This window comes from Chrysemys picta, chromosome 12 (genome assembly GCF_011386835.1).
Source record: "Chrysemys picta bellii isolate R12L10 chromosome 12, ASM1138683v2, whole genome shotgun sequence".
NCBI classification, from domain to species: Eukaryota; Metazoa; Chordata; order Testudines; family Emydidae; genus Chrysemys; species Chrysemys picta.
Genome location: NC_088802.1, coordinates 808,401 through 1,086,373, shown reverse-complemented (window position 1 = coordinate 1,086,373; position 277,973 = coordinate 808,401). Strand labels below are relative to the sequence as shown.

General features: G+C 57.2%; 10 protein-coding genes, 2 long non-coding RNA genes and 1 pseudogene across 22 annotated transcripts in view; 8 read left to right on the top strand and 5 right to left on the bottom strand.

Annotated features, from left to right (window-relative positions):
• Positions 1 to 2,072, top strand: part of LOC101946108 (zinc finger protein 420-like) — a 16,033-nt gene extending 13,961 nt beyond the window's left edge. Inside the window, exon 8 of the mRNA XM_065563852.1 lies at positions 1 to 2,072. This exon is cut by the window's left edge and continues 180 nt beyond it. Coding sequence (XP_065419924.1) covers positions 1 to 917 — 917 coding nt within the window. The 3' untranslated portion in view covers positions 918 to 2,072.
• Positions 2,073 to 13,243: 11,171 nt separating this feature from the next.
• Positions 13,244 to 23,642, top strand: LOC101951779 (major histocompatibility complex class I-related gene protein-like). 5 transcript variants are annotated; one of them, XM_065563968.1, is made up of 11 exons: positions 13,276 to 13,422; positions 16,360 to 16,626; positions 16,999 to 17,274; positions 17,648 to 17,923; positions 18,545 to 18,652; positions 18,965 to 18,997; positions 19,729 to 19,761; positions 20,143 to 20,175; positions 20,617 to 20,652; positions 22,331 to 22,363; positions 22,839 to 23,642. In XM_065563968.1, exons 1-11 carry the CDS (start codon positions 13,344 to 13,346, stop codon positions 22,973 to 22,975), a joined length of 1,311 nt encoding a protein of 436 aa, XP_065420040.1. In that variant the 5' UTR covers positions 13,276 to 13,343; the 3' UTR covers positions 22,976 to 23,642. The 5 variants fall into 5 exon arrangements, with proteins under 5 accessions (XP_065420042.1, XP_065420040.1, XP_065420043.1 ...); XM_065563969.1 differs by lacking the exon at positions 13,276 to 13,422 and adding an exon at positions 14,227 to 15,111; XM_065563970.1 differs by lacking the exon at positions 18,965 to 18,997 and having other exon boundaries at positions 13,244 to 13,422.
• A 2,062-nt stretch (positions 23,643 to 25,704) lies between these two features.
• On the top strand, positions 25,705 to 32,720 carry LOC101950121 (major histocompatibility complex class I-related gene protein-like). The gene is made up of 8 exons (XM_065563979.1): positions 25,705 to 25,872; positions 27,236 to 27,496; positions 28,100 to 28,375; positions 29,084 to 29,359; positions 29,665 to 29,769; positions 30,040 to 30,072; positions 31,107 to 31,139; positions 31,459 to 32,720. The coding sequence occupies exons 1-8, from the start codon at positions 25,812 to 25,814 to the stop codon at positions 31,467 to 31,469; spliced, it is 1,056 nt and encodes a 351-aa protein (XP_065420051.1). The 5' UTR covers positions 25,705 to 25,811; the 3' UTR covers positions 31,470 to 32,720.
• Positions 32,721 to 38,269: 5,549 nt separating this feature from the next.
• LOC135974867 (uncharacterized) lies at positions 38,270 to 43,698 on the top strand. Its single transcript, XM_065563957.1, has 2 exons — positions 38,270 to 41,958; positions 42,632 to 43,698. Exons 1-2 carry the CDS (start codon positions 39,508 to 39,510, stop codon positions 42,635 to 42,637), a joined length of 2,457 nt encoding a protein of 818 aa, XP_065420029.1. The 5' UTR covers positions 38,270 to 39,507; the 3' UTR covers positions 42,638 to 43,698.
• A 3,302-nt stretch (positions 43,699 to 47,000) lies between these two features.
• LOC101942363 (uncharacterized) lies at positions 47,001 to 48,599 on the top strand. Its single transcript, XR_010591956.1, has 3 exons — positions 47,001 to 47,080; positions 47,715 to 47,744; positions 48,235 to 48,599. It is a non-coding gene; the product is annotated as an uncharacterized LOC101942363 (long non-coding RNA).
• Positions 48,600 to 53,532: 4,933 nt separating this feature from the next.
• PSMB9 (proteasome 20S subunit beta 9) lies at positions 53,533 to 60,256 on the bottom strand. The gene is made up of 6 exons (XM_065563994.1): positions 60,098 to 60,256; positions 56,387 to 56,454; positions 55,082 to 55,213; positions 54,830 to 54,959; positions 53,955 to 54,096; positions 53,533 to 53,708 (listed from the first exon to the last, which is right to left on the bottom strand). Exons 1-6 carry the CDS (start codon positions 60,146 to 60,148, stop codon positions 53,581 to 53,583), a joined length of 651 nt encoding a protein of 216 aa, XP_065420066.1. The 5' UTR covers positions 60,149 to 60,256; the 3' UTR covers positions 53,533 to 53,580.
• Positions 60,257 to 61,953: 1,697 nt separating this feature from the next.
• Positions 61,954 to 110,482, top strand: LOC101952783 (uncharacterized). The gene is made up of 23 exons (XM_065563851.1): positions 61,954 to 62,997; positions 63,587 to 63,701; positions 64,163 to 64,293; positions 64,978 to 65,183; positions 67,110 to 67,307; positions 67,785 to 67,913; positions 68,082 to 68,270; positions 69,613 to 69,786; positions 70,477 to 70,636; positions 71,416 to 71,552; positions 71,844 to 72,085; positions 82,780 to 83,066; positions 83,643 to 84,170; positions 85,922 to 86,036; positions 86,244 to 86,374; positions 88,589 to 88,794; positions 88,899 to 89,096; positions 96,107 to 96,235; positions 101,020 to 101,208; positions 105,258 to 105,431; positions 105,571 to 105,730; positions 106,198 to 106,334; positions 110,270 to 110,482. Exons 1-23 carry the CDS (start codon positions 62,487 to 62,489, stop codon positions 110,459 to 110,461), a joined length of 4,638 nt encoding a protein of 1,545 aa, XP_065419923.1. The 5' UTR covers positions 61,954 to 62,486; the 3' UTR covers positions 110,462 to 110,482.
• PSMB8 (proteasome 20S subunit beta 8) lies at positions 73,247 to 77,294 on the top strand. The gene is made up of 6 exons (XM_005279636.4): positions 73,247 to 73,489; positions 73,705 to 73,852; positions 75,085 to 75,196; positions 75,551 to 75,680; positions 76,401 to 76,605; positions 77,069 to 77,294. Exons 1-6 carry the CDS (start codon positions 73,349 to 73,351, stop codon positions 77,155 to 77,157), a joined length of 825 nt encoding a protein of 274 aa, XP_005279693.2. The 5' UTR covers positions 73,247 to 73,348; the 3' UTR covers positions 77,158 to 77,294.
• Positions 110,483 to 127,449: 16,967 nt separating the features above from the next.
• Positions 127,450 to 192,831, bottom strand: LOC101954178 (H-2 class I histocompatibility antigen, Q9 alpha chain-like). Of its 6 annotated transcripts, XM_065563978.1 has the most exons (10): positions 192,676 to 192,825; positions 190,251 to 190,456; positions 145,917 to 145,953; positions 131,447 to 131,722; positions 130,621 to 130,896; positions 130,333 to 130,422; positions 129,705 to 129,737; positions 129,347 to 129,370; positions 128,775 to 128,807; positions 127,450 to 128,338 (listed from the first exon to the last, which is right to left on the bottom strand). In XM_065563978.1, the coding sequence occupies exons 1-10, from the start codon at positions 192,731 to 192,733 to the stop codon at positions 128,334 to 128,336; spliced, it is 1,038 nt and encodes a 345-aa protein (XP_065420050.1). In that variant the 5' UTR covers positions 192,734 to 192,825; the 3' UTR covers positions 127,450 to 128,333. The 6 variants fall into 6 exon arrangements, with proteins under 6 accessions (XP_065420050.1, XP_065420045.1, XP_065420048.1 ...); XM_065563973.1 differs by lacking the exon at positions 190,251 to 190,456 and having other exon boundaries at positions 145,917 to 146,192; positions 192,676 to 192,831; XM_065563976.1 differs by lacking the exons at positions 190,251 to 190,456; positions 192,676 to 192,825 and adding an exon at positions 156,389 to 156,689 and having other exon boundaries at positions 145,917 to 146,186.
• A 12,122-nt stretch (positions 192,832 to 204,953) lies between these two features.
• LOC101938996 (uncharacterized) lies at positions 204,954 to 241,727 on the bottom strand. Its single transcript, XM_065563850.1, has 18 exons — positions 241,516 to 241,727; positions 230,332 to 230,592; positions 228,627 to 228,905; positions 226,472 to 226,750; positions 225,889 to 226,005; positions 225,496 to 225,528; positions 225,032 to 225,087; positions 223,763 to 223,775; positions 220,951 to 221,100; positions 220,483 to 220,869; positions 219,729 to 219,903; positions 216,351 to 216,505; positions 214,561 to 214,821; positions 211,487 to 211,762; positions 207,954 to 208,229; positions 207,368 to 207,487; positions 206,982 to 207,014; positions 204,954 to 205,502 (listed from the first exon to the last, which is right to left on the bottom strand). The coding sequence occupies exons 1-18, from the start codon at positions 241,574 to 241,576 to the stop codon at positions 205,429 to 205,431; spliced, it is 3,006 nt and encodes a 1,001-aa protein (XP_065419922.1). The 5' UTR covers positions 241,577 to 241,727; the 3' UTR covers positions 204,954 to 205,428.
• Positions 239,788 to 241,053, top strand: LOC135974874 (uncharacterized). Its single transcript, XR_010591957.1, has 2 exons — positions 239,788 to 240,130; positions 240,262 to 241,053. It is a non-coding gene; the product is annotated as an uncharacterized LOC135974874 (long non-coding RNA).
• Positions 241,728 to 252,483: 10,756 nt separating the features above from the next.
• Positions 252,484 to 261,872, bottom strand: LOC135974870 (class I histocompatibility antigen, F10 alpha chain-like; annotated as a pseudogene).
• A 5,073-nt stretch (positions 261,873 to 266,945) lies between these two features.
• The window catches only part of LOC122173463 (class I histocompatibility antigen, F10 alpha chain-like), an 11,900-nt gene continuing 872 nt past the window's right edge, over positions 266,946 to 277,973 (bottom strand). For both annotated transcript variants that reach the window (XM_065563966.1, XM_065563967.1), the window contains exons 2-8: positions 276,320 to 276,580; positions 275,318 to 275,593; positions 274,894 to 275,166; positions 273,841 to 274,095; positions 271,660 to 271,776; positions 271,049 to 271,081; positions 266,946 to 270,687 (exon numbers count right to left, since the gene is read on the bottom strand). In XM_065563966.1, the coding sequence (XP_065420038.1) occupies positions 270,629 to 270,687; positions 271,049 to 271,081; positions 271,660 to 271,776; positions 273,841 to 274,095; positions 274,894 to 275,166; positions 275,318 to 275,593; positions 276,320 to 276,580 (1,274 nt within the window). In that variant the 3' untranslated portion in view covers positions 266,946 to 270,628. The remainder of the gene's footprint in view (positions 270,688 to 271,048; positions 271,082 to 271,659; positions 271,777 to 273,840; positions 274,096 to 274,893; positions 275,167 to 275,317; positions 275,594 to 276,319; positions 276,581 to 277,973) is intronic.

Sequence of the window (277,973 nt, the reverse complement as noted above, 5' to 3'; positions counted from 1 at the left end):
ATTTCACAGGCCCCCACGGGACCGTGGCCCAGCCCAGAGCCTCCCCGGGAGACAGACTCTTCACGTGTCCCGAGTGCGGGAAGGGCTTCGGCCAGAGCGCGCACCTCATCCGGCACCAGACGGTGCACACGGGGGAGCGGCCCTACAAGTGCCCCGAGTGCGGGAAGGGTTTCAGCCAGAGCTCGGACCTGACCACGCACCGGCGCGTCCACACGGGCGAGGAGCCCTACGCCTGCGCCGAGTGCGGCAAGCGCTTCGCCCAGAGCTCCAACCTGATCCGGCACCAGCGCACCCACACGGCCGAGACGCCCTACCGCTGCCCCGACTGCGGCAAGCGCTTCCGCCGTAGCTCCCACCTCGTCATGCACCAGCGCACCCACACCGGGGAGCGCCCCTACCGCTGCCCCGACTGCGGCAAGCGCTTCAGCCACAGCTCCCACCTGCACCGGCACCAGCGCATCCACACGGGCGAGCGCCCCTACAAGTGCCCCGACTGCGGCAAGAGCTTCGGCGTCAAGTCCACCCTGGTGACGCACCGGCGGGTGCACACGGCCGAGCGGCCCTATGCCTGCGCCGACTGCGGCCGGGCCTTCGCCCAGAGCTCCACCCTCAACCGGCACCGGCGCACGCACGCGGCCGAGCGCCCCTACCGCTGCCCCGACTGCGGCAAGAGCTTCATCCAGAGCTCCAACCTGGTCACCCACCTGATCCTGCACACGGGCGAGCGCCCCTTCCACTGCCCCCGCTGCCAGAAAACCTTCGCCCAGAGCTCCAACCTCAGCCGCCACCAGAGGACCCACGCGGGGCGCCGAGCCCGCCCCTGCCCCGAGTGCGGGGAGAGCGTCCCGCGCGGCGCCGGCCTGTCCGCCCACCAGAGACGCCACGCGGGGCAGGAGACACCCTCGCCGCCGTGCTAGGGCCAGCTGGTCCACCTGGTACCCGCCCACCAGACGCCACGCGGGGCAGGAGACCCCCTCACTGCCCTGCTAGGGCCGGCTGGTTCCCCGGTACCCACCCACCAGAGACGCCACGCGGGGCAGGAGACGCCCTTGCCGTCCTGCTAGGCCCGGCTGGTCCCCCTGGTACCCGCCCACCAGACGCCACGTGGGGCAGGAGACCCCCTCAGTGCCCTGCTAGGGCCGGCTGGTTCCCCTGGTACCCACCCACCAGAGACACCACGTGGGAGAGGAGACCCCCTTGCGGCCCTGCTAGGGCCAGCTGGTCCCCCTGGTACCCGCCCACCAGACGCCACGCGGGGCAGGAGACCCCCTCACTGCCCTGCTAGGGCCGGCTGGTTCCCCGGTACCTGCCCACCAGAGACGCCACGTGGGAGAGGAGACCCCCTCGCAGCCCTGCCAGCCAGAGTGAGGGGCGCGTGCCCCTATTCCCTCACACCTCTCCCAAGTATCCGGCTGCCCCATCCTTGCTAGCAGCTGATCAGATCCCTCCTCTGGGTTTGCCAAGCTGAGGCAGCCCCGATTGGCTCCTTGCTGCCGAGTTCCCGACCCACCTGATGTGGCAGGGGGAGAAGGAACCTGCCATCCCCCTCTGATTCCCCAGCCATGGAAAACACGTGGGCTGCGTCCTGCCCAGCTGGAGCCGTGTCCCGTGGGGCGCTGCCCTCTCCCCTCGGTGCTGCCCAGGGAGCTGGGCGCTGGGACGGCTCGCGTGTGATGGGCTGTGCCGGGGCTTGGCCGGCAGGACGGAGAGCCAGCCCCGCTCGCTCTCGTTTCCCTGGGTCTCCCCAAGGAGCCTGGCGCTGTTCACCCTGCCAGTGGTACTCCAGAGCCCTTGTGGGGAGCTCCCTGCTGCCTGGGGGAGTTGGCCAGCGCCGTCGCCCCCTTCCCGGCTGTATTTAACGAGCTGTATTTATGATGAGGCGTTCCATTCTAGCTCGACTGATAAGAGGCCGATGACGTCGTCCCGGGATGGCCGAGGCCGCCCGACCGGGCCAGGAGTCCAGCCAGGCTTCTCCTGCACATCCCTCTGCCTCATTTCTCCTCTTCCCCCTGCCCAGAGAGTTCAGTGCTGGACAGACCCTGCAAGTGATCAATAAACCATGTAGAAAAGACCGGGAGTCGCTGCGTCGGGAAGCTGCGGGGTTTCTGTCGGCTGAGGGTGAGAGTCACGGACCGGGACTCAGAGGCTTAGCTGGGGGGGGTGTCCCTGATCCCTGCAGTGGGGGGAGGTAGGGGCAGGCAGGGAGCGTGGGAGGACGGCGGTACAGGGCTGGGGGGTTTGTTTCTCAGCCGAGGCTGTGAACACTCTGCACTGGGGAGGGATGGGAGGCAGCCGATGAGTTGTGCTGATGGCAGAGGGATGAAACAGGCACTCCCAGAGGTGGGAGGGGGTGTCCCCCGATTGCTGGGACCCTGAGCAGGGCTGAGGTATCCCCCCCCCCCAACTGGACCTGTAGCCGGGCCAAGCCTGTCACTGATGGGAGGGGAAGAAGAGGGGCCCAGCGCCCCAGCAGGTCCCTCCCGCCCGGGCAGGGACGGCAGAGACAATCTGTCACCCCCACAAGCAGAGCTGGAGACTCCGGGGGGATCAAAGCCTCTGCCGGGATTGGAAAGGCTGACGCCGCCTGTGCTGCTGGTGGACGAGGGGTTAATGCAACAGGGCCCAGTGGCTGCAGCATGTGGGGCTAGCAGTGCTGGGGGGGGGCGCTAGCCGTGCCGGGGCGGGGGGGGGGGGGGGCTAGCCGTGCCGGATTGCAAAGGCTGGGGAGAGGCCCAGGACCGGCAGAGGGGTCAGCTCTGGTTCGGGGGCGTTCACAGGTGGAAGTTTGGAAATGGCAGAAGATAGTAACACGGCTCAGACCAGGTGTGTGGGGCTGTGGCCTGAAACGCCCGGCAAGGCGAGCCGCTGGGGAAGGCTGCGTGAGGAGTGAACGAGCGTCTGTCCTCCGGGTCACGGGCGTACGAGCAAGGCCTTTAGCTGCAGAGGGTCACTGGCAAAGCACACGTACATGGAGATTGACGGAGTCCAAAGCCCAACGGGACCACTGTGATCATCTGTCCAACCCCCTGGACAGCACAGGCCAGAGACCTGCCCTATGATCATGAATGGGGCAGATCTCGGACTAAAACAGCCAGTTGTGATTTAAACATTGTCGGGTGGAGAATCTACCCCAGCCGTTGGTAAATTGTTCCAATGGTTCGTTACCCTCACTGGTAACAATGTGCACCTCACTCCGGTCGGACTTTGTCTAGATATAAAGCGTGACATGCAGGAAAAGAAGAAACCGTCCTCTTTGTATTTGAAATCACAGGGAAACCAGCACCAATTTCAGTTAGAGTGCACGGAAATGGGCCTGAGGCTAGTGCAGAGTGTAAGATATTAACACATTCGATGACTCTGTAGTTCAAACACACACCACAATTCAAGTCGGCGTGAAAGTTTTCTCAAGTTTATGCCCCACGACTGAGACAGAAGTGAGGTTTGGCAGTTAGAGGGTAGCTTTAGTGTCACGTTACCAGGGAGAGATCTGAGACTGTCTCTCTGGCAATTCTCACTCACACGTGCAGAGACCGGATGGCTGCGGGGGGAGAAACTGGGCAGAGCAGAACAAGTCACGTAACGAAGTTGCTGGTTCTCAGTAGCACTTCACGTTAGGAGCTGAGTTTAAATAAGACAACGCAGAGCTGACCATTAAACAAGGAATCGTTAGAGCTCTCCCAACACGCAGGGCAGCCCCCGATTGCGGAAAATACCCAGCAGGACAATTGGGAGCTTACGGTTAGTTCTTGAAGCAACAGCAAAGTAGCTTCAGTAAGTTGGTCCCCGTTAGATCAGCCATCTCCTACCAAACATGCAAATGTTATTTCCATGCAATTACAGTGCTCTCCGGGTGAGAGACGCCCACGGGGATTTAGGCACCGGAACTTTGTTAGAGGGCGTTCCATTCACCCCTGGAACTCTGTCCAGAGTCTTAGGAGATTTCAAATCTGAAGGCTATTTCAGTGGTCCTCCCCCCCCCCCACGTTTTAGTGTGGTTTTGCTCGGCATTTCTTTGGAACCAGGATATTTTAGTGGGATCTGTGGACGCTGTTACGTTTAAGAATTTCAGTGGAAAGATCCAGAACAACGGTCTGGATTTCTGGGACACGAATCTGAACTACGAGGGAGGACGTGGTTCTCAAAAGACAAGATTTGTGCTTTACAGGGCCAAATTCTGGCTCCTGCAAAGCACAGAAGCTCCCTGTGGAACCGTCGCCGAGAACACGGCCTGTGCAATCGTCCCGTGCTTTAGTGCACAGGGGGGTTCTCTCACCTTCCTTTGGTATCCCCAGTGATGCTGGGGGTGGGGATTGATGTATTTTTACATAGTTAGGTTTGGCTTGTCAGACAAGCACTTTCTTTCCTCGGGTTCTGTGTGTTTGGGACTTCAGACCTCTAAGGTTCCAAAACCCAGGTTCTCGTCCATAAAGGACTTTTCGTTAAAAGAGAGGCCCTCTCGGGAAAGCAAAGTTCCTGACCTTGGCTTACGTGCGTAGGAGGCTCTTCCCGAGTCGGGAGCGAGACGCCCGGGCATTCCAGACCTCAGGGGCTTTAGATGAAGGCTGCTCTCAGGGGAAGAGAGTTGGGTCTCTTAGCGGAGAGATCCAACGAACTGGGATTTTGCAACGTTTTGTATACACTTATTTTTCTGTTCAGTTGTATTGAGGGGCTGGCTCGGTTCCAAAAAACGATCAATTTATTGCGTCAATCATCGGCCATTGGGCAGGCCCGGATTTGGGGATAGGTGCAGATTCAGTTGCAAATTGTAAATTTGTCCACTTGGCAGGTCAAATTGTCACTGCATGTTTCTTACCCACCCAGCTGGCGCGCTGGATCCAGAAATATCCACCTATCCCAGCCTCCCTGGGAATTCCGTAGCGGCTTCATCAGCGCTGTTAATTCAAATATACACTGACCGAGTCGTTTAAAAGTCGTTTGGCTCAACTTTCTGTTACTTCCTGTGCCATTTCAGCACAGAACGAAAGCTTCTGGTGTAACGTGGTCATTACGTTCTGGGAGCTTTGCTTAACTGCAGAGTTTCAAGGTTTGTTCTTTTTTCTGCTTGTTCTTAACTTTAATTTGAGGAGAGGTCATTCCATCTTTCTCTTAAGAATAAGAAGTTTTCCCCAATTTGATTCTAATTTTAAACAACTTGTAGGTTACTTATCAAAACAATCTCCTAATTCCCAGTAACTAAAATAATCTGGCTATCCCAGGCATTATCCTCAAGAACTTAAAAACATTAGTAAAAAAAAAAGCAAAAATTATATTTCTAACTCATGTTTAATATCATATTTATAATTAAAATAACAATTCCTTTATAGATGATTTCTAGATCAGTAGAATGTAAAGATACATTTCCACATTAACTCTCATACTAATACCAAACACTATTTCTAAGCTAATAAAAAAAACTAATTACAAACACAAATGATAACAAATTTAGCTATATGTATTCAGGCAAATTGTAGGATTTTGTTACCAAAAAAGAATTGAGAGTTGGTACCTTGAGAATTAAATTCTAATTTAAACCTGGGAACCTTGGTGTGAACTTGGACATTAATTCACTTCTTGGCGTACATCTCAAAGTGTTTACATTACAAGAACGGCACCAGGGTCTGGTTTAGTGTAGAGATGAGAGATCTCCCCAGCAGGAAGGGAATCTGGTGTAATAGCTGTGACCTCATCCCCCCTGGACAGTGAGTGGTCCCTTGCACGGCCGAGTCGTAGCTACTAGGACTGTGTTTAACGTGACACAAGACTTACACGATGGCCTTCGTTTGTAAACTTCCATGCAACTTTTCAGAGAGCGATGAACATATTTGGTTTAAACAAAAACCTGACTAGAGCCTGTGATCGAATTACATCTTATGCCCGATTCTGTGGATGTTTTAGCCAGGATCATGGGTTCCGCGTAGGAGCTGTCCAAGCACAAGGGAGGGGTGGGTGAGTAACTGACTCTCTCTCGAATACTGGAGCATGGGGGTGTCCGTTTGCCATCTCGTCTCACTGCTCTATGCCTTCTTCAGACAGAAGTGACTGAATCCCTGGCTCCAGAGGGGGTTCTGGCTCAGGAAGGAGGAGGGGAAAGGCGTATGACAGTGCGTGTTCATGGAAAGGTGATTCTGCCCTTTAGCCTGGTCTGGGCCTGGTTTCACACCAGCTATTCCATTAGACCGTTGCTGTAGGGCTGCTACTGAAAGGAATATCAAGACGGCCTATTCAGGGGTGAGATTTAATCCTCTAGGCCCGACAAGGAGAAAACCCAGCTGTTAGCTGGCTCTGGGCCGGGGGAGGGAGGGGGGCTGGAACCCAGACACTGGTGGTCCAGGGTACCTGTGGGAATCAGGGGCTGGCCCCACGGAGGAGGGCTGGGGGATCCCTTACCGGGGGATGGTGCTATGGGAGCAGGGCAGGAGATGGCCCGTGGAAAAGGCTCCCCAGAGAGGCCAGGGGTTGCAGGGGCACAGATGGGGCTCCCTGCCTCAGAGGGGCCCGGGGACCTGGAGCTAGCGGGAGTTGGGAACCCCAAGAGGGAAGGGTCTAGGCCGGAAGGGCCAAGAGAGGCTACTTCATAGACTCAGCACGCGGCGCCCCGGGAAGGGGAACGTTACGCTGAGTACTCGTCAGTGAACGCGTTATCGGGGGAACTGGCACGGGACTGAGGGCAAGGTGCCAGCAGGGCTGCGCTGTGCCACAAGGGGGCATGGCCCTGACACAGGCCCATCTACCCCGGTATCCCGTCTCTGCTAGTGGCCAATGCCAGCTGCTCCAGGTGTAGGATGCCCCCTAGTGGACAATTGTGGAATAACCTGTTTCTAGGCGTCAGTTTTTTAAAAAACCACTCGGCGTTGGATGCTCTCCTTAGCCATAGGAGCGTCCAGTCCTGCTAAGCTCTTAATGTCAGCTGCATCCTGTGGCAGTGAGTTCCACAGGCCAGTTGTGCACGGCATTGAACCAATAGCCTTTCCCTGGAGTTTTATGGCCTGCTCTCAGTGACTCTTGATAACCTAGTGCGACCGCCCGGTGGTTCTGGGTTTGGGCTGCAAATGCCCAGAACCGGACCCCTGACTGAGTTACTCCTTGTAACCCCTTGAGCTTCATCCTTAATGCGCCCTGGAGTTCTCCCGTTTGACACCCCCCACGACAGATCCTTCACCCGGGGTTAACTCCATGGCTGAATTGCTTCTGCCGGCCGCCAGGACTCAGGGATGAGCCCAGGATGGTGGAACTCAGGTCCGGACAAGCCACTGAAATGACTTCGTAGCTGTGTGTTTCTGGCACCGGAACTTAGCCCAAAGGGGGGGTGGGGAATAGGATCAGGTCCTAACCTCAGGAGACTCCGGTTCTCTTCCCAGCAATGCCACTGGGTGAATGTGGACAAGGCATTTGCCATCTCTGTGCCTCAGTGTCCCCTGCCGCAGTTACTGTCCTGTCTGTGTAGACAGTGTCCATGTGGAGACAGCTGAGGTAGCTGTCCCAGTACACAGGACTGCTGATACACCACTGGTGGATGAGGAGATGGCTCAGGGTGGACACTGGCAGCTGGTTACTTCTGGCAGCAGGCAGTGCACCACCCCTGCTCCGAACCCTCCCGCCATGGTAATAGGTAACCGTTATGCTCTTCTTGATACAGGAAAGAAGGAATCACTCCCTACAGTAAAGGAGGAGAAGCCTCGTACCCCTAAGGCTGGAGAGTCTGCTGCCACCACTGCGAATAGGAAACGTAGGGTAGTGGTGGTCGGAGACTCTCTGCTGCGGGGGACGGAGGCGCCCATCTGTCGCCCTGACATTTCATCTCGGGAGGTATGCTGCCTGCCGGGGGCCCGTATCCGAGACGTTACGGAGGCATTGTCGAGGATTATCCAGCCCTCTGACTACTACCCCATGCTACTCATCCATGTGGGCACAAATGATACTGCGCGGTGTGACACTGAGCGGATCAAGAGTGACTACAGGGCTCTGGGAGTACGGGTGAAGGAGTTTGGAGCGCAGGTGGTGTTCTCTTCAATTCTTCCTGTCAAAGGTAGGGGCCCGGGCAGAGACTGATGCATCATGGAGGTGAATGCCTGGCTGCGAAGATGGTGTCGCCAGGAGGGCTTTGGCTTCCTAGACCACGGGATGCTATTCGAGGAAGGACTGCTAGGCAGAGATGGCGTTCACCTTTCGAGGAGAGGAAAGACCCTATTCGGACACAGACTGGCTAACCTAGTGAGGAGGGCTTTAAACTAGGTTCGACGGGGACAGGTGAGCAAAGCCCACAGGTAAGTGGGGAACATGGAGACCGGGGAGATGGGTCGGAAACAAGAGGGAGTGTGGGCTATATTGGCAGAGAGAAAGGAGAGTCGGGACAAAACTGGGAGGAAAGATCAAACCAGTATCTTAGATGCCTATATACAAATGTGAGAAGTATGGGGAATAAGCAGGAAGAACTGGAAGTGCTAATAAATAAATACAACTATGACATTGTTGGCATCACTGAAACTTGGTGGGATAATACACATGATTGGAATGTTGGTGTGGATGGGTACAGCTTGCTCAGGAAGGATAGACAGGGGAAAAAGGGAGGAGGTGTTGCCTTGTATATTAAAAATGTACACACTTGGACTGAGGTAGAGATGGACATAGGAGACGGAAGTGTTGAGAGTCTCTGGGTTAGGCTAAAAGGGGTAAAAAACAAGGGAGATGTCATGCTAGGAGTCTACTACAGGCCACCTAACCAGGTGGAAGAGGTGGATGAGGCTTTTTTCAAGCAACTAACAAAATCATCCAAAGCCCAAGATTTGGTGGTGATGGGGGACTTCAACTATCCGGATATATGTTGGGAAAATAACACAGCGGGGCACAGACTATCCAACAAATTCTTGGACTGCATTGGAGACAACTTTTTATTTCAGAAGGTTGAAAAAGCTACTAGGGGGGAAGCTGTTCTAGACTTGATTTTAACAAATAGGGAGGAACTCGTTGAGAATTTGAAAGTAGAAGGCAGCCTGGGTGAAAGTGATCATGAAATCATAGAGTTTGCAATTCTAAGGAAGGGTAGAAGGGAGAACAGCAAAATAGAGACAATGGATTTCAGGAAGGCAGATTTTGGTAAGCTCAGAGAGCTGATAGGTAAGGTCCCATGGGAATCAAGACTGAGGGGAAAAACAACCGAGGAGAGTTGGCAGTTTTTCCAAGGGACACTATTAAGGGCCCAAAAGCAAGCTATTCCGCTGGTTAGGAAAGATAGAAAATGTGGCAAAAGACCACCTTGGCTTAACCACGAGATCTTGCACGATCTAAAAAATAAAAAGGAGTCATATAAAAAATGGAAACTGGGACAGATTACAAAGGATGAATATAGGCAAACAACACAGGAATGCAGGGGCAAGATTAGAAAGGCAAAGGCACAAAATGAGCTCAAACTAGCTATGGGAATAAAAGGAAACAAGACTTTTTATCAATACATTAGAAGCAAGAGGAAGACCAAAGACAGGGTAGGCCCACTGCTTAGTGAAGAGGGAGAAACAGTAACAGGAAACTTGGAAATGGCGGAGATGCTTAATGACTTCTTTGTTTCGGTCTTCACCGAGAAGTCTGAAGGAATGCCTAACATAGTGAATACTAATGGGAAGGGGGTAGGTTTAGCGGATAAAATAAAAAAAGAACAAGTTAAAAATCACTTAGAAAAGTTAGATGCCTGCAAGTCACCCGGGCCTGATGAAATGCATCCTAGAATACTCAAGGAGCTAATAGAGGAGGTATCTGAGCCTCTAGCTATTATCTTTGGAAAGTCATGGGAGACGGGAGAGATTCCAGAAGACTGGAAAAGGGCAAATATAGTGCCCATCTATAAAAAGGGAAATAAAAACAACCCAGGAAACTACAGACCAGTTAGTTTAACTTCTGTGCCAGGGAAGATAATGGAGCAAGTAATTAAGGAAATCATCTGCAAACACTGGGAAGGTGGTAAGGTGATAGGGAACAGCCAGCATGGATTTGTGAAGAACAAATCATGTCAAACCAATCTGATAGCTTTCTTTGATAGGATAACGAGCCTTGTGGATAAGGGTGAAGCGGTGGATGTGGTATACCTAGACTTCAGTAAGGCATTTGATACGGTCTCGCATGATATTCTTATCGATAAACTAGGCAAATACAAATTAGATGGGGCTACTATAAGGTGGGTGCATAACTGGCTGGATAACCGTACTCAGAGAGTTGTTATTAATGGTTCCCAATCCTGCTGGAAAGGCATAACGAGTGGGGTACCGCAGGGGTCTGTTTTGGGACCGGCTCTGTTCAATATCTTCATCAACGACTTAGATATTGGCATAGAAAGTACGCTTATTAAGTTTGCGGATGATACCAAACTGGGAGGGATTGCAACTGCTTTGGAGGACAGGGTCATAATTCAAAATGATCTGGACAAATTGGAGAAATGGGCTGAGGTAAACAGGATGAAGTTTAACAAAGACAAATGCAAAGTGCTCCACTTAGGAAGGAAAAATCAGTTTCACACATACAGAATGGGAAGAGACTGTCTAGGAAGGAGTACGGCAGAAAGGGATCTAGGGGTTATAGTGGACCACAAGCTAAATATGAGTCAACAGTGTGATGCTGTTGCAAAAAAAGCAAACATGATTCTGGGATGTATTAACAGGTGTGTTGTGAGCAAGACACGAGAAGTCATTCTTCCGATCTACTCTGCTCTGGTTAGGCCTCAGCTGGAGTATTGTGTCCAGTTCTGGGCGCCGCATTTTAAAAAAGATGTGGAGAAATTGGAAAGGGTCCAAAGAAGAGCAACAAGAATGATTAAAGGTCTTGAGAACATGACCTATGAAGGAAGGCTGAAAGAATTGGGTTTGTTTAGTTTGGAAAAGAGAAGACTGAGAGGGGACATGATAGCAGTTTTCAGGTATCTAAAAGGGTGTCATAAGGAGGAGGGAGAGAACTTGTTCACCTTAGCCTCTAAGGATAGAACAAGAAGCAATGGGTTTAAACTGCAGCAAGGGAGGTCTAGGTTGGACATTAGGAAAAAGTTCCTAACTGTCAGGGTGGTTAACCACTGGAATAAATTGCCTAGGGAGGTTGTGGAATCTCCATCTCTGGAGATATTTAAGAGTAGGTTAGATAAATGTCTATCAGGGATGGTCTAGACAGTATTTGGTCCTGCCATGCGGGCAGGGGACTGGACTCGATGACCTCTCGAGGTCCCTTCCAGTCCTATAATCTATGAATCTATTGCCAGCTCCTTGGGGCAGGACCTGTCTGTCCAGCGCCTGGCACCGGGGCCCTGGGCCGTGACTGGCTGGCAGGCACTATTGTAATGCACAGGATGGAGGTTTCTGCAAACAGTGACGTGATCTCCAGAGCCCGTCTGCTAGTTACAGACGAGATGTTTGTACCCTGGAAATAAAGGCTTGTTTCATCACCATGGCTACCTGTTATTTAAACGCCTCAAATCCAGGGCCCAGTCCTGCAGCCCGTGGGCGGTTTGCAGCCCTCCACAGAGCTTGTCATCCACAGATCTCCAAGCTCTTTACAGAGGTGGGTATTGTCATCCTTCTCCGACAGAGGGGAAACTGAGGCATGGAGCAGGGACAGGATGAGCCCAGCTCCCTGGCGCAGTGAGCGTCTCTCAGAGCAGTGCAAAGGCTACTTAATTTTAAATCCCCCTTCCCTAGCTGGATGGCCCAGCCCCCAGCAGCTCTGCCCCCCGAAATTCGCTGGGCTGCCCTCCACACATGGTGCCCGGACTGGGGGTGTCTCTGTCCCTGCTGGAGCGAGGTCTCCCCTCAGCCAGTCCCTGCCGGGGAGGGGGAGTTCCCCTGTCATACAGCTTAGTCTGTTCTCAGGTCGCTTTGGGGCTGGGGGAGGAGGGATTCTCACCGTCCCAGTGACCACGAAACCAGACAGTGCAGAGCTCAGGGAGCTGCTCTTGGGGGTCTTCGCCCTGTGAGGGTCTGGGGAGCTTCGTCCCACGGCACCGACGGTGGATCTGGCGCTGTGGGGCGGGATGGGAGATTGGGGGTGATGAACAGGCAAAGTGCGCTGCTGAATGGGACCGTCGGGGGAGTCACTCACCCGGAGAGACGGATTGAGTCCAGCGCGGAGACCCCAGCATCTCTCCACCGGGCCGCAGGGTCTGGGACAAGGGGGGATCCTGTCACTGGTGCAGGCTGCCTCAAATGGGGGTGCTGGGTTGACCTGTAGGCTAAGGGCCCCCCAATATTCCAGGACACAGGCCTGGGGGTGGTTGCTGGCTGGGGTACGAGGGGGCGTTTGGAGGGAGGGGGTGAGCCCGGCCCATGGGCGACGGGGACTGACCCGTAACAGGGGAGAGGATTCTGGGATCCCCCTCACCCCCTGCTCCCGGAGCCGGGCGCCCCTCTGGGGCTGGGCACTGGGGTGACTGTTGCTGTGGAGAAAGACGCTCAGGCAGGGGGCCTGGGATGGGGGATCGGGGACCGGCTGGGCCCTGACGCCCAGCGGAGCAGCATCCAGCCCCCAGCGCTGTGCGACTGGCCGATCCAGAGCCCCCGGGGCAGCTGCTGCCGGGCCAGACCCAGACACTGGGGGCCAGTTCCCCTCCCTCACCCCCGGCTTTCCTAGAGCCCAGGGTGTCCGTCCCGGGGTAACCTAGGGGGGTTATACCCCTGCTCTCGGGTGCGTTACAGAGCAGCTGCAGCCTCACACACGGATGAATTCGCAGCCCCCAGGGCGGTATCCCCGGTGTAGAGACGCCCCGGGATGGAACGTGACCAGGGCCCGTTTCTTCAGTGGGTCAGGAACAGGGCAGAACATGGGGCCAGGGAGTCCTGCTCTGACCACTAGCCCCCACTCCCCTCCCAGAGCTGGGGAGAGAACCCAGGAGTCCTGGCTCCCAGCCTCCCCTGCTCTGACCACCAGCCCCACCTCCCCTCCCCTCCCAGAGCCGGGGAGAGAACCCAGGAGTCCGGGTTCCCTGCCCGCCCAGCTCTAACCCACCAGCCCCCACTCCCCTCCCCGAGCTGGGGAGAGAACCCAGGAGTCCTGGCTCCCAGCGCCCTCTGCTCTGACCACTAGACCCCACTCCCCTCCCAGAGCTCCCAGCCCCGCCCCCTCGGGGGCCCGGCCTGCGGGACTCCCGGGACGGGGCTAAGGCTGCTCTGTTACCAGCCGCCCCGTCAAGCTGCCCGGGCGGGTTCTGCCCGGAGACCGGTGACGCGGCTGGCTCCGTCTGTCGCTATTGGCGGGACCGGCCCCTCTCGCCCAATCCCGGCAGAGGCTGAGTGCCCGGCGCTGCGCTCCGGGGATCAGTGAGCTGCGGGGGGGGGGGCGCAGCTGTCGGGGTGTCGGAGTGAAGGACCCCGCTGGGGATGGGGGGCCGGGAGACCAGCCTGTGTTTGTTCCTCCTCCTGCCCCTGGGGGCCCTCGCCGGCAAGGGACGGGACCCCCGTGAGTACCTGGGGTCCCCCCCGGGGGTGGGGTTCTGGGGCCGCTGGGATCGGGGCCCAGGCTGGGCTGGGGGGGGGTCCGGGACCGGTTCCCCACTCACACGTGGGCTTGGCAGAATCGCAGGTTTATCGTGTGTCATTTGTATTTGTCGGTATTGTCAAATGTGTGTTGATTTCAGTGTTCGCCGGGCTGGGAAATGGGGGGGCGGGGGGGGCTGGGGGGGGACAGACAATTATTTTGTGTCCACCGAGGTTAAGATTCAAAAAGTTCAAACTCGAACCGGCCCAACACCGACTGGCAACATCTGGGTCAGAGTTTGTGCAGCGCCCGGCGCGACGGGGCCCTGACCCTGACTGAGGCCTGTGTGCATTACTGGGCCCTCACACAGGGCGTGTGTGTGTGTGTGTGGGGGGGTCACAGGGTCCTGGGCCCAGTGTGAGTAGAGCTGAAGGCTGCACAAATATAGGAAATGACCCTGAATGGGTGAGAGGTGTCCTCTCCGGACTCTAACCGCCAGCCCCCACTCCCCTCCCAGAGCTGGGGAGAGAACCCAGGAGTCCTGGCGCCCAGCCCCCCCGCTCTAACCCACCAGCCCCACTCCCCTCCCAGAGCCGGGGAGAGAACCCAGGAGTCCTGGCTCCCAGCCTCCCCGCTCTAACCCACCAGCCCCCACTCCCCTCCCAGAGCTGGGGAGAGAACCCAGGAGTCCTGGCTCCCAGCCCCCCTGCTCTAACCCACCAGCCCCACTCCCCTCCCAGAGCTGGGGAGAGAACCCAGGAGTCCTGGCGCCCAGCCCCCCCGCTCTAACCCACCAGCCCCACTCCCCTCCCAGAGCCGGGGAGAGAACCCAGGAGTCCTGGCTCCCAGCCTCCCCGCTCTAACCCACCAGCCCCCACTCCCCTCCCAGAGCTGGGGAGAGAACCCAGGAGTCCTGGCTCCCAGCCCCCCTGCTCTAACCCACCAGCCCCCACTCCCCTCCCAGAGCCGGGGAGAGAACCCAGGAGTCCTGGCTCCCAGCCCCCCTGCTCTAACCCACCAGCCCCCACTCCCCTCCCAGAGCTGGGGAGAGAACCCAGGAGTCCTGGCGCCCAGCCCCCCCGCTCTAACCCACCAGCCCCCACTCCCCTCCCAGAGCCGGGGAGAGAACCCAGGAGTCCTGGCTCCCAGCCTCCCCGCTCTAACCCACCAGCCCCCACTCCCCTCCCAGAGCTGGGGAGAAAACCCAGGAGTCCTGGCTCCCAGCCCACCCTGCTCTAATGCACCAGCCCCCACTGCTGTCCCAGAGCCAGGGAGAGAACCCAGGAGTCCAGGCTCCCAGCCCCTCCCCCGGTTCCAACCATTACACCTCCCTGCCCAGCCAGGTGTTTACCCTATGGGGGAGGTGCCACCCTCTGTGACACTTTCACTTTCCGTCTCCAGCTGGCAGACGGGCTCTGCTCGGTCCCAGGGGATGGGGCAGCCGATCCCTTGTGGGGCTTTCTCGGCTGGCCCAGCGCTTCCTGGGGCAAAGTCCCCTGGGCGAGGCCAGGGGCAGGGTGTGCCCGGAGAGTCGCTCTGTTGGGGAGCCCAGTGGGGAGCGTCCTGGCCGATATAGGGGGAGAGTGACTGGGCCCAGCATGGCCGTGCCTGTCCCCCTCCCCCTCCCTCTCCTCCTGCTGGGGGTCTTTGCCGTCCCAGGGGGCTGTTCCTGTGAGTATTGGGGTGCTACCCCCCAGCACGGGGGGAGGGGCAGGATCCAGTCCCATTAGGGGCAGTGGTGACCTGTGCTGCGGGGTGTCGAGGGGGATGAGCCAGGGGGCAGGAAATGCTTGTATTGGGTTGAGGGGCTTTGGGGCTCAAATCCAGACCCCCCCAGGGCCCCATTCTGCTCTCGGCCACCTGGCTGTGAATCAGGAGCGAGCCGCTGAGACCGGGGTGGTGTAAAACTAGTGCGAGGCCAGAATCGAGCCCCGGGTGGCTAGCTGGGCACTGGCACCCACCCCGATCCCTATAGCCGGGTGTCCCGGGGAAAGAGGGGGTGGCCCGGGGAGCGGTACGGCTGCGGGGAGTGGGGGATCTCTGCCAGTTGTTACCGGGGGGGGGTACAGGGAGCAGGGCTCCCGTCCCAGCTGGGCTCAGCTCCTGATCCGAAGGGGGGGGTCAGAGTCAAACTGCCAATGTTTAACCCTTTCCCCGCTGTCTGTCTTTGTGGGAACCCCCGGTTCAGGGTCAGCCCTGCTCCACTTCCTTCCCCACGACATTAGGCATGTCACGACCTCTGGCTATGCCCCAGTTTCCCCTCCCATCCCCCCCTTTGCCCCTCCCTGTGGGACACTGGATTTTGCGGTGACGGCTGCTGCTCCCCGACACCCTGCCTAGCCCCCCCCCCTGTGGTTTCGTGCCCCCATCTGGTGAGCGCCCAGCGCGAGTTGGGTGAGGCTGCCAGACACGAATTGCTGCTGTTAATGAATGTTTATGGGGACCAGAAGTCAGGATAAGGGGCCTGGTCATGCCAGGTGCTGCGTGGATCCTGCTCAACTGAGATTGGGCCCCCGTCACGCTGGGCACTGCATGGACCCCCGGCCCAACAGATAGGCCCCATCTACACTCTTGCAGTGGGGTGGGGTCCCGGCTCTCCCCGGGGGCTGGGCCAGACGAAACGGGCTGCTGGCTGATGGGGGGGGTGTCTCCCTTCTGCAGTGTGGGGTGGGGTCCTGGCTCACCCCAGGGGCTGGGATGGGACAGGGGATGAGGGGCTGCTGGCTGTGGGGTGGGTCTCTCCCCCATGGAGTGTGGGGTCCCGGCTCACCCCTGGGGGCTGGGATGGGGCAAGGGGCTGTTGGCTGAAGGGGGGTCTCTCCCCCCTGAAGTATGGGGTGGGTTCCCAGCTCGCCCTGGGGGCTGGGCAGGGAAGGGGGCTGCTGGCTGACAGGAGGGTCTCTCTCTCTCTCCCCGCAGACCCAAGCCTGCACTCGCTGCGCTATTTCTACACGGCGGTGTCGGAGCCCGGCCCGGGGCTGCCCCAGTTCACCGTGGTCGGGTACCTGGACGACCAGCTCTTCTTCCATTTCGACAGCGAGGTGAAGCAGGCCCAGCCTCGCGCCCCCTGGATCCAGGCCGAGGGGCCCGAGTACTGGGACCGGCAGACCTGGATCGCCAAGGGCTGGCAGGAGGCCTTCAACGGCAACGTCCGCATCGCCATGGAGCGCTACAACCAGAGCGGGGGTGAGGGGCTGGGGGCCGGAGCGTGGGGCCTGGCGGTGACCCCAGACACATGGCCTAGGAGGGACCCCAGAACCCGGGACCTAGGAGGGACCCCAGAGCCCTGTTCTGTCTCCATCCTCCATCCCTGGCCCCAGTGGTGACCCCAGGCCCGGTGGTGACCCTGTCCCATATCCCTGGGCCTAAGCAGAGACTCCATCCCCCATCCTCAGGTCTGGCAGTGACCCCGTCCCCGGGTTTAGCCGGATCCCCATCCCCATGGTGACCCCGTCCCCGGGCAGCGAGGGGCCGTGGCCCCGAGTCAGGTCTAACGAGCCGCGTCAGGCGCCGTGGCCGGAGCTGTGGCCTCACCCGGCTCCGTGCGTGTCTCTCCAGGCCTGCACGCCTTCCAATACATGTACGGCTGTGAGCTGCGGGTGGATGGCGGCACGGGGGGCTTCCGGCAGTACGGCTACGACGGGCGGGATTTCCTCTCCTACGACACCCGCACCCACGCCTGGGTGGCGCCCAGCAAGGAGGCCGAGATCACCAAGGGGAAGATGGAGGCCGACAGGCACCTGAGTCAGCAGCAGCGGGACTATCTGGAGAAGAAATGCGTCGAGTGGCTGCAGAAATACCTGAGCTACGGAAACGAGACGCTGCAGAGGAGAGGTGAGGGGGGCAGGGAGCCCACCCGGATAGCGGGACACCCCCCCCCCGCAGAGACTCCCCCACTCCCTGGCCTGTCGGAGACACTAATTATATTGACCCAGGGCTGGGTTACAGGGGAAGACCCCTAGAGGTCAGCGGAGCTTTTTGGGGGTCCCCTTCTGTGCCATGCCGGCAGGGTACAGAGACCCCTCCCCAGGCAGGTCCCATCTCCCCCTGCCCCTGGGCTCCTGTGTGGGGCAGGTCCCTGTGGGGTCTTTCCCAGGCTCTGACCTCTCCTGCTTTCCAACGACTGGACCATGGGGGTGCTCAGGGATCCGGGTGCTGCTCACGGGCCCTAACCCAGCGGCCTCCCACTCTGCCCTTGTCTCTCCAGAGCGCCCGGCCGTGCGGGTCACCAGCAGAGACGCCCCTGGCGGCCCCACCACCCTCTCCTGCCGGGCCCACGGCTTCTACCCCCGGGACATTGCTGTGACCTGGCTGCGAAAGGGGGAGAGCAGAGAGCAGGAGACGTGGCGAGGGGGGGTCCTGCCCAACGGGGACGGGACCTACCACGCCTGGGCCACGGTGGAGATCGACCCCCAGGAGAGAGGCCTGTACAGCTGCCGTGTGGAGCACGAGAGCCTGGCCGAGCCGCTCGACACTGCGTGGGGTGAGGCCGGGGTGTGTGGACACTGGATGAAATGGGGGGGGTGTCACAGGGTGACTGGCCCTACAGCCCCACCGGTAACGCACTTTGCTCACCTCCCCAGGTGGAGAAAATGAGCGAAGCCGCAGGACAGGCAGGTCGTGTGGCTAGCGGGGGAGGAGGCTAAGACAGGAACCAGAGGGGAGAGGGCACCCCGGAAAGCCGGAGGGAGCTGATAGATGAAGCGGGGCGTGATCGCGGAGCCAGCCTGATCCCAGCCCGGGCCGGGGTCCTGGGTCCCGGGCAGTGAAACGTCGGCTGGAGGTGAAACGGGCTTTAGAACACGGGGAAGCTGGGGCCAGGCCCCTGCGAGTTAGTGGGAGTTGAAAAGTCCTGTTAACAAAGGATTGAAAAGGGAACGCGAGGCCTGGGCCCGGGGGAGAAGAGACGCTCGGAAAGGAGCAGGGAAGGGCGCCCGCTTCCCCTGGCCGCTGCGGTTTGAAGAATAACGGACATTCCCGGAACAGACTCACCGCGGGGGTACGGAGCACGGGGTAGGGTAAAGAGACTGCCACGGGGGGTGTGAATGGGGGATGGGAAGGACGTGGTGTTTGCGGGGGGGTCTCACTCTCTGTTCCCTTGCAGAGCCCCCGTCCCGCTCTGCCCCGCTCCCTGCGCTGATTGGGGCCGTCGCTGGCGCTGCCCTGCTCGCTGGGACAGTTGGGTTTGTTCTCTGGAGGAGGCGGCGCTCAGGTAATGGGGGGCCGGCGGTGCCACCTCTCAGTGTGGGGCGTGCTATGGGGCCCTGGGGATGGCAGCAATCTGGAGGGGGACCCCTGCGTTGGGGTTGTGTGACTGCCCCGTGGGGGGCTGCTGCGGGGCCGTAGCCAGAGACGGGGCAGATGGCGCTGGGTCTCTCTGTTCCCTTCCTTACGCCCGGCTTCCCCTGGGACACTGAGTCGCGCGCTGAGCCCCGGGGTCTGTGCTGGGCCGTGGACGCGGGTCTGAGCCGGTTCCTGCCCCCGGGAGCAGCCGCACTCACTGCAGTCTGCCTTGTCTCTGCAGGGAAAACCGGAGCCATCAACACTCCAGCTCAGGGTGAGTGAGAGCCCTCCGTGCTGCTGGCAGGTGTGTGTGTGTGGTGGGGGTGCGCACGGCCCAGCCCAGGGACCCTCCCCTGGGACCGGGCGCTAACGCCCCATCGCCCCCTGCTCAGCCAGTCACCCGCAATCCCCTGCGTCGCACGACGTGCCCCCGGCTCTGCGGGGTGCAGGCCCCTCTGGTCTCCAGGCTGAGCCGTGCCAGGCAGGGGATCTCCAGGCAGGGCAACCGGGACTCCAGCTCCTCTCTGGAAGGTAAGGGGTTAATGATGGAGCAGGAGGGGTGACCCGTTAACCCTTCAGTTCCTGGTCAGAGGCCCCAGCAGGGAGACCAGGTGGGGGTGGGATCTGTGCAGGGCCGGCTCCAGGCCCCAGCTTGGCAAGCAGGTGCTTGGGGCGGCCACTCCGGAGGGAGGGGCGGCACGTCCAGCTATTCGGCAGCAGTTCGGCGGACAGTCCCTCACTCCCGCTCGGAGCAAAGAACCTCCCGCCGAATTGCCACCGCAGATCGCGATTGTGGGTTTTTTTGTTTTTTTTTTGGCTGCTTGGGGTGGCAAAAACCCTGCAGCCGGCCCTGGATCTGTGTGTGTGCAGGGGGTCTTTCTGTTCCCTTCCTTACCCTGGCCCGGCTTCCCTGGGACACTGAGTCGCGCGCTGAGCCCCCGGGGTCAGAGCCGGTTCCTGTCCCGGGAGCGGCCGCACTCACTGCAATCTGCCTTGTCTCTGCAGGGAAAACCGGAGCCATCGACACTCCAGCTCAGGGTGAGTGTGAGCCCTCCGTGCTGCTGGCAGGTGTGGGGAGGGGGCACGGGCCAGCCCGGGGACCCTCCCCTGGGACCGGGCGCTAACGCCCCATCGCCCCCTGCTCAGCCAGTCACCCGCAATCCCCTGCGTCGCGCAACGTGCCCCCGGCTCTGCGGGGTGCAGGCCCCTCTGGTCTCCGGGCTGAGCCGTGCCAGGCAGGGGGGCCTCTCTTGTCTGGCTCTGCCCAGGGCAGCTCCGGGTGATGCTGTTCCCTGTCTGGGGCAGGCCGGGGGTGGTGAGCCCCGGGACGGGGTGGGCGAGAGTGGAATCAATTCCTAGGGAGACGTCTGCCTCCCGACACCGGTTCAGGAGACACTAACCCTCCTTCTCCCCTCACAGCCGGCAACCGGGACTCCAGCTCCTCTCTGGAAGGTAAGGGGTTAATGATGGAGCAGGAGGGTGACCCATTAACCCTTCAGTTCCCGGTCAGAGAACAGCAGGCAGACCAGGCGGGGGTGGGATCTCTGGGGCGGGGGGGGGGGGGGGAGGGGGGCTGTGAATGGGACTTGGCGATTCACCCTGCACTCCCCAGGAGGGTCATTTGTGAGCAGAGCAGGTAACCAGGGGCCCCTCCTTGCCCGGCACGGGGGCCAGGCTCCCCCCGGCAGAGTTGGGAGGGATGGTCCCTGAGATCCCACAGCGGGGCCCTGCCACATGGGCCCCTCCTCGCCCAGGGTCAGGGCCCCGCAGGCGAGCCCAGGGCAGGTCTAACGGGACGGGTGGGGCTGGAACCACTCCGAGAGGGGCCGTGACCCCGGGAGCACACTCAGCCCCTGGGCTCGGAGATGCTGACCCTGTCCCTTCTCCCCACAGCCAGCGACAAAGAGTCCAGCAAAGGATCCAGCAGGGGTAAGTGCTGGGGGGTCCAGCCCCACTGGGATCGGCTGTGGTCACGGAGACCTCTATGGGGAGACGCTTTCCCCAGGCCCTGCCCCAGGGCGCCCTGCAGTCCCCAGCCGGGGGTGGGTCCCCTCTGCAAGGGGGGTCGTTCCAGGCAGCAGGGACTCTGGGGGAGGGGGGCTGTGGGTGGGGGGCTGGGCTGCAGGGGGGGAGGGCTCATTGTACCTCACCCCCTATATGAACTGGGACAGGAGTGGGGCTGAGTGTGACCCCCCCACAGCAGAGCTGGGCTGGGACCCAGATACCAGGACCCTCAGATCCTGAACCCCCCGGCCATTCCCGCCCCAGCTGGGGTCCCTGCGCTCCCCCACCCAGCCTCCAGCCCTGGTACGTTATGGGGATTATTACCCCAGAACTGGGTCTGCCTGGCCCTGGCCCCTGCCCCCTTTCTGATCCCTTCCCATGGTCCCTGCCTGGGCTGGGCCATTTCTGGGCCTCTGGGACGTTCTGCTCACCCCAGTCTGATCCCAGTGGTGTGGGGTGGGGGGATCGGCCAGGAACCAGCTCCCTGCAGTGCTAACCCCCTGTGACAATGCGGTTCTGGCGGAACCCAACTGAGAGCGCCAACTCAGGACAAATTGCTCAAATAGGGCAGTTACAGCCCAAGGCTGGGGTTTTTCCACCTCTAAGGCAAACCAAACCAGCCAGACTAAGAGGACTTCAGTCTCACCCAACTGGCTAACCGCAAGTCTCACAAGCAATCTCCTTAGACACTCCAGTTTCCCAGTATTACCACCAGTACCACTCGTTATGGGGACAAATGGTTATGAAAACCAATACCCCAGTAAAAGAAAAAGGTTCTCCTGATCCCAAAGGACCAAGCCCCAGACCCAGGTCAATATACAAATCAGATCTTACCCACAAATCACACTGTTGCCAGTCCTTTAGAATCTAAAATCTAAAGGTTTATTCATAAAAGGAAAAAGATAGAGATGAGAGTTAGAATTGGTTAAATGGAATCAATTCCATACAGTAATGGCAAAGTTCTTGGTTCAGGCTTGCAGCAGCGATGGAATAAACTGCAGGTTCAAATCAAGTCTCTGGAATACATCCCCCGCTGGGATGGGTCCTCAGTCCTTTGTTCAGAGCTTCAGCTTGTAGCAAAGTTCCTCCAGAGGTATGAAGCAGGATTGAAGACAAGATGGAGATGAGGCATCAGCCTTATATAGTCTTTTCCAGGTGTAAGAACACCTCTTTGTTCTTACTGTGGAAAATTACAGCAAAAATGGAGTCTGGAGTCACATGGGCCAGTCCCTGCATACTTTGCTGAGGTACAAGGCGTATCTGCCTTCTCTCAATGGGTCCATTGTATAGCTGATGGTCCTTAATGGGCCATCAAGCAGGCTAGGCAGAGCTAACACCAGTTTGTCTGGGATGTCACCCAGAAGCATAGCATAAGTTTGAAATACAGACAGTATAGAGCCAATATTCATAACTTCAACTACAAAAGTGATACACACATATAGACAGCATAATCATAACCAGTAAACCATAACCTTGTCCTAGACACCCCATTTGACCCCCTTTATACAAGATTTGCGTGCCACTACAGGACCTTGGTTGCAACAATGATCTATATGGTCCCAGATTATATCAATAACGTCACACCCCCTTCTCCCTCCAACAGGCAGCGACTCCGGGTGTGACACCGGCTCGCAAGGTAAGTGGTGACTCCAGCTCGGGGCGCTGGCTGCTCTCTGGGCGGGTGGCTCCCCCTGGCCATAGACCCAGAGCCCCCCAGGCCCGGCCCCTCTAGCAGCCCAGCCTGGGAGCTCTGAGCGCCTGCTCCCCGGTGGGGAGCAATGAACCAGCCTGGGAACTCCCTCCTCTTCCCCCCACCCTGCCCCAGGCAGAGCTGGGAGCGACCCTGCTGGGTATGGAGCGTCTCTCCCCCATCTGACCCGGCTGCGGGAGGGTCTGGAGAACGGCCCGAGGGAGCCCGGTCCAGCTGCAGCGGGTCCCTCTCCGGTGTCAGCCCGACCCTATGAACAGACACGGCTCCTGCAGAGGTGCCAGTAGAAAAAGGGGGTGTGCCTGGGGGGGGCACCGCCAGAAAAGTGGGGGGGCTGTGGGGGCCACTGGAAAAAAGGGGAGGCTCCGGGCTCCCCCTGACTCCCTGTATCTCGTTCCTGCAGGGTCAGAGGCCACGGTGCAGCTGCTGGGGGACACCGGGAGGGGAGAGACCAATTTCCCTGCAGAAACTCAGCAGCTCCTCCACATGGGTGTTCCTGCCCCGCTCGACAATGGGGACCCCCCAGCGGGCATCGTCTAGGCTGGAGTTGTTCCTGGGGGTCTCGCCTCCCTCGGCCGCTGACTGCCCGTGTGACCTGGACTGAATCCCTCACCCTTTCCCTCTGCTTCCACGCCCAGGCCCCGGGTGCGACGCTCGGCTGCCTCGCGGGGGCTGCTGTGGGTTAAGGACCTGGGATCTGTCAGACTTATAGTGAAAGCTGTGGTGTGGGGCAGGGACCCTTTGATTTCTCAGCCAGGGGGATGTGTACCCCTGGGGGGTCACAGGGGTCTGCCAGGGGGTACGTCAACTGCGCTAGGTATTTCCCTGGTTTTACAGCAGGCGACACAAAAAACACCAGCAAAGTCGGTGCAAACTACAGTTTCCTACAATGACTTGTTTCTGTTGCTCTGTGTAATGTACAGTACACTGACCTGTAAGTACAATGTTTATATTCCAATTGATTTATCTTATAATTAGACAGTAAAAACGAGGACGTCAGCCATTGTCCAGTCATAATGGGCTGTGACACGTCTGTATGTTTGTCTGATTTTGAAGTAAGTATTTTTAAGCGAGGTGAAACTTGGGGGACACACGACAAATCAGTCTCCTGCCAAGGGGACAGCAGCCTGGAAAAGTTGAGAGTCACCGGACTAGAGCGTGTCACTGAACCCCTAGAATAAAGGCCCAGTCTCTCGTGTGCCCCTCACTTGTCTGGGCGTTTGCTTTGTCTGTCTGAGCCCGTCTCCCCTCCCGGTGCCGGGCTCCGCTGCCCCAGCGAGCCGAACCGCCCTGTTGCTGAGAACTAAGGCAGCGCTGGGGGATTCTCAGACCGAGGCCTGGGGCATCCCCTGCTGGCGCCATTGCAGCCGGGCGCTGGGAAGAGCCGGTAAAGCCCAATGGCTCCGTCACATGGAATTTAATCTGGATCTGGTTCGACTCAGAGCTGCTCGCTCCAGAGCCGGGCACAGACAGACCCGGCTAACACTGCGCAGCCCACGGCGCTCTCAGTCCCAGTCGGTCTGGCTCTGTGCAGGGCAGAGACGCCCCCACCCCCCTGCCCCTCCTCAGCCGGCCCTCAGAGCCAGACCCAGGGGAGTGTTCATTGCCCGTATTGCAGTAGTGTCTGGGGGGGCCCAGCCCAGGCGGAGACCCCCGGTGCCAGGCGCTGCACAGCCAATCCCTGCCCCGGGGAGCTGACACTCGGGGGAGAGACGCTCAGACTGGTTAACGTGGCTGGCATCGGCACGGTGTGGCACTCGGCGGAGGAGGCTGCGCCCAGGGGATCCTGGCCTAGCGATGCCCTAGCAGCATGTCGGGGCCTGTCTCGGGTCGGCGTGGGGCAGGTTGGGGCAGGATCCCCACAGATCCAGCCGGCCTGGGCAGGGTGCAGCTCCCATGGGGTCTGGCACGACCGGCACTTCAGCCCCAGCTCCCTGCGGCCTGCGTGTGACCCGCGCTGGGCCTGGCGGGCGGGCGCCAGAGGCCGGATCTCAGCAGCTCCGACGTTCCCCCAGCGCGCCGGTCCCCACGTGACTGCCTCGAACTCGGCTGCCGAGGGACTGGCAGGGGAAGAGGAAGCATGACCCTGCGGGCTGCAGCGAGCGCACTGCGACTCGCCGTCCTGTCCCCCGGCCCCCGGCATGGGGAACTTGCGGCCCTGTGGCGACTGGGGGAGAGTTAAACACAGCCGCTGCGCCGGTCGCCTGCCCTGGGCTGGGAGCCCATCACCGCAGCCGGCCGCCTGCCATGGGCAGTGCCCACAGCACAGAGTGCCGGCCACGGGGGGGACAGACACCCCTCGACACCCCGGGAGCTGGGCCTGGTCGCTGGGCTTGATCCAGCTGCCTTCTACCGCCCATGGGAAGGGGGGGGCAGACCGGGGTGTGCACGGGGGGGGGCTGTGGGGTGGGGGGGGGGCACCGGGGCAGGGACGAAGGGCTCAGGAGAGCAGGCAGAGCCGCAGCAGGGCCGGCTGGGGGGTGTAACGCAGAACAGAGTCCCCCCCGCCATCCACCAGGAGCTTTGTTACTTGCTGTCGAGTTTGTGTGGAAGGTGCCCGGACGCCAGGGTGACGGGCAGCAGGATAAACCCCGCACGAGAGGCCAGGAGGCAGGGCCTGGAGCGATGGGGGGGTCAGTGGGGAAGGACACGGGCAGGGTGAGGATTAAGTGGGGGGGGCAGGGGAGTTAAGGGACAAGTGGCGTTGGAGGAGGAGCCCCATTTCCAAGGGGGTTTAGGGTCAGATTTACAAGGGGGGGGTTCAAAGGGGTTGAAGCAGGTTCGGGGCCGGACGCCCCTCGATTTCGAAGGAGTTTCTAGCTTTGGAGATCAGCCACTAGGTGCTAACCCCCCTGGGGGGCTCTAAAAGGTTAACACGGGGGTGGGTGCTGGGAGCCAGGACTCCTGGGTTCTCTCCTGGACGAAGACTCCTAAATCACTTTAGCTCTTTGGAAAGGCTGAGGGCACGTGGGTAATGTGAGCAGGTGGGGGGCGGCTCATTGGAGTTGGGAGGGGCTGTGCGGGGGGTGGAGGGGACCCTGGTGTGTGTCCTGTGACTGGCTAAGCACAGAGGGTTCAGTTCTCTGCCCCCATGTCTGTGACTGTAACTGAAGTGTTGGGGGGGAGGCCCCGGCCCCCCCGTGTCTGGGTCCAGGGCCCCCCATGTTTTTGTGCGGCTGGGAGCGGGGGGCCCCGGGGCTGCTCTCCCCCCCGCCCAGCTGTGCCGGAATCTCACTTCCTCCCCGGCCCGGCCCCGTGGGTCTGTCGCAATGGGCAGGACACGCCCCTGGTGCCCAATCCCCGCGGGGGGGCGGCTCCCAGGGCCAGCAGCGCCCCCCCCCGCCCCACAGCACAGCGGGATCGCGCCCCACACGGCATGGGGGGCCCAGGCAGTCTCCTTCTCCTCCCCCTCCTCCTGCTGGGGGGCGCCGAGTCACGTGAGTAGGGGAAAACGGGGGTTAACCCCTTCCCTGGAAGTGGGGGGTGGGGCTGGGAGCCAGGACGCCTGGGTTCTCTCCCCGGCTCTGGGAGGGGAATGGGGGCTGGTGGGTTAGAGCAGGGGAGGGCTGGGAGCCAGGACTCCTGGGTTCTCTCCCCGGCTCTGGGAGGGGAATGGGGGCTGGTCGTTAGAGCAGGGGGGGCCGGGAGCCAGGACTCCTGGGTTCTCTCCCAGCTCTGGGAGGGGAATGGGGGCTGGTGGGTTAGAGCAGGGGGGCTGGGAGTCAGGACTTCTGGTTTCTCTCCCCAGCTCTGGGAGGGGAGGGTGTTGTGGGGGGGGTTAAGCAGAGGGGGCTGGGAGCCAGGACTCCTGGGTTCTCTCCCCAGCTCTGGGAGGGGAGTGGGGGGCTGGTGAGTTAGAGTCACGTGAGTAGGGGAAAACCGGGGGGGTTAACCCCTCCCCTGGAAGTGGGGGGTGGGGCTGGGAGCCAGGACACCTGGGTTCTATCCCAGCTCTGGGAGGGGAGTGGGGGCTGGTGGGTTAGAGCAGGGGGGGCTGGGAACCAGGACTCCTGGGTTCTCTCACTGACTCTGGGGGACATTTCTCTGCCACAGGGCGGGGGGGGGTGCAGTGGTATATTTCCTGTGGTATTGGAGGAGGGGTGGGAGGTACTGCCCAGGTGGGGGAGCACCTGGCAGCAGTCTGGGGTGCTAGTGGATAGTGGGTGAGTTGTGGGGGGCCGGGAGCTCACTGGGGAGTTGGGGCCAGACCCACCCCCGAGGGTGACCTCATTGGGCTGGTGTCAGAGGATCCTGGGGCCGGACGTGGCCTTGAGCAGCTGTGACAGCCACCCCCCCCCCACTGTTGTCACCCCACATTTTCCCCTGTCCCCCCTCCACTCTCCCTGCAGCTCTGTGCCTGGGCTAGGGAATCGGGGTTAGTGGGCCGTGCGGTGGCAGGGCTGCCCTGCGGTGCTGGGGAAGGGAACTCCGTGTGTGTGTGTGTGTGTGTGTGTGTGTGTGTGTGTGTGTGTATGTCCGTCCATCCCTCCCTCCCTCTTGGGCATGCGTGTGTGTGTGCAGCGTCCGTGCACACACACACACACCCTCTGTCCCATTCTCAGCATGGCTGTTCACTCCCTACTGTGTGTCAGGTGCCCTGCAGTGCTCCCAGCTGCTGGTGATTCCCCGTTCACTCTGTGCTTGAGGAGATGAGTGTGCCGTGTGTCAATCCCCCTTACAATTACATTGGGGTTTTTTGGGGGGGTCTCTGTAGAGCTGTGGGGAATGGGGGCTGCTCTCCCGGCGTTTGGGGAGGGTGCAGACAGATCCCTCTAACAAGGCCTCTCCCCTCCCCCGCAGGGTCGCACTCCCTGCAGTACTTCCTGACGGCCGTCTCGGAGCCCGGCCCGGGGGTGCCCGAGTTCACCGTGGCCGGCTACGTGGACGGGCAGCGGTTCGTGGAGTACAACGGTGAGGCCCAGCAGATGCAGCCCCGGGCGCCCTGGATGCAGGAGACCGAGCCCGAGGTCTGGGAGCGGGAGAACCACGTCCACAAGGTGCGTCAGGCCTGCTTCCGGGGCAAGGTGCGGAGCCACATGCACCTCTACAACCAGAGCAGGGGTGAGTCTGCGCCCGCACGCGGCCAGAGGGGCCGGGGCACTGGGAGCGCGGAGGGGAAGAGAGGGAGGGGATCTGGAGCACTGCTCTGGGAGCCAGGACTCCTGGGTTCTATCCCAGCTCTGGGAGGGGAGTGGGGTCTAGTGGGTTAGAGCAGCAGGGCTGGGAGCCAGGACTCCTGGGTTCTGTCCCCAGCTCTTTTCCCCTGACCTGCTGGGTGACCTTGGCCAAGTCAGTTCACCTCTCTGTGCCTCAGTTTCCCCTCTGGTTTCTTGTCTCTTTGCCCTGTGAGCTGTTTGGGGCAGGGACTGTCTCTCACTGTGTCTGTGCAGCGCCCCCAGTGGGCCGGGGCTCCCTACCCCCCTCTCTGTTCCCGGGAATGGCCGGATCAGAACCAAGGGCCATGCAGTCCTGCCCAGCAAGGCCCCCGCGGGGGGCAGATGAGGGCTGGCACTGAGGGGGGCACAGGGCAGGGCCCCTGGGGAGGGACAGGCTCCCTGCTAAGCAGGGTCTGGGGGGGATCCAGGGAGGGGTCACAGACCTAGCAGTGGTCCTGGCTCTGTGGGGTCCCCGTCCGAACCCCACCCCCGGCTCTGCCCCACCCAGGCTTCCACATCTTCCAGTATGCCTACGGCTGTGAGATCCGGGCGGACGGCAGCACCGGGGGCTTCCGGCGCTTTGGCTACGACGGGGGCGACTTCCTGATCTACGACGCCGCCCGGCACCGCTGGGAGGCTCCTGCCCGGGAGGCCGAGGCCACCCAGCGCCGGTGGAACGGGGACCCGGTCGCCCTGCAGTACTACCGCCACTTCCTGGAGCAGGAGTGCGTCGAGGCCCTGCGCCGCTACCTGCAGCTCGGGCAGGGGGCGCTGGCCAGGCAGGGTGAGGGCAGGGGACCTGGGGGGCAGGGTGAGGGCAGGGGGTGCTGGGGGTGGGGAGAGGGCAGGGGAGATGGGGGGCGGGGTGAGGGCAGGGGGCACTGGGGCTGGGGTGAGGGCAGGGGGCACTGGCCAGGTGGGGTGAGCGCAGGGGGTCCTGGGGGGTGGGGTGAGGGCAGGGGGCGCTGGGGTGTGTGATGAGGGCAGGGGGCATTGGCCAGGTGGGGTGAGGGCAGGGGGTCCTGGGGGGCGTGGTGAGGGCAGGGGGCGCTGACCAGTCGGGGTGAGGGCAGGGGGCGTGGAGGTGGGGAGGGGAGGGCAGGGGGCGCTGGGGGTGGGGAGAGGGGAGGGCAGGGGGGTGCGGGCTAGGCGGGATGAGGGCAGGGGGTGCTGGGGGAGAAGCCAGAGGGGCTGGGTGGAGAGCAGGGGGTGCTGGGTGGGAGGGGAAGGGCAGGGGGTGCTGGGGGGGAGGGGGAGGGCTGCCCTTGGGGCCATGGGGCTGGGGGGCAGGGACATCTCTGATGCTCCCTGACTTCCCCTTTGGGGACACCCCTGACCGAGGGATCCCCTGGGCCCCTCACTCCGGGTCTGTGTCCCCATCCGGGCGCAGGGAGGGACGTTGGGGCGGGTGCTGGTAACGGTATCGGGGGACCCGGGTGCTGCTCACCGGCCGTGACCCTGCGGCTCCCCCTCTGCCCCCTCGTCTCCCCAGAGCGCCCGGCCGTGCGGGTCACCGGCAGAGACACCCCCGGTGGCCCCACCACCCTCTCCTGTCGGGCCCACGGCTTCTACCCCCGGGACATCGCCCTGAGCTGGCTGCGACACGGGGCGAGCAGCGAGCAGGAGCCGCGGCGAGGGGGGGTCCTGCCCAACGGGGACGGGACCTACCACGCCTGGGCCACGGTGGAGATCGACCCCCGGGAGAGAGACCTGTACAGCTGCCGTGTGGAACACGAGAGCCTGACCGAGCCGCTCATCATCGTGTGGGGTGAGCCCGGGGGGAGGGGCATTTGGGCGGGGGGGGAGCCTGTGTGAGCGACTGGGACTGACCCTGTTCTGGGGGAGGGATTGACTGACCCCTGTGATGGGGAAGGAGCTATGGGGCAGTGACGGGGGAGGGGGTGACTGACCCCTGTGATGGGGAAGGAGCTATGGGGCACTGATGGGGGACAGGGTGACTCACCCTTGTGCTGGGGGAGGAGCTCAGCGGGGCAATGGGGCACTGATGGGGGAGCAGGGCTGTGGGGAGGGTCTCGCCTGGTTCCCTTCAGCCCCTGTCCTGTCCCGTCTCAGAGCCGCTGTCCGAGTCGCTGCTGGTCCCGGTGGTGGCGGGCGTGATCCTGGCCCTGGGGGCGGTCGCTGTGCTGGTCGGCCTGGCCTGGAGGAGGAGGCTGTCAGGTACGGAGCTGGGCGGGGGATCCCCGGGCTGCCCCACGCCCTGCACTGCAGCTCCCAGCGCTGGTGCCGTGGGCTCCCCGAGGGGGGCTGGCAGGGACACTGATGGGGGACTCATGGAGGGAGGCGGCCGCTCACGCTGGGGTGTCTGGTCCCCTCTCGCGTGCTGGGTTTGTCCAGGGACCCTGAGCCCAGGTGTCCGTGCTGGGCCGGGCCCCAGAGAGCGACCAGAGCCAGCTCCTGCCCTCGCTGAAACCTGCCTTCTCCCCGCAGGGCCCCAGGCGGATCTGTACTCGCCGGCACCGGGTGAGTGAGACGACCCCCCGCTGGGCCGGGCGCTGTCTGTGTCCCCCCGCCGAGACCGGCCTGTCCGCGGCGCCGAGCTGTGCTGTGTGGGGAGAGCTGGGGGGCAGGGTCCGGGCACCACAAACACCCCGAGGGCACTGGGCGTGCCCGGACGGTCGCTGTCCTGTGGGTCTCCCTGAAACCCAAACCCCACGCCCGATCCCCGGGGTCCCTGGCGGGAGGTCAGCTCCCATGCGCCTTCCCCAAATGCAGCCTGGAAACCAGGTGTCAGGGACTGCCCGCGAGGGGGGGGGGGGGAATTAACCCCTGGAACAGCTGCCCGCGGCCAGGGCGATGCTCTGTCGCTGGCAGTGCTTAGTTCACGGGGGGGGGGGGGGGTGTCACTCCGAGATCTGCTCTGGGGATCATTGTGGGGCCGGTTGCTGGACCGGGCTGTACAGGACGGGGACGAGATGGTCCCTTCTGGCCTTGGACTCGGTGAAGGGGGCTGTTGTTAGCAGCCCCCGAGACTTTAACTGCCCCCCGTTAGCGCATGCTGAGGGCCCGGGTCTTTGCCGTGACGGGCACTGCGGAAGGGCTGGGTGGGTGGGTGGAGCCGGGTACCTCGGTCTGACATCGCCCCGTGAGATCCTCAGGCCTGGACCGGCCTGGGGTGCTCCACACGTCCAGCCCCAGTGCATTGTGGGGATTATTACCCCACAGCTGGGTCTGTCTGGCCCTGCCCCTGGCCAGCCCCTGTCCCCCTTCCCTGCCTGGCTGGCCCCTGTCTCCCTTCCCGGCCGGCCCCTGTCCCCCTTCCCTGCCTGGCCGGCCCCTGCCCGCCTTCCCTGCCCCTGGCCAGCCCCTGTCCCCATTCCCTGCCTGGGCTGGCCCCTGCCCCCCTTCCCTGCCTGGGCTGGGCCGTTTCTTTGCCTCTGTGTCGCAATCTGACCAGCCCCAGTTTGTTCCCCGTGGGGCGGGAAGGTGGGGGGCTGAGCCCAGGGGAGCGTATCAAACCCCGCCAGACACTGACCCCCTTCCCTTCTCCCCCACAGCCAGCGAGCATGGATCGGACAGCTCCATCACCGGTACGTGGGGGGGCTCTGTCCCAGGGGAGTCAACGAGGGCTCGGTGGAGACCCCAGGCCCGGCCCCTCCGACAAACCAGCCCTGAGCTCCAGGCCGGGGTGCTGGGTGCAGGGCCGGGTCTGCGGCTAGGTCTATCTCCCCTCTGCAGGGAGGGGTTCCAGGCAGCAGGGGCACTGGGGGGTATCTCCGGGAGGGGGAGAGTTTGGGGGGGTCTCTCTGGGGAATGGTCCCAGGGGAGCCCCCCGGTGCCAGCCCCTCTCTGACCCATACGGAGGCGGCTCGGGGCAGACCCTGACTCTCCTGTGTCTCCCTCCTGCAGCTCTAACGTAGCCGGTCGGAGCTAGAGGAGACTCCAGACTGTGAAGACACGGACTGACCAGGGGGGTCCGGCCCCCCCGCCTCTCCTCTGCGTTATCTCCCTGTTACTCCTTGTGTTCGGCCTCAACGCTGTGCCTGGTGCTTTGGTGAACAGCCCCACGTCCCCTGAACCTCCTGCCTCCCTGGGACCCACTGCTGGGGGGCCGCCTGCCCCGAGCTCTGCGTGTCGGCCATGGGACGCGAACTGGGCAGCCCCGATGGGCACAGCCGGCCCCATTCACTGCATGGTTTATTTAGTGTGTGAGCCCCTCGGGGCAGGGACCACAGCCTCCTTATCTCTGGGGTGCATGGAGCCCCCTCCCAGCAGCCACTGGGGAAGGGGGGAAGGGCTGTTCACGTGGAAAACCTCCATGTTGGGCCAAAACCTGAACACCTTTGGCTGAAAACCACCAAATTCCATGTGGCAAAGCTGCCGCTGTCGCTCGTGGGAGCTGGAGTTCGGGTGCCCCGTGCTCCCCCTCGCTGTAGGCCGGGCTCCCTCGGTGCATCATGGGAGTCCCTGCTGGTGGGAGCAGTGCAGTCTGGGAGCCAGGACTCCTGGGTCCTATTCCCAGCTCTGCCGCTGGCTTGCTGTGAGGCACTGAGTGATTCCCGCCCCTGCTGTGTGCCTCAGTTTCCCTCTCTTGAAAACAGGGAGAATACTTTAGTTCCTGTCCTGGGGGGGTTGTGAGGGTGCCTGTTACAGGGCCTTGTCCCAGAGGGTGTGTGTGTGTGTGTGTGTGTGTGTGTGTGTGTGTGTTAGTCTCTCTGTTTAAAGCACTTTGAAGACAGTTTGTCACCGTGCCCAGCGGTGGAAGTGGGAGGGGGGGGTTCTGGTGCTGGCAGCACTGGGTGGACCCACAGAACTGGGGTCAGACGTTTCCCTGGCTCTGACCTGCCGCCGTCGCTACCCCAGAACCAGACACAAACTCCTCGCTCTGCCGTGTGCGTTGTCCCAGGGATACAGACACGGCCCTTTCTGTGCTGCTCGGGGTGTGTGTCCGGTGTGGGGGCTCCGTGGACCCTGGGCCTGCAGCTGTGGGTCTGTCCCGTGTCTGCGGCTGGGGGTCTGTCCCGTGTCTGCGGCTGGGGGTCTGTCCCGTGTCTGCGGTTGGGGTCTGGTTTGTGTTCTCGTCGGCGGGAGACGGACCCGCTAGAGACTGTTACGCTGCTGTTACGATCACCTTTTCATTCGCTATAAAAGTCGACACGAAATTAACCAAAGTGGAAACGACCCGTTTTTACCGCGTGGAAATGAACCGTTCGGCCGTGTCAGGCGATAACGAGGGAACGGTTCGTTTTGCCGTTTCCCCACCACACAGTTCACTGAAATCGCCCCGTTCCCGGGAGCGTTTCCCTTTTCATAGGCTGCACTTCTGAATGCACCGAAGTTTTGTGAGGTGGTTTCTAGCGCTGTTGGTGGCTGGGAAATGCCACACCCCTAAGGGCTCGAACCCAGAGGGTGTTTAAACAGAACCAGGAGTTTGAAAAACCTCCATGGTTTTTTTTAAGCTGATCTCAGAATATCGGGGGGCCTGGCTGGTGATTTCTGACCCCTCGGAGTTACGGATTCAGCCTCCCTCCTCGGCGATCCCCCGGCTGCGCTCTCGGGGCGGGCTCCTCAGCGGTGGAGATCAGCATCGCCACGCCGGGCGATAGAGCTGTTACCCCAGCGGGCGCACTGGCCCCTCGGTGCTGGCGATGCCCCGTCTCCCGCTGTGCGGCGTGGGCAGAGCTGTGTGTGCTGCCCCATTGCAGGCTGGCTTTGAGGTTGGGTATTTCCTCCCCAGCCCCGCTCGTCGCTCCCCGTCACCCACCCCAGCACTACCGACGGTTGTGAGAGTCGGTCTGTCCTTAAAACCCCAGCTCGACGTGACCACGGCTGAGCCCGCCCGGTTCCCGAGCACAGGGTGACACACACAGAGCTCACAGCCCGCAGGTGAACACTAACGCACCTTTTGGAACTTTTTACAAACTCATGGTTTTGGGGGGCCCGACCCCTGGGGTTCGAATGCCAGGGCTGGCAATGCTGCACCCCCAGAAATGGACCCTGCCCTGCCCTATGGGTGGGTTTCCAGCCCCAGCCCACTTCCCACTCAGCATCCACGCGCGCCCCATTGGCTGGCCCCCTATGCGGCTGGGCTCTCAGTTCACAGCTATGGGGGCTGTATAGGGCCCCCTACAGCAGAACATGGAGCTGCCTGGGGACGGGGTGCAAATCCCCTTGTGTCCCCGCAGGGCAGGGGGCCTGTACACCTGGGTCTGAGCTGCCAATTAACGCACCCCAGTTCCTGGAGCCAGTCTGGAGCCGGCCGGGGGAGGTGCCAGCCCAGCTGATCTGGCTCTGGGCAGGGCCGAGCGGCACAGACCCAGCTACTCCGAATCAGAGGGCACTCTGGGAGCGGCTAATCCGGATCAGCTCAGCGCTGCGTTCACACCCAGTTCATATTCGCTGACACGTTGCCCTGCTCCGGGGCGGCTCATTCCAGCTCGTGCCGCAGCCATAACCCGCCCCAGCCCGTGGGCCGCTCCTGCCAGTCGGGGCGGGGGGCAGATCGGGGTTAAACACCCCCAGGTTCAGCCAGCCGGGGCCAGTTTGCCGCTCCGCGTGGCATCGGGCCCAGGCCGGCAGCGGGGAGCCCTGGCGAGGAAACGCAGGAGGGCCGGTGCCAGCTCCAGGCCTGGCTGCCAGGGGATTTGCTGGCTGCAGACCCAGCAAACAACCCGCCTGATCAGCCACTAGAAGAACCCGCAGCTGCTGTATCATGTGCCCGTGAGTCAGGCCCTTTCCGAGAAATCACCCGGGAGAGGAGAAACCTTCCCTGGCTGGGCTCCGGGGGGCGCTGCTGCCTCGCCGTAACCCAGCCCTGGCATCATCCGGCCGGGCGGGGAGCCGGGCTCTGGGGCGCTGGGACAGAGACATCCCCTGCCTGTGTGAGCCAGCCTGGGCCTCCTCCCTGCCCTGCCCTGCCCTGGGGCGCTCACCTGGGGGCAGCGCTGGGATGGGAGACCCAGAACCGGCACTAGCTGGGCATGGGGCATCGGGGGCAGAGACACAGGCTGAGCTGGGGGGGGGCGGGTCATGCTGGTGCCCGGGGTAAAGTCCCCTATGGATGCAGCGTGACCCCAGCGAGTGGGGGCTGATGTTCCCCTGGCCCAGAGACACAAGGCCCCCCAGTGCTGAAAGGGGGAAGGGGGCTCCCAAGTCTGGACAGCGCCAGGGGAAAGGCCCAGCGGGGTGAGCGAAAGAGCCCCCGGCCTGGCTGAGGAAGGGTCGGCTCGGCCGTGCTGGGGTCAGGCAGCCATGGCCAGACGCAGCAGCCAGAGGGGACGGCTCGGGACCGTGAGCATCAGGGTCAGACCCTGAAACTGCGGCTTCCTTCCAGCTTCCTCCCCCCGGCTGCACCACCCGACAGGTCAGTGCGTGGGGCTCCCTGGGTGAGACCCGACATCTCCAGCCCCCTGCGCGGATATTACAGATCCCACAAGGCGCTTTCCATAGGAGCAGGGCTTTGCCCCACTGTCCTTGGCCAACATTTCCATCGAGTGTCTGGCTGATGCGCTCTTCCCCAGAGGTGGCTGCATTTCCACGGGGCTGCGTGCGCTGTCCATGGTCTGTGAGGCCCTTTAGGACACAAGGAGCATGTGCCCTGCAGTTTCCCAATTTGCCCTGCGATTTCCCAAGGTGAAACATTTTACTCCAAAATTCCCAGATTTGGGGAAATTCCCCAGGATATAGAAACACTGGCTAGTGCCAAAAATTTCCCAAACTGGTAAAAAATTCCCAGATCCTGGGAATTTTTCACCAGATTTGGGAAATTTTTAGCGCTAGGTTGGGAAAAGTTGGCATCACGCTATAGAAGCACTGGGGTGAGGACCCTGCTGGGGATGGGGGGCAGGAGACCAGCCTGTGTTTGTTCCTCCTCCTTTTCCTGGGGGCCCTCGCCGGCAAGGGACGGGACTCCCGTGAGTACCTGGGGTCCCCTCCCGGGGGTGGGGTCCTGGGACAGCTGGGGTCTGGGATCTGGGCCCCAGGCTGGGCTGGGTCGGGATAGGGGGACGGGGTCCGGAACCTGTTCCCCCCGGTATTGGGAGCAGTCACACGTGGGCTTGGCAGAATTGCAGGTTTATCGTGCTGTCATTTTTATTTTTCAGCATTTTTTAATTTGTATTTATTTCAGTGTTCACCATTCTGGGAAAGGGGGGGGGGGGGCAGACAATTATTTTATGTCCACAGACGTTAAGACGCAAAGACTATATAACTGTTACAACACAAACTGGCAACATCAGCTGTCAAAATATAGAGAGTTAATAGCCTGAAATCAAACCCTAATTTTGAAAGTTCTTGATCAGCATTTTTCTTACTTTTTGCCTTTTATGAATGGAAATATTTTTGCATCGATTTGGGTGTGTTCAGTCCTGACAGTAGACAGACGAGGTGGGGGAGCGAATATCTTTTATTGGACCAACTTCTGCTGGTGAAAACAAGGAGGAGGAGTGCTTGTGGCACCTTAGAGACTCACACATTTCTTTGGGCGTAAGAGACATGATTTCAGGCGCACACAGAGCTCTCCTCAGGTCTACCCACATTTACAGATAAACCCTAATCCTTCCGAGCCTAGTTACAGAGAACAGTGGTGGCACTAGGCTATGGCACACGCAGACTAAGCAGTTGTTTCGGGCCCTGATTTTGTGCTACCCCCAAAATACCATTCCGCTTATTTAACATGGACTTTTTCACAGGAGTATTAGTATGTGCGGTGTGGGTATTTTTTGTTTGTGTGTGGAAATAATGCAATTAGTGTTTCGTTAGGGGCAGGTGAGGGATAAGGGGGTTCAAACATATTCCTGTGTAGGGCCCCCAATGGGCTAGCACGACCTCTGATACATGTTCCCCAAACACGGGGCAGGTCATTGGAACGTCTCTGGAGGGACAGGCCAGAGTTGGCTCCTTCCCCTAGTAGCTTCTAAGTGCTGGGCTTTATGGGGGAAGAGGGTCACTCTGTCCTTTGACCCCTTTTTGTTACTTTGTTTTACTTTAATCTAAAATAAAACAGGAAAGCCCAAAAGTAAAATCTCAGAGAGAGCACATGGTATACGGTATCCTCGTCTAGAACAAGCTGCAATTGAATGCACCTCAAAATGGCACCTGCCTCCAGCAGGATCCTAGAAATGTAAACGTGTCACACACACACACACACACACACACACACACACACACACACACACACACACACACACACACACACACACACACACACACACACACACACACACACACACACACACACACACACGCTGTGTTGCATAGCTACATGTACCAACCCCCCCCCAGCTAAAACGGGCAAATAAAGGCCTATACAGGTTAAAGTTACTGGGGCCAAAGGAAAATAATTCCAGCAGATTTCATGTAAATGGAGCAGGAAATTCTGTAGCTGTGAGCCCAGCTTCTCAAGTCAGGTGATTACATCAGAATCATCGAACCAAGGGGTTAGACGGGACCGCAAGGGTCAGCTAGTCGAACCCCTGCCAAGATGCAGGATTTGCTGTGTCTAGACCATCTCAGACAGGTGCTATCCAGCCTCTTTGGAAATCCTCCAGTGAAGGAGCCTCCCCAACCTCCCTAGGCCTCTGTTCCATTGTCCTACTCCTGCTCTTCTTACAGTTGGGACAGTTTTCCTGAGATTTAATCTAAATCTGCCATGCTGTAGTTTGAATCCATCGCCCCTTGTCCTGCCCTCTGTAGCAAGAGAGAACAACTTTTCTCCATCTTTTTTTTTTTTTGTGGCAGCCTTTCAAGTATTTGAAGACCACTAGCTTCCCCCACACCCATAATCTTCTCTTTTCCAAACTAAACATACCCAGATCTTTCAGCCTTTGCTCATACGGCTTGCGTTCCATCCCTTTTTCTTCGTTGCTCGCCTCTTTATCCTTTGCAGTTTCTCTACATCTTTTCTATACATTGGTGATCAAAACTGGACCCAGTACTCCAGGTGAGGCCTAACCAGCACTGAGTAGAGCGGAACTTGCATATGCCACTGTTAATGCAGCCGAAAATTGCATTTGGCTGTTTTTTGTGTGTGTGTGTGTGTGTGTGTGTGTATGTGTGTGTGTGTGTGTGTGTGTGCAATAGTATTGCATTGCTGACTCATGAATATCTGCTTTCGTTTAAAAAAAAATTGTATTTACCCCGTTTTGTTGCAAAGAAACACTTGAAAATGTGACCTAAGTGTGTGTCAGTGACCCCAGGGCTCTGCTCAGGTGTTGTTCTCACGGGCTTGCACACGCTGAGCCCTCTGCTCAGGTGAGTGGGGCTGGGTCCTCCCTCCTCTAGTTAGATCCAGCCCGTGTGAAGGCAGCGAGCAGTGTTACAGGGGGAGGCCCAACATGCCACAGTCAGTCCATGGCTCATTGAGTCCAAGATAGATTTATTGGAAAGCAAATTGCCTCGTAAGCCTTGTGGAGAGGGAGCGGAGGAATGAAGTGTGGACACCATTCAGCCTCCTGAAGCTCACAAGAGGGGCTAACAGCAGTAGGCCGCAGGAGGTGGTAAATGCCCCCAGCTTCCTTCTTTCTCCAGTCCCTCACCTCACATCCCCACAGATCTCTCAAGCGTTTTCAGGAGAGGGTTCTAGTTAAACAGTGTTACCTCATCATGCCTAATTAAACATGTGGAGGCTCAAGTGCTGGAGAGAAGGGGCAGGAGTGGGTGCGAAGGAAGGGCTTGAGGGGGAGGAGGTCAGAGACATTCCATGCTTCCAGTGACAAGCTGTCATAACTATAAAGGGAAGGGTAATAGCTGTCCTGTGTACAGTACTATAAATCCCTCCTGGCCAGAGACTCCAAAATCCTTTTCCCTGTAAAGGGTTAAGAAGCTCAGGTAACCTGGCTGGCATCTGACCTAAAGGACCAATAAGGGGACAAGATACTTTCAAATCTTGGGGGGGGGAAGGCTTTTGTTTGTGTTCTTTGTTTTGGGAAGGTGTTCGTTCTCCGGGAATGAGAGGGACCAGACATCAATCCAGGTTCTCCACATCTTTCTAAACAAGCCTCTCCTATTTCAAACTTGTAAGTAAATAGCCAGACAAGGCGTGTTAGTTTTCCTTTGTTTTTCTCAACTTGTAAATGTACCTTTTACTAGAGTGTTTATCTTTGTTTGCTGTACTTTGAACCTGAGACTAGAGGGGAGTCCTCTGAGCTCTTTAAGTTTGATTACCCTGTAAGGTTATTTCCATACTGATTTTACAGAGATGATTTTTACCTTTTTCTTTAATTAAAAACCTTCTTTTTAAGAACCTGATTGATTTTTCCTTGTTTTAGATCCAAAGGGGTTTTGGATCTTGATTCACCAGGAGTTGGTGGGAGGAAGGAGGGGGGATGGTTAATTTCTCCCTGTTGTAGATCCCAGGGGGGGGTTGGAACTGATTCACCAGGAGTTGGTGGGAGGAAGGAGGGGAATGGTTAATTTCCCCTTGTTTTAAGATCCAAGGGGTTTGGATTTGTTTTCACCAGGGATTTGGTGAAGGTTTTTCAAGGCTTCCCAGGGAGGGAATCCATTGATGGTGGCAGCCGAACCAGAGCTAAGCTGGTAGTTAAGCTTAGAAGTTTTTCACGCAGGCCCCTACATTTGTACCCTAAAGTTCAAAGTGGGGATCTCAGTCCTGACATGGTGAATAGCGGTGGGATCATTTTAAACCCAAAAGCCAGTGAGATTTTTTTTCCTTCTAGCTGCTTGGAAAGCCGAGCTGGAAGTAGATAGATGCATATCTTATCTCTCCTTGCCTGAAGGCAGAGGTGTTAAGTTTTTTTTTACAGGTCCTTTGTTAAGAGAAGGGTTCAATTAGCAAATGACTGGTAAAAGGTATTTACAAGCTGAATTGTTTTTTTTTTCTTTTTACATCCTCGGGAGTAGCTAGTTAGAAAGTTACTGTTAACTCTGCAGCAGCCAGAGCTGAGAGCTTCCCAGTTTGTCAACTGCAAAGGGGGTTACCCAGCACAAGAAAACAGGAAAATGACTACCAAAGAAGTAGCTAACAAAATAGAACTGGCCAAACTAGAAGCAGAAGAAAATGAAAGAAAACATCAGAGACTGCTTCAATTAACAAAACTCGAGACAGAGCAGAGAGAAAGAGAAGAAAAAGCCAAAGAGGAGGCCCACAAGAGAGAGATGGAGCTGAAAGAAAAAGAGATGAAGATGAAAGAAAAAGAGATGGAGGAGAGAGAAAAAGAAAGGAAGCATGAACTGGAAGTAGCAAGGGCTAAGCAGGATGCACCAGCCAATGCTAACAACCCCCCTCCAGGTACCACTTCCCATCCCAGAAAATTCCCCATCTACAAGGCAGGCGATGATACTGAGGCCTTCTTAGAAAATTTTGAAAGGGCCTGCCTTGGATACAGCATCGCTGCAGACCAGTACATGGTAGAGCTGAGGCCGCAGCTCAGTGGACCCTTAGCAGAGGTGGCGGCTGAAATGCCTAAGGAACACATGAACAGTTATGAACTTTTTACAAACAAGGCCAGACTCAGAATGGGGCTAACACCCGAGCATGCCCGTCGGCGGTTCAGAGCCCTAAAGTGGAAACCGGATGTGTCATTTACCCGTCATGCCTACCACATTGACAAAACTTGTGATGCCTGGGTATCAGGAGCAAATGTTAAATCTCTGGAAGATCTGCTTTCCCTAGTAAAAATGGAGCAGTTTTTAGAGGGTGTTCCTGAGGAAATAGAAAGGTACATCCTAGATAGGAAGCCCAAAACTGTAACTGAGGCGGGGGAGATTGGAGCCCAATGGGTGGAGGTGGCAGAAAAGAAAAAAACTAGTAGCAGTTGGAGCGAATATCAGAAGGGGCAAGCCGAAACCAAACCTTACCACCGGGGACAACCCAAGGCCCCACCCACATCCCAAGGGAAACCCCAGACGCCTTCTCACCCCACCACACCAGTCTCCACCAACCAACCTCGTCCCGGTGATACCTTAGCAGGGCGATGTTTTAAATGTAATGGACTGGGACATATAAAGGCTCACTGCCCCAAGAACCCCAACCGATTACAGTTCATTACACCCCAATCACACCAAAGATCCCCAAACCCAGATGCCTCTCTCATACCCTCGGAGCGAAGGGAAACCTTGAGAGTGGGCGGAAGGAAGGTTACCGCTTGGAGGGACACTGGGGCTCAAGTGTCAACTATCCACCAATCCCTAGTGGACCCCAAACTCATCAACCCCGAGGCTACAGTGACAATTCAACCCTTCGTGTCACAATCTGTAACCTTGCCTACAGCCACGTTGCATGTCCAGTACAAGGTCTGGTCAGGAATGTGGACTTTTGCAGTCTATGACAATTATCCCATTCCCATGCTGCTGGGGGAAGATTTGGCCAACCATGTGAAGCTAGCCAAGAGGGTGGGAATAGTCACCCGCAGCCAGGCTAAGCAAGCTTTCACCCCCATCCCTGTTCCTGAGCCGTCCACCAGGGCCCCGTCTGTGTTACCGGAGACCCAGACAAAGGTGGTGGAACTGGATCCTCTGCCAACGACTGCAACAGCCGTAGTGGATCCAATCCCAGAGACCCAGCCAAAGCCAGTCCCAGAACCGGAACTGGCAACGCAACCAGCACCAGAACCATTGCCAGCCCTGAGTCCAGCGCTTGCAAACCCGTCTACAACTCCAATGCCAGAGGGCACCAGCGAGCCTGACCTGGCAGAAGCAGCAGATAACCCTACCCAAGAGGCTCAGCCAGAGCCTGAGTTACCACATAGTGCACCAGCGGACAGCAGTTCACAGTCAATGGAAACAGCCCCAGCACCTGCATCACTTCCAGAGGGACTAAGCCCCAGTCCACAGTCCAAGGAGGAACTGATGTCTCCAGCATCAAGGGAACAGTTCCAGGCCGAGCAGGAAGCAGATGACAGCCTTCAGAAAGCTTGGGCGGCGGCGCGGAGCACCCCACCGCCTCTCAGCTCTTCGAACCAATCCCGGTTTGTTGTAGAACAAGGACTTTTATACAAGGAGACTCTTTCTGGTGGGCACCAGGAAGACTGGCATCCTCAAAGGCAGTTGGTAGTTCCCACTAAGTATCGGGTAAAGCTCTTGAGCTTAGCCCATGATCATCCCAGTGGCCATTCTGGGGTGAACAGAACCAAGGACCGGTTGGGGAAGTCCTTCCACTGGGAGGGAATGGGCAAGGACGTTGCTAATTATGTCCGGTCTTGTGAGGTGTGCCAACGAGTGGGAAAACCCCAAGACCAGGTTAAAGCCCCTCTCCAGCCACTACCCATAATTGAGGTCCCATTTCAGCGCGTAGCTGTGGATATTCTGGGTCCTTTCCCAAAGAAGACACCCAGAGGAAAGCAGTACGTACTGACTTCCATGGATTTTGCTACCCGATGGCCGGAAGCAGTACCCTTAAGCAACACCAGGGCTAAAAGTGTGTGCCAGGCATTAACAGACATTTTTGCCAGGGTAGGTTGGCCCTCCGACATCCTTACTGATTCGGGAACTAACTTCCTGGCAGGAACCATGGAAAGCCTGTGGGAAGCTCATGGGGTGAATCACTTGGTTGCCACCCCTTACCACCATGAAACCAATGGCCTGGTGGAGAGGTTTAATGGAACTTTGGGGGCCATGATACGTAAATTCGTAAATGAACACTCCAATGATTGGGACCTCGTGTTGCAGCAGTTGCTTTTCGCCTACAGGGCTGTACCACATCCCAGTTTAGGGTTTTCACCATTTGAACTTGTGTATGGCCATGAGGTTAAGGGGCCATTACAGTTGGTAAAGCAGCAATGGGAGGGGTTTACGCCTTCTCCAGGAACTAACATTCTAGACTTTGTAAGCAACCTACAAAGCACCCTCCGACACTCTTTAGCCCTTGCTAAAGAAAACCTAAAGAATGCTCAGGAAGAGCAAAAGGCCTGGTATGATAAACATTCCAGAGAACGGTCCTTCAAAGTAGGAGACCAAGTCATGGTCTTAAAGGCAATCCAGGCCCATAAAATGGAAGCGTCATGGGAAGGACCATTCACGGTCCAGGAGCGCCTAGGAGCTGTTAACTATCTCATAGCGTCCCCCACCTCCAACATAAAGCCTAAGGTATACCATGTTAATTCTCTTAAGCCCTTTTATTCCAGAGAATTAAACGTTTGCCAGTTTACAGCCCAGGAAACAGATGACGCGGAGTGGCCTGAAGGTGTCTACTACGAAGGAAAAAAGGATGGTGGCGTGGAAGAGGTGAACCTCTCCACGACCCTTGGACGTCTGCAGCGACAGCAGATCAAGGAGCTGTGCACAAGCTTTGCACCAATTTTCTCAGCCACTCCAGGATGGACCGAACGGGCATACCACTCCATTGACACAGGTAATGCTCACCCTATTAGAACCCCACCCTACCGGGAGTCACCTCATGCCAAAACTGCTATACAAAGGAGATCCAGGACATGCTACAGATGGGTATAATCCGCCCCTCTAATAGTGCATGGGCATCTCCAGTGGTTCTAGTTCCCAAACCAGATGGGGAAATACGCTTTTGCGTGGACTACCGTAAGCTAAATGCTGTAACTCGTCCTGACAACTATCCAATGCCACGCACAGATGAGCTATTGGAGAAATTGGGACATGCCCAATTCATCTCTACTTTAGACTTAACCAAGGGGTACTGGCAAGTACCACTAGATGAACCCGCTAAGGAAAGGTCAGCCTTCGTCACCCAGGCAGGGGTGTATGAATTCAATGTACTCCCTTTCGGGTTGCGAAATGCACCCGCCACCTTCCAAAGACTTGTAGATGGTCTCCTAGCGGGATTGGGAGAATCTGCAGTTGCCTAACTCTATGTGGCCATTTTTTCTGATTCATGGGCAGAGCACATGGAGCACCTGGAAAAAGTTTTCGAGCGCATCCAGCAGGCAGGACTAACTGTTAAGGCTAAAAAGTGTCAAATAGGCCAAAACAAAGTGACTTACCTGGGGCACCAGGTGGGTCAAGGAACTATAAATCCCCTACAGGCCAAAGTGAATGCTATCCAAAAGTGGCCGGTTCCAAAGTCTAAGAAACAGGTCCAATCCTTCTTAGGCTTGGCCGGATATTATAGGCGATTTGTACCACACTACAGCCAAATCGCCGCCCCGCTGACAGACCTAACCAGAAAGAAACAGCCAAATGCAGTTCAGTGGACTGATGAGTGTCAAAAGGCCTTTAACCAGCTTAAGGCAACACTCATGTCTGACCCTGTGCATCCGAAGAAGTGGGCTGTAGTCCACGAAAGCTTATGGTCTAATAAATTTGTTAGTCTCTAAGGTGCCACAAGTCCTCCTGTTCTTCTTTTGACCGAGGGAGAATACCTGAGCATGTAACATGAGAACCCAGGAAGGGGTTAGAGGCCAGGTGACACCTTTGCCGGGAAACTGAACAAAGGCTGGGGGAGGGGTTGCTGAAGGCAGAGTCTGGGGAGCTGGCTAGTGACCATGGCTGGGAGGCAGATGGGGCTCTGACCTCCCGGGTGGCTGGGGTGCCTGGGGACCCCAAGATGGACCTACCTGAGGGGGTCCTGTTGTCTGTGCCTGCAAGACCTGTCTTGGACTGTATTCCTGTCATCCAAATAAACCTTCTGCTTTACTGGCTGGCTGAGAGTCATGGTGGATCGCAGGAAGCCGAGGGTGCAGGGCCTGGTGTCCCCCCCCCCCCCACCCCACCCCCCACCCCCCACCCCACCCCACACACACACACACACACACACTCCGTGACCAGTACAGTGCCAGAATTCTCCACTCACAAAGGTGGAAATACTTTACGCTCCCTTTGCACTCCCTGGGCTGAATCCCCAAAATCACCAGAGCAGAATTCCTCTGTAAATCACATTTACATCCCCCAGTCCTGGGGCTGGTTCACACTCCCCACTCCCAGCCTTAGGACTGCGGTAAAGTATGCCAGTTAGCGGCAGATGCCCGGCAGCACTTATAGAATATCAGGGTTGGAAGGGACCTCAGGAGGTCATCTAGTCCAACCCCCTGCTCAAAGCAGGACCAATCCCCAGACAGATTTTTACCCCAGTTCCCTAAGTGACCCCCTCCAGGATTGAACTCACAACCCTGGGTTTAGCAGGCCAATGCTCAAACCACTGAGCTATCCCTCCCCCCTTACCTGAGCCCCCTCCCACAGTCAACACCCCATACCCCCTCCTGCACCCCAGCCCTGAACCCCCTACTGCACCCAAACTCCCTCCCAGAGCTTGCACCTCTCACCCCCTCCTGCACCCCTGCCCCAGGCTCAGCCCAGAGACACCTCCCACACTGCGAACCCCTTGGCCCCAGCTCAGAGCCCGCACCCCCCCCCAAACCCTAACCTCCTGCCCCAGCCCAGTGAAAGTGATTGAGGGTGCGGGAGAGTGAGCAATGGAGGTGCAGGGGATGGAGTGAGCGGGAGGGGCTTCGGGGAAGGGGCGGGGTAGATCCTGGGTTTCCCTTAAATTCAGAAAGTGATCCTGGGTGTAAAAAGGTCGGAGACTCCTGCCCGAGAGCTATACCCGCCACCTATAATAGGCCAGGGGGGTCTGCGGCTCAGCCACCAACCCCGCTGCCTTCGAGAGCGCGGACACCTGGGCTGTGGTGGCCCTGTCTGCTTTACCCCTGTGGCCCTGCCCACGCTCCACCTCTTCCCGTCCCTGCTCTGCCCCTCCCCTGAGGCACCCGCTGCTTGTGAGTCCCTCCATGGGGTGGAACAGGGGCGCGACGCGGTGAACGGCGGGGGTCTCAGGGAAGGGGGGGTCGAGTGACTTGCGGAGGGGGCTGAAGGAGGGGAGGGATTTAATGGGTGAGAGGCCAAGTGTGAGTGGGGCCTGGGGCGGAGCGGGAATGGAGTGTGGGCGGGGCCTCAGGAGGCAGCCGCACAGTTGTACTTTAAACCCGGGCTGGCTGGCTCAGCTAGGGGCGTGGGCTAAAGCCTGGATGCCACTTTCACTCGGGCTGGTAACCCCCCTCCAATGTCCTCCAATATCTTCCCACAATTCCCCCCCACCTGCCCTGGGTGCTCCGAAGCTGAACTAAGAACACTTTTGCACAGGGATCCCAGCAGGACAGACCAGTTCTCCCACAATTCACTGGGAAAGAATCGTAGAACAGGTCAGTTCATTGCCGTGCAAAGAACCATGGGATGTGTCCCCAGAGGTTCTAACAACACACACGGGAGTGCAGCACCTGTGTGGACACCATCACTCGAGTGTGAGATTGCCGCGTGGCTGCTGTCACCTGGGCGAGGCTAAGCTGGGCGCTCAAATCTGGCTGCCAGTCACCTGAGTTAACTGTGCGGTGAAGACATACCCAAGTCACAGTTCAGTCCTACCCACAAAGCCATATCCACATTGGAGCTGCGCTAACCTGGATTAGGTGCTAGGTGGGACTGCTGGGGGCATATCCCATGATTCTTAGTGCCGCACTGAGCCGTGATGCTCCATGAATCGTTTTGCAGTGACTAGTGAGAGAGCGTGTCTGCCCCTCCAGTGCCCCGTGTGGAATGTTCTTAGCCCACCAGGTCAGTCAACTGAAGCTAGCAGCACACTCAGATGAGGATATTCCTGGCATCACCTCTGTTCCGGTGCTGTGTACAAGCAGAGCTGGCAATGTGGGCTGTAAACGCCAAATCGGTGCATACAAACTGGTCGGTGATTTCTGGTGCACAAGAAGGGAGGAGGTGGAAGGGTGGGAAGAAATATGGTCCCAGGGAATTGTAGGAAGACACCGATCAGCACCTGAGTTAAGTAATCTGGGTTACAGCCTGCATCCACATTGCAAAGTGGGCAGGCTCCAGCCTGGGTTCTGACCCACACCCCAGCCAGATAAGCTAGCCTGGGTTCAAAGTACATCCAGACCCGAGTCAAAGGTTTTTGTGTGTGGACGGTGGGGGGGTTGGGCTAAAACCCAGGTAAAGGCCTAGGTTAACTGTGCAGTGAAGACATATGGAAAAACACCACGTTCAGCTGTGTGAACCGATTTCAGAGCGACTTGCAATCTAGTCAGTTTCATCATGTGAGTTCAAAAAGCTTCACTGCCCCAGAACCCCGTTCCTGAACAAGACACTCCCCGCACAGGTGATCTCTCTCACTCTCTCAACCCTGAGCCCCACCTCCGTTTGGTGTTTGGGGTTTTTGTGTGTATCATTTTGTTATGTGGGGTTCTGGTGACAAAGTGGTGTCTGAGCTCAAGTCTCCAGCATTCCCCTGCTCAGAATGCAATTGTACCATCGTGTTTGTGTTCATTTGGGAGACTTGGTTTTTAATCCAGTCCCTGATTCATTAGCACCTATCACACTTCTGAGTTTGGATCTTGTTCTCCTTCCCTTTCCTCCCACATCTGCACCTCAGACTCATCCACCGGGCTCCTGCTTTATGTAGATCTTCTACCCTGTTCCTACCTTCCCCAGCTAGAGAGCGTGCTTTTAAAGGGACACCATAGATTCCCCCTCCCCCCCATATTCACTGGTTCCTTTTCCATGTCAGAGCTGAAGTCCAATGTGATCCCCATTGTGGCTGGAGTGATCAGTGCCGTGCTGGCTGCAATAGTTGGAATCATCACCTGGAGGAAGATTGGCTCAGGTGGAGGGCCTGGGGGGCGGGGGGGGGGGGGGTTTCTGCCTTCTGTGGACTGGCTGGGCCATGCAGCCCTAGGGGCAGCAGCAGTACGGAGCCCAGGGTCAGTGCTGTGTGACCGACCCTCTGGGGGCTGTGCCAGAGGCCCCGGGGTGGGAGCTGCTGCTGGGCCAGACCCAGACACTATAGGGCAGTGGTGGGCAACCTGTGGCCTGCAGGCCGCACGCAGCCCATTGGGTAATCTGCTGGTGGGCCACACGACAATTTGTTTACATTGACCGTCTGCAGGCACGGCCGCTCCCAGTGGCCGCGGTTTGCTGTTCCCGGCCAGTGGGAGTTGCGGGGGGCCGTGCCTGTGGACGGTCAACAAACTCTGCAAAATGTCTCGCAGCCCACAATCAGATTACCCTGACAGGCCGCAGGTTGCCCACCACTGCTATAGAGTGAGGGAGGGACACTGCTCACACTGAGATGTCTTCTCCCCTGCCCCTTGTACTTGATCTATTGTGGGCCCCTGAGTCTCTGAGCCCCAAATGTCAGTGCTGGCCTGAGGGCCTCGTTTCTGGGCTGTGGGGACAGACCGGAGCCATCGCCTGCCTTGGAACCGCACTCACAGAAATCTGCCCTTCTCTCTCCGCAGGGAAAGAGAGAGCTGGCTACTCACCTCCAGGTAAGTGAGAGGAACCCCCCACACACACACCCACACCCCTCCCCCCCCACCATCCCTCACCCCCTCTGAGCGACTGTCTGTGCAGCTGTTCATATTGACCCTGTGCACGCCGTTCTCCCCCGGTTCACACAGGCTGGAGAAAAGTCCCAGAAAGTGCCATTGAAATTCCATTGTGAGCTCTTCAGATCCAGTGACTCTCTACTCCAGGCCTGTTTCTGTAACGTTCTTGGCTTAGCTGCTGTAGCCCAGAGGTCCCCAGGGCCCAGAGGCAGCACAGTGTATCTGGGGCTAGTGATGAATTATCATCCTCCCAAAAGCTAATACCTGTGAATCTCACACTGCTTCTGACATGGCTGTGAATGGGGTTTCGGTGCCTGTGAAATCCTGTTACATAATCAGGGAAAGATGAAGGGGTGTGAGGAGAAGGGTATCTAGACCCCCCCCCCCCATGTTCTTCTGGGAGACACTAACCCCCTCTTCTCCTCCACAGGAAGTTACCACCGATCCAACTCCTCCACAGAAAATAAGTTAGTCGGTGAAGGAACTTCTGTCCCAGGTGAGTTGCTCTCAGAGAGGCCTTTGGGGGAGACACCTACCCTGAGTCACCCAGGCCCTGCCCCTTTGGGATCTTCAGATAGTGCAGCTCCCAGATAACCCGCATGTGAACAGCACAGAGAGAACCAGGACTTCAGGCTTGAGCGTCCGGAGCCTCTGCAGCCACTGGAGGGCATCACACACTGGTGCTCGTTTAGCCAGTGCCAGACATGCTAGTTTCCCCATGACAGGGTGAAACAGCCAGGAAAGGGTTAAGGGCTGCCTGCTCAGCAGGGGAAGGAAGGAAGGGACATGGGAGGGGAGGGGCTGACAGGGGAAGGGGTTCTGGGGAATTGCTTTGCTGGGTGTCACTGCTCTAGTGTTTTAATAATAAATCAGGCCCCCAAGCAGATGTGGGGCTGGTACTGGTTCTTTCCTGGGCTGGTGAGAGCCACCACTTACACCCCCTTAACTGGGTGGTTCTTGGATAGGGTGGAAAGTGGGAGGGTTTGCTCTTTGCAGAAGGGCCCAAGAGGGGGCCCTCTGTGCAAGTTGACCTGCGAGGCACCCCTCCCTGATCCATACAGACACAGCCCTGGGATCAGTCCTGATTCTCCCTCTGCTCTATTTGTGCAGCGTAAGGGAGCGGGTCAGGCTGCAGGGATCCCAGGGAGAAGAAACCGGCACAGACTGATCCGATCAGCACCTTCCTGTCTCCGTTTGGTTCCCGCAGTGTCCCGTGGAGGTGTTCGGGCGCCTCTCTGCCCACTTAGCAGCTGCGTGCTTTGTAAATGTATTGTTAGAAAAAATTAATGACGTGATTGCACAATGTATTCTCAACATGAAGAATAACAAGAAGCATATAAGAACAGGAGTACTTGTGGCACCTTAGAGACGAATACATTTATTAGAGCATAAGCTTTCGTGGACTACAGCCCACTTCTTCGGATGCATATAGAATGGAACATATATTGAGGAGATATATATACACACACATACAGAGAGCATGAACAGGTGGGAGTTGTCTTACCAACTCTGAGAGGCCAATTAAGTAAGAGGAAAAAACTTTTGAAGTGATAATCAAGCTAGCCCAGTACAGACAGTTTGATAAGAAGTGTGAGAATACTTACAAGGGGAGAGAAATTCAATGTTTGTAACGGCTCAGCCATTCCCAGTCCTTATTCAAACCGGAGTTGATTGTGTCTAGTTTGCATATCACTTCAAAAGTTTTTTTTCTCTTACTTAATTGGCCTCTCAGAGTTGGTAAGACAACTCCCACCTGTTTATGCTCTCTGTATGTGTGTGTATATATCTCCTCAATATTTGTTCCATTCTGTATGCATCCGAAGAAGTGGGCTGTAGCCCACGAAAGCTTATGCTCTAATAAATTTGTTAGTCTCTAAGGTGCCACAAGTACTCCTGTTCTTTTTGCGGATACAGACTAACACGGCTGCTACTCTGAAACCTGTCAAGAAGCATATAAATTATAATTCTTCTTACAGGGTTTCTTCTCTGAACACTGCTGTTTCTAGCTACTGGTGCCCCTGTACAATGCAATAGCTGCTTTCGGGTGTGGTGTCTGTTAGTTTTGTGTTATTATTAATGCTTATAATACAGTAACTCAGTGTCCTGCTCGGAGCTGGTAGCACTGTCCCCATCAGCAGCCTGGGGAAAGCTCCATGGGGCAGGAGTAACTTCCTGGCCGTGATCTGTGAGTCGGTGAGCCCCTCTCCATTTCCCTGTTACTGAGGTCTCCTGCTGTACCAGGAACAGGTATAGGAGAGGCTCAGGGTCAGCCAGGGTCTGCCTGGGGAAATTCCCTTAACAATCCTTTCCCCTCAAAAAACCCTGGTCCATAATTCTCCCACCCACACCCAGCAACCCTCCCGGTTCACTCCCAGGCTCCTGACCAGCAATTACTTCCCCCTCTCTCAGCTCCTCCGGTACCCCGACACCCCCAAGTCTTTGCACCGCTTCTGGGGGGGGGGGCAGGAAATCCGGTTCTGTAGCTTAAATGAATTATTACTCAAAGTTCTGGATTAATATTCCTAGTAAGGAATCTACTTATCAAAACATTGCCTGAATCTTTGTTGTTGTCTGTATTGTTACGATATACTTGCAGACAGGTATTTTTAAATACATTTTTAAAAAGTAATTGACACTGGTGTGATTATATTGTGTTATTTTGACAAATAAAATATGCAGAATTTTAAAATATTGTGTGCAGAATTTGTAGTGTTTTGGCACAGATTTCCCCCAGCAGTGATTTCCTTGCTAGGTCTCTGTGCTGCCCGGGCCCGGCTGCCAGGGGATTTGCTGGCTGCAGACCCAGCAAACAACCCGCCTGATCAGCCACTAGAAGAACCCGCAGCTGCTGTATCATGTGCCCGTGAGTCAGGCCCTTTCCGAGAAATCACCTGGGAGAGGAGAAACCTTCCCTGGCTGGGCTCCGGGGGGCGCTGCTGCCTCGCCGTAACCCAGCCCGGGCATCATCCGGCCGGGCGGGGAGCCGGGCTCTGGGGCGCTGGGACAGAGACATCCCCTGCCTGTGTGAGCCAGCCTGGGTCTCCTCCCTGCCCTGCCCTGCCCTGCCCTGCCCTGGGGCGCTGGGACAGAGACATCCCCTGCCTGTGTGAGCCACCCTGGGCCTCCGCCCTGCCCTGCCCTGGGGCGCTCACCCGGGGGCAGCGCTGGGATGGGAGACCCAGAACCGGCACTAGCTGGGCATGGGGCATCGGGGCAAAGACACAGGCTGAGCTGGGGGGGGGGGGGTTGGGTCATGCTGGTGCCTGGGATAAAGTCCCCTATGGATGCAGCGTGACCCGCAGCGAGTGGGGGCTGATGTTCTCTTGGCCCAGAGACACACGCTCTCCCCACAGCTGTAAGGGGGAAGGGGGCTCCCAAGTCTGGACAAGGCCAGGGGCAAGGCCCAGTGGGGTGAGCGGAAGAGCCCCCAGCCCGGCTGAGGAAGGGTCGGCTCAGCCGTGCTGGGGTCAGGCAGCCATGGCCAGACGCAGCAGCGAGAGGGGACGGCTCAGGGCCGTGAGCATCAGGGTCAGACCCTCAAACTGCGGCTTCCTTCCAACTTCCTCCCCCTGGCTGCACCACCAGACAGGTCAGTGCGTGGGGGTCCCTGGGTGAGACCCGACATCCCCACCACCCTGTGTGGATATTACAGATCCCACAAGGCGCTTTCCATAGGAGCAGGGCTTTGCCCCACTGTCCTTGGCCAACATTTCCACTCAGTATCTGGCTGATGCGCTCTTCCCCAGAGGTGGCTGCATTTCCATGGGGCTGCGTGTGCTGTGTGAGGCCCCTTAGGACGCAAGGAGCGCTAGCAATGGCAGGAGGGCTGCGACCCTGAGCTACGTCTGCTGCTCTAAGGGAGTCGGATTTTCCATTGTGGTTACACCAAAAGGCCAGAGCCCAGCCCAGGCCCTGTCGTGCTGGGTGCGGGACAAACACATCGGACTGACAGCCCCTGCCCTGACGAGCTGATTTAACGAGGTGGGGCTGAGGGGCTGCCAGTGTTGTCAACTCTCACAATTTTATCACGAGTCTCATGATTTTGGGGGTTTGGTGTAAAGTCCCAGCTCCTGGAGCCCGATGATTAGGTGAGAATTTCAGTTTTTTTATTTTTTAAAGCAAGTTTCATCCTGGTGATTGCAAAGAAACACTTAAAAACAAACCCTAACGACTCAGAAACCAAATTATCCCCCTTTGGCTTAAAAAGCATGAGTTATTTTTTTTAAATCTCATGATTTTTAGGGGGCTTCAGTCATGACATTTTAGGGGTTGCTTATAGTGCATATACATGGAAGAGGTGACTTTTGAGGAAGGAGCTGATGGAGAAGGTTGGCAGAATTGCTTGGGAAATGTGGCTAAAACATACTATTTCCCCCCCACACACACATTGTGTAATTAGCCTGTGGAACTCACTGCCACAGGATGTCACTGAGCCAGGTTCACAGAGGGACTGGCCGTTTCTGTGGCTTACAGACTATCCAGGGCCGGACCAGTTCATGCTGACAACGGGCAGGGATCTCAGACCTCGCGCTGCAGGGCCTGAGCCGATCTCTGACGATCCCAGACCAGGAGGAGCCCGGACATGGGACAGATTGTCCCACAGCTGCTCCTGCAGGCCCAGGCCCCTGGCTCTGCCCCGGCTGGCGCCGGTCACTGGCATGGACGGGAGCCCGGCCCGGAGGCCCCTGGCGCTGACCCGGCCGGCACCGGTCACTGGCGCGGACGGGAGCCCGGTCCGGAGGCCCCTGGCTCTGACCCCGGCCGGCGCTGGTCACTGGCGTGGACGGGAGCCTGGCCCGGAGGCCCCTGGCTCTGACCCGGCCGGCACCGGTCACTGGCGCGGACGGGAGCCTGGCCCGGAGGCCCCTGGCTCTGACCCCGGCCGGCGCTGGTCACTGGTGCGGACGGGAGCCTGGGCTAAGTGGACCTGGGGTGTGATCCAATGTAGCAATCCCTGTGTTCCTCAATAATAATCCCCTTTGTTCCCGTCTCCTGCCCCGTGTGTGTCCCTGGGGGCTGCCCTGACCCCCCCCCACTCCTCACCCGCTCCAGTAAACAGATTCGGTTCCATTTTCCTCCCGGTTAGAGAACGAGGGGGATCCCGGGGGCTTTGGGGTGCACAGTGACCCCGAGCTGGTGTGGGACCGGCACAAACACAGCGCCGGGCGCTCCCCGAGCCTGGCTGTAGCGGCAGAGAAACGAGCCCGTCCTCCCAGTGCCGGGCTGGGACTAGAGACTGTTCTACAAACACTGTGCCCCTCTGCACCCCAAATCCGTCCCTCCCGCACCCCCCTCGGTCAGCGCTCCCCGCCGCCGGCCACCTCACGCTGGGCCGCCTCTCAGCCTGGGCCTGAAGCGTCTTTAGGGGCCTCACTAGAAAAGGGGACAAACCCCCCCGGGATCCCCCACTGCATGGAGAACTGGGGTAAGAGACCTGCTCCCAGCCCCCTGCCCCAGCTATGGGGCGTACAAAGGTGACCCAGGGTTGGGGAACAGAGCTGGGCCCCGTTTATCGCAGCCGGGGGTTGGCAAGTGTCGGGAGGGGGGTGATAAGAGGCTGGTTTGTAAAAGCCCCCTGGGAGGGGCAGGGAGGGCGGGAGCTGGGACGCGGGGGGAGCTGGGATACAAATCTCTAACGCGGGTGTAAAACAGGATAACTCGTCATGGTTCTGCGCTGATCTACCCCCTCCGGCCCCGTGTACCCGCCCAGTGAGTCTCACACGCCGCCTGCGCTCAGAGAGATTTATTGGGTACAAAAGAGGGGCCGGCCCGGAACTCATTCATCGTAGAACTTGGGGATCTCGTCCCCCAGGAACACCTGCTCCACGGCGCCCGACTTGGTGATGGTGACGAGATAAATCACCCCCCCGCTGGAGCCGTCCCGGCTCATCGCCAGGGCAATGGCTGGGGAGAGAGACGAGGGGTTAGTGAATCGGTGCCACCAGAGGGGAAAGGCCCCGTGACCCGTTCCCCACCCCCCTGAGCCAGCCGGTCCCCCCGCCCTGGGGCTGGATCAGAGCCAGCGCCCCCTAGAGGGGAAAGGCCCCGTGTCCCGTTCCCTGCCCCCCTGAGCCAGCCAGTCCCCTACCCTGGGGCCGGATTGGGGTCACCGCGCCCTGGACCTGCCGAACCCCGCCCAGGAGCAGTTACCGTTCTTGGTGAACTGGCGACACTCCTCTGGAGTCATCCCGGGCTTATAGGCTGCATCCACGTAGCCGTAAATGTAGCTGCTGCCGGAGCCGCCGATGGCGAAGGGGTGGCGGGTGAGCATCCCCCCCAGCGTCCCGTACACCTGTGGAGCGAACACATGCCAGGTGAGAGCGGCCCGGCGCGGGCTGGGACAGGGCGGTTGTGGCACCGTGGACAGGGGGTGACTAACGCTGACATTCAAAGCACTGACTGCGGTAAAGACCGGCTGTTCCCTCGGCCCCCTGCCGGGTCTCAGGGTGAGGGTCTCTCCTCGCCGCCCTGCATGGCACAGACATACAGCCAGGCCTTGGGGCCTACCCAGCCCGCGGCCACGTGAGCATTGACTGGGCAGGAGGTTCTGGGTTCACCCTCCGGGGGTGCTGGCCTGGCTCCCGGCGGCTGGTGACCTGCCCAGCGATGGCCAAGGGAGGGAACGAGGACACGTTAACGGGGTGTTTTTACCAAGCCTGGCCGGGCCGAGGAGCCGTGGGGCCCTGCGGGGAAGAGCCCGGGACATACCCCGGGGCAGGTCTCCTTGCCTGGCTGGCGGGTGAGATGCGGAGCTCGGCCCCGCTGGGGGCGGTTAATGTTCACCCCCTTTCTATCTCCCCGAGGGGGCCAGGGCCCCTTTGCACCCCAGGCATAGCTTGTTCTGGAGCATTAGTCGGTTTGGATGGGACACTGCAGGGAGACGGGGATGGGCCGAGGGGAGGAGAACGGAGGGGAGGGGGTCGCAGCACAGACACTGCAGCCAGGCCCTGTGGGGGGCCAGGCTGGTGGATACCGTAGGGGGCAGACGGACACCCCCCTGCTGCCAGCCCCCCCCCCCGCCTCACCTGCCCCCCTTTCTTCCGGTCCCATCCCGCCACCATGAGATGCGCCGACAGCTCCTCCTTGTACTTGTAGCTGACGCCTTTCACCAGGCTGGCGGCCGCCAGGACCAGCGGGGCCTCGTCCATGTCCAGGCTGGGGAGAGGAATGGGGGGGGTCAGTGATAACAGGAGGAGCCACCGCGCACAAGGGGCCATGTGAGCTCCAGCCCCCCCCCCGGCACCCCCAGGGGACCCCGCCCGGCCTCCCCGCCCTACCTGTGCAGCTCCAGCTGGTAATGCACCATGTCCGCGACGGCCTGGGCGTCGGCGGCGGAGCCGGAGAGAGCGCAGTAAATCCGCTTGTGCAGCGGGGCCAGCTTATCGAAGACCCGGTTCACCACGGCCTCCCTGGGGGGAGAGAGAATCCGGATCCCCGCGTGAAATCCAGAGCCCCGAGCGCGGAACGAGAATCAGACCCGGGCGCCCAGACTCAGAATCCAGGACCTGCCCCGTTCCCGGCCCCCTGTGCTGGGGTGGGACACGCGCCCACCCCCTGCTTGAGTGTAAGGCGGGGAAAGGGTTAATGACCTGCAGACCCCAATCCCAGCAATCCTGCTCCCCCTGCCAGCAGAGAGAGGCTGCACCTGGGCTCTGAGCAGGGACAGGTGTGGCTGTGGGGGGCCCTGAGCAGGGCCAGGTGTGGCTGTGGGGGGCTCTGAGCAGGGACAGGGGTGGCTGTGGGGGGCTCTGAGCAGGGCCAGGTGTGGCTGTTGGGGGCTCTGAGCAGGGACAGGTGTGGCTGTGGGGGGCTCTGAGCAGGGCCAGGGGTGGCTGTTGGGGGCTCTGAGCAGGGCCAGGTGTGGCTGTGGGGGGCTCTGAGCAGGGACAGGGATGGCTGTGGGGGGCTCTGAGCAGGGACAGGGGTGGCTGTGGGGCGCTTCGCAGGAGGACCGGGGCAGGAACCTGGGGTGTGTGTGGACGCTCTGGGAGGCTGCTCCGGCAGCTGCAGAGAGCCTGGGAGTGGGGTCTGTGCAGGGAGACGGTTCCCCGGGAGGGGGGCTCTAGTCCGGCTGGAGAGCTCGGCTGGGCCCCGGGGAAACCGAGGGGCTGAGGACAGGACCCAGGTGGAGGGGATGGGGCTGGGACGTGCGTCCAGCTAAGGCAGGGTCTCCATCACAAACTCAAGGTGGGAACCGGGACCCCAGAGAGCAGCGACCGGGCAGCTAAGGGATGGGGAGAAGCTCCGACAGCCCCTCACAACGAGGCACGGCCCAGCCAGTGTCCCTACGCGGGGGAGCGAGAGAGATTCCCTCAATTCACCAGGGACCGGAACAGGAGTCTCACCGAAAAGCGATGAGGACAATCCGTGCGTGATCCGGGGCGAGCCGGACCCACTGCAGAGCCCAGCTCCAGTGCAGGCCGAAACCCAAACACCAGGTGTGACCCCGGCTCGGAGGGGGTGACAGACACCTGAGGAACAGCCCTGCACCCCCTCCCTTGCACCAGGGATACAGAGCGGGGTGAGCAGTGATAATTCACCCCCACGCCCGTCCTGTCACCTGGCTGAGGCCCGGCACTTACCCCGCAGACACCCGGGAGTCGGAGCCCACCACGACCCCGCCGTCAAACTCCACCGCCATGATGGTCGTCTGGGTAAAGGGAGGAGACGGGTTCAGTGCAGGGACCCTCGGAGCCCGGGGGAGACTGGGGGTCACCCCACGCCCTGCAGGGAGCCGGCACAGGCCCCCCCCCCAAACCTTCTCGCAAGGGGAAATGAGCAGAGCAGACCGGCCGTGTTTGCGTCCTGCAGGCTCCGCGCTGACCCCTCCGGGTCAATGGGGCGACCGGCAGGAACCTCTACCCGTGAACCTCCACAGCACAACCCCCAGTGGGGCTGCAGGCAGAGAGCATAACTGGCCCACACACAGTGACTCTACTGGGGGAGAAGGGGAGCCAGAACTCCTGGGTTCTCCCCCCGGCTCTGGGAGGGGAGTGGGGTCTAGTGGCTAGAGCAGGGGGGGGCTGGGAGCCAGGACTCCTGGGTTCTATCCCCGGCTCTGGGAGGGGAGTCGGGGGTCTAGTGGTTAGAGCAGGGGGGGGGGTTGGGAGCCAGGACTCCTGGGTTCTCTCCCAACTCTGGGAGGGGAGTGGGGGCTGGTGGGTTAGAGCAGGGGGGCTGGGAGCCAGGACTCCTGGGTTCTATCCCAGCTCTGTGCAGGAGTGAAACCGGTGCCCTAGAAGCGAAAGCCCCCTATCGTGTTTTCTGACCCAGCCGGTCCCGACCAGCCCGTGGCTCAGTGGGATCAGAGGGGGGTGGCTCTGGGATCTGATCACAGCTGGCAAAGGGCCTGTTGCGACGTGTGACAAAGGCCTGGCCTGGCAGCTGGGTACAGAGTCCTGGGGCTGGCAGCGCCGGGGGGTGGGGTTGGCTCCTGCACCTGCTGCCCGGAATGGGCAGGTGCTGAGGGCGGCGGCTGCGTTACCGATACAGTGTGTTTACACCAGGGATCGCCCCGGTAGGGCGCCAGGTTCGGGGTGATGGGGGGGCACACGGCGCCTCCCAGCCAGACCCCCCCATTCCCAGGCCACCTGCTCCACTGGGGAGCAATACGAAAATAGTCATGGGGGGGGAGGTGGAGAGACTATGACTGTGTGGGCCAGTGGTCAGGGCCCCCCCACCTGGGAGGGGGTGACCCAGGTCCTGTCCCCCATTTGCTATTTATTGAGGGAGCAACAGCTGCAAAGGAGAGAGGGAGGGAGCCCTCCACCCCAGAACAGCCTGTAGCCCAGGGGTTCTCAAACTGGGGGTCGGGACCCCTCAGGGGATCACAAGGTTATTACATGGGCGGTCGTGAGCTGTCAGCCTCCAGCCCAAACCCTGCTTCGCTTCCAGCATTTATAATAGTGTTAAATATTAAAAAGGGGGGGGTCACATTTAGAGGTTTGCTGTATGAAAGGGGTCACCTGTACAGAGCTGGGTTAGGGTCACTGGGTTAGACCACGGGGGAGACCCCTGTTCAAACCCCTTCTCCCCCCAGGCAGAGGGGGAACGGACCCTGTTTTCCCCACATCTCTGGAGTGTGCAGGAACTGCTGGGCTAGAAGCTATGGGGGGGGGCACCCCATGCCCCGGCTCTGGCTGGATTTGGAAAGGGACCTGACCCAATCAGTAGCCTCGGCGCAGGCCCACTGGCCCAGCCCCACACGTCACGTAGGAGCTGAACACTGCCCTGCCCGGGTTCGCGGGTAGGCGGGAGCCAGGTGTCCAGGGGCGGGAACGGTGGGGGGCGCAGGCCCAGAGGCAGGAATTCCCGCGCCGAGGGGACTGTTACCCTGAGGAATGCGGGTGCCCAGTGAGTTTAGCGCCGACAGGGCGAGGCAGGAGATCGGTGGATCACAGAGGAGCTGGGCCGGAGGTGCCCAAGTCGGGGGTTTAGGCAGCCAAGTACTTTCCTGGATCCCCCTGGGAGTCTCTCGCTCCCTGGCAGGTTTTCTAGCCCTTTAATCCTTCTCTTATCCCCACCAGCCCAGCCTTCTCTTGGCTCTTCTCTGACCCCTCCCCAATTTATCCCCAGCCTGTGGGCCCCAGACCCGGACCCAGGATCCCAGCCTGGTCACACCAGGGCCAAATCCCGCGGAAAAATCCCCTCCCTGCACCAGCTCGAGATTCCCCTCGATCCATCCCCCTGACCCCTCTGTCTACAGCGCGGCACTGGGAGCTGCTGGTCAGCTCGGTATCCACCCCCACGGCCCCACGGCTCAAACTCCTTCATGTGTTAATCCTCAACTGACCCATCTCCCTGTGCGAGGGTATTTACACAGGGAACTGAAACACAGCCAGGGAGAGAACCTAGGAGTCCTGGCTCCCAGCCCCCCCTGCTCTAACCCACCAGCCCCCACTCCCCTCCCAGAGCCGGGGAGAGAACCCAGGAGTCCTGGCTCCCAGCCCCCCCTGCTCTAACCCACCAGCCCCCACTCCCCTCCCAGAGCCGGGAGAGAACCCAGGAGTCCTGGCTCCCGCCCCCCTGCTCTAACCCACCAGCCCCCACTGGGGAGAGAACCCAGAAGTCCTGGCTCCCAGCCCCCCGCTCTAACCCACCAGCCCCCACTCCCCTCCCAGAGCCAGGGAGAGAACCCAGGAGTCCTGGCTCCCAGCCCTCCTGCTCTAACCCACCAGCCCCCACTCCCCTCCCAGAGCTGGGAGAGAACCCAGGAGTCCTGGCTCCCAGCCCTCCTGCTCTAACCCACCAGCCCCCACTCCCCTCCCAGAGCTGGGAGAGAACCCAGGAGTCCTGGCTCCCAGCCCCCCTGCTCTAACCCACCAGCCCCCGCTCCCCTCCCAGAGCCAGGGAGAGAACCCAGGAGTCCTGGCTCCCAGCCCTCCTGCTCTAACCCACCAGCCCCCCCAGAGCTGGCACCACCAGACTGCATGCGGCTCTTGGCTTTCATTGAAAGTTCATTGAAAGTTTCTCGCCCTCGTGGCTTGAGCACATGTGGTGAGTGTGAGTGGGAGCCGAGGGCCTGGAGGACACACGGACTCTCTGTCGATTGGTGTTTAACAAATCTCAGGATCTGTGAACGTTTCGGGCTGGCAGTTCTGTACATCGGAGTGGGGGCATTTGGGGGTTTCAAGGAGGCACGTATGGGGGTTCAGCAGGGAGACATGGGGGGTTGCAGGGGCACATGGGAGCCAGGACTCCTGGGTTCTCTTCCTGATCTCTGGGGCGGGAGGAGGGTCTGCAGCAGGGGCATGTGGGGTGCAAGGAGGGGAAGTGGGACACTGGCGGAAGGGTCCTGTAGGGGGAGCAGCAGGAAGGGAGCGATGGGGGGCAGCAGCAGGAGATGGGGCCAGCAGAGACGGGACGGGGGGGTGGAGGGGGGCACGTGGGGGAAATGGGGCCGGCAGAGACGGGACGGGGGGATGGAGGGGGCAGCGGGAGGCACATGGGGGCAGCGGGGGGAGATGGGGCCAGCAGACACGGGACGGGGTGCGGGAGGGGGCACATGGGGGCAGCAGGCGGGTCCCAGCCGACCCCCCCAGCCCCATTCAGCGTGTAAACGGGCAGAGTTCGCGGCACACGGAAAGCGAAAGCGGCTCGGAGCCTGGCCGGGGGGGCTGGGAGGAGGCTGAAGCCGCCCGGATCCCGCAGCCCCCGGGGCCCCGAACCGGGCAATGCCCCGGGGGGTCCCGATCCGAGCCGGGCAGCCCCTAGGGCAATTCATGGGGCGCCCCCACTTTACCCCCCGGGATTCCCCCTGCCCCCCCGCGGATCCCTCCCCCGGCCCCACTTACCCCCGTGAGCACCTCCCCGTCCGCCCAGCCGGGCCCCCCGCAGCCCGCCATGGTGCAGCGACCCCGGGAGCGAAGCACCAGCGCCCGGGACAGCTCCGGGACCAGCCGCGCGCCCCGCCCTCCCTGCAGCGCCGCCCAGCGCCGCCAGGGGGCGTCCGGCCCCCAGCGCCACTGGGAACCTGTCCCGCCCCGCTCTGCCTGGCAACAGGTGATGCCCCGGCCTGGGGGGGAGGGGCTGGGAGTTCCCCTCCCCCCCTCCCGGCGTCCCAAGCCGCTTCCCCCATCGATCACCTGCTGGGAGAGGGGCGGGGCTGGGCCCTGACATCGGGGTGGGGCGGGTGAGCCCTTCCCTGCCCCGGCCCATATAGGAACCGCCTGGGTGGCTGCATTACGGGGGGCTGGGCCAGGGGCTTGGCAGCTGTGGGGACCCCTATAACCCCGCGCACCCCCTGCATCTCACCGGCTGCAGTAGGGGGGTCCTGCCCCCCAGGGGTGGGAGGCCCAGGCAGGGGGGTGCAGAGCGAGCCCACCCCACCTCACCCCATAGCAGTGACTCAAGCGGCACCTGTGCCATCCATGGGGCTGGCTGGGCTGGGCTCTGGGCCCCGGGACCTGGCCCTTGGCCCCCGGGGTCTCAGCACCGCTCAGGGGCCGTCCACACGGGAATAAAAGCCCCTGGCGCAGGCAGCCGGGTCAGCTGAGTCGGGCTCGTGGGGCTCGGGCTGCCGGCTACACGCTGCAGTGTGGACGATCCGGCTCGCCTGGAGGCCAGGGCCTGACATCTCAGGGAGGGCCCCAGAGCCGGGCTCCAGCCCCGGCCCCAACATCCACACGCGATTTCTTGTCCTGCCAGCCCGAGTCAGCCGGCCCGGCCCTGAGACGTGGGGCCATGGGCCTTTAGTGCAGTGTGGACGCCCCCTCGGTCACTGAGACCTGGCCAGCGCCCCCCCCCCCCCCCCAGCAGCCGGCAGACAGGCCCAGGCAGGTGTTACACCGACCAGTGTCCGACCAGCCTCCTGAAATCTCACTGACGGGGGTCGTGTAGGGCCCGAGTAGTGTCTCTGCCCCCGTCAGAGCAGCCGGGCCAAACCCGAGCGGCGCTGTGCCCCCCCCCCCCCCCCCCGTGCCCCAGGTTGCAACGCCCGGAGCGGGGAGCCGAGCCCAGCCTCTCCCACGGGGCAGGAGCCGCTTCAGCCGGGACGGGGGGATGGGGGTTGAAGTGGGACAGTCCAGCGAATCCCAGGACCCCTGGGGGCTGTACACTAGCCGGGGGCTGGGAGGCCTGGGTCCAGCGCCTCGTGCTGCAGGTCGCTGTGTGTGTGCCGCAGGGCCCCCAGCTGTAACCTGGGCCCATAACCCGGGGGGGGGGGGCAGCAGGGGTGTGACCATAATTACACAACTGCCCCTGAGGTGCCCAGAGGCCACGGTGATGGGCGCGGTGTGAGTCCCATAGCTACACAGCCCTGCCTAGATCCCATGGCCTGGGGTCACTCTGACCCAATGCTGCCCTGGGCTGGCTGGGAGCAGAATCCCCCCGGACACACGTGATCTTCAATACCCCCCCCCCAAACTGCAGAGGCTCCGCACTTGAATTGCAAACGGGGGAGGGGAGAAAGGGGAGCCGGGGGGGGATTTATTATTTCATGCAACAGTAATTCACACCCCACCTCTGCCCCAGGGTTACCCGTGACCCCGGCGTGGGAATTCCCCGCTCCCCCACCCAGTCAGCTGGGGAGACGCCCCCCGCCCAGGGGGTCTCTGCGGGGGAGGGCGCAGAGCCCCCAGCCCGCCTGTAATTGTACCGAGCCAGGGGGCGACACTTGCTATGGGGCAAGAGGGGGCAGCTCCCCCCCCCCTTATTCATAGATCAACAGGCTCCATTATACCCCTCCCCCGCTCAGCCGGGTCCGAGCTCATCCCATGTAACGCGCTATGGCCCCCGGGCGGGCTCTGAGCTAATCCGGTTTCACTTTCGCTTTCGGGAAGCCGCCTCCTTTCCCAGAAGCGGATCGGGGCAGCCGGGGACTTCCCAGGGCGGGCGGCGAACCCGGTGCCGGAGCCGCCTCTCTCCGCCTCCTCGCCCGGGCCGGGGAGTTGCGGGCGGCGGGTTTCCACGGGGCGGCTGCGGAGCGGGGCCAGGAATTGCCCCTGGAGCCTGGGATCCGCTAGCCCCGGAGAATCCGCATCCAGACCCCGCCGGGGAACGGGGGGAGACCCCAAGCGGAGTGGAATCGGATCGGCACGGACAGGTTCTGCAGTCACTCCGGCGCGGGCTCTGAGCGCGCTGACCGAGCGGCCGCCAGGGGGCGCCCCGGGCGGGGACCAGCCGCAGCCGGGCCCAAGAGATTTAGACACTCGCTGCTGAGCCCGGGCAGGGACCGGCTCGGGGATGAAGCTGGCCATGGCCTGGGTCTCCCTGCCCCTGGCGGTGCTGCTGGATTTCCTCACCCTGCGCCTGGCCCTGCTGCTCTGCCCCCTGCTGCAGGCCTGGGACCCCCTGGCGCTGGCCTGGGGGGTGGCGCTGGCGCGGTGGGCCCTGCTGAGCCTGAGCGCCCAGGCTGCCCGCGGCAGGGGGCAGGGGCTGCCCGGGGGGCTGCAGGACGCGCTGCTGCCCCTGGCCGCCCTGCTCAGCCTGCTGCTGCCCGGCTACGTGACCCTGCAGGCGCTGGCCCAGCCCCGGGCGCCCCCCTCGGAGCTGCTGCACGGCTGGGGGCGAGGGGACGTCTTCGGCCTGACCTACAGCGTGGCGGGGCTGGTGGCCGCGCTCTGGCACCAGCTGTTCCCCGCCGGGAAGGGGGAGCCGGGGCCCTCGGCCTCGCTGGGCCGCCTGCTGGCCTGCATGAGGCCCGACCTGCTGCGCTTCGTGGCCATCGCGGGGTTCCTGGTGCTGTCCTCGCTCGGTGAGTCGGGGGGGACGGTGGCTGTGGGTGCGAGGGGGAAAGGCCCCGTCTCCTGTTCCCTGCCTCCCTGAGCCAGCCAGTCCCTGCCCAGGGGGCAGATCGGACAGAAACCATCTGTCTATTTATACGCCTCTGTCTTGTTTCTGGGCAGAGACTGTCTCTTCCTGTCTCGGCAGCGCCCGGGGCAACGGGGCCCTGATCCTGACTGAGTCCTGTGTGCATTACTGGGCCCTCCGACAGGGCGTGGGGGGGGGGAAGGGGGTCACAGGGTCCTGGGCCCAGTGTCAGTAGTGTCTGCACACTCACAGAACGAAGGCTGCACAAATATAGGAAATAACCCTGAATGGGTGAGAGGTGGCCTCTCTGGACTCTAACCATTAGACCCCACTCCCCTCCCAGAACCGGGGATAGAACCCAGGAGTCCTGACTCCCACCCCCCGCTCTAACCCACCAGCCCCCACTCCCCTCCCAGAGCTGGGGAGAGAACCCAGGAGTCTTGACTCCCAGCCCCCCCTGCTCTAACCCACCAGACCCCAACCCCCTCCTGGAGAACCCAGGAGTCCTGACCCCATGTGCTGTTGGGTTGCAGGGGAGATGGCGATCCCCTATTACACGGGGCGCATGACCGACTGGATCGTGAGCGAGGACGACCCCTCAGCCTTCGTCCGGGCCATCTGGGCCATGTCCCTCATCACCGTGGGCAGGTAGGGCTGGGGGAGCTGGGGTCACGGGGATGGGGTCAATGTGTATGGAGCGTGGGGAGAAGAGGGGGGTCATGAGGGGTAGAGGGGAGCTGGGGTCATGGGGTGGGGGATCTGTATAACAAGATCCCTGCAGGAATTCAGGGGCAAGTCTGGGGGGATCGTGGCTGGGGTTGGGTGGGCAGGGAATTGGGAGGTAGGTCTGGGTCGATTGTGGCTGGGTTTTGGGAGGCAGGTCTGGGGGGATCGTGGCTGGAGTTGGGTGGGCAGGGAATTGGGGGCTAGGTCTGGGGGGATCGTGGCTGTGCTTGGTGGGGTTGGGGGGTAGATCTCAGGCAATTCTGGCTGGATTTGGGCTGGGGTTGGGGGGGCAGGTCTGGGGGATTGTGGGTCGGTTAGGGGGCCCAGGGAGTTGGGGGGCAGGCAGTAGCCCCAGCACTGACCACTGCCCCCCACCCCCACAGTGCAGTGACAGAGTTTGTGTCCGACTGTCTCTATAACGGCACCATGAACCGGATCCACACGCGAATCCAGAGCCGGGTCTTCAGCTCCGTCCTGCGCCAGGAGATCGGCTTCTTCCACACCAACCGCACCGGTACGGGAACCCCCCAACCCCACAGCGACCCACCTTACCCCCTGCCCCACACCGATCCCACAGACACCCCCTCCCCAGGGCTCCCCCCCGTCCTGCGCCAGGAGATCGGCTTCTTCCACACCAACCGCACCGGTATGGGACCCCCCCACCCGCCCCACAGACCCTCCCGCCCCTGCCCCACATCGACCCTACAGGCCCCCGGGGTCCTCCCCCTGCCCCAACCCACAGCCAGGCCCTGCCCCATTGTCACAAGCTCCCTACTTCCTCGCTAGGGCTCCCCACCCCCACCCCCCAACTGGCCCCTAAATACATGAGCAGGGCTGGCTGGCTGGATACGCTGTGAATGAGGGAGGGAGGGAAGGAGGGATAAGCTATGAGGGAGGGAAGGAGGGAGGGATGGATACGCTGTGAATAAGGGAGGGGGGAAGGGAGGGATAAGCTATGAGGGAGGGAAGGAGGGAGGGATGGATACGCTGTGAATAAGGGAGGGGGGAAGGGAGGGATAAGCTATGAGGGAGGGAAGGAGGGAGGGATGGATACGCTGTGAATGAGGGAGGGATGGAGGGAGTAGGAACAAGGGTGATGTGTGGCTGGGCGGCCCAGGCTGGACAGGTCACTGTGGAATCGCTCCAGGATCCGTCCCCCCTGCCCCCCACTGACCCTCCCCCGCTGCCCCCCGCCCAGGGGACATCACGTCGCGGGTGACGGCTGACACGGATGCCATGAGCGAGGCGCTGAGTGAGAAGCTGAACCTGCTGATGTGGTACGGGATGCGTGGAGTCTTCCTCTTCGGCCTCATGGTGCAGGTGTCGCTGCGCCTGGCGCTCTTCACCGCCGTGGGGCTGCCCCTCATCCTGCTGGTGCCCAAGTTCTCCGGGAAATTCCACCAGGTACCGCGCCTCCGCCTCATAGCCTGCCCCCAGCTCCCCACCCCGCAACCTGCCCCCAGCTCCCCTCCCTGCTCAGCCCCCTGCCCCACACCCCGCGCTGCCCATCATCCTGCTGGTGCCCAAGCTCTCCGGGAAATTCCACCAGGTACCGCGTCTCCGCCCCACAATCTGCCCCCAGCCCTCCGCCCTGCTCAGACCACCATCCCACAACCTGCCCCCCTCCTGCTCCCACCCTGCTCAGCCCCCTGCCCCACACCCCACACTGCCCCTCATCCTGCTGGTGCCCAAGCGCTCTAGGAAATTCCACCAGGTACCGCCCCTCCCCCCTCCCTACTATCTCCTGCCCTTCCCCCACCCCTACCATCTGCCCCCTCTGCACTGCTCCCCACTGCCCCTCCTTCCCACCCCCCACGGCAGCCTGTGGGTGCCCAGGATCCACACACAATGGGTTAAAAACTGGCTAACTGATCGGTCTCCACATGTAACTGTCAATGGGGAATCATCATTCGGGGGGGGGGGGGGGGGGTTCTAGTGGGGCCCCCAGGGATCAGTGCTTGGCCCTGCGCTATTTAACATCTTTATCCATGATCTGGAAGAAAACCTACAATCCTCACTGAAAAAACAACAGGAGTCCTTGTGGCACCTTAGAGACTAACAAATGTATTTGAGCATAAGCTTTCGTGGACTACAGCCCACTTCTTCGGATGCATGCAGTGGAAAATACAGTAGGAAGAGATATGTAGACAGAGGACATGAAACAATGGGTGTTGCCATACTAACTCTAAGGAGTGTAATCAATTAAGGTGGGCTATTATCAGCAGGAGAAAAAAAACTTTTGTAGTGATAATCAGGATGGCCCATTTCCAACAACTGACAAGGAGGTGTGAGTAACAGCAGGGGGAATAGTTCTACTTTGTGTAATGACCCATCCACTCCCAGTCTTTATTCAGGCCTAATTTAATGGTGTCCAGTTTGCAAATTAATTCCAATTCTGCATTTTCTCATTGAAGTCTGTTTTTGAAGTTTTTTTGTTGAATAATTGCGACTTTGAGGTCTGTTACTGAGTGACCAGGGAGGTTGAAGTGTTCTCCGACTGGTTTTTGAATGTTATGATTCCTGATGTCAGATTTGTGTCCATTTATTCTTTTGCGTAGAGACTGTCCGGTTTGGCCAATGTACATGGCAGAAGGGCATTGCTGGCACATGATGGCATATATCACATTGGTAGATGTGCAGGTGAACGAGCCCCTAATGGTATGGCTGATGTGATTAGGTCCTATGATGGTGTCCCCTGAATAGATATGTGGACAGAGTTGGCATCGGGCTTTGTTGCAAGGATGGGTTCCTGGGTTAGTGTTTTTGTTGTGTGGTGTGTAGTTGCTGGTGAGTATTTGCTTCAGGTTGGGGGGTTGTCTGTAAGCGAGGACAGGTCTGCCTCCCAAGGTCTGTGAGAGCGAGGGATCATCTTTCAGGATAGGTTGTAGATCCTTGATGATGTGCTGGAGAGGTTTTAGTTGGGGGCTGAAGGTGACGGCTAGTGGTGTTCTGTTACTTTGCTTAAATAAATTTGTTAGTCTCTAAGGTGCCACAAGTACTCCTGTTCTTTTTGCAGATACAGACTAACACGAAACCAATCCTCACTGAGAGAGTCTGCAAATGACACACGAACTGGGGAGGGGTAAAAAAGAAAGTGACGGGTCAGTGACACGGGGCAGGTCACTTGGTAAGCCAGGTGCAGGCAAACAATCCGTGTTTTAATTCGGCTACGTGTACATGTACAGCTAGGAGCGAGGAATGCGGGCCGGACTCACAGGCTGGGGCTCTACCCTGGGGGCAGTGACTCGGAAACAGATCTGGGGCTGGGCAGGGGGATGGAGGCGGAGGGGTGCCCAGAGACCCCCATTCTGACCCCCCCACTCCCCCCAGAGCTTGGCGCAGCGGGTGCAGGAGTCCCTGGCCAAGGCCAACGAGGTGGCGGTGGAGACCTTCCAGGCCATGCCCACGGTGCGCAGCTTCGCCAACGAGGAGGGGGCCGCCCGGCGCTACGGGCAGCGGCTGCAGGAGACCTACCGGCTCAACAGGCAGGAGGCAGCCGCCTACGCCGCCTCCATGTGGACCAACAGCGTAAGGGGGCGCCGCGGCAACGGGGGGAAGGGGTGCCACGGCAACGGGGGAGGGGCTGCCATGGCAAAGAGGGTGCAGAGGCAGGGGTGCAGCCAGGGGCAAGGTGCTGGCAGACTGTACCAAGGGGGCAGGGGAGTGTGGTAACCCTGGGGGCACGGGGCAGGGGACACTATCCCTGGGGCGGGGGGGGCGGGGCCTGGTATCCCATGGCCGTAGCAGGGAGCACGGGGGGGGCGTATGCTCAGGGTCAGACAGGAGGGGTATCTCTGGGGATGGGGAGGTGGCAGAGGAGGCCAGGGAAGGGCAAAGGGCCCCCCCTGGGGAAGTCATGTTGGGCCCCTTCTCCCCATCAGGGTGGGGTCCCTCAGCCTTGACCAAAGCTCCGAGCCCCCATCACTCCCCCATAAGGTGGGGACCCTTGCAGAGCTCCCTGGGGTGGAGGGCAGACCCCCCCATTAACACTCAGTCCCCCCCCAGCTGTCGGGGCTGGCGCTGAAGGTGGGGATCCTGTACTACGGGGGGCGGCTGGTCACCGCCGGAGCCGTGAGCACCGGGGACCTGGTCACCTTTGTCCTCTACGAGATGCAATTCACCACGGCCGTGGAGGTGAGTGGGGGGGGGGCCACCTGCCTGGGGATGGGGGCTGTGGGGGGGCACACCCAGCCCTGATCTTCCATGCCCCCCAGGTGCTGCTCTCTGTCTGCCCCAGTGATGGGGGGTGGATGAGGGGCTGTGGGGTGAGCTCACCCAGCCTGTATCCCCCCTGCCCCCCAGGTGCTGCTCTCTGTCTACCCCAGCGTGCAAAAGGCCGTGGGCTCCTCGGAGAAGATCTTTGAGTACATGGAGCGGACGCCCCAGATCAGCCCCCCCGGGACGCTGGCCCCCCCCGCCCTGCGCGGGCACCTCCAGGTGCAGGACGTCTGGTTCTCCTACCCTGGCCGGGACGACGCCCCCGTGCTCAAGGTACCAGTGGGGGGACCCAGTGCAGAGTCTGGGTCAGGGGTGGGAATTCGGGGGGATCCAGAGCAGAACCAAGGATTCGGGGGGCAGTAGCTGGAGGGGTTATGGGGGGGCTGCAGGGGAGGAGGATCCGGGGGTCGGACTGGGGGGTAGTGGGGCAGAGCCACAGGGGGTAGGAGAGGATGGGGGGTATAGGGGAGGGGTGCCAGAGGGCCCAGGGCTGACGGAGGGTTGTGACAATGCGGTTCTGGCGGAACCCAACTGAGAGCGCCAACTCAGGACAAATTCCTCAAACAGGGCAGTTACAGCCCAAGGCTGGGGTTTTTCCACCTCTAAGGCAAACCAAACCAGCCAGACTAGGAGGACTTCGGTCTCATCCCACTGGCTAACCACAAGTCTCACAAGCAATCTCCTTAGACACTCCAGTTTCCCAGTACTCCCACCAGTGCCACTCGTTATGGGGACAAATGGTTATGAAAACCAATACCCCAGTAAAAGAAAAAGGTTCTCCTGATCCCAAAGGACCAAGCCCCAGACCCAGGTCAATATACAAATTAGATCTTACCCACAAATCACGCTGCTGCCAATTCTTTAGAATCTAAAATCTAAAGGGTTATTCATAAAAGGAAAAAGATCGAGATGAGAGTTAGAATTGGTTAAATGGAATCAATTACATACAGTAATGGCAAAGTTCTTGGTTCAGGCTTGTAGCAATGACGGAATAAACTGCAGGTTCAAATCAAGTCTCTGGAACATCCCCAGCTGGGATGGGTCCTCAATCCTTTGTTCAGAGCTTCAGCTTGTAGCAAAGTTCCTCCAGAGGTATGAAGCAGGATTGAAGACAAGATGGAGATGAGGCATCAGCCTTATATAGTCTCTTCCAGGTGTAAGAACACCTCTTTGTTCTTACTGTGGAAAATTACAGCAAAATGGAGTCTGGAGTCACATGGGCCAGTCCCTGCACACTTTGCTGAGTTACAAGGCGTATCTGCCTTCTCTCAATGGGTCCATTGTATAGCTGATGGTCCTTAATGGGCCATCAAGCAGGCTAGGCAGAGCTAATCTCAGCTTGTCTGGGATGTCACCCAGAAGCATAGCATAAGTTTGAAATACAGACAGTATAGAGCCAATATTCATAACTTCAACTACAAAACTGATACACACATCTAGACAGCATAATCATAACCAACAAACCATAACCTTGTCTTAGACACCCCATTTGACCCCCTTTATACAAGATTTGGGTGCCACTACAGGACCTTGGTTGCAACAATGATCTGTATGGTCCCAGTTTATGTCAATAACGTTACAAAGGTCCCCCCTTTCTAACCCCCCTCTCCCCCAGGGGGTGTCTCTGGAGTTGCGCCCCGGGGAGGTGACGGCGCTGGTGGGCCCGTCGGGCGCGGGGAAGACGGCACTGGTGGCCCTGCTGGAGCGTTTCTACGAGCCCCAGCGCGGGCGCCTGCTGCTGGACGGGCGGGACCTGCGGGAGTACGAGCATCGTTATCTGCACAGCAAGGTACCCCCCTGCCGCCCCCCCCCCCCGGCATCCCCTTCCCCCATCACTACCTGCACTGCAAGGTACCCCCCTGCCGCCCCCCCACCCCCGGCATCCCCTTCCCCCGTCACTACCTGCACTGCAAGGTACTGCCTTGCCGCCCCCCCCCGGGCATCCCCTTCCCCCGCAAGGTTCCCCCCTGCCGCCCACCCACCTCCCCTGGCATCCCCTTCCTCCATCGCTACCTGCACCGCAAGGTACCCCCCTGCTGCCCCCCCCCACTACTCCCCCCATCGCTACTTGCACCGCAAGGTACCCCCCTGCTGCCCCCCCCACTACTCCCCCCATCGCTACTTGAACCGCAAGGTACCCCCCTACAATCCCCCACCTCCCCCGGCATTCCTTTCCCCCATCACTACCTGCACCACAAGGTACCCCTGTACCCTCCCACCCCGCTCAGGTGTCTCCACACCCCCTGGCATGTCAATGTCTGGGGCATCCCCCAACCTCCCTCCCTCCCCCCACATGGGGCAGGGATCCCAGACATTGGGGAGTGGAAGTCCCTGGCAGCAGGATCCTCTGGGGGGGCCTTCTCCAGCCAGCCCCACACTAGGTCCCCGGGGCCCCTCAGCCTCTGTCAGCCCCCTGTTAGGTGTGGTGAGTCTGTGCGTTCTCAGTCCCTCGATCTCCCGGCCTCACCCCGGCCCCCAGGTGGCGCTGGTGAGCCAGAAGCCGGTGCTGTTCGCCCGCTCGCTGCACGAGAACATCGCCTACGGTCTGGGGGGGCGCAGCCGGCAGGAGGTGACGGGGGCTGCCCGGCGCGCCAACGCCCACGGCTTCATTGCCCGGCTCAGCCACGGCTACGACACAGGTACTGAGCCCTATAGACCCCCTGGGACCCCTATACCCCTCCCCAGCACCCCAGTACACCCCGTGACCCCCAATCCCCCTGTGACCCCTATACCCCTCCCCAGTACCCCCCGTGACCCCCAAGCCCCCTGTGACCCCAATACCCCTCCCCCAGTATCCCTGTGCCCCCCTGGGACCCCTATACCCCTGGGAACCCTATACCCCTCTCCCTCAGAGCCCAATATCCTCCTAGTACCCCCAACTATCTCTCCTCCAGGACCCCCACCCTCCACAGGACCCAAACACCCCCCACCTCCCACAGCTTCATCACCAGCCTGAGTCACAGCAGAGACACAGGGACAGCACCCCAATACCCTGTGGGACCCCCAAACCCTGGGGACCCAAATCCTCCCCATGGCTACTATCTGGGTACTGACTTCGGGGGGGGCCCCCCGGTACCGCCCCCATACACACAGGTACTGACACTAGATCTTGTCCCTCCCTGCTCAGGCCCCCGACACCCCCACCTGCCTGGTACCCCAATACTCCCGCAGCCCCATGGCTATGACACAGGGACTGAACCCAGCCCCCCTCTTCCCCCCCTGGCCACAGTACAGGTACCAGCCCTGATCCCACCCTGTGACCCCCCCCAATAAACCCCCTAGGAACCCCAGAACCCCCTCCCCACAAGCCACGACACAGTACCCAGCCCTGCCCCAGGGTGTGTGTTGGGGGGGTGTAGCTGGGGGGGGGGCTACCCACACGCTGCACAGGGCACTGACCTCAGCTCTCCCCCCACAGATGTCGGGGAGATGGGGGGGCAGATCTCGGGGGGGCAGAGGCAGGGGGTGGCCATCGCCCGAGCCCTGCTCCGAGACCCCCGAGTGCTGATCCTGGACGACGCCACCAGCGCCCTGGACACGGAGAGTCAGCTGTGGGTGAGTGATATGGGGGGGCTGCAGGTCGGGAGCGAGGGGCACCAGCAGAGCTGGGGGGGAGCCCAGGGCTGGGCTTGCAGGGGGCTGCGGGTCGGGAGTGAGGGGCAGTGGCAGGGCTGGGTGGGGGAGCCCAGGGCTAGCAGGGGGTTGTAGGTCAGGAGTGAGGGGCATTGACAGAGTCTCCATTGGCTGGGGCAGGGGTTGGGGTGGGGGGTGGCAGCTGGTGAAGGGGGGGTCCCCACACAGCCCCCCAGTCAGTCTGTTCGTTACCCCGGACGTCTGTCACTGCAGGTGGAGAAGGAGATTTACGAGGGCGACCGGGTCGAGCGCTCGGTGCTGCTCATCGCCCATCGCCTGAGCGCCGTGGAACGAGCCGACCGCATCCTGGTGCTGGAGGATGGGGAGATCCGGGAGCAGGGCACCCACCGGGAGCTGCTGGCGCGCCGGGGCAGTTACTGGCGCCTGGCGCAGAAACAGCTCAACGGGGACGCGGGGGGCGGCTCTGAGGAGGGGCTGGGGGCGGGGGGGCCATGAGGCTGCCACCGTGGGGATCCTGCGGGAAGGGGGGTTCTCAGCCCCTTCTGCACACGTGGCTCCTCCTCAGGGTAGGGGGGAGTTCTCAGAGCCCCCCCCATAAGCGGCTCCTTCGCCCTGGGGAGCTGGCACAGGAGACAGGACCACAGGGTGTGCAGGGGGCTCCGTGTGTGGACAAACCCCAGCTCCGAGACCCATTGTGCTGCAGAGAGACGGGGTCCCTCCCGAGCTGGTGGAGCCGAGCGGGGTGAATGAGGGGTGGCTGGTGTTTGTCTGGTTTGTGTGTAATAAAGTGTCTGTTTTTTCATGTTTCTTGTGTGATCCTTGGTGTCTGACCCCTCCCCCCACCCCCTGGCACCAGGTCACCCCAGGGCCCGGCCTCACATCCAGGTGCCTGGAACCCCCTGGGGGCAGGATCCCCCTTAGAACGTGCTGCTGTGTCCCTGCCCCCTCCCTCCCCATGTGCCCTTGGGGGGTCCCTGCCCAGGGTGGGGGGACCAGCCCAGGGTGCCAAGCAGCCAGTGCCAACTCTGCTGGGTCTGAGCTGGGCAATGCCTTGGGCAGGGCTGGGAGCTGCGAACGCCCCGGAGCAGTGCCGGGGGGGGGGAGGTGTAAGCCGAGCCCCGCCTTGCGGGGCGGGACGACCCGCGTCAGCAGTTACCAGGCAGATCGGGCTGCACCAGGTTAGAGCTGCCCCAAACCCCGCCCCCTCGTGTGCGCCCAGCGCCGGAGCAGCGCCCCTGGGGGCGGATGGGGGCAGCGCAGGGAGGGTCACAGCCCCCCTCTCTCCCCCAGCTGCTGTAGGGTGTCCCGCGGACCGGTCCGTGGCTGCTGGGAGCCCCCTTCCCCCCCCCCCTTCAGCGCCACATTCCCCGCTGGCTGCCCAGGCCCCGCCCCAAGGACTTCCCCTGAACTGCCTCGGGACTGTGCCCCCCCCGGGCTCCCCCTGTGCCGCCGCCCCCAGGACCCCCCTGCGCCCTCAGCCCCTCTCCAAGCGCCCCTGGAGCGTGCTGGCTCCGCGGCGCCCCAAAGCCCAGATGTTCCCTCCCCTCAGAGCCCCCCGCACCGCCTGAACCCGCCAGTCCCCCAACCCAGGGCTCCCCCGTGCCCCGGGACACCCCCCGCGCTCTCATCCCCACCCCGCGCGCCCCTCTCCAGCGCGCCGTGGCCGGGCAGGGCGGGACGGCCCATCCCCAGCTCCGCTTTCGGTTTCTCTTCCCCGGCCCCGGCGCTCAGAGCGGGCGGGAGGCGCAGCGAGGCGGATGGCGCTGGTCGAGGTGTGCGGCCCCCCCCGGGGGGAATGGGGCTGGGCCCCCCCCGGAGCCGCCGCCGCGCCCCGCGGACCCGATCACTACAGCTTCGGCCTGCGGGCCCCCGAGCTGGCCCTGCCCAGGGGGGAGCAGGTCAGTGCGGGGGGGGGGGGACAGCACCGTGAGGGTGGTGGGCAGGGTAAGGTCACTGCCATGGGGGGCAGGGCAGTGGAGGCGGGGGACAGTGCCCGGGGGGGGTCAGAGTGAGATCAGTGCCGGGGGGGGGCACAGGAGGGGGGACCGTGGGGGGAGGAAGGGGGCAGAGCCCTGGCACTGGGACCCCCTGACCATCCTCCCTCTCCCCCCAGCCGGCCCAGTTCCTGCAGACGTTCTCCGCCGAGGGCCGGGACCGGGTGCGGATCCAGCTGGCACATGGCACCACCACCCTGGCCTTCAAATTCCAGCACGGGGTCGTCGTGGCCACCGACTCCCGGGCATCGGCCGGCAAATACATCTGTGAGCCCCTGCCCTGCACCGGGCCTTTCCCCTCCCTGTTCATCCGGGTGGGTCACCCCAGGGTATGGGCCGGGCAGCATCAGACACGCTAGTCTCCCTAGCGAGCCAGGCCTCACCCGGCCTTTCCAACCATGCAACCATCTGTCTATCCATCGCCCCCATGTCCAGGTGACTTTCTACATCTCCCTGCACCCCCCAACATTCCCACACACCCCCTCTGCACCCCGCACACAGCCCACACCACCCCAACACCCCCTCACGCCCCTGACACCTCCTGCACCCCCTAACATTCCCACACACCCTCTGCACACCCAACATTCCCACAGTCCTTTGTACCCCGCAAACAGCCCACACCACCCCAACACCCCCTCACGCCCCTGACACCTCCTGCACCTCCTAACATTCCCACACACCCCCTGACACCTCCCAACCTTCCCACACATTCCTCTGTACCCCGCAAACAGCTCACACCATCCCGACACCCCCTCACGCCCCCAACACCCCCTGCACCCCTAACATTCCCACACACCCTCTGCACCCCCAACATCCCCACAGTCCTCTGTACCCCGCAAACAGCCCACACCACCCCAACACCCCCTCACACCCCCGACAGCCCCTGCACCCCCCAACATTCCCACACACCCCCTCTGCACCCCCAACATCCCCACAGTCCTCTGTACCCCGCAAACAGCTCACACCATCCCGACACCCCCTCACGCCCCCAACACCCCCTGCACCCCTAACATTCCCACACACCCTCTGCACCCCCAACATTCCCACAGTCCTCTGTACCCTGCAAACAGCCCACACCACCCCAACACCCCCTCATGCCCCCGACACCCCCTAACATTCCCACACACCCTCTGCACCCCCAACATTCCTACAGTCCTCTGTACCCCACAAACAGCCCACACCATCCCGACACCCTCTGAGATCCCCCCTGCACTCCCCAACATTCCTTCAGCCCAGCAACACCCCCTTTTCCCCAGCCTGCCTGGCAGCCCCCACACTCTGCCCCCCCCCGATAGCCCCGAGGGGTTTCCTAATTCCCCCGGGACTTGGCAAGCCCCCCCCCGCCACATATGCCCCCCCACCACTCACCCAGCTCACGATGTGCCCAGCTGCTGCGCCCAGAGAGAAACACCCACCCCCGATCCCCGCCCCTCCTGAGCCCTGCGGGTGGGTCTCCGCAGCGGGGCCCCCAGTAACGTCCCTGCCTGTCTCTCCCGCAGCCACCCTGCAGTTCAACAAGGTAATCGAGATCAACCCCTACCTGCTGGGCACCATGTCGGGCAGCGCCGCCGACTGCCAGTACTGGGAGCGGCTCCTCGCCAAGCACTGCAGGTGCCCGCCCCGATGGGCCCCAGGCCCCGCTCTCAGGGAGGGCAGTGTGGGGCTGCTGGGCAGTTTGGGTGGGGGGAAGAGGGTGCAGGGGGCGTTGGGTTTGGTGGGTAGCGGGAATGTTTTGGGGTGCAGGGGGATTGGGGTGGGGTGGGCTGCTTGTGGGGTGCAGCGGGGTGTGTGGGAAGGTATGGGGGTACAGAGGGCTATGGGTGTGTTATGGGGGTGCAGCAGGAATTTGGGGGTGCAGAGGGGCATGGGGGCATGTTACAGGATGCAGGGAGTTGTTAGGGGTGCAGGGGATTTGGGGGCACTGGGGGGGAGTCCTGGGTGCTCACCCCATCGGTTCCCCCCCAGGCTCTACGCCCTGCGGAACAAGGAGCGGATCAGCGTCTCGGCCGCCTCCAAGCTGCTGTCGAACATGCTGTGCGAGTACCGGGGCATGGGGCTGTCTGTGGGCAGCATGATCTGCGGCTGGGACAAGAAGGTACCGGCCCTTGGCCCTGTCCTGTGACCTCCAGCCCCGTACCCCCCGCACCTCCCTCTGGGCCCCCAGCCATGCCCTCAGCACCCCCCTCTGAGCCCCCCAGCCCTGCACCCACCCCCCCTCTGAGCCCCCAGCCCTGCCCCCACCCCCCCTTTGAGCCCCCAGCCCTGCCCCCAATCCCCCCCTCTGAGTCCCCCAGCCCTGCCCCCCCACTGAGTCCCCATCCCTGCACCCACGCCCCCTCTGAGCCCCCAGCCCTGCCCCCAATCCCCCACCTCTGAACCCCCCAGCCCTTCACCCCCCCCCCAAGCCCCCAGCCCTCCCCCTGAGACCCCAGCCCTGCACACCCCACCCCACCTCTGAGCCTCGCACACTGGGATCCTTGAGTCTGAGCTCATGACCCACATCTCTGAGCCCTTCTAGAGAGAAGACCACCCCCCCATCAGTGGTTTGAGCATTGGCCTGCTAAACCCAGGGTTGTGAGTTCAATCCTTGAGGGGGCCATTTAGGGATCTGGGGCAAAAATCTGTCTGGGGATTGGTCCTGCTTTGAGCAGGAGGTTGGACTAGGTACCTCCTGAGGTCCCTTCCAACCCTGAGATTCTATGATTCTACCCATACCCCTAACCCCCCATCTATGAGCCCCCTCCCCACACACCCCTGACTGGCTGTCTCTGAACCCCCAACTCCCTGCAGCCCCCCTGACTGTCTCTCCCCGCAGGGCCCCGGGCTGTACTACGTGGACGATAACGGGGCACGTCTCTCCGGCCCCATGTTCTCCACGGGCAGCGGGAACACCTACGCCTATGGGGTGATGGACAGCGGGTACCGGCCCGACCTCAGCGTGGAGGAGGCATACGACTTGGGGCGCCGCGCCATCTCCTATGCCACCCACCGCGACGCCTACTCCGGGGGCGTCGTCAACAGTAAGGAGACCAGAGGCTGGGGGGGCCCTAGGGGTGATTGCCCTGGGCTGCTGTCCCCAATACCTGGGTCCCATTCCCCCAACCCTTGGGGGTGAGCACCCTGCACTGCCCTCCCGGATGCCTGGGTCCCATCCCCTCACACCAAAGGGGTGGGAGCTCAGCTCGGTCTTCCCGGACACCTGGGTCCCGTCCCCTCACATCCCAGGGGTGGGAGCTCAGCTCGGCCTTCCTGGACACCTGGGTCCTGTCCCCTCACACCACAGGGGTGGGAGCTTAGCTCGGCCATCCCGGACACCTGGGTCCCATCCCGTCACTCTCCGGGTCCTGGAAGGCTGGTGCACGGCCCTGCATTGTCGTCTCTGATGCCTGGGTTCCCTCCCCATCCTGGTCTCTGCCCCCCCTCCCCGGGGCTGGTGCTACCACTCACTCTCACTGCCCCTCGCTCTCCCTGTCCTCCCCCCAGTGTATCACATGAAGGAGGACGGCTGGATCCGGGTCGGACGGACGGACGTCAGTGACCTGCTGCACCAGTACACGGACGCCAAGCAGTGAGATGGGAACGGACCTGACACCCTGCACTCAGGGACCAGCGAGACTCAGGGCTGCAGCGAAGGGGGGGCGTGGGCGTGACGGGGGGGTCAGTGAAACGAGTTTCTGTGTGTGACAGAATAAAGTGAAGTGGTGAAAAGTGCGGCTGCTGGTGTCGATTTAACGGTGTCTCCCTGCAGCGCAGGGGAGGGAGAGTCATACAGGGCAGCTGGGGGGCCTGATGGGGGGGACGGGGGGCTGGTTCCAGGGATGAAGCTGTGGGGGAGCCACAGGAATTCAGGGGTGTTTAATGCAGCTTTGGAAATCCAGGAACTAGCCCACACACAGCTCTGCCGGTGCCCCTCACTCCCGACCCGCAGCCCCTGCTAGCCCAGCCCTGCCCGCCCAGCTCTGCCGGTGCCCCTCACTCCCGACCCGCAGCCCCGCTATACTAATCTACACTGGCGATTTCAGTGCAGGGACCCTGGGGAGCAGAGCCCCATTCACCACGCTGGGGGCTGCTGATGGATTTCACAGCAGGCGAAGGTTCGAAGCGGAGTCTCTCAGCGACACCCTCCCTCGGGTGTCTTTAACCTGGGGAGATTCGGCCTCCTTCTACCCCCAAACTCCCCCTGTAATCGGAGACTCCCAGAGCTGCACAGTCTGGCCTGAGGACGACGTGGAGATTCCCCTGACGTGTCATATAATGTCTGGATTGACCTGCCCTGCCCGACAGGCCTGGGAACCCAGGGAACTCCGGTGGGATCTGATTCCATGTCCAGGACTAAGGCAGCCACACGATCAGAGAGTAAAATATACATCCCCAGGTGGGGGGCGATACTGCAGCGATGGGAGCAGACCGAATGTCTAGAGAGAGACTGGGAGCCAGGCTGGGTGGATTCGATGGAAGGGGCTGTCCGGGGACAGCGGGATAGATCACACGTGGGGGAGACATCACCCCAGTGCACCAAGTCAAACCCCAGGCCCATGAGAACAAACCTGTGCTACCATCGAGTGGTTTGCAGTTGTGCAGAGTTTTAAAAATTACACCTGTATTTGTATGGCCCAAAAGTCTCTTGCTTCAACCCAGCCCGGACACCGGAATCTGAAGCTTCGATTTGCACCACAAAGGGGGGTGTAAAATCTGGGTTTATTCACGCTGGCTCCTTGGTTAACATTTCTCGTCAACATTCAAAGCTGCTCCGGCGCTCATGGGCCAGTCTATTCGCTCCGGCTTTTGTTTCCACTATACAGCAGAACCTCAGAGTTACAAACCCTCGGGAATGGAGGTTGGTCGTAACTCTGAGATGTTCGTAACTGAACAAAACGTTCTGGTGCTTTCAAAAGTTTACAACTGAACAGTGACCGGACACAGCTTTGAAATGTCACTGTGCAGAAGAAAAATGCTGCTTTCCCATTATTTGTAGTAGATTCATAGATTCATAGATTCTAGGACTGGAAGGGACCTCGAGAGGTCATCGAGTCCAGTCCCCTGCCCACATGGCAGGACCAAATACTGTCTAGACCATCCCTGATAGACATTTATCTAACCTACTCTTAAATATCTCTAGAGATGGAGATTCCACAACCTCCCTAGGCAATTTATTCCAGTGTTTAACCACCCTGACAGTTAGGAACTTTTTCCTAATGTCCAACCTAGACCTCCCTTGCTGCAGTTTAAACCCATTGCTTCTTGTTCTATCCTTAGAGGCTAAGGTGAACAAGTTTTCTCTCTCCTCCTTATGACACCCTTTTAAATACCTGAAAACTGCTATCATGTCACCGCTCAGTCTTCTCTTTTCCAAACTAAACAAACCCAATTCTTTCAGCCTTCCTTCATAGGTCATGTTCTCAAGACCTTTAATCATTCTTATTGCTCTTCTCTGGACCCTTTCCAATTTCTCCACATCTTTTTTAAAATGCGGTGCCCAGAACTGGACACAATACTCCAGCTGAGGCCTAACCAGAGCAGAGTAGAGCGGAAGAATGACTTCTCGTGTCTTGCTCACAACACACCTGTTAATACATCCCAGAATCATGTTTGCTTTTTTTGCAACAGCATCACACTGTTGACTCATATTTAGCTTGTGGTCCACTATAACCCCTAGATCCCTTTCTGCCATACTCCTTCCTAGACAGTCTCTTCCCATTCTGTATGTGTGAAACTGATTTCTCCTTCATAAGTGGAGCACTTTGCATTTGTCTTTGTTAAGCTTCATCCTGTTTACCTCAGACCATTTCTCCAATTTGTCCAGATCATTTTGAATTATGACCCTGTCCTCCAAAGCAGTTGCAATCCCTCCCAGTTTGGTATCATCTGCAAACTTAATAAGCGTACTTTCTATGCCAATATCTAAGTCGTTGATGAAGATATTGAACAGCGCCGGTCCCAAAACAGACCCCTGCGGTACCCCACTCATTATGCCTTTCCAGCAGGATTGGGAACCATTAATAACAACTCTCTGAGTACGGTTATCCAGCCAGTTATGCACCCACCTTATAGTAGCCCCATCTAAATTGTATTTGCCTAGTTTATCGATAAGAATATCATGCGAGACCGTATCAAATGCCTTACTAAAGTCTAGGTATACCACATCCACCGCTTCACCCTTATCCACAAGGCTCGTTATCCTATCAAAGAAAGCTATCAGATTGGTTTGACATGATTTGTTCTTCACAAATCCATGCTGGCTGTTCCCTATCACCTTACCACCTTCCAAGTGTTTGCAGATGATTTCCTTAATTACTTGCTCCATTATCTTCCCTGGCACAGAAGTTAAACTAACTGGTCTGTAGTTTCCTGGGTTGTTTTTATTTCCCTTTTTATAGATGGGCACTATATTTGCCCTTTTCCAGTCTTCTGGAATCTCTCCCGTCTCCCAGGATTTTCCAAAGATAATAGCTAGAGGCTCAGATACCTCCTCTATTAGCTCCTTGAGTATTCTAGGATGCATTTCATCAGGCCCGGGTGACTTGCAGGCATCTAACTTTTCTAAGTGATTTTTAACTTGTTCTTTTTTTATTTTATCTGCTAAACCTACCCCCTTCCCATTAGCATTCACTATGTTAGGCATTCCTTCAGACTTCTCGGTGAAGACCGAAACAAAGAAGTCATTAAGCATCTCCGCCATTTCCAAGTTTCCTGTTACTGTTTCTCCCTCTTCACTAAGCAGTGGGCCTACCCTGTCTTTGGTCTTCCTCTTGCTTCTAATGTATTGATAAAAAGTCTTCTTGTTTCCCTTTATTCCCGTAGCTAGTTTGAGCTCATTTTGTGCCTTTGCCTTTCTAATCTTGCCCCTGCATTCCTGTGTTGTTTGCCTATATTCATCCTTTGTAATCTGTCCTAGTTTCCATTTTTTATATGACTCCTTTTTATTTTTTAGATCGTGCAAGATCTCGTGGTTAAGCCAAGGTGGTCTTTTGCCACATTTCCTATCTTTCCTAACCAGCGGAATAGCTTGCTTTTGGGCCCTTAATAGTGTCCCTTTGAAAAACTGCCAACTCTCCTCAGTTGTTTTTCCCCTCAGTCTTGATTCCCCTGGGACCTTACCTATCAGCTCTCTGAGCTTCCCAAAATCTGCCTTCCTGAAATCCATTGTCTCTATTTTGCTGTTCTCCCTTCTACCCTTCCTTAGAATTGCAAACTATGATTTCATGATCACTTTCACCCAGGCTGCCTTCTACTTTCAAATTCTCAACGAGTTCCTCCCTATTTGTTAAAATCAAGTCTAGAACAGCTTCCCCCCTAGTAGCTTTTTCAACCTCCTGAAATAAAAAGTTGTCTCCAATGCAGTCCAGGAATTTGTTGGATAGTCTGTGCCCCGCTGTGTTATTTTCCCAACATATATCCGGATAGTTGAAGTCCCCCATCACCACCAAATCTTGGGCTTTGGATGATTTTGTTAGTTGCTTGGAAAAAGCCTCATCCACCTCTTCCCCCTGGTTAGGTGCCCTGTAGTAGACTCCTAGCATGACATCTCCCTTGTTTTTTACCCCTTTTAGCCTAACCCAGAGACTCTCAACACTTCCGTCTCCTATGTCCATCTCTACCTCAGTCCAAGTGTGTACATTTTTAATATATAAGGCAACACCTCCTCCCTTTTTCCCCTGTCTATCCTCCCTGAGCAAGCTGTACCCATCCACACCAACATTCCAATCATGTGTATTATCCCACCAAGTTTCAGTGATGCCAACAATGTCATAGTTGTGTTTATTTATTAGCACTTCCAGTTCTTCCTGCTTATTCCCCATACTTCTCGCATTTGTATATAGGCATCTAAGATACTGGTTTGATCTTTCCTCCCAGTTTTGTCCTGACCCTCCTTTCCCTCTGACAATATAGCCCACACTCCCTCTCATTTCCAACCCATCTCCCCGGTCTCCATAGTAGTTTACCTTTAACACAGCACTGTCCTGTACTGGTGGTGGTGGGGGGGTGTGTCTGGTTCCAGCTGAGGTGTGTGGCTGACTGGTCAGTTCGTAACTCTGAGGTTCTGCTGTAGATCTGATACAGGAGCTGTGATGGTACTTACAGTACATACAGACCCCGATAGTACTGGCTTGTGGTGTTTTGATTTTAGGGGAGGGGGAGAATTCAATATAGTCTCAACTTTGCCCTTGTTCTGTTTAATGTTGTGCTCAATGCCCGAGGCAGGTCAGGGGGCCCAGGTGCCTGGGATGGGTGGCTGGAGAATCTCCACAATGCCCCCTATTCCCGTGGAGACCCCTCTCCCCGGTTCCCAGCCCCCGGGCAGCGCTGTGGGTGAGTCACCTCGGGGCTGGATGGGATTTCCACCATTCCAACCCCCTCCCTGTGTGAGGAGCCCCCGGCCTGTTCCCAACCCCACAGTCACCCGAGGGGGCTCCGGCCCCCTTCACACCCCATGGCACAGAGCTGGGGAAAGTCCCCCGGAGGCCTGTTTGCCCAGAGCCCAGGTCCCTGCCCTGCAGCGCTCCAGGCCTTGGCCCTGAACCCAGAGTGGGGGCTGAGTCCCATGGCGGGAGGGGGGGGGGCAGGGGTTGGGAATCCCGGCTGGTTGGGTCTGTGCTGGGAGCTGAGCCGCAGGGACTGCGGCCTGTGTGCACCAGGCCCTGGGAAACTAAGGCAGGAGCTGGGAGCTGGAGCCTAGGACTGGTGTGTCTGGTACCTGGGGCGGGGTGGGGCGGGGCGGAACTGGGGGGGGGTCTGGGTGTATGGGGCCGGATGGGACTGGGGGCCGGGACAGGTGCACGGGCCGGGCGCTGCTGTATCTGGGGTCTCCGGCCCCCGGAGCTGAGCTGACGTAGGGGGTGGGGGGTGTCTGGGTGCAGGGAGCTGAACTGGGGATGGGGCCGGGGGCCGGGACAGAGGCATGGGGCCGGGGATGGGATTGGGGCCGGGACAGGTGCACGAACCGGGCGTTGCTGTATCTGGGGTCTCCGGCCCCCGGAGCTGAGCTGAGGTAGGGGGTGGGGGGTGTCTGGGTGCAGGGAGCTGAGCTGGGGATGGGGCCGGGGGCCGGGACAGGTGCAGGGGCCAGGGATGGGGTTGGGGTTGGGGTTGGGGATGGGGATGGGGCCGGGGCAGGGACCGGGCGTTGCTGTATCTCGGGTCTCCGGCCCCCGGAGCTGAGCTGACGTAGGGGGTGGGGATGTGTCTGGGTGCAGGGAGCTGAGCTGGGGATGGGGCCGGGGGCCGGGACAGGTGCAGGGGCCGGGGATGGGGATGGGGCCGGGACACGTGCAGGGACCGGGCGTTGCTGTATCTCGGGTCTCCGGCCCCCGGAGCAGCCCAGAGGCGGCGGTCGGTGCAGCCCGGGCTCCCCCTGGCGGCCGCAGCCGGCAGCAGCAGCGGGCGGGGCCCGGCCCGGGAATCCCCCGAAAGCGAAACCGGGCGGGCTCGGCGGGGTCCGGCGCTGCCGCCCCGGGAGAAGGAGCCGGAGCCGGAGCTGCAGGTACCGGGCCCGGGGCAGGAGGCGGGGAGCAGCCAGGGGGTGCCGGGGGCTGGTGCATTGGCCGGGGGGCACTGGGGAGGAGGGGCGCGGGGGGGCAGGCGCTCAGAGGCACTGGAGGGGCGGGTGGGAGGGTAGGGGCGGCGGCGGGGTTTGGGGGGGTTGATTTGGGGGGGGGCTTTTTATTGGGTTTTATTCCAAGTTCCCCTGGATTCCCTCCCCAGGCGGCCCGTCCCCACCCAGCGCCCCCATTTTGTTATTGGTGCGAACTGGGCTGGACAAGGGTTGGAGATTAGGGGGCAGGTTGGGCTGGGGGATGCGGGGAGGATGGGGGCAGCGGATGAGGGCTGGGAATACAGGGCTGGGTGTCACTCAGCATTGGTGGTGTGTGGAGTGTGGGGAGCCCTGGGGTGGATCGGGGTGTGGGACTGTGGTGGATCGGGGGTGGATTGGGATGTAGGGCAGATAGGGGTGGGGATGAATTGGGGGCAAGCTGGAAATTGGGGGGCTGAGGGACATGGGGGTCAGTCGGTGCACGGACCCCTGGATTAACTGCTCCCCTCTGCTCTCTCTCCGCAGGCCCTGTCGCCACCATGGCGCTGCCCCTCACCCTGCGTCTGGGCTGCCCCCTGCTGCTCTGCGACCTGGCCCTGCGGGCCCTGCTGGGCTGGGGCGCCCCCTCGCTGGCCCCCCTGGGGCTGCCGGCCACCTGGCTGGAGGCTGCTGTGCGTTTCCTGGGGCTCTGGGGGGTCTGGGGGTTGCTGGCCCCGGATCGGCCCCGCCTGTCCCCCCCGAGGGCCCTGGCTGCCCTGTGCCTGCTGCCCCCCCTGTACCTCACCCTGCGGCGCTGCCTGCTCCTGCCCGACGTGCCCCCCGCCCTGCTGGCTGGCGCCCCCTGGGCCTGGCTTCTGCTGAGTTATGGGGCAGTGGGGCTGGCCCAGCTCACCTGGGGGGCCCTGGGGCAGTCCAGTGACAGAGTCAGTGATGAGCAGGAAGAGAAGAAGAAGAAGGAGTCCAGGGCCATGTTGTGGAGGCTAGTAGGTCTGTGCAAACCTGATGTGCTCTGCCTGTCTGGAGCCTTCACCTTCCTTACCATAGCTGTGATCGGTGAGTGGTGGAAAGTAAAGAGAGAGAGAGAGAGACCTTGGGATGCTGGTTTGTGGGGATGTGAAGGGCAGGTCACTAATTTCATTTTCACCAAATAGGGTCCGAAACTGCTATCAAACACCGTGTTGTAAACAGGGAAAAGGAAATTATTACTAGGGGTTGGGTATTCTTCTGCCTCTGGATAGGACTAGGAGTCAGGACTCCTGGGTTCTATCCCGACTTTGGGAGGGAAGTGGGGTCTAGTTCTTAGAGTGGGTGTGTGTGTGGTGCTGGACTGCTGGGTTCTCTCCCTGGGTCTGGGTGGGGAGTGGATTAGTGCATGGGGAGGTTGGGAATTAGGACTCTGAGGTTCTATTCTCAGCTTTGCCATTGACTCATTGTGTGACCTTGGGGACTAGTCCCTTCCCCTTTCTTTTTCTCTTTCACCCTCAGCTAAATGGGGAGACGAATGCTTGGTCTTCCCTGGCTCTGAAGTCTCAGGTTCTCCCCCTGCCTCAGTGATTGCTCCTTCAAATTTTAATTTGTGACTTGCTCCTCTGCTTCCTTTTTGTCAGGGTCCTTAAGGTATGTTTCTGGTCTCGTCCTCTTGCTGCAGTCTCTCTCCCTGAGTGACCTTATTTACCGCTGTCATGGAGTGTGGGGGAGTCGGGGCCCTGCACCCCCCACTTCCTGCCATTCCCCGGGACTCTCAGCCAGCCAGTAACACAGAAGGTTTATTAGACGACAGGAACACGGCGTAGGGCAGAGCTTGTCGGTACAGAGACCAGGACCCCTCAGTCAGGTCCATCTTGGGGGGTGGGGAGCCTAGACCCCGGTGCTGGGCCTCCCTCTGTTTCCCCAGCCAGCTCCAAACTGAAACTCTCCAGCCCCTCCTCTGGGCTTTGTCTCTTTCCCGGGCCAGGAGGTCACCTGATCCCTTTGTTCTCCCACACCTTCAGCTGGCACCTTGCTGGGGAGGGGCCCAGGCCATGAGTTGCCAGGAGACAGGGTGTCGGCCATTCTCTGTGCAGACACCATCACACCTGCCCTCTCGGGCTCTGCAACAGTCACACTCCCTGATCCCACCACCTAGAGACTTACAAAATGCAAAGGGGAAACTGAGGCACCCACACAGTATTCAGAGGAAACATTAAGAACATTTCCACTCTGTCACAGAGCTGGAATTCATTTGCAAACTAGATACCATCAGATTAGGCCTGAATAAAGACTGGGAGTGGTTGGGTCATTACAAAAAAGAAACTTAATTTCCCCAATACTAATTTCTCCCTGTTACTCACACCTTCTTGTTAACTGTCTGTAATGGGCCGCTCTCATTACCACTTCAAAAGTTATTTTTCTCCCTTGGTATCCTGCTGTTAATTGATTTATCTCATTAGACTGACCTCACACTTGGTAAAGCAACCCCCATCCTTTCATGTATTTATACCTGCTCCTATATTTTCACTCCATGCATCCGAAGAAGAGGGCAGTAGCCCACGAAAGCTTATGCTTTAATAAATGTGTTAGTCTCTAAGGTGCCACAAGTACTCCTGCTCTTTTTGCGGATACAGACTAACACGGCTGCTACTCTGAACCCTGTTTGCTGTTGAGGTTCAGATTTCCCCATCCACTCTCAATCTCACTGACCCAGGATATGGTGTGGGGTCTTCCCTCATGTTCATTACCTGTGGATACATGTTTATACATCTGAAACCTGAAGATCATTACCCACACATCTCAGCAGGACTTTCACCCCCTTGACACTCTTGCAGGGGATACATTTATTCCATACTACGTGGGCCAAGTGATTGACATCCTGGGGAGCGGCTTTGATCCTGATATGTTCTCTGGAGCCATATTCTTCATGTGCATTGCCTCCTTTAGCAGGTGAGTCTCTGTGGCCTGGGGATCAGTGGTACATCACTTGGTTCCCGTAGCAATTCAAAGTGGAATAGAAGTGTTTAGGTAACCCTAGCACCCTGAGGGGTTGAGAGGGATTCATCTCTCTAATTTTTCACCCCATATCAATGCTCCTTGCAATGGGTCCCAAGCCCTGCTCTGGGAGCACATAAGAAGGTAATCTCTTTCTTGCAGTTCTTTGGCTGTTGGCTGCCGTGGGGGGCTCTTCATATTAGCTGAATCCCGGCTCAACAGCCGTCTCCGCCAGCTACTCTTCTCCTCGCTGGTGCATCAGGAGCTGGGCTTCTTTGAGACAACTAAAACAGGTGAGTTAGCCAGTGGCTGCAGCTCTTTTAATGTGTTTCTTGTGGATATTAGACCTGAGTTTTGTTAGGGTTTTTTTAGCAGTGTAGGAGGGCGACGACTCACTGGCACGGCACCTCCTGGTGGTCATCTCAGGAATTAGCTCTTTCCAGCTCAGAGTGCCCTCTGCAGGCCAGTGTCTCGCCTGCTGCTGGCCCCCGTGTTAGGGTGACCAGACAGCAAGTGTGAAAAATCAGGACAAGGGCTGAGGGGTAATAGGAGCCTATGTAAGAAAAAAGACCCAAAAATCAGGACTGTCCCTATAAAATCGGGACATCTGGTCATCCTACTCCATGTCCCTCCCAGACCCAGGGCCCCTTGCCCTAGGGTTCTGCTCCAGCAGTAACCCCCAATCTGGGTCTCCCCTCCCAGGTGAACCCCCAACCCTCTAAACCCACCTTGCCTCAGTGGCTACTGCCAGTCATCATCTAGCCCCCGCTCCCTGGGGCCAACTGCAGTCTGTAAACCACTCATCATCGGCCAGGGGGTTAGAACCGGCTGCCTCTGCCTATCTCTGGGCTGCCCCTCTGCAGACCCAGTGCCTATTTGGCCCTTTTAGCAAGGCCTGCAGCCTGGGGTGTTTCCTGGCTGGTGCTCCCCAGCTCCCTCTGCCCTTCCCCAGCACTGCTCCACCTCAGGTACCCTTCTCAACTCCCAGGCAGCCAGGTCCTTCTCCCTCAAGAAGTTGGAGAGAGTGTGCATTAGTATCTGGCCCACAGCCCTCTTATAAGGCCCAGCTGGGCCCTGATTATGCTGGCCACAGCTGTGGCTGCTTTCCCCAGCTTTCTCCGCCACAGCCCTCTGCAGGGCTGCTTTAACCCCTTCAGGGCTGGAGCGGGGTGACCACCCTGCTACAAGCAGTTAAAAAATAAATCTGTTTTTGTAAAAGTCCCTCTATGAAAAATTGCATGGTTCTTTCCACATGTCCATATAACCCTAATAATGCCCTTATCCTGTCAAAAACCTTTTGTGTGCACCAGACACATTGAGAAATGTCAGTAAATGAATTGCTGCTGACAAGCTAATAAGCCAAAAATGTACATAACATATTATAAAAGCAACTTTAATTCTGACTCACAGAACACTCATTACAGTATGTAATTCCTAAAATACCAAATACCAAATTGTACCTGGTGTGTTCATCATCCTCATAAAACTGTCCCTTGTTGTGTCTTTGACTTAAGACCGTAAAGTATTTAAGGAGAGGACCATGTCCCCCTCTGTGTCTATACAGCACCATGGAGCCTTTAGATGTTTACCTTTTCCATAGCGCCCCTGCCTCATTTAGTTCATAGGTTACATGATGTGCAGTGAACAAGGCTGCTGTTCAATATTTATTTTTATCCTCAACAATCGAATGGCCCCAAACCTCACCTTGAGCACTGTCTGTCCTGTGCACTGAATGTCACAAGGGTTCTGTGGAAAAATAGTGTGTGACCATGTAATTGCAGACTGTATTATAATAAACAAAGTTATTAATAGGCTATTTCCACCTTAATTGAATTGGCTCATTAGCACTGACCCCCCCACTTGGTAAGGCAACTCCCATCTTTTCATGTGCTGTGTTTTTATACCTGCTACTGTATTTTCCACTCCATGCATCCGAAGAAGTGGGCTGTAGCCCACAAAAGCTTATGTCCAGATAAATTTGTTAGTCTCTAAGGTGCCACAAGGACTCCTCGTTGTTTTTGGAGTTAAGGTTGTGTGGGGAACCTTCACTTTGATGTTTCCTGATTTTTGAGAGCTTCAGTTTGCAGCCTTGAAGTTCTTTTAATGTTGTTTTGTTGTATGGAATTTCCTAGTTTTTAAATAAAAAGAAAAGTGAAAAAACAAACAACAAAAAATCAGGGCAAGTGTTTGCTAGGCATCAGTGTACTCATTGCTGCCTCATTTCATAAACATTTTTATGAGTCCCCCCTGCTCTAGCTATTAGAAGAAATTCTGTTCCCAGAGCCAGAGATGGAACCCCTGTACTCTATCTCCCTGCTCTAACCACTAGACCCCCCTCCGCTCCCAGAGCCGGGGAGAGAACCCAGGAGTCCTGCCTCCCTAGTCCTGTGCCTTAACTGCAAGACTATACCTCCTCATACACTGTAGTCAAATTGCTACTTTAAATGTATCATAACTAAGGCTTTTGTCTGGGAATTATTATTTTTGTCTGTATTTTCTGCTTGCAGGGGACTTGACGTCCCGTCTCTCCACGGACATCACCAAGATGGGTTGCGCGTTCTCCCTTGATGCCAACGTGTTCCTGCGCAGCCTGGTGAAGGCCCTGGGCATCTACTACTTCATGTTCAGCCTCTCCTGGCGCCTCACCCTGCTCACGCTCTTTGAGACCCCCATCACTATCGTGGCTGAGAAAATCTACAATGTTTACTATGAAGTAGGATGCAGGATAAGCCACCACACACACACCCGCCCTGCTCTGAATGAACCTTGGGAGTGCCTGCCCTGAGTACCTCACTTTCTTCCTCTTCCCCCTTTCAGGCTTTGCTGAAGGATGTCCAAGACTCCATGGCGCGCTCCGGAGAGGTGGTTCGTGAGGTCATCTCCTCCATTGAGACCGTGCGCAGCTTTGCTACGGAGCAAGAGGAGTCAAGGCGCTATGACACGGCGCTCGCTGACACCCATCAGCTGAAGAACAGACGTGATCTCGTGCGGGCACTCTACCTGCTCTTCCGACGGGTAAGGGGCAGTGGAGGAAACCTTTGATAGACGTACCTGTATTTATAAAGTGTGCAGAAACGGGAGCAATTACGTAAACTAAGAAATATAAAAAATGAAGACTGAGGCCTGTCATAGAATCAGAGATGTGGGGCTGGAAGGGACCCTCTGAGGTCACCAAGCCCCCCGTGCTGAGGCTGGGCCAAGTAAACCCAGTCCAGCCCCTATAGGGGTTTGTCCAACCTGGCCTTACAAACCTCCAGGGACGGGGATTACCTAGCCTCCACCGGAGCCTGGTCCAGGGCTTCCCTGCCCTGAGAGTTAGAAAGTGTTTTCTCATCTCCAGCTGGGTTCACCCTTGCTGCAGTCTGAGCCCACCGCTCCTTGTCCTACCTCTAGCGGCCATGGAGAGCGATCCATCTCCATCCTCTCTAGAACAGCCCAGGACAGATCTGAAGGCTGCTCCCAGGTCATCCCTCAGTTGTCTTTTCTCAGGACTAAACATGCTCAGGGTTTTTACCCTTTCCTCACAGGTTGGAGTTTCTAACCTTTTGATCATTTTTGTTGCTCTGCTCTCTTCAATGTGCCCACATCTTTCTTAAAATGTGGCACTCAAAATTGGACACAGTATCCAGCTGAGGCCACCCCGGTGTCAATTAGACCAGGTCAGTTACCTCATGTGCCTTTGTCATGGATCCACAGGATCAGTGCTACACCTCCACCTTTGGAACAGTGTCTTGGAGGAGCCCTTTCAATGTTCCAGACGTCTAAGGGGGTCCCACTCTGCCTTCAGGGCAGGCCACACAGCCTCACTGCCTCCTAGTCTGAGCCTCTGGGCTCCAGCCCCACTGCGTCACCCCATGAGCTCTGCCTATTGAGTCTATCTGGGACAGGCTCCTGATAGAGACTTGTATGCTCTGCAGGGATTGATGCTGCACCTCAGCAAGCATTGACAGTGACACTCAAACAGCATTTTCAAAACAGCTGGGTTTATTAATCCAGTGGCTCTCAACCTTTCCAGACGACTGTACCTCTTTCAAGAGTCTGATTTGTCTTGTGTACCCCCAAGTTTCACCGCACTTTAAAACATCAGACATAAAAATACAAAAGTGTCACACACTCTATTACTGAACAATTGCTGACTTTCTCATTTTTGCCATATACTTATAAAATAAATCAACTGGAATATAAACATTGTACTTACATGTCAGTGTATAGTCTATAGAGCAGCATGAACAAGTCATGGTCTCTATGAAATTTTAGTTAGTACTGACTTCACTAGTGCTATTTATGTCACTCGTTAAAGTAGGCAAATATCTAGCTGAGTTGATGTACCCCCTGGAAGACCTCTGCATACCCCCAGGGGTACACATCCCCCTGGTTGAGAACCACTGTATTAGTCAACTGGAATACAGCATAGGAAGTCCTTGGGTTAGCCCAGAGAAAGGAATGTTAAAGCATCGTCCATTCTGGTCAGTCCAGAACAGTTCACCAGTCAAGCTGTAGTAAACTCCATTTTTAGGCCTTGTATCTCCCTCTGACTTCCTTCCTTATTCAGTTCCCAGGTGAGAGAGCCCCCAACCTCCTTCAAGAAGCTGACTTTAATCTTCCACCTCACACTAGTCCTTTGTTCTCAAGCTGGGGGTTTTTCTCAGCTTCCCTGCTGAGAGGCAGCAAAGCCTCCTCCCTCTGGGTCATTGGTTTTTAGGTATCAGTATCCTCGTGACAGGGATTTCCCTTGTCTTCTCAGATTTTCCATCAATATGGGTTGGTCTTGGACAGTCTTTTTAGTAACCCATTCAGTCTGCTCAGACAGCTAGGTGACACACCGACCTAGGTATTTTAGTCTGCCCTGAGAGCAGGTTTAATCTGTCTTTCCTTCCTTACCAACTGGGTAGTAATACAAAATATAGGGGGAAACTGAGGCACTCATAGACCTGGAAGGGACCTCGAGAGGTCATCTAGTCCAGTCTCCTGCACTCAAGGCAGGACTAAGTATTATCTTGACCATCTCTGACACATGTTTGTCCATAGGCTTCATAAAAATAATTACAAAAAATTCCAACTTTGTCACAGTCTTACATACAACATTCCTGTTAATACACCCCAGAATATTAGCCTTTTTCACAACTGTATCACATTGTTGGCTCATATACCATTTGTGATCCACTATCACCCTCAGATCCTTCTCAGTAATACGACCCCCTCACCAGCTAATCCCCATTATGTAGTTCTGCATTTCATTTCTCCTTCCTAAGTGAAGTACTTTGCATTTGTCTTTATCGAATTTATTGTTGAATTCAGACCAACTCTCCAATGTGTCCAGGTCGTTTTGAATTCTAATCCTGTCTTCCACAGTGCTTGCAGCCCCTCCCAGCTTGGTGTCATCCACAAATTTTATAAGCATCCTCTCCTCTCCAGTATCCAAGTCATTAATAACAATATCGAATAGTGAATCTGTACTTGGTACCTCTGTGGAAGTGTTTACAACCTGACTGATTCACCTTAATCAGCCCCCACTGTTTTTAGTTCCTGGTGGAGCTGGCCCACAGTGATACATAACCATTCATACCCTTAACACAGTATGTCCTCCCAAAGATACTGCACGTGGTTGGAATATCTGTCATAATTGCCTTTTATATCCCTTGCTAGGTCGGTTTAACTCATTTTGTGCCTTCGCATTTCTGATTTTGTCCCTACATGCCTGCCAGAGTGTTGTACTTAAAGTACTGCACAGGATCTTTTCAGGGGGAATAAGGCAGAACGCCACATTTATTAGTAATACATGTATTCATTAACACTGTATTATATGCATATAATATATTACACTTACACACACACACACACACACAAACCCATTCCGTCTTGTTACCAATTAGTTGCTCCCCTTAACTTCACTGGCCAGGTGAGTTAGATGGGGGAGGGGGTGGAGCCGGGCTTCTGCCGATCCGGATCGATGCTTCCATGTTGACAAGACGAGACCCGGGGTCCTCTGCAAGACACCTCACTTTTATAGCAGCTTTTCTCTCATGCAAATCTAGACCAGATTCAAACTTTGTGTCTGTGTCCATTGGTCCTTTGTGCTGCTTTTTTTTGAGTGTTGTCCCAATGCTGCAAAAAGGGTGTTTCCAAAAGAAGGTGCTTGCTTCTAACCCCCGAGGACGTCAGTATGTCTGCTTGTCTTTAATGAGCCCACTTGACACGCTTTATTGTCCTTGGGTTTGGCTCCCAGCCCCTCTCCAACAGTTGAGGCTGTCTGGAGGTGCTGCCTTCCATGCCTTGCTCATTCACACCTCATTCATTCAACAGGGCAATTGATTAAGAGTGGGGGGGGGAGAGCTCTTGTTCTACTGCTAGCAAAAAGAAATGTTTCTTCTATCTTATTCTATCCTTAGGGGCTATAATATTATACCAAGGGCAATGCAAAGTTTCTAAATGAGGCCTTGATACAAAGTTCCATGAAAACAGAGGTCACACGTGGGTAGACCCACCACAAGGTTATATGAAGAGGCACAATGTAAAGTCATATGAAAATTATCAGAGATTGATCTACATTGTCCCCCTTTTGACCTCTCAAGAACAATTCTTGAGTGGTCACCATATAAATCTTTTGTATTTGTTGCAAACAAACCAAACAATTATAACCAGGTGAATATAACTAAAACCATTACAGTTGACTAAACACCAGATATAACATAAACACAAATGCAAACAATTATAATTATAATAATTGGAAATACAACAAAACCATTACCATTCCAATAATTGGGTACATTGACAAACAAAATGAGGCCCAAGTTTGATGCTGCAATAGCCATCAAACAATAAAAGTCACTGAGGTCAGGACCTTCTTAAGCACACACAACAAATAAGATTTTGTAGGAGTACCACAGTTGTTATGCAAGGTTAAGCTGTTTTGGACTTAAACTAACATTTAGTTGCTAAAATGTTGTAGAATTTTCTATTTTTAACAGTTGTTTTTAGAGGTTTCTGGGGACCTGAAAGATGGGGCCATACAATTATGGGCCAAGGTCTTACAGGTTATGGGGGCCCAAGAACTACCCTTCAGGGCTTGGGGAAATAGAACCAGAGTGCATAGAGGAAAGTGTGGAATTAATAATACAAGCAAATGTAACTAACAATACAAATGTTTTAAGAACAAAAATTAACAACAAAATTACTATTAGAGAACCTAACAAAAAAAATAAACCTGATGCATTGGGAACCAAAGTTTTTTGGACACAAGGGGTGATTGATAAGTTGGATGGAGATGGGGGAAGTAGAGAGAGGAAAAGACATTTGCCCTGTCTAGTGTAGTATCCCCTCTCTCTCTGGACCCAATGCTAGCACAGGACACCACCAGAGACAGACACAGAACATGCAACACAGAACACTGAACACAGACTTTGTCATGACACTAGAACCATGGTATTTTATAACTCTTCAGCTGGTACCAGCTCTCCTGATGTTCTGGTTCAGAGCCTGAAAGATAGAAGCTTGGAAACAAATTAGCACAGTGCTTTCACCCTGGCAGAACCTGCTTGGTCTCTGCCACAGTGTGTTTGGTACTTGGGGCTGCACAAATGCTAATTAAGTGGTGCATTTCTTGTGAGTGTAAATGCTCCCTTTCTCTCAGTAAAAGGGCGTTAACACTCCATCTAGAAAAAAAATTTTGTTTTAAAATTTTCAGCCATTTTGCCATAGCCTGGAGATCTGAGGCAGAACCAGGCACTGTTGTTAACTGTTTTAATGGCATTTTGGCCCTGGGAAGAGGAATTTACCCAAATATCCCAAATATCCCCCTTCCCAATCTCCAGAGGGGTCCCAAAGGTCTGCCCCCTTCTGGGGTCTCAAATGTTTCTTCTCCTGATGTTACTGCTGCTGTAAGATTTGAGAGTGCTGTTTTAACTCTTTGTACCCAACCTGTTTTTCAGTTTTTTTATCTATTGCTTGCCTGGGCCCGATCCTGCTTTTTCCAATAAACAGTTCCTTTCCATGGGCACAAGCCTTGTTCCACTACCAATTTAGCAAGGAGGGTGGGCTTTCCAACTAGCCCCCACCCTTCCTGGTCCCATTCCTTAAACATTTTCTTCAAAATTGTGAAATTACCACAATATTACTTACCAAAACAAAATAAAACAAACAAACATAAACCACACTACACTGCCCAAACTCCTATATCCTTCAGAGTTTGGTTTAACAGAACAAGATCTGCATCTTATGTTTTTAACCCACTCTGGGCCAGAGGGAGAGACGCTAAGCTTCCCTCTGTATTACTCGGTCTGCTACCACCGAGGGTTCATACACCAATTATACAAATCCTTCCCCGGATTAGATCCTTCCCCGGATCAGAGTGAGAAACACTAAGTTCTCCTCTTTAGCTCAGTCTTGCTACGGCTGAGGGTGTATGTACCTCTATAACACAATTTAAACCTAAACTCCTATATCCTTCAGAGTTTGGTTAGATCCTTCCCCGGATTAGAGTGAGAAACACTAAATTCTCCTCTTTAGCTCAGTCATGAACACAATTTAAACCTAAACTCCTATATCCTTCAGAGTTTGGTTAATTAACTGAAAGTTTACACTCTTTCCTCTAGTGCCAGTCTTGCTAAAGCTGGCGGTGTGCACACCAGTTTTATAATAACTGTGGATTTTATGCTTGCTCCCCCTTTCGCATTCTCCACCAAAATGTTGTACTTAAAGTACTGCACAGGATCTTTTCAGGGGGAATAAGGCAGAACGCCACATTTATTAGTAATACATGTATTCATTAACACTGTATTATATGCATATAATATATTACACTCACACTCACACACACACACAAACACACTCCGTCTTGTTGTTACCAATTAGTTGCTCCCCTTAACTTCACTGGCCAGGTGAGTTAGATGGGGGAGGGGGTGGAGCCGGGCTTCTGCCGATCCGGATCGATGCTTCCATGTTGACAAGACGAGACCCGGGGTCCTCTGCAAGACACCTCACTTTTATAGCAGCTTTTCTCTCATGCAAATCTAGACCAGATTCAAACTTTGTGTCTGTGTCCATTGGTCCTTTGTGCTGCTTTTTTTTGAGTGTTGTCCCAATGCTGCAAAAAGGGTGTTTCCAAAAGAAGGTGCTTGCTTCTAACCCCCGAGGACGTCAGTATGTCTGCTTGTCTTTAATGAGCCCACTTGACACGCTTTATTGTCCTTGGGTTTGGCTCCCAGCCCCTCTCCAACAGTTGAGGCTGTCTGGAGGTGCTGCCTTCCATGCCTTGCTCATTCACACCTCATTCATTCAACAGGGCAATTGATTAAGAGTGGGGGGGGGAGAGCTCTTGTTCTACTGCTAGCAAAAAGAAATGTTTCTTCTATCTTATTCTATCCTTAGGGGCTATAATATTATACCAAGGGCAATGCAAAGTTTCTAAATGAGGCCTTGATACAAAGTTCCATGAAAACAGAGGTCACACGTGGGTAGACCCACCACAAGGTTATATGAAGAGGCACAATGTAAAGTCATATGAAAATTATCAGAGATTGATCTATAAGAGGTGTGGTGGGGATGGAACACTGTTCTTGTACTTACACAGAAACAAAACAATGTCCTCCACACAGTGTGACCTTGCATGCACCATATATGTGAGGTCATGTTGGAGGGGGGGCGGGGCGGGGCGTCGGTCATAGTTGTACTTCAAAAACTCAGGACTGTACCATTGATACCTGTGCCATTCTTTTGTACTCCTCCTTAGCAATTTCTCCATGTTTCCACTTTTTTAGGATTCCTTTTTGTTTTTCCCCATCACTAAAGAGCTCCTGATGGAGCCATATTCTCCTCTTACTAGTCTTCCTATCTTTTCTTTGCATCAGAATAGTTTGTTGTTGTTCCTTCAATATTGTCTCTTGGGCCCCTCTTTGAAAATTGGCTCTTACTGCTGCAGGTCCAATGTTCAAACATAAGGGTTTAATAAAATACACCAGTGAAAACTCAGCTGAATAACTGAGGTCACAATTTGTTCCAGCATGACTGTCTCTCTCCCTTTCTTGCAGCTGATGCAACTGGCCATGCAGGTGCTGATATTATATTATGGGCATCAGCAGATCCAGGATGAGCTCATGACGAAAGGGAACCTACTGGCCTTCATCCTGTACCAGATGGATGTGGGGAATTATGTTCAGGTGAGGATTCCTAAAGGCAGTGGAGTTGCTTCGCTTCCTGTTAACCCAGACACATAGCCAGCTCTGCCTTCTCTTGCAGGTAGAATCTCTGAGTCCATTTTACTTGTCACTTAAATGAAGTCTGCAGGAAGCTGTACTGCACCTTTTTGCACTGGGGTGGGACCTCCATTGACCATTCACACTTCCTCAGGCCATGGTCTCTAGTGAGGTACCCTCCCTATTGGGACACTATCTTGTGATTAAATTTGTACTGTTACCTCTTTTGACCCAATCAGCTAGTCAAAGTGTGGGGCCCTGCAGGTTGATCCAGCTGGGAATACAAATTGACGATGTCCGATACTTTCAGTGCAATATACAAAGTCCTGTTCCCTGGATACAGGAGGGACTAAAACACAAGAGACAGCTTCCTCCTGCAGCACCAAATTGTCAGAAAGCATCCTTCACAAAACATCTCTCTAGGCTTTTCCCAGAGTTGTGCTGCCAGCAGTTAAGGCTCTGTCTGGTTCTCTCCCTGTCTTGCAAGTTCTCTCTCTCTCTCTAACTAAAACAGTTCCACAAATCCAAGCCCTAGCCTTTGCATTTATAACCCCATGACCACATGATTCAGCTTTTCCCTCTGCCTGTATATTTGGGTGCAACTGCCATTGTTTCAGCCACATGGTAACTCTGGCTTCTGTACATTTATCCTGAATACAAGTGTAAGAGTATCCAGACTCACTCCTGCGGCGCCTCCTGCTGGTCGTCCAGGGAATTAGCTCTCCAGCCTCTGGAGCGCCCTCTGCAGGCCAGTGATCCGCCTGTCCTCTGCACTCAGGCTCCCATGTCCCTCCCAGGACCCCGGTGCCCCTTGCTCTGGGTGCTGCCCCCTGGCAGTACCCACACACGCTAGGTCTCCCCTCCCAGGGGAACCCCCACCCACTAACCCCACCTCACCTCAGGATAAGGCCACTGCCAGTCACCAGCTAGCCCCCACTCTCTGGGGCAGACTGCAGTATAGGCCATTCATCATCGGCAAGGTTGGGTTCGGACCTGCTGCCTTGGCCTACCCCTGGGCTGCCCTCTGCAACCCCCAGTACCCCTTGGCCTATTACCAGGCCACAGTTCCCCAGCTCCTCAGCCTTTCCCCAGCCCTGCTCCACTCAGGTATCCTGTCTAGCTCCCTACAGCCAGGCCCTTCTTTCTCTGTACTCAGAGAGAGACTCTTGAGCTCCTGGCTCCCAGCCTTCTTATACAGGCCAGCTGGGGCCTGATTGGGGCATGGCCCAGCTGTGGCTACTTCCCCAATCAGCCCAGTAGCTTTTCCCTTTGCCCCAGCTCTCTGCCAGGGCTGTTTTAAACCCCTCAGGCAGGAGTGGGGTAGCCACCCTGCTACAATAAGGCAGTGATAATATGTAACCCATAACAATAAGGTTTAACCCATAACAGTATTGAGTGAGATAGACTTTAATAGAGCTTTTCATCTCAGCAAAATAATTTTTAGTATATCAGAAGCAGGAAGCCTGCTAAACAGCCAGTGGGGCCACTGGACGATGGAGGTGCTAAAGGAGCACTCAAGGACGATAAGGTTATTGCAGAGAAACTAAATGAATTTTTTGCATTGGTCTTCACGGCTGAGGATGGGGAGGAGATTCCCAAACCTGAGCCGTTCTTTTTAGGTGACACATCTGAGAAACTGTCTCAGATTGAGGTGTCATTAGAGGAGGTTTTGGAACAAATTGATTAAACAGTAATCAGTCACTGGGACCAGATGGTATTCACCCAAGAGTTCTGGAGGAACTCAAATATTAAATTGCAGAACTACTAACTGTGGTATGTAGCCTATCGCTTAAATCAGCTTCGGTACTAGATGACTGGAGGAAGCTAATGTGATGCCAATTTTTAAAAAGGGGCTTCAGAGGCGATCCTGGCAATTACAGGCCTGTAAGCCTGACTTCACTGCTGGTCAAACTGGTTGAAACTATAGTAAAGAACAGAATTATCAGACACCTAGATGAACACAGTTTGTTGGGGGAAGAGTCAACATGGTTTTTGTAAAGGGAAATCATGCCTCACTACTCATCTAGAATTCTCTGAGGAGATCCCTGTGACGGGATCCCCGGGGTGCAGCCTGGGACCGCTGTACCCCCTTAACTCTCTCCAGCCTGGGCTGTCTCTCACAATGCTTTGCTAGTGACCAGCAGCAACCCTCCCCCCCAGGTGCTGTGATCACTCAGCACAGCCACATGTGGAAACCCACACCCAGTTAGATTGCATGAATGCTCCCAGAACCACTCATGAATCACACCGAAAGGCACCAGCCAAATCCCCCAGCTCCCAGCATTATTTAGTGCTGGGATATTAAGTGATAGACAAAAAGTCAGAGTTAGTTACCGAAAGCAATAAAATATAAGAACACAGTCTAAACTCTTAACGCTATTACACTGGGCAACATCTGGATTAAGCAGTTTTTCTCACCCCACTGGATATTGCAGTCCTTAATATACAGGTTGGGCCAGGTTTAAGGAACAATCTCCTGTATTGGAGTCTTGTCTTCTTCTTGGTGTCTTGGTTGCTTGCAGCAGAGGTGGGGGCAGGAGAAGGGCCCAGTATGTGTCCACTCTGCCTGTTTTATACTCTCAATCCCATGGCTTGGGGAAACACACAAGTCCAGGCATGTCTGGGGGCATTGCTGAGTCTCCAAGCAAGGCTGAGCAATTCCCCTGGTGTGGCCTCATGCAGGTGAGTCATTGCATTGTAGCTCCCTTGCTGGACAATGGCTGGTGATGTCTGTTCAGCACCCACCTGGGTGTTGGCGACCTCCCTTGTCATTGTCTCTGTAGGGCTAGTATCTGGGCGCCTCCCAAACCCACAGCATATTTTAGTGACAACCATATAATATAATTCTCATAACTTTGTATGCACGAAAGATACACATATTTAGACAGAACAATGACTTTCAGCAGATCGTAACCTTTCCCCTGATACCGCACAAGGCCTGCTTTATATTTAAGATCATGATTATATAAAAATGAGGAATATGGCAGTTCCAGGACACTCCCCCAAGGTATAGACTGTCACAATCCCCCTTGTCCACAACCATGTGGATATAGTGTACTTAGACTTTCAGAAAGCCCTTGACAAGGTCCCTCACCAAAGGCTCTTAAGCAAAGTAAGCTGTCATGGGATAGGAGGGAAGGTTCTCTCATGGATCGGTAACTGGTTGAAAGATAGGAAACAAAGGGTAGGAATAAATGGTCAGTTTTCAGACTGGAGAGAGGTAAATAGTGGTGTCCCCCAGGGGTCTGTACTGCGCCCAGTCCTATTCAACGTATTCATAAATGATCTGGAAAAAGGAGTAAAGAGAGGTGGCAAAATTTGCAGATGGTACAAAAACTACTCAAGATATTTAAGTCCAAAACAGACTGAGAAGAGTTACAAAGGGATCTTACAAAACTGGGTGACTGGCAGATGAAATTCAATGTTGATAAATACAAAGTAATGCACATTGGAAAGCATAATCCCAACTATACATATAATGATGGGGTCTAAATTAGCTGTTACCACTCAAGAAAGATCTTGGAGTCATTGTGGATAGTTCTCTGAAAACATCCACTCAATGTGCAGCAGCAGTCAAAAAACCGAACAATGTTGGGAATCATTAAGAAAGGGATAGATAACAAGACAGAAAATATCATATTGCCTCTATATAAATCCATGGTACGTCCACATCTTGAATACTGTGTGCAGATCTGGTCGCCCCATCTCAAAAAAGATATATTGGAATTGGAAAAGGTTCAGAAAAAGGCAACAAAAATGATTACGGGGATGGAACAGCTGCCATATGAGGGGAGATTAGAATGACTGGGACTTTTCAGCTTAGAAAAGAGATGGCTAAGGGGGGATATGACAGTGGTCTATAAAATCATGACTGGTGTGGAGAAAGTGAATAAGGAAGTATTATTTACTCCTTATACCACAAGAACTAGGGGTCACCCAATGAAATTAATGGGCAGCAGGTTGAAAACAAACAAAATACCTCTGGAGATATTTAAGAATAGGTTAGATAAATGTCTATCAGGGATGGTCTAGACAGTATTTGGTCCTGCCATGCGGGCAGGGGACTGGACTCGATGACCTCTCGAGGTCCCTTCCAGTCCTAGAATCTATGAATAAAAAAGAAGTATTTCTTCGCACAACGCACAGTCAACCTGTGGAACTCGTTGCCAGGGGATGTTGTGAAGGTCAAAAGTGTAAATGGGTTAAAAAAAAATTAGAGAAGTTCCTGGAGGACAGGTCCATCAATGGCTATTAGCCAAAAATGGTGAGGGATGCAACCCCATGATCTGGGTGTCCCTGAACCTCTGACTGTCAGAAGCTGGGAATGGGCGACAGGGGCAGGATCACTGGCTGATTCCCTGGTCTGTTCATTCCCTCTGGGGCACCTGGCATTGGCCACTGTCGGAAGACAGGACACTGGGCTAGATGGACCTTTGCTCTGACCCAGTCTGGCCATTCTTATGTAAGGCTGTTGCTCAAATGTCTCATGGGTGATAAGTGAGTTGAGTTTTCTGGGTGGAGGTGGTTCCTGGTGAACACCTGTCTGAAATCCATGGTCTCCAGCCACTAAGAATTGCCTTTCCAAATGAGATGTGAATGTCTCTTCAATTGAACTCTGAAGTCGTGCTGAGCAAGAGCAGAACTGAAGCCTTTAGACCAGAATTATTCAGCTAAATCGTGAACGTTGGTGACTGGGATTCAGTAGTGACTGACTTTTCTGTGTCTACTTCTTTTTCACTCTCTCACAGACCCTGGTATACATGTACGGGGACTTGCTATGCAATGTGGGGGCGGCGGAGAAGGTGTTCGAGTACCTGGACCGGGAGCCGGCCGTGCGCACCGATGGGACGCGGGTGCCAGAGTCGCTGCAGGGACACGTCTCCTTCCACAACGTCTCCTTCTCCTACCCCTCCCGCCCGGACCGCCAGGTCCTAAAGGTACGGGTCTCGTGGGTTGAGCTGTTTTCTAACATCCAGCCTCATAAACTTGACGCCAGTCTCTGAGATTCAAAGTGGGTCCTTTCTAGCTCCCTCTCCCATTGCTGTGTTGGCTCTGCAGGGATAACAGAAGCAAAAAATAAAAACTTCTTTTTGTTACTGAAATGATCAGATCTATCCCAAACAGAAACAAGAAGCAGCTCTGCTGAGAAAGTAGGTGCCACTTCTTTGAATATGTGTCCCTGTAGGTGTTCCACAATAGGATGTGTGCGCACCTGTGTGCTCTCAATCGGAGATTTGATTCTGCAGTGGCTGTGGGTCTGTGGTTGTGCACCATGCAACCTTGTGCTACATAGTGAGGGCATATAGGGAAGGAGTGGACCCTCCACCACTCCAGTTCCTTCTCAACCACCTGTGGCTTGAAACTGAGCAACTGCGTATCAGCTGCTTCTAGCAGTTATACTAGTTTCATACTTATTTCCTTTATTTTATTTTATTCTTTTAAATTTTTCTGGGGTCTAGTTTTTATTTCCCCCTTTTTGCATAGATTGTGCCATTAAGGGGGTTTCTCCCCACCTCTTTCCCATTTTTGGGACCAAGTCTTTGGCTTTCCTATTGGCCTTACTCTGGGGCATGCCGGAAGCCCCAGGATTCAAAGCCTGACAGATCTGCCATACATTTTTCCCCAAAGTGACAAGCACTTTAGAGCCCCAGAGACTCTCGTATCCCATCAAGGTGCAAAGTTCACAGGGTTTAAGAGCAGGTCTCACAAGGAAGGGGAGGTGAGGTTGAAACTTCTTCTCATAGAGTGCCTCCTAAGACCCACAGGATTTCCTCCCACCCCCGCTACCTCAGTGGCTACTGAGACTCCTCCGGAGGTGAAGCACCCTAAGAAGAGAACTCCCTTCTCTGGAAAAAACCTCCAGAAAAAGAGGTAGATCACCTCTTAGAACTGATGTGGAGAAAACCTCATTCCTTCAGCTAGGTACCTCCAACTGCTCCTACTGTCATTGGCACCAGTGCTCCGGTACTGCCTAAACAGGCAACATGGGACAAGCCTGCTAGTAAGCACCGTAGAGAGCAATCTTCTCCAGGACCATCTAGGCATTGAGGTTCATCTAAACCAAAGGACTCAAAAGAATCCAAGGCTCTGGTACCAGTTGCCTCTCCAGTACCATCCTCAGGTAGGGTTGCCAACTTTGGTTGGACGTATTCCTAGAGATTTCATCATATGACATAATCTTTAATTAAAGATTAATCTTCAATTCCTGGAGACTCCAGGCCAATCCCAGAGGGTTGGCAACCCTATCCTCAGGCCATCTGCACTTGGACTTGGATAATACCACCTCAGCACTGTCCTTCACGGCACCTCATCCATCATCTCTGTTTAGGGTCCCAGCACTGCTCTCTGTCCCAGCAAAGCAATATCATAGCTTTCCAGCACCATCAAGATTACTGCCCCCCAGAGGATTTGTTTGTCTCATACAATCTTAGAATATCAGAGTTGGAAGGGACCTCAGGAGGTATCTAGTCCAACCCCCTGCTCAAAGCAGGACCAACCCCAACTAAATCATCCCAGCCAGGGCTTTGTCAAGCCAGGCCTTAAAAACCTCCAAGGAAGGAGACTCCACCACCTCCCTAGGTAACGCATTCCAGTGCTTCACCACCCTCCTAGTGAAAAAGTTTTTCCTAATATCCAAAAGGAACAGGAGTCCTCTTGTCTGCACGTCACCAAGAGAAGCTCTTTGCTGCATCACCCAATCCACCAAGCACCTTCTCTCTGCACCTTGCATCAGGAGTCGGTCTCCTGGTACTTACCTGACCTAATTCCAGTACTGACTTGGCCTTCGGTACCGTCTCTGGCACCAATGCTCAGAGCTCCCCCTTTGGACTCAGGACAACACTTCTCACTCCAAAATCTTGGTGCAGGGCTCTTCAGCCTACTATCTGACATCTTGGGAGGGTGTGCCCTGACGAGGACTCAGCAGGGTCCAGAAGGTACCCCAGACCTTCCAATCACATATAACTCAGGGGTCCTCCCCCTTACTCACCTTCTCAATGGGCCTGTTGGAATCCCTGGAACCCCTATGCGGACCAGTTCTATAGGGTTTCCACCCACAAGAAATCCTGGCTGGACGTTCTCCAGGCTCCACAGCAACTATTGATTCCAAAGCTGTTCCTGGGAACTTATCACCATGGACAGGTGGATTTTAGAGGCGGTGGCTACGAGTTACTTTGTCCACTTTGTGTCCCACTCCAAGTGCTTCCCCTTTCAGGGACCCCTCTCACACTTTATTTTCTAGTGACCATTTCTGATTTTAATGCATCATTATTTGGACTGACTTAAAATCTCTCTCTTTGTAGTTGCTAAACTTGGTGTGGCAAGTTATGTGCATATTATTTCTGTTAAAGCAATAACGGACTTTATATAAACTCATATTGTCCAGGAGAGGGCTGGGCAGTGCAGGACATACGTCTCTGGGGGGAAATCTGAGACTGGCGGTGTGTTGGGGTCACCCTGCAATATAACCAAGGCTGGTAAGAACCAAGGGGTGGCTGGCAGTGCAAAGGACACCCCAGGTTGGAGGGCAGGGGTGACACAGCTACTCGCTAGTCTGGATTGTACCCTTCATTAGACGTTTGCTGTGCTTCATCGTTGACTCAGAGCAGTATCAACTCCACGTCCTACCCTTTGGACTTTCCATGGCCCCACAGGTTTTTACGAAGGTCCTCTCAGTAGTCGCGGTTCACCTACGTCGAGATGGCATTGCAGGCGTTCCCTGTGTAGATAGTTGGCTCCTCCGGGGGTGCTCTGCTCCAGAGGTACAATCAGCAACTAATAGGGCCCTCACCTAAGTTTCTTGGCCTCCTTATCAACCTAGAGAAGTCCACATTGACACCCATTTGGACCTGTGAAGGTCTGTGTGGGACTCCCATTCTCAAATCTGCCACCAACACGAATCATCACAAGATGTGGGAGCCCACTTACAGAATTTTATAGCACAGGGCAAATGGTCGTCACAAGAAACGTTGCTTCACATCAACATTCTAGAGCTCTGGGCAGTTCGTTATGCGTGCCAGCACTTCCTCATCATATTCAAGGCTGTCATGTCACAGTGATGATAGACAACAGGGCGGCGATGTACTATATAAATCAACAAGGGGGAGCAAGATCCCAGTCCTTACGTGCAGAATCCCTAAAACTATGGAACTACTGGTGCATTAACCTGCTGCATAGAGATCTCAGCAGTTTACCTGCCAGGCTTCCAGAACACGGTAGTAGGTGCCCTAAGCAGATACTTCCTTCAGGACCACAAATGTGAGCTCAATAACCTAATCTTTCACAATATCTGCAAAGCATGGGGCCTCCCTGCAATGGATTTCTCTGCAACACCGGCCAATACAAAATATCTGGACAGGATCAGAGCCTTTAGGACTTCACCTAGACTGTTTGTGTCCTTTTCTGGAAGAATGAAAGGACAACTGATCTCCTTTGAAACTATCAAAGTAGTTTTCAGGTGGTAGCATAACCTGCTATGAGGTCATGGAGTACAACCCCTCCCTAGGGTGACAGCACTTTCTGCCAGGGCTCAATCCTCTTCTGTTGCCCCGCCTAAGACGTTCCCATCGCAGACATTTGCAGGACTACAACCTGGTCCTCAGTTCACAATACACCAAACATTGCGCTATCCTACCTGTGTGGATTCAAATCTCCAGTCAAGCCAGGACTCCTGGGTTCTATCCCCAGCTCTGCTCCTGACTTGACGTGTGACCGTGGCGGAGTCTTTTCCTCTCTATATGCTGCAGTTTCCCAAAAATAATATTGGTTCACTTCACAACTGTAATCATCATTAGCGTAATATTAGAATGTGACACACAACAGTCTTTGGTGACACGGCTTTGCTTCTGCTGAGAAGACAGGAGAAAAAGTGGTTGCCTCACTTAGTGTGCACCTGTTGGTTAGGAGTTAGGACAGATTTGTTGGAAAGGCTGGGCAGTGTGGGGTTCAAGTCCAGGTTTTCATAACATGATGGTTTTTGTTGTTCCAGGCTGTGTCCTTCGAGCTGCGTCCCAGGGAGGTGACGGCGCTGGTGGGGCTGAACGGCAGCGGGAAGAGCACGTGCGTGGGGCTGCTGGAGCGGTTCTATGAGCCCCAGGCTGGGGAGATCCTGCTGGACGGGGCGCCCCTCCGGGAGTACGAGCACCGGTACCTGCACCGCCAGGTGAGGGCAGTGTGGGGCAGAGGGTCTCTCCTATGTGAGAGCTCAGAGAAGAATGGGAAAGGAGGAGGAGGTTGTGCTCTTACCCTACACTGGTTATTGCATCCCTGATGCTGTTTCTCCCCTTGTGTCTTGTGCTCAGGTTGCCCTAGTGGGACAGGAGCCAGTTTTATTCAGTGGTTCCATCCGGGAGAACATCACCTACGGGCTGGAGGACTGTGGGGAGGCAGAGGTGACTGCAGCAGCCTGCGCAGCCAATGCCTATGGGTTCATTGCCTCGATGGACAGAGGCTTTGAGACAGGTGACTCACTGCACCATCTGCGTCAAACATGCATGTGTGTAACATTGCCAGGAGAGAGTCTCACAAGTGTGATGGCATCCTAAACATCTTCACCCCCTAGTATTCTTGTGTTTTGTTAAGCTGTATCTTTAAACTTTCCAAAGACTTATTCTATAGATCAGCATTAAGAGATATACTAGAACTGACCAACTCCTGCTTTGTGGGTAATTGAAAATGTGATCTAGTGGAAACTGAAATTTTCCGGTTTCTACCCTAAAAAATGTGGCAAAAATGGGGGAAATTTCACCCTCCTCAGAAACCTCTTTTGGTAGCAAGTTAACCTCTAAGTTTTCCAATTTCATTGTGGCTGGGGGGAAAAACTGGAAAATAAATCAAATATGTTTTGCTTTGTTGCGAACCCACAAACCGGGTGTGTTCTCTACTACCAGCTCTCACAACTGATTTCTCTGTCTCTCTCTTCCTGGCAGATGTGGGAGAAAAAGGAGGTCAGCTGGCCGCAGGGCAGAGGCAGCGTCTTGCCATCGCCCGGGCACTGATTCACCAGCCAACAGTCCTGATCCTGGACGAAGCCACCAGCGCGCTGGATGTGGAGAGTGAATTTGCAGTAAGCAGGGGGAGTGGAATTCGAAAGCATGTATGGCTCAATTCACAAAGGGACTTAGTCCAACATGGAGGCACCAATGGCATTCACAAGACTCCTGCTCGGCTGCTGCCTAAAGTCTCTAGGCCCCTCAGTTTCTGCTGGTAAAGTCCCGTAGACACCTATCTTTCTGGCATGTGCACAGCTGCCTCAGTCCCGATACCACCAAGTAGCTTGGTACCAAACTCATGCCTAAACTCCAGTGGATTTTCACACTAGGCATTCCCCTGCTTATCTGGCCTGCAAGGACCGATCCAGGCCCCCTGTCCCTAAACCCCCCACTCACCCCCTGTCATCCTTCTCTTTGTCCCACCCCCTCCTATCCTTGCCCCTCTCACTCTCCTAGTCCCCTCCCTCTTACCTGAGCACCCCACTCCCTCTTCCCGTTCCCTCCCCTACCACCCATTTCCATTTATCCTCTCCCCATAATCCCCCCATTCTTTGCTGCAGACCCAAACCCCTCTTCTCCTCTTCTGCCCCAATTCCCCTCCCAGCGAGCATTCATGTGCATAATTTATTTTCTTTTCAAAAATAGTTTGAGCACCTTCTGAATTATCTGCTGTCCTCAGATTACATTTATCCAAAGCAAAACAAAAAAACACCCCTTTGACACATGCTGATTTTTCCTAAACGTTTACAGTTCATTCTCACAGTGAACTCCCTAGGACGAGTTTCAAAGTTGCTAGGAACTGTGAACTTTAAGAAAAGTCATTTTTGGAGGGGCAGTATATAGGGACCTCTTGGTCAAATGATCCTGAATTTGGATCACTAACCTTACCCTATGTCCCCATGAAGCACACCAAATTTCAGGACAATCCAAGTCAGAATGTAGATTTTAGAGCAGTTAGAAAAATTGCCCTTGAAACAGAAAAGTCTCCTCAATCTTTAACTGTAGCGGAGTTGGCACTCGGCTGTAATGTAGGAATTAATCATCAGCAACTGCTTTGCTCTATCCATAACCCCAGCACAGGATAATCCTGAAGCATAAGAGGCTCAGGGCATGTCTACACACAAACGTAATTTGTAATTACTGTGGAGGCTGATGTGCACACTGCCCTCCTTCTGTCGGTGGTGCACGTCCTCACTGGGAGCGCTCCCACCGACTGAAGAGGGGTAGTGTGGGAGGCCGAGAGCCCGGGCTCTGATCCATGTGCAACTCCCTCCTGGGAGCACAGCAGCCACCTGGACTCCCAGTGGGGAGCTCTGCAACTGGAGCCCAGGCAGCACCAGGGCTCCCTGCAGGGAGTGGGAAGCCTGGGTGGCAGCTGGAGTCTCCTACCTGCCTCAGGGTGACAGCCCGAGCTGCGAGCCAGGCTTTCTTATCAATTTCATGGCTATGGAGCTGATGTAAGTAAGTCTACACAGACACTGCATTGCCCAAATTACACAGACATAAGCCCTACACTTCTTGTGGAGGTGGAGTTATGATGTCAGTGTAGTTTGGGACTTACATCGGCGCAAGCAAGGCTGTGGACATGGACCTAACTCTGTAGTGTAGACCAGGCCTTCGGAGAAGTGTGACATGACCCATTTCTCTCTCTGAGATGGTCTCAGCTGAAGAACACCCTCTGGGGATGATACAGCCTGAACCAATAGCTCTGAGATGTGTGAACTGCCCGATTCATTTCAGCGGGTGTTTTCATCACCTTTCCCCAATGCTGCAGAGCCTGTGATGTGCATTAACCATGCCCATTCTCTGCTCCCCATCCCAGTCTCTGCAGGGTGTTCTCGGTGCATGGTCCCAGCATGTCTGTTTTCAGCTCCCCACGTCAAGGGGCAGGGCTTCCTTAGATCCTGGCTCACATGGAGGGGCAGGAAGGGGAGCTCTGACTCCCTCATTGAGGGGCAAGTCCCCCCACATCCCATGAGGAGTGGTAGAGAGAGAGACTGAAACAACTGCTAGAAGGGCAGCCCCCCCAGATCCTGGCGCACACATGGGGGGCAGGAAGAAGGACTCAGGCCCCCAGGAGGGGCAGGGCCCCCCAGATCCTGGCATGTACACAGGAGGAGAGAATGTGGGGCTGTCAGGCACCCCCTGCCCCAGTCCCACCCATTTGCCCTGACATCTCCATGTCATGTCTCCCAGTGTCTCTCTCCTCCCCTCTCATTGCCCACAATCCCCACCCCCTACTCCTGACCTGAGACCTCCAGCCTCTCTCCCTTCCTCTGCCACTCATCCTTATTTATTCTGCATCCTATAATCCTGTGACGGGCTGGGTCACAGAAACCCCCTAGGGGCTGCCAACTGATGTGCCAAGACTACTCCTGTCCCTGCTTCCCTGCCAGCTTGGGACTTCAGTGCCCTGCCTGGTTTGAGCCAGACCCGCTAGCCTGCTGCAAACCCAGACCCAAGTCTGAACCACATCCCCCAAAAGCTGTAGGCTGAACTGAAAATAGCTTAAGAAGTGTTCCTGTCTCCAACACTCAGACACCCAACTCCCAATGGGATCCAAACCCCAAATAAATCCATTTTACTCTGTATAAAGCTTATACACGATAAACTCATAAATTGTTCGCCCTCTATAACACTGATAGAGAGAGATGCACAGCTGTTTGCCCCCCCCCCAGGTGTTAATACATACTCTGGGTTAATTAATAAGTAAAAAGTGATTTTATTAAGTACCGAAAGCAGGATTTAAGTGGTTCCAAGTAGTAACAGACAGAACAAAGTGAATTACCAAGCAAAATAAAATAAAACACACATGTCTAAGCCTAATACAGTAAGAAAGTGATTACAGATGAAATCTCACCCTCAGAGATGTTCCAATAAGCTTCTTTTACAGACTAGCCTCCTTCTAGTCTGGGTCCAGCAATCACTCACACCCCCTGTCGTTACTGTCCTTTGTTCCAGTTTCTTTCAGGTATCCTGGGGGGTGGAGAAGCTCCTTCTCTTTAGCCAGCTGAAGACAAAATAGAGGGGTCTCCCAGGGGTTTAAATAGACTTTCTCTTGTGGGTGGGTACCCCGGTGTAGAATCCCAGCTACAAAATGGAGGTTTTGGAGTCACCTGGGCCAGTCACATGTCCATGCACGACTGAGTTCCTTACCAGCCAAGCCACATTCCTGGGAAAGCCCAGATGTGGATTGGTGTCTCCAAGTTCATTGTTGGCTTAAGTGTTTCCAGATTGAGCACTTACTGAGAATAGTCTTTTCTCAGGAAGCTGACCAACTGCTTTACTAAAACCTACTTAGAATCAAACGAGTACACAGCCAATATTCATAACTTTGAATACAACAATGACACATGCATACAAATAGGAGGAATATATTCAGTAGATCATAACCTTTACAGAGATATGTTACATGGCATATGTAGCATAAAACATATTCCAGTTATGTCAGATATACATTCATAAGAATATTTCCATAAAGCCTCATGTGGTGCAACGTCACAAATCCCCTCTCTCCTTGCCACAGCCCTCTTTGGTGAATACTGTTGTGAAAGCTGCTCCCCCAAATGAGTAGCAAGTGCCATGTAGTTGGTGCAGGTAACACTCCCGTGATTGAGACCTTTTGTCCCAGGATTCAGGGCCCAGATTTAATCCCTGTACTGTGCAAAACAAGTTGGTAGAAGCTATGAATCCTAAGAAAAACTATTTTTCCAGGGGATGTATCCCAGAAACCCCTTGCTCAAATGACCCCAAATTTGGATCACTAACCTTACCCCATACTCCCATTAATCACACCAAATTTCAAGACAATCTGAGTAACCATGTGGATTTCAGAGCACTTTGAAGAGTCAAGCTTTAAACAGAAAGCTGATCTAAACCTTAACTACAGCATTGGTGGCGCCCTGCTCTACTGCCCTATGGGGCATTCTGTCTCTGAACCATTGTATTACCGTGCATGGATGAATCCTAATGGGGTGCTGGCTAATTCTCCCTCCTCCATCTGCCCTAGATCCACCAGTCGGTGCTGAGCCGGGGGCGCCGGACGGTGCTGGTGATCGCCCACCGCATGCAGACGGTGGAGAACGCCGACAGGATTGTGGTGCTGGAGGGCGGGGCCGTGGCCGAGGAGGGGACGCACGCCGAGCTGATGGGGCGCAAGGGGCCCTACTACAGACTGGTGCAGAGAGACCTGGCCGAGTAACCCCCCGCCCCGGGGAATAGCCCAACACCGGCGTTACGGCTCGTCCCCTCCTCCCCCCGGCACAGGGTGACATGGAACATACTGACAGCGGCTGATTAGCGTCTGATGTCGGGTCACTGGTTTATCGCCTGCGTTGGGTTTCGGTTCTCTGCGGGGAGTCCCGGGGGGGCAGGCGTGTTCGACTGGCTGAGCGCGAGACGAGTGTTTTGTAAAATACATTGACGAGGTGAAACATCCGAGCGGCGTCTGTGACGGTCTCTGGCTGGAAACGCCGTCGCTGGTCCTGTGCTGCAGTGTTCGCTCTTGCTGGAACCAGGCCGTGGCTGTGAAGCCCATGTAATTAGCAATTCTAAAAAAACAGTTATTCACCTTCTCGTAACTGTTGTTTTTTGAGATGTGTTGTTCACGTCCATTCCAATCAGGTGTGTGCGCGCCGTGTGCATGGTGGCTGGAAGATTTTCCCCTTAGCAGTGTCCGTAGGGTCGGCCTGGGCCCCCCCCCTGGAGTGGCACCTGCCTGGTGCCCAATAAAGGGCCCTGCTGACCTCCCCCCGCCCCCTCAGTTCCTTCCTGCCGGCTGCTCTGACAGAGGGGAGGCGGGTGGGTTTGGAATGGACGTGAACAACACAACTTGATGAACAACAGTTACGAGAAGGTCAGTAACCGTTTTTTCTCCGAGTGCTTGTTCATGTCCATTCCAATCAGGTTACCCACAAGCCTGAGTTGAGGAGGTGGGGTCGGAGCTGTCCAGTGACTGGAGCACAGCTCGTTCAAAGGCTGCATCGTCTCTGGCCTGTTGTGTGATCTCATAGTGCGTTGTAAACGTGTGTATCGAGGACCACGTTGCTGCTCTGCAGATTTCCTGTGTGGGTACCTGCGCCAGGAACGCTGCTGAGGAGGCCTAAGGTCTGGTGGAGTGTGCGGTGATCGGCGGAGAGGGCACCTTCGCCAGGCTGTAACACTCCCGAATGTGTGATGTGATCCACGACGAGATGCGTTGGGATGAGGCGGGGAGGCCTTTCATCCTGTCTGCCACCGCTACGAATAACTGGACGGACTTTCGGAACGGCTTAGTTCTCTCTCTATAGAAGGCCAGCGCTCTGCGGACATCCAATGAGTGAAGCCTTCGCTCCCTGTCACAGCTTAGGATAGAACACTGGGAGGAAGATGTCCTGGTTGATGTGAAACAGGGAGACAACCTTAGGGAGAAAAGCCGGGTGAGGCCTGAGCTGAACCTTGTCCTTATGGAATGTCTTGTAAGGGGGCTCTGATGTAAGGGCCCTGAGCTCTGACACTCTCCTAGCTGAGGTTATTGCCACCAGAAACGCCACCTTGTAAGAGAGATAAAGCAGGGAGCATGTCGGCCGTGGCTCAAATGGGGGGCCCGTAAGTCTGGAAAGGAACAGATTAAGGTCCCAAGCTGGGATAGGCTGTCATGTTTGTGGGTAGAGTCTGTTGAGGCCTTTGAGAAAACGGCTGACCATAGGGTTCACAAAGACTGAGTGGCCGTCTGCACCCAGATGGAAGGCGGAGATGGCGGCCAAGTGGACCCTTATTGATGACAGAGCCCTGTTGTTTAAGATGGAGGAGGTAGTCCAGGATAAATGGGATAGGGGCGAGCATCGGTGGCTGATGGTGCTGCTCCAACCAGAGAGAGAACCTCTTCCACTTTGCAAGGTACGTTGCCCTTGTGGAGGGCTTCCTACTGCCAAGGAGAACTTGTCTGACTTGATCAGAACAGGACAGTTACACGGCGTGTAGCCATGGAGCATCCAAGCTGTGAGGTGGAGTGACTCTAGGTTCGGGTGCTGGAGGCAGCCGTGGTCCTGCTTGATCAGGTCTGGGACCAGCAGCAAGGTGAGCAGGATCGCCACAGACATTTCCAGTAGGGCTACCATATGTCCGGGTTTCCCTCCCTGTGAGCAGGATCGCCACAGATCGCCTCCCTGTGAGCAGGATCGCCACAGACATGTCCAACTTTTCGCTCTTTAAATAGCCGTCCGGGGGGGATTTCTAAAAATCTAAAACTGTCCGGGATTTCCCCCCGGTCGGCTATTTATAGACCAAAAAGCGGCTGACAGGGCGGCCGAGCGTCGCTCGCATTGGGGCCTCGGCTGCCAAAGCCCCTTCCCAGCTCCCCCCATCCCCTGCAGCCTTAGCACGCCGCCCGGCAGTGCTGGGGGGTGGGGCTGTGCGCCTATGAGGGAACGCGGCGGCGGGGCTGGCGGCAGGTAGGGCAGCGGTGGCCAGAGCCCCTCCCCCGCTTCCCCCCCCCCTCCACAGCCTCAGCATGCCACTTGGCGGGGCGGGGCGCTCCTTGGGGCGCGGAGCCAGACACCTGCTCTAAGTCGAGTGGCACTGTAAGGGGGCCGGGGAGTTGGAGAAGGGGAGCAGTCAGGGGACAGGGAGCGGGGGGGTTAGATGGGTCGGAGGTTCAGGGGGGCAGTCCGGGGACAGGCAGCGGTTGGATAGGCGTGGGAGTCCCGGGGATCTGGCGGGGGCGTGGATAGGAGTCAGAACAGTCAGGGGACAGGTAGGGAGTGGGGTCCTAGGGGGGCAGTTAGGGTGGGGGGGGGTCTCAGGAGGGGGCAGTCGAGGACAAGGAGAAGGGAGGCTTAGATAGGAGGTGGAAAAAAACCAGCCATGGGTTGTAACTGCCCTATTTTAAGCAATTTGTCCTGAATTGGCACTCTCAGTTGGGTCCCGCCAGAACATGCATCGTTACACCACCTCTAAGGCACCAAACCAGCCAGACAGAGAGGACTTTGGTTTACCCCACTGGCTAACCATAAGTCACACAAGCAATTCCCTCAGACACTCCAGTTTCCCAGTATCACCACCTGTGCCACTCGTTATGGGGACGAATGGTTATGAAAACCAAGACCCCAGTAAAAGAAAAAGGTTCTCCTGATCCCAAAGGACCAAGCCCCAGACCCAGGTCAATATACAAATCAGATCTTACCCACAAATCACGCTGTTGCCAATCCTTTAGAATCTAAAATCTAAAGGTTTATTCATAAAAGGAAAAAGATAGAGATGAGAGTTAGAAGTGGTTAAATGGAATCAATGACATCCAGTAATGGCACAGAGACTATGCGGAACTTGCATTTCTTCAAGTATTTGTTGAGCTGCCGCAGGTCTAGGATGCGTCTGAGGCCCCCCCTTGGCTTTCGGTATTAGGAAATACAGTGAGTAGAAGCTCCTGCCCCTTTGCTCCTGACTCTGAGGAACCTCTTCCCCTGCATCCACGAGAGGAGCGAGTGCACTTCCTGAATTAGAAGTTGCTTGTGAGAGGGGTCTCTGAAGAGGGATGGGGAAGGGGGGTGGAGGGGTGTGAGGGCACAGAATTGGATGGAATATCCCCTCTCTGCCATGTGGAGCACCCAACGGTCCGAGGTGATACGGGACCAGGCACGATAGAAAGGGGTTAGTCAGGACGAAAAGGTAAGAGGGGATGGCTCCAGAGTCTGAATTGGTGAGCTGTCCTCAACTGCACCTTCAAAAGGGGGATCTGGGGCCGGCCGGAGGCTTGGGCTGACTGGAGCTCTGCCCTGAGGAGGGGTGCTGCCTCCTCCTACAAGGAGCGTCCTGGCGGTTCTGTGTCTGGTAGAACCTAGGGGCAGGCTGAGATCTGAAATGCCTGTGCTGAGTAGCTGGGGTGTGAAGCTCCAGAGATTGTAGGGTGGCCCTAGATTCCTTCAAACTATGAAGTCTCTTGTCCGTTTTCTCAGAAAACAGGGTCGAGCCCTTGAAGGGTAGGTCCTGGATAGTCTGTTGGACCTCATGTGGAATTCCAGAGACCTGCAACCAGGAACCCTGCCTCATCACCACCCCTGTGGCCAGTGTGCGCAAGGCTGCGTCCGCCGCATCCAAGGCCACTTGAAGGGAGGCCCAGGAGACCAGCTTCCCTTCCTCCACTAGTGTGGAGAACTCCACATGAGAGTCTTGAGGCAAGAGCTCCGCAAACTTGGCCATTGCAGAGGAGGTATTGTGCGCATATCTGCTTACGATGGCCTGTTGATTTGTGATGTGGAGCTGTAGGCCCTCCGTCAAATAGACCTTCCTGCTGAACAGGTCGAGTCTCTTCGCCTCCCTGTTTTTTGGGGTGGGACCCTGGATTGGCTGCATCAACCACCACCGAGTCGGGGAGTGGGTGGGTATATAGTTGTTCATACCCCTTAGATGGTGCGAAATAGCGCCGTTCGGTTCTGTTGGTCGTAGGGGTCAGAGAAGCAGGGGTCTGCCACAGGGTTTTAGTCATTTTGACTATTGTCTTTATCAGTGGCAGGGCGACCCGTGATGGACCTGAGGGTGCGAGGATGTCCATGACTGGGTCTGACTCCTCAACCACCTACTCTGCCTATATGCCCAGGCTTTGGGCAGCCCCGTGTAGGAGCTGCTGGAGAATCCGATTATCCTCCAGAGCCGGGGCCGCTGTCGTCCCTGTGACTGCTTCATCTGTTGAGGATGATGAGAGAACTGGCAGTGGACCTTGCTCACTGCCTCAGTACACAGTATTCGAGGGGATGTGGTGCTAGGGCTGCTGGAGGTGGGAGCCTCGGCATAGGCACCAACTGGGTGGGTGCTCTGGGGCTGGAGCACCCACGGGGAAAATGAGTGGGTGCTCTGCACCCACCAGCAGCCAAGCTCCTCTCTCCCCAACTCCACCTCCTTCTCCACCTCCTCCCCTGAGCGTGCCGCCTCCCCGCTCCTCTGCCTACCTCCCAGCGCTTCCTGCCCAGCTGCCGCCAAACAGCTGTAGCAAGCTCTGGGAGGGAGGGGGAGGAGTGGGAATGTGGTGTGCTCAGGGGAAGAGGCGGGGCAGGGGCGGGGATTTGGGGAAGGAGTTGGAATGGGGGGCAGGGCAGGGGTGGAGTTGGGGCTGGGGCGGGGCTGGAGCACCCACCGGCGCCAGTAGAAGTCGGCACCTATGAGCCTTGGTCCTGCGGCCGGTGAGGGGGCCGCTAGATCTGGCGGTGATGAGCTTGTTGATGCCGGTGGAGTCAGAGCTGGAGCCGTCGGCGGTGCCGTTGATGGAAGGGTTGGTGCCGGAGCTGTTGGTTGTAATAGCGAGCCCATCACTTCGGTGGACAGTGCCGCTGTAGGCAGTGCCCACCTTCCTTGTGGTGGAACAAAGAATGCTGAAGATACTGATGCTGACTGGGACCTTGAGGTCTCCAAGTAGGAGGACCACGGAGGAGCTATGCCCTGGGCCGCCGGCGAGTGGCGCCGAGAAGCCAGGGATTGGTGCGGCTCCTCTATGTGTATGGGTTGTGCCAGGGAGAGGTGCACTGGGGATGGAGAGCGGTGCGCCATCAGCACTGGTTTGCTCCTGGAATGGAAGTGGGGCCACACAAACACTGGTGACTTGTCCCTTCTCTGTGGGGAGGATGGCACCAGGAGGCGCATCAGGTCCTTGGCCAGCTCAAACGCCTCAGGTGTCGATGGGAGCTGGAGGTGGTCACCTTGATGATCCGGGGACCGTGTTTGGGTTTGGACTCGTCGACTCCTGCCCCGGCTGGGGTACAGTTAAGACCTGGCAGGCTGTAGGGACGCGGTGGTCTGTCCTGAGGCACTTGCGGAAGGTACCAACTCTTTGGGCTTCGGCGGGGGGGGAGGGGCCGGGACACCGACCCCTCTCTGGCCTCTTCTTTAATGGCACCGGGGGTTGAGAGCAGTGCTGCACTGAAGATGGCTTCTTATGGCCTGAGTATAAACTTGCCACAGACCTCACAGAGCTTAAACCCTGGAGATCCAGGCATACCCCAGAGTGGGGAAAAGCTTTGTGTGTGTGTGGGGGGGGACCCCCAAACAAGCTAAACTACTACCACTGAATCTAACTACTAACCAACTAAAGAACTATTTACACCGTATGCATAAGAAAAAAATACAGAAGACGGTGCTAAAGTGCTTGCCACAGGAGTGAACGTTGTTTCAGCTAGCCGTCACTGGCGGTAAGAAGGAACTGAAGGGGTGCGGGGGGGGGGGGGTCGGCAGGGCTCTCTATATTGGGCACCATGAAGGTGCAACTCCAGGAGGTGCCCAGGCTGACCTTATGGACACTGCTAAGGGAAAATCTTCCAGCTGGTGTGCACGCGGTGCGCACACACCTGATTGGAATGGACGTGAACAGAACATCTCGAAGAAGAATGAATTGTGTTTAACGAAGAACGTGGCCTCCCGCTCAGGCTGGTGCTCTGCGACCCGCCCGGAGAGCTGGGAATTGCGGGTCAGTGCGTGGCTGGGGCTCGGCCCCGGGCACTGCCAGCGCACGGCTGCGGAGAGCCAGCAGGAGGCGCTCCAGGCTCCGAGCGGGTGGGTCTGTCTCACAGTAACAGCAGCCGCTGTCTGTCAGCACCGGGGCCGGGGTCACTCCGGTTTCTATCCCAGGCTGGCAGAGCAGAGCTGATCCTGGGGAGGGGCCGCAGGCCGGCAGGGGGTCACTGGGTCACAGACGCTGAAATGTCAGACAGGCCTGGGAGCAGGGGGGTGAGACAGGCGGTTAACCTGGCTGGGCTGTGGGAACATTTAAGGTCTCTGAGCACCCAGGGAGCCCCGCCCTAGCCCCGCCCCCATCCACTCCCTCCTACTTCCTGCCCCGACTTCCCCCCTCAGAACCCCCAACCCCCCCCCGCTCCTTGTCCCCTGACTGCCCCCTCCTGGGACCCCTGCCTCTAACTGCCCCCCAGGACCCCACCCCCTACCTAAGCCTCCCTGCTCCTTGTCCCCTGACTGCCCCCTTAGGACCCTACCCCCTACCTGTACCCTGACTGCTCCAACCCTTATCCACACCCCCATCCCCAGACAGACCCCTGGGACTCCCATGCCCATCCAACCGCTTCCCACCCCCAGAACTCCCGACTCATCCAACCCCCCCCAGCTCCTTGTCCCCTGACTACCCCCTCCAGAGACCCCCCCCCACCCTAACTGCCCCCCAGGCGCCTCGTTGCTCCCTGTCCCCTGACTGCCCTGACCCCTATCCTCCCCCCCCCGACAGACCCCAGGACTCCCATGCCCCATCCAACCCCCCCTGCTCCCTCCAGAGACCCCCACCTCTAACCACCCGCCTGGGATCCCACCCCCATCCAACCCACCCTACTCCCTGTCCCCTGCCTGCCCCCACCCCTTATCCAACCCCCCTGGCCCCAGACCCCTTACCATGAGATGAGGCTCCTAGCCTCCCCGCAGAGCCAAACACTGCCCCGCGGGAGTGCACAGCCCCGACCCCCAGAGCGCTGCACGCGCAGAGGCATGGCTCATGGGGAGGGGGGAAGGGCCGGTGTCTTGCTGCGCTCGACTGGGCGCTCCGGCCCGGGAGCGTGGACCTCGCAGCTTGCTGCGCCGGGAGAGGGGGGCCATTTGCTCACCCCTGTATTAGGGTGTGCCTGGGCACACCCCGTGCGCATGCCTATGTGCAAACTCTGTGTGGCTCAGGCTTTAGGGGGCATGGGGTTACTCACTCCATATGCAAGTGTCTGTATGAAACGCCCAAGTAACACAAACCACAGCCAGGGCTGGATTAACTTTTTGTGGGCCCGGCCCCAAACATATTTGTAGGCCCCCTGGGAAATTATTGTAAAAGGGGCCGGGGGTAAAAGCACAGTGGGGCAGGAGCTAGGGTTGGTCTCTGGAGCAAGGGAGGGGTTGGGGTAAACTGCAAGTGCAGCAGGGCTGGGGAGGGGGTAAACAGGATCTCCCCCCCCCCCCCGCCTCTGCCCACATAGAGCGGGTACCTAGCTGGTTCTAGCCCATTCTCTTCCTCTCTCTGCATTGAGCTGCCCCTCCTCCCGCAGCAGCAGGACAGGTTCCTTCCAGCCCTCGGGGGTGGGAGTTGGGAGTGGGAGGAGCGGAGGCTAACGTGGTTACTCCTATAACCGGACATTTAGTTTCCAGTCAGCACTGCTAACCGGACACTCAGGTCCTGTTTTCTACTGGAGTTTCCAGTCTAAAACTGGATACCTGGCAACAGGGCTGCCAGAAAAGCCTGGGGGAAGGGGGGAGAGGGGCAAGCAATCATTTTTAAGAGTAAGAGGGCTAAGACTTAAGGGGGGGGCAAGTGGTGGGTGGGCTAGGGAGTGGAGAGGAGCTAGTGGGCAGGGCCATGTCTACTGTACTGCCCAGGTAGGTTGGAGACTGTGGGGATCAGCTGACACAGTATCCAGGGCCGGTGCAAGGATATTTTGCACCCTAGGCGAAACTTCCACCTTGCGCCCCCCCTCTCTCCTCCAGAGCATCGCTTATTATAAATTTTCAAAAATGAATCCAGTGGAGTCACATCTTACGTGGGGGTTAGGTTCTAAAGTCATCGCATAAGAGGAAAATTGCGTATAGTGAAAATTACCATAAACTACAGTACACACTTGTTGCCGAAATGTCAGGTCCGTAACAGTCAGACAGGGATAAGGAAGAGTTGCTTTATTCTGCAGAAGAAAGGAGAGCTTTGCACCTTAGTACAAAAACCTCTAACTAATACAAAAAGCCACAGATCTTTTATACACTCAAACACAGGCGCTGGTCGTGTTAACATTTGATTGGTTGTTAACAGACCCTGTACTTCTACTATCTGGTCAGTGAAAACCGGCTTGGGACCAGCTCCAGCTACCTCAAGGCCTTGAAGGGAAAACAGTTGAAAAGTTCAGGCTACTGTGTACTTGAGATGTCTGCTTCCCCCAATGGCCGCTGGTTGCCATAAAGGCTGCTCTGTTAAGCGGGGGTCACTAGTAACTTTCACACACTGTCTACACTAGAACAGGGTCCTCAACCTACGGCACGTGTGCCAAAGGTGGCACGTGAGCTGATTTTTTTTTTTTAATGGCAGGCTGCGGGTCCCGGCCAACGCTGAGCCTGCAGCCAGCCTGGGGTTCCGTTCACTCAGCTGCCAGCCGAGATCCCAGCCAGCGACTCCGCTCAGCCTCCTGCCATTCACCCAGGCCAGCAGGAGGCTGAGCGGGGCCAGTGCCTGAGACCCTGGCTGGCAAGGGGCCGGCAGCCGGAACCCCAGACCAGCAGCAGGCTGAGTGGGGCCGGCAGCTGGGACCTCAGCCCACTGCCAGCTGGGGTCCCAGCCGCCGGCTCCGCTCAGCCTCCTGCCGGCCTGGGTGAACGGAACCCCAGACCGGTGGACGGAACCCTGGGTGAACGGAACCCCAGACCATTCACCCAGGCCGGCAGGAGGCTGAGCAGGGCTGGCGGCTGGGACCCCGGCTGCCAGCAGAGTGGACAGAACCCCAGGCCGGCAGCAGGCTCAGCGGCGGCCGGGACCCGCAGCCTGCCATTAAAAAGAAATCAGCTCGCGTGCCACCTTTGGCAGCGTGCCGTAGGTTGAGGACCCCTATTCTAGTGCATACTGTGCTTTATGGTAATTTTCACTATATGCGATTTTCCTCTTACGCGGTGACTTTAGAACCTAACCCCGCGTAAGATGTGACTCCACTGTAGTGAAAAAAAAAAAAAAGTTTGCAGGGGGCTGGGGCGGTGCAGGGGTTAGGGTGGGCAGGAGGCAGGCTGGGGTCGTGGGGGGTGCTCACGCAGGGGGCTGGAGGGGGTATATGCCCCAATTCCAGCCCCTTCCACAAGGCCTCACCCCCACCTCTTCTCCTCCTCCTCCTCTCCGGAGAGGCGTGCTGCGGCTCCCCCTCCCCCCTCCTGCCAGCAAGCAGCTGATCCAGCTGATCGGCGGCAGGCAGGGGGGGAGGGAACGTAGCATGTTGGGGAAAGAGGCGGGGGAGAGGCCTGGCTCCCGCCTCTTCTCCTCCTCCTCCTCCCCAGAGCGGCGTGCTGCAGCTCCCCCCTCCCAGGCTGATCCAGCTGACTGGCGGCGGGGGGAGGGGGGGGAGACAGGCGTAGCACGCTGGGGAAAGGGGCGGGGCAGGAGCCAGGCTGCCGGCAGAGGCTGCCACGGAGCCGCAGCAGCCCACAGCATCAAGCGCTGACCCCACAGGAGAGAGCGGGGGGCAGAGAAGAACGCGCCGGGGTCCCTTTTGACCATGGGCCCGGCCCCATGGCGCCCTTGTAAATCCGGTATTGACCAGAGCATACTTCGCACAACCATATTCATTGGGGTAAGAAAATGAATAGTAAAGGCAAAGAAACCCATGCAAAGTAAGAGCCCAGCCTGGTACCCCCTCCCTGCAGAGCCTGTTACATACAGGAAGGGAAGTTAACAGCCAAGGTGCTGCCCCCCTGAAGAATTCATTCTCCTCAGCTGGCCCCAGCCCATAGGCCAGCCACAATCCACTCCCCCCCCCCAATCCCTCACCCCATCCCCATCCCAGGCTCTGTCCTAGCTAGGGGGTTACTGTGTGCAGTGCCCAGGCTGCGTGGCCCCACGCGGGGCGTACTGACACTAGAGCCATGGAGGCCACAGCCTCATGCATCTCAGCCTGGCTTAGCCCCCTGTTCACAGGACTGCCAGCCCCAGACCCAGCTTAGCCGCCCTCTTCTAGCCCCCACCCCCATTACATGCCCTGGGTGGAGGAGGGGTTGAGGGGCCGGCAGCCTGAGGCCTCATTTGAACCTGTGTTTAAAAGGCCAGGTGGGGAGGTTTTTCAAAGCCCTGAGGGATTTAGGAGCACCAGTCCCATTGACTGTTGCTGGTGGTCATGCTCCTGAATCCCTTAGGTGCTCCTGAAACTCTCCCCCAGGTCATATTCCCTGTAATGCTCCTGACCCCTCACCTCTGCTCTGTGTCAGATGAGAGCGCAGCAGGGGAAGCCTGGCCCGTGTTAGCGACCGGTCCCGTCACTCAGGGCACGATAGCGCTGGCGGGGTTGTGTCTATCAGCACCGCTGCTGCCCAGCCCCACCCATTATTCACTCCTCCCCCACAACCCCCGATTCATTGGCCATGAGACTCATTAGCACCTGGCTGTGTAGTGAACAGCCTGCCAGCAGGGGCTCAGCCTGGCGCAGGGACAGCAGGTGGCTGGCATGAGGGGGCAGGGTCTCACCAAAGCCCAAACAAACACCTAGCCCACCGTACATGTGCCGTCCCCTTACTGCCAGGCGCCTCCGCTCCTCAGCCCTGCGATACACCCCTATTCCCTGGCCCACCGCAGACACAGAAAGGACAGTTACCTGTTCCATAACTGGTGTTCTTCGAGATGTGTTGCTCAGGTTTATTCCACAGTAGATGTGTGTGCTCGCCACATGCACCGGTGCCGGAAGTTCTTCCCTCAGCAGTACCAGTAGTGGGGGAGCCCCCCTGAAGTGGTGCCTCTATAGTGCACTATAAGGGGGCCGCGTGCTCCCCCACCCTCAGTTCCTTATTGCCGGACAACTCCGACAGGGGCCTGAGCCCTTACGATAGGTGGTGCAGGAACCCCTGCTAGGTCATAGCATGCCCGTATACATGACATGATCCACCGGGACAGTCTCTGGGTGGAGATCGGTTGGCCCCTCATGTGCTCAGCCAAAGCAACAAAGAATTGCAAAGACCTGCGGAATGACTTAGTCCGATCCAGATAAAAAGCCAGTGCTCTGCGCACATCGAGCATATGGAGGTGACATTCCTCGTTAGAGGCATGAGGTTTGGGGCAGAGGATAGGCAGGAAGATGTCCTGGCCCATGTGAAAAGCGGAGACCACCTTAGGGAGGAATGCCGGGTGTGGGCGGAGCTGAACCTTGTCCTTGTGAAAGACTGTGTAAGGGGGGGTCGCAGGTCAGGGCCCTGAGCTCCGAGACGCTAGGGTTACCATACGTCCTCTTTTTCCCGGACATGTCCGGCTTTTCGGCAGTCAAACCCCCGTCCGGGGGGAATTGCCAAAAAGCCGAACATGTCCGGGAAAATGGCGGCTCTGTTTAAGAGCCGGGCTGCCTGAACGCTACCGGCTTCGGGCAGCCCCGTGCCTCCAGATCCTGCGCCCCCAGCCGGGCACTTCCCCTCCCGGGCTCCGGCGGCAAAGGGTCTGGAGGCACGGGGCTGCCCAAAGCTGGTAGCGCTCGGGCAGCCCGGCTCTTAAATAGAGCGGGGTCGGCTGGAGCCTCCAGCCGCCGGGGCTGTGTGTAACTGACACAGTGTCAGTTACACAGAGCCGCAGCCGCTGGAGGCTCTGTTTAAGAACCGGGCTGCCCCAGAGCTACCGGCTTCGGGCAGCCCCCCTGCCTCCGGACCCTGTGCCCCCAGGCGGGCACTTCCCCTCCCGGGCTCCGGCGGCGCAGGGTCCGGAGGCACGGGGGCTGCCCGAAGCCGGTAGCGCTGGGGCAGCCCGGCTCTTAGAGCCTAAGAGGAGCAGAGCCTCCAGCTGCGGGGGCTCTGCTCCTCTTCGGCTCTGTGTAACTTATACAGTGTAAGTTACGCAGAGCCGCCGGAGCCCCGGAGGGGAAGTGCCCGGCTGGGGGCGCAGGGTCCGGAGGCATAGGGGCTGCCCAAAGCCCGAGCGCTACCAGCTTCACGGTTTGCTGGGCAGCCTCCAGACCCTGCGCCCCCGGCTGGGCGCTTCCCCTCCCAGGCTCCAGCTGCGCTGGGGAAGCGCCGGCCGGGGGCGCAGGGTCTGGGGGCTGCCCGGCAAACCGTGAAGCTGGTAGCACTGGGGCAGCCCTTTCCCCGTGGCTGGGAGTGGGAGGGAGGAGGGGGCGGAGTTAGGGTGGGGGAAGGGGCGGAGTTGGGGCGGGGCTAGGGGTGGGGAAATGGGCGGGGCCATGGCCCGTGGAGGGTCCTCTTTTTTTATTTATGAGATATGGTAACCCTACGAGACGCGCCAGGCTGACGTGATGGCCACGAGGAAGGCTACCTTCCAGGAAAGGTGAGACCATGAGCATGTGGCCAGGGGTTCGAACGGGGGCCCCGTGAGGTGGGATAGCACCAAGTTTAGATCCCACTGAGTGACAGGGCTCTAGCATACGGAAAGGACCGGTCTAGCCCCTTGAGGAAACGCCTGGTCATGGCATGGGAGAAAACCGAGCAGCCCTGGACTGACGGATGGAACGCCAAAATAGCCACCAGGTGCACTCTGACGGAGGAAAGCACCAGGCCCTGAGTTCTAAGGTGAAGAAGGTACTGGAGGATAAGTTGGAGCGGGGCAGACAATGGGGAACCCCCCCCCCCCCGCTCGCTCGCCCACCTGGACCACTTTGTCAGGTAGGCTCGGCTTGTGGATGGCCTCCTACTTTCGAGGAGGACACGCCTGACCCCCTCTGAACACCCTCTCTCCTCCGCATCTAGCCATTGATCAGCCACGCTGTCAGATGGAGGGTGGCCAGATTGGGGTGGAGGCGGTGGCTCCGGTCCTGGGAGAGTAGATCCGGGCGGAGCGGCAACGGCCAGGGAGGGGCCACGAATAAGCTTAGGAGGGTCCCGTACCAATGCTGTCGGCACCAAGCTGGGGCGATTAGGACACGTGCCTTGTCAGCTTTCACTTTCTCCAGGACCTTGGCAACGAGGGGAAACGGGGGAAAGGCGGAGAGGAGTTGACCCGACCATGACAGGAAGAAGGCGTCGGAGATTGTGTTCCCCCTCCATCCCCGGAACAGAACGTGTGGCAATAGCGGTTCTGCTGGGTCGCAAACAGGTCTACTTGGGGAGCGCCTCATGCTCGGAAGAGCCGGAGTGTGATCTCTGAGCGGAGCGACCACTCGTGTTGGGAGGAGAAAACCCTACTCAAGCGATCGGCCTGGGTGTTGTTGATGCCTGGCAGGTGGAAAGCCTTCGGGGAGATGTCGTGGGCTATACAGAACTCCCAAAGGCTGAGGGCTTCCAGGCCAAGGGCCGAGGACCTCGTCCCGCCTTACCTGTTGATGTAAAACATCACGGCGGTGTTGTCCGTGAGTACTCTGACCACCTTGCCGCACAGCTGTGAGCTGAACGACCCGCAGGCTAAGTGTATTGCCCTGAGTTCCCTGACGTTTATGTGAAGGGACAGCTCCACGGCTGACCACATCCCTTGGGTCTGCGAGTTCCCTATGTGGGCCCCGCAGCCCAGGTCCGATGCACTGGATACTAGGTCTAGTGACGGGGTCGGGTCCTGGAAGGGAACTCCCTGGAGCATATTGGCCAGGCAGGACCACCATTGTAGCATGGCGATCACCCGCGCCGGTACTGAGAGGACCTTGTCCAGTTTGTCCCGGGCCTGGGAGAACTCTGAGGCCAACCAGAGTTGGAGGGGCCTCACCCAAATCCTGGCGTGGCGGACCATATATGTGCACGCTGCCATGTGACCCAGGAGCTGCAGGCATGCCCTGGCCGTGGTGACGGGGAACTCCGTGACCGAGGCTATAAGCCCCTTCAGGGTCTGGAACCTGTCCAGGAGAAGGGAGGCTGTGGCCTTGGAGGCATCCAGGAGAGCGCCTATGGATTCTATGCACTGCACCGGAACCAATGTCGACTTGGCCTCGTTCCCTAGCAGGCCTAGGCTGGTACACGTAGCCAAGAGCAGGTCCATGTGGTTCTGTACCTGGGGCCGCGAACTGCCCTTGAGCAGCCAGTCATCGAGGTAGGGGAATATCTGTACCCCTCGGCGACTGAGGTAGGCCACCACCACTGCCATACACTTTGTAAATACCCTGGGCGTGGTGGACAGGCCGAACAGGAGGACCGTAAATTGGTAGTGGTCCTGTCCTACTAGGAAACGGAGGCAGCGTCTGTGCCCCTCGAATATATGGCTATGGAAGTATGTGTCCTGAAGGTCCAGGGCCGCATACCAATCGCCAGGGTCCAGAGTGCGTATGATACATGCCAGAGAGACCATGTGGAACCGGCATTTTGCCATGAACTGATTGAGGTCTCGCAGATCCAGGATGGGCCTGAGCCCCCTTTCGCCTTGGGGATCTGGAAGTAACGGGAGTAAAACCCTTTCCCCCGGAACTCCCACGGAACCTTCTCCACAGCTCCCAAGCTGAGGAGCCGACCCACTTCCTGCTGTAGCAAGGGTAAATGCGATGGATCCCCCTTGCCGTCCGAGGGAGGGGGGTGGGAGGGCGGGGGTGAGACAAATTGTAGTGTGTAACCTTGGGAAATGGTGTTGAGGACCCATTGATCTAATGTTATTCGGGACCATTCCTGCAAGGAACGCAAGCAGTTGCTGAAACCCAACATTATTGGTGGGAGGGTTCTCTCGGGGGTCCCCGGGGTACCCTCCCGCAACCAGTCAAAACCGCCTCTTGCCCTGCTGCTTGCCCCTGCAGAGCCCAGGCTGCGGGGCAGAGCAAGACTGCCTCTGAGGTCGCCTTTTTTGAGTTTTGGACCTCGTATAGGCGGGCTCATATCTCGGCTGGGGCACAAGGACAGAAGCTTGCATCTTAGGCTTTTCCTTGGGCGGGACGTAAGGGGTTTGAAGGGTAGTACATGTGATCTTGTCCTCCCGTGCTGGGGGGGGTGGAGGGGGTGGTACAAGGCTCTGCATGTCGGCCGGTGCCCCGGGATCCACCCCTTGATCAGACTCCTCTTGCGGTGCTGAGGAGCCGCGACCCGCCGAGACATCCCTCGGAGGTCTGGATAGTGTGGCTGACGGAGCCTCCGATGCCCCTGCTATCGACCGAGGGCCTTGCTGGGTGTGCACGGGGGGCCAGGGGGTCCTCTGGCACCACTGGCTCAGCCATGGGTACTCTTGCCATTGACTGTGCTGCGGCACCAGCGGCACCAGCTGGTCGGGCTGGCCTGGCTGGGTTATAGGGGGCTGCGTGTGGGACGAGGTCGGGGTTGCCAACCATCTGTCAGTGCCGTGCAAGCGGTGAGTGCGGTGGTGCCAAGCACGACGCCTGCCACGGGACTGGGACTCCAATGTCGACGAACGGTGCTGCCTCGAGCTGCTACTCATCGAGACACTTCGACGCCTGGATGCGCGGCGACGCAAAGCTGGCGATCCCCTCCGGGAGTCGTGGACTTGGTGCCTCGATGCATGAGAGTCGGAGCGCAACCGGCGACGGCATCTGTGCCAGGAGCGGCTCCTATAGCTCCTACGAGAGTGGAGCGTCTATGGCGTCAGCGCCTGTCCCACCGATACTCTGTACTCGGTGTGAAGCGGTGCCTGGAACTCCACTCCGACGGCACCCGACCAGACAGCCTGGAGGGTGACAAGAGCGGAGGCTGGGGGCTGTGTCCTGTTAGGACATTGGGCGAGGAATGGGCCCGACAGCGATCCCCTGACCGGGATCTGCGTCAGGTCAGTGTCGACTGATGAGATCCCAGCAGCGGCTTGCCCCTAGAGTGGGGTCTGGGTGCCAGCGGTGCCCCGGGCACCTGCAGGGCCTCCGGTGTTGAAGGCATGCAGACTTCAGCCGGAGAGGTCTGAGTTGATGCAACCGGGCTGCTCCGCTCGACCTGAGTAGGAGCTCTAGAGCCCGTGGGGGAACCGGGGCTGTCCGACATGGGTCTAGCCTCACCCCGCGCCTTCTCGCAATGCTTCTGAGATGACAAAGCCTTCCTCTGCTTTTTCGACGGGGAGCAGTGCCAGCCAGCGGAAGGTGCTGGGGGATTGCCGTGCACTGAAAACGAAGTGCCTGGTGCTGATTCTGCTCGGCGCACTGGGGTTGGAGCCAGTGCTGACTCCATGAGAAGGGCCTGAAGTCTAATGTCTCTCTCTTTCTTTGTCCTGGGTTTGAAGGACCTGCAGATTTTACAGTGGTCGCTGATATGGGATTCGCCCAAGCAGCGGAGGCATGCCTACAAGACTCGCATGATTTAAACCCTGGGGCCCGGGGCATGCCCTGGCCCGAATGCTAACTAATCTAGAACTTTTAACAAACTAACCGAATCAGGTCCTACTGAACGACGACGAGATTTGGGACAAGCTGCAGCAAACCTCGAGCAAGTAGTTCCGATGCACTGTCAATGACGGCAAGAAGGAACTGAGGGTGGGGGGAGCGCGCAACTCCCCTTATAGCACGCTACAGAGGCACCACTCCAGGGGTCACAGCAGCGCTCCCCCTACAGGTACTGCTGAGGGAAAAACTTCCGGCACCAGTGCACGTGGCGAGCACTCACACCTACTGTGGAATACACCTGAGCAACACATCTCGAAGAAGAATCCTCCAAACAGGCTGAGGAGAGAGAGTGTAAAACCCAACACCTTCGTTTATTGTGTCCACATGAAAATTGACAAGAGATTTACAATGCTACTATTTAAAAACGTTTTAAAAACCTTAAGCAAAAAATTTTTTTACATCCGTCACACACAAAATCAACCCATTTGGAAGCAGAATCAGCACCAGCTTAGGCTTTGTCTACACAAACGTGCACCAGATCAGTTAAGGGACACTGATTCTGGTAGAAGAGGTGACTTTTTTTGGTATTGCTTAAGTCACTTGGGAATCAGTTTAAATTAAAAAACAAACAAACAAAACCCCACCTCTTACAGCACAGGAAGTGTGTCCACACAGGGATTTAACTAGCCCACTTTAAACTCACACCTTTATGGTTACACCAGTGCAAATCGCAATGTAGACAAGGCCTTACACTGGAGTGACCAGTGCCCTGACAGCAGGATTTATCCCATTACAAAGAAAGCTGCAGCAGCAAAAATAATAATATCTTAATCACCTCAGAAACAGAAAACGGGCTAAGTTACAATCAAAGCAAACAGCACGGTACATGCTCTGTACTGCACTATGCTAACAATTCAGTCCAGCCAACCCTTGTTCTTTTTACTATACAAACAAGTTCCTCACAGATTCAAGTTTTAATTTTTTCAAAACCAAGATAGTGCTGTAGAAATCAAACAATAAGCGACCCCAATAATCTCAGCCAAACTACAGCCATGGAGATTTCAAGTGTTAAATGAAAGCTGTATTTGCTGGGCGTTTAGCTCGGGTACAATCGAGGCAAAGGGCTTTAAGCAGAAGGCGGAAGGTGCTGATGAGCTGTTGCATTCCCAGGAGCCCAATCTGCTCCGGTCTCTCTCCTCGGTCTGGGATTCCCCCAGCAGGGGCCGACGGGCTCCGTTACGCTGCAGAATGAGACAGGGACAGTCAGCGCTGGGTCGGGGTGAGCAGACACAGCAGTGCCAGGCACGGTACTGGGCCCACCTGGCACTCAGATAAAGCTCTGACTGGCGCCACACCCCGCACCGAGGGGGAGGAGACCGTGAAGCCGTTCACCGTCCCACTGAGCTACAGCAATCACTGCTCCCGGCCGCCAGCGCAGCATCTGTGACACATCCCGGCCCCTTCCCCTAGAGCCAGGGACACCCCGACCCCCTCCCGGAGTCCCTGCGGCCTGGAACCCCTCCCTGCAGATGGGAGATGCAGACCTGCCCCCGCACTCAGCACCCCCACTGCAGGGAGATCAGGGGCAGGGCTCCCCACGGCTGGCTGGTCAGAGGGGCAGGGCCTGGGGGACTCTGGGCAGGGATCTCCCCCCCGGCTGGTCTCCCCCTCACTTACCCTTGACACAGGTGTCCGATCCCTGGTTGCTTCCTGGGAAGGAGGAGAAGGAGAAGGAGACGGGGGGTGTTAGCGTCTCTGGCCCCGATTCCTGCCCAGCCCCTTGTGTCGACGTTTACCCTGCTGCAAGGGGGGGTGACGCTGCCCCAGCCGAGTGGCTGCACTTTGCCCTGGGGCGAGGGATGGCGCAGGGCGAGCCAGCGGGAGTTAGGGCTGGTCACTGCTCCCCGGGGCTAAGATCCCTGAGCCACCCCACCACTGGGGTCTTGGACATACGGGGGTGGGACTCTCAGAAGCACCTTAGTGACTCAGGAGCCCAAACCCCATTGAAATCAGTGGGGCTGAGGCTCCTACACCCCCGCTCAGTGTACAACACGTCCCATCGGCGCCAAACCCAGCTCCCAGCCACAGTGGAGGGGTGCGGGGTAGGCAGTTAGACACAGGCCAGATGCCACCAGGGCCACATCTGGCCAGAGGGACCCTGGGGTGCGTTAACACGTCCTGTGCCTCCCCCCGAGGCCTCAGCGAGAGCAGCACGTCCCCTGGGCTAGCGTCACCCGCATGTCACATACCGGAGCTGGCGGAGCCGTCGTGAGCTGTGAGGGAGAAGGAAGCTGAGGTCAGTGTCTGGCGGAACGCAGGGTCCCTGTTCTCCCCGCCCCACACGCGTTATACACGTACACGCCCCAGTGACTGACCCAGGTGCTGCTGTTCTGCTGTTGTGCCCAGACACCACGGTGATGGGCGTCCTACACAGAGCACCCAGGGTCACTGGCCAGGACTGTCACTGGCCCGTCCCGCTGCTGCAGCTCCCCAGCCTCCGAGAGGCCATGGGGGGCGAGGGGAGGTCTCCGGGTACTGGCCCCAGGCTGCCACGTACCGGGTCACACAGCGACAGGGATGGGGGGGCGGGGAGGGCTCAGCACTTACCTGCAGCCGCTTTGTAGCCGTCTCTCTTCTTCCCTGCAGAGACAAGGCAGATTGCAGTGAGTGTGGCTGCTCCCGGGGCAGGAACCGGCTCTGATCTGTGCCCATGGCCCAGAACCCAGGGGCCCGGCCCATCCCCGGGGCAGGGTGACAGGCTCTGTATGAACCGTTTTCCTCCCTGGGTTTCAGGCTGGTGGCTCCGGCCCAGCTAGAACCAGAGTTTTGGGGGCCTGGGGCAAAGGCCCCCCACCATTCCAAGGGTGATCCTGCCCCACACTGATCCTGCCTCGGGGGCCTGGCTCCCCACTCTGGGCCCTGTGACCTGGCGCACGGGGTCACAGCACAGACTCAGGTGTGGGGCTGTGACTCCATGTGCCAGCTCAGCACCACCCAACTTCTGTGGCTTGGGGGGCCCAGAGCAAACTGCCCCTTTGTTCCCCATATGGCAGCTCTGGGCCCAGCAGCAGAGCGGGGCAGCCACACAGCACTGATGCCGGGGGCTGTCGGGGTGGGTGCAGGGGCCCAGCCAGTCCAGAGCAGGTCAGCACTCTCCCAGCCCAGGCACTAGGGTGATGGGCATGTCACCATTGCCTGGCACAGACAGCGCATCGGCGCCCCACCTGGCACTTACTGAGGAAGACAACGGCTCCAGCGATGGCAGCGACCAGCACGAGAACCCCAATAACGATACCCACGATCAGCATCACGTTGGGCTTGAGCCCTGAAACGGGAACAGACCAGTGAGCAAGGAAACCTCAAACTCTCTTCCCCTGTTACAGGGGTGAGTCACCGCACTGGTGTCCCGTGTCTCCCCCCGGAAATCCCCCCCATTATAGGGGTCAATCACCCACCCTCCATTAGTGCCCCATAACCCCGCCGCAAACTCTCTCCTCCCATCGCAAGGCCAGTCCCCCCTTACCCCAGGGCACTCTCAGATCCTGCGCCAGGCTGGGGTGCTCCACGCAGCAGGTATAATCGGTCTCACTGCTGGGGTCGATCTCGATGGTGGCCCGGGTCTGGTAGGTCCCGTCCCCGCTGGGAAGCACCCCCCACTGGAGCGTCTCCTGCGGCACGGCCACCCCCTTCTTCAGCCACACGACGGCCACGCTCCGCGGGTAGAAGCCGTGGACCCGGCAGGAGAGGGTGGTGAGCCCCTCCCGGCTCGGCCGGTCGCTCACGTGCACCCGCGGTGGCTCTGGGGGGAGGGAGACACGGAGTTAGAGGGAACTCCCTGAGCTGGAGCCCCCGGGGCCGCAGCAGCCGAGGGGGCTGGAACCCCTGTGGGAGGCACCGGCTCAGCCCCCTGCACTGGGAGACCCGACAGGTGAGTCCCTCACCGCCCCTATCAGCCCAGTGACCACAGACTGCTCTCCCTTCCAGCCGGAGCCGGCAGCGCCCTGACCCTGGCCATGCACCGCAGGGGACAGCACTGCCCCGTCCCTGGCCAGAGGGACGGGACCTGGTGCAGCCGCGCTCTCACGTCTGATTCGGATACACGTGGCCCATAGCCAGGGCACAGACACCCCGAGGGGCTCTGCTCAGCTGGGTGAGTCTGAGCAGGGCACGACGGGACGTGACAGGGAGACGAACGGCGGCTCCTGCAACAACGCTGGGGCCTTGCCCAATGTGGGGACAGAAACATCCTGCCAGGGACAACGCTCAGCATGATGGACGTGGGGGAGCGATCTCTGCAGTGGGGATACACCCCGTTCAGTGACCCCCGGGGTCTGACGTGCCCCCCTCACCTCTCCTCTGCAGCGTCTCCTTCCCATACTCCAGGTACTTCCCCAGCCACTCGATGCAGGTCCCCTCCAGGTAGGCCTTCCACTGCTGAGTGTTGATCCTGTCAGCATCCCACTTCCGTTTGGTGATCTGAGCCCCGACATCTGCCGCCACCCAGGTCTCCTGGTCCTTATCGAAGCTGATGAAGTCGCGCCCATCATACGCATCCTGGTAAAACCCCCCGATGGAGCCATCACCCCGGAGCTCACAGCCGTACATCGCTTGGATAGTGTGAAATCCTGAAACACATGGAGCCGGGGCCCAGGGCTGGGTCATGATTTGAGCCACAGGGAGCAGCTACTGCTAGAGATTCTCTAACACCCCCAGCCGCCCTGTGATGGGGGCACCAGCCCTGAGACCCTCTGCTGGAAGCCTCCTGGGCCTACCACCCCCTGCCCCAGGAAAAGAGCAGTAGAGGTGAGTCCTCCAAGCTGCCTAGAGAAGCTGCAGGGAGCAGCCAATCAGGGACCAGCAGGATCATTAAAAAAAGGAGCCCCTGGGCAGAGGAGTTCAGTTGCTGGCTGGAGCCAGAGGAGCAAGGACGGGGCTCCTGGCTGGCTGCAGGGCTGGGCAGATCAGGGCTGGCTAGAGCCAGGCTGCAGGGAAAGTCCTGGGGCTGTGGCGAAGTGGCCCAGGGAAATGCAGTAGCAGACAGTTAAAGGAAAGCAGCAGGTGGCTGCTACTTGTAGGGTTCCTGAGTCGGGACCTGGAATAGTGGGTGGGGGGCCTGGGTCACTCCTCTCAGTCTCAGGGGATGGCTAAAACTCTGAGGAAGGAGCCCAGAGGGTGCTGAAAACCCAGAAGAGTCACTAATTGTTAAGCTTTGTTATCCCCCCTGCCCCCCGAAGGCAGCTGAACTATAAGCAGTGGCTGAGCTGGGGCCCCAGGGAGGAAGCCGTGGGGGGCACTGCTCCACACCAGAGCAGGGGACAATACCTGAATGAGCCCAGGAGGGACTGTAAGCAGGGTACAGTGCTAGGCCCTGTTGGACGGTGTACCCCAGAAGGGGTCTATTTTCCGTGTGATTCACACACAGACTGAGACTCGGACAGGGGGTGAGTCACTGACAACCTGCGCAAGAAGGTTAACTGCTGGCAGGGGTTGCCGCAAATCAATGCATAGTTGGAAAAAGCATGCACACACCTGGCCAGCAGGGGCGCTCATGAGAGGTGAGTGGGCCCCACTGCACCCCCCTACTGCGAGCTGTCTGCAGCCTGGCCATCCTGGGGTCCCCTCAGCCCACCAGAGCTCTCACAGCCCCACATGTACCCACCAGTTGGTGGCGGGGGGTTCCCAGTGCAGGGGGGGCTCTGGCTGTGGCAGAGGAAAGCCCCCCCCCCCCCACTGGCATTGCTCCCATCCCTTGTCCCCTCACGCTGTGCTCATTGCTCCTCTGACCAGCCCAATGCCCCACCTGCTCTGGGGGCCAGTCCCCCCATCCCCTGCTCTTTGGAGGGAGCCCAACACACTTTGGCTGCAGCCAGAGGGGTTGTCAGGGGAGCCCCCCATGGGGAGAGGGAACAGGGCCCCCACCCTTAACCCTGCTCTGGCTGGAGCAACCGCACATGGTCCCTCTGCCCCTGCCCCGTTCACACTGACCCCATCCAGCAGCGCCCCCACCCCACAAGTGCCCGATGTTCCCATTATCCACTTGTTCCAGTTTCTAGAGCACAGCTCCAGGTGCTCTCCAGCGCTCTGGGGCGTGACCATGACCCAGGGTCACACAGGAGCAAACTCCGGTGGTTTTGCTCCTTTTCAGACTGGCTGCTGTCTCCCACTGCTCCCAGGGCTGGAGCCGCAGAACGCCCTGTGCTAAGATGGCTCCCATTTCCCTACAGCCGGGCAGACAGCAGAGATGCTGCCCTTGGCTAAGGTGGCCCCACGTGCCAGGGTTTGCCGGGAACCCAAAGCAGGGCTGTCCTTGGTACATGGCTGTACCCTAGGCTGTCAGGAGAGGAGGAACATGGGGGAAGGAAAGAGAAGCTGGGGGCAGGGAGGGCGACTGGCTCAGCAAACGGAAGCAGGAAGCCGTTGGTGCAGTGAGGGTTATGAGAACAGCCCATCCCGGGTCCCAGAAACCCTCACACGCCCCCATCCCACACAGAGAAAACCACAGTGTAGAGGGGCTGCATGTACACCAATGACAGGCAAGTTGGGGGAGAGGCCCAGCCGGGGATACTGAAAAGGGCCCAATGCCCAGGGAGAGCTGAGCCCTCCCCCACGAATCAGGCCCCTGTACAGTGTCCAGCCAGCCCCCCACCCCCACAGGTCACTGTGGGGGGTTCAGGCCAAGCCAGTAACAGCAGTTCAGTGCCTGCTGGGGGGGGGGGGGAGGGGGGGGGAAGCGACCCCAGTAAACGTCCCCGCAGCCGGCACTGGCCTGAGCTCAGCGCAGGTTGGACACAATTAACCCCCATCTGCACACGAACCCCAAAAGCTGCACAGGCTGCCTGGGTTCCCCCACAACACGGCACATCTCACAGCCCTGGGGCCATGGCAGCAGGGGGATGAACTAGCTAGAACGGCCCCCTCTCTCCCCCTCCAGGCACTGGGGGTCCCCTCCTCGCTTTCCTCCCCAGGCTCTCCCCACCCCCCGGGGCTCTCCTCCTGACCATGCCCTCCTGCCTTTTGGTGTCTGCTCCCCGTTGATTCCCACTGATATAAAATTATTCTACTTAACTGCCAGGGGGCAAATTTGTCACATACACACGGGAGAAAGTAGAAGGGAGATACATGCTGCATCAGATATGGATAGTCTTAACTCAGGAAGTTCCTTCGAGAGGAAATGTAGCCAAACTCCAAACCTGCAGACAATGGAACTTTCTGTGCCTGCGTCCTGTAGATACCTAACTGCTTGGTTTGCAAAATAACAAGGAGGAGGGGGCAAGTAGATAACAATAGTCACAAGAGGGGCAGATACATGTAACTTGCTAATTATGTATGGTAATGATGGCAAATTTTGGCCAATCATAGAGCAATGGATTATCATAGTCAACTGCATATAATGCTTTGGTGTAAGTGTTTTCTTTGTTCTTGCTGACTTATGAGCTCGAACCCAATTGCAATTGAAATAAACGGATCGCCCGTCCCGGGGCTCCTTGCTTGACTAGCTGTATCCGTCTCTCCTTATTCCTCAGCTGGAACAGACAGGAATTTCTACCACACCACCCAGGAGAGTCTCTCCTCCAGCCCCTGCCCTGCACTGCCCCCCAGCTCTGGGTTCCCCCCTCGATGCCCTCCTGGCCCTGCACCCTATGTACCCCCTCTGCCACCCTACAACAGCCCCTTCCACCAGCCTGCTTCTGCAACTGCTCCCTCTGCCCCCATCTCCCCAGCCCCCTCCATCCCCTGCCTGCTCTGTCACAGACAGCATCAGCACCAGCCTCCTCTGCACCTTCTGTGTCTTCCCCACCCCAGCTCCCTCGGTCCCCCCAACCCAGCTCCCCTCAACACACTGCCATCCTGGGTCATCCCCCCGCCCCCCACCCTCCCCCCCACTAAGTTGGGAGCAGAGTCTCCTGCCCTGCAAGGCAACAGCCTGAGCTGGGGCTGGCTGAGCATGGCATGGCCGGGATACGGAGGCAGCTGGGGGCAGGGACAGCTCAGCGCAGACAGGACACAGAGAGGCACAGAATTAATGGATGAGGACGCTGGAACCAGACCCGCTTGGAGAGGGTCTGGCCAACTACCCACAGAGCCGGCCTGCAGAGACAGCTTCCCGCATGGCCCAGGACACCGGCCCCTGTGAGCCAAGAGTTGGGAATGAGGCTGTAGGTATTACAGAAATAAACGGTGAATTCCTGCTATAGAGGAACCAGCAAGCAGAGAAATGCTCCAAACAGGGGGGTCGGGTCGCAGACCCTGTGACTCAGAGAAAGGAAATGGTTACTCTGCCAGGACACGTTTTCCTCTTTACACTCCCAGCTACACGGGCACAGCCCCGTACCCCAGGGGATTCCCACAGCAAGGAGCCACCAGGGAGGGTCCGACAGAACAACAGCCGGGGTGCTCAGGTCAGTGATGAGCTGCTAAAAAATTAACAACCAGTTCCCTCCTCCTCACCCCACGAGGGGGTCGTGGTCCGCCCCCGCCCCTGGGACTCCTGCCCCATCCAACCCCCCCACGTTCCTTCATGCCCCCCCGGGACCTCTGCCCCATCCAACCACCCCTTCTCTCTGTCCCCGACTGCTGCTTGAACCCCTGCCCCTGACTGCCCCCCGCCACCCCATCCAACCCCTGCTTCTTCCTGACTGGCCCCCCAGGACCCTTGCCCCATTCAATGCCCCTGTTCCCTGCCCTCTGACCGCCCCGATCCCTATCCACCCATCCCCACCCCTCTGAACTCCCCTGCCCTTTATCCAACACCCCCTCCCTGTTCCCTGCCCCCATACAGCACTGGAGGCCGGGCCGGGGGCACCGGGCTAGGCCGGGGCCGCTCGGCTGGGGGTACCCGGCCGGAGTCGGAGTCATGCTGCCCAGCCAGCCGGAGTCGGGGCCGGGGACCAGAGCCGGGCCGTGCTGCCCGGCCAGGACCTGAGGCAGAGCCAGGGCGCCCAGCTGGAGCCAGGCCAAGCTGCTGGGGAGCCACCGAAGCCAGGGCCGGGGCACGCGCTGCCCGGCCGGGACCGAAGCCAGGGCCAGGGCCAGGGCACCTGGCCGAGGTTGGAGTCGGGCAAGCGGCGAGAGCCACGCTGCACCACCAGAGCTGGAGCCGGGACTGGGCCACACCGCTCAGCAGGAGCCGGAGCAGGGGCCGCACCGCCGGGGACGAGGAGCCCTCCTCGCTTCTCTCTCTCCCCCTCACCTGCGCAAAGCCACCCTTCTCAGCCCTCCCAGGCTTCCCGCATTCAGGGGAGGAAGCAGAGTTGAGTTGGGACCGGGCGCGGGGCGCTGCTGGAGCTTTGCAGGTTGTTAAATTTAAAAGCCCTTTTAGAACTGCGCGGGACAACCAGTTCTAAAAGGGCTGGGTCCTGGGGCGAGTCAAGAACTGCCCCAACAAACTCTATTCTTTGCACAGGAAAAAGTGTTGACTTCTGCATGTTTAATCAGCAGACCCAAAGCCTGGAAGATGGATTGTATGAAGTCAATGTCGGGCTTCACCTGCGCTCGGGACCAACCTGATTAGCCAATCATCGAGATAGAGTCCATGTTATTCTATTTCTCAGAAAGGCCCCTACTACTGCCATACACTTGGTGAAGACTCTCGGGGCAGACGATAGACCAAATGGCAGGGCCAGGAATTGGTAATGGGTTTGGTTTACCACAAATCTTGGACACCTTCTGTGGCCTTGGAAAATTGATATGTAGAATATGCATCTTTCAAGCCGAGGGCGGCTACCAACCCCTGGATCCAGCCACAGGACGATGGAGGCCAAGGAGACCATGCGGAACTTCCACTTTCTGAGAGAGCAGTTGAGCCGGTGCAGGTCTAGGATTGGTCTGAGACCTCCCCTGGCTTTGGAGACGAGGAAGTAATGGGAATAGAGCCCCTTTCCCATTAGTAGGTGCAGAACCTCTCCCACGGCTCCCATCCGAAGTAGGGATTGTAGCTCCTGCTCCAACCGACGCTTGTGAGAAGGGTCCCTTAAGATGGACGGGGAGGGTGGGAGGGAAGGTGGGGTAGACAAAATTTGGAGGCTATTCCCGGTTTCCACTGTGTTTAGGACCCAGCGCTCCGAGGTAAATGTGTTTCCAGGCACTGAGGAACAGGACGGTTGGAAGATACAGGGGTGACTGGATCCTGGTGTGGAGGGACTGGTATGTTGTCCTCGAGCGCCTCGTCAAAATGAGAGCTTCGAGGTGCCGAAAATGAGGAGGAGCCGACTGGGATGGCCCCGGGGAGGAGGAGGGTGGAGGGGGCCTGCGCCCAAACCCCTTGTTCAGTCTCCCCCGCTGGTGGTGTCTGGGCGTTTGAGAACAGCATCGCCCGTATTGCTGGGGCCTACAGCGCCTTCTAGCTCGTGCGGGCACGTGCAGGCCCAGGGATTTCAGCGCTGCCTTAGCACCTGTCTCCTCTGAACAGAGCGAGGAACCTTCGAATGGGAGGTCCTGGGTCGTCTGCTGCACGTCCCGGGGAAATCCCGAAGATTGTAACCACGAGCTCCTGCGCATGGTGACAGCCGTGGGCACTGACCTGCCCGCAGAACCCGCGACATCCAGGGCTGCCTGCAGGGAGGCCCAGGCCACTGCTCTCCCTTCCTGCACAAGGGCAGGGAACTCCGGCCGGGCGCCCTGGGGGAGCAGGTCCTTCCATTTCTGCATCGCTTCCCACCTGTTAAAATCAGAGCAACCCAGCCAGGCATGCCGGGTCGCTACGCGGAGCTGCAATCCCCCCGGCGAGGGGGTTTCCTCCCGAACAAGGCCAACTTTTGGGGATCCTTTGCGTTTGCTGTGGCCCCCGTTTGACCTTGATGGTCCCTTTCATCGACAGATGCCACCACTAAGGACTCGGGGGGGGGGGGGGTGAGAATAAAAATTCTCAGTCCTTGGCAGGTACAAAATACTCCTGCTCCATTCGCTAAGGAGGGAGGGAGGCTGGATTCTGCCAGAGCCTCACTGGGCTCCGTGATCACTTCACGTAGGGGGCGAGCGACTCCGGAGGGGCCTGCTGCCGCCCAGCCATCCGGGAAGGCCTGAGCGATTCTTTCACCACATCCCCCTAGACGCCCAAATTTGAGCCACTCACTTCGATAAGTCCTGGTGGGCTTTGTGCTCATCCTGTGTATGTGTGGGGGGTACCTCTGGCGAAGAGGAGAAGGTGGGTAAAGCCGGTACGGTCTCTGCTCTCTCCTCTGAGTGGGGAACCTGCTTCAGTTGCTTGGTACTGGGACAGGCACCGGGATTCGGGGCTGGTGTCTCAGTGAGGTACCGGAGGGGCTCTACTCTCTGAGGCCACTGAGTAAGAGCGCATGGAGCCGGTGCCCTGAGCCGGGGGAAACCCCTGCGGGTTCCAGAAAGGCCCCTGCATGGCTGTCGGCCCCCCTGGTCCCAGTGTTCGGGGCCCCATCACACTAGATGTCCTTGCTGTGTAAAATGGCCACCGAGAACAGCGTGGATGGTCCTGACGGTGTGAATAATAGGTCCCCACGTCCAACTCCGAGGAAGAGGAGGAGCGAGGAGACCATGGCAGTGCCGACACTCCCGGTGCCATGGGGACACCCCGGGCGAAGTGACCAGAGTGGGTTTCCCCTGGAAAGCGGGCTCGGTGCCGTTCTATGGCCGGGTGAGGGCTCTTTGCCACCCAATGATGCTGGCGATGCCGAGTCCTGGACGTCCAGGGACCCTGGTACCGGCAGCGTCAGCAGGTCCCTAGCTGCCGCGTTCGCCCCCGGGGTAGATGGTACCACAAAGTGTCTGGTACTCTGCCTGCAGGAGGGCGGTGCGTCCCTTGGCAAGGTACACGGGGCCGGCTTGGGTGTCTTTAGCGGTGGGTGCAGCGGTGCTGGCGAGGAACTCGCACTGTCCCGGTCTCCTTGCCTGGCCCCTTTCGGTACCAGGGAGCAGCTCTTGACTCGGTGCCTGCGGTGCCTGTCCTGGGGCACCGGCGAAGACGGGCGGTGCCACAAGCCCCGACTGGCGGGAGGTGCGCGCCGCACCGACGCGGAGCTGCTCGGTGCCAAGTCCGATCTCGGCTCCAACGCCGGCCTCAATCCTGCCTCCATCAGGAGAACTTTGGGTCCCGCCGCCCGATCTGTCTGGGTGGGGGTTTCAATTCCCTGCAGATCTGACAGCGACTCTTCCTGTGAGCTGCCCCCAAGACCTGAGACAACTCAAGTGCGGGTCGCTCGTTGGCAGGGATTTGCTGCAGGAAGAGCAGGGCTTGAAGCCCGGTGAGCGAGGCGTGCCCCGGCCCGGGGAGTGCACAGCCTGTCCAGCCACTGGAGAGGTGTCCAAGTACTCGCACTACTAAAACCGACGTCCAACTAACGACATACACGATGAAACCAGAGAAAACCACTAGTAAAACTGGCTGAAGCGAGGAGGGAAGTTCCAGCAGCCACCACGGGTGGTAAGAAGGAACTGAAGGACGTGGGCTTTGCAGAGCCTCTATACTCGCGCTGTGAGCGCGCGGCACCAGGGGGTACCAGAGCCGACCTGACGGGTATCACTAGGGGAACAAATTCCAGCCGCGGTGCCCGGGCGCGCACACACCTACGTCAGAATGGACGTGTGCAGCACACCTTGAAGAACGTGCAGGCGAATCCTTAAGGGATAAGGCCGCAAGTTCCTACACCCCTGGGTGGAGGGGAGGGCAACCAGGGGAGGGGAGGGCTACGAGGGAGGCCTCCTTGCCAGAGAGGAAATTCTGGAATGTCGTCCCAAGGGGCTCAAAGGGGCCCTGAGTCAGGGTGAGAAGGTCCCATGCCGGCGCTCAACTAGCCCGAGGAGGATGAAGCAGGGATGCAGCTGGGAGGAAACGCTGGATACCCCAGTACAGAGACCCTCTGCCTGCCCGGGGAGAGCAGCCACTCGATGGGACACTGAGACTCCCAAGCCCCGGGTCCGACCCCCTGTAGGAATTCCCAGGGCTGCATTGGAGCCGGCGAAGAAGCAGAGAAGCTCCGTCTCCCGCAGCACGGCTGGGACAGCCCCCGGTTCTAGATCAGGCAGATCCTGTGGGAAGTTTCCTGGATGCCAGCGAAGAGGAGATGACGCCACATGAGCATCACACGAGGCCGCTCAAAGGCCAGGCTGTCAGTATGGTGTGTGCTGGCTCTGGGGAACAGAGCAGTCCCTGGGACAGCAGATTCTGTTCTAAAGGGGGACAATGGGGTCAGACTGAGCCACGCTGGGATCGGGGAACCAGGGCCCCCTTGGCCAAGAGGGAGCTGCTGACATCGCCGGTGCCCTCCCCCTCCAGATCCCCTGGAGAGACAGGACATGGGACGAGGGGAGCTCCTGGGTCCTGGAGTCCTGTCCCTGCCGTCACAGGCAGTCCCGCCATGATCCCATTCATAAACTGATCACCGTTAGCTCTGGGTCGCTGCGGGCAGGCGTACAGGGGCCGACTGACCACCCCAGGAGATGCCCTCTGTGCCTCTAGCCCTGGGACCCTCTTTCAGCTGGGAACGGAGGGGCCCCTGCAGCTTGGGTGAGAGGCAAACGGGTCTCTCAGTGAGACTGGAAATTCCCTTGCTAGGAACAGGAGCACGTCTGGGTGCAGGATCCCCGGCGCCTGAGCCAGCTCGTCCCTGTGTCGCTCGTCACGTCTCATTCCTCGACCACGCCGAGCTCGGACACGCTGGGGGCTTCGCTCCACACAGGACATCAGAGGGTCGGCTTCCTCCTGCTGGGGTGACGACCTCGCCCTGCCCTGTTCGCTGACACAGGGCACGGCACTGGGGTCGGGTCGGAGCAGGAAGAGAAAGCTGCTCACCCTGGGGACAGGGCCGGATCCGCAGCCAATCACCCTGCACTGCATCCAGGTTATGCCAGGTTCCCTCCCCTGCTCCATACTGAGCTCACCTCCACGCGAGCGCCCCCCCATCCCCCAGGCTGGCACTGCCCGTAGCACTCTCCTGCCCGGCCCGGCTACGGGAAACGACAGGCGCTGAGCCCCCATCCAAGAGGTGCTGCGGCTCCGGGGAAGCCGGACTCTCCTGGTCGGACGCAACGAGGTGTGAGCCGGCAGGGACAGCAGGAACGACTGGAGAGCTCTCGTGTGCACTCACTGCAGTGTGTCCACACACAACACACCCCAGCAGTGACACCGGGGCAGGCTGAGACTTCCCGCAGGCTGCTGGACGTCCTGAGCAAAGCAGGGAATTGTCCCATCTCTCCGGAGCAATAACCCCTGAGAGACTGTGGGTCACTCCCACGCCCAGGTGAGCTCTCCGCGGGGTGGGGCCCAGGCGTCTCTCTTCCCGGCGCAGAACGAACCCACGGTCCCAGGATCCGGAGTGCCTGGGACATTTGTCTGGGTTTCTCTGGCTGGAGCGTCGCTGAGGATGGCTAGAGGTGACCCCTTCCTGTCTGAGGGCAGCGACCCTGACAACGAACCCGTGGCAGGTCCCCTGGGGCTGCGGCGAGGCCGACGGGCGAGGAGCTGAACCGGACGCGCTGGGATGCAGAGGTGACACAGAGCTCTGTGGTGATGCTGACGAGGGGGGGGTGGGGAGAGCTGCATCTCTCAGCTCCATGGAGCACAGACAGGCCCTTTGCTGATCATTGCCAGGGTGGGACTTAAACGTCTGTCTTGAATCGGGGCTGCCTGGGGCTCTCCCGTAGATGTTTCACACGGAGCACGGCCCTATTGCCCCGATTTCTCCTGGAGCAGGGACAGGATGGAGTACACGCCCTGTCCCCTCTCTGGGGCTGGTCCTACGGCCCCGTCTGCAGGAGATGGGGGACAGCCGCCTGCATCCCCCCCTCCCGAGGAACCTTGGGAGAGGGAGAAGGGGCCAATCTGGGCAGAGCCAGTGCCCACGCTCTCTGGACAGCGCAGAACTCGCCTGGTGCGGTGATCAGAGAACAAAGATCCGCACACAGGAGAAGACGACCCCGTGTGCTGCTCCGTCCCCGTCTGCTCTGGCGGCGAGTCACACGGTGTCTGGGACCAGAGGCTGCCCTGTGGGTGTCCCCCCGGATCAGCCACCTCTGGGTGTCGACACTTTCCCTGCAGTGACCGGGATCGTCTCACCTGCTGCACGGCTGGTCTGGACGCTGGGAACGACGGCCTGGGTCTGGAGCAGGATTTACAGCCCCTCTGCAGCCTTGGCAGGAGCCAGGGGCGTCTTTGCCTTGTCTGAGGAGTCGCCCGATGCAGTGTTGGGAGGGGAGTGCGGGTCGCTACGGCCTGGCCAGCTGCCTTTGGCACCCAGCTGCCCACGCCGACAGGTAACCGCCCTGCAGCCCTGGCCCCTGCTGAGCCCCGCAGGGCGTCCAGAGGGGAGTCAGACGGACGGCTGCTGCCAGGGGAGTCGTTCTGAGCCCCCAGACCCAAGCATGGGCTGTATGTGAGAGGGCCAGATCCACACAGGCCGGCCGGTCCTGCTGGGCAGAGCGCGGGACGCAGCAGGACTCTGAGGGACGCGGGAGCTGCCTCGCGGTGTCTCCAGAGCGCCGTGTCCATCCTCCTGGTCAGGGGCCGTAGGATTTCAGTCTCCCTGCACAGGCCCTGCCGTGTCCTGAGCTAGGGGCGTCCGTGCTCCATTGACCTCAGGAGAGGAAATGAACTCTGGCTCTGGCTGGTTCTTAGCCCCCTGCTCCGTCTCTCGGGGGCGCACCCGCTCCTCCTGGATCCCGTCTGTCGAGGCCGCGCTGAGAGGAAGACGAGGTGGGTTTGGGAACCTCGGGGGTAACACTGCTGAGCGGGGTCACTGCTGTTCTGACCTGGCTCCGCGGGCGGTCGCTCTGAACTGGACACCGCCCGCTCACACGTGGCTTCGAAGAATCCCGCTGGAGGAGTTTCCTGCTCTCCCTCTCCTGTGGCCCCTGCTCCGAATCCGAGCGCTGTCCCTCCTCCCGGGGACACTGCAGGCTCCTGCACCTGCCAGACCTGGATTCCTGCTTCCTTCCCTCAGCGCCGCCCTCCCTGGAGAACCGGCAGCAGCAGACTGAACCGGACCGAGCTGCCGGACCCTGTGCCGGGGTTTAGCTCCCCGGAGCGGCTCTGCGTTTCCTGTGGCCTCGGGGAGGAGGAGGAGGCTGACGGCCGTGGGGACTGGGCCGCCTGCCCCGTGGATGCTCCCAGCGCAGTCTGAGGGTGACAGGGACGTCTCTCGCCAGCAGGGCTCAGAGGATGCCCTAAGAGGGGGAGGGTCCACCGGTCCCTGGGCCTGACCCCACTGTTCCCCCAGCACTGAGTTCCTGGCCTCTGTCCCCGGAGCAGGAGGCTCTGACCGAGTCTGCACAGTGCAGGCCACCCCGGGGAAAGGTCGCTACGGCGGGTCCGGGTCTATGATAGAAAATCCCAGGGTTCAACCCTCCTCCGACCCCTGTGCTGGACAGAGACTGGCAGGGACAAAAACCTCCCAAAGGTATCGGGCTCCAGCAGGGGAGGGAAATGCCCTGGGCCTGAGAGCAGGAGGGGAAGCCCTGGGAACACGTCTGACGAGGGCGAGGGGACGAGGTGCCCGGCCTGCAGGTTTGCTGCTCCAGACTCAGGAGAGGGGCTCTGTGATGCTCCCGGCCGGCCGAGCAGCTGGCACAGAACATGCAGAGACCCCCAGCCAGGTGCCCAAGGGGGGAGGGGGGAGTCAGGAAGCCCCACCCATTCCTCTTCTCCCCCTCACGCTCTCCACAGGGATGAGCTGGGGGGGGGCACCGACGGGGTCTCGGAGGGACCAGGCCTGTGGCTCCCCCGTGTGGGTGGGGCCCAGACCCAGCTAGAAAGGCAAACGCCGTCCTGCTCTGCAGCGGCACCTGGGGACCGTCCTGCAGCACTGGGGGCACAGCGGGAACCTGGGGCTCCTCCGGGCAGCGACTGGCAGGTCCGGCTCTGCCTGGGAGCTTCAGCCCCTGGGGACGGAGCCGGGGACGCGCAGACGGAAGGAAATTGTGGTGTAAAATCCCAGGCTCCTGAAGCCGATCTCACGAGGGATCTGGGCCTGACGAAGGACGTCTGAACACTCGGGGCTGGTGACGCTGATCTCCAGCCTCCCTCCCAGCCCCCAGGAACCATCCCCCTGGGGAACTGCCTCCCTGCAGGGCCCCTGCCCCAAATACACACCCACCTCTGCCCCCCCACAGGCCCTGCTCTAGCCCAGGTCCCTTCCCTGGGGTGTCCCGGCCAGGAGGCGCCTCCCAAGGCCCCACGGGGCTCTGCCCTAGGTGGGGGGGGGGGAGGGGGCAGCGCAGGGGGAGGCAGCAGGGCCAGGACCCCCCAGGGTGGGGAGCTTAAAGCTCAGTGCTGGGAGCTGTTCCCGGGATGGGGGGTGTGAGTGGGGAGACAGTGTCCCCCAGCACCCCCTTAGCGAGGGGCCTGGGACTGGAGAATGGGGAGCGGGAGGGCGGATGGGGGGACAGGAGAAAGCAGAGCCCCCCCCGCACCATATAGCAGCAGCAGGCGGTGAAGGCCACCCCTGCCCCTGCAGCCCCGATTGCTAAGGGGGGGGGGGGGGGCAGAGAGAAGAGCTGGCCTCATTCCCCCCCCCACCCCGATTGCTGGGGGGGGGGCAGATACACGCTGGGGCCTCTCCCCCTGCAGAGCCCTGTCTGCCTAGCGAGCTGACAGGGACACCCCTCTGCGTCCTGTCCCCACCCCCCTTGAGCAGCAGGGCTGGCACCAGGCCCAAGAGCACCCTGTGGGGCAGGTGCTGCAGGACCAGAGCCCGAGCTCCGGGACGCCTGGGTGCACACGAGAGGTGCCTGCCGGGGGGGAGTAAGGGGCTGCCTGCACTGAGCGTCACGGCTGGGGCTGCAGCCCCCTTGTTCAGCACCAGGGATTATCGCCTCTGCCTCACGCTCAGTCTCGCTCACTGGCCCCATGGTGCCGCCCCACTGCTAACGGCGGGGGTAGATCTGTATGTGGGAGACACCAACGGGGACCCTGCCACCCCCAGTTGTGGAGCAGGGGGCTGTGGGAGGGGGTAGGAGGGAACTGGGGGGGGGGGGGAGCACAGCACTGTGGGAGGGAGTAGCAGGGAATGGGGGGGGCAGAGGGCTGTGGGAGGGGGTAGGAGGGAAGGGGGGGGAAGCAGAGAGCTGTGGGAGGGGCTAGGAGGGAACGGGGGGGGAAGCAGAGGGCTGTGGGAGGGGGTAGGAAGGAACGGGGGGGGGGCAGAGGGCTGTGGGAGGGGGTAGGAGGGAATCTGGGGCGGGAGCAAAGGGCTGTGGGAGGGGGAAGGAGGGAAATAAGGGGGGGGGAGCACAGGGCTGTGGGAGGGGGGTAGGAAGGAACCGGGGGGGGGGGGCAGAGGGATGTGGGAGGAGGTAGGAGGGAATCTGGGGGGAGCAAATGGCTGTGGGAGGAGGTAGGAGGGAAGGGGGGGGGAGCACAGCACTGTGGGAGGGAGTAGCAGGGAATGGGGGGGGCAGAGGGCTGTGGGAGGGGGTAGGAGGGAACCGGGAGGGAGGATAGCGGGGGGGGGGGGGGGGAAGCAGGGGTAAGTAGGAAGCTGCAGTGTCACCACACTGACACCCCACCAACACTGCCCCCCATTGCGTCCATCCCCTTCCTTCCACGGGAACCCGGTGTTCACATCGAGCACTGGGACATTAACCCCCCCGTGGGTCCCCCCCCCAACATCCCCAGCCCCCACCCTGCTGTGAATCCCTCTGCCCCCCCCCCAATTCACACCAACTCCCCCTTCCGCGGGTCCCCCTCCGCCACACCGACCCCCCAGCCTCCCCCTGCTGCGAGTCCCTGTGCCCCCCCCAATTCACACCCTCTCTGCTCCCCACACCGACCCCCCCCCTGCTGTGAGCCCCTCTGCCCCCCCCGCAGCGCGAGCCCCGTGTCCGGTCCGGGCAGTGACCGGGCCCCGCACTCACCCCCGGTCTGGTTGTAGCGCCCGCGCAGCGTGTTCAGGTCCGCTCGGTACGTGGCCTGTGTGCCCTGGGAGATCTGCGCCTGCCGCTTCCAGTACTCCGGCCCCTCGCTCCGCGCCATCCACTCCGCGCGTGGCTCCGCGCTCCCCCGCTCGCTGTCGTAGTGATCGATGAGCTGATCGTCCACATACCCGACTGTGATGAACTCGGGCAGCCCCGGGCTGGGCTCCGACACCGCCGTGTAGAAATAGCGCAGCGAGTGCAGGCCTGGGCCTGGGTCTGCGGGGAGACGGGGGGGTCAGAGCCGGCCCCGGGACTCGGGAGCGGCCACGGGGGGGGGAGGCGGGACACACAGCAGCGAGGGGGCGGGGGGGGACGGAGAGCAGGGGGTGGGGAGGGGGGCTGGACACTCCCCTGGGCGGGGCCCATCGCCGCGGGACCAAGGGGGCGGGGGCGGGACTGGCTGCGGGAGGAGGAAGGTGGAGGACGGGCGGAGGGGGAGGGGCAGGACACTCCCCTGGGAGGAGGGGGCAGCAGGAGAGTGTGAAGAAGGAAAGGGGTCCAGGAAGGGGGCGGGGAGGGGCGAGGGGGGTCAGGGCAGGAGGGGGGCATGAGGGGGAGGGGAGCAGAGATAGGAGTGGGGGGGGACAGAACTGCAGGGGGGGGAGCAGGGCGGCAGGGAGGGAGGAAGGGGAGGTTAGGGGGGAGGTCAGCACAATGCCCAGGAGCCACCCCCAGGGGAGATGGGGCAGGAGAAGGGCGGGGGAGGGGCACCCAGAGCTTGGCAGGGCTGCGGGGGGGGGGGGGCAATGCTGGAGGGACCCATAAGGAGCAGGAAGGGAGCAGGGCTGCAGGGGGTGTGAGGAGGGGGATGTGCTCAATGGGGGGAAAGGGCTGGTGGGAGGAGGATGAGGAGGGCAGCCAAGAGGAGCCCCCAGGGGAGGGTGCAGCAGGACAAAGGCAGGCAGGGGGAGATGCAGGAGCTGAAGCTTGGGGGGTGGGGGCTCTGCAGGAGGGGATCTCTCCAAGCTGCAGGGGGGAGCCAGGGCCCCGGCTGTGCACACAATTGATCATTGATTCACGCTGTAGCTGCCCCCCGGGTCCCCTGTAGGGATTGGGCCCCTGTTGCGCCAGGCACTGCCTGAGCCCTGCCCCATGGAGCTCACAGGGTGATGCCCCATCCCTGTGCCGGGTTCTCCCCACAGGCTGGGTCGGGGGGGGGGGGGGGGGAGAGGGAAGGCTGCAGGTCCCAGACAAAGGGCCTGGTGCTGCAGAGACTGAACCCCCAAATCCCTTCATCCCTGTGAGTGTCCCCCCCTCCCACCATCAGACACTGCCCAGGGGAGTTACACGGCTGGGGATCAGGCTGATGCAGCTTGTTTGGTCCTCCCCCCGTAACGTTACACACTGTGTCTGCAGGATCGGGGTCTTGTTCGCTAGTTAGACCAGAGCCCCCCTGCGCTGGGCGCTGGACACGCACCAGGGACAGCCCTGCCCTGGCTTAGCTCTGTCTGGTCTCTCCCAGCTCAGACATAACCAGAGACAGGCTCCCCCTTTTCTTCCCCTCCGCTCCCCCGGCTGCTGATCGCCGCGTCCCCCCGTCAGCGCCAGCCACTTTCCCTCTCGGCCCTTCGTTCAGAGCCCAGGGGCCCGATCCAGCGAGCAGGGCTGCTGCTGCTCCTCCTCTCTGGCCGACTAGTTATCCAATCAGTGGAGCAGGAGGAATGGCCCCCCCGTCTCCCACCTCCTCGACGAGGGCTCCAACCACATACCAAAGGCCACACTGGGTCAGACCAAAGGTCCATCTAGCCCAGTGTCCTGTCTTCCGACAGTGGCCAGTGCCAGGTGCCCCAGAGGAAATGAACAGAACAGGGAATCATCAAGTGATCCATCCCCTGTCGCCCATTCCCAGCTTCTGGCAAACAGAGGTTAGGGACACTATCCCTGCCCATCCTGGATAACAGCCATTGATGGACCCGTCCTCCAGGAACTGATCTAGTTCTTTTTTTGACTTCTCTTATAGTCTTGGCCTTCACAACATCCTCTGGCAAGGAGTTCCACATGTTGACTGTGTTCTGTGAAGAAATACTTAAACCTGCTGCCTATTAATTTCATTTAGTGAGCCCTAGTTCTTGTGTTATGAGAAGGAGTAAATAACACTTGATTTTCTCCACACCCGTCATGATGTTATAGACCTCTATCATATTCCCCCTTTGTCATCTCTTTTCTAGGCTGAAAAGTGCCAGTCTTATTAACCTCTCCTCATACAGTAGCTATTCCAGACCCCTAATCATTTTTGTTCCCCTTTTGTGGAACTTTTTTCCAATTCCAATACACCTCTACCCAGCTATAACGTTGTCCTTGGGAGCCAAAAAAATCTTACCGCATTATAGGTGAAACTTGTATCGAACTTGCTTTGATCTGCTGGAGTGCACAGCCCCCCCCTCACCCCGAGCACTGCTTTACCACGTTATATCAAATTAGTGTTATATCAAGGTAGAGGTGTATATCTTTTTTGAGATGGGGCGACCACATCTGCACACAGTATTCAAGATGTAAGCGTGCCATGGATTTACATAGAATCAATAGGATATTTTCTGTCTTGTTATCTATCTCCTTAATGATTCCCAACATTGTTCGCTTTTTTGACTACCGCTGCACACTGAGTGGATGTTTTCAAAGAACTATCCACAATGACTCCAAGATCTCTTTCTTGAGTGGTAACAGCTAATTTAGACCCCATCATTATATGTATAGTTGTGAGGATGTTTTCCAGCATGCATTACTTTGCATTTATCAATATTAAATTTCATCTGCCATTTTGTTGCCCAGTCACCCAGTTTTGTGAGACCCCTTTGTAACTCTTCGCAGTCTGCTTTGGACTTGACTTAACTATCTTGAGTAGTTTTGTATTGTCACGGAGTATTGGGGGACTCAGGGCCCTGCACCCCCAGCTTCCTGCGATTCACCATGACTCTCAGCCAGCCAGTAAAGCAGAAGGTTTATTTGGATGACAGGAATACAGTCCAAGAAAGGTCTTGCAGGCACAGACAACAGGACCCCCTCAGTTAAGTCCAGCTTGGGGTCCCAGGGCATGCCAGCCCACCCCCCTTGGGGAGTCAGAGCCATCTCTGCCTCCCAGCCATCTCTCCAGCCTCCTTCCAGCACTCTCCTTTTAGCCACCCCTCCCACAGACTTTGTTCAGTTTCCCGGGCCCCGGAGTCACCTGACCTCCAACCCCTCTGGGTTCTCATGTTACAAGCTCAGGTATGTTCCCTTGGGCCGACTCCCATCCCCCGATGCAGACCATCCTAGTCACACTCCCCTGTCAGCATTCACACACCCCAGCAAGAACAGTCCCAGTTCGTCACATGTATCATCTGCAAATTTTGCCACCTCACTGTTTACTCCTTTTTTCAGATCATTTATGAATATGTTGAATAGGACTGGGCCCAGTACAGACCCCTGAGGGACACCACTATTTACCTCCCTCCATTCTGAAAACTGACCATTTATTCCTACCCTTTGTTTCCTCTTTTAACCAGTTACCAATCCATGAGAGGACCTTCTCCTCTTATCTCATGACAGCTTAAGACCCTTGGGGGAGGGAACCATCTCAAGGGCTTTCTGAAAATCTAAATACACTATATCCACTGGATCACATTGGTCAACATGCCTGTTGACCACCTCAAAGAATTCTAGATGATTAGTGAGGCATGATTTCCTTTTACAAAAACCATGTTGACTCTTCCCCAACAAATTGTGTTCATCTATGTGTCTGATAATTCTGTTCTTTACTATAGTTTCAACCAGTTTGCCTGGTACTGAAGTCAGGCTTACAGGCCTGTAATTGCCAGGATCATCTCTGGAGCCTTTTTAAAAACTTGGCATCACATTAGCTATCCTCCAGTCATGTGGTACAAAAGCAGATTTAAAGGATAGGCTACATACCACAGTTAGTAGTTCCGCAATTTAATATTTGAGTTCCTCCAGAACTCTTGGGTGAATACCATCTGGTCCCAGTGACTTATTACTGATGAATCAATTTGTTCCAAAGCCTCCTCTAATGACACCTCAATCTGGGACAGTTCCTCAGATGTGTCACCTAAAAAGAATGGCTCAGGTTTGGGAATCTCCTCCCCATCCTCAGCCGTGAAGACTGATGCAAAAAAATGCATTTAGTTTCTCTGCAATGGCCTTATCGTCCAGGAGTGCTCCTTGAGCACCTCCATCGTCCAGTAGCCCCATTGGCTGTTTAGCAGGCTTCCTGCTTCTGATGAACTTAAATTTTTTGCTATTACGTTTTGATTCGTTGGCTAGCTGTTCAAATTCATTTGTGGCCTTTCTAATTACATTTTCACACTTCACTTACCAGAGTTTATGCTCCTTTCTATTTTCCTCACTAGGATTTAACTTCCACTTTCTAAAGGATGCCTTTCTGTCTCTCACTGCTTCTTTTACTTTGTTCTTTAGCCAGGGTGGCACTTTTTTGGTTCTCTTAAATGTTTATCCCAAATTAAAAAACATAGTAAGTCGAGCCTCTATTACGGCATCTTTAAAAAGTTTCCATGCAGCTTTCAGGGATTTCACTTTTGGGACGCAAAAAGAAGAACAGGAGGACTTGTGGCACCTTAGAGACTAACAAATTTATTAGAGCATAAGCTTTCGTGGACTACAGCCCACTTCTTCGGATGCATATAGAATGGAACATATATTGAGGAGATATATATACACACATACAGAGAGCATGAACAGGTGGGAGTTGTCTTACCACCTCTGAGAGGCCAATTAATTAAGAGAAAAAAAAACTTTTGAAGTGATAATCAAGCTAGCCGAGTACAGACAGTTTGATAATAAGTGTGAGAGTACTTACAAGGGGAGATAGAGTCAATGTTTGTAATGGCTCAGCCATTCCAGTCCTTATTCAAACCGGAGTTGATTGTGTCTAGTTTGCATATCAATTCTAGCTCACCAATCTCTCTTTGGAGTCTGTTTTTGAAGTTTTTCTGTTGTAATATAGCCACCCGCAGGTCTGTCATTGAATGACCAGACAGGTTAAAGTGTTCTCCCACTGGTTTTTGAGTATTTTGATTCCTGATGTCAGGAATCAAAATACTTAGCTTCCTTAGCTCTCGTCCCCTAACGCCCCTACTCTACTTGCGCTACATTGATGACATCTTCATCATCTGGACCCATGGAAAAGAAGCCCTTGAGGAATTTCACCATGATTTCAATAATTTCCATCCCACCATCAACCTCAGCCTAGATCAATCCACACAAGCGGTCCATTTCCTGGACACTACTGTGCTAATAAGCGATGGTCACATCAATACCACCCTATACCGGAAACCTACTGACCGCTACACTTACCTACATGCCTCCAGCTTCCATCCAGGACACACCACACGATCCATTGTCTACAGCCAAGCTCTAAGATTAACCGCATTTGCTCCAATCCCTCGGATAGAGACAAGCACCTACAAGATCTCTATCAAGCATTCTTAAAACTACAATACCCACCTGCTGAAGTGAAAAAACAGATTGACAGAGCCAGACGAGTACCCAGAAGTCACCTCCTACAAGACAGGCCCAACAAAGAAAATAACAGAACACCACTAGCTATCACCTTCAGCCCCCAACTAAAACCTCTCCAGCGCATCATCAGAGATCTACAACCTATCCTGAAAGATGATCCTTTACTCTCACAGATCTTGGGAGACAGACCTATCCTCGCTTACAGACAACCCCCCAACCTAAAGCAAATACTCACCAGCAACCACACATCACTGAACAAAACCACTAACCCAGGAACCTATCCTTGTAACAAACCCCGATGCCAACTCTGTCCACATATCTATTCAAGTGACATCATCATAGGACCTAATCACATCAGCCATACCATCAGGGGCTCGTTCACCTGCACATCTACCAATGTGATATATGCCATCATGTGCCAGCAATGCCCCTCTGCCATGTACATTGGCCAAACCGGACAGTCTCTACGCAAAAGAATTAATGGACACAAATCTGACATCAGGAATCAAAAATACTCAAAAACCAGTGGGAGAACACTTTAACCTGTCTGGTCATTCAGTGACAGACCTGCGGGTGGCTATATTACAACAGAAAAACTTCAAAAACAGACTCCAAAGAGAGACTGGTGAGCTAGAATTGATATGCAAACTAGACACAATCAACTCCGGTTTGAATAAGGACTGGGAATGGCTGAGCCATTACAAACATTGACTCTATCTCCCCTTGTAAGTACTCTCACACTTATTATCAAACTGTCTGTACTCGGCTAGCTTGATTATCACTTCAAAAGTTTTTTTTCCTCTTAATTAATTGGCCTCTCAGAGTTGGTAAGAGAACTCCCACCTGTTTATGCTCTCTGTATGTGTGTGTATATATATCTCCTCAATGTATGTTCCATTCTATATGCATCCGAAGAAGTGGGCTGTAGTCCACGAAAGCTTATGCTCTAATAAATTTGTTAGTCTCTAAGGTGCCACAAGTACTCCTGTTCTTCTTTTTGCGGATACAGACTAACACGGCTGTTACTCTGAAACTTTTGGGACGGTACCTTTTAATTTCCGTTTAATGAGCGTCCTCATTTTTGTGTAGTTCCCCTTTCTGTAATTAAATGCACCTGGGGTGGCTGCTGTGGTGTTTTCCTCGCCACAGGGATGTTTAATTATATTATGGTCACTACTCCCAAGCAGTCCAGCTATATTCACCTCTCGGACCCGATCCTGCGCTCCACTTAGGACTAAATCAAGAATTGCCTCTGCCCTTGTCAGTTCTAGGACTAGCTGCTCCAAGAAGTCATTTAAGGCGTCAAGAAACTATCTCTGTATTCCTCAACGCTCTCCTCTGCCAGCTGCCTAAAAACCAGATAACAGTTGGGCCACTGGTGTGTCGAGCCCACAGCTGTCAGACTGGCCAGTGCTATCCCCTTGTTCCCTAGTAGTTCCCCGCTGGTCTATATTCATCTCTCCTCTCAGACTCAGACGGGACAGTCTGTGTATTCAGTGTCTGTCCAGCACCCGGCACAACAGGGGCCAGGACCAGGACTGAGGTTCCTGGGCACAAGACAATCACAAATAACGATGACGATGACAGCAGGGCAGGGAGCTTTACTTTTAAATTGGCTTATTTTCCCCATTAGAAAGGCCTGTTCTATTGACCCTGTTTTTCCTGAAAAACCCCGTGGGCAGTTGGAGAATTTGAGGGGAGGACGTGAAACCCGAGAAAACGAGAGGGAAAGGAATTATTATTTCAGGTTGTGGTAGCACAGATTGACTTTAATCATGCTGGGGCTCCACTGTACAGGGTGTTGTCCAGACAGCACGTGACAGCCCCTGCCCCAAACAGCTCACACTCTGAGGCCGGCTTTACACGTGGTTTCCGTTCCTATTTAACTATTTCAGTTAGGGATGAGGTTTATTTGTTTCTTTTTACCGAAATAGTTAAATCAGCACAACCCCTCGTGCAAGTGCAGTTACATCCGCACAGTCGTGCTTTACACAACCCTCGTGCGAGTGCAGTTACACCCACACAGCCAGGCTTTACACAACCCCTCGTGCGAGTGCAGTTACATCCGCACAGTCGTGCTTTACACAACCCCTCGTGCGAGTGCAGTTACACCCGCACAGTCGTGCTTTACACAACCCCTCGTGCGAGTGCAGTTACACCAGTACAGCCGGGCTTTACACAACCCCTCGTGCGAGTGCAGTTACACCCGCACAGCCGGGCTTTACGCCAGCACAGCTTATTGCTGTAAATGTTGGGGAATCATCTGCACCAGTGTAACTGTGGCCACACTGAGTGGTTGCACTGACTGAACTATGATGGTTTCAAACGGTGTGAAAAAGGTACAAACACTGCGTGCAGACCAGTCCTAAAAAGTTTATTCCAACTTTTAAACTTTGTTAACACCTTGGTCTTGTCTACACACAAGTTTACAGTACTAGTCAAAGTTAAGGTGTCAGTTAAAATTGATTTAAGTTAAATCAGTCCAAAAGGCTGTGTGGACACACCTATTCCAGTTTAAGAGTGGCTTTTTTCAGTTTAGCTGAACTTGGTTGGGCCTTGTCCACAGGGAGAGTCGCACCAGTATAATTAAATGTAAACTGGTGCAAAGCTCCATGTAGACACACTTATTCTGATATAAGAGCAGCTTTTTTCAGTTAAGCCACTATTATACCAAAATAAGGTGGTCCACAATCGGGTATGCACTGATTTCTCTAAACCAGTTTAAAGTTTGACGTGTAGCAAAGGTCCTACTTAACCAAAGCACCTGTCAAGCAGTAGGAAGAAAAGCTGTCCTCGGCGAAAATTCAACACCCTATGGCCCTTCAGCTGAGGACTGAGAATTCCCACCCCAGGTCTCTGGTGCTCCAAGGAGACCTCCAGCAAAACAGGGCAGACGACAGCTAGAATAAAACAAGCAGGAGAAAAACCCTTTTGGGCCTTCACTATTCATTAGGAAGCAGCAGAAATGGACACAAACCCTATTTCCCCCTTGTCAGGTCACCTTTGCCACTCAGGGGTGTGAAAACAAAAAAAAACCCACCCCCTGAATGACAAAAGTTTTAATGGTGAAAAGTGCCAGTGTGGGCAGTGCTTCGTTAGGGGGAAAAACGCTCTCCTGCCGACGAAGCTACTGCCCTCGTTGGGGGTAGTTTTCTTTTGTCGTCAGGAGAGCTCTCCCCTGGCACCAGAGAGCGGCTACTCTGCGTGCCTTAGAACAGCATGGCTGTGCCGCTGTACGGCGTACCTAGGGTGACCAGACAGCAAGTGTGAAAAATCAGGACAGGGGGTGGGGGGGTAATAGGCGCCTATATAAGACAAAGCCTTGAATATTGGGACTGTCCCTATAAAATCGGGACCTCTGGTCACCCTAGGAGTGCTGTGTAGACAGAGCTTCAGTGAAGAGGGCCTGGCCAGGCACGGATGGGAGCTGGTGCTGGATTCAACATCATTAAACAAAGTCAGACACACCCTGATCCTCACTAACATCCTTCTGTGCGCACACCCAGCCCTGCAGGGCCCAGGCCAAAGCTCTGTGCAGCTGGAGTTACACCAGTGCAGGCTGTGACCCCCGAGGGCCTCCTGTCTCTTTGCTCCAGGGGCACCCAACGCACAGATCCCCCCCTTCCATTCCTGGCCCCTAATGTTACTCGCCCCCATGGGGCCAGGCTGCACGGGGGCCTAACCCTGGTTACATCAAACCAGCCTGGCACTGAGTGACACGAGGGCAACAATGCACCTGAAACCACTTCACACAAAACCCCAAACCCACCCCACAGCCTCACCCAGCTGCCTACGGGCTGCGGAGCTCCCTGGGTCTGAGCTGCTGCCGCACAGGGAACTCGGGGGCCAGACTCGGGCCACGGGAGAGTCACATCCATGCCAGGAAAAGCGGGACGTGCCCCTGGCCCTCTCCCCACACCCCCATGGGGATCCCGAAGCTCCTACCCAGCAATCCCAGGAGATCCCAGGGGCACAAAGGCAGCCGCTGGTCTGTGCTCTGCAACGGGCGCTCACCCCCAAACCAAGCCCTGATTAACGCACAGATCCTGGGGCTCCACCGCTCCCCTGGCCTGGGCACACGGCCAGAGACGGGGCGGGGGGTGACACATCCCCCCCTAGGACCACACCTCTAAGGACTTGTCCCCACTCACAGACCCATCGCTGCCCTGGGGGCGGCTGGCCTGGTGCGGACACAGCTCAGCCTCGGCCGCACCTAGCCAGGGCCAAGCCCCCTCGGTGGGTCTGGACACGGGTTAAACCAGCGCCAAGAACCTGCCGGGAGCCACTTAGGGGCGGAGAGTCCGAGGAGCCTTTTCCTCCCCCACCCCCATGTCACTCTGGGGGGGGGGGGGGGGGAAGGGAGGTAAATTTACTCCCTGTGACTAAGGGCCTGGGATCTGCAGACAAGTATGGGCGGGGGGGGGGGGGGGAGCCCCATCCTGCCCCGAGCCCCAGGAACTACCCAGCCGGGCAGCGCCTGGTGCGGGGGATCCCCACAGCCCCGGGGCCGGGCGGGCAGCAGGGACCTGCCAGCCACAGCGGGACCCAGACCCCGAAATCTGGTTAGTCATTCACCGGCATTATTATTAGTATTATCAGTCTGGGCTGGTCTCTGGAGTTGGGACCTTGACCAAGAAATGTGACCCCTGAGCTAACAGAACTGACCCCCCCCCCCCGCCTGTGAGCCCCACGGGCCGCTCGGGGTGCGCAGCGCCGAGCACAGCGGGGCCACGAGCCTGGCTGGGCGCGAACACGCGACACACCCAGAACCAGCCCCCGCCGAGGGCGGTGAATCCCGACCCGGCACCGACCGGACCCCTCGGCTCCGGTCCGACAACCCCCGAGCTCCGGTCAAACCGCGGAGCCAGAACTGCTGAGACCCCCCCGCCCCCCATGTCCGGTCCGACCCCCCCCGCCCGGTCAGACCCCCCCGTACTCACTGGAGAAGCCCCCCTGGATGGCCGCAGCCCCCAGCAGCAAGAGCAGGGGCAGCATCGCCGCCCGGTCCGTGTCCCGCTCTCTGTCCTACAGGAATCGGTCCCTTTCCCGCACCGACCCGCCACCAGCCGAGCCCGACACCAGCTGCGCTGTGAGCCCCGCACCGCTGCCCGCTACTTATACCGCGCACCGCCCGCCCGCACGGATTGGCCGAGAGGGGAATGTGCCGGCCAATAGCCGCGCGCAGACCCGGCCGCGTCACCGGTCGCTGGGCAGGACCCGGTCGGGCAGGTTGGACCCGGGAAAGCGAAAGTCGGAGTGGGGATGAGCGCAGCGGGGATCCCCGGGCAGCGCCCCGCCCCCACCCCTGAGGCCCCGCCCACTGACCAGCGCACCCCGGGCAGCGCCCCGCCCCCCCTAGGCCCCGCCCACTGGCCCGTGCACCCCCCTCTCTGCCTTTCCCAGCCATCAGGGTGCTCTTGGGTCATGATTTCAAACTTTTCTCCACAACGGCAGGGGCTGGAAACATCCCTTTGACTAACACCGGCTAAGAGTCTTCCCTGCTCACATGACTCCAGGAGCTGGGGCTTTACGGAAACACCAATGATAGCGAGACCCACACTAGAGTCATGAGAGGGGGCAGCCCTGGCAGGGGGACGCTGGCACCCGCCTGGGAACAGCCAGAGCCCGGCCTCGGCCTTGCTATGGTCGCTGGGTGGGAGTTTGGCCCAGCTGAGAACTTGGCCCCAGGGCTTCAGTTACCAGAACAGCAATTAACTAACAACGAATTAATTCTCTGCCCACCACTAGCGCCTCCTCTGGAGATTTTTTTTCTTTAAATTTATTCTAAGACCAGACAGCACCGTTGGCTCATCTCGTCTGGCCTCCTGCAGCACCCAGGCCGGAGAACATCCAGGTACCTCGGTCTGGGGCCCAAGAATGTGTCTGTCACGCTGGGAACTTCAGGCACTTTATTAATGTAATGAATTAAACACCACAGCCCCCCCTTTGCGATGAGTGACAACACAACAATCCCCAGCGCGTCTAGACCATTACTGCCCCACTTCATGGGTGGGGAGAGGCACAAAGATGACATTACCATCATCTGGACCCATTGAAAAGAAGCCCTTGAGGAATTCCACCATTTCAACAATTTCCATCCCACCATCAACGTCAGCCTGGACCAGTCCACACAAGAGATCCACTTCCTGGACACTACAGTGCTAATAAGCAATGGTCACATAAATACCACCCTATACCGGAAACCTACTGACCGCTACACTTACCTACATGCCTCCAGCTTCCATCCAGGACACACCACACGATCCATTGTCTACAGCCAAGCTCTAAGATACAACCGAATTTGCTCCAACCCCTCAGACAGAGACAAACACCTACAAGATCTTTATCAAGCGTTCTTACAACTACAATACCCACCTGCTGAAGTGAAGAAACAGATTGACAGAGCCAGACGAGTACCCAGAAGTCACCTACTCCAGGACAGGCCCAACGAAGGTAACAGAATGCCACTAGCCGTCACCTTCAGCCCCCGACTAAAACCTCTCCAGCGCATCATCAGAGATCTACAACCTATCCTGAAGGACGATCCCTCACTCTCACAGATCTTGGGAGACAGGCCAGTCCTCGCTTACTGACAGCCCCCCAACCTGAAGCAAATACTCGCCAGCAACCACACACCAAAAACAGGTTTCAGAGTAGCAGCTGTGTTAGTCTGTATCCGCAAAAAGAACAGGAGTACTTGTGGCACCTTAGAGACTAACACATTTATTAGAGCATAAGCTTTCATGGGCTACAGCCCACTTCTTCGGATGCATATAGAGTGGCACATATATTGAGGAGATATATATGCACACATACAGAGAGCATGAACAGGTGGGAGTTGTCTTACCAACTCTGAGAGGCCAATTAAGTAAGAGAAAAAAATTTAACCTATCCTTGCAACAAAGCCCGTTGCCAACTCTGTCCACATATCTATTCAAGTGACATCATCGTAGGACCTAATCACATCAGCCATACCATCAGGGGCTCGTTCACCTGCACATCTACCAATGTGATATATGCCATCATGTGCCAGCAATGCCCCTCTGCCATGTACATTGGCCAAACCGGACAGTCTCTGCGTAAAAGAATAAATGGACACAAATCAGACGTTAAGAATTATAACATTCAAAAACCAGTCTGCGAACACTTCAACCTCCCTGGACACTCAATTACAGACCTCAAAGTCACAATACTCCAACAAAAAAACTTCAAAAACAGACTCCAACGAGAAACTGCAGAATTGAAATTCATTTGCAAACTGACAGGTTTCAGGGTAGCAGCCTTGTTAGTCTGTATCCTCAAAAAGAACAGGAGTACTTGTGGCACCTTAGAGACTAACAAATTTATTAGAGCATAAGCTTTCGTGGGCTACACGAAAGCTTATGCTCTAATAAATTTGTTAGTCTCTAAGGTGCCACAAGTACTCCTGTTCTATTTGCAAACTGGACACCATTAAATTAGGTTTGAATAAAGACTGGGAGTGGATGGGTCATTACACAAAGTAAAAACGATTTCCTCATGCTAATTTTGCCCCTACTGTTGCTCTCACCTTCTTGTCAACTGGGCCATCCTGATTATCACTACAGAAGTTTTTTTTCTCCTGCTGATAATAGCCCACCTTAATTGATTACCCTCGTTAGAATTAGTATGGCAACACCCATTTTTTCATGTCCTCTGTCTACATATCTCTTCCTACTGTATTTTCCACTACATGCATCCAATGAAGTGGGTTTTAGCCCACGAAAGCTTATGCTCAAATAAATCTGTTAGTCTTTAAGGTGCCACCAGACTCCTTGTTGTTTTTGTAGATACAGACTAACACGGCTACCCCCTGATACTTGTTAGTCTCTAAGGTGCCACAAGTACTCCTGTTCTTTTTACAAAGAGGAAAGTGACGGATTTGCTCTGTGACAACAGCAAAGATGGGAACAAACTCTAGGAGTCCTGGCTCCCAGCTCTAATCTACTGGACCCCACTCCCCTCACAGAGTTGGGATAGAACCCAGGAGTCCTGGCTCCTAGCCCCTGCTCTAAGCGCGGGCAGCTAACAGTGACCTAACCCCTGGGTTTTCTCTGTCTTTACAAGCACTTGGCTGTTTACATCATTTCTGGGAACTATTTGGGGTCAGTCTCCTCCCCTTGGGGGCGGGGGGTGGCTCTGGGCCATGTGAAGTTTGCCCCGTGCTGCAATACAGTCACTGTGGGCGTTGGGATCGGATCCTGCCCTGGGCCGGTCTCTCCTGGGCTGGGGAGCCAGGCTAAGGAGAGTCTCCCCCATCTGGGACCTCTCCCCACTCGGGCGGGTCAGTGGGGGGCGTTCACAGGGGCCGAGCCCCAATGCAGCTTCCTGTTTCCCGGCTCCCAGCGCTATCGGTGGAAACCCCACTTGCTTTCGGTTTCTGCTCTATCACAGCAGGGCAGTTTGGACAGAGACCAGCATCGCCCCCCCGCCATGCACTGCACGCCTCTCCCCCCCCGCCATGCACACCCCCTCCCCGCGCCATGCACGCCTCTTGCTCTCCCCACAGCCCCGCTCAGAGCCTCCCCCACACTGGCTGGGGGTGACGGTCTCCCTGAAGCCCAGAGCGACTCCCGGATTGTCTGTTTCCCGGGGGTGGCTCTGAGTTGCTGGCACCGACGCTACACCCAGGACATTTCTGGCCCCGTTCTGGGCCAGGCAGCCATTTTGTGTATCTGACGTGCGTGAGCGAACACAAGATGGCCGCCTCGATGGGACTCCCCGTTTCATCTGACGATCGCCCCAGTCAGTCTGTCCCGGGCCGTGGATTAGCAGCTCAGGGCTGTGCGGCAGCCCCCCCCCCCAGTGCCGTTACAGAGCCTTACCCAATGGCCAACGTTTTCAAAATGGCCTCCACAGCTGGACGTTTACATTTTTAGGTGCCCAGCTGGAGACACCTGGGCCCTGACTCTCGAGGTGGGGCGCACCCCTGGCTCCTTGGGATTTCCCCCACCATTGTGGGTGCCCAGCACCCCGCAACATCAGCCTCAGGGTGGGGCTCAAATTGTGCACCCAGAATAGGCGGCACCCAGAATTAGGGGCCAGTTTTGAGAGTGTGGCCTTAAACCCCTCACCCCAGGGGCCTCTCGGCACAGAAAGGGGCTCAGCACCCAGCCCTGCTCTCCAGGGGGCACCCGCCGCCATTGGGAATCTAGGAGGGTGGTGAAGCACTGGAATGGGTTATCTAGGGCAGGGCCGCCCAGAGGGGGGGACAAGTGGGGCAATTTGCCGCGGGCCCCACAGGGGCCCCCACGAGAATATAGTATTCTATAGTATTGCAACTTTTTTTTATGGAAGGGGCCTCCAAAATTGCTTTGCCCGAGGCCCCCGGAATCCTCTGGACGGCCCTGACCTAGGGAGGTGGTGGAGTCTCCTTCCTTGGAGGTTTTTAAGGCCCGGCTTGATGAAGCCCTGGCTGGGATGATTTAGTTGGGGTTGGTTCTGCTTGGAGCAGGGGGTTGGACTAGATACCTCCTGAGGTCCCTTCCAACTCTGATATTCTGTGAGTCTATGATCTCCTCTCCCTCCCCCTGCTCCAGGGGCTCAGAGCTCAGGGGACGGGACGTGTCCGGGTGGGTTTCTTTGGGAATCTGGAGTAGTAAAAAACCCTCCCTGAGGCCGAGACGTGGGCTAATGGGGTGCGGGGAAGGAGGTGGATCCAGGACACTCCCAGGTTCCTCCAGCCAGGCCAGTAATTCACAGTAACCAAGCTGGGAAAGCGGGCTCCTTACCGGCCTCTGAGCCACGCTGGGGTGGGGGCTGTGATCAGAGAGACCCTCAGAGCCATGCAGAGAGCACCAGACCCTCCCGGGAGGGGGTGTCCTATGTTCCTTCCCCCCACTCTGGGGTTCACTGCTTTCCTGCCATGTCTGTAGTTCCTGTCACCCCCAAGGGCCTCACAGACTGTGCACAGCACCTGCAGCCACCTGGAGATGCCGCCACCTCTGGGGAAGAGCGCATCAGCCAGACACAGGGGAAATGTCAGCCAAGGGCTGTGGGGCAAACCCCTGCTCTTATGGAAAGAGCCCCATGAGGCCTGGGGGTTTAAGGGCTCCCCGAAGGCCCCCCCCCACATGATGACCTGTCAGGAGCTCAGTCTGAGGGGGAGGAAGCGGGGATTCCCTCCTGCAGTGCCCGTGTGTCACCCTGATACTCACAGCCCCGAATCGTCCCCCTGGCTGCTGTGAATACACGTCACTGCCTGACCCCAGCAGGGCCCAGCACCCATTTAAACAGCTGGCCCTGTCTTCAGCGCGGCTGTCTCCCCCCGTCTCTGTGGGGCTGATAGGGGGAGCCCAGGAGCAAAGATACAGGCTGAGCTGGGGGGATTTCACTCTAGTTCCTCTCTCTGGCTCACCCTGCCGGCCTTTTCTCCGTCGGTCTGGGCTCAGGTCCCCTTCCCCTGCAATGCAGTGGGGAGAACACGTCTGTCTCTGGGCCGGGGTCCTGTCCCCCATTCACCAGGGGACACTCTGTGTTTACGGGGAACGTTAACCTGGGCACCAGACTGCACCCCCGGCCCCAGCTCAGCCTCTTTGCTCCTGGCCTCCCCATGCCCAGCTAGGTGGGGTCTCCTCTGGGGGCAGATAATTCTCCCAGGACCAGCACAGCTCCAGCACTGCACACATCAGTGATCCCGTCCCCGCCCCATAGCCAGGTCCCCGCGCCCAGGGGACAGCGGGTCCCAGGCTGGGTCACACATTCTGTTCCCAGCCAGGGGATTTCCTCTCCCTGCCACCCCCGGATCCCAGCTCCTCCCCAGCTGCAGCCAAGTCTGTGCTGAGCCCGCAGTGCCCCCTGCAGCCCAGGCAGGGACATTTCTGCCTCTCACATGATTTCCCAGAAGTGGCAGCGTCTGACTCACTGGGGCTGGGATTAGACAGTGCAGCGTTTCCTTGTTCCCTGCCAGCGCGGGGCTTTCCCTGCACCTGGCCAAAGAGCTCACCTGGCAGCCGGGCCGGAGCGGGGCACAGGCAGGCCACAGGGCTGGGGCTGAACGGCCGGTCGGGCCGGTCCCAAGGGGAGTTTGCAAAGTGACCCAGCCCTGCCCTAATCAGTTCCAGGCTGCACCTGAGACACGCAGCATTGGTGTGAGCGACACACACACCCTGCTGGGGTCACTGCCCCGTGTGAGCTGGGGTTAGCCACGGAGAATGGTGTATACACGGCCTCGTACGAGCCAGTAACCCGAACGGGGTCGCTCGTCCCTAGTCTAACTGGGATTAGCCACCCAGATGCAATCGGATTAGGATTAGCTGGGGCTGGGAATCTCTTCACCCTGCACAGAGACAGACTAGCTGGGTTTGGGCACATCCTGGTCTGCTGTGTACCACCGAGTGTGTCTGTATTACTCTGGTCTGGATTCAATTGTTTGACTGTGTAGGACACAAGTTATAATCAATGTTACTGAACCTCGGACTAGTGGGAAACAAAGGGATTTACCTTCCCCCCGCCCCGCATGACGACGCCATTAAATCCACCCAATAGCTATTCCCTGAGACCCCCAGGACTGTACGAGCAGTGTCTGGGGCATGAGCTGATGCCTATTATGAAGTCAGATGCTGTTGGAGCACGGCCCAGCGAATAACGTGTGTGTGTGTGTGTGTGTGTGTGTGTGTGTGTAACCCACATGTGAGCACAACAGGGTGTATTCCACGGGTAGTGGGTTTAGATTGGGATTCTCCAAGGCACCTAAATCCCACTGGATTTCAATGGGATTTGGGCACCTGACTCCCTTGGCCCCTTTTTGAAAATCCCGCACTTCCCCCAATAGCCCCCACCTTGATAGGGGGCCACGCTTACCTCACTGGCCCAGGGCATGCTGGGATGTCCCACTGCAGTAGGCTGTGACCGCAGGGCACCTGGAAGAACCCAGAAGAGGGTCAATGACATACACTTCGCTGACATTCCCCGAATGGGTCCGAGCCCGAGGCCCAGCTCAGTGACTATCAAGGCAGATTAACACTCAGTCCCCTCTGGTTACCTGTATCCCCTCGCCCTGCCGGACAGCGCGCTGCCTCTCTGATTAGTGAGTGGGGGTAGGAAATCCACTCAGGTTGTCTCCTTCTTCCTCTCCCCTCCTCCAATAGTGATCTAACGCCCCCAGAGTCTGCCCTGCCCCCCCCTCACGGCTGCGCTATGCACAGATTTTGCACCGATTTAATGCTATGGATTTCTGAACTGAAAAGTTAAATTGGTGTCTCCCCTAGTGTGGACACAGTTATATTAACACAGCTGAGTTGGTACATTTGCCAAACAAGCTAACCCAACAGAAACCCTTTCACACTGACATCCCTGGGTCCACATTAAGGGAAGTGCATTCATCTAACCAGATCAGGTTAAAAAAACCCACCTAGTTAAACTGATACAAAAACTGGGTTCAGCCCAGCTCTAATTCTCAGATACGGGTCCAGTGCTGCCAGCTCTGGCTATTTTATTGCAAATCTCACAGTATTTGCCATTTTCCCAAGAGCCCCAGCTCCTGGAGTCATGGGATGATGAGAATTTAATCTTAAAAAAATGTAAATTTCTGGCCCCTACAGTCGAGGGGAAAAGCTTGGACATGTGACAGCCAGCGGTTCCAAACCCAGAAGGCAAATAAACTCCCCACTTCTGTGATTCAAAGTCCCATGATTTTTGAGCCAATGCTCTGACTTCTGGAGGGTGTAAGGGGCACCTGCCATCCGCACACGCCCCTGGCCACCAGGACCAGCTCTGCAAGTGTCCCAAGCCCAGCTGGGCCATCAGTTCGGTGACCGAGGCTTTTACGCATTGAACAGCCCCCCACCACAGACCCGAGCCTGCCCTTCCCCCAGCCCCTTGGCGTGGGGCAGACTCCATGTGAGTGTCTCAGCCCCAGGGCCAGGCCCTTCGCCCCCAGGGCACGGCCCCCATCCATTGCCTCCCTGGGACCAGGCCCTCACGGCCCCCTGCAGCGCCTCTCCCAGCCGCACACAGCTCCTGGCCGGCTGGGAGATACCCTCAGCTCCTTCCCCTGGAGTTCCCCTGCTCTGTTCCCTGGGCCTGTTTGCTCCTACTCCCCTCTGGGACCCTGTTCTCGGGGCCAGGGGCTCGTTAGCTAATTAGCTGCCAACCCCCGACCCAGAGTCAGACCCTGCTCCACGCGGGGATTTAGGCTCCTCACTTCCATTGCAATCCTTGGGGGAGCTGAGCTGTGGTCCCTGACAGCCGGCTACGTGGGGCTGGTTCTCCCTAGAGAAGCCGTTACAGACGGACCAGGCCCTGACTCCCCTGAACAGCTCAGCCAGCCCGTGAACGGCGCCTGACCGGGATCTGGGAATGATCTGGAGCTGGCCGTGCTCTGAGCTAAAATCCCCGCCGGTGTCACCCTTTTCCCTCCAACGCACCACTACAGACAGACAATCCCCCAGATCTGGGGCCTCCCGCAGGTTTAACCCCAGCCCCTTTCCCCGGGTTTGGAAGGAGAATTGTTGCCCCGATTCTTTGCCTGAGCTGGGGGGACCTCAGGGGTGGTTCAAACCCCACAGCTGTTAATCGTCCCCTCAGATATCGGAGTCAGATCTCTTCCCCGTCGCTGTCAGTAACACGCCGCCCATCCGGGGTGAGCAGAGCTTTCCCCTTCTCGGCAATCACAACTGGTGGGTTGGCGACGGATGTGACTCTCCCATGTTTGAGATTCACCTGGTTCCTGACGGGAGAGGCCGTTATTTCCCCACACCCCCACGCCCTCAGCCATTATTCCCCGCCCCGCCCCCGGCCGAGGTGTCCGTGCACCATGGACCGCACCCGGCTGTTCCCGTTGCTGTGTGGAAAATACCCAACCCGGCAACTGCCGCCCACTGGCCTCCTGCCCCCGGCATGGGCAGCACCAGCTACCGCTGACAGGCTGCAGGCTGGGAGCACCTGAGCCCGCCCGACAGGAGACCCGAGTAGGGCCTGGAATGGGGCATCCCCGTGCCCCCCAGGGAGGGGAGAGCTGGGATGTTGGGTCTCAAACCCGGAGCTTCACAGGGCTCCCAGGCGCCTTTTCAGTTTCCCAAGAGCTGCTCACAACACACGGCGTAATTATTGGTATTGCAAAGCAATACTTTGATAAATGCAAAGTAATGCACGTGGGAAAACATCATCCCAACTTTACGTACAGAATGATGGGGTCTAAATTAGCTGTTACCACTCAAGAAAGAGATCTTGGAGTTCTCTGAAAACATCCACTCAATGTGCAGCAGCAGCCAAAAAACTAACAGCATGCTGGGATCATTAAGAAAGGGATCGATAACAGGACAGAAAATATCATGTTGCCGCTATATAAATCCATGGTACGCCCACATCTTGAATACTGTGTGCAGATGTGGTCGCCCCATCTCAAAATGATATATTGGAATTGGAAAAGGTTCAGAAAAGGGCAACAAAAATGATGAGGGGTCTGGAACAGCTGCCGTCTGAGAAGAGATTAATAAGACGGGGACTTTCCAGCTTGGAAAAGAGATGACTAAGGGGGGGTATGATTGAGGTCTATAAAATCATGGCTGGAGTGAAGAAAGTAAATAAGGAAGTGTTATTTACTCCTTCACATAACACAAGAATTAGAGGTCACCAAATGAAATTAATAGGTAGCGGGTTTAAAACAAACAAAAGGAAGTATTTTTTCCCCACAGCACATAGTCAACCTGTGGAACTCCTTGCCAGAGGATGTTGTGAAGGCCAAGACTATAACAGGGCTAAAAAAAGAACTGGATAAGTTCCTGGAGGATCGGTCCATCAGTGGCTATTAGCCAGGATAGGGCTATCATAGATAGATAGAGAGCAATCATACACCCACCAGCCCGGGCTGTGAGCCCCATGGTAGCGCAGCTCAGCCGCTCCCTGTGGGGCAGGGGCACAGCAGCTCTGGACTGGTGCACAAACTAGGGAGGCCTGTCCCCCGGGAACAGCCGTGGGGGTGAGGGGCTTTGCCTGCCTTAGGAGCCCTTCCTCCCCCTCCCCCGCCCCCCGGGCTGTTTAAGGAGCTGGGCAGATACTGCAGCTCCCGTTGGCAGGTCTGAGCGACCCGCGGGGTGTCACGGAGTATTGGGGGACTCAGGGCCCTGCACCCCCGGCTTCCTGCAATCCACCATGACTCTCAGCCAGCCAGTAAAGCAGAAGGTTTATTTAGACGACAGGAACACAGTCCAAGACAGGTCTTGCAGGCACAGACAACAGGACCCCCCTCAGTTAGGTCCATCTTGGGGTCCCTGGACCCCACAGCCCCGTTGGGGGGTCAGAGCCCCGTCTGCCTCCCAGCTATGTCACTAGCCAGCTCCCGAAACTCTGCCTTCAGCGACCCCTCCCACAGCCTTTGTTCAGTATCCGGGGCCAAGGTGTCACCTGGCCTCCAACCCCTTCCTGGGTTCTCATGTTACATGCTCAGGTATTCTCTGTCCGTCAGTCTCCCATCCCCCAATGCAGACTATCCTAGCCACACTCCCCTGTCAGCATTCCCAGACCACAGTAAGAAGAGTCCCAGTTCGTCACATCTCTCCCCCCTTCGAGACCGAACTGAGCAGGGTCACTTTAGCCAGTGACCCGGGGAAGTTCGAACCTACCCCCGTTCCCATGGATGCCCCAGCATCCCTCCCATTCCTTGGTGAGAATTACATCAGGCCCCTCCAGTTTCACGCCCCCCCTTAGGTCGGGGGTGCTTGATGGCACTCGCAGTTCGCATGTGGGAAGGTTTATGCGGCCTGTGCCCTTTTCCCACCCCAATACCCCTGGGGTTCCAACTGGGCTGGGGTCTTCTCCCAGCGCTCCAGTCTGGAGGTCGGTGATTCGGGCTCTCTTGGTTCAGAGCCCCCACTTTTAACCTTGGCCACCCTCCGGAAAGGCTCCTCTATGCTGGGCAAGGGTCCTAAAGCCGTTTTCCCCTTGTCCCAGGCCTTCCTCCCCCTCTGACAGGGGTCACAGGATCGGCAGTACTGTCGGACAGTAACAAAGACCCCAGGCCAGTAAAAGCTCCGTAGCAGCCTCTGCTGGGTCCGCCAGGTTCCCTGGTGCCCTGAGAGGGGAATGTCATGGGCCCGGCACAGCAGCTGGCGGCGATACTTCTGGGGTACCACCAGCTGCCTCCTGATCCCCCCTGACTCCATTTTCCCTGGGGGAGCCCATTCTCGGTACAGGAACCCCTTCTCCCACAGGAACCTTTTCCGGCCACCTTGTCCCATGGTTTGTACCGCATTGAGGTCGGCCAGGTCCCTTATCTTCCGCAAGGAGGGATCTCTCTGCAACTCGGCCTGGAACTCAGCAGCTGGGACAGGGATGGCCACCTGCTCTTTCTCGCCCGCTGGGCCTGATGCTGCAGCCTCCCTGAGCCGTGTCCCTGGGCGTTCCCTCCCCACCAGGTTAGGGTCCTGCGCCTCAGGCAAGGCACCCCCCCCAAGGCCAGGGAGCAGTGCCCCTCGCCGGCTCTGACTGCGGGTCACAACCAGTGCCCTTTGGGGGTTGCCTGGCCAGTTCTCCAGGTCCCCCCCCATCAACACCTCAGTGGGCAAATACGGGTATACCCCCACATCCTTGGGGCCCTCCTTGGCCCCCCACTTCAGGTGTACCCTCGCCACGGGCACATTGACTGGTGTCCCGCCCACCCCCGTCAGGGTCAGGTAGGTGGTGGGCACCACCTGATCTGGGGCCACCACCTCGGGCCGGGCCAGCGTCACCTCTGCGCCCGTATCCCAGTATCCATTGACCTTCCTCCCATCCACCTCCAGGGGAACAAGGTACTCTCTCCGCAGGGACCGCCCCGTGCCCACCGTATAAACCAAAAACCCTGAGTCTGGAGCATCCAGCCCCCCAGAGGAGCTGGCCTGGAGCTCTCCTCCCTCCTTAGCAGGTGGTACTCTGCCAGCCCCCCTTCCCTGGGAATGCTGCCTCTTGCCCGGCTGGGTCTCTACCCAGTCAACCCTCTGTGGGTTCGGTCTACTCAGTCTGTCCCTGGGCCTGGGGCACTGGGCCCGTATGTGGCCTCTCTGGCCACAGTGATAGCAGCCCATGTCCCATGGGTCCGCTTGAGTGGGTCGGATGGTCCTGATGCCGGATGTTCCCCTTTGATGGGGTTTTTCTGTATTTTCCCACGGGGAGGTCCCATGGTGACTCTCTCTCTGCGTTGTGGTGGGACTGTTCCTTTGGGACTCCTCCCTGTTATCTCCTGACCGGCTCTTTACAAACTCATCGGCCAGCTGCCCTGCGTGTCCTCTGGCTTTCTGTCCACCAACGACAGCCTCAGGTCGGAGGGGCACTGCTCATACAGTTGCTCCAGTACCAGCAGTTTAACCAGGTCCTCCTTCGTCTGGGCCCCATCAGCCCACTTGCTGGCATATCTTTCCATGCGGACGGCTAGTTGCAGATATGAGATCTCAGAGGTTTTATCCTGACTCCGGAACCTTTCCCGGTACATCTCAGGAGTCAGCCCAAACTCACGTAGCAGGGACTTTTTGAATAGTTCGTAGTCCCCTTTCTCTGCCTCTTCCAGTTGGCGGTACAATGCCACGGCCTTGGGGTCCAGTAAGGGGGTTAGGACCCGGAGTCTGTCCACGGGATCAACCTGGTGCAGCTCGCAGGCCGTCTCAAAGGCATCCAGGAAGTCATCCATGTCCTCCCCCTCCTTGCGTGGGGCCAGGATGCACTTATCAAAGCTCCGTGCAGTCCTGGGTCCCCCCTCACTCACCGCAGCCGGGGGTTCGCTGCCCCTCAGTCTCGCCAGTTCCAGTTCATGCTGACGCTGTCTCTCTTTCTCCTCCCGTTCATGCTGACGCTGTCTCTCTTCATGCTGTCTCCGTTTCTCTTTCTCCTCCCGTTCATGCTGATGCTGTCTCTCTTCATGCTGTCTCTGTTGTTCACGATCCTCCAGCTCTCTCAGTTTTAGCTCTTTCTCCCATTCCAGCCAATTCCGCTCCACGGATGCCGAACGTCACCGGGAGGATCCTCTGCTGGCCGGCGAGCTTCGCCGGGAGGGTCCCCTGCTGGCCGGGGGGGTCACGGCGCCTTTGGTATTTGCTGGGCTCCTCCCCACCCTTCCCCTAGGCATAGGAAGGAGGGGTCTCGGGAAGCCCTCAGCAGCCGGCTGACCACTCCCAGCTGGGACAGACACTGGTGCCTGCGCTGCATTTGCCAGGCTGCTTCCCTGAGACACAGGGATCAGTTCATTCGCGCGATCTTCCGCCTCCAGCCGGGCAATGAGCTGTTCTTTGGTGAGCCTCCCACTGCGCAGCCCCCTCTGCTTGCACAGCTCCACCAGGTCGCTCTTAAGCCGCTTGGCATACATCTTCCTGCTGGCCACTCACCGGCCTGTGTGCTCACAGCTCCCCAGAGTTCCCAGGGGCCCCCTAGTGTGCCAGCCCTTCTCGAGGTCACCACCTCTCTGCCAGGGTCGAGCTGCAGACTCCTCCGCCCCTGGGACCACTCGCTGCTATCCCCCCGGGGGACCCTGTTACTGCAAAAGTCCTTCTCGCTGGTCACACACTCCCAGGGGTAATAACCGTCTCTCTCTGACTCTTCAGCACGCCTGGTCCCCGTCAATCCCCCTTCATTTTACTGCTCCCCAGTTCACTTACTGCAGGAAGCGCCGTCCACAGGGTGCAGTAGATCCCGCCTCTGCCACCAGTTGTCATAGAGTATTGGGGGACTCAGGGCCATGCACCCCCGGCTTCCTGCGATTCACCATGACTCTCAGCCAGCCAGTAAAGCAGAAGATTTATTTAGACGACAGTGACACAGTCCAAGACAGGACTTGCAGGCACAGACAACAGGACCCGCCTCAGTTAGGTCCATCTTGGGGTCCCCGGGCACCCTAGCCCCCCTGGGAGGTCAGAGCCCTGTCTGCCTCCCAGCCATGTCACTAGCCAGCTCCCGAAACTCTCCCTTCAGCGACCCCTCCCACAGCCTTTGTTCAGTATCCGGGGCCAAGGTGTCACCTGGCCTCTAACCCCTTCCTGGGTTCTCATGTTACACGCTCAGGTATTCTCCGTGGGTCAGTCTCCCATCCCCCAATGCAGACTATCCTAGCCACACTCCCCTGTCAGCATTCACAGACCACAGTAAGAACAGTCCCAGTTCGTCACACGGGGTAACCTCAGCTCCCCGCTGGCTGATACGCAGGGGAGCCGGGAACGTGCCCCGGTGTGTGTGTGTGGGGGCGTGAGATCCAGACGTGGGGCTGGGTGGGGCCGGCTGGAAAGTCCCGTCTCACGGCAGCGTCAGGGCTCAGCTCAGACCAGGCCACCTCCTTACGGAGTGTGGGGCACCCCACAGGTCAGCTGTGCCCCTCAGTACAACAAAAAACAGATGGCAACTCTGGGAGCAATGGGGCAGGGATCACACAGATTCCCAGCCTGGACGGAGCGGGAGATCAAGGAGGTATAGAGCTGGGGAGAGAACCCAGGCTCTATACCTGCTCTAACCACCAGTCCCCTCTCCCCTCCCCAAGCTGGGAGAGAACCCAGGCGTCCGGGCTCCCAGTGCCCGACAGGAAGGCTGGCAGGGCTCCAGCTACCCAGCTCCGTGGGTGGTGCCCGAAGCCCCGGCGAGGCCTTTGCCCCGCACATGCCGTGCTGCCCTGTGCCCGGTTCCACGGCCGCTCTCTGGCTGCTGGGTGAGTCACGGGAAAGTCCCTCGGTGCCCGGCTGGAGCTGGCACCGAGCCCGGCTCGTGGCACGAGGCTCCAGCGCCCCCTGCCGGCCACACGCCCCCCGCTGGGATCTCGGCTGGTTTCCGAGAAATCACCTGGGCCTGGGGGGACGGTTGGAGCCGGTCACGAGGGCGGAAGGAGCGTGACCCCGTGACCCACACTGGGGGGGACGACAAATAGCTCAAGTTTATAGGGCCAGGCCCGCGATTCGGGGCTTTTTGTGACCCTATCACCCCGCCCCCAAGCCCAAGTTTTCACACTTGCTGTCTGGTCCCCCTGCCTGCCAGCGACCCACACGAGCCACTGCGGGGTGATCCTATGGGAGCCGGTGGGCCAGAGAGAGAGAGAGAGAGAGACAGAGCACCCCCTACTGCCCAGCGCGGGCCATGCAGCAATCTCAGTCCCTCAGCCCCACAGCACAGACCTCACCCGACCCTATGTGTGTTACCCACCCGCAGGGACCTCCGGCCCCTCGCCCCATCAACGCATCCGGCCCATTCCCAGGGCCATGTGCCCTATTTATCCCTGCTGTAAATGTAGCTGGCTGGTGCAGGGCACCAATGACAGGGAGACCCGGCTAAAGGGGCCTGGTTATTGGGGCTGCAGGGGTGAGGGATACCAGGCTAGATGGGCCCATGGGTGGGACCCGGGGCAGCAGGGAGGGGGAGACTGAACGAGATGGACCCATTATCCAGTGTGTATCTGGGGGGTGGAGGTGGGGGGGTGTATCAGACTGGATGGGCCCCTGGGTCTGACCCAGGGCAGATGGGGGGACATCGGGATAGACGGGCGCCTGGGTCTGACCCAGGGCAGGTGGAGGAACACTGGGGCAGACGGGCCCCTGGGTCTGACCTGGCACAGCCAGTGCCCTGCCCCGCTGGCAGGGGGGGCGGCGAAGGGTGAGCGGCGTCTCAGGGGGTCTAGGAAGGCGAAGAGGGTTTTCCCGTCAGTCGAGGCACCGTGGCGGGGGCTGGTCCCGGGACAGGGGCCGGACACGCAGGGGGAGGTCAGAGCGTTTCCCAGCCCGGCGTTGGCTGGGGGAAGGGAGGAGCCCGCGGGCAGCCGTGCTCGGCGTCAGGGGATGGGCTCAGAGTGGCAGAGCCGGGGCCCGGGGCCCGGACCGCTCAGCACCCGGAGTTAACGCGCCGGGAGAGACCGACAGTGACAGCCACGGTCGGGACAGCAGGTTCTCGACGTCTCTCCCCTTGCTGGGAGCAGCCGAGGGCTTGGTTCTCCTTACACCCTGTGACGAACTGGGCCTGTTCTCACTGTGGTCTGTGAATGCTGACAGGGGAGTGTGGCTGGGATAGTCTGCATTGGGGGATGGGAGTCTGCCTGAAGGCGCATACCTGAGTGTGTAACATGAGAACCCAGGAAGGGGTTGAAGGCCAGGTGACTCCTTAGCCCGGGAAACTGGACAAAGGCTGTGGGAGGGGTCGCTGAAGGAAGAGTGCTGGAAGCGAGCTGGAGAGATGGCTGGGAGGCAGAGATGGCTCTGACCCCCCAAAGGGGGGTGGGCTGGGATGCCCTGGGACCCCAAGCTGGACTTAACTGAGGGGGTCCTGCTGCCTGTGCCTGCAAGCCCTGTCTTGGACTGTATTCCTGTCATCCAAATAAACCTTCTGCTTTACTGGCTGGCTGAGAGTCATGGTGAATCGCAGGAAGCCGGGGGTGCAGGGCCCTGAGTCCCCCAATACTCCGTGACAACTGGTGGCAGCGGTGGGATCTACTGCACCCCGTGGACGGCGCTTCCTGCAGTAAGTGACTGGGGAGCAGTAAAACGAAGGGGGATTGACGGGGACCAGGCGTGCTGAAGAGTGAGAGAGAGACGGTTATTACCCCTGGGAGTGTGTGACCAGCGAGAAGGACTTTTGCAGTAACAGGGTCCCCCGGAGGGATCGCAGCGAGTGGTCCCAGGGGCGGAGGAGTCTGCAGCTCGACCCTGGCAGAGAGGTGGTGACCTCGAGAAGGGCTGGCACACTAGGGGGCCCCCTGGGAACTGTGGGGAGCTGTGAGCACACAGGCCGATGAGTGGCCAGCAGGAAGATGTATGCCAAGCGGCTTAAGAGCGACCTGGTGGAGCTGTGCAAGCAGAGGCGGCTGCGCATTGGGAGGCTCACCAAAGAACAGCTCATTGCCCAGCTGGAGGCGGAAGATCGCGCGAATGAACTGATCCCTGTGTCTCAGGGAAGCAGCCTGGCAAATGCAGCGCAGGCACCAGTGTCTGTCCCAGCTGGGAGTGGTCAGCCGGCTGCTGAGGGCTTCCCGAGACCCCTCCTTCCCATGCCTAGGGGAAGGGTGGGGAGGAGCCCAGCAAATACCGAAGGCGCCGTGGCCCCCCCCCGGCCAGCAGGGGACCCTCCCGGCGAAGCTCGCCGGCCAGCAGAGGATCCTCCCGGCGACGTTCGGCATCCGTGGAGCGGAATTGGCTGGAATGGGAGAAAGAGCTAAAACTGAGAGAGCTGGAGGATCGTGAACAACAGAGACAGCATGAAGAGAGACAGCGTCAGCATGAACGGGAGGAGAAAGAGAGACAGAGACAGGAGAATGAGAGACAGCGTCAGCATGACCTGGAACTGGCGAGATTGAAGGGCAGCGAACCCCCGGCGGCGGTGAGTGAGGGGGGACCCAGGACTGCACGGAGCTTTGATAAGTGCATCCTGGCCCCACACAAGGAGGGGGAGGACATGGATGACTTCCTGGAGGCCTTTGAGACGGCCTGCGAGCTGCACCGGGTTGATCCCGCGGACAGACTTCGGGTCCTTACCCCCTTACTGGACCCCAAAGCCGTGGCATTGTACCGCCAACTGGAAGAGGCAGAGAAAGGGGACTACGAACTATTCAAAAAGGCCCTGCTACGTGAGTTTGGGCTGACTCCTGAGATGTACCGGGAAAGGTTCCGGAGTCAGGATAAAACCCCTGAGATCTCATATCTGCAACTAGCCGTCCGCATGGAAAGATACGCCAGCAAGTGGGCTGGTGGGGCCCAGACGAAGGAGGACCTGATTAAACTGCTGGTACTGGAGCAACTGTATGAGCGGTGCCCATCCGACCTGAGGCTGTGGTTGGTGGACAGAAAGCCAGAGAACCCGCGACACGCCGGGCAGCTGGCTGATGAGTTTGTAAAGAGCCGGTCAGGGGGTGGCAGGGAGGAGCCCCAAAGGAACAGGCCCGCCGCGATGCAGAGAGAGAGTCACCCTGGGACCTCCCAAAGGGGGAATATGGGGAATCCCCTCCCACGGGGAATGCCCAGCATCAGGGACAACCGACCGGCTCGAGGGGACCCACGGGACATGAGCTGCTATTACTGCGGCCGAAGAGGCCACGTTCGGGCCCAGTGCCCCAAGCTCCAGGACAGACTGAGCAGACCGAACCCGCACCGGGTTAACTTGGTAGAGGCCCAGACGGACGAGGGGCAGGCTTCTCATGCAAGAGGGGCTGGCAGCTTATCAACGGCTCAAGAGAGAGAAGGGCCCCAGGCCAGCTTCTCTGGGGGGCCAGATGCTCCGGATTCAAAGTTCGCCGTTTACAGGGTTGGCGCGGGGCTGTCCCTGCGGAGCGAGTGCCTTGTTCCCCTGGAGGTGGATGGGAAGAAAGTTTATGGATACTGGGACACGGGCGCAGAGGTGACACTGGCCCGGCCCGAGGTGGTGGCCCCAGATCGGGTGGTGCCCAACACCTTCCTGACCCTGACCGGGGTGGGCGGGACCCCATTCAAGGTTCCCGTAGCGAGGGTACACCTGAAATGGGGGGCCAAGGAGGGCCCCAAGGACGTGGGAGTGCACCACCATTTGCCCACTGAGGTGTTGATGGGGGGGGACCTAGAGGACTGGCCAAGCAGCCCCCAGACCGCCTTAGTTGTGACCCGCAGTCAGAGCCGGCGAGGGGCACTGCGCCCTGGCCTTGGGGGGGGTGCCTTGCCTGAGGCGCAGGACCCTAACCTGGTGGGGAGGGAACGCCCAGGGACACGGCTCAGGGAGGCTGCAGCTTCAGGCCCAGTGGGCGAGAAAGAGCAGGTGGCCATCCCTGTCCCAGCTGCTGAGTTCCAGGGCGAGTTACAGAGAGATCCCTCCTTGCGGAAGATAAGGGACCTGGCCGACCTCAATGCGGTACAGACCATGGGACGAGGTGGCCGGAAAAGGTTCCTGTGGGAGAAGGGGTTCCTGTACCGAGAATGGGCTCCCCCAGGGAAAATGGAGTCAGGGGGGATCAGGAGGCAGCTGGTGGTACCCCAGAAGTATCGCCGCCAGCTGCTGTGCCGGGCCCATGACAGTCCCCTCGCAGGGCACCAGGGAACCTGGCGTACCCAGCAGAGGCTGCTACGGAGCTTTCACTGGCCTGGGGTCTTTGTTACGGTCCGACAGTACTGCGGATCCTGTGACCCCTGTCAGAGGGGGAGGAAGGCCTGGGACAAGGGGAAAACAGCTTTAGGACCCTTGCCCAGCATAAAGGATCCTTTCCGGAGGGTGGCCAAGGTTAAAAGGACGGCTCTAAACCAAGAGAGCCCAAAGCACAGACCTCCAGACTGGAGCGCTGGGAGAAGACCACAGCCCAGTTGGAGCCCCAGAGGTATGGGGGTGGGGAAAGGGCACAGGCCGCATAAACCTTCACACATGCGAACGGCGAGTGCCATCAAGCACCCCCGACCTAAGGGGGGGCGTGAAACTGAAGGGGCCTGGTGTAATTCTCACCAAGGAATGGGAGGGATGCGGGGGCATCCATGGGAACGGGGGTAGGGTCGAACTTCCCCGGGTCACTGGCTAAAGTGACCCTGCTCAGTTCGGTCTCGAAGGGGGGAGATGTGACGAACTGGGACTGTTCTCACTGTGGTCTGTGAATGCTGACAGGGGAGTGTGGCTGGGATAGTCTGCATTGGAGGATGGGATCTGCCCGAGGGCGCATACCTGAGCGTGTAACATGAGAACCCAGGAAGGGGTTGGAGGCCAGGTGACTCCTTAGCCCGGGAAACTGGACAAAGGCTGTGGGAGGGGTCGCTGAAGGCAGAGTGCTGGAAGCGAGCTGGAGAGATGGCTGGGAGGCAGAGATGGCTCTGACCCCCCAAAGGGGGGTGGGCTGGGATGCCCTGGGACCCCAAGCTGGACTTAACTGAGGGGGTCCTGCTGTCTGTGCCTGCAAGACCTGTCTTGGACTGTATTCCTGTCATCCAAATAAACCTGCTTTACTGGCTGGCTGAGAGTCATGGTGAATCGCAGGAAGCCGGGGGTGCAGGGCCCTGAGTCCCCCAATACTCCGTGACACACCCCAACCAGTGACCGGTACCAGCTGCAGCCGGGAACCCCCCTCTCTGCGGGCCGGGGAGTGGTGGGGGCTCCCCAGTGTCCGGGGGCTGCTCCAAACCAGCATCGGGATTTACCGTCGCTGTATGGGGTGTCCCACGGTACCGTGCCCCACTGCTCCCTGGGACTGGCCCAGCGAGAGGCCCTGTGGCTGGCTGGACTCCCCGGCGGTGAAAGCCGCTCCGCCCCCATGCGTGACTGGTACCAGTGGGGCTGTGTCTGGTCTGAATTCACCAGGCAGTGGGGGGGGGGGGGGGGGGATGACGCGCCGTGCACACCCAGCCTGATGAAGTGGTGGGGGGGGAGAGATCCAGGGGAGGTGGACGCCAGCAGGGAGCCAGAGCCAGAGCCCACCTCTGACTGGGACGAGGGTTTGGGGGCTGATTCCCCCCTTGTGCCCCCAGGGTGAATCGGCAGGGGCGGCACTGGGGCGAGGGGGGGCTGGGCCAGGGAGAAGCTTGGCTGGGTGAGAGGAGAGCCAGGCCACATGGGGACAGGAGCGGGCGGGGTGGGTTGTTATGCTGATAAAACTACACAGGATCTTTTCAGGGGAGAAGGCAAGATGCCACGTTTATTATGAGAACACAATTTGATTTATAATCAACAGCTAATAGCTAATTCCTACGTACGTGCGTGTACACACACACACACACACACACACACACAGAGAGAGAGAGAGAGAATGTTCTGCAGCTGCTGTATATTTACCAGTCCCGAACGTAGTTTGACTCCTTGGCTTGATTTCGGAGCTCGTGGTGGTAACTGGCCAGGAAAGCCGGGCATGAGGAGGAGCTGGGTCTCTGTCTGCCGTGCACCGATGCCCTTCCATGTTCTTAGCAGAACGTTACCCAAAGTCTCCCATCTCCCCCGTCCTCTTTATCGGCTTTAGTTTGAACAGGAGTCTCTGGGTCTGGCTGTGTCACGCTGCCTCTGGGTTTGGTGATTGATCCCCCGTCCATTGCAGACGTGACTTTCAGCCTCGGACCTGACTTTGATCTTCCTTCTGTTGTACCTTTGTTCTTCTCTTTTTGGGGTGGGCTCTTCACTTGGTCAGGGCTGTTGTCTGCATCTTCAGCCCTTGGTGTTTGCACTTCACTTTATCAGGCCAGGCTGGGGCTGGAGGTTGATTCCATTATCCATACATCCCTCATTCACACACCTGAACTAAGTTAATAAGGTTACAGCAGGGTTTGCAAAGTGGAGTGAGCATTTCAAAGGGGAGTTTGAGTTACAATATGGAGCCTGATCAAAACAAGCGTAATGAAGAATTTACAATGCTGGGAGGCAAACAGTGAACAGGGGTTAGTTACAATGTTAAAACAGTGACCCGAACAGCAAGGACCAGCGATCCAAGCAGCAAATGAACTGAAACTGCAAGCGGACGGTAATTGCACCGAACAGCTGTGGACTTTCTCAATAAGCAGGAACTGCAGGGACTTAACGAGCGGCTTTATTGCCATTTAGCCGGTTATTGCAATAGCTGGTTTTATGAATGAACGCTGTTTCATTCATAAAACTTTACTCATGAAGTTCTGTTTGTTCATTTGATACAAAATAAAGTCATATTAATAAAATCTTAATAATAATAGTAATTAAGAAAAAAACCATTTCATAACCCTCCCAAAAACTTCTTCTGCCCATCCCAGGCCAGTCCCCCCCTTACCCCAGGGCACTCTCAGATCCTCCGCCAGGCTGGGGTGCTCCACACAGCAGGTATAATCGGTCTCACTGCTGGGGTCGATCTCGATGGTGGCCCGGGTCTGGTAGGTCCCGTCCCCGCTGGGAAGCACCCCCCACTGGAGCGTCTCCCATGGCACGGCCACCCCCTTCTTCAGCCACACGACGGCCACGTTCCGCGGGTAGAAGCCATGGACCCGGCAGGAGAGGGTGGTGAGCCCATCCCAGCTCGGCCGGTCGCTCACGTGCACCCGCAGTGGTTCTGGGGGGAAGGAGAGATGGCGTTAGAGGGAACTCCCCGAGCTGGATCCCCCAGGGCAGCAGCCGAGGGGGCTGGAACCCCCAGGGGAGGCACCGGCTCAGCCCCCTGCACTGGGAGACCCGACAGGTGATTCCCCCCCCGCCCCTATCAGCCCAGTGACCACAGACTGCTCTCCCTTCCAGCCAGAGCCGGCAGCGCCCTGACCCTGACAATGCATCGCAGGGGACAGCAATGCCCCGTCCCTGGCCAGAGGGACGGGACCTGGTGCAGCCGCGCTCTCGCGTCTAGTTCTGATACACGTGACCACGGCACAGGCACCCCGAGGGGCTCTGCTCGGCTGGGGGGATCTGAGCAGGGTGGGATCCTGCAGCAACGCTGGGGCCTCGCCCGATGGGGGAACAGAAACATCCTGCCAGGCGGGGCCGTCCCCACCCACACACAAAGTACGCAGCTGTGTAGGGCACCAGGGAATTTGGGGCACCACATTTTCTTGTGCCCTGTGCAGCGGCGTGCTGCTCCAGCCTCTGCCCCGCCTCTTCCCACCCCTGCTCTGCCGCAGCTCTACCCCCACGCCATCCCGCCCCCAAAGCTCCCCCTGCTCTGCCACGCCCCGGGGGGGCTGCGTAGGGCCCCAGAATAGCTAGGGACGGCCCTGCTGCCAGGGACAACGCTGACCATGATGGACATGAGGGAGCGATCTCTGCAGTGGGGATACACCCCATTCAGTGACCCCCGGGGTCTGACGTGCCCCCATCACCTCTCCTCTGCAGCGTCTCCTTCCCATACTCCAGGTACTTCCCCAGCCACTCAATGCAGGTCCCCTCCAGGTAGGCTCTCAGTCCCTGAGCGATGCTCCTGTCAGCATCCCATTTCTGTTTGGTGATCCGAGCTGCGTCATCTGCCGCTACCCAGGTCTCCTGGTCCTTATCGAAGCTGACGAAGTCGTTCCCATCGTATGCATACTGAAAATATCCCCCTTTGGAGCCGTCACTCCGGAGCTCACAGCCGTACATCACTTGGAGCGTGTGAAATCCTGAAACACACGGAGCCGGGGCCCAGGGCTGGGTCAAGGTTTAAGCCACAGGGAGCTGCTAGAGATTCTCTAACACCCCCATCCCCCTCTACTGCGAGCTGTCCACAGCCTGGGGTCCCCTCGGCCCTGTGCCCACCAGCCTCACAGAGCCCCACATGGACCCACCGGTGGTGGTGGGGTTTCCCAGTGCAGGGGGGGCTCTGGCTGTGGCAGGGGAAAGACCCCCCCGCCCCACTGGCATTGCTCCCATCCCTTAGCCCCTCACGCTGTGCTCACTGTCCCTCTGGCCAGCCTAGTGCCCCCCCTGCTCTGGGGGCCAGTCCCCCCATCCCCAGCCCAGCCCCTGCTCTCTGGAGGGAGCCCCCAACACACTCATGGCTGCAGCCAGAGGGGTTGTGATGGGAGCTGCCCCACAGGGAGAGAGGGAACAGGGCCTCACCCTTAACCCTGCTCTGACTGGAGCAACCGCACAGGGTCCCTCTGCCCCCTCCCTGTTCATACTGACCCCACCCAGCAGCGCCCCCAGAATGGACCCGGCTGAGGGGTCCAGTTCTCTGGACCTACAAGCTCTATTTTAGACCGTGTTCCTGTCGTCTAATAAACCTCTGTTTTACTGGCTGGTCAAGAGTCACGTCTGACTGCGAAGTGGGGGTGCAGGGACCTCTGGCTTCCCCAGGACCCCGCCGGGGCGGACTCGCTGTGGGAAGCGCACGGAGGGGCATATGCTGAATGCTCCAAGGAGAGACCCAGGAGGTGAAGCCGTGTGAGCTTCTTGCCCTGAAGACAGTCTGCTCCGAGGGAGAGGAGGCTCCCCAGAGTCCTGCCTGGCTTTGTGGGGAGCAGTTCCAGAGCATCGCCCGGGGACTCCGTGACAAATGTGCCTCGCTGAGTGGGAGAGGCTGGGGTCAGCCGGGGTCTGCAAGGGGGAGGCTTCCCAGCCCCATATCAATCCCCCCTCCCCCCAAACAACCTGTTCCATAATTCTCCCAGCCACCCCCAAAACCCTCCAGGTTCACTCTCAGGCTCCTGACTAGCAATTACTTCCCTCTCCCTCAGCTCCGCCGTTACCCCGACTGCCCCCAGCCTTTACACCACTTCTGGGGGGGGGACGAGGGGGGACGGACGGAAATCCGTACTGTAGTTTAAATGAATTACTCAGTGCTCTGTATTTATATGCCTAGGAAGGAATCTACGTGTCAAAAAACATTTGCTGAATCGCTGTTGTCTGCACTGTTACAGACATACTTGCTGAAAGATATTTTGAACTAAATAAAAAAAAAATTGAAACTGGAAGGATTATATTGTGTTATGTTGACAAAAAATATGCAAAATTGTAAAATTGTGCGCAGAATTGTTAGTTGTTTGGCACAGAATTCCCCAGAACAGCACGCAGCAGGGAGCGGGGGATGAGCAGCACCCCCTGCTGGTGGGGAAAGCCGGAGCAGCAGCCGCTCCAGTCCTGAGCCGCCAGGAGCCGCGAGTAACGCTGCTAAGATGGAGGACTCAGGATAGTGTCCCACGAGCTGAGAGGAGGGAGGGGTCAATACGGGGGGAAAGGGGCAGGAGGGGGGAGGCAGGGTAGCAGCTGGGGAGGGGGGGGCAGGGACAGAACAGCAGCCCCCCAGCACAGGGTTCGGGGCGGGCGAGCAGAGCCCCTCTCTCAGCGCTGGGGAGGCCGGTGTCCGTGGGAGCAGGTCAGGCTGGACAGTCTCACAGCCGGGACCAATGGGCCAGACGTCAGGAGGGGGTTAAACCAGCCCCAGAGAGGGAGCGCTAAGGGGGCAGACACCCGGCAACCCTCCGCCCTGTCACTCAGTCAGGGGCACGGCCACAAGGAAACCAGGTGTCGGGGACAGGCAGGGAATTAGCTCTCACTGCTGCTATCTCAGTGCTGGGGGGGGGACCAGGAGGGGCTGGGGACGCTCCCGGGTGGGACCGATGCCACAGGCCGGTATCATGGTGTCAGGACTGAGATCCCCACTTTGAACTTTAGGGTACAAATGTAGGGGCCTGCATAAAAACTTCTAAGCTTAATTACCAGCTTAGCTCTGGTCCGGCTGCCACCATTTTCAATGGATTCCCTCCCTGGGAAACCTTGAAAAACCTTCACCAAATCCCTGGTGAAAACAAATCCAACCCCTTGGATTTAAAACAAGGGGAAATTAACCATTCCCCTCCTTCCTCCCACCAACTCCTGGTGAATCAAGATCCAAAACCCCTTTGGATCTAAAACAAGGAAAAAATCAATCAGGTTCTTAAAAAGAAGGTTTTTAATTAAAGAAAAAGGTAAAAATCATCTCTGTAAAATCAGTATGGAAATCAACCTTACAGGGTAATCAAACTTAAAGAGCTCAGAGGACTCCCCTCTAGTCTCAGGTTCAAAGTACAGCAAACAAAGAGAAACACTCTAGTAAAAGGTACATTTACAAGTTGAGAAAACAAAGGAAAACTAACACGCCTTGCCTGGCTATTTACTTACAAGTTTGAAATAGGAGAGGCTTGTTTAGAAAGATGTGGAGAACCTGGATTGATGTCTGGTCCCTCTCAGTCCCCGAGAACGAACACACTCCCAAACAAAGAACACAAACAAAAGCCTTCCCCCCCCCAAGATTTGAAAGTATCTTGTCCCCTTATTGGTCCTTTAGGTCAGATGCCAGCCAGGTTACCTGAGCTTCTTAACCCTTTACAGGGAAAAGGATTTTGGAGTCTCTGGCCAGGAGGGATTTATAGTACTGTACACAGAACAGCTATTACCCTTCCCTTTATAGTTATGACACGCCCCCCAAATCACAGATAGTGTTGGATGTTCGGTTCCACACTGGCTGTGATTTCTTCCTGGAGTTCTAGGAGAAAACAGAGTTAATAAGACACATGTACCTTTAGACATACTACTGATTATATAAAAACTAACAATATGTTTCATTCCAAGAACAATTGTTAACCAGTTAACTCTGGGAAACTTTCCCGGGAAAGTGCATCAGCCACTTTGTTAGAAGCTCCCGAAATGTGTTGTATTTCAAAATCAAAATCTTGGAGAGCTAAACTCCACCGAAGAAGTTTTTTGTTATTTCCCTTGGCGGTATGAAGCCACTGTAGCGCAGCATGGTCTGTTTGTAGTTGGAAACGCCGTCCCCAAACATATGGGCGTAGCTTTTCCAGCGCGTACACAATGGCGTAGCATTCCTTTTCACTGATTGACCAATGGCTTTCCCTCTCAGACAGTTTCTTACTGAGAAACACGACAGGATGGAATTCTTGATCCGGTCCTTCCTGCATTAAAACTGCTCCCACGCCTCGCTCGGACGCATCTGTGGTTACTAGGAACGGTTTGTCAAAGTCTGGGGCCCTTAGCACAGGGTCAGACATGAGTGTTGCCTTAAGCTGGTTAAAGGCCTTTTGACACTTATCAGTCCACTGAACTGCATTTGGCTGTTTCTTTCTGGTTAGGTCTGTCAGCGGGGCGGCGATTTGGCTGTAGTGGGGTACAAATCGCCTATAATATCCAGCCAACCCTAAGAAGGATTGGACCTGTTTCTTAGACTTTGGAACCGGCCACTTTTGGATAGCATCCACTTTGGCCTGTAGGGGATTTATAGTTCCTTGACCCACCTGGTGCCCCAGGTAAGTCACTCTGTTTTGGCCTATTTGACACTTTTTAGCCTTAACAGTTAGTCCTGCCTGCTGGATGCGCTCGAAAACTTTTTCCAGGTGCTCCATGTGCTCTGCCCATGAATCAGAAAAAATGGCCACATCATCGAGGTAGGCAACTGCAGATTCTCCCAATCCCGCTAGGAGACCATCTACAAGTCTTTGGAAGGTGGCAGGTGCATTTCGCAACCCGAAAGGAAGTACATTGAATTCATACACCCCTGCCTGGGTGACGAAGGCTGACCTTTCCTTAGCGGGTTCATCTAGTGGTACTTGCCAGTACCCCTTGGTTAAGTCTAAAGTAGAGATGAATTGGGCATGTCCCAATTTCTCCAATAGCTCATCTGTGCGTGGCATTGGATAGTTGTCAGGACGAGTTACAGCATTTAGCTTACGGTAGTCCACGCAAAAGCGTATTTCCCCATCTGGTTTGGGAACTAGAACCACTGGAGATGCCCATGCACTCTTAGAGGGGCGGATTATACCCATCTGTAGCATGTCCTGGATCTCCCTTTGTATAGCCGTTTTGGCATGAGGTGACTCCCGGTAGGGTGGGGTTCTAATAGGGTGAGCATTACCTGTGTCAATGGAGTGGTATGCCCGTTCGGTCCATCCTGGAGTGGCTGAGAAAATTGGTGCAAAGCTTGTGCACAGCTCCTTGATCTGCTGTCGCTGCAGACGTCCAAGGGTCGTGGAGAGGTTCACCTCTTCCACGCCACCATCCTTTTTTCCTTCATAGTAGACACCTTCAGGCCACTCCGCATCATCTGTTTCCTGGGCTGTAAACTGGCAAACGTTTAATTCTCTGGAATAAAAGGGCTTAAGAGAATTAACATGGTATACCTTAGGCTTTATGTTGGAGGTGGGGGAGGCTATGAGATAGTTAACAGCTCCTAGGCGCTCCTGGACCGTGAATGGTCCTTCCCACGACGCTTCCATTTTATGGGCCTGGAGCGCCTTTAAGACCATGACTTGGTCTCCTACCTTGAAGGACCGTTCTCTGGAATGTTTATCATACCAGGCCTTTTGCTCTTCCTGAGCATCCTTTAGGTTTTCTTTAGCAAGGGCCAAAGAATGTCGGAGGGTGTTTTGTAGGTTGCTTACAAAGTCTAGAATGTTTGTTCCTGGAGAAGGCGTAAACCCCTCCCATTGCTGCTTCACCAACTGTAATGGCCCCTTAACCTCACGGCCATACACAAGTTCAAATGGTGAAAACCCTAAACTGGGATGTGGTACAGCCCTGTAGGCGAAAAGCAACTGCTGCAACACGAGGTCCCAATCATTGGAGTGTTCATTTACAAATTTACGTATCATGGCCCCCAAAGTTCCATTAAACCTCTCCACCAGGCCATTGGTTTCATGGTGGTAAGGGGTGGCAACCAAGTGATTCACCCCATGAGCTTCCCACAGGCTTTCCATGGTTCCTGCCAGGAAGTTAGTTCCCGAATCTGTAAGGATGTCGGAGGGCCAACCTACCCTGGCAAAAATGTCTGTTAATGCCTGGCACACACTTTTAGCCCTGGTGTTGCTTAAGGGTACTGCTTCCGGCCATCGGGTAGCAAAATCCATGAAAGTCAGTACGTACTGCTTTCCTCTGGGTGTCTTCTTTGGGAAAGGACCCAGAATATCCACAGCTACGCGCTGAAATGGGACCTCAATTATGGGTAGTGGCTGGAGAGGGGCTTTAACCTGGTCTTGGGGTTTTCCCACTCGTTGGCACACCTCACAAGACCGGACATAATTAGCAACGTCCTTGCCCATTCCCTCCCAGTGGAAGGACTTCCCCAACCGGTCTTTGGTTCTGTTCACCCCAGAATGGCCACTGGGATGATCATGGGCTAAGCTCAAGAGCTTTACCCGATACTTAGTGGGAACTACCAACTGCCTTTGAGGATGCCAGTCTTCCTGGTGCCCACCCGAAAGAGTCTCCTTGTATAAAAGTCCTTGTTCTACAACAAACCGGGATCGGTTAGAAGAGCTGAGAGGCGGTGGGGTGCTCCGCGCCACCGCCCAAGCTTTCTGAAGGCTGTCATCTGCTTCCTGCTCGGCCTGGAACTGTTCCCTTGATGCTGGAGACATCAGTTCCTCCTTGGACTGTGGACTGGGGCTTGGTCCCTCTGGAAGCGATGCAGGTGCTGGGGCTGTTTCCATTGACTGTGAACCGCTGTCCGCTGGAGCACTATGTGGTAACTCAGGCTCTGGCTGAGCCTCTTGGGTAGGGTTATCTGCTGCTTCCGCCAGGTCAGGCTCGCTGGTGCCCTCTGGCATTGGAGTTGTAGACGGGTTTGCAAGCGCTGGACTCAGGGCTGGCAATAGTCCTGGTGCTGGTTGCGTTGCCAGTTCCGGTTCTGGGACTGGCTGTGGCTGGGTCTCTGGGATTGGATCCACTACGGCTGTTGCAGTCGTTGGCAGGGGATCCAGTTCCACCACCTTTGTCTGGGTCTCCGGTAACACAGACGGGGCCCTGGTGGACGGCTCAGGAACAGGGATGGGGGTGAAAGCTTGCTTAGCCTGGCTGCGGGTGACTATTCCCACCCTCTTGGCTACCTTCACATGGTTGGCCAAGTCTTCTCCCAGCAGCATGGGAATGGGATAATTGTCATAGACTGCAAAAGTCCACATTCCTGACCAGCCCTTGTACTGGACATGCAACGTGGCTGTAGGCAAGGTTACAGATTGTGACACGAAGGGTTGAATTGTCACTGTAGCCTCTGGGTTGATGAGTTTGGGGTCCACTAGGGATTGGTGGATAGTTGACACTTGAGCCCCAGTGTCCCTCCAAGCGGTAACCTTCTTTCCGCCCACTCTCAAGGTTTCCCTTCGCTCCGAGGGTATGAGAGAGGCATCTGGGTTTGGGGATCTTTGGTGTGATTGGGGTGTAATGAACTGTAATCGGTTGGGGTTCTTGGGGCAGTGAGCCTTTATATGTCCCAGTTCATTACATTTAAAACATCGCCCTGCTAAGGTATCACTGGGACGATGTTGGTTGGTGGATACTGCTGTGGTGGGGTGAGAAGGCGTCTGGGGTTTCCCTTGGGATGTGGGTGGGGCCTTGGGTTGTCCCCGGTGGTAAGGTTTTGTTTCGGCTTGCCCCTTCTGATATTCGCTCCAACTGCTACTAGTTTTTTTCTTTTCTGCCACCTCCACCCATTGGGCTCCAATCTCCCCCGCCTCAGTTACAGTTTTGGGCTTCCTATCTAGGATGTACCTTTCTATTTCCTCAGGAACACCCTCTAAAAACTGCTCCATTTTTACTAGGCAAAGCAGATCTTCCAGAGATTTAACATTTGCTCCTGATACCCAGGCATCACAATTTTTGTCAATGTGGTAGGCATGACGGGTAAATGACACATCCGGTTTCCACTTTAGGGCTCTGAACCGCCGACGGGCATGCTCGGGTGTTAGCCCCATTCGGAGTCTGGCCTTGTTTTTAAAAAGTTCATAACTGTTCATGTGTTCCTTAGGCATTTCAGCCGCCACCTCTGCTAAGGGTCCACTGAGCTGCGGCCTCAGCTCTACCATGTACTGGTCTGCAGTGATGCTGTATCCAAGGCAGGCCCTTTCAAAATTTTCTAAGAAGGCCTCAGTATCATCGCCTGCCTTGTAGATGGGGAATTTTCTGGGATGGGAAGTGGTACCGGGAGGGGGGGTTGTTAGCATTGGCTGGTGCATCCTGCTTAGCTTTTGCCACTTCCAGTTCATGCTTCCTTTCTTTTTCTCTCTCCTCCATCTCTTTTTCTTTCAGCTCCATAGTTCTCTTGTGAGCCTCCTCTTTGGCTTTTTCCAGCTCCATCTCTCTTTCATGGGCCTCCTTTTTGGCTTTTTTCTTCTCTTTCTCTCTGCTCTGTCTCGAGTTTTGCTAATTGAAGCAGTCTCTGATGTTTTCTTTCATTTTCTTCTGCTTCTAGTTTGGCCAGTTCTATTTTGTTAGCTACTTCTTTGGTAGTCATTTTCCTGTTTTCTTGTGCTGGGTAACCCCCTCTGCAGTGGGCTGAAACTGGGAAGCTCTCAGCTCTGGCTGCTGCAGAGTTAACAGTAACTTTCTAACTAGCTACTCCGAGGATGTAAAAAGAAAAAAAAACAATTCAGCTTGTAAATACCTTTTACCAGTCATTTGCTAATTGAACCCTTCTCTTAACAAAGGACCTGTAAAAAAAAAACTTAACACCTCTGCCTTCAGGCAAGGAGAGATAAGATATGCATCTATCTACTTCCAGCTCGGCTTTCCAAGCAGCTAGAAGGAAAAAAAAATCTCACTGGCTTTTGGGTTTAAAATGATCCCACCGCTGCCACCATGTCAGGACTGAGATCCCCACTTTGAACTTTAGGGTACAAATGTAGGGGCCTGCATAAAAACTTCTAAGCTTAATTACCAGCTTAGCTCTGGTCCGGCTGCCACCATTTTCAATGGATTCCCTCCCTGGGAAACCTTGAAAAACCTTCACCAAATCCCTGGTGAAAACAAATCCAACCCCTTGGATTTAAAACAAGGGGAAATTAACCATTCCCCTCCTTCCTCCCACCAACTCCTGGTGAATCAAGATCCAAAACCCCTTTGGATCTAAAACAAGGAAAAAATCAATCAGGTTCTTAAAAAGAAGGTTTTTAATTAAAGAAAAAGGTAAAAATCATCTCTGTAAAATCAGTATGGAAATCAACCTTACAGGGTAATCAAACTTAAAGAGCTCAGAGGACTCCCCTCTAGTCTCAGGTTCAAAGTACAGCAAACAAAGAGAAACACTCTAGTAAAAGGTACATTTACAAGTTGAGAAAACAAAGGAAAACTAACACGCCTTGCCTGGCTATTTACTTACAAGTTTGAAATAGGAGAGGCTTGTTTAGAAAGATGTGGAGAACCTGGATTGATGTCTGGTCCCTCTCAGTCCCCGAGAACGAACACACTCCCAAACAAAGAACACAAACAAAAGCCTTCCCCCCCCAAGATTTGAAAGTATCTTGTCCCCTTATTGGTCCTTTAGGTCAGATGCCAGCCAGGTTACCTGAGCTTCTTAACCCTTTACAGGGAAAAGGATTTTGGAGTCTCTGGCCAGGAGGGATTTATAGTACTGTACACAGGACAGCTATTACCCTTCCCTTTATAGTTATGACACATGGACATGGGGGTCATGGGACAGGGCAGTGACAGTCCCTGCTCAGGAAGGGCAGGGCAGGCCCAGGGGGAGAAAGCGCAGCAGGGACCCCCCCCCGGGACGGGTCAGCAGCGCCCGGCACTGAACGCTTACGGATCACAACGTGCGACGTGAGACAGCACAATCCCGGGGCCTGGTCAGGTGGCTAGCCCCCCCCCGGGGACCCAGCCGGAGGAACGGCTCTTTATCCCTCTATCGATAGCGTGTAGGGGAACCTGCCTCACCCGGGGGGTCCAATCGGGGGACACATGCTGGGGTTTGTGCTGCCAGGAGTCAGACAGCTGGGGAGTCTCTGCACGTTACAGGGGCTGATTCTCCACCCGCCAGCCCGAGCCGATGTGAGACCCTGGTTCTGAGCCGGGGAGAGGAACCGACTGTCGATAAACTCAGACTGGGAACAAGACAAAACTCCTCCTAGGGAGGCTCCCTGCCGAGCAGCTTCTCCCCAGGGCTGGGTGATTGCAGCGCTGCCGCTCGCCTGACTTTACTGTGCCTCTCATGCTACTGGGTGGGTTTGGTAAAGCCCCAGCGCCTGGACTCATGGGATTAGGGGGAGTCTCAGCTCTTCCTTACAGCTGTAAGTTCTAGCCCTCCTAGCGGCAGAGAAAAGCCTGGAAATTTGACTCCTGAAGGCACAAACCAGAGGCAAATAAAAAGACAGCAGAACCCCGTTTATCTGACCCACCGTTAGCAGCTCTCTGCATTAACCGGACACCCAGGACGCCAGGGTCAGAGCGGGAGCTCTCTCCTGTGGCCGCTAGCTGGCCCTGTGGCATTTCCCCATTCTCCGGGTTATCCTGATTTCTGATGATCTGATCTCGCTCCGGATCCCAGCTAAGATCGGATACACGGGGCTCTGCTGGAACCGCCAATAGAATCATCACAAAACTCTGGTATTTAAGCCGAACTCCGGATTTGTGGAGCCTGACTCGTGATTTCTGAACACTTGGGGCACAGGTGCTGGAACGAGGGGTGCTAGGGGGCTGCTGCACCTCCTGGCTTGAAGTGGATCCCACCATACCCAGGGGTCACAGTTTGGTTCAATGGCTCTCAGCCCCCCCTGTACAAACTGTCCCAGCGCCCGGCCTTGGGGCTGTCGATACTGGGATTCCCCATCACGCGGTGTCTGTGACTGGAGACCAGACGGCTCAGACCCTGCCCCAGCTCACCCACACGCTGGGGGTCGGATAGTGGCGCTGTCCCAGCAGGGAGGAACAGCCCCCGCAGGCAGGATCTGCAGGTGGGATTTTCTGGCCACGGTGACCAGAAGGCCGGACTAGCCGGGTCCCATGGGACCTTCTGGCCTTCGCACCTGTGAGGCTCTGCCTGGGACTGACCACAGCCGGACTGGGGGGGCAGGGGGCCCCGAAGGGGGGCAGAGGCAGCTGGAAGTGGGGCTGGTAGCAGACGTCTCAGGTGTTTTGTGAGGGGACAGTAAGAGATTCACACTTTGGAGGGTGTCAAACATGTTTTCACATGACTCCCCCCATCCTGCATCCCCCCCCATGAGTCCATCTGCCCCCCACGTTCACACTGACCCCCCATGAGAAAGTGCCCCCATGGGTCCTGTCTCTTTTCCCCAATTCACACTGCCCTCTGTGAGAGTCCCTTTGTCCCCTCCCCCCCATTCACACCAGCACCCACCTGTCAGTTGCCCTTGTTCACACTGACCCCACCCCGACGCTACCCCACCCACAGTTGCCTCCATCCCCTCCCCCATTCATACCACCCTCCCCACCCTTACCCCCATGGGAACCCTGTGTTCACACCGACCTGCCTGACCCTAACCCCCCCGTGAGTCCCTCTACTCCACTCCCCCACCCCACGACCCCCCCATCCCCTGCCCTGTGAGTCCCTCTGTCCCCTCCCTGCAATTCACACTGACCCCCCCTTGGGGGTCCCCCTCTTCCGATCCCCCCACACTGACCCCCCAGCCCCCACCCTGCAGTGAGTTCCTTTGTCCCCTCCCCCCCCTTCACACCGACCCCCCCTCCAGCGCAGCCTGAGCCCCGTGTCCGGTCTGGGGCAGTGGCCGGGCCCCGCACTCACCCGCGCTCTGGTTGTAGGTGCAGGGTGTTCAGGTCCACCCGGAACACGGCCTGCGCGCCCTGGGAGATCTGCGTGTTCTGGTCCCAGTACTGCGCGTCCAGGTTCCGCGCCATCCACGCCGCGCGTGGCACCGCGCTGCCCCGCTCGCTGTCGTAGTGATCGATGGGCTGATCGTCCACATACCCGACTGTGATGAACGGGGGCAGCCCCGTGTAGAAATAGCGCAGCGAGTGCGGGCCTGCGGGGAGACGGGGGGGGTCAGAGCTCCAGGTGTAGCGTATTAAATTGCTCCGCATAGGAATGTGCTACTTGGGGTGCACTGAGCATGCTCAGTACATCTGCTGAAGCCGCTGCCCTTCCCCCTGCCCTTATTTGCCCTAGGATTCTGCTGACTGCTTTTGACAGGGGTTAAAAAGTGGCAAAGGGGGTGAATCGGAGCAGGGGGGTGTCCGGGTCTGAGCAGGGGGTGGAAATTAACTGGTCGGGGGGGTCAGGCAACTGGAGGCAGCATTAGGAGAGGGGCTAACGGGAAAATCAGGGCTGGGGGGAGGAGCAGGAGTTAAGCTCAGGGTGAGGCGCTGGCAGAGGGTGACAGAGGCAAAACCCGGCACAGGCAGGGCACAGGGGTAGCAGTTACCCCAGTGGGACGGAGACACCAGTGTTTGCAAAAATGGTGGGGGGCTAAGGGGTTTTTTATTTCCCCTCTGACAAACAGCACCTCTCAGCATGGGCTTCTCAGGGCTGGGTTCTTAAAGGCACAGACATCTATCTCTCCCTTTCTTAATGATTCCCAACATTATTTGTTTTGACGGCCGCTGCACATGGAGTGGATGTTTTCAGAGAACTCTCCACACTGACGCCAAGATCTCTTTCTTGAGTGGTAACAGCTAATTCAGACTCCTTCATTTTGTATGTATTGTTGAGATTGTTTTCCAATGTGCATTACTTTGCACTTATCAACATTAAATTTCATCTGCCATTTTGTTGCCCAGGTACCCAGTTTTGTGAGATCCTTTTGTAGCTCTTCACAGTCTGCCTGGGTCTTAACTATCTTTAGTAACTGTGTATCATCTGCAAAATTTGCCACCTCACTGTTTACCCCTTTCTCCAGATCATTTATGAACATGTTGACTAGGACTGGTCCCAGTATAGATCCCTGGGGGACACCACTAGTTACCTCTCTCCAGTCTGAAAACTGACCATTTATTCCTACTCTTTGTTTCCTATCTTTCAACCAGTTACCAATCCATGAGAGAAACTTCCCTCTTATCCCATGACAGCTTACTTTGCTTAAGAGCTCTTGTCAAAGGCTTTCTGAAAGTCTAAATACACTATATCCACTGGATCCCCCTTGTCCACATGCTTGTTGACCCCCTCAAAGAACTCAAGTAGATTGGTGAGACATGATTTCCCTTTACAAAAACCATGTTGACTTTTCCTCAACAAATTATGTTCATCTCTGTGTCTGACAATATTGTTCTTTATTATAGTTTCAACCAGTTTTCCCAGTACTGAAGTCAGCGCCATGGGAGAGTCACATCCAGGCCAGGAAAAGCAGGACGTGCCCCTGCCCCTCTCCCCACACCCCCATGGGGATCCCGATGCTCCTACCCAGCAATCCCAGGAGATCCCAACGGCACAAAGGCAGCCGCTGGTCTGTGCTCTGCAACGGGCGCTCGCCCCCAAACCGAGCCCTGATTAACGCACAGATCCTGGGGCTCCACCGCTCCCCTGGCCTGGGCACACGGCCAGAGACGGGGCGGGGGTGACACATCCCCCCTAGGACGACACCTCTAAAGACTTGTCCCCACTCACAGACCCATCGCTGCCCTGGGGGCGGCTGGCCTGGTGCGGACACAGCTCAGCCTCGGCCGCACCTAGCCAGGGCCAAGCCCCTCGGTGGGTCTGGACACGGGTTAAACCAGCGCCAAGAACCTGCCGGGAGCCACGTAGGGGCGGAGAGTCCGAGGAGCCTTTTCCTCCCCCATCCCCATGTCACTCTTGTCTCTGGGGGGGGGGGGGGGATATACCCCCATCACTCACCCCCTGGGCTCTGCAGACGGGGGGGGGGGAAGCCCCGACCCCCCCCCCGGGAAGGACCCAGCCGGGCAGCGCCGGGCGCGGGGATCCCCACAGCCCCGGGGCAGGACGGGCACAGCGGGACCCGGACCCCAAATCCCGTTAGTCACCGACCGGCACCATCGGGCCGGGACCCGACAAACCAGAACCGACCCCCCCCCGCCCCGAGCCCCCCGGGCCGCGCCGGCTGATCGGGCTGCGCAGCGCCGGGCACAGCGGGGCCACGAGCCTGGGGGCCGCGAACAAGTGACACACCCAGAACCAGCCCCCGCCGGGGGATCCCGGACAGACACCGACCGGACACCCCCGCTCCGGTCCGGACGCAGAGCCCAGCACTGCTCACCCCCCCCATGTCCGGTCCGACCCCCCCGCACTGACCGGAGCAGCCCCCCGGGGGGGCCGCAGCCCCCAGGAGCAGCAGCAGCAGCATCGCCATCGCCGCCCGGTCCCTTTCCCCCGTCCCGGGCTCCCGCCGTCCCGTCCAATAGCCGCGCGCGGACCCGCCGCGTCACCGGTCGCTGGGCAGAACCCGGTCGAGCAGGTTGGACCCGGGAAAGCGAAACTCAACAGAGATGAGCCCAGAGGGGAATCCGGGAAGCGCCCCGCCCCCACCCCGAGTCCCCGCCCACTGGTCTGTGAATCCCGGGCAGCGCCCCGCCCCCACCCCGAGTCCCCGCCCACTGGGCTGTGAATCCCGGGCAGCGCCCCGCCCCTACCCTAGGCCCCGCCCCCTGGGCTGTGAATCCCAGACAGCGCCCCGTCCCCACCCCCAGTGCCCCGCCCCCTGGGCTGTGAATCCCGGGCAGCGCCCCGCCCCCACCCCGAATCCCCGCCCCCTGCGCCGTGAATCCCGGGCAGCGCCCCGTCCCCACCCCCAGTGCCCCGCCCCCTGGGCTGTGAATCCCAGACAGCGCCCCGCCCCCACCCGCACTGCCCCGCCCCCTGGGCCCACCCCATCTTTGCCTTTCCCAGCTGTCAGGGCGCTCTTGGGTCACGATTTCAAACTTTTCTCCACAATGACAAGGGCTGGAAATGTCCCTTTGACTAACGCCATCCGAGAGTCTCCCCCGCTCACGTGACTCCAGGAGCTGGGGCTTTACGGAAACACCAAAGATAGCGAGACTCACACTGGAGTCAGGAGAGGGGGCAGCCCTGGCAGGGGGATGCTGGCACCCGCCTGGGAACCACCAGGGCCCATCTCGGCCTTGCTACGGTCGCCCAGCTGAGAACTTGGCCCCAGGGCTTCAGTTACCAGAACAGCAATTAACTAACAACCAATTAATTCTCTGCCCATCACAACCTAGGGTGACCAGATGTCCCGATTTTATAGGGACAGTCCTGATATTTGGGGCTTTTTCTTATATAGGCTCCTATTACCCCCCACGCCCTGTCCTGATTTTTCACACTTGCCATCTGGTTACCCTATCGCTAGCACCGCCTCTAGAGATTTTTGTTTAAATTTATTCTATTTATTCTAAGGCCAGACGGCACCGTTGGCTCATCTCGTCTGACCTCCTGCAGCACCCAGGCCGGAGAACATCCAGGTACCTCGGTGTGGAGCGCAAGAACGTGTCTGTCATGCTGGGAACTTCAGGCACTTTATTAATGTAATGAATTAAACACCACAGCCCCCCCTGTGCGGTGAGTGACAACTCAACAATCCCCAGCGCGTCTAGACCATTACTGCCCCCACTGCAGGGGTGGGGAGAGTAGGGTTACCATTCGTCCGGATTCCCCCGGACATGTCCGGCTTTTTTGAGTTAAAAATAGCGTCCGGGGGGAATTTGTCAATGTCCGGATTTCCCCCTATGCAGAGCGCGCGCAGCTTACAGGGCAGCCGGACGGATCGTGCCACTCGCACGGGGCTCCGGCAGCCTGAGCCCCTCCTCCACTTCCCCCTCCTCTCCCCTGCAACTTGAGACCACTCCCCTCCTCTCCCTCCCTCTCCCCCCCCCCTGCATTCACAGATCGCCGGCCGTTCGCCTCGGGCCTCCGGCAGTCTGGAGCTCCGACCCTGCTCCCCTCCCCCTGCCGAGCGCGCCGCTCTGCAGCACGGTAAGGGGGCCGGGGGTCAGAGAAGCGGCAGGGAGGTTCTGCGGGGGGTGTAAGGTTTTGGGCAGTCAGAGTACAGGTGGGGGGGGTCTCAGGAGGGGGCAGTTAGGGGACAAGGAGCGGGGGGGGTGTTTGGGAGTTCGGGGGGGGCTGTCAGGGGGTTGGGGGTGTAAGGTTTTGGGCAGTCAGAGTACAGGTGGGGGGGGTCTCAGGAGGGGGCAGTTAGGGGACAAGGCACAGGGAGGCTTAGGTAGGGGGTGGGGTTCTGGAGGGCAGTTAGGAGCAGGGGTCCCAGGAGGGGGCAGTCAGGGGACAGGGAGCAGAGGAGTTTAGATGGGTCAGGAGTTCTGAGGGGGGGCTGTCAGGGGGTGGGGGTGTGGATAAGGGTTGGGGCAGTCAGGAGACAGGTAGGGGGTAGGGTCCTAGGGGGCCAGTTAGGATGGGGGGAGGGTCTCAGGAGGGGGCAGTCAGGGGACAAGGAGCAGGGAGGCTTAGGTAGGGGGTGGAGTCCTGGGGGGCAGTTAGGAGCAGGGGTCCCAGGAGGGGGCAGTCAGGGGACAAGGAGCGGGGGGGAGGGTTGGGAGTTTTGGGGGGGGGGCTGTCAGGGGGCAGGGGTGGGGAGAGGGATCGGAGCAGTCAGGGGACAGGGAGCAGAGGGGTTTAGATGGGTTGGGAGTTCTGGGGGGGGGCTGTCAGGGGGTGGGGAGTGGTTGGATGGGGCGTGGGAGTCCCAGGGGTCTGTCTGGGGGCGGGGGTGTGGATAAGGGTTGGGGCAGTCAGGGTACAGGTAGGGGGTAGGGTCCTAGGGGGCCAGTTAGGATGGGGGGAGGGTCTCAGGAGGGGGCAGTCAGGGGACAAGGAGCAGGGAGGCTTAGGTAGGGGGTGGAGTCCTGGGGGGCAGTTAGGGGCAGGGGTCCCAGGAGGGGGCAGTCAGGGGACAAGGAATGGGGGGGGAGGGTTGGGGGTTCTGAGGGGGCGGGAAGTGGGAGGGAGTGGAAGGGGCAGTGGCGGGGCTAGGGCGGGGCTCCTCCCGTCCTCTTTTTTGATTGTTGAAATATGGTAACCCTAGGGGAGAGGCACAGAGAGGAAAGGTTTCAGAGTAGCAGCCGTGTTAGTCTGTATCTGCAAAACGAACAGGAGTACTTGTGGCACCTTAGAGACTAACAAATTTATTTGAGCATAAGCTTTCGTGGGCTAAAACCCACTTCATTCTATGCATCCGATGAAGTGGTCTGTAGCCCATGAAAGCTTATGCTCAAATATATTTGTTAGTCTCTAAGGTGCCACAAGTACTCCTGTTCGTTTTACAAAGAGAAAAGTGACGGATTTGTTCTGTGACTACAGCAAAGATGGGAACAAAATCCAGGAGCCCAGTCTCGAACCTACTAGCCCCCATTCCCCTCCCAGAGCTGGGGAGAGAACCCAGGAGTCCTGGCTCCCAGCCCCCCCTGCTCTAACCCACCAGCCCCCACTCCTCTCCCAGAGCCGGGGAGAGAACCCAGGAGTCCTGGCTCCCAGCCCCTCCTGCTCTAACCACCAGCCCCCGCTGCCACCCTCCACAGCTGGGGAGAGAACCCAGGAGTCCTGGCTCCCGGTCCCTCCTGCTCTAACCCACCAGCCCCCACTCCCCTCCCAGAGCCGGGGAGAGAACCCAGGAGTCCTGGCTCCCAGCCCCCACTCCCCTCCCAGAGCCGGGGAGAGAACCCAGGAGTCCTGGCTCCCAGCCCCCCCACTCTAACTAGGGTGACCAGACGTCCCGATTTTATCAGGACAGTCCCGATTTTAGGGGAGTTGTCCCGCGTCCCGACCTTACATTGGTCGGGATGCACTTTGTCCCGATATCGGGAGGCCGCGGCAAGCCGGCGCCACTCACCTCTTCCTCCTGGGCCCTGGGGCAGCGCAGCTGAGCTCCCGGCGTGGCGGCACCAGCCCGCCGGCCGGCCGGAGCCTGCCGAGTTCAGCCCTGCCGCAGGCACACAGAGGCGGCAAGGAGATCTCCCGTCTCCGCTCCGCTGCGTGCTGCAGCGGGGTGGGGGCGGGCTTGTAGACGCCGGCAGTGGGCGCCGGGCAGAGAGCCCCCCCCCAGCCCATCCCCCTCGACCTGACCCACGCGAGCGACGCGACACGACGCAACCCTAGGAGCCAGAGGGAGGGACCTGCCTGCTGGATGCTTCCTGGGAGCCGCTCCAGCAGGAAAGCCCTGCTGGGACTCACCTGACCCCCTGGCAGGTCCCTCTGGGGGGGGCTCCTGGCAAAGCAGGTGTGAAACCTTACCTGGCGGCCAAAGCGGGGGACTCCCAGGGAGGGTTCGGGGCGAAGCTGCGGAGAAAGGACGGGGTGGGCTCGGGGAGGGGAAACCAGCACCAAGCCACTTGCCTTTCTCCCTGTCTGCACTGTAACAGATTTGGGTTTATCTTTATATTAAGGGACAAATTCACATGCAAATTCTCATTGAATTCAATAGGTGATCCATGCATATAATAACACCTGGAGATGGTCCATCATTTACACACTGACAGAGGCAGACATGGGGCTTTATTACGCTGCTGAAGAAGAAAGTTTATCTAATATTTGTGCATATCTCAGACACTTGAATGTGTGCCCATGTCTGTTGCAATAGATGACAATCTAGATAGGTTGTAATCTCTGCTCCTTGGTTTTCTTTCAGTTTATTTCAGCTATAACATTTTATTGTGCTCACACACGGAAAAAATATTGTAAATTTGATTTACAGCCTTATTAATGCTCCTTGTTGGACTTTGGTAAAGTGTCATGGGTATTTTTATGACCTTCATTACTGTGGTATCTGTGCACCTGACAATCATAGAACTGGAAGGGACCTCGAGAGGTCATCTAGTCCAGTCGCCTGAACTCAAGGCAGGACTAAGTATTATCTAGACAGGGGTAGGCAACCTATGGCACGCGTGCCAAAGGTGGCATGCGAGCTGATTTTCAGTGGCACTCACACTGCCCAGGTCCTGGCCACCGGTCCCGGGGAGCTCTGCATTTTAGTTTAATTTTAAATGAAGCTTCTTAAACATTTTAAAAACCTTATTTACTTTACCTATCTCATAGAACTGAAGGGGACCTTGAAAGGTCATCAAGTCCAGTCCCCTGCCTCTACTAGCAGGACCAATTTTTTTTGCCCCAGATCCCTAAATGGCCCCCTCAAGGACTGAACTCACAACCTTGGGTTTAGCAGGCTAATGCTCAAACCACTGAGCTATCCCTCCCCCCGTTTACTAAACTATTTACATACAATAATAGTTTAGTTATATATTAAAGACTTATAGAAAGAGACCTTCTGAAAACGTTAACATGTATTACTTGCACGCGAAACCTTAAATTAGAGTGAATAAATGAAGACTCGGCACACCACTTCCGAAAGGTTGCCGACCCCTGATCTAGACCATCCCTGACAGATGTTTGTCCAACCTGATCTTAAAAATCCACAATGATGGAGATTCCACAACAGCCGTAGGCAATTTATTCCAGTGCTTAACCACCCTGACAGTTAGGAAGTTTTTCCTAATGTCCGATCTAAACTGCCCTTGCTGCAATTTAAGCCCCTTGCTTCTTGTCCTCTCCTCAGAGGTTAAGAAGAACAATTCTTCTCCCTCCTTCTTGTAACAACCTTTTATGTACTTGAAAACTGCTATCATGTCCCCTCTCAGTCTTCTCTTCTCCAAACTAAACAAACCCATTTTTTTTTCAATCTTCCCTCTTAGGTCATGTTTTCTAGACCTTTAATCTTTTTTTTTGCTCTTCTCTGGACTTTCTCCACGATCTTTCACATATTTATCCTCACAACTCCCCTCTGAGGCAGGGAAGTGCTAATATCCCCATTTTACAGATAGCCTCTCTGTGCATCAGTTCCCTAAGGCCCAGATCCTCAAAGGTATTTAGGCACTTAGCTCCCATTAAAATCAATGGTAGTTAGGTGCTTATTTACCTTTGAGGATCTGAGCCTTAAGTGGCTTACCCAAGGTCTGTGATGGAGCAGGGAAGCTGGGTCTCCCAAGTCCTATGCTAGCACCTTAACCACTGCACCCTCGTCTCTCTTTTATGTTTCCTCCTAATCTGTGACTCTCCATACTTTCATTGTCTGTCATTAATGTAAGATTGTAGTAGCGCAGTGCACTGCAGTAATTGCCACCTGTTTTTTGAACAACACACTCTCCGCTAATGATTTCTACAGGCGCCATGTCACTCTTCTCGTCGAATGAAATGTTGCTCAGATTGATGAAAGGGCACCAGATATGTAATCTATTAATGTACAATACTTGGCTATGAAGGGCTAGATTGTGCCTTTATACCTCAGTCCTGAGTAGATACATAGAGCTGAAACACCCCTATGGGAGCTCAGCAAGGGATTTCACCATGGGGAGACACAATCCATCCGTGAACTTCCAGATAAGCCTGCTACCCCTAGTCCTGTGCTTAGCCTGCTCTAGTCCTTCTTCTTCTCTTCCTTTGAGGAGATTTATCTTCCTGGGGTGTGCACAGAGGGATCAGTCTCTGTGGTCCCTCAAATGCAGTGACTATGGCTGGCCATTGGCAGGGCTTCATTGGGGAAAGGTTTTGTGCCTCCACCAGCATCCCCCCACAAGGGCAAGTTGCAATCTGGTCTTAAGCAAAGCTGTTAATTGGACAAACTTGTGTTCAGTTACTGGTAATAGTTGAAGGCCTGATCCTGCAAATGCACATGTGAGTAACTTTACTCCTGTGAGTAGTCCCACTGAAAGTCAGTGGTCCCACTCACAGTACTAAGCACTCTGCCCCTAGGCTTTAGTCACTATAACGTCCTACATGGGCCATAAGCCTGAGCCTTCCAGAAAGTCACTCTAGGCTTTAGTGGCAAAAGGACTAGCTATTCTGTCTGGTTTTAGAACGAGAGGTCACCAAATTAAATTAATAGGAAGTATTTCTTCACACAATCAATCTGTGGAACTCTTTGCCAGAGGATGTTGTGAAGGTGAAGACTAAAGAAAGGAAAGAATGAGACCAGCAGAATAAGGACAGTGCACTTCAAAAAAAGCAGACTTCAACAAACTCAGAATTTGTAGGGAAGAAAATGGGGTGGGAGGAAATCTTAAGAGAAGTAGGAGTTCAGGAGAGCTGAGGGTTTCTCAAGGAGACAGTATTAAAGGCACACTGGCAAACTATCCTGATGCACACAACGCACAGTCAACCTGTGGAACTCTTTGCCAGAGGATGTTGTGAAGGCCAAGACTATAACAGAGTTCAAAAAAGAACTAGATCAGTTCCTGGAGGATTGGTCCATCAATGGCTATTAGCCAGGATGCGCGGGGATGGTGTCCCTAGACTCTGTTTGCCAGCAGCTGGGAATGGGCGACAGGGGCTGGATCACTTGATGATTCCCTGGTCTGTTCATTCCCTCGGGGGTACCTGGCATTGGCCACTGTCGGCAGACAGGACACTGGGCTGGATGGACCTTTGGTCTGACCCAGTATGGTCATTCTTATGTGACTTTCTCTGGCATAGCCCTGGTCTACATTTAAAATTTAGTTCGACTTAGATCTCTTAGAGGTGTGAATTTTTCACACCACATAGCGCTGTAATTAAGCCAACCTAGACCCTGGTGTAGACACGGCTAGGTCGACAGAAGAATTCTTCCGGTAACCTAGCTGCCACCACACTGGGAGGTGGTTGACTAGAGTGATGGAAAGCCCCCTTCCATTGATGTAGAAAGTGTCTACACTACGGTGCTGCAGCAGGACTCACTGATTCCAGACCTCTGTGACGTAGTTTGCTTCAGCTGTCCGTGGCTGAAGCTGCGGCTGAAGGCAGGACTGGGGTCTCCCCTCTGTGACTGCGGCTGGAGCCAGACCTAGAACCAGGACCCTTCACTCCTCTGCCCTGCAACTGGACCTGACTTTGCAACCAGGATCCTGCGCCCCTGTCCTGTGGCTTCAGCCGGGGCTGGAGCCGGAGCCCTGTGCCCCTGGCCCTGTGGCTTCTACTGGGGCTGGAGCTGGGGCCATGAGTCCTTGCCCTGTGGCTTGTGGTGTGGGCTGCAGCAGGGGCCGTACAACCCCCCTCGCAGCTTCCTAGGGTCCCCTCTCGTGGCTCTGTGCACCTGTGTCTGTCGTCGTCGTCCCCCCCGCTCGCCCAATGTGTCCTGATATTTCACTCTTACGATCTGGTCACCCTAACTCTAACCCACCAGCCCCCCCTCCCCTCCCAGAGCCAGGGAGAGAACCCAGGAGTCCTGCCTCCCAACCCCCCCACTCTAACCCACCAGCCCCCCTCCCCTCCCAGAGCTGGGGAGAGAACCCTGGAGTCCTGGCTCCCAGGCCCCCCTGCTCTGACCCACCCACCCCCACTCCCCTCCCCTCCCCTTCCAGAGCTGGGGAGAGAACCTAGGAGTCCTGGCTCCCAGCCCCCCCTGCTCTAACCCACTAGACCCCACCTCCCTCCCAGAGCCAGGGAGAGAACCCAGGAGTCCTGCCTCCCAACCCCCGCACTCTAACCCACCAGCCCCCCTCCCCTCCCAGAGCTCGGGAGAGAACCTAGGAGTCCTGGCTCCCAGCCCCCCCTGCTCTAACGCACCAGCCCCCACTCCCCTCCCAGAGCTGGGGAGAAAACCCAGGAGTCCTGGCTCCCAGCCCCCCCTGCTCTAACCCACTAGACCCCACCTCCCTCCCAGAGCCAGGGAGAGAACCCAGGAGTCCTGGCTCCCAGCCCCCCACCCCCCTGCTCTAACCCACCAGCCCCCACTCCCCTCCCAGAGCCAGGAGAGAACCCAGGCGTTCTGGCTCCCAGCGCCTGCTCTAAGCAGGGGGTGGGGGTGGGGGGCGGATAACAGTGACCCAACCCCTGGGTTTTCTCTGTCTTTACAAGCACTGGGCTGATGACACCATTTTGGGAGCTATTTGGGGTCAGTCTCTTCCCTGGTGGGGGGGGCGGCTCTGGGCCCTGGGCAGTTTGCCCCGGGCTGCAGCACAGTCCCTGTGGGCGTTGGGATCGGTGGGGATCGGGCCCTGCTTACGGCCCCTCCCTCCGCTCTTTGCCCCGGGCCGGTTGAGTCGCCTGCGTCCGCCCGCCCCGCTGCCGCCCCCTCCAGGCGCCATTCGAATCTCCACCCTCTCTCCCCATTGGTAGAGAGGGGACACGCCTCTAGTTGCCCGATTGGTAGGAGTGAGGCAAGACCCGCCTCTTAGAGCAGCTAGGCCACACCCCTGCCGCCCCTTGCCGGGATCTCGGCTGGTTTCCGAGAAATCACCGGGCGCCCGGTTGGAGCCGGTCACGAGGGCTGAAGGAGCATGACCCTGTGACCTCCGCTGGGGGGGCCAAATAGCCCAAGTTTAGAGGGCCTGGTCAGATGGGCTTGTTGGGCTGGGCTGGGCCGGGCCATATTGTGGGGGTGGAGGGGATACCAAGCCATAGGGGTGTATGGATCTGACTAGGATTGCCAACTCTCCAGGCTTTTCCTGGAGTCTCCAGAAATTAAAGATTGATCTTTCAGTAGAGATGAAACCTCCAGGAATATGTCCAGCCAAAATTGGCAACCCTAGATCTGATGCAAGGAGGCGAGGGACACTATGCTTTCCTGTCTGGAGAACTCTATAGCCATAAAACGTGGTGCCCGGAGTTCTGCAACAATTCTACTTTGCCACTGCAGTCTATTCTAGGATTTTAAAAACTGATACAGTATAATGGATTATCCTGTGGAACTTCCTGCCACATGATATAAAAGGCAAGAGCTAAGAAGGACACCAAACCAGTTGGAACATTTCTATCGAATGCTGCAATGTCTGAGCACTTCACAATCCTTTTATCTTCATGCCCCCTTGTCAGCAGAGAAAGGCTATTATCCTGATGGGGAAACTGAGGCTCAGAGAGACTAGGGTCACGCAGGAAATGTGTGTCAGAGCCAGGTCTCCCAGGCTGGCACTAACCACTGGAAGGCCACAGGCATACTCAGAACAACTAGCCGTACACTGGGATTCAAAGATATAACAGATATAAATCCTCTAGCCTCAGGGCACGAGCCAGTGACTAACCGAGGGGGTGGAGGTGTGAGGGGCACAGACTGATTCAGGGGGGACTGGTCGGCCTCTGGCTTGACCGGCTGGTATCCACCACCCCGGGCCCCCAACGCTCTGGATCCACGTTGCTGAGGGAAATAAATGATCGATGCACAGGTCAACTTTCCCTGGACAGCCGGCAGCTGCCAGGTCTGGTGCCCGTCACTGGGGGAGGCTGGGGCAGTTCTAGGGACCAGCCCTCGGTGTGGCTCAGTCTCTCCTCCGGAGCCCTGACGTCTGGGGAGCAAACAGCCGAGCCACCCACGGTTCCATGGTCTGTATTTTATTAGCTCAATGACCGAGCAAAAGCATCAAACAAAACACACGTAGCCAAAGATGGAAGAACATGAAATCATCCAGTAAGTTCCTTACTGTGCTCAGGCAGGTTCACTGAACCACCCCACACACATTCCCAACCCCTGCGAAGGGCTACGTAGCACCGGGAAGGCGGCGGATCTGGGTCGCTAGCAGCACCGCAGGCACAGCGCATCCCCAAGGCCAAGGCGGAAGTTTCGGTTCCAGCCCAAGAGCTGATAGAGGGAGGGTCCGATCGCTCCCTGGTGACGTGAACATCGGCAGCAGAGCTGTCGGTGCCGTTAAGGCACCTGCCCGAATTATGGCCGATTCGGTAACAGCCGATCTCTTCCCCACGTCACACAGAGTCACATTCCAATACTCCCGGTTACACTGAACGCTCAGACGAACGTAGTGAAAACAACAGGACTTCACAGGGTTAAACGTACAGGTGCTAACCCCTGAAGTACCTGCAGGTGTGATCTTTCCAGTAGCGAGGCTGTGACCTAGGGCTGGTGTAGGGATCTGAGCAGGTATTCTATAGGCGCTGTGCACATATAGATTCTGTGGGTCTCACACACAGACAGAGGCCAGAACGCTAAGCCAGAGGCGTCCGCGCCTACTAATGAGAACTAGAAAACACCCAGAGAGGCAGACGCTTTTGCAGGGTGTTTCAGCGCGACTCTCGGGGGTCCATTCAGCCGGCTGGGGTGTGATTAGCCGGAGGCCTTGTCAGCTCCCGTGTGTGAAGGTCGATGGCTTTGCAGGCCAGCTAGCGGTGACTCGCTTGTAGGTGTCAGATTGTCGACACCCCACGTGCTGGATATCACCCCTCGGCGGCCAGCTGGGGGTGAATGAGGCACTGAGCACGGTGTCAGGGGTGGCGACATGGTACGGCCAGAGGCCAGCAGCCAGTGCAGGCCAGGCCGGCCTGAGAAGTGACGGCCAAACCTCAGGCTCCCGTGGCCAATCAGAACGGGGCACTCGCTTTCTGAGGTCACCGGCATCACCCAATGGGGTCTGATTAGGACCCCTTTATGCAAATAAAGGACCACCTCATTCCCATAATTTTGGGCTCAGAAAGCCCTCGGATCCAAACATATATGCAGTCCGTAGGTCTGTAGGTACCTGAGACAATGGAGGACGTGGGTCAGCCCCAGACAATATTTGACCCTGTCTGTGAAAGTCCTGGCCTTATTTAAAATGATTTTAAAAAATGCAAAGCCAGCACAAAGTTGGAACTGAAAAGGAAACCCCCCCAGTGTTGTACTTAAAGTCCTGCACAGGATCTTTTCAGGGGGAATAAGACAAAACGCCACATTTATTAGTGATACATGTATTCATTAACACTGTATCATATGCATATAATATATTACACTTACACTCACACACACACACAAACACACTCCGTCTTGTTGTTACCAATTAGTTGCTCCCCTTAACTTCACTGGCCAGGTGAGTTAGATGGGGGAGGGGGTGGAGCCGGGCTTCTGCCGATCCGGATCGATGCTCCCATGTTGACAAGACGAGACCCGGGGTTCTCTGCAAGACACCTCACTTTTATAGCAGCTTTCCTCTTATGCAAATCTAGACCAGATTCAAACTCTGTGTCTGTGTCCATTGGTCCTTTGTGCTGCTTTCTTTTGAGTGTTGTCCCAATGCTGCAAAGAGGGTGTTTCCAAAAGAAGGTGCTTGCTTCTAACCCCCGAGGCCCTCGGTATGTCTGCTTGTCTTTAATGAGCCCACTTGACACGTTTTATTGTCCTTGGGTCTGGCTCCCAGCCCCTCTCCAACAGTTGAGGCTGTCTGGAGGTGCTGCCTTCCATGCCTTGCTCATCCACACCTCATTCATTCAACAGGGCAATTGATTAAAAGTGTGGGGGGGGAGGAGCTCTTGTTCTACTGCTAGCAAAAAGAAATTTGTCTTCTATCTTATTCTATCCTTAGGGGCTATAATATTATACCAAGAGCAATGCAAAGTTTCTAAATGAGGCTTTGATACAAAGTCCCATGAAAACAGAGGTCACACGTGGGTAGACCCACCACAAGGTTATATGAAGAGGCATAATGTAAAGTCATATGAAAATTATCAGCGATTGATCTACACCAGTTCTGCATTCCCGGAGCCAGGGCCGGAGAAGGATGGGTCCTTCCGCTGTTCCTGCTCCACAGAGACGCTCCCGTATTACACACGTGGTGAGAGTCTGAGACTCAGCTGCTCAGCTTTGTGCAGAATTTGGGGGGTTGGTGGGGGAGGGGGGTTGACACACAACATTCAGGGCAAAGCTCGGACCTGAGCTCGACCAGAGCACGGAGTTTTTTTCCTCTGAAAATCACCATTTTGGGATTTGCTTTTTCCAAGCAGGCCCATTTGCCTCTCAGATGGGGGTGGAGAAGCCCATCATTTCCCGCTGTGGGGCTCCCCTGCCCCCGTCTTTGCCTGCTCGTCGGGCTCTGTGCCAGTTCCTGGTGCTGGACAAGGGGAACTGCCCGTCCCTGATGCAGGCAGTGCGGCCCCCGCAGAGGCGAGACACTGGAGCGTGTCGGCCCTTTGGGGAGAAGTTGAGGCAAAGTCCCGGCTGCAGAAGCAGAGACACAAACGCTGCAATCGGAGAGCCTGAGGCCCAACACCCCCAGGAGGAAACTGCTCTAACGACCAGGGCAGGAATCTCCCCCGGGGCAGGGGGGAGTCAGAGGACAGAGATCGCCCAGCAGCTGGGCAGGGTCACTGTCCCTAGCTCCGGGGTCCCACGCTCCGGGGGTCTGTTCCCGATGACGAGCTGAAGGCAGAATCTTCCCCGCTCTTTGCTGTGGAGAGAGAAGAAAATCGTTTAGAGGCAGCGTTACCTGTGGGGAGCCCAGCTAGGGAAGGGAGAAGGGAATTCAGCTCCGGGCGTCCCCCACACGGCACCCCCCACTAACTCCTCTCTATGGAGTGACCTGCCCCAGGCTGGGAATGGACATGGGTTCTATAATAGGTCTGTGCCGGGGCTCGACCCTTCCGGGCAGGAGGGGAGCCACACCGACTCACTACTGTGGGGACAAGCAGTCCGTTAGTCCCGAAGCTCCGGCCCTCTGGTACAGGGGCAGAGCAAAGCCAACAGGTAACTCAGGGCTCAGGCCCTCAGGGAGGGGCTGAGCGGACAATCGGGAGTCCGGGGGTCAGGCCCTCTGGTGCAGGGGCTGAGCAGTCAAGCAGCTAGGGAGCCCAGGCCCTGGAGCAGGGCGGGGCAAAACACAGGTAAAGCTCAGGCTCTTGGTTGCAGGGGCTGAGCGAATAAGCAGGTGAGGCACGCCTAGGCTCCTGTAGCCGAGCGTTGGGCGAGGGGGAAGCCTGCCACCCATGAGCGGGGTGGCAGGGGGGAACGCAGGCCCACCCACTCCACTGCGTTCCAGCCCGGGGCCCTAACAGCGGTTGCTGCCGCTGCTGGTCAGTGGGGTATCCAGACCGCAACACACTGACATAGGCTCACATTCGTCTGCAGCCGGACCGGGGTCGGCTACCCCCGGGCTACTTCCACGATCCCCCTCAGAGCCTACCTCGTTCGTCGCGCCGGGCTCGGGCCAGTCCATCTGCATGGGCTCCTCGCGGCCAGGGCTCGGTGGCAGGTCCGGCAGCTCTGCCGGGAAGTCAGGCCAACGGTCCTCGGGCGGCTCCTCTGGGTAGCAGCAGGGGCGGAGGGGTTCGGGTGCGGTCTCACCCTCAGGGTTGGTGGGGTGCGGTTCCCAGGGATTCTCCCAGCGACGGGAGCGGATGGGCTCCGGCGGCTCCTCCTCGTAGCGGGCCCGGGGTAGCTCAGGCCAGCTAGGGTCCAGGCCTCGGTCTTCGGCGGTCTCCTGGCCGGGAGCTCCCGGCCGCACGTCTGCTCCCTGTGGTGGCTGGCCGCCGACTGAGCTCTGGCGGCCGGCCTTTATACTTCCTGTCCCGCCCCTTGACTTCCGGGGGGCGGGGACAGGCGGTGGTGGTCCCACCCACTCTGGTGCCTGCACGTGGGCTCCCTCTTCTGGGCAGGAGGGGAGCCACACCGACTCACTACAGGTTCGAACCCCAAACGCAGCGCGTGACCCCGGTCGTACCCGCCCCCGACAGACACCGCCGGGCTCCGGCTTTTCCCTCACACTCGGAAGCTCTCGGACGGCTGGTCTGTCCTGCAACAGGCCACTGGAGTGACCCTGGGACTCACGCAGCCCAGCCCCATCAGTGCCCGCATCCCTTCTCCCCTCATGGAGACCCCCTGCACCCATAATGCACTGGGGCGCTGGGCCCCGTACCCTGGATTTACTCACTGGCAGCCAGAGCGTAGCCGGGATTCATGGGGCCTGAAACACAAGCAGAGAATGAGGGTCAGTGCAGGGGAGCAGGGTAACCCCTCCCCCACGGTGACCCCAACCCCCTGACCCCTCTGACACAGGGCTCCCCGTGACCCTAACTGCACCTTGCCCAGGCCAGTCCCACCCCAGCGCCCCCCCCCAGCAGGGCACACGGCGCCCAGCCAACAACAGAGCCCACTCTCCCCCCAGCAGGGCCGGGTTACAGTGATCAGCCCTGCCCCATGGCCCTGCCCCACCTCTCCTTGGGGGGCAGTGCTAGGAGCCATTCCCCCTTGGGCTGGCTGGGCCGCCCCACTCCCCAGACCTCCCCACATCCCGGCTCCATGGGGACTGGCTCTTACCTGCTGATTTTCTCCTCCACAGGATGACGCCGGCCCCTACGGCTCCACCAGCCAGAACCAGCACGGCCAGGACGATGGTGGCGAGGACCCCAGGGTGCAGGGGGCCCTTCTTCCCAGGGGCTGTGGGATGGAGAAGGGCCCAGGTCACCGAGGGGAGCAGCCGCTGGGGCATCCTACTGGGGCAGCCATAAGCCTTTGCCTTGAACGTCTCCCCGAGGGTGTCTGCAGAGACCTGGCCCCAGGGGAGGGGAAAGGCTGAGCCGGGAGGGGGACGGGGATGGGGCACAGAGGGCGGGTGCTCTGCTGGGAACTGCCAGACACACACGCCACACAGCAACCAGGTCCTTCCCTCATAACGACATCAGCCTGTGGAACTCACTGTCACTGGATGCCACCACGGCCAGAAAATCAGATTCTCTGAGGGATCGGCCATTTCTGTAGGTCACACGAACACCCAGAGCTAGACGAGTTCACACTGACGGTGGGCAGGGATATTGACCTTCCTGTGGCCCAGCCGCACCCCATCTCTGTACTCCCATGGGGCTGTGCCCCCAACCCCTGGGCCCTGCCATTCACCCCCCCTTACCCCAGACGAGCGTGGGCTCTGGCAGGCTGCTGTGCTCCACTCGGCAGGCGTAGCGGTGCCCGTCCTGCTGCGGGGAGATCTCCAGGGACGACTGCGTGTAGTAGGTGCCGTCGGTGTTGGGCAGAATCCCGCTGGAGTACTTCTCCGGCACGATGTCTTCTCCGTCCCGCACCCAGGAGACATGGATGGGACGTGGGTAAAAGCCCCTGGCGCGGCAGGAGAGGGTGATGGAGCTGTCTGGGGCGTCTCTGCGGGAAACTGAGACCGTGGGGGGTGCTGGGGGGGGAGACACAGCACATAAGCCACTTGCCAGGGGCCGGTACCAGTAACAGACAAGAGATAAAAGCCCCTCAGCGGGTCGAACATTCACATGGGTGTGAGACCTGGTCTGCACCCGTTACACTGATTTGTAAATGGAGCTAGTTAATCGGGTGTAAATCCCCTTGTGATGCTGTATGGAATTGTGAGACACTTTATATTATTAATAATACCAATATTATAAAATTGCAATAAATCATGTCAGATGTGCCGTGTAAGGTGCCATTGATTTGCGAAGGATGATCATCTCGTTTAGATGTTTGTATCACCTTTGTGCTGTGAGTTATAGATACAGTAACTCCTCACTTAACGTTGTCCCAGTTAACATTGTTTCCTTGTTACGTTGCTGATCAATTAGGGAACATGCTCGTTTAAAGTTGTGTAATGTTCCCTTCTAACGTTTTGGCAGCCGCCTGCTTTGTCCACTGCTTGCAGGAAGAGCAGCCCGTTGCAGCTAGCTGGTGGGGGCTTGGAACCAGGGTGGACCGGCAGCCCCAGATCAGCTCCCCCCATCAGCTCCTCACTCCCCTAAGTTCCCACTTCCCAGTGCAGCAGCTGCCTGCAGTTCAGGTGTGTCTCTCCTTGCACTTCCATGTGCTGCTCCTGCCCTCTGCCTTGGAGCTGCTCCCCGAGACTCCTGCTTGCTGTGCGGGGGGTAGGGGTGGGGGGGGGCTAATGTCAGGGTGTCCCCCTCCCACTGCTCCTGCCCCCTGCTTACCCATCTTCCATAGAGCAGGGGGGACACATCCGGGCTCAGGACAGAGGGAGCTTGCAGCAGCTGCAGTCTCAGCAAACTGATCTAATTAACAAGGCCGTGTACTTAAAGGGGAAATGCTCATCTCTCCCTCCATTCCTGCTGCCTTGCAGAGTGAGAGAGTTAACCCTGGAGGGCGCAGTCAATTGCTAGTTCATCATTTAGCAGTAAGGGAAATATCCCACCCTCTGACTCCTCCACCTCAACCAAGCTTCACAATCATCATCACTGTGTACTAGTATTAAATTGTTTGTTTAAAACTTAGACTGTGTGTGTGTGTATATATATAATATACTCTTTTGTCTGGTGAAAAAAAAAATTTCCCTGGAACCTAACCTGCTCATTTACATGAATTCTTATGGGGAAATTGGATTTGCTTAATATCCTTTCGCTTAAAGTTGCATTTTTCAGGAATATAACTACAATATTAAGTGAGGAGTTACTGTACATATGGTTTCAAAACCTGGTATATCAAAACTTGTGCTGTGTTTCGGGGTGACGCCCCCAGACAGATTGGCATCAGCACTAAGCCTGCTAGATGGCCCACCCAGGGACATCAGCTGTACAATGAACCCATTGAAAACCAGGGACTGCACCGTATGAGTCAGCGGGACATGTCGGGGCTGCCTATGGACACAACCCTAAGGCTTTTCCCTGCCACGTGCTGGGAGCTTGTGTTTGGGACACAGGAAGTACAAGCCCCATGGCAAGGGATATAAAAAGGCAGCTGCATCATCTCCATTTTGTCTTCAGTCCTGCTTCTCACCTCTGGAGTCACTTCTCTACAAACTGAAGCTCTGAACAAAGCACTGAATGACCCATCCAAGCTGGGGATGTTCCAGAGGGACTTTCAAGCCAGCAAACTCACCAACACTGCTAGAACCTGATATATGGACTCTGAAGTCCTAGGTGTGTATCTGATTGCTTTACTGTTCAACAACTTTCTTCTTTTCTTTTCTTTTCTTTTCTTTTCTAATACACCTTTAGTTTTTGACACTAAAGGACTGGCTGGCAGCGTGGGATTTTGGGTAAGATCCAACCTAATACTGACCTGGTAACGTGGCTGGCCCTTTGGGGTCAGAAGAACATTTTGTATAGTGAAGTCTTTAAATAATTTCTCGCTTTACTGGACCTAGATGCTGATTGGGAGCCAGAGAACTGGAATGCAATAAAGGGGGCTGTTTGATTTCTTTTTTAAAGCTTCTTGATAACCAGTGCGTGGAATCAGAAGCACAGTTTGTAACTGGTTAGTGAATCTAACTTCAGTGTTAACGGCCAGTTTTGGGAGAATCTGCTCGTCTTTTTGCAGCCTGCGCTGAGTTTGGCATTTTCAGTGAGGGCTGCCCCAGGAACCCGGCTCACACCTCTCTGCAGACTCACTCAAACTGCTCACATCGCTGTAGCTGAACTGGGTCGTTACCAGAACAGGCCTGGGCCCGGTTCTCCTTGGTGGCGCGCGATCCCGCGCTATAACACTGCTACGCCCCGGCAGGTTGTCACTGGGCCACCCAAACACGCGTGTGCGATTTAGGGGCTAAGGGCCAGATTTCCAAAAGTCCCTTGGTGCCTCACCCCGGTGATTTCATGGGGGGCCAGGCGCCTCCGTTCAGAAATCCTAGCTGGCCCGTCTGCATCGTCAGGCGCTTAAATCCCTTTGTCAGATGGCCACGAGTCCCTGTCCCCATCCATGTCTCTGCCCTCAGCTGCTGGAGTGCCAGCGCTGGGCACAAGAACCTCAAAACAAGTTTTTCTTTGTATAGAGACAACATGCATCCCTCTCCCCCGCCCCGCCTCCTTCACACTCACAAAGGGCTGAGCCTTTTGTGGCTCAAACATGCCAAAAAAATCAACTCACAGCCCAGAGCTGGAACGTTTCAGCTCAAAAAGGGAAGGTTGAGGCAGTTAGAAGCCAATGGGAGAGGCCCTGCAGAAAGGAGACATCCAGGCAGCCAGAACAGGCTTAATCTGTCTGCACCAAAAGCAGACCACAGTGCTTTACATAGGAGCAGGGCCGGTTTTAGGCCGATTCAGCCGATTTGGCTGAATCGGGCGCCGTGCCTAAGAGCCACTCTGGCCGAGCACCCCCAGACCTGACCCCAGTGGCTCCAGCCCGCACCCAAACCCCGCAACCCCGGCCAGAGCACGGCCTGATTCCTGGGGGCGGGGCTTGCCAGCTTTCCAGGAATCGGGCCCCACTCTTGCTAAGGCCGGCCCTGCATAGGAGGTCAGTGTCATTATCCCCATGGGGATGGGGAAGCTGAGGCACACAGAGGGGGAGTGACCAGCTCAAGATCCCACAGCAGGCTAATGGCAGAACAGGGAACAAAACCCAAATGTCCCAAGTCCCAACCGAGTGCACTATCCACTGAGCTACACTGCCCCGTCTGGGCATTCCCAAATCCCTTTGGTGTCACTGTGCCCTGTCACCCACTCTCCATGATAGTTCACACTGCTCACTCACCCTGCTGCCGCAGGACTCCACTCCCCCGCTGCACGAGGCTCCGCAGGGTCCCCAGACACTCGTACTGCAGGAAATGCTGGACGTACTGAGTCCAGGTCTTGCCCGTCTCCCAGCTCTGCTTCTGGAGGAAGGCCGGCTGCACGGCTGCGACCCACGTCCTCGTCTGGGCATCAAAGCTGATGAAGTCCCTCCCGTCGTAGGCGAACTGGAACCTCGGGTCCATGGGGACCTGGTTGCTCAGGGCACAGGTCACGTGAACCTGTCCAGTGTGAAACCCTGTGCGGGAGGGAGAGAGCTGAGACCGTGTACTGAGAGCTGGGAAATGTGTCGGGGGGGAGAGCGGTCGGGGGGGGGCTCGGGCGGACGGTGACACCAGGACACTGAGCGCTGGGAAATGTGTCTGTGGGGCGGTGAGGTCAGACGGGGGCTCGGTCGGACAGTGACACCAGCACTTTACTGTCTCTGACCGTGTTGCGGCCTTATGCTGAGCTAGTGAACAATCCCAGAGGACGCGGAGAAGCAGGAGGGGTCAGAGCAGACCCACGGGAAGGACTGAGGGGTTGGGATCCTACCAGACAGTTACTGGGCTCCTGGAGTCTCTCCAGCAGTGAACATGAGAGGTGCCATACGGGGTGAGACCAAGGTCTGACAGTGGCCAACACCAGAGATTCAGGAGGAGTTCACAGAACAGGGCAATTCTGGAATGATCCACCCCTGTCTTCCCCTCCCGGCTTCTGGCAGTTAGAGGTTTAGGGACACTCACAGCATGGGGTTGTGGCCCTGCCCATCCTGGCTAATAGCCATCGATGGACCTGTCCTCCAGGAACTGATCTAGTTCTTTTTTGAACCCAGTTATACTTTGGGCCTTCACAACATCCCCTAGCAATGAGTTCCACAGGTTGAATGTGTGTTGTGTGGAAAAAGTACTTCCTTTGGTTTGTATTAGACCTGCTGCCTATTGATTTCATCAGGTGCCCCCTAGTTCTTGTGTTGTGTGAAAGGACAACCGGTTCTAAAAAGGCTTTATTTAACAAAGGCTCGGGCAGCTGTCCACCCTGCCCCCGGCCCCAGCTCACGTCCCCCTCTTCCCCTGAACACTCCGCCCCCCTTCTCCTCCCCTTTTCCTGCTTCCCGCGAATCAGATGTTCGCGGGAAGCCTGAAAGAAGCAGCAGGCAGGCAGGCAAGCTGGGGCATGAGGAGGGCTGCAAGGAGGCAGGGCGAGGCCCAGCCCAGCCTGGCTGAACGGCTCCCTCCAGCCCGGCCCCGGCCAAGCGGCTCCCTCTGGCCTGGCTCCCCCGGTCCCGACCGAGCGCCCCAGCCCGGTCCCAGCCTGGCCCCGGGAGAGCGCCCCAACCTGATCCCGACCCCAGCCATGTGCCCCCAGCTTGGGCCCCGCGGCTCCGGCACGGCCCAGCTCGGGCCCTGCGGCACCAGTGCCGGCCGGCCCGAACCCGGTCCTGGCCGAGCAGCTCCGGCTCCGGTCCCGGCCCGGTCCTGACTGAGCTCCCCAGTCCCGGCCGAGCATCCCAGGCCCTAGCCCCAGCCGAGCGCCCCAGCCCGGCCCCGGCCTGGCTTCGGCCCCTCCGCCCCGGTCCCAGCCGAGCGGCTCCAGGCAGCGTGGTAAGGGGGCAGGGAGGGGGTGTTGTAAGAGGGCAGGAGAGTTCAGGGGGGTTGTGGGAGGGGTAGATAGGGGTTGGGGCGGTCAGAGGGCAGGAAACAGGGGGATTGAATGGGGGCAGGGATCCTGGGGGGCGGGGCAAGTCAGGGGCAGGGGTTCCAGGGGCACTTGGGGACAGGGAGAAGGGGTCGTTGGATGGGCAGGGGTCCCGGGGGGCCATCAGGAATGAGAGGAGGGGTTGGATGGGGCGGCAGGGGGCAGTCAGGGGACAGGGAAAGGGGATGGATGGGGCAGGGTTCCGGGGGGGGGGACATCAAGGAATGTGGGGGGTTGGATGGGGCAGCAGTCCCGGGGGGAGGCCACAACCCCCTCGTGGGATGAGGAGGAGGGAACCTGTTGTTAATATTTTGGCAGCTCATCACTGACTGTGTCCAGTTTTGGGCCCCACACTACAAGAAGGATGTGGAGAAATTGGAGAGAGTCCAGGGGAGGGCAACAGAAATGATCAGGGGTCTGGAGCACACGAGTTATGAGGAGAGGCTGAGGGAACTGGGATTGTTTAGTCTGCAGAAGAGAAGAGTGAGGGGGGATTTGATAGCTGCTTTCAACTACCTGAAAGGGGGTTCCAAAGAGGATGGAGCTCGGCTGTTCTCAGTGGTGGCAGATGACAGAACAAGGAGCAATGGTCTCAAGTTGCAGTGGTGGAGGTCCAGGTTGGATATTAGGAAAAACTATTTCACTAGGAGGGTGATGAAGCACTGGAATGGGTTCCCTAGGGAGGTGGTGGAATCTCCTTCCTTAGAGGTTTTTAAGACCCGGCTTGACAAAGCCCTGGCTGGGATGATTTAGTTGGGGTTGGTCCTGCTTTGAGCAGGGGGTTGGACTAGATACCTCCTGAGGTCCCTTCCAACCCTGATAGTCTATGATTCTATGATCCACTATGGCCCTTTTGAGATGGGGCAATCACATCTGTACGCAGTATTCAAGGTGTGGGCGCACCATAGATGATATAGTGGCATTATGATATTTTCTCTCTTATTTCCTATCCCTTTCCTAACGGTTCCTAACATTCTGTTGGCCTTGGGAAAGGCTGTTTCTGCAGAATTATAATTTTTTGTGAGAAAATTTCAATTTGGTCAGAAAACATTGATTTTCTGTTGGAGAAATTGAAAGGGAAGATCCCGGGGCTGCCCAGCTCCCTGCCTGGGATTCTCCTGAGATAGAATTTCTGAAAAATTTCCTTCCCATGGAAACCTCCCATTTCTGACTTCCCTTCCGATCGGGAATGAAACCACTTCTGGGAATGTGAAATTTTCTGTGGGAAGAAAACTCCATTTTCCAGCCAGCTCTGGTTTGGCAGCACCTGGCCCAGCGAGGCCCCGATCCCCAATGGGAGTGATTCTGAGCGGGCAGTTCTTGTGTGTCCATTAATAATAACAACTCCCAGACACTCACCACCCGTCTGGTTGTGCAGCTGCATCCACCACCTGATACCTCCTTTGGAGACCTCCTCGTGCAGCCAGAATTCCTGGGTCTTTTCCTGGAGATACTCAGTGCCCAGGGCCTGTTCTGGCCACTCCTGGGTGGGTCTGACCTCTCGCGTGTCGCTGCTGTAGTGCGCGATCTTAACATCATCCAGCCGGGCGATCATGATGAAGTGATTGGTCCCATCTTCGTTGATGACGGCTGTGACGAGGACGGCCAGGCTGTGGTGCCCTAAAGCAACAGGAGCAAGGTCAAGTTAACCAGCAGCTTCCTCCCTTGCTCAGGGGACACCAGGGTCACCCAGTGGGGCCCAGCAGAAACCTCCCACCCCCAGCCACGTCCCCCTGCCCTCAGCCCCATCCTGGGCGAGGGACAAGCTGGGGTCTGTCAGTGACTCGCAATGCGCAGAGCCAAAGGGGAATCAGGAAGGACGATCTCTCAGCCTGTGCCTCTGAAAGCCCACGGCTTGTTTACGGGGGTCAGACATTGGTGTGTGTGGGGGTTAACTGCCCCCTAAAGAACTGCCCCCCATGGTGAAATGCCCTGCAGATAGGAGGAATGGTTGGGCAAACTACCTATAGTGGAACTGGTGGGTTTGTGGCCTGTGTGTTCTGTGTGTGTGGGGTGTGTGCGTGTGATGTCTGCACAGGTATACATGTGGGGAGAGGGGGCATGTGTATGTGCAAGGCCCTTCGGTGTAAGTTTTTACTGATTTTTACCAACAAATTCCCAGGTTTAACAGAAGCCGTTATTTGGTGTTTACTCAATTTTCACCCCAGTTTTGGCTCACTCAGGCACAGGGAAATACTGATTGTGTTAAAAGAACAGGAGTACTTGTGGCACCTTAGAGACTAACAAATTTATTAGAGCATAAGCTTTCGTGGACTACAGCCCACTTCTTCAGTGCCACAAGGACTCCTGTTCTTTTTACGGATACAGACTAACACGGCTGCTACTCTGAAACCTGTGATTGTGTTAAGAAAATCCAACCCGTGACAGCGGGTCGATGTGTTGTGTGAATAATAAATTAGTCTAAGTGCGAGGCTGCCTGTTAACGGTAAGGCAATGGACAGAGACTGACAGACAGACACACACATGCATGCACACACGCACACCCCCCCGTTACTGCGCAGTCCATGAAATAAACCACAGCATTAAACACATTTGACTTTCAATATTCAGACTTTTCCCTCTTTATTGCTTTTTTCCTGCCCTCCTGTCCCCCAGGTGTAACCCCAACTTATGTAACTTATGTAACCCCAACCTGCTGAGCCTGGTGCCCCCCATTCCTCCCCCCTGCAGCCGGGTTACTGCACAGCCCTGCCAGAGCCGGGGTATGAGGGGTAACCGGAGCTCACCCGCTTCTCACTGGGAGCAGGGAGTTTCACTGAGGTGAGGTGCCCCACTGCTGTATTTACCACGACAACACTGCCCGCGAGGGTCGCTGGGCCAGTTCCCCTCTGCTCCATCTTACCCCTATGGTGGGGGATCTTGGGCTGGGGGTTGGGGATTTCTGGCAGGCCCCCAAAGAAGGACAGGGATTGTGGGGGGCTCAGGCCCATGGAGGAGAACGGAGCCGAGGGGCTGGAGGGTTAAGGAGCAGAGCCCTTGGCAGCAGGCCCTGCAGAAAGTTCTCGCTGGCAGGTCATCACCGCCCCCCCAGTGTTTCCAGCTGATTTTCCCTGGTCTGCCTCCCCCCAGCCCCCCAGGTGCTGCTAGTGCGGCTAGTGCCTGACCCCCTTTGCCCCGGCTCTACTCACCATCTGCCCCTGCTGCCCCCAGCACAGCCCCAGGGCGACACCCAGGGCCATGGCTCCTGTGCTGGGTCAGGGGTTTCCCCCACTCTGAAGAGGAACAAACCCCCCAGCTCCAGCCCCGGGAATCTGCACCCCCCCTTGTCACTTTCACTTTCCCAAGTGTTGCCAATCACAAGCCCAGCCGGCCAATCAGAATGCGGGAAGGGAACTTGCTGGCAGTATCCAGGCAGAACTGGTCTCAGAGGTTTCCATTCACACGGGCAGGGCCTGGCGAAGAGCCATTAACTTAGGGTGACCAGACAGCACTGGTCACCCTACAGTAACTCCGCTCCTGAGCAGGTGTCAGGAGGGACGGACTCCAGCGCCTCGGCGGCGGGGGGGAGGGCAGAAGAGTATCTCGGGGGGGGGTGTGTGGAAAGAAACTGGGATCCTGTGGGTCCCCCAGGACCTGGTGCCATGATAGCGGCGCAGGATAAAAACAGAGCAGGAATTGTGGGCAGCAGCAGCTCCAGGCACCAGTGCAGCAAGCGTGTGCCTGGGGTGGCAAGCCGCGGCGGGGGGGGCGTAGGGTTACCATATTTTGTGCCTCCAAAAGGAGGACACTCCACGGGGCCCTGGCCCCACCCCAACTCCGCCCCCTCCCCAAAGTCTCCGCCCCCTCCCCTGCTTCCCGCGAACATTTAATTCGCGGGAAGCCTGGGCAGGTAAGGGGGGGTGTGGGGGGAGGAGGTGCGGCCCAGGCTGGCCCCCCCGGCGGCTCCAGCCTGGGTCGGCTCGGGCCCTGGGGTGCCGGCCCTGGCCCCCGGCCGACCACCCCCGGCCCGCCCAGCACTGCCGGCCGGCCCCCGGCGGCCCAGCGCACCCCCCCGGCTCCCGGCCCCGGCGGCCCAGCGCACCCCTCGGATCCCGGCCCCGGCGGCCCAGCGCACCCCCCCGGCGGCCCGGCTCCCGGCCCGACCCCCCGGCTCCCGGCCCCGCGGCCCAGCGCACCCCCCCGGCCCCGCGCACCCCCCCGGCGGCCCGGCCCCGCGGCCCCGGCCCGGCTCCCGGCCCGGCCCAGCGCACCCCCCCGGCCCCGCGCACCCCCCCGGCGGCCCGGCTCCCGGCCCGACCCCCCGGCTCCCGGCCCCGCGGCCCAGCGCACCCCCCCGGCGGCCCGGCTCCCGGCCCAACCCCCCGGCTCCCGGCCCCGCGGCCCAGCGCACCCCCTCGGCGGCCCGACCCCGCGGCCCCGGCCAGGCACTGCGCCCCTGGACCCCGGCCCGGCACCGCGCGCCCGGCCCCACGACCCCGGCCCAGCCCTCCCTCCCGATTTTCCCGGACATGCCCGGCTTTTGGGGATTTCCCCCCGGACGGGGATTTGAGCCCCCAAAAGCCGGACATGTCCGGGAAAATCCGGACGTATGGTAACCCTAGGGGGGGGCCCTGCCGGTTGCTCTGAGGGCGGCAGTCAGGCAGCCTTTGGCGGCGCGCTTGCGGGAGCTCTGCCAGTCCCACGGCTTCGGCCTGACGGCCGTGCTTGGGGCAGTAAAACACATAGAGCCACCTCTGATTGCGGGGCAGGATGGGATTAAAGAACTAGTCTTCCCGCACCGCCCCGGCCAGCAGCCTCCACTCTCCAGCTGTCCAGCTCTGAAGGCAGCGCCGCGGCCGGCAGCAGCACCGATAGACGGCTTAATGCTGATTATCAGTAATGGGGGGGCGGGCAGGAGCGGCACCAGGGTTTTTGCCGCCCTAGGCAGCAGCGCTCCTCCTCTGTGCATTCAGCGGCGGGGGTCCTTTCGCTCCGCGTCTTTGAGGCACTTTGGCGGTGGGTCCCGGAGCGAGTGAAGGACCTGCCGCCGAATTTCCACCGAGGATGGCAAAATGCCGGCCCCCAAATTCTGCCACCCTAGGTGGCCTAGTGGAAGTGCGGGCCCTGGGGGAGGGGGGGGGCTGACATATGGGGGTGGGGCATGAGTGGAGCAGTTTGCACACCACTGGCTGAGGCAGCTAATCCAAAGCCAGGGAATGAACCCACATCACCCTAAGGACTTTCCCTAGACCCCATGGCCAGCAGTTGCCATGGACATTTCCAGGAGTGATGTGAACCAGTGCTTGCAGGGCTAGGCTGGCGCTATCAATATCACCGAAGCTTGGTCCCTGTGGATCTTGAGGAGTACCTCGTGAATGAGAGGGGCAGGCGGGAACGTGTATAGGAGACGGCCTCCCCATGGGAAGAGGAACGCAGATGCGATGGAGCCCGGGCTGTGACTCAGGCGCAGAACTGCTGGCATTTCCTGTTGCACTGTTTGGTGAACAGGTCTATCTGCAGAAAATCCCAGAGCTGGAAGATTGAGCTCACTACATCCAGGCGAAGGGACCACTCGTGGCCATGGAACAACCTGTTGAGACTGTTCGCCAGCTCGTTCTGTATTCCAGGGAGGTACAATGCTTGCAGGTGTATTGAGAGCTCTACACAGAAGTCCCACAGCCTGCGGGCTTCCTGGCAAAGGGGAGAGGAGCGTGCACCTCCCCATTTGTTGATATAAAACATCGCCGTGGTGTGGTCTGTCAGGACTGAGACACATCTCCATGGGAGGTGGGCTCAGAAAGCCTGGCACGCCTGGCGCAGCGCTCTCAGCTCCCTGACATTGATGTGTAGAGCGAGAGCCGCCTGAGCCCAGAGGCCTTGTGTCCTGAGGGCTCCCAAACATGCCCCCCAGCCCAAGTCTCACGCGTCTGTCACTAGCAAGAGGGACGGCTGGGGGCTGGTGAAGGGGACCCCCCTACACATACTATCTGTGGGTTGAGCCACCACAGGAGGGAGTCGAGTACTGGGCGAGGCAGGGTTACAATCCTGTCCAAATATCAGGGGGTAGCCGTGTTAGTCTGTATCTACAAAAACAACAAGGAGTCTGGTGGCACCTTAAAGACTAACAGATTTATTTGGGCATAAGCTTTCGTGAGTTAAAACCTCACTTCTTCGGATGCATAACCCTGTCCAAACTGTCCCAGACTGGCCAATACGTCAGCCATGACTGAAGAAGTCAAAGTCTGAGTCTGGTGTGCTGTACTACATAGGTACATGCATCCATGTGTCCTAGAAATTTCAGTCAGTTCTGTGCTGTGGTGGTGGGGAACAGCCTGAGACCTCGAATGATGTCACCCAGGGCTCGGAATCTCGCTTTGGGAAAGAACACCCTGGCCTGTGTCGAGTCCAGCACCGCCCCTACAAACCCTATCCTCTGAACCGGAGACAGGGTTGATTTCCCCTCGTTCAGTAGCAGGCCCCATTCGTTGAAAGACGCTCTGATGAAGGCGACTTGTGTCTCTACTTGAGCCCTGGATCGGCCCTTGATAAGCCAGGTGTCAAGGTATGGGAACACCTGTACCTGTCACCTGCGCAGGAACACAGAGACAACTGCCAGGCACTTGGTGAATGCTCGAAGTGCCCCCGACAGGCCAAACGGGAGGACTGTGAACTGACAGTGGGTGTTGTTCACGACAAACCTGAGGTATTTTCTGTGCGATGGAGTTATTGCTATGTGAAAATACGCGTCCTTCAAGTCGAGGACTTCAAAGAGACCATGCGGAATTTGACGATTTCTTCACAAACTTGTTGAGTTCTCGCAGATCTAGGATGGCCCTGAGCCCTCCTTTGGTTTTTGGAAATACCGGGAATAAAAACCATTGTCCTTGTGCTCCTGAGGAACCTCTTCCACTGCGCCTAGTGAGAGGAGCAACTGCAACTCCTGGATAAGGAGTCACTTGTGAGAGGGGGCCTTGAAGAGGGACTGGGAAGGGGGATGGAAGGGCGAGAGGGCACAGTATTGGGTAGAGTATCCCCTCTCTACCATGCAGAGCACCCAGCGGTCCGAAGTGATACGGGACCATGAACTGTAGAAAGGCTGGTAAAACCACAGAGGAGGTTTTGGCCTGAAATGCCTGCGTTGTTTGCAAGGGGTGTGTATGCCCAGGAACTTGAGGGTAGCCCTCGAGTCTTTTAAACTGTGCAGTCTTCTGTCTGTCTTTTCAGAAAATAATGCCTGACCTTCAAAGGGTAGGTCCTGGATGGTCTATTGGGCTTCATAAGGTAGTCCAGAGACCTGGAGCCAAGAGGACCTCCTCATGGCCACCCCCGTAGCCATGGTACGGGTGGCCACATCCGCGCCATGAAGAGCCGCCTGCAAGGAGGCCCTAGACATGAGTTTGCCTTCCTCCACCAAGGCATTAAATTCGGAACAGGAGTCTGGCGGCAGCAGCTCGGCAAACTTGTCCATCACTCCGCAGGAGTTAAAGGAGTATCTGCTAATGATGGCCTGCTGGTTTGCAATCTGGAACTGCAGACCATTGGTGGAGTGGACTTTCCTCCTGAATAAGTCAAGCTTTTGGACCTTCCGGTTTTTAGGGGAGGGTCCCTGGAACTCCTGGTGCTTCCTTTGGTTCGTAGTATCCACCACCAGGGAGTTGAGTGGCGGGTGAGTGTAAAAGTGCTCGTACCCGTTGGAGGGGACGAAATAGCGTCTTTCCTTTCTCCTTGCTGTGGGGGACAAGGAGGCCGGAGTCTGCCACCAAGTTTTTGTGGTTTAACTTATAGTTTTAATAAGCAGCAGCGTGATACGCGAGGGCCCAGAGGGGGTGAAGACGTCCACCATGGGATCTGCATCCTCTACCACCTCCTCTGCCTGGATCCCCAGGTTCTGGGTCACCCTGCGCAAGGACTCCCGGCACTGACACGGCTCCAAACTTAAGACTTCTGGTAGGCGCCGATCTGTATCCCCAGTGCCCCAGAAGAAAAAGAGGCAGGAGAGAGGGCGCTCTCCCCCTCCTAAGCCTAAGGAGGCAGCGGCAGGGAGACCTCAGACCACCCAGCCCACTTTGGGCCCAGCAGCTCCCAGGGGCTTGTTGACTCCTGCCATGCAAGGTCCCCAGTCACGTGCTCTCCGGACCGTCATGGCTGGGACATTCAACTCCCCTCCACTCTGGAGACGTTTGAGGCGGCACAGGACCTTATTCGCCTGACAGCTCTGCCTTCCCCAAGGAGAGATGAGGCACCAGTGTCAGTCAGGCCGCCTATTCCATCTAGGAGCAAGCCAGCGATGATGTTACGCCACTCCCCAGCGCCGGCTGCCCACGGGGGGAACCGCACCAGTCCCTGGAGGCCCGGCACCGCTCTTCGGCACCACCCAGTACCGCTCCTCCGTGGTCTTTTTCAGAGTCCGAGGCGGAGTCCTATCGTTCAGACAGGTCCGAACCAGGAGGTCTAGATCTCGGTGACACCACCAGCCTCCTCCGGTGCCGTGGCCACCTCAATGGCAACCACCAACTCAGTGGCTCTTTTGAACTCCCTGGGCTCACCACCAGGCCCAGGGTCAGAACCAGGCAACAGATGCCCCTTCACAGCAACTGGCACCGGGTCCATCTCTGGCGATGACTTCTGCGCCCCCACCTGCCGCTTTGAGCTCCACACCGACGATCCCGGCACCATCAGCACGCCAGCCCCCTTTCTAGGAACTGACTTGCACACCGCTGGTGCCGGTGCGCTGCACATGGAGGAGGCGATCGGCACGGGCTCCGCCGACCTGGGGTCAGATAGTAGGTGGAGGGCTGCCTCCATGAGGATAACCCTGAGTCTCTGTTCGCGATCCTTAAGGGTCCTCGGCCTTGTGCTTTTGGTGACTCTCCCAAGGCACTTCAAAGAAGAAGTGTGCGGGTCACTTTTTGGCATCAACTTTTCACAGACTTCACATGGTTTGAACCCCAGCGACTAAGGCATGCCCCGGTGGTGGGGGAGAACCCCCACAACAAAAACTTAGCCTATTACTACTATTAACTTAAGACAAAACTACTAACTATATACAAAATGATAAGATAAGTGGGTGCTGGAAGAGGAGGCCCCTTGTACCCAGGCTGGGGGTTGCTTTGTTAGCAACACTGGACAGACCCCCATGGGCCCATCCAGCCCAGGGTCCAGATCAGACCAATGGACTCATCTAGCCTGGTACCTTGGCACCAGCCCTTGCAGAAGAACACCATGCTTTCCTGTCTAGAGAACTCTGCAGCCATTAAACATGGTGCCCGCAGTTCTGAAACAAATCTACTTTGCCATTAAAGTCTATTGTAGGATTTTTAAAAAATGATATAATGGATTATCCTATGGAACTCTCTGCCACATGATATAAAAGACAAGAGCTAGGAAGGATACCAAACAAGTTGGGACATTTCTATCTAATACTGCAATGTCTGAGCACCTCACAATCCTTTTATCCTCATGTCCCCTTGGCAGCAGGGAAAGGCTATTATCCTGATGGGGAAACTGAGGCCCAGAGAGACTCTGGTCACCGAGGAAGTGTGTGGCAGTGCCAGGTCTCCCAGGCTAGCACCCTAACCACTGGAACACCACAGGCATACTCAGAACAACGAGCTGTACACTGGGATTCAAAGATATAACAGATATAAATCCCCTAGCCTCAGGGCACGAGCCAGTGACTAACCGAGGGGGTGGAGGTGTGAGGGGCACAGACTGATTCAGGGGGGACTGGTTGGCCTCAGCTTGACCGGCTGGTATTCACCACCCTGGGCCCCCAACACTCTGGATCCACGTTGCTGAGGGAAATAAATGATCATGCCAAGGGTCAACTTTCCCTCGACAGCCAGCAGCTGCCAGGTCTGGTGCCCGTCACTGGGGGACACTGGGGCAGTTCTAGGGACCAGCCCTCGGTGTGGCTCAGTCTCTCCTCCGGAGCCCTGACGTCTGAGGAGCAAACAGCCGAGCCAACCACGGTTCCATGGTCTGTATTTTATTAGCTCAGTAACCGAGCAAAAACATCTAACAAAACACGTAGCCAAAGATGGAAGAACATGAAATCATTCAGTAAGTTCCTTACTGTGCTCAGGCAGGTTCACTGCACCACCCCACACACATTCCCAACCCCTGCCAAGGGCTACGTAGCACTGGGAAGGCGGCGGAGCTGGGTCGCTAGCAGCACCGCAGGCACAGCGCATCCCCAAGGCCAAGCCGGAAGTTTCGGTACCAGCCCAAGAGCTGACAGAGGGAGGGTCCGATCGCTCCCTGGCGACGTGAACATCGGCAGCAGAGCTGTCGGTGCCATTAAGGCGCCTGCCCGAATTATGGCTGATTCGGTAACAGCCGATCTCTTCCCCACGTCACACCGAGTCACATTCCGCTATGCCCGGTTACACTGAACGCTCAGACGAACGTAGCGAAAACAACAGGACTTGGCAGGGTTAAACGTACAGGTGCTAACCCCTGACATCCCTGCAGGTGTGATCTTTCCAGTAGCGAGGCTGTGACCTAGGGCTGGTGTAGGGATCTGAGCAGGTATTCTATAGGCTCTGTGCACATATAGATTCTGTGGGTCACTCACACTCTCTCTCCCTCTCCCTCTCCCCCTCTCTCCCTACCTACCTACCTACTAATGAGAACTAGAAAACACCCAGAGAGGTGGAGGCTTTTGCAGGGTGTTTCAGCGCGACTCTCGGGGGTCCATTCAGCCGGCTGGGGTGTGATTAGCCGGAGGCCTTGTCAGCTCACGTGTGTGAAGGTCGATGGCTTTACAGGCCAGCTACTGGTGACTCGCTTGTAGGTGTCAGATTGTCGACACCCCACGTGCTGGATATCACCCCTCGGCGGCCAGCTGGGGGTGAATGAGGCACAGGGCGCGGTGTCAGGGGTGGCGACACGGCATGGCCAGAGGCCAGCAGCCAGTGCAGGCCAGGCCGGCCTGACAAGTGACGGCCAAACCTCAGGCTCCCGTGGCCAATCTGAATGGGGCACTCGCTTTCTGAGGTCACTGGCATCACCCGATGGGGTCTGATTAGGACCCCTTTATGCAAATAAAGCGCCACCTCATTTCCATAATTTTGGGCTCAGAAAGCCCTCGGATATATGCAGTCTGTAGGTACCTGAGACAATGGTGGTCCTGGGTCAGCCCCAGACAATATTTGACCCTGTCTGCGAAAGTCCTGGCCTTACTGAAAATGATTTAAAAAAATGCAAAGCCAGCACAAAGTTGGAACTGAAAAGGAAAACCCCCCAGTTCTGCATTCCCGGAGCCAGGGCCGGAGAAGGATGGGTCCTTCCGCTGTTCCTGCGCCACAGAGACGCTCACGTATTACACACGTGGTGAGAGGCTGAGACTCAGCGGCTCAGCTTTGCGCAGAATAAGGGGGGTTGGTGGGGGGGGGGGGTTGGCACACAACATTCAGGGCAAAGCTCGGACCTGAGCTCGACCAGAGCACGGAGTCTTTTCCTCTGAAAATCACCATTTTGGGATTCGGTTTTTCCAAGCAGGCCCATTTGCCTTTCAGATGGGGGTGGGGTAGCCCATAATTCCCCGCTGTGGGGCTCCCCCGCCCCCGTCTTTGCCTGCTCATCGGGCTCTGTGCCGGTTCCTGCTGCTGGACAAGGGGAACCGCCCGTCCCTGATGCAGGCAGCGCGGCCCCCGCAGAGACGAGACACTGGAGCGAGTCGGCCCTTTGGGGAGAAGTTGAGGCAAAGTCCCGGCTGCAGAAGCAGAGACCAAACCCTGCAATCGGAAAGCCTGAGGCCCAACACCCCCAGGAGGAAACTGCTCTAACGACCAAGTGGGAATCTGCCCCGGGGCAGGGGGGAGTCAGAGGACAGAGATCGCCAGCCAGCGGGGTCAGCGTCACTCTGCCCCTAGCACTGGGGTCCCACGCTCCGGGGGTCTGTTCCCGATGACGAGCTGGAGGCAGAATCTTCCCCGCTCTTTGCTGTGGAGAGAGAAGAAAATCGTTCAGAGGCAGCGTTACCTGTGGGGAGCCCAGCTAGGGAAGGGGGAGGGGAATTCAGCTCCGGGCTTCCCCCACACGGCACCCCCCACTAACTCCTCTCTATGGAGCGACCTGCCCCAGGCTGGGAACAGACACAGGTTCAAACCCCAAGCGCAGCGCGTGACCCCGGTCGTACCCACCCCCGACAGACACCGCTGGGCTCCGGCTTTTCCCTCACACTCGGAAGCTCCCGGACGGCTGGTCTGTCCTGCAACAGGCCGCTGGAGTGACCCTGGGACTCACGCAGCCCAGCACCATCAGTGCCCGCATCCCTTCTCCCCTCATGGGGACCCCCCCCATGCCCATAATGCACTGGGGCGCTGAGCCCCATACCCTGGATTTACTCACTGGCAGCCAGAGCATAGCCGGGATTCATGGGGCCTGAAACACAAGCAGAGAATGAGGGTCAGTGCAGGGGAGCAGGGTAACCCCTCCCCCACGGTGATCCCTACCCCCCTCCCCCAGACACAGGGCTCCCCGTGACCCCAACTGCACCTCGCCCAGGCCAGCCCCCCCCCAGCCCCCCCCCCCCCCCCCCCCCAGCAGGGCACACGGCGCCCAGCCAACAACAGAACCCACTCTGCCCCCAGCAGGGCTGGGCTATGATGACTGGCCCTGCCCCATGGCCCTGCCCCATCCCTCCTTGGGGGCAGTGGGAGGAGCCATTTCCCCTTGGGCTGGCTGGGCTGCCCCACTCCCCAGACCCTCCCCACATCCTGGCTCCATGGGACCGGCTCTTACCTGCTGATTTTCTCCTCCACAGGATGACGCCGACCCCTACGGCTCCAGCCAGAACCAGCGTGGCCAGGACGATGGCGGCCAGGACCCCAGGGTGCAGGGAGCCCTTCTTCCCAGGGGCTGTGGGATGGAGAAGGGCCCAGGTCACCGAGGGGAGCAGCCGCTGGGGCATCCTCCGGGGCAGCCACAGGTCTTTGCCTTGAACGTCTCCCCGAGGGCGTCTGCAGAGACCTGGCCCCAGGGGAGGGGAAAGGCTGAGCCGGGAGGGGGATGGGGCACAGAGGGTGGGTGCTCTGCCGGGCACTGCCAGACACACACACACGCCACACAGCAACCAGGCCCTTCCCACGTAATGACATCAGCCTGTGGAACTCACTGTCACTGGATGCCACCACGGCCAGAAAAATCAGATTCTCTGAGGGATCGGCCATTTCTGTGGGTCACACGAACACCCAGAGCTAGACGAGTTCACACTGATGTTGGGCAGGGATATTGACCTTCCTGTGGCCCAGCCGCACCCCATCTCTGTAACTCCCCTGGGGCTGTGCCCCCAACCCCTGGGCCCTGCCATTCACCCCCCCCTTACCCCAGACAAACACAGGCTCCCCCAGGCTGCTGTGCTCCACCCGGCAGGCGTAGCGGTGCCCGTCCTGCTGCTGCGGGGAGATCTCCAGGGACGACTGCGTGTAGTAGGTGCCGTCGGCATTGTGCAGGATCCCGCTGGAGTCCTTCTCCGCCAGGATGTCTTCTCTGTCCCGCACCCAGGAGACGTGGATGGGACGCGGGTAAAAGCCCCTGGCGTGGCAGGAGAGCGTGATGGAGCTGTCGGGAGAGTCTGTGCGGGAAACCAAGACCTCGGGGGGCACTGGGGGGGGGAGACACAGCACATGAGCCACATGCCAGGGGCCGGGATCATGCAACAGACAACAGGTAAAGGCCCCGCAGTGTCTCATGGACTTTAACCTGAGAAGGGACCATTGTGATCATCTAGTCTGACCCCCCTGCACATCGCAGGCCACAGCCCCTCACCCACCCACTCCTGTAACAGACCCTGAACCTCTGGCTGAGTCACTGACACCCTCAAACCGTGGGTTAAAGACGTCAAGTGACAGAAACTTTCTCCATTCACTCTAGTTTAAACCTGCAAGTGACCCGTTCCCCATGCTGTAGAGGAAGCGAAAAAACCCCAGGATCTCTGCCAATGTAACCCAAGGGGAAATTCCTTCCCAACCCCATATCTGGTGATTGGTGAGACCGCTGAGCATGTGGGTGAGACCCAGCAGCCAGACACCTGGGAGAGAATTCCCTGCAGTAACTCAGAGCCCTCCCCAGCTAGTGCCCCATCACCGGCTGTTGGGGAGTTATGCTATTAGCAGTCGCCAATGGGCCACGTGCCACCGTAGGCATCTCATCAAACCATCTCCTCCATAAACTCACCAAGCTCAGTCCTGAAGGCAGTTCGGTGTTTTGCCCCCACTGCTCCCCTTGGGAGGCTGCTCCAGAACTTCACCCCTCTGACGGTTAGAAACCTTCGCCTAATTTCTAGCCTAAACTGGTTGATGGCCAGTTTGTATCCATTTGTTCTGGTGCCCACATTGGTGCTTAATTTAAATATCTCCCTCAGCCTTTGTTAAATCAGATTTCCCCTCAGCCTGCGTTTGGTCAGGCTAAACGAGCCAAGCCCTTTGAGTCTCCTCTCGTAAGGCAGGTTTTCCATTCCTCGGATCACACTAGCAGCCCTTCTCTGTTCCAGTTTGAATTCAAGTAGTCAGGTGTGAGAGAGACCTGGTCTGCACCTGTTTACACGGATTTGTAAATGGAGCCAGTTAATCTGGTGAAAAGCCCCTCTGCAGACTCAAACGGCTCACATCGCTGTAGCTGAACTGGGTAGTTACCAGAACAGGCCTGGGCCCGGCTCTCCTTCGCTGCGCGTGATCCCGCGCTATAACACGACTACGCCCAGGCAGGTTGTCACTCGGCCACCCAAACACGTGTGTGCGATTTAGGGGCTAAGGGCCAGATTTCCAAACGTCCCTCGGTGCCTCACCCTGGTGATTTCATGGGGAGCCAGGCGCCTCCGTTCGGAAATCCCAGCTGGCCCGTCCGCATTGTCAGGGGTTAAATCCCTTTGTTACATGGTCCCTGTCCCCATCCACATCTCTGCCCTCGGCTGCGGAGGTGCCAGCGCTGGGCACAAGAACCTCAAAACAAGTTTTTCTTTGTATAATGACAGCGTGCATCCCCCTCCCCCGCCCCGCCTCCTTCACACTCACAAGGGGCTGGGCCTTTTCCAGACCAAAGTTGGCAAAATTAATCAACTCACAGCCCAGAGCTGGGATGTTTCAGCCCGAAAAGGGAAGGTTGAGGGAGCTGGAAGCCAACGGGAAAGGCCCTGCGGATCGGAGACGCCCAGGCAGCCAGAACCAACTAATAACCCATTCTGCACCAATAACAACCCGTAGCTCTCGTCTAGCGCTTGTCATCGGTCGATCTCAAAGAGCTTTGTGTCATTATCCCCATTGTACAGATAGGGAAACTGAGGCACAGAGAGGGGGCATGACTGGACCCATGTCACCCAGCAGGCCAGTGGCAGAGCTGGGATTAAAACCCAGGTGTCCTGAGTCCCAGTCTGGTGCATTATCCACTAGGCCACACTGCCCCTTCTGGACATGCCCATGTCCCATTGGTGTCAGTGCACCTCATCACCCACTCCTCAAGACAGATCCCCGCTGCTCACTCACCCTGCTGCTCCAGCACTGCCCGCCCCTGCTGCACCAGGCTCTGCAGGGTCCCCAGGCACTCGGACTGCAGGTACTGCTGGACGAAATGAGTCCAAGCCTTGCTCCCCGTCTCCCAGAGCTGCTTTGTGGGGACAGCCGGCTGCACGGCTGCGACCCACGTCCCCGTCTGGTTGTCAAAGCTGATGAAGTCCCTCCCATCGTAGGCGTACTGGAACCTCGGGTCCACGGGGGCCTGGTCGCTCAGCGCACAACCCACGTGAAGCTGCTCAGTGTGAACCCCTGTGGAGGAGGGAGAGAGTTCAGACCCTGCACTGAGAGCTGGGAAATGTGTCAGGGGGGAGGGAGTTCGGGGGGGCTCGGCTGGACGGTGACACCAGGGCAGTGAGAGCTGGGAAATGTGTCGGAGGGGGATGGGGGGTGAGAGGGACACTAGACTGGTCAGTGACACTGGCACTTTACCATCTCTGACCGTGTGGCGGCCTTACGCTGAGCTAGGGAACAATCCCAGAGGACGCCAAGGAGCAGGAGGGGTCAGAGCAGACCCACGGGAAGGACTGAGGGGTTGGGATCCTGCTGGACAGGTACTGGGCTCCTGGGATCTCTCCAGCGGTGAACATGAGAGGTGCCACACGGGGTGAGACCATGGTCTGACACTGACCAACACCAGAGATTCAGAGGGAGTGCACAGAACAGGGCAATTCTGGAGTGATCCACCCCTGTCTTCCCCTCCCGGCTTCTGGTGGGCGGAGGTTTAGAGACACCCAGAGCATGGGGTTGTCTCCTGGACCATCCTGGCTAATAGCCATCGATGGACCTGTCCTCCAGGAACTTATCTAGTTCTTTTTGACCCCAGTTATATTTTTGGTCTTCACAACATCCCCTAGCAATGAGTTCCACAGGTTGAATGTGCATAGCGTGAAAAAGTATTTACAAACAAGAGGAACAGACCTGGTGCTATTCATTTCATCAGGTGACCCCGGGTTTTTTATTGTGGGAAAGTGTAAAGAACTCTTCTCTATTCACTTTCTCTACTGCAGTCATCATTTTATAGACTGTCATATCCCCCCCTTAGTCGTCTCTTTTCTCAGCTCAACAGCCCTCATCTTTCTAGTCTCTCCTCATACGGAAGCCGTTCCATACCCGTGATCATCTTTGTTACCCTTTTCTCAGAACCTTTTCCAGTTCTACTCTGCCCTTTTGGAGATCGGTGACCAGCTCCGCACACAGTACTCAAGGTGTGGGTGCACCATGGATTTATATAGAAGCATTATGATATTTTCTCTTCTATTTTCTATCCCTTTCCTAATGGTTCCTGACATTCTGTTAGCCTTGCGAAAGGCTGTTTCTGCAAAACTGTTATTTTTCATGAGAAAATTTAAGTTTTGCCAGAAAACATTGATTTTCTGTTAGGGAAACTGAAAGGGAAGATCCCGGGGCTGCCCGGCTCCCTGCCTGGGATACTCCTGAAATGGAATTTCTGAAAAATTTCCTTCTCACAGAAACCTCCCATTTCCGACTTTCCTGCTGATCGGGAATGAAACCAGTTCTGGGAATGTGAAATTTTCTGCGGGAAGAAAACTCCATTTTCCAGGCAGCTCTGGTTTGGGCAGCACCTGGCCCAGCGAGGCCCCGATCCCCAGTGGGAGTGATTCTGAGCAGGCAGCTCTCGCGTGTCCATTAATAACAACAACTCTCAGACACTCACCGCCCGTCTGGTTGTGCAGCTGCATCCACCATCTGCTCTCGGCTTTAGCCTCCTCCTCATACCCCCAGAAATCCCGGGTCTTTTCCTGGAGATACTCAGCACCCACAGCCTGTGCTGCCCACGTCTGTGTGGGTCTGAGCTCTCGCGTGTCACTGCTGTAGTACGCGATCTGAATGTCATCCAGCTTGGAGATCATGAAGTAGTGATGAGTCCCATCTTCGTGGGTGACGGCTGTGACTAGCACAGCCAGGCTGTGGCGCCCTAAAGCAACAGAAGCGAGGTCGAGTTAATCACAGACTTCTTCCTTTGCCCAGGGGACACCAGGGTCACCCAGTGGGGACCAGCGGAGACCTCCCACCCCCAGCCACGTCCCCCTGCCCTCAGCCCCATCCTGGGTGAGGGACAAGCTGGGATCTGTCAGTGACTCACTGCGCGGAGCCGAGGGGGAATCAGGAAGGACGATGTCTCAGCCTGCGCCTCTGAAAGCCAGTGACTTGTTTGATGAAAGGGGCAGACATTGATGGGGGGCGTAGCTACCCCCAAACAACTGACCCCTGCCCAGGCAAATGCCCTCAAGCCGGAAGGGGTGGATGTGCAAAGTGCCTACAGCGGAATCTGGGGTGTTTGTGGTGTGTGTGCATTTCTGTGGTGTTTGGTGAGCATGTGGGGTGCATTCATATGATTTGTGTGGTCTGCGTGTGTCTACACCTGTGCAGAGGGTGTATGCAGGTGGAGGGTGTTTTCAGTTTTAACTGACTTTTTACTGAATAATTCCCGGGTTTGACAGATGTCATTATTTGATGTATACTCATTTTTCATCCCAATTTTGGGTCACTCAGGCACAGGGAAATACTGATTGTGGTAAGAAAATCCAATCCGTGACAACAGGTCGATGTGTTTGTGTGAATGATAAATTAGTCTAAGTGCCTGTTAACATAAGGTAATGGAGAGGAAGTCTCACACACACACACACACACACACACACACACACACACACACACACACACACACACACACACACACACACACACACACACACACACACACCTCTCTATCTTGGTGGGTCCTGCACTTATTGCCTCAGAGATTCACCATGTGGGTTGGGGAACAGCCCAGAGACCTTCCCCTCTGGGAGAACCCACAGTCCAGGTCAATTGGGAGGTTTGGGGGGAACCCGGGCCCGCCCTCTACTCCGGGTTCCAGCCCAGGGCCCTGTGGACGGCAGCTGTCTATAGTGCCTCCTGTAACAGCTGCATGACAGCTACAACTCCCCGGGCTACTTCCCCATGTCCTCCTCCAAACACCTTCCTTATTCTCACCACAGGACCTTCCTCCTGGTGTCTGATAACGCTTGTGCTCCTCAGTCCTCCAGCAGCACACCCTCTCACTCTCCTTGCACCTCTTGCTCCCAGCTCCTCACACTCACACCACAAACTGAAGTGAGCTCCTTTTAAAACCCAGGTGCCCTGATTAGCCTGCCTTAATTGATTCTAGCAGGTTCCTGATTACTCTAGTGCAGCCCCTGCTCTGGTCACTCAGGGAACAGAAAACTACTCATCCAGTGACCAGTATATTTGCCCTCTACCAGACTCCTGTACCCCACTGGTCTGGGTCTGTCACAACACTCCCCCTCCCCGTTAAATGCAGTTGCTGAAATAAACCACAACATTAAACTGCTTTCACTTTCAATACTCAGACCTTTCCCTCTTTGTTGCTTTTTCTCTGCCCTCCCGTCCCCCAGGGCAAACCCTGAGATTGCCCCAGAAAATGGGGCAGTTAAGAGCTGCTGCTGGTTTTCACCCACTTGTTAAAAGTTTTGTAATTAGCACTGAGCAATTCCCAGGAAAATGTAAACAAAATAAAATCTGAAAACAAAGGACCTGGGGCGTGTGGGGTGCATGTGGGTGTGCAGAGACGACACACTGGGGGCGGGGCACAGGGTCACATGCCCCCCAGATTTCTGCCAGGATTTATGTGCCTGGCCCTGAACCCCACTACATAGCCCCAGAACCTTTAAATTGTGCCCCCCCCCCACTACCAACAGTTATGTGTCATGGCGGGTGGGGTTCACACGCCCCTTCCTACGAACTCAACAGGCCAGTCCTGCAGGGAGGTGGGGTTCTCAGGGGGCCAGTCAAGCAGTCCCCCCTTTCTGTGCCAGAGGCAGGGAACAACAAGCCCCCACCCTGCAGGGAAAGCAGCCCCCAGAGTTTCCCTGAGGGGGTCTGCCATGCAGCATGGCCTGGGCCCATGAGATGGCTGGTGCAGACAGGCTGCAGGAGCGGGCAGGACTGGCCTTTGCTCCTGGAAATGTTCGTTGCTTCTTTTGTTTGCACTTTACCTGAGCCCGGTGCCCCCTGCCCCCCAGCCGGGTTACTGCACAGCGGTGCCGGAGCCGGGGTACCAGGGGTAACCGGAGCTCACCCACTTCTCCTCGGGGAACATGGAGTTTCGCTGAGGTTAGGTGCCCCACTGCTGTATTTACCACTACACCACTGCCCGTGAGGGTCGCTGGGCCGGTCCCCCTCTGCTCCCGTAGCGCGGGCCGGCTCCTCTCCCTGCACTCACTAGCTACAGACTAGGGACCGAATGGCTAGGTAGCAGTTCTGCAGAAAAGGGGTCACAGTGGACGAGAAGCTGGATATGAGTCGACAATGTGCCCTTGTTGCCAAGAAGGCTAACGGCATTTTGGGCTGTATAAGTAGGGGCATTGCCAGCAGATCGAGGGACGTGATCGTTCCCCTAGGGTTACCATATTTCAACGCTGAAAAAAGAGGACACTCCACGGGGGCCCTGCCCCCGCCCCAGCTCCGCCCCCCCATCCCTGCCCCCGCCCCAACTCCGCCCCCTCCCCACCCCCATTCCAACCCCTTCCCCAAAGTCCCCGCCCCAACTCTGCCCACTCCTCTGAGCACCCCGCATTCCCCCTTCTCCCTCCTGCTCTGTTCTTGGTTGGGGGTTGCTAAGTGCTTCATATACTGTAAAACGTTTGTAAAACCTACAAAGTGAGGGTGAAACAGAGAAAAGTCTGTGAGCAAAACAAGCTGCTAGTGAGGGAGACATGGTTATCTATATGAGATGTTTTTATTTAAGAATCCATGGTAATACAAATAGTAATGATGATGATGGTGGTAATGCTACAATTAAGCAGTTAAGATTGGGACCTTATTCTAAACAAGAAAATAAATCTAAACCATGGAGAATGCAGTGAAAATTAATATTGATTATTAGGAATAATGGTGAGGTAGGAATAGCATCATGATGGTCAAGGAGAAGGGATTCCACTAGGGCCAGGTAGTAACCATGGTTCTATTTAGTATTTGTTCTCTGGTTTAGTTATTTCATACAGTAACTTGCAAACCGTGAAGCCGGTAGCGCTCCGGCAAAAGACGCTCGGGGGACCCCGAGTGCGAGTGGCTGCAGCAAAACTAACAACTTGCACCGAGATGATGTCACAGCGGGCGACCCCCCTCCCACACACAAATTCGGAGAGCCTTAATATAGTTGAAATACACTGAATAGCAGATTTTTGGATGGACAGAATGGAAAAAATAGTAGCTCTTTTGCTAAAACTGAAGGACAGCTGTTAGTGTACAGGACTTCTGGCACTGCATTTCTGACTATCCCACTGCCTCATTCGGTGACCCTGGGCCAGTCACTAAGGCCTGCTCTACACACAGATTTTGTGCCAGGGTAACTATTTTGGTTAGGGGTATAGGTTTTTTTTTTTAAACCAATTTAGTTATCCCAGTACAATCCCAAGTGTGGATGTAATTCTATACTGGTACAAGCACTTTGATCCCAAGTCCATGCCAGGAAGTTGTCCCACTTTCATTATACTGGTACTGTTAAAATGAGAGAATTTTCCTGCACCACCAAGGCCTTACACTCCATCTGTTTCCACCTATTTATGATTTTCCACTTGCCGCTTTGTGATGCTCACGCTGAAGGAGCTCTACAAGCATACAGTATTTTTATGGCTGTGTATCACGAGTGGGGTGCGTGGCTAGGAGCCTGACCTTTGCCTCGCCTCACAAGATATGGAGGTGCAAGACCTGGGTAACGTTTCCCCTGGGTCATGGTTTACGGACAGGACTCACAGGGCACGCAGCAGCCCGATGGATTTTCACCAGTTCCATTCAGGAAAGTAAACGGAGACACGGGGGAGGGGAAGGGCGGGATCCTGCCCCGCAGACACACCCCAACAACATCCTCCAGGCAGCTCAACCCGACTAGCGGCTCCTCTCATGCCCCAGGCTCACCAGCCACCCCAGCCCCTCCAGCTTGCCCCATGACTGGTGCCCGGGGCCGGGGGCGCAGCTCCAGCCCCAGGGGGACGCAAATCCGGACAGTGCCGGCTCCCCGCAATGTGCTGGCGTCCACAACCCCCCCGGGGGCGCCCCCCAGCCCTGCAATGGCTGCCAAGCGGCGCCCAGAGACACCCCCCACCCAAAGGACAGGGTAGGGTGACCAGACGTCCCGATTTTATCGGGACTGTCCCGATATTTGCTTCTTTGTCCCGCGTCCCGACCAATGTTTGGTCGGGACACTGGACAAAGAAGAAATTTTCCCTTCCGCTCTGGCGCTCGGCCCCCCCCCACACACTCCGGCTCCGCCCCCTCCTTCCCCCATTGGCTCCCTCCCCAAATCCCCGCCCGGCCCCGCCTCTTCCCCAGCATTCCTCCTCCCTCCCAGGCTTGCAGCATGGCGGCGCAAGCCTGGAGGGAGGGGGTGGCGGCGGCGGTGCCTGGATCCTGGAGCTGGTGAGTCAGCTCCAGCACCCGGGCACCGGGCGGGTGAGCGGGCAAAGGGGGCCTGGCAAGGGAGGGAGACAGGGAGGCTCAGCTGTGAGCCTCCCCCTCCCCCCCCGCCGCGCCAGAGGGCTTCTTCCCGGGCTGTCTCACCCGGGGCAGGGAGTGCAGCCTGGAGGCTGCTCCAGCCCTGCAGCCCGCGGGGCAGCGTGGTGGGTCTGGGCGGGGGCAGCGTGGGTGGCGCGGGCCGAATCCCCGCTGCTGCTGGGGAGCCCTGCGCCTCTCCGTCCCGCTCGCAGCTGCGGCTCCTTCCCGGCCGGACGCGCCCCCTGGCTTGCCCCGCGCACATGCGGCACACGTCCAGCTGCTCCTTCCTGGCGGGAGGGAGACTAGGCGCAAGGGACGGGCGCCGCATGTGCCCGGGGCCGCGTCGCGTCGGGAAGGAGCCACAGCCGCGAGCGGGAGGGAGAGGCGCGGGGCTCCCTGGCAGCAGCGGGGATTCGGCCCCTGCCACCCACCCGGCTCCTGCCCGCTCCGCGCTGCCCCCGCCCGGACCCACTGCGCCCCGCATATGCCCGTGGTGGGCCAAGGGGTGGGAGGCTCCGCGGGGACTCGGGGAGGGCAGCGCGGGGCCTGCTAATGCCCCAGGCCCCTTAAAACTTTTTTTTTTTTTGCTCCGCCCCCCCTTTTTTGGCTCCGCCCCCATCCCGATATTTTACACTGGTAATCTGGTCACCCTAGGACAGGGGCCTGCGCCCCCCCTCCCTCTCCCGACGGCTTGCTGCCTCACAGGGGCAGGTTGGTCGCGTCGCAGGGGCTGCTGGGAGTTGTAGTTCTCGGCCGCTCCCCTCTCCCGGCTCTCCCTGGAGCGTGAGGCCCGGCCGGACTACAGCCCACAGCATGCCCTGGGCAGGAGCCAAATGTCACACCGAGATGATGTCACAGCGGCCGACCCACACACACAGATTCGGAGATCCTAGCCTCCCTATTTCCCCGGACATGTCCGGCTTTTTGGCAATTCGCCCCGGACGGGGATTTGGGGACCAAAAAGCCGGACATGTCCGGGGAAATCCGGACGTATGGTAACCCTAGTTCCCCTTTATTCGACATTGGTGAGACCTCATCTGGAATACTGTGTCCGGTTTTGGGCCCCACACTACAAGAAGGATGTGGAAAAATTGGAAAGCGTCCAGCGGAGGGCAACAAAAATGATCAGGGGGCTGGAGCACATGACTTATGACGAGAGGCTGAGGGAACTGGGATTGTTTAGTCTCCAGAAGAGAACAATGAGGGGGGATTTGATAGCAGCCTTCAACTACCTGAAGGGGGGATCCAAAGATGATGGATCTAGACTGTTCTCAGTGGTGGCAGATGACAGAACAAGGAGCAATGGTCTCAAGTTGCAGTGGGGGAGGTCTAGGTTGGATATTAGGAAACACTATTTCACTAGCAGGGTGGTGAAGCACTGGAATGGGTCGGGAGCGCAGAGGGGTGTGAGATCCTTGGGTTGTTCTGCGTTTGTACAGAATATCAGGGTTGGAAGGGACCTCAGGAGGTATCTAGTCCAACCCCCTGCTCAAAGCAGGACCAACCCCAACTAAATCATCCCAGCCAGGGCTTTGTCAAGCCTGACCTTAAAAACCTCTAAGGAAGGAGATTCCACCACCTCCCTAAGGAACCCATTCAGTACTGGGTTTACAATGGCGCCCCACAGGGGTCTGCCTGCCCCACTTCCCAGTGCGGCTCCAGCTCTGGGTGGTCTTGCTCTGCCTGCCACCTCCTGGGCTGAGCCGCCTGGGACCAGTGCAGGGGCCCGGTCATTCTCGGGTAGGATGGGGGGGGGGGACTCGTCTGGGCCCCAGGCAAGGGGGTTCTGAGGGAGCCCGGCCCGGGCAGGCCCTTCCCACTCTGACCCACCACCCACCCCAGCTGTGACGCTGGCTCAGCCCAGGCAAGGCCAATAGCCCCCACCCAGCGGGCTGGTGAGTGTGGCTGGGGGCAGTCAGGGGCAGTGGGTCTCCGGGGATGGCGCTGGGCAGTGGGGGTCTGTGTGGGATACTCCTGGGCCCCAGGGGGAATGAAAACAGTCCAGGTCCCCCTCCTGCAACATTCTTTGCTTCCCTGCAGAAAGTGAAGGAGGAACAGGGGGGTGCGATTGGGAATGTTCATGGCACAGTTTGGGGCATTGCCCCCCAAATAGAGGAGAGGGGTGGAGGCCACAAGGGGTGCAAGGTCACATGCCACTGCCCCCCCCCCCCCCCCCGCCACCACCACCACCATTTCTGTGACTACAGAGCTGCGCAGCCAGGCTGAAAAAATAAGGTGCTGCTCAGCTCCCTGGACTTTGCAGCTGGACACCCCCTTCTGGGTCCTAGTGCTGGTTGAGCTCCCGTCTGTGTGCTGGGAGCCATCCTTCATCTTGTACAAAAGTGAGTTGTGGGGCAGGGCGGGGCAAGGCAGGGGGAAAGAGGCACTGGGGAAAGAAGGGGATGGGATGCGGAAGAGATGGAATGGTGGGGAAGGGACATGGGATGAGGAAGAGATGGAATGGTGGGGAAGGGGCGTGGGATGAGGAAGAGAAGGGGATAGGGGAAGCGGGGGCAGGGGGAAAGAGGCAGTGGGGAAGGAAGGAGGTCGGTTGGGGAGGAGATGGAGCCATGGGGAAGGGGCATGGGATGGGGAAGAGCAGGGGATGGGGGAAGCAGGGGCAGGGGGAAGGAAGAGGGTGGGATGCGGAAGAGATGGAGCGGTGGGGAAGGGGCATGGGATGGGGAAGAGAAGGGGATGGGGGAAGCGGGGGCAGGGGGGAAGGAAGGGGGTGGGATGCAGAAGAGATGGAGCGGTGGGGAAGGGGCATGGGATGGGGAAGAGAAGGGGATGGGGGAAGCGGGGGCAGGGGGGAAGGAAGGGGGTGGGATGCAGAAGAGATGGAGCGGTGGGGAAGGGGCATGGGATGGGGAAGAGAAGATGATGTGGGAAGCTGGAGCCCAGGATGCGGATCCCCTTGGCAGCAGCTGGGGCTCCTCTGTTAGACAGGCCCATCAAACCCTCACCCTGACAAGCCCCACCGCCCCTGCATCTGTACTACCGGATCAGGGCCAGCTCTAGGCACCAGCAAAGCAAGCAGTTGCTTGGGGCGGCACATTTGCAGGGGTGCAAGAATCCAGCCTGGGAGCTGAGAACCAACAGGGGCCCCTGGGAGCTGTAGTTCCTTGGTTAGCTCCCTGCCTATAGAGCCAGCCCTGGAGCAGGGAAAGAACTACATTTCCCAGCATTCCCTCGGCTGCAATTAACAGGAAAGGGAGGGGGAAGGAGTGTGGAACTGAAACCTCATGCTGCAGCTTGCTGTGAATGGTAGGGACAGAGCCAGCTCTAGGTTTTTTGCTGCCCCCCTTCCCTCCCCGCCCTGGGCTCCCCCCACACCCCGTATTGCTCCAGCCCTGGACTCTCCCCTGCCCACACCCCCTGCTGCCCCAGCTCTGGCCCTCACCTGCACCCCCTGCCGCCCCAGCCCTGGGCTCTCCCCCGACCCGCATCTCCTGCCGCCCCAGCCCTGGGCTCTCCCCCACACCCCGTATTGCTCCAGCCCTGGACTCTCCCCTGCCCACACCCCCTGCTGCCCCAGCTCTGGCCCTCACCTGCACCCCCTGCTGCCCCGGCCTGGGCTCTTCCCTCCCCCGCACTCGCACCTCCTGCCGCCCCAGCCCTGGGCTCTCCCCCGACCCGCATCTCCTGCCGCCCCAGCCCTGGGCTCTCCCCCAAAGAAGGAATTGGGGGGACTAAATGGACAGTGCCCCTCTCTATCTGAAGCCTAGCAAGGGAGGTACGTGGCTCCCACTAGAATTTAAAATGGAAAGTAAGGGAGGGGAGGCTGTGGACCTGGGCAGCTTTAGAAACAGTACCAGGCACTTAGGATGATTTCCACTTCTGAGCCATGGAAGCAGAAATTGACGTTTCCTTTCCAGATTTAGCTAATATTCAGAAAGGGAATCTAGCACCTGCCTTCCGGATTTGAACACCCTCAAAATTCAGGAGTGCTCAAGCTCCATTTGGGCAGCTGTTACTTCATTTCTCCCAAATCAACTATACTGATCCGCTGTAACTTGCTGTAGAAAAAGTAGAATAAATTGAGCAAGAAATGCTTCCCAGTGGTTATTAGGACTGGAATTGCTATTTTCAACAGCCATTGCCTTTTGTTTGTTTGTTTGTTTGTTTGTTTAAAAGGAAGACAGTGATATTGCATTGGCAAATTCCCCATAGAAACAAAGAGTGGAACAAAAGAATAATAAAGGCACCTCAACTTTTTCTCATTTATGTAGGACAGTCTTATAATATGCATCCAGATATCCTCCAATCACACAAGCTGAAAATTGTTCCACTTTACTGCAGTTCTGTAACCATATGGGAACCAATCCTGTCTGTGTTCTGTGCACATCCAAAATTCCTGCGGAATGACCCGTCCTGGGAGCGAGTTACCAGTGACCCAGGGCTGGGGCGGCAGGAGGGTGCAGTTGGGGAGGGGAGAGCCCAGGGGTGGGGTGGGGGGCAGCCAAAAATTGTTTTGCTTGGGGCAGCAAAAAACCTAGAGCCGGCCCTGACCCCGATGAGCCCCCCCCCAGACACCCTCCCCACTGAGCCCCAACCACCTGCACCTAGACCCCCACCGAAATGAACCCCACCTCCCCTGCACCCAGACCCCCCCCACCGCTGAGCTCTAACCACTTTCACTTGGTCCCCCCTGTAGACTCCCATTGCCCCTGCACCTGGCACCTCCCTGTGCATCCAGTTCCCCACTGAGCTGCCGGCACCCAGACCCCCCCCCACAGAACCTCTTACCCCCCCCACAGAACCCTCTTACCCCCATCTGGATCCCCCCACACTAAGTCCCTCTGCACTCGGATCCTGCTGCCGGGCTGAGCCTCCCTGCCCACATCTGGGGAGCCTGGCCCAAAAGGGGCAGGGCCCCAGGGTGGTTCTGTGGCAGGCCTGGCCCTTGTGCTGTGTCAGGGTCAGGTTCAGTCTCACTGCCAAGTCCCTGTCCCAGGGGGGTGGGGGAAGGGTGACCAGATGTCCCGATTTTATAGGGACAGTCCTGATATTTGGGGCTTTTTCTTATATAGGCACCTATTACCCCCCACCCCCGTCCTGATTTTTCACACTTGCTATCTGGTCACCCTAGGTGGGGGAGGCTGCAGGGTGATCTCCCACCTCCATGCAGCCAGTGGCCTGTGCTCCCCACTGCCATGGTGGAGCTTCCACATTTATTTATTATAAAAAACACGGCAGAAATTTAAAATATTATGCATGGAATTTGATGCAGAATTCCCTTCGGAATACAGGGCGCTGTACAGCTGTGATGGTGGTACTGTGAAGGGGGTGCTGGACAGTAGGGGATCTGTGGGTGGGGGAGCTGGGCAGGGGGTATAGTGTGCAGGGTGCTGTGCAGTTGTGGTGGAAGGTCAGTGGGAGGGGTCTCTGGGCGAGGGGGCACCGGGCATGGGGATCTGTGGGGAAGGTCTCTGGGTGAGGGGGCGCTGGCATAAGGGCAGGGCACTGGGCGGTGTGGAAGGGGCACGCTGGCAGTGCAGGGCTGGGCGGGCCAGTGTCTGTCTAGCAATTTTGGGTTTGTAAACAGTGCCCTTGTGCTGGGCTGAGTCGGGCCACTCCCACTGTGCTTCATTGCCCCCAACCGGCCCCTGGCTCTGTGGGCCGCCCCCCATCACATGCCCTATTTCCCCAATGGGGACCCACAAATATATTTGGTGCCAGGCCCACAAAAGTTAATCCGGCCCTGCACTACTGTATGGCCACCCCATAGAGTGCCCCCCCGCCATCTCTGCACCCAGCTGGTAACTAGCCGTTGTAGTGCCCGAGGCCAGCAAGCATCTTTGTGCCCCCTACCCGGTTTTTGTCGTATTTCCACACTGTTTTTCCACCCCTGCAGCTTTGCGCCCTGAGCGGCTGCCCGCCGCCCCCCCCCCTTGGTTACAGCCGTTCAAGCCGTGGTATGTAAACTGCTCCAGTCGTTCCCCCCCCCCATCATTCACGGAATGTATCGCCCCCCCCCCCATTACTGATAATCGGCATTAATCCGTCTATCGGTGCTGCTGCTGGCCGCGGCGCTGCCTTCAGAGCTGGGCGGCCGGAGAGCGGCGGCTGCTGGCCGGGGTGGGGCGGGAGGACTAGTTATTTAATCCCACTCCCACCCCACCATTCCCCGGATCTGTTTTTATCCTGCGCCGCTACCACGGCAGCGGGTCCTGCAGGACTCCCGGGATCCCAGTTTGTTCCCCCCCCCCAAGAACCCCTTGCGCCCCCGGAGGGTCGCGCCCCCCAGTTTGCCCCCCCCCGTGTCAGAGGGCGCTGCCCGGCCTGTTACGGTGACACCCCCCGCTGGGGTCACCCTGCCCCCCCCCAGCCCCCCCGTACTCACCGCCCGCCGCGGGTGGGGCCAGGAGCCCCCCGCAGAGCGCCAGGAGCAGCCCCCAGGCCATGGGTATAAGACAAAGCCCCGAATATCCGGACGTGGGGTCACTCTGCTCGCGGGAGACAGGGGAGCCGGGCAGCCTGGCACACACCTGCTGTGTCACTAGCACTACAACTCACTAGCACTTTCACTTTCCAAGGGTCGCAGCTGCCTGTGACCGTCCAATCAGGACGCAGGCAGAGGCGGTTCGTCATCGGTATCCGGGCAGACTGGGCTGTGTGAGGTTACTGCACACAAACCTCCCATGGCTGCGGGCCCATGGGGCTCCCCCAGCCTGGCCTGCCCCGTGCCCGGGGTGCGAAGGGCCAGGGCAGCGCTGCGGGCGGGGCGGGGGCTGCAGGGCCTGGCGGAGCCCGGGGGGCTGGACCCGCTCTGGGGCAGGGCACCGGGCACCATAGGGCACGGGCACAAAGGGGGCGAAGGGGCCAGGAGCGAATCCCGGCTGGAGGAGAAGGAGGTTTCGGACCCTGCGAGGGGCGAGGCTGGAGCAGCCCCCACAGGACCTGGGGGGGGGCACAAACCATCCCTCCATTGCCAGAGGGAGCTGGCGACTGGACTGCGGGACTGTCTGGCGGGCGATGGGGATGGTGGGTCCAGGCTCAGCGGCTCTGGGGCTCATGTCCCGGTTACAGGTTATGTTCCTAACGCTCATGCTTCAGGGCCTCAGCCAGCCACGGGCAGGGGTCAGGAAGGGATCCCCTCCCAGCAACAAAATAATGTGTTGTGGGGTTTGTTTGTGTTTTCTCTCCTCCCCCCTGCAGTGTCAGGGCCGCCCCCGGCTAGAGATGGGACCTGGGGGGCCGGGCGCTGAGGGGGCACCCAGCATTATCTCACCCACGGGCGTGGCTGGCTTAGGGTTACCATACGTCCTCTTTTTCCCGGACATGTCCAGCTTTTCAGCACTCAAACCCCCCGAAGAAGTGGGCTGTAGTCCACGAAAGCTTATGCTCTAATAAATTTGTTAGTCTCTAAGGTGCCACAAGTACTCCTGTTCTTCTTTTTTCTAGGGGTCACAGTGGACGAGAAGCTGGATATGAGTCAACAGTGTGCCCTTGTTGCCAAGAAGGCTAACGGCATTTTGAGCTGTATAAGTAGGGGCATTGCCAGCAGACTGAGGAACGTGATCGTTCCCCTTTATTCAACATTGGTGAGGCCTCATCTGGAGTACTGTGTCCAGTTTTGGGGGCCCCCCACTACAGAAAGGATGTGGACAAATTGGAGAGAGTCCAGCGGAGGGCAACAAAAATGATTAGGGGGCTGGAACACATGACTTATGAGGAGAGGCTGAGGGAACTGGGATTGTTTAGTCTGCAGAAGAGAAGAATGAGGGGGGATTTGATAGCTGCTTTCAACTACCTGAAGGGGGGTTCCAAAGGGGATGGAGCTCGGCTGTTCTCAGTGGTACAGATGACAGAACAAGGAGTAATGGTCTCAAGTGGCAGTGGGGGAGGTTTAGGTTGGATATTAGGAAAAACTATTTCACTAGGAGGGTGGTGAAGCACTGGAATTGTAGATCAATCTCTGATAATTTTCATATGACTTTACATTGTGCCTCTTCATATAACCTTGTGGTGGGTCTACCCACGTGTGACCTCTGTTTTCATGGGACTTTGTATCAAAGCCTCATTTAGAAACTTTGCATTGCCCTTGGTATAATACTATAGCCCCTAAGGATAGAATAAGATAGAAGAAAAATTTCTGTTTGCTAGCAGTAGAACAAGAGCTCTCCCCCCCCCCCCCCTTAATCAATTACCCTGTTGAATGAATGAGGTGTGGATGAGCAAGGCATGGAAAGCAGCACCTCCAGACAGCCTCAACTGTTGGAGAGGGGCTGGGAGCCAGACCCAAGGACAATAAAACGTGTCAAGTGGGCTCATTAAACACAAGCAGACATACCAAAGGCCTCGGGGGTTAGAAGCAAGCACCTTCTTTTGGAAACACCCTCTTTGCAGCATTGGGACAACACTCAAAAGAAAGCAGCACAAAGGATCAATGGACACAGACACAGAGTTTGAATCTGGTCTAGATTTGCATAAGAGGAAAGCTGCTATAAAAGTGAGGTGTCTTGCAGAGGACCCCGGGTCTCGTCTTGTCAACATGGGAGCATCGATCCGGATCGGCAGAAGCCCGGCTCCACCCCCTCCCCCATCTAACTCACCTGGCCAGTGCAGTTAAGGGGAGCAACTAATTGGTAACAACAAGACGGAGTGTGTTTGTGTGTGTGTGTGTGTAAGTGTAATATATATTATATGCATATGATACAGTGTTAATGAATACATGTATTACTAATAAATGTGGCGTTTTGCCTTATTCCCCCTGAAAAGATCCTGTGCAGTACTTTAAGTACAACAGAATGGGTTATCTAGTGAGGTGGTGGAATCTACTTCCTTATGAGTTTTTAAGGTCACACTTGACAAAGCCTTGGCTGGGATGATTTAGTTGGGGTTGGTCCTGTTTTGAGAAGAGGGTTGACCTCCTGAGGTCCCTTCCAACCCTGAAATTCTATGATTCTCCCTCCCCTCCAGCGAGCTGGGCCAGGCTGGGCTTGTTGGGGTTTATTTAATGAATACACAGAGCTGAGAGCGAGGGGGCTAGCGGGGAAAGCGCAGAGCGGAGAGTGAGGGGGCTAGCGGGGAAAGCGCAGAGCTGAGAGCGAGGGGGCTAGCGTAGGGTTACCATATTTCAACAATCAAAAAAGAGGTCAGGAGGAGCCCCGCCCTAGCCCCGCCCCTGCCCTAGCCCCGCCCCCGTCCTGTCCTAGCCCCGCCCCTGCCCCTTCCACTCCCTCCCACTTCCTGCCCCCTCAGAACCCTCAACCTTCCCCCCCACTCCTTGTCCCCTGACTGCCCCCTCCTGGGACCCCTGCCCCTAACTGCCCTCCAGAACCCCACCCCCTACCTAAGCCTCCCTGTGCCTTGTCCCCTAACTGCCCCCTCCTGAGACCCCCCCACCTGTACCCTGACTGCCCAAAACCTTACACCCCCAACCCCCAGACAGCCCCCCCCGAACTCCTGACCCATCCAACCCTCCCCCCTGCTCCCTGTCTCTTGACTACCCCCCCCCCCGAACCTCCCTGCCGCTTCTCTGACCCCCGGCCCCCTTACTGTGCTGCAGAGCGGCGGGCTCGACAGCGGGGGAGGGCAGCAGGGTCGGAGCTCCAGACAAACAGCCGGCCATCTGTGAATGCAGGGAGGGGGAGAGGAGGGGAGTGGTGTCAAGTTTCAGGAGAGAGGGGGGGGGGAAGTGACGGAAGGGGGGAGGGAGGGGGAGGGAGAGGGTGTCAAGTTTCAGGAGGGAGGAGGGGGAAGTGCAGAAAGGGCTCTGGCTCTGGCTGTCGGAGCCCCGGCTGGTCTGTAAGCCACGCGCACGCTCTGCATGGGGGGGGGGGGGAGGAGGGGAAGTCCGGACATTGACAGATTCCCCCCGGACGCTATTTTTAACCCGAAAAAGCCGGACATGTCCGGGGGAATCCGGACGAATGGTAACCCTAGGCTAGCGGGGGAAGCACAGAGCTGAGAGTGAGGGGGCTAGCAGGGGAAGTGTTGTACTTAAAGTACTGCACAGGATCTTTTCAGGGGGAATAAGGCAAAACGCCACATTTATTAGTAATACATGTATTCATTAACACTGTATTATATGCATATAATATATTACACTTACACTCACACACACACACAAACACACTCCGTCTTGTTGTTACCAATTAGTTGCTCCCCTTAACTTCACTGGCCAGGTGAGTTAGATGGGGGAGGGGGTGGAGCCGGGCTTCTGCCGATCCGGATCGATGCTCCCATGTTGACAAGACGAGACCCGGGGTCCTCTGCAAGACACTTAACTTTTATAGCAGCTTTCCTCTTATGCAAATCTATACCAGATTCAAACTCTGTGTCTGTGTCCATTGGTCCTTTGTGCTGCTTTCTTTTGAGTGTTGTCCCAATGCTGCAAAGAGGGTGTTTCCAAAAGAAGGTGCTTGCTTCTAACCCCCGAGGCCATCAGTATGTCTGCTTGTGTTTAATGAGCCCACTTGACACGTTTTATTGTCCTTGGGTCTGGCTCCCAGCCCCTCTCCAACAGTTGAGGCTGTCTGGAGGTGCTGCCTTCCATGCCTTGCTCATCCACACCTCATTCATTCAACAGGGCAATTGATTAAGAGGGGGAGGGGAGAGAGCTCTTGTTCTACTGCTAGCAAAAAGAAATTTTTCTTCTATCTTATTCTATCCTTAGGGGCTATAATATTATACCAAGGGCAATGCAAAGTTTCTAAATGAGGCTTTGATACAAAGTCCCATGAAAACAGAGGTCACACGTGGGTAGACCCACCACAAGGTTATATGAAGAGGCACAATGTAACGTCATATGAAAATTATCAGAGATTTATCTACAGAAGCAGAGAGATGGGGTTTGCGTTTAGCTCAGAATATAAGGAGTTTAGTGATCATCCTCGTCAGGGCCGTCCCTGGGGGCAGGCGGGACAAATCAGCCTCCCCGCTAGTCTCCTCACCGTCCGCCCGGCACGCCCGCCCATCCAGATGCCGCTTGACTTCTTACCCCCCCAGCACACCGCTCTCCTCCTCACCCCCATCCCGCCTGCCCACCTGCCACTCGCCTCCGTGTTCGCCTCCTTGCGGTTTTATCGAAGCGCAGGGCCCAGAGCGGTTTCCCCGATTCGCCGTTGTGTTGTGTAAAGAAATACTGCCATCAGGGTCTAGGGAATGTGTTGGGTGTCTGCTCAGCAACAGGCACCTTCCCGCATCTGCGTGCTGAAGGGCAGCTCTCTTCCTTTCATAGAATCATAGAATATCAGAGTTGGAAGGGACCTCAAGAGGTCATCTAGTCCAACCCCCTGCTCAAAGCAGGACCAACCCCAACTAAATCATCCCAGCCAGGGCTTTGTCAAGCCGGGCCTTAAAAACCTCTAAGGAAGGAGACTCCACCACCTCCCCAGGTAACGCATTCCAGTGTTTCACCACCCTCCTAGTGAAATAGTGTTTCCTAATATCCAACCTAAACCTCCCCCACTGCAACTTGAGACCATTGCTCCTTGTTCTGTCATCTGTCATCTGCCACCACTGAGAACAGCCGAGCTCCATCCTCTTTGGAACCCCCCTTCAGGTAGTTGAAGGCTGCTATCAAATCCCCCCTCATTCTTCTCTTCTGCAGACTAAACAATCCCAGTTCCCTCAGCCTCTCCTCATAAGTCATGTGCCCCAGACCCCTAATCATTTTTGTTGCCCTCCACTAGACTCTTTGCAATTTTTCCACATCCTTTTTGTAGTGTGGGGACCAAAACTGGACACAGTATTCCAGATGAGGCCTCACCAATGTCGAATAAAGGGGAACGATCACGTTCCTCGATCTGCTGGCAATGCCCCTACTTATACAGCCCAAAATGCCATTAGCCTTCTTGGCAACAAGAGCACACTGTTGACTCATATCCAGCTTCTCGTCCACTGTGACCCCTAGGTCCTTTTCTGCAGAACTGCTACCTAGCCATTCGGTCCCTTGTCTGTAGCAGTGCATGGGATTCTTCCGTCCTAAGTGCAGGACTCTGCACTTGTCCTTGTTGAACCTCATCAGGTTTTTTTCGGCCCAATCCTCTAATTTGTCTAGCAAAAAGAAGAACAGGAGTACTTGTGGCACCTTAGAGACTAACAAATTTATTAGAGCATAAGCTTTCGTGGACTACAGCCCACTTCTTCGGATGCATACCAGTGGGCTGTAGTCCACGAAAGCTTATGCTCTAATAAATTTGTTAGTCTCTAAGGTGCCACAAGTACTCCTGTTCTTCTTTTTGCGGATACAGACTAACACGGCTGTTACTCTGAAACCTGTAATTTGTCTAGGTCCCTCTGTATCCGATCCCTACCCTCTAGTGTATCTACCACGCCTCCTAGTTTAGTGTCATCTGCAAACTTGCTGAGAGTGCAGTCCACACCATCCTCCAGATCATTAATAAAGATATTAAACAAAACCGGCCCCAGGACCGACCCTTGGGGCACTCCACTTGAAACCGGCTGCCAACTAGACATGGAGCCATTGATCACTACCCGTTGAGCCCGATGATCTAGTCAGCTTTCTATCCACCTTACAGTCCATTCATCCAGCCCATACTTCTTTAACTTGGCGGCAAGAATACTGTGGGAGACCGTATCAAAAGCTTTGCAAAAGTCAAAGAATAACAGATCCACTGCTTTCCCCTCATCCACAGAGCCAGTTATCTCCTCATAGAAGGCAATTAGGTTAGTCAGGCACGACTTCCCCTTTGTGAATCCATGATGACTGTTCCTGATCACTTTCCTCTCCTCTAAATGTTTCATAATTGATTCCTTGAGGACCTGCTCCATGATTTTTCCAGGGACTGAGGTGAGGCTGACTGGCCTGTAGTTCCCCGGATCCTCCTTCTTCCCTTTTTTAAAGATGGGCACTACATTAGCCTTTTTCCAGTCATCTGGGACCTCCCCCGATTGCCATGAGTTTTCAAAAATAATGGCTAATGGCTCTGCAATCTCACCCGCCAACTCCTTTAGCACCCTCGGATGCAGCGCATCTGGCCCCATGGACTTGTGCACGTCCAGTTTTTCTAAATAGTCCTGAACCACTTCTTTCTTCACAGAGGGCTGGTCACCTTCTCCCCATGCTGTACTGCCCAGTGCAGCAATCTGGGAGCTGACCTTGTGCGTGAAGACAGAGGCAAAAAAATCATTGAGTACATTAGCTTTTTCCACATCCTCGGTCACTAGGTTGCCTCCCTCATTCAGTAAGGGGCCCACACTTTCCTTGATTTTCTTCTTCTTGCTAACATACCTGTAGAAACCCTTTTTGTTACTCTTAACATCTCTTGCTAACTGCAACTCCAAGTGTGATTTGGCCTTCCTGATTTCACTCCTGCATGCCTGAGCAATATTTTTATACTCCTCCCTGGTCATTTGTCCAATCTTCCACTTCTTGTAAGCTTCTTTTTTGCGTTTAAGATCAGCAAGGATTTCACTGTTTAGCCAAGCTGGTCACCTGCCATATTTACTATTCTTTCTACACATCGGGATGGTTTGTTCCTGCAACCTCAATAAGGATTCTTTAAAATACAGCCAGCTCTCCTGGACCCCTTTGCCCTTCATGTTATTCTCCCAGGGGATCCTGCCCATCTGTTCCCTGAGGGAGTCAAAGTCTGCTTTTCTGAAGTCCAGGGTCCGTATTCTGCTGCTCTCCTTTCTTCCTTGTGTCAGGATCCTGAACTCGACCATCTCATGGTCACTGCCTCCCAGGTTCCCATCCACTTTTGCTTCCCCTACTAATTCTTCCCTGTTTGTGAGCAGTAGGTCAAGAAAAGCTCTGCCCCTAGTTGGTTCCTCCAGCACTTGCACCAGGAAATTGTCCCCTACACGTTCCAAAAATTTCCTGGATTGTCTGTGCACCGCTGTATTGCTCTCCTAGCAGATATCAGGGTGATTAAAGTCTCCCATGAGAACCAGGGCCTGCGATCTAGCAACTTCTGCTAGTTGCCAGAAGAAAGCCTCGTCCACCTCATCCCCCTGGTCTGGTGGTCTATAGCAGACTCCAACCATGACATCACCCTTGTTGCTCACACTTCTCAACTTTATCCAGAGACTCTCAGGTTTTTCTGCAGTTTCATACCGGAGCTCTGAGCAGTCATACTCCTCTCTTACATACAATGCAACTCCCCCACCTTTTCTGCCCTGCCTGTCCTTCCTGAACAGTTTATATCCATCCATGACAGTACTCCAGTCATGTGAGTTATCCCACCAAGTCTCTGTTATTCCAATCACATCATAGTTCCCTGACTGTGCCAGGACTTCCAGTTCTCCCTGCTTGTTTCCCAGGCTTCTTGCATTTGTGTATAGGCACTTAAGATAACTCATCGATCGTCCCTCTTTCTCAGCATGAGACAGGAGTCCTCCCCTCTTGCGCTCTCCTGCTTGTGCTTCCTCCCAGGATCCCATTTCCCCACTTACCTCAGGGCTTTGTGGCCAGGCCACCATCTCCTCCCACAGGACGACCTCCTGGGCCAGCTCTGTCCTAGGCCTTTCCCCCCTGGGGCAGTCCACAGTACAGGGGAATGAACAACACTCAGAGTCCAGATAAGCGGGAGAGGGGGACGTGTCCCTTTCAGGCTGTATCTGTGGTGGGCCCTCCCTTCCCTCAGCTGTCATGAGCAGAGATTCTGCCTTTCCCTCCGCTCTCCTCTCCTGGAGCTGCAGGTCACAGGCTGCTCTCTTCCCTAGGCTGCCCCCAAACCAGCCGCTGCCTTTGAACGCCTCCTGCAGCTGGTGCATTTCCTGCAGGTGTGGCGGGGCAGGGCTGGCTGGGCCCAGAGCAGCTCCGTAACCCCTGCCTGCCCACTGTGGGGTTTGTACACCCCATCGCATCCCCAGTGGTCGTCTCCTGTCTAAGGTGAACAGTCCCAGTCTTTTGAATCTCTCCTCATAAGGCAGCCGTTCCATACGCCTCATCATTTCTCTTGTCCTTCTCTGCCGCTTTTCCAGTTCTAATATATATTTTTAAGATGGGGCGACCAGAATTGCACTCAGTATTCAAGGTGTGGGTGCACCATGGATTTATAGAGCATTGTGATATTTTCTGTCTGATTATCCCTTTCCTAATGGCTCCTTTGGTGAGAGACCTTGTCAAAGACTTTCTGAAAGGCCAAGTACACTCTAGCCACTGGATCCCCCTTGTCCACATGTTCGTTGACCCCCACAAAGAATTCTACTAGATTGGTGAGCCGGGCTTTCCCTTTACAAAAGCCTGCTGACTTGTCCCCCAAATACTGTGTTCATGGATGTGTCTGATCATTCTGGTCTTTACGACAGTTTCAACCAATTTCCTGGTACTGAAGTTCGGCTCCCCGGCCTGTCGTTGCCAGGATCACCTCTGGAGCCTTTTTAAAAAATCTGCATTACATTTGCTACCCGCCAGTTATCTGCTCCAGGGGCTGAGAAGTGACAGGTTACAAGCCATATTTAATAGTTCTGCAATTTCATAGCGGAGTTCCTGCAGAACTCCTGTCTGAGTCCCACTGATACCAGAGAAACTCCATCTTGTGTCCCTGGCGTCCATCTTAAATAAGTCAGAGTCCCTCCCCTATTAAATGGCGGGTACAGGGCACTCAGCGCTCCAGACCAAATTGGCAGGAAAAGTGGGTAAACGGACGTAACGCTATGAGCAGGGCCGGATTAACTTTTTGTGGGCCCGGCACCAAACATATTTGTGGGCCCCCATTGGGGAAATAGGGCATGTGACAGGGGGTGGTCCGCAGAGCAAGGGGCTGGTTGGGGGCAATGAGACGCAGCACAGCAGGAGTGGCCCCACTCAGCCCAGCACAAGGGAGGGCGGGAAGGGAACAAGCTGTGAGAAGAGGCAGGGGAGGGAGAGCTTGGCTGCCTACTGCAGCAGGAGCCTCAGTGCCAGGAGCACCAAGCTTCTGCCCCCCCACAGGAGAGAGCGGGGGGCGGAGAAGAGTGGGCCTGGTCAGGGCCCCCCTGGAGTGTGGGCCCGGCTCCATGGCACCAGTGGCTCCATGGTAAATCCGCTACTGGCTATGAGGTAAATCGAATGTGGCTAATGGGCATGGAGGAGAATTGGTGGGAAAAGGGGGTACACAGACATAATGCTGTGAGGTAAATCGAATGTGGGCTAATGGGCATGGGGGAGAATTGGCGGGAAAAGGGGGTATAGGGACGTAACGCTGTGAGGTAAATGGAATGTGGGCTAACAGGCACGGGGAAGAATTGGCGGGAAGAAGAAGATGGTAAACAACAACGATTGACAGATAACGGATGTAAGGGTCCCACGGCGTGATTGACAGGGCAGCAGGAGCAGAAGCCAGAGGGGGGCCGAAGGAGGCGAGGGGGGGACGGAGGCGAAGAAGACGTGAGCGGAGGGGAAGCGACGGACGCAGCAGAGGAGGGAGGGAGGGAAAAGAGAAGCAGATACTGGCAGGCAGCTGAGTGTGTCAGGGACAGGGACAGGGACAGCGCAGGGCAGTGTCTGGGTGGGCGTGGTGGGTAACATGGATGTAGCTACGTGTGTGATTGCAAGACAGATTTATCGGTGTAAAGCCGAATGAATCGCTGCCCCTTGCTGTCACCTCCCTGTGAGCGCCTGGTCCCCGGCCGCAGGGAGCAGCCACATGGCGTCATTTCAAACTCTCCGGCAGGGCCGTGTGAGGGGCTGTAGGGCTCCGGGTCTGGACTGTGACTGTGCCGGGGCCGTTATTACTGGTGTCAAGAAAAGGGGCCTGGCTTTGGAAAGAATCCGGCTTGTGTCAGTCATTGATTGGAAGGCTGGATCCGCGTCCTCCATGTATTTCCTCAGCCACCCCAGAGACCCCCACACTGAAGGAAGAACAGATTGCGGGGGCAATCAGTGGGCTATGTGGGGGGGCACCCCAAAACCAGTTTTTTTGGGTAACACCCTCTGGTTCTGGTGGCTGATTACTGTTTAATTGATCAATTTGTTCCAAACCCTCCTCTACCGACACCTGAATCTGGGACAGCTCCTCAGATCTGCCACCTAAACAGAACGGCTCAGGTGTGGGAATCTCCCTCCCATCCTCGGCCGTGAAAATCAATGCAGAGAATTCATTCAGCTTCTCCACAATGGCCTTGTCGTCCTTGAGTGCTCCTTTTGCACTTCGCTCATCCCTTGGCCCCACTGGTTGGTTGCCTCGCTTCCTGCCTCTCATGTACTTAAAAAAACAATTTGCTGTTCGGTTTTGTGCCTTTGCTGGTTGCTCTTCAAATTCTTTTTCGGCCTGCCTTGTTATATTTTCACACTTGACTAGCCCGCAGTTATGATCTGTTCTGATTTCCTCAGTAGGATTTGACGACCAGTTTTTAAAAGATGCTTTTTTACTTCTAACAGCCTGTTTTACTCTGCTGGTTAGCCAAGCTGGTATTTTTTTGGTCCTCTAATATTTTTTTATTTGGGTACACATTTAGTTTATGCTTCGATGACGATGATTTTTAAAGGATTTCATGCAGCTTGCAGGCGTTTCACTCTTGTGACTGTTCCGTTTTATTTCCATTTAACTAGCTTCCTCGTGTTTGTGTCGTTCCCCTTTTTGAAGTTAAATGGTGGGTGGTTGTGGAGAAATACCACAGGCTCCCCCCCAAAACACACACACACTAAATACCACACCCTAGCGCTGGTGCAGGGCTGGAACCCTGGATCCCAGCAAAGGGGAACTGTACAATTGGCAATTCCCAAACAGGGCCAGAGGTATCCTTGTCCTGCTGAGAACTGCTCCCAGGTGCACACAGCTTTATCCCCACCCTTCTATGGGCACAATTTATCCCTGGTGTAAATTCAGGTGGCTGGTGCAGGGCAGCAGGGAACACCAGGCCAGACGGGTGTATGGGTCTGACACAGGGAGGCCAGGGACACCGGGTTAGACAGGCCAATGGGTCTGATCCAGCGTGGCAGGGACAGGCCCCAGGTCACACGGGGCAGCTGTTTCCTCTTGGGTTCTGCAGGAGCCATGGGATGAAATTAACAAAGGGAGCCCCAGGTTGGGGGTCTGTGAGCCGGGATTCCCCTACCCAAGGGAAGGGCCAGGGTTTGGGGGGTGAGCCGGGGATCCCCTCCCCAGGGGATGGGCAGTAGCCCTTGGGACTGGCGCATCTTTGGCCCAGGGATCCCCTCCCCAAGAGAAGGGCTGTGAGCCCCCAAGACCAGCGCTGACCCCCCAACACCCGCCAGTCATTTAACGCCCCCAGGCGTGGGCACATGGTAGCTGTGAGGCGGATACAAACTGACACTTTGCACAGCATCCCCGCACCGCGGCTCCTGTACAATGCACGGCCCTTGTGAGCACTTAGAATGAACCAAAGCAGGTGTGTTGAAAAACAAGAGAGACGCCCCTAGAAAGCAGAACGGTAGAAACAAGTGGTTACAATATTAAACCAAATCATAAAACAGGAGCTAGGGCCTGCCCTTATTAGCAGTTACCTTTGTTAGCTACTAAGGTAGGTTCCCCCCACAGGCCAGTCGGGTGCAGAGCTGGCCGGTTCCCCGGGATCCAGCCTTTGGTGAAACCCTCTCGCTCCACGAGATGTCTCCGCAGTGAACAGATACAGAGGGTCTTTCCCCACCCTGGGACGCACCGACTCAGTCTTTTGTCTATTCCCAGCCAGGGCGATCCCCGCTCTGCTAGAACGTTCCCTTTTTACCTCTAAGTGGTTCCAGTTGTTTGCAATTGTCTTTGATGGTTTTCCATTGACTGTTTGGAGATGGGACTCGGGTAGACGACTGAGCCTTGCGACACATCACCAGCGGACCAGGGAGGGGTAACACCTTCCCTCAGAGTCCCGCACGAATGGGCATCACCCAGACATATCCCCAGTGACTAACTTTTATATCAAAGCCCACAAGTTAGAGTATCCCTTCCATCTTACCCACACACCCATCTCCCAGTGAGCAGGGACAGGTTATGAGCTTTCAGTGCAGCCCTCACATGCTGCCCTTCCTGGCTCAGTACCATGGAAGTGCTGTGGGAGGTGCAGTGAGTTTGTCAGGTCTGGGACGGGGCTTGCTCGTAAAGAACAGTGACCCCTTTGCCAGCTGGCACCAATGGGCCTGGCTCACAGGCAGCCCTTTGGAAGAGACCCTGAGCAAAGCCCTGGCTGGAGAAGGGCCCAGTGATCAGTGACTTGGAACGAACACACTGCAGGAGAGACGCAAACCCTGCAATACAACAGCCTAAAACCCAACACCCAGAGGAGAAAACTGTTATAACGACCTAGCTAGAATCTCCCCAGGGCAGACAGGATCCATGGGCGGGAGCTCTCCTAGTCAGTGGGGTCAGCAGCTGGGGCAGGGTCACTCTGCCCCACGCCCTGGGGTCCCACACGCCGGGGGTCTGCTCCTGATGCAGATGGCGGCAGAATCTTCTCCAACCCCTGCTGTGGAGAGAGAAGAAAATTGTTCAGAGGTGACTTCAACTTGTGGGGATCCCAGTCAGGGGGATGGGAATTCAGCTCTGGGCTTCCACCGCTGTGCCCTAATGGGGCCCAAACTCTGCACGGGGGCATCTGGACGCTGTATGTACTCACTGGCTGCCGGAGCGTAGCCGGGTATGTGGGGCCCTGAAACACAAGCAGAGAATGAGCGTCAGTGCAGGGGAGCAGGGTAACCCCTCCCCCACGGAGACCCTGACTCCCCTCCCCCAGGCACTGGGCTCCCCGTGACCCCGACTGCATCTCGCCCAGGCCAGTGTAGATCAATCTCTGATAATTTTCATATGACTTTACATTGTGCCTCTTCATATAACCTTGTGGTGGGTCTACCCACGTGTGACCTCTGTTTTCATGGAACTTTGTATCAAAGCCTCATTTAGAAACTTTGCATTGCCCTTGGTATAATATTATAGCCCCTAAGGATAGAATAAGATAGAAGAAAAATTTCTTTTTGCTAGCAGTAGAACAAGAGCTCTCCCCCCCCCCTTAATCAATTGCCCTGTTGAATGAGTGAGGTGTGGATGAGCAAGGCATGGAAGGCAGCACCTCCAGACAGCCTCAACTGTTGGAGAGGGGCTGGGAGCCAGACCCAAGGACAATAAAACGTGTCAAGTGGGCTCATTAAAGACAAGCAGACATACTGACGGCCTCGGGGGTTAGAAGCAAGCACCTTCTTTTGGAAACACCCTCTTTGCAGCATTGGGACAACACTCAAAAGAAAGCAGCACAAAGAACCAATGAACACAGACACAAAGTTTAAATCTGGTATAAATTTGCATAAGAGGAAAGCTGCTATAAAAGTGAGGTGTCTTGCAGAGGACCCCGGGTCTCGTCTTGTCAACATGGGAGCATCGATCCGGATCGGCAGAAGCCCGGCTCCACCCCCTCCCCCATCTAACTCACCTGGCCAGTAAAGTTACGGGGAGCAACTAATTGGTAACAACAAGACAAAGTGTGTTTGTGTGTGAGAGTAAGTGTAATATATTATATGCATATGATACAGTGTTAGTGAATACATGTACTACTAATAAATGTGGCGTTTTGCCTTATTCCCCCTGAAAAAATCCTGTGCAGTACTTTAAGTACAACACCAGCCCCACCCCAGTGCCCCCCCCCCTCAGGGCACACAGTGCCCAGCCAACGACAGAGCCAACTGTGCCCCCAAGCAGGGCTGGGCTACGGTGATCAGCCCTGCCCCAATTCTCCTTGGGGGGCAGTGTTAGGAGTCATTCCCCCGTGGGCTGGCTGGGCCACCCCACTCCCCAGACCTCCCCACATCCCGGCTCCATGGGACCGGCTCTTACCTGCTGATTTTCTCCTCCACAGGATGACGCTGGCCCCTACGGCTCCAGCCAGAACCAGCCCGGCCAGGACGATGGCGGCCAGGACCCCGGGGGGCAGGGGGCCCTTCTTCCCAGGGGCTGTGGGATGGAGAAGGGCCCAGGTCACCGAGGGGAGCAGCCGCTGGGGCATCCTCCTGGGGCAGCCACAGGCCTTTGCCTTGAACGTCTCCCCGAGGGCGTCTGCAGAGACCTGGCCCCAGGGGAGGGGAAAGGCTGAGCTGGGATGGGGACGGGGATGGGGCACAGAGGGTAGGTGCTCTGCCGGGCACTGCCAGACACACACGCCACACAGCAACCAGGCCGTTCCCTCGTAACGACATCAGCCTGTGGAACTCACTGTCACTGGATGCCACCACGGCCAGAAAATCAGATTCTCTGAGGGATCGGCCATTTCTGTGGGTCACACGAACCCCCAGAGCTAGACGAGTTCACACTGACGATGGGCAGGGATATTGACCTTCCTGCTGCAGTGCTGCCCCCCATCTCTGTAATTCCCATGGGTTATTTATTAACCTCTGTGTCCTGCCATTCACCCCCCCACACCTCTTACCCCAGACGAGCGCGGGCTCTGGCAGGCTGCTGTGCTCCACCCGGCAGGCGTAGCGGTGCCCGTCCTCCTGCTGTGGGGAGATCTCCAGGGATGACTGAGTGTAGTACGAGTGAATGTCGTTGGGCAGAATCCCGCTGGAATACTTCTCCGGCACAATGTCTTCTCCGTCCCGCACCCAGGAGATGTGGATGGGACGTGGGTAAAAGCCCCTGGCGCGGCAGGAGAGGGTGATGGAGCTGTCTGGGGCGTCTCTGCGGGAAACTGAGACCGTGGGGGATGCTGGGGGGGAGACACAGCACATAAGCCACTTGCCAGGGGCCGGTACCAGTAACAGACAAGAGATAAAAGCCCCCCAGCGGGTCGAACATTCACATGTGTGTGAGACCTGGTCTGCACCCGTTTACACTGATTTGTAAATGGAGCTAGTTAATCTGGTGTAAATCCCCTTGTGACGCTGTATGGAATTGTGAGACGCTTTATATTATTAATAATACCAGTATTATAAAATTGCAATAAATCATGTCAGATATGCCGTGTAAGGTGTCATTGATTTGCGAAGGATGATCATCTCGTTTAGATGTTTGTATCACCTTTGTACTGTGAGTTATAGATTTGTATGGTTTCAAAACCTGGTATATCTAAACTTGTGCTGTGTTTCGGGGTGACGCCCCCAGACAGATTGGCATCAGCACTAAGCCTGCTAGATGGCCCACCCAGGGACATCAGCTCTACAATGAACCCATTGAAAACCAGGGACTGCACCGTATGAGTCAGCGGGACATGTCGGGGCTGCCCATGGACACAACCCTAAGGCTTTTCCCTGCCATGTGCTGGGAGCTTGTGTTTGGGACACAGGAAGTACAAGCCACATGGCAAGGGATATAAAAAGGCAGCTGCATCATCTCCATTTTGTCTTCAGTCCTGCTTCTCACCTCTGGAGTCACTTCTCTACACACTGAAGCGCTGAACAAAGGACTGAATGACCCATCCAAGCTGGGGATGTTCCAGAGGGACTTTCAAGCCAGCAAACTCACCAACACTGCTAGAACCTGATATATGGACTCTGAAGTCCTATGTGTGTATCTGATTGCTTTACTGTTCAACAACTTTCTTCTTTTCTTTTCTTTTCTTTTCTTATACACCTTTAGTTTTTGACACTAAAGGACTGTCTGGCAGTGTGGGATTTGGGGTAAGATCCAACCTAATACTGACCTGGTAACGTGGCTGGCCCTTTGGGGTCAGAAGAACATTTTGTATAGTGAGCAGAGTTTTTAAAGAACTTCTCGCTTTACTGGACCTAGGTGCTGATTGGGAGCCTGTAACGAGGCTGCCTCTGGTGGGACACGACTGAGAGTATCAAATCAGGACAAATTGCTTAGAGCAGGGCAGTTACAGCCCTAAGCCAAGCCAGCCCAACAGAAAGGACTTTGGTCTCACCCCACTGGCTAACCACAAGTCACACAAGCAATTCCCTTAGACACTCCAGTTTCCCAGTATCACCACCAGTACCACTCGTTATGGGGACAAATGGTTATGAAAACCAATACCCCAGTAAAAGAAAAAGGTTCTCCCGATCCAAAGGACCAAGCCCCAGACCCAGGTCAATATACAAATCAGATCTTACCCACAAATCACGCTGTTGCCAATCCTCTAGAATCTAAAATCTAAAGGTTTATTCATAAAAGGAAAAAGATACAGATGAGAGTTAGAATTGGTTAAATGGAATCAGTTACATTCAGTCCTTTGTTCAGAGCTTCAGTTTGTAGCAAAGTTCCTCCAGAGGTAAGAAGCCGGATTGAAGACAAAATGGAGATGCTGCTGCTGCCTTTTCTAGTCCTTTTGCCATGTGGCTTGTGCTTTCTTTGTTCCAACTACAAGCCACCCAGCACATGGCCTGGAAAAACCTGAGTTCTGTCCATAGGCATGTCCCTGCCTGCCTTGCTTCTCTCAATGGGTCAGTTGTGTACTTGAAATACACAGACAGCATAATCATAACCAGCCAATCATAACCGTGGTTGCACCAATGATCTATACGGTTACCATTCATGTCAATAACGTCACAGAGCCAGAGAACTGGAATGCAGTGAAGGGGGCTTTGTGGTTTCTTTTTTCAGCTTATTGATAACCAGTGTGGGGACCCGCTGCTCACTCACCCTGCTGCTCCAGGACCTCTCTCCCCCGATGCACCAGGCTCTGCAGGGTCTCCAGGCACTCGTGCTGCAGGTACCACCGGACATACTGAGTCCAAAACTTGTCCATCTCCCAGAGCTGCTTCTGGAGGACAGCCGGCTGAGCAGCCGCGACCCACGTCCCCGTCTGGTTGTCAAAGCTGATGAAGTCCCCCCCCATCGTAGGCGTACTGGAACCTCGGGCCCATGGGGGCCTGGTCACTCAGCGCACAACCCACGTGAACCTGATCAGTGTGAATCCCTGCAGGGGAGGGAGAGAGCTCAGACCCTGCACTGAGAGCTGGGAAATGTGTCGGGGGGGGTGGGGTCAGAGGGGGGCTCGGCCGGCCGGTGACACCAGGGCACTGAGAGCTGGGAAATGGTTCTGGGGGGGAGGGCTTGGGGGGGAGGCTCGGCCGGACAGTGACACCAGGGCACTGAGAACTGGGAAATGTGTCTGTCTGTGTGTGTGTGTGTGTGTGTGTGTGTGTGGGGGGGGGGGGGGGGGGGGGGGGGTTGGGGTCAGAGAACACTCGGCCGGATGGTGACACCTGCACTTTACCGTCTCTGACCTTGTGGCGGCCTTACGCTGAGCTAGCAAACAATCCCAGAGGACGTCGAGGAGCAGAAGGGGTCAGAGCAGACCCACGGGAAGGACTGAGGGGTTGGGATCCTGTCGGACAGTTACTAGCTCCTGGAGTCTCTCCAGCGGTGAACATGAGAGGTGCTATACGGGGTGAGACCAAGGTCTGACACTTACCAACACCAGGGATTCCGGGGGAGTGCACAGAACAGGGCAATTCTGGAGTGATCCACCCCTGTCTTCCCCTCCCGGCTTCTGGCTGGTGGAGGTTTAGGGGTGCCCCAGGCATGGGGTTCCATCCCTGGCTATCCTGGCTCATAGCCATCAATGGGCCGATCTTCTAGGAACTTCTCTAGTTCTTCTTTGAACCCAGTTACACTTTTGGCTTTAGAACATCCCCCAGCAACGCGTTTCTCAGGGTGACTGTGCGTTGTGTGAAAAAGTACTTCCTCTTGTTTGTATTAGACCTTCTGCCTATTGATTAGGTGACCCCTGGTTTTTTATTGTGGGAAAGAGTAAAGAACTCTTCTCTATTCACTTTTTCTCCACACCATTTTTCATAGGAAAATTTCAATTTGGCCAGAAAACATTGATTTTCTGTTGGAGAAATTGAAAGGGAAGATCCCGGGGCTGCCCGGCTCCCTGCCTGGGATTGAATTTCTGAAATATTTTCTTCCCACAGGAAACCTCCCATTTCCGACTTTCCTTCCGATCGGGAATGAAACCACTTCCGGGAATAACACATTTTCTGCGGGAAGAAAACTCCATTTTCCAGCCAGCTCTGGTTTGGGCAGCACCTGGCCCAGCGAGGCCCCGATCCCCAGTGGGAGTGATTCTGAGCGGGCAGCTCTCGCGTGTCCATTAATAACAACAACTCTCAGGCACTCACCGCCCGTCTGGTTGTGCAGCTGCATCCACCATCTGGTATCGCCTCTAGCGCCCTCCTCGTGTCCCCAGAACTGCTGGGTCTTTTCCTGGAGATACTCAGCGCCCAGGGCCTGTTCTGCCCACTCCTGGGTGGGTCTGACCTTTTGCGTATCACTGCTGTAGTGCGCGATCTTAACATCATCCACCCGGGCGATCATGATGAAGTGATAGGTCCCGTCTTCGTGGGTGACGGCTGTGACGAGCACGGCCAGGCTGTGGCGCCCTAAAGCAAGAGGAGCGAGGTTGAGTTAACAAGTGGCTTCCTCCCTTGCTCAGGGGACACCGGGGTCACCCAGTGGGGCCCAGCAGAAACCTCCCACCCCCGGCCACGTCCCGCTGCCCTCAGCCCCATCCTGGGCGAGGGACAAGCTGGGGTCTGTCAGTGACTCCCAGGAATCAGGAAGGACGAGTTCTCAGCCTGAGCCTCTGAACGGTGGTGGCTTCTTTAGGGGGCTCAGACATTGGCGGGGGGAAGAGGTGTAGGCCAAAAGCCTAACGCGGCAGACATTGGTTAGAGGGTAGCTTCTGTGTGTGTGTGTGTGTGTGTGTGGTCTGCATGTTTATACATGTGTGTGCCGGGGGTGTGTACATGTGGGGTGTGTAAGGCGCTTTGTTTTCGGTTTTAACTGACTTTTTACTGAATAATTCCCGGGTTTGACAGAAGCTGTTATTTGGTGTTTACTCATTTTTCATGCCAATTGTGGCTCACTCAGGCACAGGGAAATACTGACTGTGGTAAGAAATCCCCGTGACAGCAGGTCGATGTGTTTGTGTGAATAATAAATTAGTCTAAGTGTCAATGCAAGGCCTGTTAACATGAGGCAATGGAGAGGAAGTTGCAAACACCCCCCCACACACACGTTACAGTGCAGCCCATGAAATAAACCACCCCTCTGCGCTCCCGTATGGCCGCCCCATGGGGTGCCCCCCCGCCATCCCCGTGCCCAGCTGGTAACTAGCCGTTGTAGTGCCCGGGCCAGCAAGCATCTTTATGCCCCCTACCCGTTTTTTTCCGTCATATTTCCACTCCGTTTTCCACATCTGTAGCTTTGCGCCCTGGGTGTCTCCCTCCTTCACCCCGCCCTGGTTACAGCCGTTCACGCCGTGGTGTGTAAACTGCTCCAGTCGCTCCCCCCCCCCACCCCGAATCATTCACGGAATGTGTCGCCCCCCCCCCACTGATAATCGGCATTAATCCGTCTATGGGTGCTGCTGCTGGCCGCGGCGCTGCCTTCAGAGCTGGGCGGCCGGAGAGCGGCGGCTGCTGGCCGGGGTGGGGCGGGAGGACTAGTTATTTAATCCCACTCCCACCCCACCCTGCAATTCCCGCTGTTTTTATCCTGCGCCGCTACCACGGCAGCGGGTCCTGCGGGACTCCCGGGATCCCAGTTTGTTCCCCCCCCCAAGAACCCCTTGCGCCCCGGAGGGTTGCGGCCCCCCCCCCAGTTTGCCCCCCCCCGTGTCAGAGGGCGCTGCCCGGCCTGTCCCGGTGACACCCCCCGCTGGGGTCACCCTGCCCCCCCAGCCCCCCCCGTACTCACCGCCCGCCGCGGGTGGGGCCAGGAGCCCCCCGCAGAGCGCCAGGAGCAGCCCCCAGGCCATGGGGCCGGGGGGGGGGGGGCAATAGGCGCCTGTATAAGACACAGCCCCGAATATCCGGACGTGCCCCCCCCCCGCTGTGTCACGCGCACTAACTAGCACGAGCGCGATCACTATCACTGGCCCTAGCACTAGCTCGTTCACTTCCCGAAGGGGCGCAGCTGCCTGTGGCCGTCCAATCAGGTCGCAGGCCGCGGCGTTTCGTCATCGGTATCCGGGCAGAGGTGCGAGGTGGAGCCGCAGGGTCCTGCCCCGTGCCCGGGGTGCGAAGGGCCGGGGCGGGGCCGCGCTGCGGGCGGGGCGGGGGCTGCAGGGCCTGGCGGAGCCGGGGGGGCTGGACCCGCTCTGGGGCAGAAAGGGGGCGAAGGGGCCAGGAGCGAATCCCGGCTGGAGGAGAAGGAGGTTTCGGACCCTCCAAGGGGCGAGGCTGGAGCAGCCCCCATAGGACCTGGGGGGGCACAAACCATCCCTCCATTGCCAGAGCGAGCTGGCGACTGGACCGCGGGACTGTCTGGCGGGCGATGGGGATGGTGGGTCCAGGCTCAGCAGCTCTGGGGCTCATGTCCCGGTGACAGCTCATGTTCCTAACGCTCATGCTTCAGGGCCTCAGCCAGCCACGGGCAGGGGTCAGGAAGAGATCCCCGCCCCCACCTCGCCCGCAACAAAATAATGCGTGTGGGGTTTGTTTGTGTTTTCTCTCCTCCCCCTGCAGTGGCAGAGCTGACCCCGGCTAGAGATGGGACCTGGGCGGGGAGAGCACTGAGGGGGCACCCAGCATTATCTCACCCATGCTGTAATAAAAAAATACAAAATGTAAAAAACCAGTGCCCCTCTGGAGCAACACAAGGGGTGAGGTGCACAGAGAAGCAATGTTAAAAACACCGAGCCTTAAGACGGCTCTGTGTAATCAAACTGTCACTTTGATGGGGTACATAAAACCTCTGTAGGCACAAAAAAAACAGTTACACCTTATGGAAAAATTAAAATGGCTAAAACAATGTTATAAAAGTTAAACTCTGGAAGGAATGTGCATTTCCCCCAGGACATGTGCAGTGTAGATTGGAGAAGGGGTAAAAGAAATGCAAACAAACATGCTACATAATTAAAATCTTATTAGGGCTCCAAAAGGAGCCACCCTAGGTTGGGGTTTCTTTTTCAGATCGCCGTGTGTTTTAAAAGCAGGAGTTCAAAGTGAAAAGGAATCAGAACTCGGGTGGAAGTTGATTGTGTCCCTTTAAGACAGAGTCTCTGAGCTGCTGATGGCTTTGAATCCAAAAGCAAGTCAGAAAGCATCTCTGTCGATGCAAATTACCTCACTGATAAAACAATAAAAAAACCCTGCCCATAAGTGGCAGCCCAAAGGAGCTGCAGATAAAGGACAGACCCGGTCAGCAAACAGACCGCCTGAACCCAAACGGCTCCAATTAGAACTGTCCAAAAACAACAACATCATCAAACGTCAAACCTAGGGGAAAAAAAAGTTAACCCTAAGTAAAAAAAAAAACAAAAAAACGTGTGTGTGTGTGTGTGTGTGTGTGTGTACGTACGTACGTACGCAGTGCTAAAATCTAAAAACAGGTACAAAAGGGATCTGCTTATATGCATGACACTCCGACCTTTTAATTCATCAAAACTCCCAAAAATATAATTCATAATATAGCAAAATACTTTTAATAAATGTAATGTTAATATTAAACATTGAAATAAATGTGATGTTAATAAGTGCCCCTGTAACAATGTATAGTGGGTATAATTAAAAAAAAACAAAAACCTAAAAAAAACCCCACTTTAAGGTCATATGGTAATGATGCTTCTCCGCTATCACCTGTAAAAAACCGTAAAGCTTAGCACAGCAGAAACACGATTACAAACTTGGTCTGCTGTATAAAAACCACAACGGAGGTGCACCGCCTCATACATTCAATAACTGAACAGGGGATAATTTCCCCTAAACCCTTAAAAAGTAAAAGCCATTAAAACCTGGCCTGCCTATAAAACAAAAAACACAATAAAGTCTGGGGGTAATTCCTCTGTTTTGCCTGCAATCCGCAAAAATATTTGTAAAAAAAAAAAAAGTTTTAAACAATAATCTGCCACCCCAAAAGGGGTAAAAAAATGTTATTTTTGTCTTTCAGAACTTCAAAAAAAGCTGGTACCAGTGAAAAAGAAACCCAGAATACCATAAATCTACTGTCACGACAAAAATTGTGTTTTATGTTTTGTCTTGTGTTGTTTGTCTTGTTGCTAGCATTGTTATATATTATGTTACAAAAAAATTGCATTAAGCAAAAAAATTAATAAGCATTTAAACTGTATTTACAAATACAAATGTTGCAAAAGGGCAAAGGGCAAAAACCACCAATCTGTTAACAAAAAAAATCCACAAAGACCCACAAAGGCAGCCTTGTGGGAAACAGGGAACCAAGTCATGTACCTTAAAATAAAAAACAAACAAACCACTCACTAAAATCAAAGTAAATAGGCCCTTACTCCAGGGTGGACTGCCTTAGCCCATTGGTACACCGCACTGAAATGGATGGACCCATTTCAGTTTTCTATGTTCACAAATTAAACTGTTTACATAAATAATGATGTTTAAATTCTTTGCAAAAAAGAACTTCCTGGAACCTGAGCACGAGGCGCTGCGTAACCACCACAATTTTAATCCACAAAAAATTAGACGCCAGTGTAAGGTTTGGCTTTCCCTGCTTCTGGGAACGTTCAGTGCCCAAATAATTAGAGCGATCCTGGGAGAAAATGCAGCCCTCCTCATAAGCCAATATTTAAGAAATAATTCACTCCGCACCAGCCAATCATGGATTCCTACCCGTCATCCAGTGATCCTCATGAAATGGTATAATAAAAACACCAGCCAACTCTTAAAACCCTTAGGAAATACCAGTGTATATGCCCGGGAAGGGAAAATGGGACTTAAAGTTCACCTTATAAACACCACAAAAATACCAACCCACTAAAAAATAAGGGTTAAAATAAAAGGACCCCATGGGAATACCACCTGGAGTTCCAGCTACCCACGATTACCATATCAATAAAATAAGCCTATTAAGACAGGAACAACACTAACAGTTATTGTGGGGTACTGCCCAATACCCCGTAGTGAATGGAACCTCTGGTTCCCGGCACATGCACCAGAACCTGGCCCAGGAACTATGCATTCGAAAGAGGTATCCAATTAAAATAAAAAAACAGAATTGTTTGTAACCCCAAGTGATCCAGTAAAAGTTTTGTTAAACCCACTATTAGTAAAAATAAAAATTGGTATAAATTAAACTCAGCTAAACGTGTCTAAATTGGAACTTAAATGTTCACCCAACACCCTTCCTATTATAACGGCCTAAATAAAAACATATCAACACCCCAATGGCCGAGCAACACAAAATGTAGTAAACACCATCTTAAAAAAAAATTGGTTTTAAAACAAAAATGATAAATACTATCAACCGAAAGGTAATTAAAAATAAGTTAAGTTCCTTGTCACAACTTCAAAATAGTCTCATTCACAAGCAGGCAGATACTACTATAAACTGGGTACAAACTAATCTAAAAAACCTAAAAACCACATGGAATATGTGGCGGTCGCTAAACACCACCTCCGGGCCGCTGTATAAACCACAAATAAAGTTAAAAAATAAAACTGCCTTGGCCATAGGATGTACTGAGATGCAAATTCTTATTAAACAGGAAATGTTTTGGGTAATATCTGGGACTGTTCGGGTATTAACGCATCTTTTAAAACAACAAAAAAGGTCCTTGTTCAATACCTACAAACATAAACGAATGCAATATGCTCCCAGCATGATTCAGCCTAATTTGTTATTAGGTAAAATTATAGTTAAAATTGCTCACCAACAGTCTATAAACACAAAAATATAAAAAGTAAGTCCGCTCCCAAAATTGACCATGGGATCCTTTTGGCTACACCAAGTTATGGGCCAGTGGGCTGGGAAAGAGGAGAAATTATTGGACACCCGAGGGTGTATGGAGTGGAGCCCTCAGAAATGCGTGTGCTTGTCCCTACCCCAAACCATGTAGCAAAAATACCTCATTGGGAACACGGGAGTGGGACAAATTAGAAAATGCAACGCGTGTTTTGCACAACGGACAATGTGTATGTGTTACATCCTGGGAAACAGTATTTGGGGAAAATGCAAGTCTCAGCCACCCCCCAGTGGATGAATGTAGATGCAATGCCAATGTATTATATACTAGCAATCACACGTACTATTTACCAAAAATAAAAAAAGCACAGAGCATTGTAACCGCTACTCCGGTTAATTTCTCTGTTACCCTTGCCCTGGATTGGCACAATCTAACTAATCACTTATTGTCAAAAACCAAGATGACTCTGTTTTTACAACAAACACAAAAAAATATTAAAAAGCGTCATTCAAACATTATGTGCAAATGGAGACATGCTAAAAATTGCTAGGTTTAAAAAACAACTGACAGCCTATCACTGGTATGACGTTTTTACAGGCTGGTCCCTGACCTCTAAGAGCAGATTGTCTACTAGGTTTCAGAGTGGGAGCCGTGTTCGCCTTATCAGCAAAAAGAACGAGGAGTCTTGTGGCATCTTAGAGACTAACAAATTTGAGCATAAGCTTTCGTGGGCTAAAACCCACTTCATAGGAGCCTAGAATATCAGGGTTGGAAGGGACTTCAGGAGTCATCTAGTCCAATCCCCTGCTCAAAGCAGGACCAACCCCAACTAAATCATCCCAGCCAGGGCTTTGTCAACCAGGCCTTAAAAACCACTAAGGATGGAGATTCCACCACCTCCCTAGGGAACCCATTCCAGTGCTTCACCACCCTCCTAGTGAAATAGTGTTTCCTAATATCCAACCTAGACCTCCCCCACTGCAACTTGAGACCATTGCTCCTTGTTCTGTCATCTGCCACCACTGAGAACAGCCGAGCTCCATCCTCTTTGGAACCCCCCTTCAGGTAGTTGAAAGCAGCTATCAAATCCCCCCTCATTCTTCTCTTCTGGAGACTAAACAATCCCAGTTCCCTCAGCCTCTCCTCATAAGTCATGGGCTCCAGCCCCCTAATAATTTCTGTTGCCCTCCGCTGAACTCTTTCATCAGATGTACGCAGTGGAAAATACAGTAGAAAGAGATATATACAGAGAACATTACTAGTTGTGTTAACATTGTCCTCTGTTTGCTTGCTAGGAATGTGTTGTATGTGCGGTTAAACAAAAAAAAAATGTTTATTAAATTACAACCACAAGCTCAAATTGCCTCTCAGTATATTGCTATGAAACAGTTGTATAAAATATGACCCACTCAAGAATTGTTCTTGAGGGGGTCAAAGGGGGACATGTAATAGTAACATTGTATGTTTGTATTTTGTATAATTTAAAATAAATTCTAATATAACATCTATTAAACATATGAATGTAGGATTTCACCATATCCTGCCAGCCACCCTTTTTAAGTAGCAGAAAAAAATGGACTAATGGGCCATTGGTAGAGATGCATCAGCCGGAATCTGTGTCCGAAGCGGATTTCAAGGCCGTGACAGACCTTTAGGGTCCCCGCTCTGTTGTAGGTTTAGCATTTTAAAATAAGTAAAAGAATGTGGGGATTGTTTTTCTTTTGCACTGCAACTTGATGTTCCTGTTTAAAATGTTCTGTGTAAATCAATCCTGTTTTGTGTGTGAATAAAAAATATGTGTATTAAAAAATAGGTGCAAAGGCCATCACCGGACCAAATGTTCTAAAAAACCCCCCAAAACAAACACAAAGCGCCAAAAAATTACAACACGCCGCTATTAAAATTGCATCCAGGCTGATCGCTAGCCAGAGCCACTGCTGGCCAGGCCGGGTGCCCCTGGCTGGAACCCGAGCTGCTGGAGTCAGGGTGCAGCCACTGCTGGGGGGGCAGAAGGGACCGGCCCAGGGAGAGGAGGCATGGGGGGGGGATTCAGGGCTGGGCTCCCCCAGTGCACTACCCCACCCCCACACTGCTCTGCTCAGGGGAACCCCAACACCCCCCACGGCACACAGGACCCGGCCCGGTCTCCCTGGGCTGCGGGGCTCTGGCTTAGCATGGGGGGGGTCCCTCAGATTCCAGGGAATGATGGGGGCTCACAGGGGGCTGGGGCAGAGGGAGGGTCATTCAGTCTCATCCCCCCCCCACCGTGGCACTCACCCCGGGTGCCTCCTGCCCCCAGCAGCCCCATGCCCCCCATGCTGTGGCTGAGCCTTGGGGGGGGGGGCTGAAAACGGGGGGAACTGACGTGAGCTGCCAGCAGAGCAGAGATGCTGCCCCCATCCCCCACTACCCCCATTACCCCCAGCAGGGGACAGAGGGTGGCTAGCCTGGGGGGCGCAGGGCAGGGGCCGGCTGCGTCACAGCAAAGGGGCTACGGGCTGCATGCGGGGTCCAGCCAGCCACGACCAGGGTCCTTCCCTCCCATCGACCACCCCAGGGCCACCAGGCCCAGCATGGACCCAGTGCTCTGAACCAAGCCATAAACCCCCCCCCCCCCAGTGCCCAGGACGAGTCTCACCCACGGCAGGTGCAGGGTTAAATGCCCAGCAGACTGGCACCCTCGCCCGGCCGGCTCCGAAGACCGGGCACCACGGGAGCGGAGACCACTGCCGGGCCGGAGGGCTGAGAGCAATTTGTAACCGGGGAGAGGGGTCAGGATGGGGCCCCCACGCCTGCGAGGCAGCCAGCTCCGCCAGGGGGCCATCGCAGACAGGGCCCAGTGGGTCCAGCCAACCCGGTACTCCCCCTCCCCCATCAGCCCCACCCCGCCTGGATCAGACCCACAGCCCCATCCAGACCAGCAGACACCCCTGCCCCCAGCTCTGGGAGGGGAGTGGGGGCTGGTGAGTTAGAGCTGGGGGGAGGGGTCTGGGAGCTAGGACTCCTGGGTTCTCTCCCACCTCTGGGAGGGGAGTGGGGGCTGGTGGGTTAGAGCAGGGGGGGCTGGGAGCCAGGACTCCTGGGTTCTCTCCCCAGCTCTGGGAGGGGAGTGGGGGCTGGTGGGTTAGAGCAGGGGGGGCTGGGAGCCAGGACTCCTGGGTTCTCTCCCCAGCTCTGGGAGGGGAGTGGGGGCTGGTGGGTTAGAGCAGGGGGGGCTGGGAGCCAGGACTCCTGGGTTCTCTCCCCAGCTCTGGGAGGGGAGTGGGGGCTGGTGGGTTAGAGCAGGGGGGGCTGGGAGCCAGGACTCCTGGGTTCTCTCCCCGGCTCTGGGAGCAGAGTGGGGTGCAGGGGGTTAGCTCTGAGGCAACAAGGATGGAGCGGGCAAGGGGCCTGGTGGGCAGCTAAGCCCCTTGGTCGGAACTCGTGCCGCATCCTCCTTCCCCACAGGCGCGGGCAGCACCAGCGCAGGGATAATTACGTATTTCCCACGCTGCTTCCAGGACATGAACTGCCGCTTTACCGTGATTCCCAGAGCCCCGCGGGCTGGGACAGAGCGGGGGGGGCAGCCCCCTCCTCACCCGTGTAGTGACCGAGGCTGCTCAGTGCCGGAGCCCCCCAAGCCCTGGGGTGCCGCAGCGCCCGCAGCATCGCGCCCAGCCCCGGAGGTCCCAGTAACACTCAGACACGCGGCTCGGGGGAGGGGTATTTACTGGGGTGGGGGCAGATCCCCGCGGCCCAGAGGCAGCTGCAGTCCCAGCGGAGCGATAGCAGCTCCGGTTCGGGCCCCTGGGGCAGCCCAGTGGAGAGTCCGGGCCCGTCAGCCGCGTGCCGGGGCTCCCGCTCCAGCCCGGACTCCAGCCCAGCCAATCGGTGTCTGTGGGTTTCCGGGCCGGGTTCGGGGAGTGTTTCGCCCTGGGCCCCCAGCTCCGGGTCTCTGCCGCTCCCCAAGTCCCCCCACAGTCCTGCCCCAGCTGGGACATCCGGCACTCACAGCATGTTCCCCGCCCGGCTCTGGCACCGTTCCTGGGCTTCTCTCCAGCTGCCCCATGGGCGGCTCCCGGCCCTCAACCGGAGCCCAGTCCCCCCGGCTCAGCCCCCGCCCCGCGGCCGGCCAGCAGGAAGAGGACGGGCCGTGGGGAGGGGGCTGCTTGGCAGACCCAGCCCATCCGATCCCCAGGGCTCCGCACGCCCGGCTGGGAGCCGGAACCGCACCGCTCGCAGGACGATCCAGCCCCCTGAGCTCTCCGGGAGCCGCACAGACCCAGCGAGCTGCGCGGGGAGTTTGTCCCCTGAGCTGGTGTGAGAGCCGCAGGGCCTGGGCAGCCGGAGCCTCTCGCGGCTGGGGAGCTGCTGTGTCTGGTGAGGAGCCATGCGCACGGTGTCAGGCACAGGGTCTCTGCGCTGGGCGACTCCTGGCAGTCAGGGGCTGTGGGTGGTGGGTCACCGGGCGCGTGGCCCGTCACAGAGGCAGGGTCCGACGCTGGCCAGCGGGGTCCTGGCAGGCAGGCAGGGCTGTGGGTTCATAGAGTCACAGATCTCAAGGCCAAAAGGGATCACTGCGATCATCGGGTCTGATCCCCTGCACAGCAGGGGCCGGAGACCTGCCCCAATAATCCCCAGAGCAGATCCTGGAGAGAACCAGCCAATTGTGAGTTAAACACGCCGGGCTGGAGAATCCACCAGGACCCTTGGAAAATAGCTCCAGGGGTTCATTCCCCTCACTGGTAAAACCTGGCGCCCCCTCTCCAGCCCGGCTGAGCAGCGCCCGGCGTCTCACACGGGTGGGGTCTGACGCTGGCCAGTGGGCTCCGGGCTGGCAGGGGCTGTGGGGTCAGCGGGCGCCCGGCCTGTCACACCGGTGTGGTCTGATGCGGGCCAGCGGGGTCCTGGCAGGCAGGCAGGGCTGTGGGTGGTGGGTCACCGGGCGCCCGGCCCGTCACACACCCGTGGGGTCCAACGCTGGCCAGCGGGGTCCTGGCTGGCAGGGGCTGTGGGATCAGCAGGCGCCCAGCCCGTCAAACAGGCGTGGTCTGACGCTGGCCAGCAGGGTCCGGGCCGGGCGCAGGATCCTCTCCTGGGGAGACAGAGGAAGGTTTATTCCATGTTCCTGATTTCACAGTGTGACCCCCCTTCTCCTCCCCCCACCCTTGGCTTTTCCCAGGTCCCAGAGCCCCAGACGAGTCTCTGGGGGCCCTGCCCAATGGACAGCAGCTCCGGCGGCTGCTAACCCCGAGCCTGGCGTCGGGTGGGCACAGAGGGACTGGTCATCCCTGCTGGGCGCTAGGGAGGCGGCTGCGTGGGGTGTGTGACCTGGACTGGCAGCCCGGGGGCAGGGCCAGCCAGCGAGGGACCCCCACCCCGGTGTACCCACAATGCACTGGGGCAGGGCAGTCCCAGGGGCAGGGATCGGGCCCGGTGTCCCCGGGGTCACTCACTGGCAGTCAGGGCGAAGCTGCTTCTGCCGGAGTCTGAAATGGAGCAGAGAGCGAGCGTGTCACGACTGGGCACTGGGGCGGGAGGGGCTGAACTGGTTGGGGTCCCCCTGCCCCTCCAGCAATCCCTGCCCCACCTGAACACCCCACTTCCCAGTGACCCCTTCCCCACACACACCCCCAGCCAGCCAAGGACACCCCCAGCAATCCCTGCCCCACCTGAACACCCCCCTTCCCTGTGACCCCATCTCCACCCCCCAGCCAGACAAGGATCCCCCCTAGCAATCCCTGCCCCTCTGAACACCCCACTTCCCTGTGACCCCATCTCCACACACACCCCCAGCCAGCCAAGGACACCCCCACCCCACGGTGATCCTGACCCCACCTACCCCAGCCCAGCTCATCACCCGTCTCTGCCAAGGCACGAACCCGCCCCACCCCACCCCATGGCCCCGTGCCATGGGGCTGCCCCGCACTGTCCCACCCCACGGCCCCGTGCCATGGGGCCGCCCCACCCTCCCAGAGGAGATTGTCGCCCTCTCTCTGCCCCTCCCCCCGGCTCTGCCCCCAGCCCTGCCTGATGGGGATTCCCCCACCCCCCGTCGCTCCCTTACCCGGGCGCTTCCTCCTCCACACCACGATGCCAGCCAGTGCGGCGCCGGCCCCAATCAGCGCAGCGAGGCCGAGGGCGGCCAGGATCCCGGGGGCCAGGCCCCCCATCTCCCCGGGTGCTGCGGGGACGAGGAGAGATGGTCACTGGGGCGAATGGGGGATTTACCGAGCGTCTGACTCAGGGCCCTCCCTGCTCTGTGTCACTGCCCGGGGGGCCGAGTGACCCCCTGCCCTGGGCAGGGTCTGGGTCATGCTGGGACCAGCCAGCTTGGCCTGGGATCCCCACCCGGGGCTGGCAGGGCCCTGAGCTGGCACCGGGAGAGCCAGGATGGGCCGTTAGTCCCGGGCAGCCCCGGCTTGTCCCTAAAGCAGGGAACATCCCCGCAGAGTCCCATTGCAGCCGGCCCCCCGCACACAGTGACCATGGGAGCCGGGGGCTGAACTCACAGGCCCCGTCGGGGGGAGCTGCTCCAAGGGTGCTTGGGGGTCAGCACGGCAACGGGGTCACTGGGGGACAGGCTGGGGCAGAGCCCAGCTGGGAACCCGGGACAGTCCCTGAAGGCTGGACTGGACCCAGTCCCTGCTGCTCCAGTCGTGTGTGTTACAGGGACACCGGGAGAGCCCCTGGGCCGTGTGACGGGTTCCGTCTCCCGCCGCTGAAAGGCGCTGATGGGAACCGCTTGGACCGTTTCCATCCTACAGCGTCACCCCTGCGAAACGGGGCCAGGGCCAGGCCGGGTCGGTTTTAACCCATTTCCCCTTTTGGAAAAGTTGTGAAATGGTCAGACATCCTGTTCCAGCGTTTTCGATGTGAAATCCCCTTTCTCAGCTCAAAGCAACTTTTCAGTGAGAAAAGTCAGTGAATTTATGGGAAATAAATGTTTAAAAAAAATCAAAGGTCAAAACTGAAACCAAACATTTCAAATTTCTCAAATCAAAGTGTTTTTTCATTGACCTGAAGAGAAATAGCTTTTGGGTTTTAAGTTTGTGAAAGTTTGAGATTCCAACTTTTCATCCTGCTGCGGGATGGGAGGGTGTTTGGAAATCTCAGCGCTTTTCCCAGGCTGGGAGAATGGTTTCCTGCTCGGCTCTCGTCTGACCCCAGAGAGGAGCAGCCGTGGGGACAGAGGAGAGACTGAGACAGACTCGTTCTATGCCAGGTGTGGAATACGAGAGATTCCCTCAAACCACCAGGAACCTTAAACATCTCATCAAAAAGCGACGCAGAAAATCGGCCCCTGATTGGTGGAGATGCACAGAGCTGGCCCCGCGCTGCAGAGACCTGCCCCAGCTCAGGAACGGACACGGGGATTGAGCCCCAAATGCAGCATGTGACCCCATCCTGGGCGGAGAAGGGGGGTTGTATGTGCCCCTGACAGACACCGCGGGCTCTGGCTTCTCCTCACGCCTGGCAGCTCCTGGCCGCTGGGTCCAGCCAGCGAAGTGTCCGTGGGGTGAAGGGGCTGAGCCCGGATTGGTAACGGTATCAAAGGCAATGGGAGTTGGGCCCCTAAATCCTATAGCACCCAGGCCTGGAGCCCCAGCTGTGCCGGCCGTGGGGAGCGGGAACCCAGCCAGCGCCCGGCAGAGCCTCCTGCAGCTTCCCTCCTTCCTGGCTAACCCCATAACGCCACGCTCCAGTGTCCACCAGGCCGGAGGCAAAAGCCTGCCCCCGGGGGTAACGAGAGACGGGGTACCCGCCAAGCCTTGCCCAGTGGGGGCTGAGCTTGGAGATCTTGGGGTGAAAGGCTCCTGTTCATTGGGTACGAGCCCGCCCAGCCCCCCGCAGCCCGAGGGGCCGAGCCGGGGAGCGCTGGACCCTGCTTGCTACAGGCTGGTCGCGGGGGCACCGACCGGAGCGGTCTGGGGCAGGCCCCTTTCGGGGGACGGGGGGGAGACGTGTCTCATTCCCCCAGCTGGGAGCAAAGCCAGCCGGTGTCTGAGTCCTCGAGAGGCCCAGCTGTCGGGGGCCTGCAATGGGGCTAGGTGGGTGGGCACAGCGTGGGGGCCGTGGGTGATGGGTCACCTGGCTCCGGCTGCCATGTCCATGGGCATCAGTTCGGTCCCCGCCCCGGGCAGGAGATGCAGCCGGACGTGCTCGGCAATAGCGGACGCTGGAGACCCGCTCGGGACGGTGCCAGTGGGGGTCCCACCCCTCCCCCTGCCCCGAGAGAGCCCATTACCCGGGGTCGCCAGCACCTCCTGCAGGCCGCGGTGCTGCACGCGGCAGGAGTAGCTGTGCCCGTCCCCGCCCTGCTGCGGGATCCCCACGGATCTCTGGAGCTGGGACGCATCGCCAATGGGGGGCGCCGGGGTCTCCTTCCCGTCCCACACCCAGGAGACGCGGATGGGACGCGGGTCAAAGCCCCTGGCGCGGCAGGAGAGGGTGGCGGAGCCGTCGGGGGCGTCTCTGCGGGAAACTGAGACCTCGGGCAGGGCTATGGGGGGAGAGAAAAGGAGACACAGTAAATTTGTTCTGCTCTGAACGTTAAGTTCTTGTTGTGGTGTCTGGACCTAGGGGGAAGCGCGGCCTCCAACCCCCCCGTTTCATACAGGACACGGACGTGTTTGCACCGAAGGCTTAGAGAGCGACACGTCCCGGCGGCCTCACACTGAGCCAAACGGCCTGCGAAGGGGGGAACAGACTTAACTCCACTCCCAGACCCCGAGCGAGATTCAGCCCTGAACTGCCCCGCTCCTCTGGGGCCCTCGCGGCCCCGCTGCCCCCAGAACCGGCGCTCGGGCCGTGACTGCCCCACGGTTTTAGCACCACGAGCTGCACGGTCAGCCCTGCGGAGTGGAAGCAGAGAAAGGGAACATCACAGCTGCTAACACCGCCCCGGGCGCTGCCCAGATGAGAGCGTTACTGCTAGTTACATGTGGTACAATTATCGACTCCATCCATGCGTCGGATGTTTGTCCTCACCGTGTGACTGCCCCCCAGGGGACTAATCGAGAAGAGGCACCTTAGGCCTGGCCTGGCTCTGAGATGCCCCGCGGGAGCGACGGGCTTCCCGGCCGGGTTAGCCCTCGGCTACAGTCCCAAAGGGGGGCAGCGGTGGGGAGCCCCGTCTCAGGACATCCACGCTAGGGGCGCCCGGAGCTGCTTTTCGAAGGGCACTACTCACACGGTGCAAGGCGCTGTCTGGTGCAGACCAGGACACAGACAGCACTGCCGAGCGCCCGCTCCTGGGGGGCACTGCCCCCCCCCAGGTTCCACCATTCGCCCCCCTTACCCATGGTGAGCGCCGGCTCCCCCAGGCTGCTGTGGTTCACCCGGCAGGCGTAGCCGTGGCCCCACCGCGGGGGGATCTCCAGGGACTGCCGGATCTGGTAGGTGCCGTCGGCGTGGGGCAGGATCCCGCTGGCGTTCATGGGCGGCAGGATCTCCGTCCCGTCCCGCACCCAGGAGACGCGAATGGGACGCGGGTAAAAGCCCCTGGCGTGGCAGGAGAGGGTGGCGGCGCCGTGGGGGGCGTCTCTGTAGGTCACCGAGATCCCTGGGGGGACTGGAGGGGAGGGGAACACGTCAGCGGGGTGCAATCAGCCCTGAGCCAGTGTGGAGCGGTTGGCAAAGCCCTGAGGCCTAGCGGTCACGGGAATGAGAGGGGGGCGCTCTGTGGTTCCCTCCGGGCCGTGCCGCCGGCTGCTCGGACTCACCCTGCCGTCCCAGAGCCTCCATCCCACCCCGCAGCAGGCTCCTCAGGGTGTCCACGCACTCCTCCTGCAGGAACTCCTTTGCAAACAGGGTCCAGGTGTGGCCAGCGTTCCAGAAGTGCGTCTCGTTGGAGGCTCCCGGCGCCAGCGGCACCCACGCGGATTGGTTTCTCTCCAGGATGAGGAAATCCTGCCCGTCGAAAGCAAAGTGAAACTGCCCTCGCACGGGGGTGTCCCTGTCCAGTGCACAGTTCACGTGCAGCTGCAGGGTGTGGGTTCCTGGGGGAGAGACAGGGAGGAAAAACGATGCAGGATATTGTCTAAGTGTCAGTCCATCTACAGCCCCTGCCCGTCCCAATCACTGCAGTGCCCGAGCCCCTCCCCAGCCCTAACACATGTATCCCATCACCCTTTGCCACAGGGCTGGGCCATTGTCCCTGGGTCACAGATGGGGAAACTGAGGCCCAGAGCTCCAGAGTGACTGGGCCCAGCTCACACAGGGCATCGGGTGCACCCGGCATTCCCTCAGACAGCTCCTGATTTAACTCCAGAACGGGGCGTCTGGCCTCCACGGAGAATCCCCCGCAACCCTGGCTGAGCTGATCCCAGCGGGAGTTACCCCCGGTTCAAATTTGCCCCTTTGAGTTTGTCTCGCTGCAGCCGCCAGCCCCTGGCTCTCACTTGGCAGCGTCTGGGATTAAAGCACCGTCTGCGCTCAGAAATCACCGCCCACGCGAGTACTTACCGAGCGGGATAAGTCACTGCACGGACACCCCCCCGGGGCCTGGTTCCCAGCCAGCCTGGGGCCACGGAGACCTGACTCTAGGGAGCAAGAACTCAGCCATGCTCCTGCAGCTGCCCTGATTGGCTGCTCTACCCCCGGAGGTGGGGCAGAGGGGAAGGGCAGCCAATCAGGGCTGGAAATCTCGTGCAGGTTCCCGCGGCCTGGGGCTGCCGCCGGTGAGGTTGCGGGCGCTGGGAGCTCGGCACGGGGGCAGCACTCACCGCCGGTCTGATTTTGCTGCGCCATCCACCGGTGAGTCACCACTCGGGAGATGGCCTCATAGAGCCTGAACTCCTGCGTCTTCTTCCTTAAATAGCTCGCGCCAACGGCCTGCGCTGCCCACTCCCTGAGGGGTTTCACCTCGCGGGTGTCGCTGCTGTAGGAGGCGAGCGCCAGCCCGTCCAGCCGGGCGAGCATGAAGAACCTGTGAGTCCCGTCCGGCTCGTTCAGCCCGGTGATCAGGATGTCCAAGCTGTGGGGCTCTGGACCAACGGGAAAGACAAGATAAAGAGCCTCTTATCCCTTTACTCCGGGGAGGAGGGTTTGCCCCCATGGGTCGGGCTGAGCCCCCATCTCCAATCACACCCCTATTCTTAACCCCCCTCTGCTACCCCTAGCGATAGGCCTTGCAGAGAGTCAGTGGAAAAGGGGATGCAGCAGCCATGGGGGTCAGAGCAGTGGGGCAGGGCTGTCCCCAAGCCTCACCCACAATGCCAGAGAAACCAGAGGCTTCTGCTAAAATGTTCAGCGGTGACATACTGAGCAAGGTTAATGTGTGCCATCACCATCATTAGGGTTCAGAGTTAACACACCCTTTGAGATAAATGGGGCAGCTCAGCCCCCGCAGGGCTGTCGTCTCAGGGTGGTTGTAGCCAGTGAGAACTCTCCCCCACCCTGTTAAGGTCACATCTGGGAGGTTTTCATGGCCACTTGAAGGGCCAGGAGTTTTACTGTAGTTTGAGATGGGAGCGGAGATTGTGCAGAACCTGTGGGAGCTGTCAGGGAAGGGCTGTCACTGCCAGTGCCCCCATGGCCCCGCTCAGTCCGGATCCCCTGGGGAAAAGGGGGCATTAGGGGCAGAGGAGCAGAGCCCCTGGGAGAGAGAAAGCCCCTGGGCTGAGGGGGAGTTGGGCGACCACAGGTGCCCTACGGCACGTGGGGGTCGAAGATGCCCTCTGCGGAGTGGCACAAAGCCGCCTCCGGTGGGCCAGAGAACACAGCCGGGGCAGCCGACAGGGGCTGACGTAGATGAGGGACAGTTTGGTGGTTAGGGGGCCAGGCTGGGACTCCGAAGGGTGCCAATGCCCTTAACTCTGCCCCCTCTGTGGATGCCAGGTGCTACGGGCACTAACTGCAGGAGCACCGGCTGCTTTTCACCATGTGTGAAAGGTGTGGGCGGCGGGAGGGGGAGCAGGAGTTCCTGTCTGAAGAGGGAAGGATTTTCTCCCGACTCTGTGACATGAGCAGCGTTATCCTGCGGTTCACAGCTCGGCCACCTCTTCCCGGGGTGTCACCAGGCCGGCACACGGCACCTCCCTGACCCCAGGGCCACCCCCAAACCACACGTCGGGGTCCTTCTCCGAGCGTCTCTGGCGCTAGGCACAGCCCCCACCCCAGGGTGCCCTCCAGCGGCCGTCCGCACCCCAACGGGACACGAGTTAGGGGCAGCAGCTCCCTGGGTCCGTCCTCCCTCTGCCGGCCCCCTGCCCGAGAGCTCCCAGTCCTGGGCCCCGATGCCTGGGCCTGTCCCGCCGGCCAGTCTCCACAGCGTCTCACGGCTGCGTCCCCAGCACAACCCGCACCCCAGGGCTGCCCCGAGCGGGGTCCCCGCAGCCCATCACCCCCATCCCCCTTCGTCCGCCGGCCCTGCCCCTG

Coding starts and splice junctions, on each gene's coding strand:
- LOC101950121 (XM_065563979.1), top strand. CDS start 25,812: ATGGGGGGCCCAGGCAGTCTCCTTCTCCTCCCCCTCCTCCTGCTGGGG. Junction 28,376..29,083: donor GGGGGCGCTGGCCAGGCAGG/GTGAGGGCAGGG, acceptor TCGTCTCCCCAG/AGCGCCCGGCCGTGCGGGTC. Junction 30,073..31,106: donor TCTGTACTCGCCGGCACCGG/GTGAGTGAGACG, acceptor TCTCCCCCACAG/CCAGCGAGCATGGATCGGAC.
- LOC101938996 (XM_065563850.1), bottom strand. CDS start 241,576: ATGGCCTGGGGGCTGCTCCTGGCGCTCTGCGGGGGGCTCCTGGCCCCA. Junction 226,006..226,471: donor GGAGCCTGTGTTTGTCTGGG/GTAAGGGGGGGG, acceptor TCCATCCCACAG/CCCCTGGGAAGAAGGGCTCC. Junction 225,529..225,888: donor GTGGAGGAGAAAATCAGCAG/GTAAGAGCCGGT, acceptor CTTGTGTTTCAG/GCCCCATGAATCCCGGCTAT.
- PSMB9 (XM_065563994.1), bottom strand. CDS start 60,148: ATGGCGGGCTGCGGGGGGCCCGGCTGGGCGGACGGGGAGGTGCTCACG. Junction 55,214..56,386: donor GACTCCCGGGTGTCTGCGGG/GTAAGTGCCGGG, acceptor CTCTCCCCCCAG/GGAGGCCGTGGTGAACCGGG. Junction 53,709..53,954: donor TCGCCAGTTCACCAAGAACG/GTAACTGCTCCT, acceptor CTCTCTCCCCAG/CCATTGCCCTGGCGATGAGC.
- PSMB8 (XM_005279636.4), top strand. CDS start 73,349: ATGGCGCTGGTCGAGGTGTGCGGCCCCCCCCGGGGGGAATGGGGCTGG. Junction 73,853..75,084: donor ATCGGCCGGCAAATACATCT/GTGAGCCCCTGC, acceptor TCTCTCCCGCAG/CCACCCTGCAGTTCAACAAG. Junction 76,606..77,068: donor CTCCGGGGGCGTCGTCAACA/GTAAGGAGACCA, acceptor TCCTCCCCCCAG/TGTATCACATGAAGGAGGAC.
- LOC135974867 (XM_065563957.1), top strand. CDS start 39,508: ATGACTACCAAAGAAGTAGCTAACAAAATAGAACTGGCCAAACTAGAA.
- LOC101951779 (XM_065563968.1), top strand. CDS start 13,344: ATGGGGGGCCGGGAGACCAGCCTGTGTTTGTTCCTCCTCCTGCCCCTG. Junction 20,653..22,330: donor CAGCAAAGGATCCAGCAGGG/GTAAGTGCTGGG, acceptor TCCCTCCAACAG/GCAGCGACTCCGGGTGTGAC. Junction 22,364..22,838: donor GTGTGACACCGGCTCGCAAG/GTAAGTGGTGAC, acceptor TCGTTCCTGCAG/GGTCAGAGGCCACGGTGCAG.
- LOC101952783 (XM_065563851.1), top strand. CDS start 62,487: ATGAAGCTGGCCATGGCCTGGGTCTCCCTGCCCCTGGCGGTGCTGCTG. Junction 63,702..64,162: donor TCCCTCATCACCGTGGGCAG/GTAGGGCTGGGG, acceptor CCACCCCCACAG/TGCAGTGACAGAGTTTGTGT. Junction 84,171..85,921: donor CCTTACCATAGCTGTGATCG/GTGAGTGGTGGA, acceptor ACACTCTTGCAG/GGGATACATTTATTCCATAC.
- LOC101954178 (XM_065563973.1), bottom strand. CDS start 192,733: ATGGCGATGCTGCTGCTGCTGCTCCTGGGGGCTGCGGCCCCCCCGGGG. Junction 131,723..145,916: donor GCGCTACAACCAGACCGGGG/GTGAGTGCGGGG, acceptor CATGTGTTTCAG/GATTTCACACTATCCAAGCG. Junction 129,371..129,704: donor CGGCTACAAAGCGGCTGCAG/GTAAGTGCTGAG, acceptor TCTCCCTCACAG/CTCACGACGGCTCCGCCAGC.